This window comes from Microchirus variegatus (genome assembly GCF_963457635.1).
Source record: "Microchirus variegatus genome assembly, chromosome: 17".
In the NCBI taxonomy this organism is placed as follows: Eukaryota; Metazoa; Chordata; class Actinopteri; order Pleuronectiformes; family Soleidae; genus Microchirus; species Microchirus variegatus.
Window position 1 is genome coordinate 6,368,930 of NC_139818.1, and position 288,358 is coordinate 6,657,287.

At 40.7% G+C, this 288,358-nt stretch overlaps 11 protein-coding genes and 1 long non-coding RNA gene across 18 annotated transcripts; 9 read left to right on the plus strand and 3 right to left on the minus strand.

Annotated features, from left to right (window-relative positions):
• Positions 1-6,830: 6,830 nt before the first annotated feature.
• capn15 (calpain 15) lies at positions 6,831-62,391 on the plus strand (the record flags this gene model as incomplete). Its single annotated transcript, XM_083904176.1, has 12 exons — positions 6,831-7,006; positions 23,525-25,193; positions 36,297-36,505; positions 39,026-39,209; positions 40,694-40,917; positions 42,224-42,349; positions 47,461-47,613; positions 53,274-53,435; positions 58,305-58,540; positions 58,630-58,793; positions 60,152-60,330; positions 62,214-62,391. 12 exons carry the CDS (start codon positions 6,831-6,833, stop codon positions 62,389-62,391), a joined length of 3,660 nt encoding a protein of 1,219 aa, XP_083760302.1.
• A 4,096-nt stretch (positions 62,392-66,487) lies between these two features.
• On the plus strand, positions 66,488-90,244 carry mss51 (MSS51 mitochondrial translational activator). Of its 4 annotated transcripts, none has more exons than XR_014593044.1 (7): positions 66,488-66,642; positions 73,042-73,219; positions 73,345-73,494; positions 77,016-77,140; positions 79,234-79,797; positions 80,261-87,445; positions 87,641-87,696. XR_014593044.1 is itself a non-coding variant. In XM_083903956.1 (7 exons), the coding sequence occupies exons 2-7, from the start codon at positions 73,062-73,064 to the stop codon at positions 87,846-87,848; spliced, it is 1,299 nt and encodes a 432-aa protein (XP_083760082.1). In that variant the 5' UTR covers positions 66,488-66,642; positions 73,042-73,061; the 3' UTR covers positions 87,849-90,244. The 4 variants fall into 4 exon arrangements, 3 of the variants coding, with proteins under 3 accessions (XP_083760082.1, XP_083760084.1, XP_083760083.1); XM_083903956.1 differs by having other exon boundaries at positions 87,352-87,445; positions 87,641-90,244; XM_083903958.1 differs by having other exon boundaries at positions 73,081-73,219; positions 87,352-87,445; positions 87,641-90,244.
• A 3,039-nt stretch (positions 90,245-93,283) lies between these two features.
• LOC310939256 (putative protein MSS51 homolog, mitochondrial) lies at positions 93,284-96,660 on the plus strand. Its single transcript, XM_083903959.1, has 6 exons — positions 93,284-93,364; positions 93,823-93,972; positions 94,081-94,205; positions 95,171-95,734; positions 95,980-96,073; positions 96,281-96,660. Exons 1-6 carry the CDS (start codon positions 93,348-93,350, stop codon positions 96,483-96,485), a joined length of 1,155 nt encoding a protein of 384 aa, XP_083760085.1. The 5' UTR covers positions 93,284-93,347; the 3' UTR covers positions 96,486-96,660.
• A 6,212-nt stretch (positions 96,661-102,872) lies between these two features.
• LOC310938984 (myeloid-associated differentiation marker-like protein 2) lies at positions 102,873-103,769 on the minus strand (the record flags this gene model as incomplete). The annotated part of the gene is made up of 1 exon (XM_083903649.1): positions 102,873-103,769. One exon carries the CDS (start codon positions 103,767-103,769, stop codon positions 102,873-102,875), a length of 897 nt encoding a protein of 298 aa, XP_083759775.1.
• A 3,051-nt stretch (positions 103,770-106,820) lies between these two features.
• LOC310939434 (tripartite motif-containing protein 16-like) lies at positions 106,821-108,625 on the plus strand. Its single transcript, XM_083904190.1, has one exon. It carries the CDS (start codon positions 106,836-106,838, stop codon positions 108,507-108,509), a length of 1,674 nt encoding a protein of 557 aa, XP_083760316.1. The 5' UTR covers positions 106,821-106,835; the 3' UTR covers positions 108,510-108,625.
• Positions 108,626-111,594: 2,969 nt separating this feature from the next.
• On the plus strand, positions 111,595-121,970 carry cog7 (component of oligomeric golgi complex 7). Its single transcript, XM_083903332.1, has 17 exons — positions 111,595-112,054; positions 114,089-114,237; positions 114,690-114,806; positions 115,296-115,464; positions 115,567-115,649; positions 115,744-115,866; positions 116,005-116,203; positions 116,304-116,431; positions 117,361-117,515; positions 117,655-117,771; positions 117,899-117,964; positions 118,927-119,113; positions 119,221-119,361; positions 119,498-119,581; positions 119,697-119,811; positions 120,046-120,189; positions 121,213-121,970. The coding sequence occupies exons 1-17, from the start codon at positions 111,889-111,891 to the stop codon at positions 121,377-121,379; spliced, it is 2,310 nt and encodes a 769-aa protein (XP_083759458.1). The 5' UTR covers positions 111,595-111,888; the 3' UTR covers positions 121,380-121,970.
• Positions 121,971-124,277: 2,307 nt separating this feature from the next.
• LOC310939346 (ubiquitin carboxyl-terminal hydrolase 31-like) lies at positions 124,278-144,624 on the plus strand (the record flags this gene model as incomplete). Its single annotated transcript, XM_083904076.1, has 16 exons — positions 124,278-124,820; positions 130,601-130,738; positions 130,869-130,957; positions 132,809-132,901; positions 133,125-133,260; positions 136,900-137,047; positions 137,184-137,373; positions 139,685-139,796; positions 139,867-139,961; positions 140,428-140,505; positions 140,971-141,100; positions 141,691-141,810; positions 141,900-142,125; positions 142,205-142,363; positions 142,854-143,006; positions 143,087-144,624. The coding sequence occupies 16 exons, from the start codon at positions 124,278-124,280 to the stop codon at positions 144,622-144,624; spliced, it is 3,948 nt and encodes a 1,315-aa protein (XP_083760202.1).
• Positions 144,625-167,396: 22,772 nt separating this feature from the next.
• On the minus strand, positions 167,397-175,004 carry LOC310939373 (heparan sulfate glucosamine 3-O-sulfotransferase 2-like; the record flags this gene model as incomplete). The annotated part of the gene is made up of 2 exons (XM_083904110.1): positions 174,496-175,004; positions 167,397-168,015 (listed from the first exon to the last, which is right to left on the minus strand). The coding sequence occupies exons 1-2, from the start codon at positions 174,999-175,001 to the stop codon at positions 167,397-167,399; spliced, it is 1,125 nt and encodes a 374-aa protein (XP_083760236.1). The 5' UTR covers positions 175,002-175,004.
• Positions 175,005-195,661: 20,657 nt separating this feature from the next.
• Positions 195,662-198,021, plus strand: lrrc4bb (leucine rich repeat containing 4Bb; the record flags this gene model as incomplete). The annotated part of the gene is made up of 2 exons (XM_083903803.1): positions 195,662-195,904; positions 196,024-198,021. The coding sequence occupies 2 exons, from the start codon at positions 195,662-195,664 to the stop codon at positions 198,019-198,021; spliced, it is 2,241 nt and encodes a 746-aa protein (XP_083759929.1).
• A 23,083-nt stretch (positions 198,022-221,104) lies between these two features.
• LOC310939185 (testicular acid phosphatase homolog) lies at positions 221,105-230,363 on the plus strand (the record flags this gene model as incomplete). Its single annotated transcript, XM_083903864.1, has 11 exons — positions 221,105-221,191; positions 222,121-222,216; positions 224,598-224,684; positions 225,506-225,661; positions 226,340-226,438; positions 227,204-227,299; positions 228,324-228,456; positions 228,637-228,719; positions 228,815-228,921; positions 229,922-230,103; positions 230,236-230,363. 11 exons carry the CDS (start codon positions 221,105-221,107, stop codon positions 230,343-230,345), a joined length of 1,236 nt encoding a protein of 411 aa, XP_083759990.1. The 3' UTR covers positions 230,346-230,363.
• A 126-nt stretch (positions 230,364-230,489) lies between these two features.
• LOC310939183 (myosin-binding protein C, fast-type-like) lies at positions 230,490-260,151 on the minus strand. Of its 3 annotated transcripts, none has more exons than XM_083903861.1 (29): positions 260,001-260,151; positions 256,496-256,513; positions 253,578-253,595; positions 247,649-247,717; positions 247,406-247,554; positions 247,194-247,311; positions 247,043-247,091; positions 246,814-246,873; positions 246,540-246,703; positions 245,233-245,365; positions 242,819-242,943; positions 242,614-242,719; positions 241,769-241,935; positions 241,414-241,579; positions 241,228-241,334; positions 241,104-241,133; positions 240,819-240,961; positions 238,270-238,429; positions 238,042-238,146; positions 237,762-237,950; positions 237,520-237,654; positions 235,949-236,116; positions 235,284-235,372; positions 234,675-234,870; positions 234,099-234,238; positions 232,187-232,346; positions 231,661-231,797; positions 231,322-231,508; positions 230,490-230,640 (listed from the first exon to the last, which is right to left on the minus strand). In XM_083903861.1, exons 1-29 carry the CDS (start codon positions 260,020-260,022, stop codon positions 230,612-230,614), a joined length of 3,339 nt encoding a protein of 1,112 aa, XP_083759987.1. In that variant the 5' UTR covers positions 260,023-260,151; the 3' UTR covers positions 230,490-230,611. The 3 variants fall into 3 exon arrangements, with proteins under 3 accessions (XP_083759987.1, XP_083759986.1, XP_083759988.1); XM_083903860.1 differs by having other exon boundaries at positions 253,578-253,598; XM_083903862.1 differs by lacking the exon at positions 253,578-253,595.
• Positions 260,152-260,155: 4 nt separating this feature from the next.
• Positions 260,156-267,291, plus strand: LOC310939186. Of its 2 annotated transcripts, XR_014593041.1 has the most exons (4): positions 260,156-260,234; positions 260,961-260,981; positions 266,478-266,601; positions 266,679-267,291. It is a non-coding gene; the product is annotated as an uncharacterized lncRNA (long non-coding RNA). The 2 variants fall into 2 exon arrangements; XR_014593042.1 differs by lacking the exon at positions 260,961-260,981 and having other exon boundaries at positions 260,172-260,234.
• The last annotated feature ends 21,067 nt before the right edge of the window (positions 267,292-288,358 follow it).

Genomic DNA, 288,358 nt, shown 5'->3' on the forward strand with positions numbered 1-288,358 from the left:
TCCCTTCACCAGTCCAGTAGGTCCTCCTCAATGTCCAGGTTGGCACACTGTCGATATGACTGTAGCTCACAGGCTACAATTAGTTGTTCTTGGTGAGGAGAAGAGCTTGGTTTAGTTCCCTCAGTGGTCTTGAAGAAGCTCCCCAAGGTCTTCTTTTTCTTTGAGGTGGTTGGTGCAGCCGCTGCACTTTCTGCAGTCTCACCATGGGCATCAGTTGTGCCCTCCCACTTTAAAAAAAGAACATGGTAACTAAAATATGAACACCAAAATATGAACACCATATGAACACATATTATCAAATGTAATATCTATGTAATTACAATTATTACTAACCGTGCACAAGGATGCAGCCATCTCTGGTGTCTGGCCTGGATTGGTGCAACCTTGTCCTCACTGATATATGTCAGCATGAACCGAAAGAGCAGATTCCATGTCAAGTAGGGATGTGAATCTTTGGGTGGCTCACGATTCAATTCAATTCCGAATCTCGATTCAACCGATTCGATTCATACGATTCTCGATTCAAAAATTGATACGATACATAGTGTGTTAAGGCAAATTATGGCATCAAAACAATACAGTTTGTATAAGATAATGTGATCACACAAAGGCAAACTTAAGACAAAAGTTAACATTTATTAATTCAAACGAAATAAAAGCTTAGGCAAGTTACAAAAATAAACTGTACACAAATAACACAAACCGGTGTTTTGTGTGGTTTTTCAAAAATCAATTTTTGAAGTTTATGAATCGATTCAGAATCGTGGATCATTAGAATCGCGATTCCTATGTGAATCAAGCAGTTCATGTGTTTCAGAATCCTTGTATTTTTCCTCCAGGTAGCCCAGGATTTTAGTCTTGATGGTATTTGTTAGGTCTGGATCATCAGTGTTCACTTTGAGGGTGGAGGAGCTGAAAAGGTAGAGGACTGGCTTGACAAAAGAAACGCTGACACTACTTCTCACTGGAAAGTGAATCTGTAAACTCAACCAGAGGATGGAGAGATTTGGTCAATGCTTCCATGACATCAGTGTCCTGCCATGTTGGGATAAGGTGTCTGGACTTTCTGTCAGAAGACATTACTTGAGAGATGGCCCTCTGCTGCTCCAGGACTTTTTAAATCATCACCTGCCTCCGCCCCCATCTCGTGGGGCATTCTGTCTTTAGCTTTTGAGCTTGTGTTAGCTTCTTTCTACATTTTTAGCTGTAGGAGAAACCGCTCAAAGAGCTTTTTGCACTCCTGCACGGTCAATCCGAGGACCTGTCATTGCATTCCCTTAAAAACAACATGATCCTTAAAAGGAACAATTCTCATAGTATGTTGTTGAATATTAAACATACATCGAAGCATAGCTGCAAACATGTTTATGTTATGGTTGTTGTAAAAGTTTGAAGAGCCGCGACATGAAGACCTAGCACCCTGCCCTGAGATTCATATCTAAAATTAAAACCTAGAATAAAACCTTGTACACATTTCCTTTTTATTTTCTTTGAGAAAGATATTTCACTCACTTTTCTTTTAGTTGTATCTCTTGTTTTTCTGTTACTTGAGTTTGCTCATTTGTAAAGCATTTACATGTTTTAAAGAACTTTAGCAAGCGTTGTCCATTTATTTAGAGAAAATGCCTTGACGATGTTAGTGCCACTGTCTGTGAGGAAGAAAGTGGTAAATATTATGCAACTTCTACTTTGATCTTTCTATAATTCAATTGTTTAGATCTCTCTTAAGCTCTCAAACTGTGCTTCCTCTGATGGTATCTGAGTGTATCTGAGATTTTGACCAACGTGTGTAGAAAATGAAACAAGCAAAATATATTTATTAAATAATAAAGAGAGCAAATTTTGTTATTGGGAATAAATATGTCTCCTGTGAAAAGTCTGTAGCTGTCTTTGTTTGTGTAGAATGTTTTGTTTTCGGAAAATTAAATCATTGATTGCGTTTTTATAAGCAAGCAAATAATCGAATACTCGTGTCCATCCTTTTTACTAACATTAATGAAATTAAATGCATGCCTAAGCATTGTGCAAGAAATGGCAGAGCACTGCTCAAATTATTGCAGACTAAGAAAAAATGAGCATGTTCACAACTTTAGTTTGATTGGAGCTGAAGCTGACTAATATCTGTTGTATTTGTGGTGTGTTGTGAGTCATTTTACCCGGGAGGGAATGCTGATTATACACGTTTATACTGGGTAACACACCTGTTTAAAGGGACACTGCGTAATATTTATGGGTTTATATGACCCAAAGTCCACTTTTGTATACATACTATGTGCTCCTGCATTGTCTAGTCGCTGTATAATAGTTTTTGTTTCATTTTCGTAGTGTTTCAAAAAGTAATTTGAAATAACATGGTCGCGGGCCGCTTTTGCATTGCCACGACGCCATGTTTCTGAGGGGGCCTGTATAGACAAACCCGAGAGAACAAAACGAGCGGCGAGACGAGGCTGAGAGTGGATCTTTTTACGCGTGTAGAATGGAGGAGCACATGTATTTTACAGCGGATAAAGGAACACCAGTACCTGACCGTATGCCCGCACCACGGAGAAAGACGATGAGGACGACATTTGACCCACTGAGGATACCGTAGCGCTCAAGGAAGGGAGGGGGTGAGCAGAGGAGCAGTTCGTTGTTGTAAATTTCAGCCTCTCCTTTAGATGTCACTATAAACTACTTACATCACCTTTAAATGAGGGCTTAAACTGTTTTTTGACCGGTGGGAGTTGCAGTCCCGGCGGCATGGGCGGGCATTGGGGGGCTGTGCCCGCCCACAGAGTCAGCCGTGCCCCCCCTGGGCTTTTTATACAGTCTATGGCTGGGAGCTGTTTATTTTATTTGGGTTTTGTTTTTTACATCGGAGTGGCCAGCTCTCTATTATTTCTATCTTGGTTTATCGATCATACAACTCAACCAATCCAACCAACGAACGAAAGCAACATGCTGGCCAATCACAGGTGGTGGGGGCGGGTCACCGATGAGATGGTACGCTGTTAGCACTTGACGTTTATGGTCGCTAGTTACTAGCAGCGCCATTCACTTCTACTGGAAACCGAAGCACTGAAGTAAAGAGTAACACTGGGGTAAACATTCATCAGGGGGTGCCACAAGTCTTCGTTTCGCTCGCAGCATTGTCCGTTATTTTAGCTACAGGGCAATGCACTGTTCACGTTAGCTCCGTTAGCTCCTTGTGTCGCTTAGCGCGCCTACAGTGGAACTGGAGCGGTCTGTTTATTAAAGGAAAAGAGCAGCGCTACAAATAACCAGCGTACCTGTGTAACTGCGTATGTGTGCCTCTGTTTTTAAAGTTTAGCGTTACTTTAGAGACTCATTTTAACAATCGGGAGCACTTAAACATGACGTCACACGCATCTTTTTCCGGTCAGTTGCCATGGAAACGTGTCATGCGCCGTATAGTGCCCAGCGCCCCAAAATATTTTTTTGATTTTTTTGTTATCATGTAATATTCGTGAAACATTTAGGTAACCAGTAGGGCTGCAACAATTAATTAATCTTTAGAGAGTTTTTTTTTTTTTTTTAACAATTAATACAAACTTTGTGATTTGTTAGCTTCTTAAATGTGAATATTGTCTGGTTTCTTTGCTCCATTTGACAAAGAAAATCCTTAAAACTAGGTTCCAGGTGAGCCTAGTTTGAGTGAGTGTAACTCACCTGCATGATGCAGGTGAGTTACACTCACTCACTCACAAACTTTAGGTTACGTGTAGGCAGAAGGGTAACACTGCTTTGTGCTGCTCCTTGTGCTCCCCAGCTGCTGTAGCTACTTCTTCCAGTATGAATGTTTACTTCAGTGTTCAGGTTGACATCCGTGCTTCTTTTTCCAGTAGTGAAGCTGCTGTATGGTGCTATCTTCTTGAATACATGCTTTATTTGATAAATGTACACAGCACGACACACTCTTTTTTGTAGATTTTGTGATGAACTGCCCCTTTTTAGTAAGAGCAAAATTATTTCTCCACATTGTAGGAGTGGTCACAGAGCCATATTGTTCACCCTGAAGCAAATAAATAAATAAAATAGGCTATAAATATAATGCATTATTATTATTATTATTATAAAAAACCTATAAAACCTATAAAAAATAGGTTGAAAAAGTTTGCCCCCCTGAAAATTTTTTATGCCCCCCCTTAAATGTTTTTCTGCAGCCGGGTCTGGGGAGTTGAGGTTAAATTTCAGTATCTCTTAAAACTGGAAGAACCTGAACCTGAAGAAAAACCTAAAGTATCCCTTTAATGATTTATTCTCAGTGCTTTATGCAACATGCATATGCCACATAATAATTGCTGTATGTGGTGTGTGTGAGTGAAGACATTGCTTTTAAACACAGTTTTATTAGTGAACACAGTGAAGTGAGAAATGAGGATTGAGGTCAGAGCAGTGATGGGAAGTGGAAGAGAGAGAGAGAAGGGGAAGTTTGAGGGCTTTTTCTCAGTGATGTGTGGGGACAGTTGAGCAAGGATGAGTGCTGCAGTCACCACTGACTTTACTTAACCCTTCACTGCCTCCTCTGGTTGTGACCTGATCAGAACAAACGGCCACACATCATTTCAGCAGTTTCCCGATCGTGTCAACAACAAAAGTGTTTGCTGGCAGTAAGTCAGAACGAGCTGTTTCTGATTAGACGCCCATCGCAGTCATCATTATCCCGGGATACTGCTCACATTCATGAGTGAGGCAGTCTTCCATCTCGTCTCTGCTCAGCAGGCCACTGCGCATGCGCCAAGCTGACTCCACTAATCCGCTGTTAGGAGGATATTGCATCCCAGTCCACTGCGCTCCGGCTCAGCGAGGAAGAATTAAAGCCCCCTGAAAGGATATTTACCGGGGAGTGGAAGAACTGGATAATATAACGGGAGCCATATTCTAAAAGCACAGGACTGGAACACTTTATTTGGGGAAATGGATGGAGTCGTTTTACATTTTGAGCGCTGTTAAACGTCCGAAGCTACAGCGGTGCTGCTGGGGCGAGGATGTCTCCTGATGTATGACAACAAGACTCAACATCTTCTGGCCAAACGCAGGAGACGTAACATGAACACAGGCAGGACAGAAGCCACGGGACTATGGTTATATTTGCGGGCTGAATGCTCCCCTTCTGGAGGATCCACTCCACGGTTGTTTCTACGCGTCCTAACCGCGCATGTCGCCTCCTGCACGGTGCGGTGACTGGCCTCTGTTACGCTGTGTATAGACGGACACGGAACATCTATTTTGATAGAATTACTTAAAGTAGCGTGTAGCGCTGCGGTTGTTGGCGTGGGTTTATAGCTCTCATGTGAGTTAGTTATCGGTCATTAATCGGCATGTAACAATGACTGAATGTGGACCGCAGAAGTGGGCATTGAAGTCCACGTGATTCATGCAGTGATGCCATAATAATCAGCTAATGGTGATTAGCAGGGGATGATGGAGCAGTGAGTGGACTAAAGCCTCAGACCTTTTAAAAGCTAACGCTACTCATTCAAGTGCATGCAGATGTAGGCCTGCACTGGAATGATACTTGTTTGGCCTGTACAGACTTGCTCTCACAGGCTGGTGAGTCCACAGAAATCCAAGTACAAGTTGAGGAACTACACTGGGCAGTGTCTGACAGACATTCATCTGCGTTGCTCAGAAACCAGGAACATCTCTTGTACTTGCTTCTGTGGATCACTGCAGCCTGAAAAAGAACAGCTCTCATAGTATGATGTTGAATATGTTGAATCGAAGCTGAGCTGTGAACATGTTCATGCTATGGTTGTTGTTAAAGTTTGAAGAGCAGCTACATGAAGACCTGCTGTTTGCACGTTAAATCCTCAAGGTCTTTTTTGTTGTTGTTGTTGAAAGCCTAAATTTGGCAAGAACAAGAAGTGGCCTAATCTCAGAAGATGAAAAAAACACTCGGATTTTGCCTGGTGAAAGAGATGGTGCTGGGGTGTTTTACTGCTGAACCTCCACAGCAGCTGTTGGTCACACTGGATGTCTGAAAGATGAGACGGGAATAGTAGCAGGTGTGCCAGCACCCTACCCAGGAAATGCAGTGCATTGATTTTTTTTCAGTGCCCACATCACTAATAATGAGTGAATGTATTATGTTCCATGTCTGTGTTGAGCAGTTTCAGCTGTGTTCACGGACCTTGATGTTGCAGTGATACTCACATCCTGAACTCCCAAGTTTTCCCACAGGTGTACTGTGTGGTTGCTGATATGCTGAAGAAACCGTGTACGTCTTTAACACACAGCTGTACACACTCCTGCTTTTGTTGAACTTCTGAGGAGCCAGGCATGAGACTGCACAGCCTGTCGGCATTTGTCCAAGGGAACGCAGGAGGAATTATTAGTGGCACTGTGGACGATATGGTGCAGAGCTGTGCGGACTTAAAGTCTACAAGAGACAGAATTATGAACCATTGCTGTGAGAGAATTGTGTTTTCTTCTCTCTGAAACCATCTGCTGAACTGGAATTAAAGCTCAACACAAACAAACACTATTTGAATTAACACAGTCTTCTTCCATGTGGGAAATCTTCCCTGATCTCTATACTTGATAAAGAGTTAGACACATTTTTGGAGCAACCTTTGAATCCCCTGGATTGGATTTCTTTTGTGAGAGCAACTTCTTTCTATTTGAAGCAGAATGTGTAAACAGGAAGTTGACAGCAAATAGAGACACATGCTTGCTTGTGTTGTCCAAACAGCCCTTTCAGTATCCTCCCAGTCGGTGTGCCTCACTGATTACAACTGTTGATCCCTTGTCAACATCCAGGGGCAAAACAAGCAAGCAGACCTAGCTATCAGAGCACATTCACAGGCTAATAACCTCTCGCCGTGGCGATGGGTAGCTCAGCCTCATCTCTCACTGCAGAGACAGAGTCGGACCATGGCTTCCGCAGCACCCCCTACCCATCGTCACCCCCTGTGGGCTGGCTCAGGAACAGCCACAGCAGCCCGGTGTGGGGCTCCAGCTTCATCACACGTCAGCAGCAACCGCTGCCTCATCGAGAACGCAGGTAAGGACCAGCACTGGAACCGGCTCAACAGGAATGACCTGGTTTGGCCATTTGTTGGGGGATGAAGAGTTGAGCTGTATGATATAGGACTGATGTTTCACAACACTATGAATGTGTAGAAACACTGCTTATAGTCTTACAGTTTCCTTTATTTATATCCTTTGATGCCAAAATAACAAAATAATGTAACAACAAAGTAAAGTAACCAAAAAGTACAAGAAAAATGACAATAATCCCATTTGAAATAAAATAAGAATCACTTCTGCTCTGTAAACAATAAACAATGCTACATATTAACTATGTATTTCTCTCAAAGAAAACAGATGTGAACGGCTACAGGTCATCTTTACCATATGTTTAAGGTTATTTTAATCCTTTTAATAATTTATCTATTTGTATGTGGCCAGATCTAAAACTATAATTATCTATTATTGTGGTTTGTTTAATTCATGTTTAAATTACAATGACACAAATACATTTGTATTAAATGAAAAGGACATCACATTACGTAAAACATAACATTTCCTACCAATTCAATGTTACGTTAGTTGAACATTAGCGTAATTTAACCCAGTTACTGTGCGTTTACCTTTACTCTGGCGTACAGAGCCGGGTGGTTATATCACAGATGATGAATTGTCCCCCCGTGGGATGGTGGTAGAGCCTGTTGTCTTTCAACTCGAAGGTTGTGGGTTCGATTCCTGACTACATTAGTCAAAAGCTGCTTTGAGTGGTCATCGAGACTGGAAAAGCACTATATAAATACAAAACCATTTTACCATTATATGGTTGATTTGATGCGCTTTCTTGGAGGGAATAACTCTTCCTCTGCCATTCTTTAACAATCGGGAATGGCTCTATTCTACAACTCGCGCGGAACAAAAACAAAGCAGCACAAGCTGTGACATGCGGTTGTTGTGTAACTTTGTTTTCATTCTGCCCGAGTTGCTCTGAACTACCCATATGGTTCTGGGCTTTCGGTGTAATCTTTTCTGACGGTATTGATATCAATTAATATAGTGTAGCATTTAATACCGCGATTAACTGTGAAATCAAGTAATCGTGACACCCCTAGTCAGCACTGAATGGGCTGTGCACAATTCCAAAAATCTTCTTCTATGGGATTTAACATAAGCTTGCAGTCATCATATATCATCACTGCCACCTTCTGGATTTAGTAAATAAAAAAAATAGCTTACTGAATATTAAATAACTTCAACTACGAATGAAATCCACTGTTCTATCAAAGCTGATCGCATCAAAACCTTGCTTTTGATGTGCTTCTGCGTTGCACTCAAAATTTCACTAAGCTGGATTAAACCAAAATCCATCCCATACTCTTTTCTGTGAGCACATCAGTGTGTGCTTCAGTTTAGTGCTGCTGTCCTGTGCTGAGTGGATTGTGTGGACTGATGAATTGACCCGACCTTTGTGAGCCAGATGAAAAGCAGCCCAGAGGGTAATTAGAAGATGAGTTTCACTGGTGTTTTTTTTATCAGGCTTTAAAGGTGAAGTAAGTAGTTTATAGTGCCATCTAGAGGAGAGGCTGAAATTTACAATGAAGAACTGCTCCTCTGCTCACCCCCTCCCTTCCCTGAGCGCTACGGTATCCTCAGCCGGTCAAATGTAGTCCTCGTTGTCTTTCTCCGTGTCAGAAGATGAGGTTCGCGAGGAGAGGGAGAGGGCGAGCTACCGAGGCCGTAGCAGACGAAGCGGAGAGAGTGGAGGCGGGACTTCCGCTACAATAAAGCTACGCTTGATTTGTTCTCTCGCGTTTGTCTATAAAGGCTCCCGTAAGAAACATGGCGTCATGGCAATGCAGTAGCGGCCCATGACCATGTTATTTTACATGACTTTTTGAAACACTAGGAAAACGAAACAAAGAATATTATACAGCAACTAGACAATGCAGGAGCACATAATATGTATACAAAAGTGGATTTTGGGTAATATAAACCCATACTACACAGTGTCCCTTTGAGACGAGTTTTGATTCAGTTGTGTTCATTTTGAAAGCAGAGTTAAAATATTTGATTACTTGGCACCTGGCTATGGTGTACAAAGTTGATTTGTGTTTTCCCAAACCTCAAAAATGAAGATGTCCTCAAATGACATCCACTTTACTCTGGAGGAGCAAAGAAAGCAGAATGCACTTGTATTTAGCTGAAACGAGACAACTTTGTTTGGTTTTGATTTATAATTTTTTTGCTAACCGATTAATCAAAGTCCTACATCATAGTAAAATCTCTAACTGCAGTTTGTATTTAAGAAACTATTGTTCTTTTTTCTTTAAAAGTTGATCTACTTCCCTGCTCCATTCACAAGTGTTTCCAGTTTTCCTTCAGCTTTTTCAGGTGATGTCTCCCGGAACAAGAACAGGTAGTTGATATCGCCCACTTAGTAGCTTACAAGTTGTTGCTGAGTCACTCAAGGCTTTATGGTCCGCATGTTAGTTATTGATTCTCAGAGAGACTGATCACATTTCCCCACAATGGATATCATTATTTATTCAATGTCAGTCTTCTTCAGGCTTTCATCTTTCGTGATTTCTATCCGTTGCTGTCGCGCTACGTTTAACAGTCAAAGCAGTTTCCAACACCTGCTCTTAAGATGCAGTCGCTGCTAGCTTTAGCACATTCTTTACCATCAAACCACAGCAATGTACATTGATAAAACTCATTGTTTGTCTACTTAGTCTAGCATTTTCTTTTCCTGGGTCTTTTCTTCCCACCAAACATCCATGGTCAGCTGACCACATAAACTGCACTAATACACTGTACAGAGGGATTGGTAAAATGATTTGATTGCACACTGTGATAAGAACAATATGTTAAGTGCTATTTTCAAGTTAATAAGTTAAGTCAAGTTAATTGTGAATGGAATGATCATTAATAATTCATGTGAGTGGCTTTACAATTGTGTTTAACTCTCCAACTTTCTGTCCTAGTGATTTATTTTGAGGCTCTCCCTTGAAGAACTGCATTTTTCCAGTCATTCCTGGTCCTTGTGATAAGAAAATATATTAAGATTTGTGCTTTTACTTTAAAATGATCACTTAAATATGTTACAAATAATTGTTTCATGATTATATGTAATTAATAACCTGACAGGTTGTTACTGTGCAGATATTCAGAAACTACATCTGGGTGAGGAGGGTTTTAATAACTGCAAGAATCAAGAATCAAGAATTTTTATTGTCATTATGGGGACATAACGAAATTTTGCAGCTTTAAAGGCTTGATTTTAAACACCCAAGTCACCAAATAACATGTTTGAACTTACTGATAGAGGCAGTAGTGGATTTATAACATACTATCACAGATTTATTTCAATTTTGTGTGCAGGAATGAGCAGTTTATAAAAGCGACAGAATTCAATTTCAGGGTTTCTCACTCCTTGTCCTGGGGAGCCACTGTCATGCATGTTTTAGGCGTTTCCCTGGTCCAACACACCCTATTCAGATAAATGGTTCGTTATCAGGCTTCTGCAGAGCTTCCTGACCAGCTGACCATTTGAATCAGGTGTGTTTGAGCAGAGAAACATCTAAAACATGCAGGACAGTGGCCCCCAAGGAACAGGAGTGAGAAACCCTGTATTAAGACAGCATAGACGTATGCTGTTGTGGACTTCATCAGGTGAGCCCCAGTGACAACTATGTATTTAGTGTGGGCAAATGTCTTAAGGCCACATTATACTTCTCCGACTGCGTATGCGTTATCCGTCTGCGTCACCACGGAGACGCCTCGAGCATTTATACTTCTGCGTGGTGGTGACGGACACTCGCTGCAATTTCCCGCCCGATCAGTAGGGGTCGCTGCGCAAGGTGGTTGTGCTTCTGGCTACAGTGAGCAATGGCGTCCGAGAAAGAAAGAGAGAGAAGGACTGTTGTTGTTGAAACAGTGGCCGTTTCTCACTTTTCTGTGTGACGGAACGCAGTTTTAAGATAATTTGAGGCGAGAAATTGGCCATTTAGGGTCTAAACATGTGTTGTGTGTGTATAGATATGACGTATTTATAGTTCGGCAGCAGTGTTATCGGCGGGGATCAGCTCCGCCTCTGTCAGGACGCCCGGAGCGCACTGAGAGCCGGCACAGAGCAGCTTTGCTCAGCCTGTCCTGAGGACCAATCGCAGCTCTTGCCGTCTCCGTTGTCCCTTGACGGAGTGACGGACACTTAAAAAATATGCGTCGACGCAGAGTCTCTACGTAGCCTACGCAGAGCACTTTACGCAGAAGTATAAATTGGGCTTAAGGCACCTTCTGCACTGAGGACATACTCGGCAAAGTACCTCATTCAAAACAATTTTTTTTTTATCTGGGCTCCAATACACCAGTGTCACATTACATACGACTGTGTGAGTCCAGAGCCACTATAGTTGATTCCTGTCGTCTCCACAGTCCACACTCAATCCATGAGTCTCTACTGTCGCAGCATGATGAATGATGTTGTTTATTCCACCTCCATTGAACTGGCTCTTCCCCACCTTAACTGGATTTAAACCACTTGGATTCGACCAGCCTGGTCACTGGTCGTGTTTATGTCTGAATGATGTCAGCATCTTCTCTTGCTGTTGCGTGTCTGAAGAGGGGGCAGCGTCAGGACAGTCCCCATGCCTGCAGAACAGATTTGGCTTACAGGCTTTGTTTTTCTTTAGACACAGAGGATTGATGCAGCAAAAAAAGCCTATTTCCATCACAACTGACATGATTCCAGATTTCCCCACTGATGTTGCCATGGAAATGTGGTGTATTTGTAACCTCATTTATTTTGGCCCCTCATAACCTGGCGGTCTCTCATAGAAACATGTAGTATAACTAGTATAGTAACATTTAACCTACTAATTACTCATGTCAGAGTTTAGTGGCTTCACATAGAAGATAGCGCTGTCTTTTTTAATTTGAAATTCAATAATATTTTCTGTGTGTAAAGTTTGTGTTTGAACTGTACAAACTCAAAATGCAGGTTCCAACAGACTTTACAACTCCCATCTCTAGATATATTCAGTTCATTTATTAATTGTCATATTGATGATGCCTGTCCTGTACACATTATATATTTTTTTATAGTGCTATTTAAATTTAAAAAATTTGCGCTCATTTTGGTGCTCTTTAATTTATTTTTATTATTTTTTTTGCTCTCTTGTACTCTTATGTAAGCTTCTAATTAGAATGTTTACTTTGGTGGTATAGTTGCTTTCTTTTCTTTAAGTTATTGATTCTCACATGGAGCAACTGTGACGGAACAATTTCCTCCGGGATAAAAGCATTCTGAATCTGATGATTCTGATATTTAAGTTGTACCCCTTTATCCAGCACACATAAGAATTCCTACCATATCATATGACAGTGTCGGCAAATGAACTTATACTCTCTGTAAGCTGGCGGATAAATATCATTTGATCTGGACTTCTGTGCACTCTGATTGCGTATTACCACAGTAATACTGCATGTAAAGAGAGATCCTCTTCACTGATCCTGATCAGGTTAATTAACCTGTGTTTCTGGGAAATAGTATCAGAAGTCTGACTCCCGGGTGGTCGAGTGGTTAGGATTCGGGATACAGGTCCTTGTAAATTTGTCAAACTTGAATTTCTAAAGTGACAACCCTAATAGAATATTTTTTGAAGTGTGGTTGTATGAAGTTCTAGCATATACAGTATTCAGCTCTGATTGCACTGAGATCCTCTCCTCTAGAGACTCAACAAAAGACTTTTCTAAAAAAATGTTATACCTGCTTAAACATATGAGAAGTTTTATACACTTTAACTTGCTGCTTGACAGCATTTTCTGATATGGAGTCCATAGAGAAAATCAACATGTTTAGCTTGCAGGGATGCAGGAGTCTAATACTACCTCGCTAAATAACACATTTTAACTCCAGCAGTGGAGCAACAACTCCTTGTGATGTTGTGATGTGAACACACTCTTTCGCACAATTTTTAAACATTTCAAGTTTCACAGTATACGGAGTACTCAAGCAAGTAAGAGTCTGTGTGTCTGCTCATATTGAATAAATGAGAGAGAGGGAGCTGTATGTGAGTGCGTAACCACATACATTATTGATACTCTAATACGTGTTTCCTGTTTAGTTGGTGGAGTGAATTGCTCATTGCTGCAGTTACTACCACACTCTCTTCTTCAGCTAAGCATGTGTTACGTTTTTTATACACCATGAAATATGTTTTCAGTATGAACCGGTATACCGCTCAGCCAGTGGCGGCTCCTGAAGAAAATTTCAGGGGGGACAATTTTTTCTGATAATGATTAAGGTGACCCGTTCAATAGGTGCATAAAAAAGACAGTATCATTGTGTTGTTAGATGATTAACCGTCCTCCTTGTGTCCACTAGATGGCAACTTGATAAACAAATATTATTTACATGAATCTAATGTATGATGTAAAACAGCTAAACAAGACACAGGATGTGTCCAGCAACCACATAAAGACAGGGGCAGCATATTAAGTCAAGTATTTATTAACTGACCAAGGATCAAGAGCTTTCACAACTTTTATCAGATACATACAACAAACATATGACAAGATAGTGCAGTCAAATTATTCATTAAGTGTAAAGGAAAGTGCAGAATTGGATCTTTACATGTGTTGCTAAAGGCATCTTAGAATGCTTTCTTACACAAAACAGTCCGATTGTCTACCTGAAGTTTAACCTGAGCAGAGCAATACAAACATCAACAATGTTGGCAAACAAGTTAACGGACGTAGCTTCAAATGACTGCTGTCCGCTGCTACGAGCCATAAACGGCTAACACTTATGAAAGCGTGAACTCCGTGGCACTGGTCAAACTACGTGTACTTATCAGTTCGTGCTGGGCCCGATTAAACGAGCACAATCCGCCGTGTGTTTTTAAAACGGTGAGCTTCACTTCGCTCAGAACGCCGCGAGCAGAGAGACGAACAACTTATGGAGAGACGTGAAGTGAAGAGAAGAGAAGTTATCCCCTCCTCTCTTTGCTCAATTTACATACGACGTAAGCATGTTAGTGCATGCACATAAATCCTCATTAAAAATGCATTGGAGGGGATGTTTTTCGAAAAAAAAGTTTTTAACATGAGTGTCAATGGGAGAATTTTTGGGCGATTCTTCATGTCAGTCAAATCGCCCCAGAAGAGGCGGAACCATAAAACGTGACTTGAATCTGATGATTCTGATTGGACAATGACAGATAATATGTCTAAAACACTGATAATAACTACCGTTGCTGGCAGAGACGCTGAAAGGAATGTTAGTACTAAGGATCTTTGGAATTGCTGAGGAAAAAAATTCTCTTTCTCCTCCAAGTTGGGAGGGCGTCGCCCAAATCGTCCCTATACACCGGCCGCCCCTGCGCTCAGCACTAGTTTCCTGTCAGAAAACATTGTCTAATGAGATAATGTGGCGAACATAGGCATTCATTTGTTAAATTCATATATTTTTGAGCTTGGCCTCTGGCTGAAGGAGTTGCCTGCAGGAACCCCTTTTTACTCTTTGGTTCTGGAGGTTCCTGGCAGCTCCCAGTTTGTTCTCGTTTTTGCTCCATGCCACTAGTGTTTGCTGAAACCCAGTCAGAGTTTCCTCTATGTTAAGATTTGGAATGTCTGAAGCTGTCTCCAACACTGACAGGTTCACTCATCAAAAATAAGCACTGCACAGTTATGAAATATTAACTAAGGGCATAGTTAGAGGTCAGAAGCTACTGGTATTATATTATTTCTGTTATGTTACTCAACCAGCATTTTATTTTTAGTGTCTTCAGTCTCAGTCAGGAGGATTGTAAGTTCACTTTCTTTTTTTTCCATAATGCTTTTCGATTGTGAGGCCTCATGAGATGCGCGGTCATCAGGGTTGAGGCTTCCCACATAATTTGTTAACAACAACACTGTTCTTTTAAAAGCACAGTAGCCTTCATGTAATGCTCCACTTTCATACGAGGGATATATTTCTACTGCTGATTGGAAGAATTACTTTGCCTAAGGGAACCTTTTTCAAAAGTCTAATTTGTAGACTTTTCCTGCTCGGCATCACTTAAAGCGGACCTAGAGTGGTCCTGTTGCACATATATGTTAGTTATGGAGGTCTACTTACATACATTAACTTGTTTTTATGGTCAATAACCTCCTAGTTGCTGTAAACGAGCCGATAAAAATCCCCTTTTCTGACGGTGTTTCCCAGCCGCAAGACTTGAGACTCAACTCTCTCACCCAGAAGACAGTCTTGTGATTGGCCAGTATATTCGGCACACCCGCTCTCAGAAGCACAGCTCCCCCCTCTGGAACAGTGGATGCACTGCTACTCATTTTACTCATTCTACTATTAAATAAATAAATAGCTTCTTCATGACTCCCCGCCGCAGTCCCTTTTATGACTTTGACCCGGAGTCAGACCCAGAGTCAGAAGACACTGACGCTCGTGAAACACCTCCACAACGGACGTTATTCTTCTTCTGCGGTTCAATGTATGCAGCCGGATGTGCCCGGAGCAGGACGATCTGCTGTTCCGGAGCACCGGTGTTTACGTTACCGGACCGGGTTTTTTCAGAGATCTCGCTGAGCCCGAGATTACAATAAAACACAGTGTTCTCAGCAATGGCTTAAATTTTTGTTTAGAACCCACCAGGGCTTCTTAAAGAGGTAAGGACGCAGATACGCACTAAAAAACAGCGTTAATTGGAACTTCCGGTCTAGGTCCGGTTTAAATATATAAATCTCCCAATTATCATGTTGTTTTTTCAATAAGGCTTCAACGTCACTAGGTGTCAAGCTAATGTGCTGCTGAAGTGTGGGCTCTACTGTTCATGGATAAGTGTTTGTTGTACAGAGTTGTTGTTTGTGACCAGGCGTGGTTGGTTAATGACTCATATTATCATCATGGCTCATTAGCTGGCAAATGGCAAAAATGGAAACTGTTAATCTGACTCATCATCAGCTCTTAAGAAAGACAGAGAGGAGTGAGTGTTGAAGGTTCCTATAGCTCTATGGGTTATTGTTATATGGCACAAAGAGACCAAAATATCTCCTCAAGCTGAGACTGCAAGCTTGTTTGAATTATAAAAAAAAAATAAAAAAAATAAAACTGATTCATCAATAATCAAAATATACAATTAATTAAGAGTGATAATCGATTATCCATTGCATAGAGTTGAACGTAAAAAACTGAGTAAAATGGGTAATACAAATAATGTGTAAGTACAATGGCACTGTCTTTACTGGCTGTGTCAGTAAATGCTTGTGTAAAAAGCTGTGTTTTAAATGGTGATTTAAAATCTATTGGTGAGGTGCATTAATGGTAGGGCATTTTTCAAGTCTGGGGCCAGTAACACTGATGGCCCTGTCACCCATAATGCACAACCTGATGGTGGAATGGAGAGGAAGTGGTGTGTGGGGGTAAGGGATTATGTGATCATGGGAATATTTGTGGGAGAGAAGTCTTGCAGCTGTATTAAACAAGTCTTAAACTATAGTAGTTTGGTGCATACATAGTTTCTTAACACACCCTCAAGCACTGTACCAGTATAGAAACCCTCTGTGCACTTTATCAACAGTTTGCTTGTTCACTATGACTAAGTGCACATTCTTCTACACTACTGCGTTTTGTTTGCTAGGTAGCTAAGATGTCTGTCCCAAAAATATGACTGATCTTGTAAAAACACACAGAAAAGCTCTGACACTTTATCTAAAGATGAGGAAGTAAAGAAACAAAAGAAGAGTCCTGCTGTAAGTCTGTAGTGGTGCTGAAAAAGAGGAAGAGAGCTCTGTTTATGTGTGTGTGTAATATGTCCTTACTACCACCAACATGGTGAACATGTTGCTTCTGTTACCGGAGTATTTACATCAAAAACTAACATTGTGTTTTTTTTGCTATGTATATTAATATTAAAAAATTAGGGCTGTCAAAGTTAACACGTTAATTCTTGTTGCATACAGCAGCCATTCTCAACCTTGGGGTCCCAACACTGGATACACAAGCTTTTGGGGTAGCGGACAGCCATGCATGTTAAATTGGGGGTCGCGACTCAAAAAGGTTGAGAACCACTGGCATACAGGATGGCAGTCATCCATGATGAGCCTTTATGATGGCACTTGATAGGCCTGAGTCTCATTGAAACCCCATAGTTCTATGTGTAGTTTGGCATTTAAAAAAGAAAGATACAATTAAACAATGGTGTCTGAAATGCACACTGTCTGATTACTCATTAATTTAATCATTAGAAGAAAAGCAAACGTTTAATCGCGATTAATCTAGATTAAGGAATTTCAAGATGTGAGATCATTTTTTTGTTTGTTTTGTTTTATCTATTGACAGCCCTATAATATATACAATAATTCTCACCACATGGGGCTCTTGGTGAACATAAAGAGCGGAGAAAACAAAACATATGATACAGCTCTGTGACTTGCGCTTCTCCCTCTCTCTCTGTGTGCGCACGCGTGCGTGTGTCCGTCCGACTCTCCGTCCGCAGTAAATACAGTTGGATGGATCTCACTCGTGGAGCAGTGCTGTGCATTTCATTCTCAGAAAGTATTTAGGTTTATGACTGAAAATCAGTGTCACTCATTTTTTTTTTTTTTTTAAATAAAAAAAGTCACGGGGTCTGTAAAGTTGCTAAATATGACACAAAATGTAAATGAGCAGATTATTTCCCTTTCTTTCCTCTGGATCGGTTCATTTTGTCTCTGTTACTTTTATTTTTTTCATTGTCTGTGATCGTTGCTATCAGATAACGCCTCACCACTTATTACGAAAACTCTAAACACAATAGTCAAACCACTTCAGGAGGTGGTGACCAGATTGAACAGAAGTGTATTTGCAATGTGTCTCCAATGTGTCTCCGCTCCACCAACTGAGCGGATTGAAGGTACTTCGTGGCTCCGACCACAGCCAACGTGACAGTGGTGACAAAACTGCAGTCTCCTCTGCTTTTTCTGCATTTTCCACTCGTCAAAGATGAGTTCTTCCCCTGCTTGAAAAGCAAAGAGGAGTCCATGTAAAAGCATCAGTTGAGTAACGGGGGGGATGACCGTGATCGGATAGAATTCGGATCTTGATGTGAAAACCGGAGACACGTGTAAATGCAGGTGTGCATGTGGTAGGCACTATCTGTTCATTATCTGATCACAGAAAACACATTCTAATGACAGAATGGAATGCCAGGGGCCTCAAAGACAACCTGAACGATATCTCAGTTGGTAATGTCACTGCCATGCTGGTTTTCACTAAGCTTTTTAGAGAGTAAACTCTTTGAAATAGTCTACTCAAGTGCTTTATGATTATCTTTCTTGAAGCATTGACAAATGAGAGATGAGAGATCACTGATGCTCTTACTTAATGGAATTCTGACTAGGAGCAGTTACTTAACTGCATTACCCTCACTGCAAAAAAAGATGAGGGCTCTTTCTGTTTCTCCCTCTCTCTCCCCTTCCACTGTAAGCAGTTGGCCTCTTGCCCAGGTCTGCGACACTGGGGAACGGAGGCGCTGAAGTGGGCACTTTTAGAACAGCGACTTTGAACATAGGGCCAAGGACAAAAGGTGTGCATGTGTGTTACTGACACAATTTTTTCAAAATCTGCAATGTGTGATTACACTGGTCAATATTGATATTAATATTAATTATTATGTAATACAACCTTGTCATAATTTTAGCATAGTATACTGCACAATAGTTAATTTCATAATGCTGTTTAACAGCAGAATAACTGTGTGTCAATCAAGGTAGAAAGGGGACGGATGACGTGATGGTGCTCGACCAATAGGGTGGCAGCTTTTTGTAAACGGAATCAATTAAATTTTATTTGTATAGCGCCAAATCATAACTTACATTATCTCAAATCGTAACATACATTATCTCAAGGCTCATCCAATATGAAGAGAACAGATGTCATGCATCGGTGGCGCTCGTCTACCGTCTGTGGCAAAGGTTTAGTCGAGTCTGGGAGCCCCAGCATCGGGAGGCACTCGGTTGTAAATAATGTTAAATATCAGGAACTACCTTCATACTGTGTCAGCAAAAAAAACAAACAAACACACATTTGATGTGTCAAGTCAAGTTATGACACACTTCACGTGCATCTCTGCTTCACTTCTCTGTCCACAGTCTGTGAATATCAGGAGAAGAACCGTCTGAGAGAAATGTTCACAGCCAGGGAGTTGGTTACTTTTTTCAGCTGATTAAATCTGTTATTTTCCACCGTAATTAATTTAAACGTATCTTTGCTAATAAAGTTGACAATTGCATACAATGACAACAGTGTGTTGTGGACCGATAACACACTGTTGTTGGTGCAAAGCATAAAAACTAACTTCAGCACAGTTGTCTCTTTTGACTCGCTCTCGCTTCTGGCCATTATAGGAACTGGGTTAATATAATTCGGGAACCAGTTCTTATTATTATAGGAACCCAGTTCCTATAATTCGGGTTTATTTCCGTGTGCGGCAGATTATTTCACTCAACATGTTTATCTTTAACTCTAATTCACGTTTATCACATTTATCAGTAACTTTATGAACAGAAAGTGATAAGACAAGCAGCCTCACTGGGAATCAGTGGTGAAGTGACAGCAGGTCTCAGTGCATCACATGGTCACAGCTCCACAGTCCACACCACCATCTGCCCCGTGCCACAATGCCCAGGACTGAACAAAGTGATAAACTGCAGCATGTCAGTCACCTTTTCCACTGAACTCTCTCCTCAATCAATCTGACACAGAATCTTGTTAATGGGTCAATGACATGACGTGCATATTTTTGTGTCCAAATCCATTATATAAAAAAACCATAATGTAATCTTTTCATGACATCTATCACTTTATTCTAAAAAAAAGCCATTATTTTATGTTTGAAGTCTTTTGAATAATGTTTTTTCCCCAATATCAATAGTTTAAATGCTGCTAAAATAACTGCTAAACTTTTGTCCAGCAATTTACATTTCCTAAATATCAGGGTGGTGCAACCATAAACATTGGACTTTATTTTAAAGTCAAGAGACAATAGCTGTAAACTGAAAGTTGCATCAGGAGGAACCCCAGAGACCATTGGGACTAAGCTAAAAGGTTTGTAGATCTCTGTCAAATACTGATAAAAATAACTACTTTCAACTATATGTAGATTGGTACACTTTCCATGTCAGGTGGTCCATTATTTTATCATAAAACTCTTTATTTATTTTTTTTTTTAAATGTTCTGTGTGAACTTCATGACAAGGGTAGAAAATAATGCTTGCATCCAAACAGAATGTTTAATTTGAGTTTAGTTGCAATTGTCAGGTGGCACAACCGTTAATCAGGTGGCAAACCTGCAAGGAATATCACTATATAATGCTATTTAAAGCTCTAAGGTTATCCATGACACTTCTAGAATGTTTATTAGTTTTGTCTGTAAAGCTATTACACACTTTAAATCATTTTGCATGATAATTTGTACATTTTAGATGCCACTATCACCATCAGAATTAGCATGACACAGGTTAAGTATTAACAATGATCCAGCTGACTGTGCTTTGATTACGAACTACACATGCTCCATGGACTTAGTCATAACATCTAACACCTGCTGGAAAGCTCTACAACAGTTATTATTATTACAGAGTTTCCTCCAGTGCATTATAAGTAGGAATGCACCGATTAATCGGCCAGTGACCGGAACCGGCCGATTTTCACGTGATCGGTCAGATTTTTAAAAAGCCGGTCAAATGCACCCGCATCGCGCAGCATCAGCAACACACGTGCATGCGGCTACACGCACATGTAGTAGAGTGCAGGGCTGGGCGGTTTACCGGTTCACACCGAATACCGTTTTTTTCCTGTTATGATATGAATTTTTAATATACCGCCATACTGGTGTATTTGATCACACAACATCGGCGCAGCGCTGCTGTCTGCTTAGCGAGTGAGCGCGCTCTGCATGTAAACGTTTCATTAATGTTTATATATTTGTTTCAATCACTGAACGAAGCCTGTCATATTTGGGACAAGTGTCGGGACCTTAAATCATTTGCACAAAACTTTTGATCAGCATTTGTTTGTTTTTCATTTAAACCAGTGTGAGCAGAGAGTTCGAGGCATTGTTGGCACGGGGCGGGAGAGAGAGAGAGACAGAGCGAGAGAGCGAGATCTGCACTCTTGGTCATTAGTTAACCCTTAAACGCGCCTTTAAAAAAAATCACGTTAACACACCCAGAGCACCAAATGGTGCGCATGAAAGTACACAGCTATAATAATAGTATACATCTGTATTTTTGCCTTTTTTTTTTTAAGTTTTAGACCAACATCTCCTCTTTCCATCCATATCAAATATTAATTATTAATTATTTTTAACCCTTAAATTGCCAGGTTTAGTCATGATGCACCTCATTTTATGATCTAAAAAAGACAAAAAATGAAATATTTTCAATATAATTCATGCAAACTGGATTTTTTTTGTTTGGATTATTGCAGCCTGGTATATGTGAAAGATTGGCAGAAAAAAAAGATGTTGCTGCAGAGTCAACTAGAAATGTAATTTCAACGTGGTTTCTTTCTTGGGTCAATTTGGGGAGTGACATAACAGACAGTGACAACCATCTGTCTCATATTTTGCATAGGTACCTACTTTGGGTGTAGTTGTCGCTTCAGTGTGTTTGATAGCGTTAATGATGTTTGACCATTGGTTATCTCTCAGTGTTTGTGTGGTTTGGGTTAGTAATGCAAGCTGTTCTTCATTGCATGTGAGTGGTGCGCGTGCACGAGTGTGTGTTTCACTCTGTCATTGTGGTCAGCTGGTCGGCTGTCTCCTCGTCGCATGCCCCGTCCCTCCTCTCACCTTAGTCAGTCTGGTATTGAGAGTGGGTCTGGTGTTTAAGGAACCCACCCTTCAGCCTGGTTTGGCACACGTCATCCCATAGATTCTCTATGGTGTATTGTCAAGAAGAAAATTAAAAACAAGAGACCAAAAAAATGCAGATGAGCTGAAGGCCACTGTCTTCCATACCACCTCAGGTACCCCACCTTTGGTCATGTCCGAACCTCAAAAATGTAATTGATAAATTGAAACTGTATCCTCAATTCTCAGGTTTGACCTGCTGATTGCTCTCTTCGGTATTTGCTGTCTTTGGCACCACTGGAAAGGACAATGAACTCTTGACCTTGATCCAATGGTGTACCGTCCTTTGGTTTCTATTGGCCAGACACGCAGTTTTGATGAGATGGAGTCCCTTAGCTCAGTGTCTAAAGGACGTTATGTCCTGCCTTACTCTTAAAAAGGTTCACTGTTTTCCAAAGGCATTGGGCCCATTTTTTTTAGTTTCAAAGCTTTAAGTTTAACTGAAGATGTTGGGTTTAGACTATGGTTCGGTTCTCTCCGAGTTTGTTATTAATCAATTCCTGCCTTTTATCTTAAGTTGTATGCACACCAGCCCTTATAATTCGAATGCAAGTTTGTTTTCTCGGAAAGTCTTGTTCGTTTGGGGAGGTGTGAATGCGAAGTGACCATTCATCTGTACCAAAGAAGCGAACTCTGGTCCACCTAAAACATAGTTCTCGGTTTACTTCAAGTGAACCAAATGCAGGAAGTAGACTAAAACACAGGGCATTGTGGGTAAACACAACCAAAACATGTGTGCGTGTAGAACAATAGCCAGTAGAAATGTCTGAGCCCATTGTTGCTGCGTATATGTCGTATGTTCATAAAACCATAGGTTATGATGCAGCTCCATGTTTTGCTCTTATGTGGAGGAAACAAAAGTTGTCCTGCATTAACCAATAGATGAGCAAGTTTTCTTGTTTATTGTTTGTCTCGTCTGCTCCTTCAGTAATTCTTGATGCAGCGCAGCCTCAGGCGAGGAGGGAAATTTGTTATTAAAAGGTTTGGTTCGTTTCACTGAAGTGCAGTGTGAAAGCTAACTCAGACCGGTTGAATGTTGGAACCCCCAGTTTAACCGAAATAGCAGACTATTCGGTGTGAATGCGACTTATGGGTGCTTTCACACCTACAGCATTTGGTACGCACCAAACATGTTTGATCCTTTGGTTCGGTTCGTTTGTGCTGGTGTGAATGTAATCTCGGTACTTTGGTGAGCACCAAATCAACCGGTCCGAGACCTGCCTGAAGGGGTGGTCTTCGAACTATAGGTCTGAAAGCCCTTGGTCTCTTTTTTCTTGGTTAATGTTCAACCTGACTTTTTTTTTTTACCTTTTATCTAACATGTTCAGTGTTTGAGGACCATCCTATTGATGATATTCCAGCTATTATTTATGGTTATTTGGATTGGAAATGTGAGAGATTAAGCTTTGATTCAATCAGCTCTATCTCACACACACACACTCACACCAACACATAGACAGGGATATACACACTCACTTTTCAGCCAGAACATACTGGGATATGATTGTTTTTAGAATGCATCTTTATTCCTCTTCCTCATAATATTGAATTATGAGACCAGTGATGATGCATAGCCCCAATGTATTCAGCCTGCAGGCAAAGCAGGCAAAAATAGATCCAACTTCTGTGAATTTGTATTGATTCTTTGTTTTATTGTGTTTTTTCAGCCACTCTCACTCTCCTGGCTCCATGGCAGCAGCAGTCCGAGGTAGCGAGTGGTCATGTGGACGCTGTACCTTCTTAAATGCCGGTGCAGCACCTCGTTGTTCCATTTGTGAGGCACCACGCCAGAAACCCGACCTTAACCAGATCCTGCGGTTGAGCAGCACTGAGGAGCATCGCTGGGCCTGCCCCCGCTGTACACTCAACAATCCCCAGGGAACCGGATCCTGCTCTGTCTGTGGCTTTGGACCATCCCCAGCCACTCACACACCCCCTACCACCACCATAGCTGCCACTGCCAACGGCCTCCCATCTGCTTCAACTGAACCTCCAACACCCACACTCACCTCGAGGGTTCTGCCTGAGCCCCATGGACAGCATCCGGCTAAGGAGGAAGTGCTATGGCGGTCTGAGAGTAATGGAGATGTGGATGGTCTGGAGGGGCAGCACTCTGGCTGGGCTTGCCCTCGATGCACACTCCATAACACACCTGTGGCTCTGTCATGTTCAGCCTGTGGTGGCCCCAGGAAACTGTCATTGCCTAAAATCCCCCCTGAGGCACTGGTGGTGCCTGAGGTACACACACCTGTGGCCGGGTTTCCGGTTCATACAGCAGGGGCTGCCCCACTACTAATAGACTTAACAGATGACTCACCCCCAGCCCCACCCTGTGATGCTCAAGATCCTCTCCATGTCTCCTCACAGTCCCTCTCCTCTCCTTTCGCTACGTTCTCTTCTCTCCAGAACAACCCAGTACCCCGCAGCAGGAGGGAAGTGCCCCCATCCGGGCGTCCACCGAATCCAGGCACCAACACTCCCAGTCCCACTTCACCTTCAACGGTCACTGTGCCACCCCAGCCAGGCCCACAGCGGCCAGCCAAGCCCAAACATGCCCAACCACAGGAGCCCTTATATCCCAGCAAACGCCTCAGTATCTTGGAGGAAGAAGACCCGCAGCACCACCCACTTACCCCCCACCTCCCTGATGCTTCGTCAGCCACTCCCACATGGAAGTGCCCTAGCTGCTCATTGCCTAACCCAGGTAGTTCATCCAAGTGTGAGGCCTGCCGATCATCGCGGGCAGGTTCTGACCTCATTGACCTTGTAGGCTGTGAAACGGTACGATTTACCCCAGCCAGCCCCTCCAGCCCAGACTTTAGCACCTGGGCCTGCTCCAAGTGCACCCTGTGTAACCCTACAGGAGCACCTAAGTGTTCAGCCTGTGGTTCATCCAAGCTGCATGGCTTTCAGGAACAGCAGGCACCCCTACCCCGCTGCTGTACACACTGTGGCCTCCTAGCAGGGTCTGGTACTGCATCCTGCTCCTGCACATCTTCCCCTTCTTCCTACTCCTCGTGTCATAAAACGTGGAAACAGACTCGGGCCCTCCCATCTTCCTCCCCTGCTACTGCTTCTTCCAGTTCCTCCTCTTCTTCCACCTTATCGAGCCTCCAAGAGAAGATAGGACAGTGGAGCTGCCCGGCATGTACACTGCTCAACGACATCAAGACCAAGAACTGTGCAGCATGCCACACACCACAGCAGTACCTCACCCTTCGCAAAGTTGTGAAACCTCTGAAGAGAAGGGAGAGCATGCATGTTGAGGCCCGTAGACGAAATGATGAAGGCGAGGCTAAAGAGCTATGGGAGAACATAGTCAGCTTCTGCAGAGAGGTAAGAGTGAAGCTATGCAGCACAGTAGCACTTCCAAACACATACTTATAAATTGATAAGCAACCACTTAACTCCTGTAAATCTGCAACTTTATTTTCTTGTAGATTTGCCACTTTTAATATCATAAATCTGTGACTTTTTTCTCGAAATATTACCCCCCTCCCCCGGTCCGTTTTTTATTTTTTCCATACTTGTCCCTAATACGCCGTTGCAAAAAGCTGCCCAATCATGCCAGAATAATCCTCCAGTCCGGGAATATTTCTTCTTCTTTGATTTGTTTTGCAGGCTTTCTGATACCGTTCCAATAAAGGTCACTTCCGGGTCATTTAACTTGCATCAAAATTGGATTAAACGGAAAACGCTCATTATCCGTTTTTTCCATTTTTCATTTCGGCACAAATTGGAATTTGGAAAAAACAAGTTGTTATCCGTATATTGAGAATTTTTTTTTCACTATTATCATTATTTTTTTTATTTCCGGTTTTATTTCGAAAAACAGATGAACGAATCATACACGGATTGACAAACACACACACCTCCAGTTTAAGTCTGCATGGATTGTACTGCACTGACTCCCTTTGGCAAAGCACTCTCCAGTCCAGTTGGAGGGGGTCTCTTATTTTTGTCAAAGATCGATATCGACCTAATTTAAGTATTAGTGGAACTGTAGCCATGTGAACGCATGGGGATTTGCAAAGCAGCTCTCCACAAACATGAAACACAGAAAGCATGACCTTGTGCTACTTGGGTTTCTATGACTTCTTTAAATCCTGCCCACAGCTTAACTTAAGTTCCTATTGCATATATGTATTACATAGGCCTGTAACAATACACCAAAGTCATGACTCGGTTCAGTGCCAAGAAAAACCCATAACTTAATGTAATATACATTTAGCAGAGTAGACTGTGGCGGTAGGCGTTTATTACTTGTCCCACTTAAATCTTGGGATGGTGTCATGAACGTGCATCGACATGTTTGACTTGTCACTCTAGGAAGTTTTTTTAAAACGCTTACTGTAAAATGGTGTGGGTTTTGTTGACAACGAGATTACCGTCTCTATTTTGCACCGGGTAGCCGAAATGCTCCCATACTGCTGACTTAACGGAACTTGGAGTGTCTGTAATTTCATTGCTATTAGCTATGTTTCCTCCGCTCCTCAGGTTGTTGAATTAGCGGTAGCCAAACATTTCTTCTATTGTCACATATGGAAACTTATTTTCATGACACGGAGACAGAGGAGGCTTGATGAGAATACTTATCTTCAACTTATTTTAGCGTACTTTTTTTTAAATTTATTTTTTATTAAATATTAACTAAATAGTAATAAAAAAATAAAAAAATAAACTTTGGTAGCACTGACCGCTCATAGGGCTGTATCTGGATTGGAAACACAAACTCTGGGAGTTGGAAGGAGCGTATCACTGATCTGCCTTTTCCAACCACGACACAGGTTCGTTGGTTAGTGTCGTGATTTTGGTTTCCATATCATTACATGCTTAGTATTAAATATAAATGGTGAACAGTAAAACCATAAACATGGACGCACTTAGATTGTCGTTTGATGTCAGACATTTTAGTTCTCGGAAATCCCTTTGGTAGATCAGTTAAAAAGACAACAATCCTAAAAATGTGGGTTAATCTCCAACAATTACCAGGGAAATGTCTAAAATCTCTATATTTAACAAAGGAGTCTGGTGTATTTAGTGACAGCACTGCTGATAGAGACTGACGAGCCGCATCACAAACCCTGCAGCTGTATTTCAGTTCAATGACTGCTTTACAAGTCACTAATCACTCGTTTGTGTATGTCGCGTGTTAAAAGAAGTCACTGCAGTTGAGCCCACTTTGAGTAAGTACTTTTTTTCTAGCGGAGATGCAACCTGTGTCGTGCCGAGGCGAGGAAAGCTGGGACCATAGTGGAAAAGGGCCATTTCTTGACCTTTCTGAGAAATCAAGCTGTGTAATGCATCACAGGGTGCTTGTCACCTTTGTCCCACTCCTTCAATTGTTGTCATTTCAGAGGAATGCTAATAGGCTTTGTCACTGTCTTTGTTTGCAGGGACATTTAACAACTCGTGGGTGTATGTTGGCCTCCTCTAAATGAGATGCAGATATACAGAGTCTAATTTTACTACTGCATACCTTTCACCAGAAGGAAATCACACAATTCAGAAATGATCTTTTGCATAAGTGCAAGTCTTGTATCTGGAATCTCTAATGAGGCCATATGATGTTTTTTTCCCCCACTTCTCCAGACATCCTGCTTTTAGACTTTTCTATTATCTTTATTGATTAGGTGAGATTTGAGACAAATGAAGACTGCGATGTGGGACATTTTGTCTGTGCAATCACCCGCTGATGAGCCTGTAGCATATCCTCATGGATGTCCTGCTGAAGTCAAGTTTTGTCGCCATGTGAATGACAAAAATATGACTCGAGACTAGGGCAAAAATGTTGGCAGAATCCAGACTTTTTTATGTTCAGGTCTTTTTTAGTTGCAGCAGGATACTGTATATTGTCTGAATATATAGCATTTAAGTGTTTGATGCCAACTTACTACACCACCATTGCACTTGCAGGTTTACAATGGCAAGTGGGCTTTAGTATGCATTATTAATGCTTTCTTTGAAGGTCATAGGGCACACTGCTGTGAGCGTGGGAGGGAAGTTGGCTCAGTAGGAAGGAAAGATATCAGAGATGCCTCATCCCCCCACTTTCCCCTTCCTCCTAAAGGCCACATTATACTTCTCCGACTGCGTATGCGTTATCCGTCTGCGTCACCACGGAGACGCCTCGAGGCTTTATACTTCTGCGTCGTGGTGACGGACACGCGCTGCAATTTCCCCGCCCGATCAGTAGAGGTCGCTGCGCAAGGTTGTTGTGCTTCTGGCTACAGTGAGCAATGGTGTCGGAGGAAGAAAGTGAGAGAAAGACTGTTGTTGTTGAAACAGTAGCCGTTTCTCACTTTGCTGTGTGACGGAACGCAGTTTTAAGATAATTTGAGGCGAGAAATTGGCCATTTAGAGTCTAAACATGTGCTGTGTGTGTTAAGATATGACGTATTTATAGTTTGGCAGCGGCGTTATCGGCGGGGATCAGCTCCGCGTCTGTAGCGCTCGGTGCTCACTGTGAGCCGGCACAGAGCAGCTTAGCTCGGCCTGTCCTGAGGACCAATCGCAGCTCTTGCCGTCTCCGTTGTCCCTTGACGGAGTGACGGACACTTAAAAAATATTTTGTGCAGTTGGAGACGACGTAGAGGCTCTTCGACAGGCTCTGCGTCGACGCAGAGTCTCTGCGTAACCTACGCAGAGCACTTTACGCAGAAGTATAAATTGGGCTTTATTTAAAACATGATTTAAGCTCCTCTTTCTTTAATCGTCTTTCCCTATCTTCTTCAAATGTTTTGTATTTTACAGCTCGAGCTCTACCCCTCTCAACAAAGTACTGTCCCCTCTTCGTCTCCTCTCTTTTCATCCTGTATCCTTCATTACCTTCAATCTCCACTTAATTTATTCAAACATGCTTCCCCATTGTCACCCACCACATCCCGTCCACCCCCACCGCAGCTGATCCTCATGACTGTGAGTGTAGGAACTAAGGTGAACACAGGACTATTCTATTTTTAGCTGCAGAACGAGAGAGGAGAGGAGCAGAAACGATCCACTTCGCTTTAGTGAAGGAAATCACTAACAGCATCCACTGCTGCAGCAGGGTTCTGAGTGTCTCAGAGAGGAAGGGCGTAAAATGTAGAGATGCTCCCATACAATTTAGTATCCTCTTCCTGTTATCAATTCCCCCACTGAACTTATCAGCCGATCCAGAGGACCAAATGCAATACCACTAATTGGGTGTTTTTTTTCTTTTCTTTTCTTAAAGCAACAACTTGTAGGTCATATTTAGATTATAACAGCTACAGGAAGGTGATTATTGCTATTAAACCCCAAAAGTTAATATGTAGAACATTTTCTTATCCTGCTATACTGCCACATATACGATAAACCCTAGGAATAAACAACAGTTGCTTTATTTGAAATGTTTTTTTAAAGTGCAGCCAGTTTTTTTCCTGTCAGTGGGCAGCCACAGTTTATAGCAATAAAATGCTGCTTGTATACAAACATATTTAAATATTGTGGTTAGAACACAGGACTTAAGCCCAATTTATACTCCTGCGTAAAGTGCTCTGAGTAGGTTACGCAGCCAAACTATAAATACGTCATATCTTAACACACACGGCACATGTTTAGACTCTAAATGGCCAATTTCTCGCCTCAAATTATCTTAAAACTGCGTTCCGTCACACAGAAAAGTGAGAAACGGCCACTGTTTCAACAACAGACTTTCTCTCTCGGACACCATTGCTGACTGTAGCCAGAAGCACAACAACCTTGCGCAGCGACCCCTACTGATCGGGAGGGAAATTGCAGTGCATATCCGTCACCACGACGCAGAAGTATGAAGGCTTGAGTGGTCTCCGTGTTGACACAGTCGGATAGCGCATTACGCAGTCGGAGAAGTATAATGTGGCCTTTAGTCTGAGATCATCTGAGCTGTGTTGTACTGAACACTCCAGTGTGTATTTATCTGGTGAATGCTGTTTTTTAAATCACTTTTTACTAGGAAAGTTGTTACAGAGAGGTTTAGAACATTGATTTAATGTAATTGATTTCTGATACTATTATCAGTACATTCTGTGATAGAATTGAGGCCACCACACTGCCATGTAGCCAAAAACGAATACAGCAATGATGTAATTAAATGATAAAAAAACACGGTTCACTGATGTGTGTGGAAAGTATGTTTTCTTTTTTTTGATTTGGAATCATTTGATTATAGCAGACAGTGTTAATGATTAAACATACTTACATTTGTGTAGTTAGCCTTGGCTTGGTTTCTGTGTGTGTGTGCGCGTGTGCGTGCAAACCCAGCATGCCTGGGAATATGGTATCTGTGTATATGTCACTCTCAGAGGAAACAAGACCATACTACATGACAACAGATTGATTTTTGTTTTCTCAATCTCTCTTGTCCACACCCTGTATGACTTTGGGCCACACTTAAGATTTTTATTTGATATGTTACAGAGTAAGTTGCGACTGCCTGCTGTGACAGGTTTTCACTCCCAGTGACACTCTTGTACAGGACAGGTTGTTCTCAGAGGTTGTATTTCGGGTTTAATGATTGTGACACTGTGAAATTCAGCTCTGAAAAACATAGATGCTGTGCTGTAAGCTTACTGTCATCTGAAAAGATCTGTGTGGCTGCCAGGACCTGTACTTTATATTTTGGTTTTAAACTAACTTACTTAAATGAAGTTATCCTTTAATCCCTTACTTAAATCACGTTACTGTTTTATTTTTTTTATATCACTATCATTTTTGTCACCTGACTAGTATTGTTTATGTCTATGTTTTAAATGAACAAATTTAATTAGGGTTGAAAGATTAGGAAAAATCGTCCCATTGCAATTGTTATAACCAATAGTGCCATTGCGATTTAATACGCAGTGTCATAACATTCATTATCTTCCTCAGTATCTCAGTCAGTGCTGCCTTCTGGTGCTCAACCAGCTTCCACAGCCATGTTGCTCTTGACACTCAACTTTAAGCACACTATTCTTTCCAAGATTTTCAGATATTCCCATGGCTCGCACACACACACAGACATGACAATGTTATTAATTATTACTCTTACTATTAGTCACACTAGGTTTAATTATTTCCCTCAACGGGCCATATAAGAGACAGAAAATATTGTTGAGGGCCGGACCAATATTTACTGCTCAATATTAAGTTTATCTCTTTATAAAAGGCAATAAATTGTATACTTTTGGTGTATAATAACAAAATTAGTGACCAGGCAGGCTTTATTCAATTATAACTAACTAAATATATTGAAAATATGAAACTACTGTACTATATAATGAATACTTGTGAAGTGTGTTCTACCGGAGTGAGTATATTGACCCCGACGACAGCCCCCACCCCACCCACTGAGGCACACCTGTGTACTTACACATGCACATACACACACACTAAGATGTTGTGATGGTGCTTCGCTGGTTAGATAATAAACCAGGAGTGAGATAATGTTGATACTGTGTCATATCTGGGAATATAGAATGGTGCTGGTAATTCGCTTTGCATTTATACGAGCTGCATGCACTGGCCCTCATTTATCAAACTTGCACAGAAACTGGTGCAGATTCAGGTGTAAATTTCACCGTATGCCATACGGTGTCACGTGTGATTCATGAGACGTGCGAATGACATTCAATCCTGGTGTACACCCAATCAGCCTTTGATAGATGCAGTGGCAAAAAATGATTGTAATTTGAATACCACGCCCCCATATAAGTTTCAAGACCCCAGCCCTTGAGTTTATGACACTGAGATACTGGAATATGACCAAGAAGCTGAAAATAGTAATTGAAACATTGGAATTTAAAATATAATGAGGCTATTCTGTTTGTCAGCCTGAACAGTGGGATCAAAGGATGTCAGAAAGCAACAATGTGGAGTGAGATCACCATAGCGATATTGTGAACAAGCTGAGTTTTAAATAATTAATTTATTCATTTGTGATTTGAAGTCATCATATATTAAAGCTAATTGCTTGATGGGACCTCAAAATCACCACTAAAAAGTGCATAACTGCGCTTCAGTCTGACCTCAACCTGTCACTTACCCAGACGGAGGTGGCAGTGAGAGGAGGGGGTCTGTTACTACTGTCACACGACACAGACACACCACCTCACTCTGAGCTTGATAATGGTAAACATTTTAACTTGACACATTCACAAGAATGACATATCTGGCGAGTTTGAATATTTTAAATTCATTATTAACACAGATCCTACAAACGCCATAGACATTTCTTTCTTTTCAATCAGATTTGTCATGCACTCAGAAACTGGCCACCAGCGAGATGGGTTTATGTTCTCGATCTCCACATCCAAGATCCTGGAACTTGATGATTTAAAAACAAGCAGACATTTGCCAGTTAATTACCAACATAAATCTTTATAAAAAGTAAAAAGAGATCCAAAATAAAACTAATACAAACATCAAAAAGAATAACCACACTTAGAAGCACTGAACGATGTCCTGTCTCCTGGCTGAGCAGAGGCTGCACTTTACTTTGTGCTCTTACATTTTACTGAATGATGTCACACACCTTCTCAGGTGTTTACAGCAGGTTTCTTCCCCCTGATCACAGACACAGCTTTCTGCCCTTCAGCAGCCCGCTGCAGCTCCACTGTCACCCGTGTGTGTAATAGTGCACTGAATTCATTTAAACTATTTATGTCACCAAGAATCCTTCACCTTAAGATATTTTTAAGTGCTGAATATATGGCTGTATATTATTATTATTATTATGGTTTTAATCATTATTTCAACACAGTCACACTGCACTGCGAGTTCATGGTGATGTTAAACTTGTGCACACCTGGTCTGAGCTGGCGTGAGATTGTTCGTACACTACGCCAATGTCCGTATTGGTAAAATCGTGATCTATGTGTGGAAATGAGGATACATTCACTTTTTTGGTGTACGTTTGATAAATGAGGGCCATTGTGCCCCAGGGCAGGGATATGAAGCAACAGAATGATACGATACCTAAGTCTCCACGCATTGATTAATGTATGGGAAACTCTGGAAATGTAGAGCCCTGCTAATTATGTTTATGTTCTAATTTCTAATTAACCTCACGCTGGCAGTTCCGTGTAATGTCCAGATCTGGTCTATGTGTTGCTGATTTTGGGTTGAACTAACAGCTAACAGATGAGTCGGCAGATTAATAATAAATAATCTGCCGACTCATCCGTTCACAAATTAGCTGTTTGTTCTTTTACCATCTATGTTGTAGAGCACAAAATACTATGACACACTGCTTTTCAGATGCTTGACCTTTTCCTGCTCAGTTTATGGCTGTTTGTTTCAACAAGATGTCAAGCCTTGTATGAGACTGTGGGCGTTGAAGAATCAGAATCAGAATACTTTTATTATCCCGGAGGAAATTGTTTTGTTACAGTTGCTACATATCAGGCTCAATAAATTTACAGAAGAGTACAAGAAGCACACAAATTAGAAAATAAATAAATAAATTAAAGAGCACCAAAAAGAGTGCAAAAATGTTTTGATTAAAATTGCACAAAACCCTTGTTTAATACAAGAATGACAAAATGTACAGGACAGGCATTATCAATATGATAATTAATAAATAAATGAACCGAATGCATCTACAGATGAAAATTGTAAACTCTAATGGCCACAGGCAGGAATGATTTCCAGTGCTGTTCAGTGGTGCATCTTGGTGGAATCAGTCTCTCACTGAACGAGCTCCTGTGGGGAACCAGCACGTCATGGAGTGGATGAAGGTTATTGTCCAGTATTGTCCAGAAACACTGACTGTTGTGAATGGAATTAATTTACTATTTTTGCACCCTAATAAAAAGTGTGCAAAATTGGAACAGTTGGGGTGTTATTTTGGTACTATTCCTAATAGAAATGCAAAAAATTAGTCTCACAATCGTCTTCCTGGAGAACAGTTAACCATAACATCCCTGCTGTGTTTTTCTCATGAGCCAGGAAAGGGTTTTAATGTGAAGTCTGCATGTGTCCAGCTACAGCGATGTTTTTCTCTTAACATCTGTGTTAAATCCACATAGGCCTGTAAAATTAATGTGATAAAAGCTGATATAATAACATTATTCAGTGAGCTACAGTATCAGTAAGTTTGTCAGGGTGGAGGAGCAGTGTTGAAGTGATTCTGTCTGGTAGTTAATGCTGCATTCAGGCTAGGAAATTGGATTGTGCGGAATGGCAACTAATCAATTTGCTTCACTGTAATCCACCAGTGGGGTGCCTCTATTCCATCCCCTGTCTGACTTGCAACTGGCAGAACCCACTCGTGTAACCACAGATAGATAGGGTTGCATGTGTGTCTATTTGTAGTTTGTAGAGAGGAGTTTTAGATGGCTAGATAGTGTGTCAAATCAGGTGTCGTGATCTGTTAAGAGATCCATGGAGTGTACAGGTCCTGTGTACAGTAGAGAGTAGGGTTGCACAAACCCGTTATTTATTCATTCATTCATTCATTCATTTATTTATTTGTCTTTTTGGTTAAATGCTATTACATTTCACACCCCCTTTTTTCCAATAAGGAATGAACATCAAAATCATGACTTACACTCGCGACGAGCCAATCTAATACTTTTTATTGGTATGGGTCCAACAGCTGCTGTGGTTCAGTGGTAGAGTGGGTCATCTTCCAGCCATAAGGACGGGGTTTGATCCCAGGGACTGGCAGTCTGCAAGGCAATGTGTGAAAAGTCATGACACCCCAAGTTGCTCTTGACAGAAGTGTTGACTTTGTTGGACTAGTAACCGTATTGGTAGGTGCTCAAGATTGTGATATTGGTATCAGATATTAAATGAAATCAAATGCTTTAACAAATAAATCATGATTTTATCATGACTTTTTATATTGAATTTTAACTACGATTTTGTACCATTTTGCAAGTTACTGAACAGTGCAACCAAAGTCGTTGAAACACATCCCTAATAGACATGTTGCTATGAGCCTGAGTTTCCTTGTTATTTCCGACTTTTCAACTGAACTAAACCAAACTGTTCCACTTGGTGGAAACGCAGCATATCTGCATAATGGTTTTGGATGTTATCAGCTCCCATCAGGCATGTTTTATAGCCTAGTAAGAGAGCACCTGACTTTTACTACAGATAAAACTTTCCTGTTCTCCTGAATTACATCATAGCTGCCAACGCTCACACATTGGCCGTGAGATACGCATATTTGATTGACTTGTCACGCTCTCACGCCACACCTCTGATTTCTCACTCTGAAGTACACATCATGATTAAAAACGGTTCTGAATATATCTGACAGCTGAGTTTATCTGTGATCTAATCTGTTGAGCCTGAGAAAAGCCACTCGTGATCGATAACTTATGCCTGCAGAGACTGTGAGGAGTACAATATCGAACTGTCTCTGGTTGAGCCAATAAATCCATGGGCTGAGCTCGCACTAAGCACATAGTGCGAATATCATCCATCCTCTGAAACGTTTAAAACCACTCGCACCCGCGACACCTACACAGTTCGGTTACAATCAGTTGCATCATCCTGGACTGAGCGGCAAGAGAGGTGTCCGAGCATCAATTGTTCTAGGAATTCAGCCAAGCACATGTGCCGAACGGATCGTGTTTCCGGTACAGGTCGGGTAATGACACGCACCACACTGACGTTCCAACCACCAAACGGCATTATTACAGCATACATCTTCTTTTGCGTCTTTTATTCTCTTTCTAATCTAATCTAATCTAATTGTTAAATCTTCTTCTGACACCTATTACAAAAAAATAACAGTGGTGGCCAATTAAGTGGACTTGTGTTGGGAAGGTCGTAGGATCGAATCCACCAGCTCCCAGGATGATTACATTATTTACCATATTATTGTATAACGCATTATTAATCCATAAAGCATGTTGTACAAAGCATTAATAAGCTTGGTATGCATAAAATATTACTATAAATAAATATATTGGGTGTGTGGTGGTAACCTCGACTGGGCCAGCCATACATTTGCCCCGCGTTCCACGATGCCTCACTACAAGGTTTTCTCACAAGTTGGCAGCCCTGATTACATTTACATTTACAAAATTCTATCTTCCAAAATTTCTCTTGAACCAAAATATTCAAATTTGATGCTTCATTTACAGTGAAAGAGGCTCATGTGGTGTGGAGTCCTGCATTAAACCTGGTCATGGAGACGCTGTTAAGCTAGGTTTATGGTCACCGTAGTGTGGCAGGCGTGCGACAAAAATTACGTCATCATGTGTCGGACCAGGCGCGTGCATCCTTGTATGTCGCGCGCCGTCTGCGGAACACCGGGCCACAGTGTCACACGCGAGCATAAACAAGGCTTTAGACAGCTTTTACAGGCTTTCAGCAGCTCTGGTTACTAAATGTCACATTTATAGACTACATTTTTTTTTCTTAATTTTAAATGGCATGTATGTTGATATATTCCACTACTGTCCTTCTCCTCATTCTCCTCCCCTTGTCTTTCATGCCCCTGTTCAGAACACGCTGAACTTTGTGGATGACAGTTTCCCCCCGGGACCTCGCTCCGTGGGCTTCCCAGAAGGCGACAGCGTCCAGCAGCGAATTAAAAAATGGCTGCGCCCCCATGAGATCAACTGCAGCAATTTCAAAGACAGAGGCGTCAAGTGGTCCGTCTTCCGCACACCACGGCCGTCTGACATCCTGCAAGGTCTGCTGGGAAACTGCTGGTGAGACTTCAGAACTAAACACAAGGATGCACAGGACACTAATGGGGGGCAAGTTTTTATTCCTTTTCCCTCTCAGTGAAAGGTCAGAGGAAGATGAAACAGTCAACAGACGACTTCAAGCTGGTGTGACTTTTCTCACACTCTGTTTTAGATGAATACTGCAGTCTGAAGCCAGGGGAGGGAGATAGATGGAGACTGTGACAGTGATGCAGTGAGACAATAAGAGAGGAAAGTGAGAAAGTGAAAAATGGGAAGGTAGAGAAAAGGACAGTACGCTTTGATTAAATGACAGATAAAACAGAAGTTGGCCAGATGTCAGGGAGATAGGGAAATTATTCATGGTCATGTGGGTCTGAACACATGCTTCATCTCTGTGCCCTTGTTCTGTTTGTCCTTTGGTGTGCGTTTGTGTGTCTGTGTGTGCACATGTGTACACACAATGTTGTCCCAGTACAACTTTTCACTTCATCAAGAGAACACACAGCTTATCAAAAATAACCCTCCAAGAGCTGAATCCTCTCACTCGTGACAGAGTCTAACCCAAATTCGTCCTCTCAGGCTGCATCTCTATCGCCCTCACTCTAACACATACAACCTTGCCCTTATAACCATCAAACATCTCAGCCAACCAATGGCAGCATAAGAAAAAAGTGCCAGTCACCTGTGTCCTTGACTACGGCTGCAGCACAAGCCACTACCAGAGTCACATAATGACACAGATAATTGGATTGTCATTTCATTCTGTGTAGCTGATTGGTTTTTACATCATCGGTAAGAATGGGATCAGGTCATCACCAGCCACTTAAACAGCTGAAATTTAGCTTTAGTAATAAGTCTCTAAGTCCTCACAAAAGATTTCCAGTTGACAGAATCGCTGAATAAATACTTGATTTTGAGTTTAGAGATCATTCTAGAAACATGTTTTTGTTGCTCTTCTGTAAGACAGTTTCCTTTTCAGAGTAGGAAGTTGTGAACTCTGAATTCAAAGTCTTCTGTGACAGTACAGCTGTAGTTATGAGATGAGTAAATGTCTTACCCCTGGTTTCCATCGGACGTGTTACAGCCGCGTCACGTCAGTGGCGCGGTGCCTTGGGGGCCAGCGGTATTCACGGAAGATCACGCGATAATCTCGAATGGACGCGAGTTCGCGAGATCCCGCGATAGACTGTGTGTATAAAGGAAACAACAACAACAACACAGCTTCTTTCATTCTCCGACATAGAAGAACTGTTGATCTGGAGTCATAAATGATTTTATGTTTCTCCACTTCAACAATCAGTCTCTCATCATACATTATGACTCTCCGAGACGCTCTGATTAATTGACTGTTGACCTGGTAGCACCGGTCACGACGTAATGTTGATGTGAAGTTCCTGTCTTGTGCGATCTGCTCTGTTGAAATTTACGCGGTTCAGCAGCGGCAACGGCAAAGATAGAACTGCTACCTATCAAAGGCGCTTTGGCGCGGCGAGCCGCTTCTGGGACGCTGCTGAGACGTTCTGCAGCGCAGCCAGTGGAAATGCTCTCATTGATTAGAATGGAAGCTATTTGCAACGGCGACCGCGCCGCTGACGTGCCGTGGCTGTAACGCGTCTAGTGGAAATCCCGGGTTAGACTAGTTCCAGAAGGGTTTTTTGTCTTGATTTATATTATGCTGAAAGGCAACCATGTAATTATTCATCAATACTACCACATAATCCTGCCTGCTGTAAAAGGACTATTCCATTTACCTGACAATATAGTGACCACATCACTAATAGCAACAGTAACTCCTCAGTTTGGTAAACCTTTAAACCTGTGTTGTTAAGGTTAAGGTGCATTCATACTTCTTCTATTTTGAATCCTAGTTTGTTTGCTCCGAAAGTCTGGTTCGTTTGGGGAGGTGTAAATGTGTAACCGAACTCTGAGGCGCATCAAAGAAGCAAACTCTGGTCCACCTGAAAACGTGGGTCTCTGTTCGCCTGCAAGTAAACACTTGTGCAATTTGCTTATTGTGGTAAATGCAAACGGAGTATCCAGCAAACCATGAGTGGAATTGGAGATAGCTCAATTAGCTGTTGTAACTGTGTGACATTGTCCATGCAGTTTGGTCTGCTTACATAAGTGTGATGTGAAAGTGAACCAAACTAAATGAAGGTGTAAAATTTTTCCTCCCAATGGAGCCGAGTCCCCCAGATTATCTTGATGTGAAAGTGCCCTAAGTCATCAAAAGGGAAAAAATATATGTTTTTTGCAGTATTATATGATCTCAATCTAGATTATTATCCTGAACAAAATGTTCACTTGTAGAAACAGTTAGACTCATCAACTTATACTGATGTTCAATGGGAAGTCATTAAAAACACTTTCATGATGGTACACGGTTACTTGTTAAAAGATATTGATTTCATTCCACATTTCCATAAATATTTCCATATTTTCTGTCACTATCAGCTTTTACTTTGTAACTTACATTGTCATCCTCGGCCCTTCCTGAACCAACATTTCTTTCCATAGTTGACTGAGTTCTTCTGTCTTCAGGTTCCTGAGTGCTCTGGCAGTGCTGGCCGAGCGGCCGGAGCTGGTGGAGAGGGTGATGATCACCAGGACCATCTCTCCAGAGGGGGCCTACCAGGTTCGGCTATGTAAAGATGGGACATGGACGACGGTACTAGTAGATGACATGCTCCCCTGCGATGAATATGGCTACCTCCTCTTCTCCCAGGTCAGAAATAGAGAGGATTGTGGGGAATCCTCTGAGCGGATAGTGTCCAGTTTGGTCAGTAGGGGGCCAGTGAAGTGAAAAAAACAAAACATCAAAATAATTATGTTTGTGAAGATATTTCACATAATTTCAAAATAAAGTTTGTTTTGATATAGATTGATGACTAGTTCACAATATAAATGTATTTATGATCCAAAATGAAACTATTAATGGAACAAAAAACATATAGAAATAACTAATACATTGATATTAAGTGGCATACAGCATGAAATTGATGGGGGGGGGACATGTGGTACACACATTGTTCACTTTCACAGGTGACAGGGACAAAAACTTGAGTTCACACATTGTACAGAATATCATTTTGGGCGACAGTGACTCACAGTGGAAGATCAGGGTGTTTTTCCCCCAGCTCTGCTAGTCTATATGCCTGTGTGTCCTTGGACAAGACACTTGCTCCTGCTGGCTGTGCCTACAGTGTCTGAATGGTATGAAAGATGTGTGATAGAAGAGGTGCTACATATAGATGAGCTGTACGTGTGCGTGTGTGTGTGTGTGTGAGAGAGTGTGTGAGTGAGTGAGTTGGGTGAATGGCAAAAACTGTAGTGGTCATCAAGACTAGAAAACCACCGTATAAATCCAGATCATGACCTACAACACAGCAGAACACAAAATGATCTATGATCTCCTGTGTTATTATAAGAACTGTAAAATTATTTTTTAAAGTTTTTTGGTTCAGTATGAAACTTTGGAGGGGCAAATTAATACCTAAATCAAGATGGATACATTTACCCTAATCATTTTCGATACATATTTCTTTATTTGAATAATTAATACATTTACCCACATAACTCAGAATAAATACTTTATTAATCCCAGTTATAGTTTCTAATTGGCTGCTTCTCAGTTGTTCTATCAAGGGTCAAAATAACACACAGAGAATAGGTTCGAAAAGGTACAACAATTTCCAATGAGCAATATAAGAAATCAAATATGGATCAAATATAAGGATTAATTACATTAAAAGAGATGGTCATTGGCTGTTGTTTTCCAGCAAAATACCCAGTGTCACAAACCACTCCAACCAATGTGTGGAGTTTGCATGTTCTCCCTGTGTGTGTGTTTTCTCTGGTTTCCTCCCACAGTCCAAAAACATGCAGAATTCACACTCACACACATGTCCCTTATCTAAAATAAATAAATATACTACTTTGAATCACTTCTGTAAAGGTATGTACAGATATCAGACTGTCAAGAGAGTATTGCTAAAGCTTTAATTGTAATATCAAACCCACAGGCAGAAGATTGAAAATTTAAACTGACTGATCATGTGATCCATGCCTAAATATAAACCATCAGAGGATTGTGATGTGAAAGATGATAAGAGGAAGAGGAACATGAATGGTCTTTAACCACATGACTCACAGCCAACAGCATCTTTTAGTCTGACTGACATTCGACTGAATCTTTTCTCGTCTTCACAGGCTCAGAGGAAACAGTTATGGGTGGCACTGATTGAAAAGGCTCTGGCCAAAATCCATGGCTCCTACTTTGCCTTGCAGGCAGGGCGCGCCATCGAGGGCCTGGCCACACTGACCGGAGCTCCCTGTGACTCCCTCATGCTCCAGGTCAGCTCCACCAACCCTCGGGAGGAACCAATTGATACAGACCTCATCTGGGCCAAAATGCTCAGCTCCAAAGAGGCCGGGTAAGAGACAGAATCCTCTACAGCCCTGGGGCCTCCTTTTATAAAACTGTGTATAGGTACGCCTGAAAAGTTGGTATACGTAGGAAACCCACATGTGACCATAAGTCACAGAAAAACAGTTTAGGTATACAGTTTAGTAATTTAACTACAGGATCATATCGGTATCAGCCGATATCCAAAGCCCTAGGTATTTGGACTGAAAAGTCTGATTGGTGCATCCCTTGTAGGGCAGTGCGCACCACTTCAGTGGGGAGACAAGTGACTGCTGTCTCGTAAATACCTGTGTACAAACACACAGTGTGGTGTTCTCATCCGCAGGTAATAATGTAAATAAAAGAGCCACACTTGATCAGTCAAGCCGACAGATGTGTTTCTATCAAATAATATCAGAAATGAAGCTGTTTGCATTGACAAATGGCTACAGGATGTAACATTATTACATTTTACATAAAGAACAGAGCTTATTTCATTCCACTCTACTGACTGACTGCTGCATGTCCTTAACACCAACAACACTGTTAATCATATATTGGGAGTATAGGAGTATTGGAGTACTGGGGCAGGGCTGACTTGCGTGCGCTAGCGGGGGTGGATGTGGGTTTTGTATTCATTTCAGGTCATTATGAAATTAAAATTTTTAGAAAAATCGACAGCCCAAATATGCTGCATAAGTTTAGAAATGATTGTGCACAGATGATAGATAATATATGTGGCATGAATTGACAAATGTTTGTGCATGTGCGCCAGCCAATCATATCAAGTTATGCAAGTATTCCAACATAGACTCTCGCCAATTAAGCCTATTTTTGCATTTAGATCCAACACTTCAAACACATCTCCCTTCTAAACTCCCTGCTCTGTATGTATCTGGGCCTGTGGTTTCAGATGATGAAAATGCTTTCATAACAACTAATATCTAGTCAAGAATTTCAAATTTTTATTGACTCTCTAAATTCCACCTCCTCATCTGACACAGCTGTTTTTATTTATGTATGTATTTTTCTCTCTTCTGATTAGAAGAGGTCAGAGGTCATGTCCATAATCTTTTTTAATATAGAAAAACCTTCTTCTACACTTTTAAGTTCACCCACACAAACAGATGTACACCAACACAATATAAGGCCCCTAAAACATGCACAGTGCACAGCAGGATGCCGTCATATTATCATATTATCACCCTACAGGTGAAAAAAGTTTGTGAGTTTCAATCAATCATCAAGATTGTCAAGGATATGCTGCATTATTCCAATATGATGTTTGCCACTGACCTTCCAGTCCCACTGCATGTTGTCTTTGTGTGTTACAGGTTTCTGATGGGTGCATCTTGTGGAGGAGGCAACATGAAGGTAGATGATGCGGTCTATGAGTCTCTGGGTCTGCGGCCTCGACATGCATATTCCATCCTGGATGTACGAGACGTCCAGGGTTACAGGTACTGAAGGACCAACTCTGAGTTCTTCTAGTTTCTTTGTTCTTTCCATCTTCCCCAGACATTGTGACTGTGTGAGGAAGGAGTACCCGGAGCAAACCCATGAGCACACAGAGAGAACCTGGGAAGTCAGAGATTGTGTGTGAATGGGCATGAATGGCAAGCTGTACAAAGCAGAGTTCACAAACTTCTCCTAGTCTAGGTCCTAATGTCCAATTACCTAAATTAATCATGCTCATTCAGCCCATAATCACGGTCACACCATATAAATAGCCAAACATAGTTCCCAGCTCAGTTTTACTTCAGTCATAAAAGCACCCAAACAGTCCAAAATACTTCCTCATTCATTGCCCTTTTTGATAAGTTGTGTCATCATTATTGCTAATTATGGCTAATTACATCAAGACTAGAATAGCACCATACAGGACTAGGGGTGTAAGGGTTCACCAAACCCATGTTTTAGTTCAACTTCGTTTTTTGACTCACGGTTCGGTTTAAACCTCGATATCAAGAACATGAATATTACTAGTATAAAACTTCCCTTTAGACCAAAAGAAACACTTTAATCTCTCAACTATCAAGGAATACAAAAACATAAACATTTGTCTTAAAATCAGTTTACATTGTCTAAATAAATAAATAAAATAAAAATGAAAAACTTCTTACATTAGTCTGAGGTATAACAAAAATAAACTAGAAGCACTCGGAGAGCACAGACTTCCGCAAAGGCAGCTCAGCCTCCCTCAAAATAGCAATAAAAATAGTGATCACTTTAATCACTTGTTCCTGATCCCATTCCGGACATTTCCTGAAAATTTCATCCAACTCTGTCTGCAAATTTTTGAGTTATGTTGCTAACAGACAGACAAACAAACAAACTCTGGCAAAAATATTTACCTCCTGGCTAAGGTCAAAAAAAGCACTTTTCTTAAGAAAAAATCTATCTATGAATGCCAGGAACATGTGTCTGTCTGTGTGTGTACATTGTTTGGAGAAGTAATGCAAAAGATATCGGTAAAAGAAGAACACATTGGCTCTCGCCGCTCTTCTCCGTGTGTGCACGTGCGCGTGTTATTTGCATATCTCTCGAACCGATGGTCCGATTGATTTCAAACTAGACGGTTGTCTTTCTACGGGCACGACTAGTGATGCAAAAGAAGCACACACTGTCTTTCGCCGCACTCCTCCCTCTCGAGATGACGCCGTGAAGCTCAGGCAGATGACAAGCGCAACCGATGTCTGGGAAGATGGATGGAATGAGTTTCCGAACCGAAGTCCTTTGAACCGAGGTTTTCGGTTTCGGTTCAGAACTGTTACAGCCCTATACAGTACACAATACATCGGTTTTGTAACCCATGATATAGCAGATATAATATACATGGTGTACTTAAAATTACAAATATTATAATTCTACAATGATGTGAAAAAATGTGTATCTTTTTATCATCTTCAGCAGAGCTAACTGCAGTGACTTGCACTTGTGATTTGCACAGTCAAAAAAAACAAAACAGCAACACACACGTGTGTTCAACAACTGTTAGACATCGTTGTCAAATCTTTTCATATACTGTAGGCTAAATCGCAGATGTTCTCATTATTTCCCTTAGCAAAGGTAGTTTTCAAAAGCATAACATTCAGGAAGAGGAAAGGAGGAGGATGCTGACAGAAATGGTTGCACAAGGGTAGGCGCATACTCGCAGTTTACATCTGGTGAGTCAGACAAGCCTCCATATGACCTTGACATACATGTGCAGCTTATTCACTGAAAGAAAAACACTGCTCATTACAGTCTGCGCATAGTGAAAAAGAGGCAGAGCCCTGTAGCTAAACCAGCTCTTTGGTCATGTACAGTGTGTCGTTAAACTGTGAGCAAAATGTTGAAAATGTTGCTTCTCTACATGTTTGTTAAACAGGAAGTAGCGGAGTTCGTTAGAAACATTCTTTTGAAACAATGACAGACTGTGATGTTCATGGACTTTGTTCCCCACTTAAGTGAGTTGGCCATTATGTGTGTAAAGCCAGTGCTTCACAAACAACGGCTTGGTTTGGTACAGTAGTGGTACATGTTTTTGTGTTTCCATTCGGAATAGTACCAAAATGATGGAATTAAATTTGTGGCAATATTTTCAAACAACACTTTTCCCGATTCAAACAACACTTTTTCAGAAGTAAAAACAATATTAATTTAATCATTCAAAAATATTTAAAGGCACCATCTGTAACAATGTGGCTAAAAACGGTTACTATACTCAAAATCAAAACACTGCGGCGAGTCGTATCCGCCTCCCACTCCACCCCTCCCTTCCAGAGTCGAGGTTGCCAGAGCGGTTGACATGTAACTTGAGGAACGAGCCTTTTATCATAAAAGAGTGGCTGTAAGACACACAACTCTGTTCTCTCAGTAAAGATCAAGATGTATAATCATTTATGGTAACATTAGCTGTTGACTAGGGATGGATATATCAGATGGAATAACTTTATGCATGATATTTGACAGAACTGTCCTTCATTTTTGCCTCCCCTTTTACAATGTTATATAGCAGGGCTGACAACTTCTGACAAAACCTTAGTGAGACATCGTGGCATGCGGGGCAAATTACCACCACACACCCAATATATTTATATGTAATATATTTATGTAATATGTTAATGCTTTATACAATAATAAGGTAAATAATGTTGACCGTGTCCGGAATTGATCTTACAACCTTCCCAACACAAGTACACCTATTTAACCACTCGCCTACCGCTGTTTTTCTTTCTGTTCATGTTGAAAGAAGACCATTAGGTTAGATTAGAAAGAGACCAAAAGACGCATCTCTGTGTCATCTGAACTGCCGCTGCAGCCCGTGCCGAGCAGAACCAGCCGCTGACAGAACAGATCTGCCAGGCGGGCGGCTGCCATACCCGCTTCGCTGTGGCGAGGGTTGTGGCTCCGGGCAGACCGGTTGTGGCGCCGGGCAACGCTGTCCACCACTGGGCGGTGGTGGTGGTTCTGCCCGGAGCCACAACCCCCGCTGCACCAAAGCGGAACAGTTCAAAACACAGAACTAGACAGTCGCGCTATGATGCTAACTTAGTTGGCCAAGCTGAACTTACCTGTCTAGGAGAAGAGCCCATTCTGCATCCGTTTTGAAATTCCTCTCAGCTTAAAACTCTCTCCACCGTTCAAAAGCATGTCCTATATAGACCCACATATATTTGACATTCATACCGAGGTCTTTTAGGTTTCCTTTCGTTTCATTTCAATTGTAGCTACGTAACTGGCAACCTGTGGCTGTTCAACCGCTGAGACTCTACTGACTGCTATGATTGGTAGATGGCGGTAGATGGCGCGTCATGCCAAAACATAATTTAAAAACATAAACAAACTTTCCGGTGCGGAAAATATTTTTTATATATATTTTATATATAAAAAATATTATATATTATATTTCCTTTTTATATTAGGAGGATTTTATGGCCAGTTGCTTTAGATTTATTACATAATGCACCTTTAATCATCATTTTATTGTTTGAAAATCCATTTGTTCTTTGGGCTCTCTGACTTATTCTTTGCACTCCTATTATGATCAGTTCAGTCCGAGTGACAACAGCTGGATAACCTGCCTTCACCGGCTGACTGACAGAAATTTAGAAACCAAAATAGTTTTAATGTCGGCTCCATGTGAAGAAATCAACAGTGTTGAAATGATTCATTGACTTTATTTCTTCGACCAGCACAGCGAGTGAGGCAGCTGGCAGCAGGTGACACACACAGGCTGAACTGATCAGTCAACATACAGTTCATGTGTTTAAAACACTTAAACAGCGGGAGAAATTGCGTGTGTGAGTCGATATATTTAATCAAATGTACTTTAATCTCGTAAATCTGCGACTCCTAGCCTATGACGATTTCCGGTCCTTTGAGCTGTCACTCCAAAACTCAGTAGCCAATCAGCAGACAGCTTCCTAAGGCCCACCTGCAAACAAAAGTCCACGGTGCAAAGAACAAATTGGGGAGTGCAAATAACAAGTGAGGGATGGCAAAGAACAAACGTATTTTCAAACAATAAAATAATATATTTTTGAGTGATTAAATCAATCTTTTTTTGCTTCTGAAAAACTGGTGCTTACTTCGTAAAAAGTGTTGTTTGAAAATATTGACACAAATGTAATTCCATCAAAAATAACCACCCCAATCATTCTATTCATTCTCATACCAGAGTAAAATGGCATGGTATAGTCAGGCTTCACCCTAAACTGTCATCTGATTGGGCGACAGAAAAGGCCACTTTCTTGCATTTGGTGCCCAAATGCAAGTACACACCCTACCGACCAAGTAAAGGTACTAGCATTAGTGTGTTTAGCTAATCCAATGCCTCTCAGGGCAGAAAACGAATTTGAATTTTGCACGATTTGTAGTCATTCAAATGTCCTCAGTCAAAAGAGATTTTCTTTTTAATCACATTACAGAGACTTTAACCTTTACTTTACTTCACTTACATCTGTTGCTTTAAAGTCTGGTCTTGATCACTCAGTGTTTTACACTACAACAGTTTTCTACAGGGTCCTCCTTTGGCAGATATTTTCTTTTTTCGTGGTGTTACAAACCTGAGAGAGTGGGGAAACAGAGAGAAAGAGATGGAGCAGAGTCAGGCGGCTTCATCAGGCCCCTGTTTTAATTCCACACACCCCACTTTAGCAACCACTGCACTACAGTTTTTTTCCATTCATCATTCTCATTATTTTGACACAGCAGCCAGGAGCAATTTGGGTTTCATTGTTTTGCTCTTGGACACATCAGCGTGCAAAACTGAAGCCATGAATGAAACTGGTTAGAAGACGAGCTGGTCTTCCTATTAAGTCAAGTTAGTTGATAAAAAACCTTTTGTTAACAGTGATGCACCTGCACTTTTTTTTTTTTTTTAAACTAGTTATTTTCTAGTATGGCTTTCCACAAAATATCATCTCTGTTTTTCACTGAAGAAAGAAGGCAGTAAAAGTATGTCTGTTAAAAGTAAGCAGCAGTGTGACGGTTAGGCTTCATTGGGTGGAATTTTAAACTGAATCGTGCATGTGGTGCCACTGTTTTTCATCTTCCCCTCTACTTGTCACTCTTCCCTGTGCTTCAGGTTGTTGCGGTTGAGAAACCCCTGGGGTCGCTTCTCGTGGAACGGCAACTGGTCAGACGAGTGGACAGACTGGCCAAAGCACCTACGTAATGAGCTGATGCCTAATGGCAGCAGTGAGGGCGTCTTCTGGATGGAATACAGCGACTTCATTAAGTGAGAGCCAGTCTTTTTGTTTCACCTCACAGTTGGTTTACAGTTTCATTATAGAATTATGCAAAATTAACCACATTATTTATTATTAGTAATAGTAGTACCTCAATAATGAATGAATGAATGAAATAATGAATACTAGTTTTATTTCGGTTACAATATAAAATATTTGCAATCAATCGGCAAATATTACCATACATACTTCCACTCAACATTTTCTCACAAAAAAATGTTGAACACTCTGTAACCGAAAAAGGAATAGGTTGAAGCTGAGGCTTATTTTTGCCTATCCTGTGCAATCCATGAAATAACCCAAAATATCAGTAATACAAAGAAGAAGAAAAAACAAACAAACAAAAATGTACTCTAAATTCTTACTTGTTAATCATTTCACCTTTCACATGTCAGTTTACATTGTAATCCTTAATTATTTTACCTTTCAATGTTTTTTTGAAACTCAAAAGTGTTCTATACAATTTCAGTTCATCACTAATTCCATTCCATAATTCAACTCCCAAAAATTAAACACATCTATTTTTAACATTAGTTCTCACTTTACATATTTCAAAGACACATAACCCTCTTAAATTATAGTTTTTTTCTCAGTTTAAAAACAAATGTTGAATACAGGTGGGAAGACTTTTATTTATAATATTTCTAATGTTTTTATATGTACAATAACAAACTTGAAGATGAGCAATCACTTCTTAGGTCCTGTTCAAACCTGATATTAATATCCTTCTGAGAAATCTGCGGGCAACATTCAGATTCACCTAGGGTTGCTAAATGCCAGGAATTTTCACAAGTGGAAAATGTCCATGGGAATTAACGGGAATTAACTGGACATTGTGAAACCAAAGGTTGGGAACTTAAATATCATTGGTAAACTAGAAAAGCACTCGGAGAGCACAGACCTCCGCCAAGGCAGCACAGTGCCTACAAAATACACCCTGCTGGTGCGCCCAGGTCAGACAGCGAATTTCATCCAAATCCGTCCGTGACTTTTTCGAATTATGTTGCTAAGTAACAGACAGACAAACAAACACCGGCGAAAACATAACCTCCTTGGCGGAGGTATAATAAGATATTATAGCATAATCGTGGCTTAAACAATCAGATTTGATGCAAATACTGTTGAATGTCAATGCTAGTCCACAATCACAGGCAACTAGCACACACCTTACTGCAGTGCTATTGAGGCCACACCCCTTACATGCACTGTGCATTCCTTCATCACATAACATGACATGGATGTGGAACTGGACAGAGTTTGTTTCACCTTATCTGTGTCAGTAAGTGAATAGATGTATTTGAACATGAAGGGGTATTGATGAAATTTGTTTTGATTTTAATTCATGATATAGCTATTGTAGCTGCAGTTGCTAGAGATTATTAGACTATTATACAAGGAGCAGCACAATGATAAATGTGAACAATCTTAATCAGCATTGGATGGTGATGGCTTAAGGACAGTTTGTTTGTTGGGGATGGGAGGAATTAAAATAATTAATACAATCAAAATGTTAATCACAAGAACTGGGTAGAGCACCCTCCCCCTCTGGCTTGCAGCAATTTTTTTCCAGTTCCACACTGAATTCGAAATTCACAGGGTTTCATTTTTGGAAAACCTTCCTTAAGGCCATAAAAAGCCCAGCCAAATTGTATTATCTTACCCATGGGACAGCTTGTTCACATAGCAGAGAGGCATGATAGGAGTAGCGCTGCTGCGTAAACCCGATGGACTGCATAACCCAGAAATAAACCCGGAAGTCAGTGCATGCACTGGGTGAGCAGCTTCATAGGCATGAATGGCAGAGGGAAGGAGCTCTATTCAGTACTTATAATACATCCACATATCCACACTTTCTCAAAACCTGAACTATTGAAACCACTAATTTGAGCCCAATAATGTAAAGAAAATCCACAAATAACTAAATAAGGTCCCCTATTGTGCAAAATCAACTTTTTAAGCTTTTAGTACTTATATTTGGGACTCAGTGGGCCATACCAGTCCCCAAAATGTGAAAAAACAAGACTCAGTCATGTTTTAGTGGTTCCACTTTGTGTAAGTATAGGCGATAAAACATGCGATGTTTACACCTCCCGACCAAGTGACGACAGTCACCGTGAATGTTGGCACCCTGCCAGGCAGAGTACTTAACAGCTCCACCGTAGCTCCCCCTTGTCCCTGTGAAATACGAGACTGCAGGCGAGGAGGAAGAGCGGAGCACATCGGAGCAAAGTGTTTTACACAAACTTCCAGCCTCAGAAGATTTTTGTGTCCAGTGGATATATTTTATTTATGAAAAAAATGTTCACAAGCTTCACAAGCCCTTTGTTGTTGATCGTGTATGTAAATTCCTATGCTGGAGGGACACCTTGAACACACCAGTTACGTGCCTGCGGTTAGCGAGTGGCGTGTGTGGATCGGTGATATGAGGAGCACGCGTTTGAAAGCACTGCAGAAAGATGTAGATGTTGTCCTACATTTCTTCTCAACCAAAGGCTACCTTTCTGTCGTGTTTCCAGTTCTCTCCTCGTGTTGTTGATCCACACACCAGTTGGAGCTGCAGTTACACTGGTGCGTTCAGGGTCTTTTTCTAGCATGGGAATTTACATACACGCCGCGCTGCGCGGAGTTATTGAACTGCTATTGTGCTTCATCCTTATGATATTTTGACTAAAGCATGACACAGACATGTTCATTAGGGCACCAGGATCTAGTTTAACTTGGGTTAATAGGGTATAATATGGGACCTTTAAGGAATTAAAGCGGAACTAGACCGGAAGTTCCTATTATCGCTGTTTTTTTTTGGTGTGTATCTGCGTCATTACCTTGTTTATGAAGCCTGACGGTTCGAAACAAACAGTTCAGCCATTGCTGAGAACGTTGTGTTTTATTGTAATCTCGGGGCTCAACGAGATCACTGAAAATCCCGTACTAGTTACGTAAGCAGCGGTTCTCCTGAACAACCGATCGTCCTGCTCCGGGCGGTAGTCCGGGCACATCCGGTTGCGTACATTGAACCGCAGAAGAAGAATAACGTCCGTTGTGGAGGTGTTTCACGAGCAACAGTGTCTTCTGACTCTGGGTCTGACTCCGGTTTAAAGTCATAAAGGGACTGTGGCGGGGAGTCGTGACGAAGCTATTTTTAAACACTGTTAATGTTTAAAAAACAATGTTTTGATAATGAGTAGCAATGCATCCACCGCTCCAGAGAGGGAGCTGCGCTTCTGAGAGCTGATGTGATAGATTACGTCACTTCCAGATACCTGGCCAATCACAACACAGGTGGGAAGGCTCTACGCTGGCTGGCCAATCACAACACACTCTGTCTTCTCGGGCGAGATTTATGGCTGAAATAGCGCGACTGACAAGCGCTTCGAAAAGGACAGATTTCAATCGGCTCGTTTACATCAACTAGGAGGATTTTGACCATAAAAACAACTTAATATATGTAAGTAGACCTCCATAACTCACATATATGTGCAACAGGACCACTCTATGTGACCTTTAAGAGATTCATGTACACAAACAGACATGTACATGAATGCTCATACACACAGTCTATGAGCAGAGGAGTCTGGTGTATTTAGCTACAGCACCGCTGATCGCGAGCAGCATCACAAACCCTGCTGCTGTATTTCAGTCCAGTGACTGTGTCAGGCAGAGTCTGTGCTCCGGTCATGGAGGAAGTACTGATCAAATGTTTTTAATTGATTCTAATCATTCAGTTACACTGAAAACAACTACTTTACAAGTCACTAGTCACTAGTTTGTGTGTGTCGTGTGTAAAACAAAGTCACGGCAGTTTCATGCAGCTGTGCAGTGATGACTCCGCCCACGTTGAGTAGGTACTATTTTTGTAGTGGAAAACCAACCTGTGCTGTGCAGAGACGAGGTGATGCGAGCTGGGACTAAGTGGAAAAGGGGCTAGTATGTCTGTATGAGTGACGGGTAGAGAGATAGAAAGAGAGTCATGCAGAGCTGAGTGAGTCAAAGCTCTACTATCACTGATGTAACATGAAATTGGATTTTAACCGTCAGAAAAACAATCACAAACAAATCAAACTGTGTGTGCTGAGAAGTGTAAACTTGTGTAAACCTCAGCTGAGGGTTTGAGCTTAAGTACATCCCGAGGACAGATTGCTCTGGATAGATGTTCATCCCAGGTCTAAACAGAGTCTAAATGTGAGCTGATGAATTCACTGCCCTGAGGTCTTCAGGAGTCACGACAGCAGCAGTAACTAACACTAGCATATTATCACTGCTTTGATATTTGTAGAAAACATTGCAGTTGATATCTGAAACCCACTGCTATGATGGCCTATGAATTTGGGTCATAGTGCCTGTAGCTGCTAACAGCTCACCCACTTTTATTTATTCCAGACACACAATGGTTAGGGATGTAAAATGCAAGACCTCCTGTGAGGTTGTGTCCCAGGAAACATCTCCACAGCACCAGGGGCCTCATGTATAAAAGAGTGTGCAGCTTTCATACTGAAAGATGGCATACTCACAACATTTCCAAAGTACGTAGGCAAAGAAATTTTCAGATTTATAAAACTGTGCATACGCCGAGACCTGTGCATATTCTCTTTATACATCCCATCAAATTTGAAACTGAGCGGAGGTGAATGAGTAACACACCACGCCCTTGTTCCACCCACAAATTAATATACAAATGACTCTAAAACGCCCTCTCTGATGCCGTCTTCCTGAAGAACAATGACAAATGCTGCAGCAAAGGAGGAGAAGAAAAGAAAAAGAATGAATGTGTGCGATCAACGCATCAATTTATGATGTAAACGTTTGAAGAAAAAAAATATATTTTGTTTGTTTATTTGTTTTTTGGAATTAGAGATAAACACGAAGGAACAGGGTCACCACGGCTGCTCTCATATTAATCTTGATGCTTAAAAAACTGAAATTGATAGTTGTTGTTTGTTGTTTTTCTGATGAAAGGCGCAGCGGTGGTGAAATAACTTTTTTGCAGAAATGTTCTACTCAACATTCAAGTCCCATTTTCTTACAACAAATTAGTCCGTAACTTTATTTTGGAGCGCAGTAATGTATGGATATTTGTTTATTTCTTGCACACACACCAACTAGTGATGGTGAATTGCATTTATCTGTGCCTGTTGACCACCAGGCGCAGGAGCCACAGCCCCTGACATGTCCCAGCCCTTGACCTGTCCTGGGATTTGAGCCTGCGACCCTACAGTTACAAGCCCAATTCCTTTCCTCTTAGCCATGGGTTTCCCGTCCATCCTGAGGACAGTTGCTGCTGTTGCAAATGAACACCTTGTACAGCATTCTTAGTGAGGACCCTTTTAGCCATTTCTTAGCCCCTTAATGGTTTCCCTTTTTTTCTTTTTTTTGTCATGAAGTCAAAGGTGAGGCTAGGAAATAATGAAAAGATATAAAATAAAATAAGAAACAAATGTCCTCCAGTGGGCTTTATCGTTGAAGGGAAAAGTCTGATATGTTAACGAGGTAAACTGTTGAGCAGCAGTACGGAGGCTAATAATGCCAGTGGTTAGCTGTTTGTTATATAAGACTGAACTCATGACAAAAAGAGTTGTTAATGTTTGATTATTGTATGTGGCCTAAAGACAGCTCTTTCTTTTCTCTCTTTTTCTGCCTCCTCTTCCTCCCACAGATACTTCGACTCAGTGGACATCTGTAAGATCCACTCAGACTGGCAGGAGGTCAGGCTGCAAGGCTGCTTCCCCAACAAGGCCAACGGGCCAATCACCGTCACATCACTCACTGTGCTGGAGAGGACAGCACTGGAGTTCGCCCTCTTCCAGGAAGGAAGCAGGTAAAGTAGAGCTTTATCCACACTGAAACAGAGCATTACATAAACGATCTTTTTCTTTGTTGTTTTTAAACGTTTTCCATAAACACGGCATTATGTCAAGAAATGTTTTCATCCCCATGAAACCTCCCATGAAACCTCCTAAAAGGTTCGTTTTATACGCGACACACAGACACACAGTTGTTTTCGATGCACTGAATCGTTAGAATCAGTTAATTAAAAAAAGCCTGGTATCGTTAGGTATGGATCCCGTCTCCTGAACAGCAGATCCTCCTGCTCCGGGCACTAGTCCGGACACATTCAGTTGCATACATTGAACCGCAGAAGAAGAAGAACGTCCGTTGTGGAGGTGTTTTGCGAGTGACAGTGTCTTGGTCAAAGTCATAAAAGGGACTGTGGTGGGGAGTTGTGACAAAGCTATTTTTAAACATTGTTAAAACAATGCTTTGATAATGAGTAGCAGTGCATCCACCGTTCCAGAGGGGGGAGCTGCACTTCTGAGAGCTGACGTGCTAATTACGTCACTTCCAGGTATTGGTCAATCACAAGACAGTTGGGAAATCTCTCGCTGGCTGGCCAATCACAACACAGTCTGTCTTCTCGGGTGATATTTCAGTCTGAAACAGCGCGGCTGACGAGAGCTTCAGTGAGGAGAGATTTCGATCGGCTTGTTTGCAGCAACTAGGAGGTTTTTGACCATAAAAACAAGTTAATATATGTAAGACCTCCATAACTCACATATATGTGCAATAGGACCACTCTAAAGGAGCTTTAAAATTGTTAATCAGGAAACAGATAAATATGTCATTAATAATTTATTGATCGAGTCTGAGCATAGAGTGCTCAAGTACATTTATTGAATGAATTACAGTTTGGTTTTCTTTTCTTTTAGCATAAGAGTCGTTTAAAGCTTTAACATATTACTGTTTTTCTTCTCCTTAATGTAAATAAAAGGAAATACTGATTTTATTTATTTCTTTCTCCTAAAAAGAATGAATCGAAGTACCGTTAAAGCAGCAGTAGTAGTATGATTAAAATTGTAATGATACCCATTCCTATGTAAGATATGCCAGGCCTGTAGGTGGTGCTGTGACATTATAACAGACAAGCATGTGTGCTGTGTACAACCTTTTTTTTTTTTTTAAAGCTTTATTCAAACAAGTATATATTACAATGTATACACTCACAGAAACTAAGGTGAGAGGAAGGAAAGAAAATAAAAGATATAAAGCAAATAGACCAAACAAACTCCACTCGCAAGAGGAGGAAGTTGATGCCAACAAAAACAAGCAATAGAGAATACAAGAGAAAGAGGCCGGCGGGACTATGGCATCACATTTCCAACGTAGCACAAAAACACATGAGTGGCAGTTTGTCTTTTCCTTTTCTGTCTTTACTATTTTTGATTGTGGCCTCAATAGGACAGACAGTGGCAGAGACTGTATTTCATTCACGATTGACCCAAACTTTGTATCAAAGAAGGTTAAGCTAATGCAGCAGTTTGGCTGCACTTGCTAACAATAGCATCGATACAATAGCCTGGGGGGGAAAGTGAGCAAGCAAAAAGAGTCTCCTTAGCCACAGTGATACAAGGTGACCTAGAACTGAAGCAACCAAAACACTGTGTGTGTTACACTGGCATTACACTTAAGCTATTGGCTAATGTAACTTGAAGTAACACTTCAAGAAACAAATGGAATAGAACCACTTTTTTCAGTAGTGCAAAACTTATTAAAGCGGACCTAGACCAGAAGTTCCAATTAACGCTGTGTGTATCTGCGTCCTTACCTTGTTTATGAAGCCCTGAAGGTTCAAAACAAACAGTTCAGCCACTGCTGAGAACGCTGTGTTTTATTGTAATCTCGGGGCTCAGAGAGATCTCTGAAAAAACCTGGTCCGGTTACGTAAACAGCGGTTCTCCTGAACAGCAGAACCTCCTGCTCCGGGCACTAGTCCGGGCACATCCGGTTGCGTACATTGAACCACAGAAGAAGAATAACGTCCGTTGTGGAGGTGTTTCACGTCTTCTGACTCTGGGTCTGACTCCGGGTCAAAGTCATAAAAGGGACTGCGGCGGGGAGTCGTGAAGAAGCTATTTTTAAACACTGTTAAAACAATGTTTTGATAATGAGTAGCAGTGCATCCACTGTTTTAGAAGTGGGAGCTGCGCTTCTGAGAGCGGGTGCTAAAATATGTCACTTCTGGGTACTGGCCAATCACAAGACAGTTGGGCAGGCTCTACGCTGGCTGGCCAATCACAACACAGTCTGTCTTCTGGGCGAGAGAGTTGAGTCTGAAATATCGCGGCTGGGGAACAGCGTCAGAAAAGACAGATTTCTATCGGCTCGTTTACAGCAACTAGGAGGTTTTTGACCATAAAAACAAGTTAATGTATGTAAGTAGACCTCCATAACTATGTGCAACAGGACCACTCTATGTGAGCTTTAATACAAATGCTCTTCTCTGTGCAAACTTCACTTCAAACCGAGCAAAATAGGAATGCTATAAAAAAACAACAACAAAAAAAAACATAAGAACAATACTCTTTATATTCCAAAATGCAGTGATCTGATGCAGAGCTCTGAGGTCAGCTGATCAGCTACTCTTACGCGTGCCGAGATCACAGCTAAAAGACTTTTCTGTGGCAGCTCCAAATCTGTACAACAGCCTTTCTTTACATGTGAGAGCTGCCCAGACCCTTAAGAAGTTTAAATAAAACTGTGAAGACTTAGGCTTGATTGTTATAAGCACTTTGTAACATTAGTGAAGAAAAGTGCTATATAAATAAAGTTTATTATAGTTATTAATATTAATATATTAATAATACTAATCATTTTGCTTGGGCTCCCTCTTGCCATGTTCTCTGCAGCCTCTTGTACGGTTTGAGATCACAGACTATCGAGCCTGCACGTTCACAGACTTATAATCCCTCACGTATTCCACCCACAGATATTAATTTTCCCGCTCACGTCTGTATTTTTGCAATCCTTTTTCTGCGTGAGCAGCAGTATACTCCTACTCCTCGCGTGTCACCGGTTGAGTTAACCTTTTCATGTCTCCGTTGCAATTGAAAGTGTGTGTTCTGTGGATAGTAATGAATGAATGACGGACAGATGGAGAGGGCCTGACAGCAGGAGGAGGTTTTTATTTTCCTTCATACGAATTGCATTATCTTCATTTAAAGACTATTGTGTAGATTTTCTCTCTTGGTTTTGTGCTGACTTGTTTTATTAAAAATCTATCCAATACAGAACACGTCTTTTATCTTTCAAATACGTATACGTAATACGTATATTACTTTACAGAATGGATGGCAACCCTAACACACACGACATGAAACATTACCGCAATAATGTTGTAATCAGCTGGTTTCTTTCAGATTAACCTCACTTGTTAACATTTTATCATAGTTGATACCTGTGAGGTTATTTGTCATCAGCTTTGAAATCTCTCCCATGTTGATTTAAAAAAATATCCCCTGAAGATAAAATGTGTGATTAAATTACAGTGAATTTCACATTCAATGTGGGCAATCATATGATCAAATATTTAAATTGATTGATAGCCCTCGTAGTAATGCAAACATTAGTTACTTTATTGTTATTAATATTTCAATAAGACGTTTCTGCCACAAGACGCATTTATTAAAACCCACAAGATGAAAGATACTGTTTGAACAGTTTGTGTTTGACTGTTTTCTTGTGTGATGTATCTCGGAGGGAATTTCATTCATGCATAGTTCTGTACGTAAACATTTGTTGGTATTTTTTCTGCATGTCTGGTGGCTAAGGCTATAACGATATGCGCATCGAAATCGATATTGTGATACTCAGAGCCAGGAAGCTGTCTCGTGGCGTGAGAAAACAGAATCGCAAAACGCCCTTTCTAACTCCCAGTAATTTTTCCAGTCAGCCACATGATATGAGCTGTTAGTGCTACCAAACTTATTTTTATTAGAGGTGTCAAATTATCGCGTTAAATGTGATTAATTAATTACAGACATCATTAACGGGTTATGTTTTTTAATCACGTTTACCTCTTCTTTACTGATGTCCTCAGTACCAGGGGCTGCGTCCGACGCAGTGACAAAAGCGTCATAAAACCATGTCTAACTTTAACAAACAGACATGCTGCATACCAACAGAAAGGTCAGAAACTCAGCTAAGAGCTCATATAAACCATTCTTATGTTCACCAAACACAGTTAAAACACCAAGGGATCAAACCAGCAGGAGGTTAAAAAAAAACGTTACATCGCACGTTTAAAAGCGGCACTGGAGCGTCAACGTGATTATGTAAACAGCGGAGAATTCACAGATTTTTATCACTCTTCGAACAAGGTTCACGGATCCAGCCCCAAAATAAGAGCAAAACAACTGACTTTCAAGAAATACAAGCAGATATGTTGCCTTACCTTTGCTGTTTATCAAAACAACTTATTTACACTGGAACAAAACTGCTTCTAATGAAGAACTACACTTCCCAGCATGCTTTGGGGACAAATCCCAGTCTAGTTGATAATTTACTTTGTATTTTTCAACAGTATTGTTTTGTTACAGAAAAGAGAGAAATCTTTAGTTATCTGTATCTGTAGTATCTGAAGTGAATGAGAAATTCTTAAACAAAATGACTGGGGTCTTTGTAACCATAATATTTCTGATGAATAGCTGTGAACACAGTCGTCACTGTTTTTAACAGATAATCAAGACAAACAAGTTGTGCATTACTACCACATTTTTTTAGTCATCAATTTGCTGTCAACATTGTCTGCGTATCTGCAAACTCTGCATGTTTGAAACTATCTTTCACTCTCTGACACACAAGACTTTTCTGCAGCTCTCGTCAAACCTCTTTATTCCATCTTCCTCCCCAGGCGTTCGGACACAGCAGACAGCCACCTGCTGGACCTGTGCATCATGGTGTTTCGCGCTTCCATGGGCAGCGGCAACAAGCTGACTCTGGGCCGCCTGATGGCCCACAGCAAACGAGCGGTGAAGAAGTTTGTGGGCTGTGATGTGATGCTGGAGCCAGGGGAGTACGCTGTTGTCTGCTGTGCCTTCAACCACTGGCAAATGAACGTCAGTGCAACTGGAGGTCCAGTCACACCCAGTAGGTCTAACTTTGCAGTGTTAAAGTTACAGTTACATGAGGTATTTGTTCATTTTTATCTGAAACTAATTTCTGTCTCTTTCCCAAAGTCTCAAGCCCAACGAGTGGGGCGGTGCGGCGCCAGGACTACCCTGGCTACATATTAGCCATCTATAGTTCCAGACAGGTGATGGTAGAGCAGGTGGAGGCAGCCCCCATCACACTGGCTGACGCCATCATCCTCCTTACGGAAAACAAAGGGGAAAGACATGAGGTGAGAACATGCACAAGTTGTAAATAAATAACATTTAAATCAGTAAAATATCTATAACAGTGGTGCCACATATGTTTTGTTTTTGACAAATAAAAATATTAGCAAACCACACAGCTCACGGAGAAAATAGATGAGAGCTTAGTGGGGCAGTTTGGCATCTTATCTCATAACATCAGTGACTCAATGAAAAAGAAAGAATTTTCAAAATGCAGACTGGTTGCTCATACATCCATTGTGGCCTAAGCATTACTGTATCATCCCTCTCCAGCTTTGTCAAACGCACAAAGACACACACAGACCTATTTAAATATAATATATATTTGTCAAGCTGGGCCCACGGTTGGTGTAGTGGGTAGCACTCTTGCCTTTGCAGCAAGAAGACCCGGGTTTCTGGGTTTGAGCCCCGTTTGGAACAACTTCGTAACAAGGGCCTTTCTGCAAGGAGTTTGCGTGTTCTCCCTGTGTGTGCGTGGGTTTTCTCCAGGTTCCCTGGCTTCCTCCCACAGTCCAAAAACATGCAATATGGGGATTAGGTGAATTGGTCCCTCTAAATTGACTGTACGTGTGAGAGTGTGAGTGAATGTTTGTTTGTCTCTATATGTGGCCCTGTGATGGACTGGCAAACTGTCCAGGGTGTACCGCCCAATGTGAGCTAAAATAGGCACAGCACCCCCCGCGACCCTCCGGTGGAGGATAAAGCGGTAGATAATGGATGGATGGATTTGTGAAATTCTGTGCAGTTTGAGAAAAGACTGAGCACACACACAGGTCACTGGAGTTTTAGTGTCTAAGCTGAATTTGAATACATGAAGACAGCAATAACTGATGTTATAACTGAATACACATGATGTTTTCTGTCACTAGTGAGACGCACCGCAAGTGATACGCAGCAGACACGCAGCTGGGTGTGAACATACACGAGTGAGACCTGAGCAAGATGCAGCACAGCAGCGATTAACACTCATACACTCACACTTTCATGCAGTGCATTTTCTATCACACATCGTTCATAGGATGTTACATCCTCACAACTAACAATGTCACAGATGACAACAAAAACAAATCGTAAGACAGTTCAGGAAGGGAGTGTGCTCCTATTGGCTTTTCTACTACACTCCCTCTGCATACAGGTCCCCATTGATGAAATGAAAGCTACTCCAGCACTGGCAGTGACTGCATACACTGTAAAGAAACCTACAAATGGAGAACAATATCAGTATCACAGAGTTTCAGAGATGGATGGATTGTCTCATATTATCTGTCACAACTTCAGCCACATTTCAGTGACTGCTGCATCCTTGCTAATACACCACTGCCTGCTTTCAGCCACTGTTTCCCTGTTCTTCTATTCCCCTCAGGGACGTGAAGGCATGACATGTTACTACCTGACCCATGGCTGGGCAGGGCTCATAGTAGTGGTGGAGAACCGCCACCCCAAATACTACCTCCATGTCTCCTGTGACTGCACTGAAAGCTTCAATGTGGTGTCGACGCGCGGTAGCCTCAAGACCATCGACAGTGTCCCGCCTCTACACAGGTACTCTTTTCTCTCTTCCTTACACTGGCACAACTTTGAAAGGCCTTTGTCATCAAAACTGTCCTTAGTAGATAACCAGTGGAAAGAATAAAAGGTCTGGGAACATACACATATCATTATAGATGATACTGTATTTGCATGTACACATACAGTCATCCAAATTTACCCAGTTTGACAACATTTGGGTTCTGCTTTATTACATCGAGGCTTTGGTTTTAGTTTCCTTACGAATATTTTCACACACACACATACCGTGAACATCTGAGATCTCTGTACATACGAATGCAGTCCAGACGCTGAGGCCTCAGGACCCAAGTGGGGAATTTTTATACCACTGGCCAGACAATTCAGTTACAGGACATTGTGTGTGCTCATTACTCCATTAGCTTGGTTCATAGAAAGTAATACAAAGAGGCACACTGTGGTGAAGCTGCTTTTTACACTACACTCTGCTTCTATTTTTCACTTATTTATCATCTTCGGGCCAGTCTTTGCTCTGTTTAAGTTTTCTGTAGACTCCAAATATTATACTCTTAAAGACATATATATGTTATTGGTATTATTGGTATATTGGCACCAGCTGATAATGCTTTATTAGTTGTCTCTGAGTAAGTTTCTTTGTATGTGCTAATATTGTACGAACACAGTTATGCGCATTAATGTAGATTTACAGCCTCATCACCTGTCTGGGAACTTTAAAAGATTGCAGTGCATGACAACCAGTTCTTTCCATGTTGTTTTCTCAAACAAGAAAAACATGTCAGTTCACTTCTTAAAACAGCACTGGCACATCTACTACAGCGTTTTGAGTCGTTTCATGGGGGTTCCGTGTGGATGGAAATATTTCCTGAAACAATGTCGTCTTTACGGGTGGAACTTTTTGAAAACGGCAAAGAAAAAGATCGTCTGGACGTGGCCTCAGTATCGTGTTGTTTGGATCTCATGTCACTTGGTGATATTCCCACTCTGCACACAGGAAGTGTGAATTTGTTTTATGTCAAGACAGACGGAAGTAACGGCAACATTGAGCTCGTAAAGCGAGACGATGCAAACGGGTTGAAGTTTTACTGAAAATGCAAAGAAGCGTCCACTGCAGCTTTAAGACTCCGGTCATCAACATCACACATTTTCATAGAAACCTTTTTGTTAAAGCGGACCTAGACCGGAAGTTCCAATTAAGGCTGTTTTAGTGTGTATCTGCGTCATTACCTTGTTTAAGAAGCCTTGAAGTTTCGAAACAAACAGTTCAACCACTGCTGAGAACGCTGTGTTTTATTGTAATCTCGGGCTCAGCGAGATCTCTGAAAAAACCCGGTAAACAGCGGTTCTCCTGAACAGCAAATCCTCCTGCTCCGGGCACTAGTCCTGGCACATCCGGTTGCGTACATTGAACCGCAGAAGAAGAATAACGTCCGTTGTGGAGGTGTTTCACGAGCAACAGTGTCTTCTGACTCTGGGTCTGACTCCGGGTCAAAGTCATAAAAGGGGGGAGTCGTGAAGAAGCTATTTTTAAACATTGATAAAACAATGTTTTGATATTGAGTAGCAGTGCATCCACCGTTCTAGAGGGGGGAGCTGCGCTTCTGAGAGCGGGTGTGCTGATTATGTCACTTCTGGGTTGAGATATTTGAGTCTCAAGTCTCGCGGCTGGGAAACACCGTCAGAAAAGAGGATTTCTATCGGCTCGTTTACAGCAACTAGGAGGTTTTTGACCATAAAAACAAGTTAATATATGTAAGTAGACCTCCATAACTAACATACATGTGCAACAGGACCACTCTATGTGAGCTTTAACTGAAGAGTCTCTTATTTTGTTCAGACATTTCAGTCTCTCTAAGCAGCTCATTTCCTTTTTTTTGTGTGCACTTTGTCTCCCTCTGCAGGCAGGTGCTGGTTGTGCTTTCACAGCTTGAGGGTAACGCTGGTTTCTCAATAACACACCGCCTGGCTCACCGTAAGGCAGCTCAGGCATCTTTGGGAGACTGGACACCAACTAAAGCTTCCCACAGCCCACAGCTCACTCCTGACATCGATGGTCTGCATCGGCCCAGGCCACTATGACCACCGCCCACTTTATCTTCTACTCACACAAACACTATGAAGTGTCTGAACACTGGAAAAGTAGGCCGTGGAGTGTGCAGTCCTAAAACACAGAGCGTGTGTGTGTATGTGTGTGTGTGTCTTTGGTGAATGAACACACATGAATGTAGAGCATGAGCAGGAAGCATTTCTGTGCTCACCTGCTAATGCTCGTAAAAGCTGAAGTCTTCATCCACCCCTTATGTACTCAGCTCCTTGCCAAGGGTATGTGCCATGTCAAGGATGAAATGAGGGAAGCGGACCATGCGAAATGACCACGACATACACGCAAAACTGTTACTCTATGAGGCACCTTCCAGGATTTGCCTCAGACCACTTTATATTCTGGACTTATTGTACAAGCGCTGTACGTGCAACAGACCTCGCTCCTCCTTTTTATTTACTCGGAGATTAGCCTACTCTCAATGAGCTCCGCTAAAGCCAGCATGGAGTGCTGTAACTACTGAGCCATTCACTGGCACATTTACATCTTATGAGCCAATCAACTGCAAACATCAGACACCCCACCCCACCCCCCCCCCCCCCCCCCGACCACCACCGCCCTCTTTGTTATTGAAGCAGAAGGCTAACAACGGTGGATAATTCGAGGACAGTTCACCTCACACCCAGCCCTCGATAGAGTACTGAACAAGCCAAACCTTTCACTCACACTTGTTCACGTTTGCTGATTTGAGCCAGAACACACTTGTCAGTATCTGTTTTACATGTTTCATACACAAACCATGCCACTGTCTTGTCCATATTTGTGTTTTTATGTCATAAAAAAAGCCATCATTCATATAGCATTGTGAGTCCCCTCCCTCCATCAGCACAGTGCTGTGTAGCGCCCCCTCGCTCAGGACCAAACTCACAGTGTGTACAGTCAGCTGAAGTGGAGCAGAACCTCAGGCAGAGTCGGTGACAGGTGTGTGTGTGTGTGTGTGTGTGTTAACATAGGCTGCATGGTTTGTGTGAGCTAAACACCATGGAGAGCGTTGTTATTGACTGGCGTTTCTAACAAAGGCTCCAGATCCATTTGCATCCCTGTTTTTTTGTTCTGACTTCTCCACTGGAACGAAGTGAACTCTGGGGTGACATTACTCCGAGTTCTGAGTTAAATGCATTGCAGCTTTTGCAATCGTCCATCCGGCTGTTTCAGTCAGTCTCCATGACTTTAGTCTAATCAGTATGTCTCCTCTGTTTTTATAATTGATGAATATGATGAAGAGATTTTCAGTTTACTTTTGCTGAGAGACAAGAAGAAGAGCTTCTTGTCATTGTGACCAGCTTTGTATTTCCTCAGACGTGTTCAGTGTTTGATTCCTCTCAGAACTCACCGCACATTCTCCTCTGCGCTTGTTTTCTTGTGGAGTATTGGACGACTTGTCACCCCCTTTGTCGATGTATTCCGTGATGTATTCTCAGAGGGAGTAGTGGATGAGTAAGTGACGGTCAGTCTGCCGTAGGGCAGCTCTTTAGAGGACTTTACTCTGGAAGGTCAGGGACCATTTTCTGTTTGCTGCAGTGCAGCGCGAGTATCTGTGGTGTCCTTCCAAAAGAGCATCCTGATAGCACATTAGCAACAGCACAGAGTCTTCTTGTGATAACAAATCTCCATTTTGGAGAGACTGGACTCCTGAGTGGAGGCATGTTATGACAGAAGATTTATTCTCTTTAGTGTCAGTGCATTATTTCTTAAGATAGGTTTTCCCCATAGCTGTTTCACGCACATCTTTATTCAGGGCCCCGGGTTATCCACTGTCAGAAAGCTCTTACTCATTCATTGCCATTTCATCGATGAGTCTTGGAGAGGGAGAAGATCCATGTGGTACGATAGGAACACTTTGATGTGTTGCTTTTGTGTTGTGAAATAAGAAACAAAAACTTGAAAGCTGATGATAGAACACTCAGAGGAATCGCACAGTGAGATAAACGTATGTTTGCAAAGGGATAGTTAGTTGGGTTTTTTGAGTGTGATTGTATGAGGCACTGACTCCTCTGTGCCAAGAATCACCTTGAGACACGAGACTGAAAACATGGCTGCAGCTGCAGCAAGACAAAAAGTTCTACTCCTGTCTTACAAATAGGTTTGTCACTTTTTTCTTGCTGTTGAGACTTTTCTGTCTGGATGGACTGTGAAGTTCACATTGCCTCGTAAAGCACCAGTCCCTGCAGCAAAGTCCACAGAGCTGATTATGCCGTGTTCAACTCGGTTATTTTTTTTTGACCTTTGTGTTTCAAATCCTCTGTTTTGATTGAAGTCGCACACACTTTGCAAATGAGGCAGCAGTGAACCAGCAGCTCCTGTTTTCAGTCAGAAAAGCCTAACAACTTTATTCTTAAGATATGTGTAACTTAAGCAGGCAAAGATTTTATTTCGAGGAGCTGCCCCTGTTAGCAGCCATGTTTTTTAGGCATAGGGGGCACCAGAACCTCTAAAACAAAAAACAACAACCTGAAACTACCCCTTTAAACCTGTGTGAGTGTGAGTTTTGGAGCTCTTGCATAAGATTATTCAGATCAGGACTTGACCTCAGTGATGTTGAGCTAAATAAAATGTCTCGTGTCATGAGCACCGTCCTCTCTGGTATGTTTGTACTTTTTCACAGCAGCGTAAGGACAGTGTGTAAACAAACCTGGAGTAAGAGTAAAAAAAAAAAAAAGGCTCCCAAAGAAACAGGAAGTGCAATGACCACTGTCAGACGTGTGTGTGTGTGTGCGCGCGCGCGTGCGTGTGTGCGTGCGTGCACTGTCACGGCTATGTAGCTGTGAATATAGCCTAATTTATTTGTATACATGATTTACAGGCCCAGGTAATGAAAACTGTTGATCACTGCATTGATGAATGACAAATAAGAAAGGATTGTCATCATTTAAGGCTTGAGTTTTAGGGATTAGTTTGAGAAGAACTGAATGTGCACTGAAACACCTGCAAAGACATTGTTTGTTTTTTTTGTTTTTTTTTATTTGTTCTTGTCATAATAGTCATGTTGGCTCTTGCTTGTGTCCAATGAGCAAAATCCTCTCTGTTTTACACAGTGATGTGGACTTTCCTGTCGCTCAGGGGCGCCCCCTGCTGCCAGGGAAAAGCTGGCTCACGCAGCAGGCGACACCTTGTGTTGGATTTCCTCCTTGTAACTTGTACAGACTGCAAATATAAGCCACAAAATGATTAAAAAATAAAATGGACTGACCCTTTTAAACTTGTAAAAAAAAAAAAACTTATGATGGCGTCAAAGTAGAAACAAACAGAAAATGAAAACAAATGCTGAAAAACATGATTAATGTGAGATATATTTTATTGATCTTTTTTGTGGGAGGGATATGAATATATGTGTACAAACTAATGTATGTTTAATTTTCAATCTCAGGTTCAAATGGACCAAATACATTTTTTTAAATTGAAAGGTTTAATGTTTGTCTTTATTACAAAAAGAACATTCTTCACTTTGAAACATGCGTCTATATTTTTAAACTGAGTTTGTGACATTTGCAAGAGGACGTCAAAGCATAAGCTGTAGATAGTTAAAGGAATAGTTCAGGCATTTGATAACATAACACTGACTGTGCTAAGAAGACTTGGGGCATATTTTCTCTCAGACACAGACGCTGTTGGTGTATTCCTAAGTTTGTTTAAGTGAGTTAAATCTGACTGAAAATAAGACATTTGAACCCAGTGATGGAGGCAGCAGTGAAAGTCCTATGTGCTGTGATGTAAAATCACTAACTCAGGATGCAGGTGTGGGAGACACATTAATATATTCTTTAAGTACCTGTGAAGCAAATGTTTTTCCACTTCACTCACACTGTAACCATGTAAAAACTCTGAGTTCTTCATTTTCTGTGTTTTTACTGTGAAAGATTTCACTCTCTCTTGTGTCCTTGTGTTTCTGTGGGTATGTTCTTCTCCTCCCCACCTTTCCTTTTCACTCCACCCAGCCATCCTTTTTTTATTTTTTCATTTCCATCTGTGTTGCCTTCCACTCCTCTCTTTATTGGTCCTCCTAAAGCACCTCCCCACCACCAGCAGATGACCGGAGCGCTCCTGAGTCATCAGTCCGCTCTCCTGCTTTGGCTCTGTGGGGGGAAGGTTTTCAAGAGTCCAGCAGAGGCCGTGAAGACACCCAGAAGAGCTGCCGGTCACCTTCTGTCTTCTGTTCTGCACTGAGAAGCAACAACTCAGAATATTTTGTGACGCTCCTCTGCTTGTCTGGATTCACAGGTATTTAACAGGTACGCCTGCTAAATATGTCTATATCTGTGGTGACAAACTAGCTGAAAACTGAGCTCATGTGTGATTGGCTCTACTATTTAAAAAATAGTACATACACTGTGGAAAATAAATATTATAGAGTTGATCCAAACCAAATAGAATTTTGATTTTGAATGTGGATGTTATTTTCCAGTCAGACGAAAGGTCATCACCACATGATGATCACATTTCTCTCCTGTCTTATTTTCACTCGCATTAGGACGAGCAAATAAATCATGTGACGTGCAAGTGGTGGCGGTGGAGTGGGTGTCTGCCAGTGCTTTGGTCATCAGGGTTTCAACTGATATATATATATATATATATATATATATATATATATACAAGTAAAAATAAAAGTAAAATTAAATTATAATGCCAGCATACAAGGAAAAAAAACAAAACTGTATACATGTCAGGTCACAGATTACAGTTCAGTAACTCGAGAGTGCGAGAAAGGCCAGTGAGTTCACATCAATCCTCTTGGAGATAGGTTCTATTGGGTCCAACAGTCAAACAGTGTCCTTTTTAATAGCATCCAGAAACGGTCCCCAGATCTTAAAAAATTTGTCTTGAAATTGCAAAGAGTGTATCTAATTTCTTCAAGATATAAAAGGGAAACGATATCGTTTAGCCATTTCTTAAAACAGGGTGGAGAGGGAGACTTTCATTCACCCAAGATGACTCTCTTAGCTACAACCAAACAAAAAGCAAGAGCCTGTTGACGAGAATGTGACAGTTTTAAGGAGGATTCAGAGCAGCCCAATACCACCAAGGTGCCACTTGGAATAAGATCTATTTGGTATGATCCTGTAAAAAAAAGTAAAGACCTCACGCCAAAATGTATTATGTTTGGAGCAAGACCAGAATAAATGACCCAAAGTTCCGTCGCTGTTTGAACATCTGTCACATAAGGAGGAAACGGAAGGAGCGATTTTATTGAGTCTAGTTTTAGAGCAGTGCAACCTGTGAGTCACTTTAAATTGAATAAGCTGTAGTCTGGCGTTTATAGAGCAGAGTTTGATCCTAGACAGCGCCTTTGCCCATAAGTCATCAGGAACTTTCTCACCGAGGTCGGTTTCCCACATTTCTTTAAGATGTAAAGATGGGGTTGCCACATAAAATAAGTCAACAAGCAATGAAATTAAGTTTTCTGAGATGGGAGACATGTTCATAATTCGATAGAAGCTATGTTGTTTTGGGAGAAGCTCGAAATGTGGAAACGACTGCCTGACAAAGTTCCTGATTTGGAGATATCTAAACAGATGGGAATTATGTCATTTGAACTCAGCCTGCAACTGGGCAAACGATGCAAACCTCCCGTTCAAGTACAAATATTTAATGGTACATAGACCTATCCGAGCCCACTCCCGAATTACAGGGTCCATTTGTCCTGGTTGAAAAGCTGGATTATGGCATATAGTTGGTGTGAAAAGAATATTCTGAGATATTGAGCACATTCTTAATTTGTTTCAATATTTTAAAAGTGTTTCTCATTATGAAGTCATCTTTCAAATCCTTTAGTTGTGGTGTGGTCTTGGAAAACAAAATAGTCAGAGGGGAGGCACCGAGAAGAGCTAGAGTTTTGTTCAATTCAATTAATGGCCATGAGGGGGCAGGTGTGTTGTTTTGTTTGCCATGAGACAAGGTCTGATTCCAAAAAATCTAATCCTTGGGTTTTCGTAGGTGTGACTTGTTTATGCGTGGGGGCTTGTAAGCCCAGATAAACGGTAAAATTATTGAATCAACAGTTTTAAAAAATGCAGATGTAAGAAATATAGGCACGTTTTGGAAGAGATAGCTGAATTTAGGAAGTATAGTCATTTTGATAGTATTAATCCGTCCAATCAGCGAAAATGGTAAAAGCTTCCATTTGTTTATGTTGCTTTTCAATTTGTCAACCAGGTTTAAATAATTATGTTTAAACAAAAACTTAGACTCCCTAGTCACATTAATACCAAGATAAGTGAAATAGTCAGTAGATATTTTAAAAGGCAGGTTTTTCAAAAAGCCAAACCGTTCAATGAGACCCAGAAGGGGTGTCAGCGAGGTCACAGTGTTTGATAGAGTCAAAACTACGTAATCTGCATAAAGGCCTATCTTTGAAATTATATTTCCACATTCTATTCCACTTATTTGGGGACTCGATCTAATAGCTATTGCCAGGGGTTCTAACGCCAAGGCAAACAACATAGGAGAGAGGCAACAGCCTTGAAAGGAGTTAACCTATCGTTGTTTGTTAAAATGGAAGATTTGGGCTGTGCATAAAGTAATTTTAGTATTGCAATTAATTTTTCACCAAATCCAAATTTTTTGAGAGCTCCAAACATAAATTTCCACTCAGTTTGATCGAAGGCCTGTTGTGCATCTAAAGATATTACCGCGGACTGCTGGACTTTGGTCGAATACATAATATTTAATAGGCGTCTAGTATTAGACTGAGTATCGTTCAGGGATGAATCCCGTTTGGTCAGGGTGTATTAAATTAAAAATGTGTTTCGATAACCTGTTGGTAAGAACTTTAACAATTATCTTCTGATCGCTGTTTAATAGGCTCAGAGGGCGATAGGAGGAAACTTGCATTTCATAAGCTCTGCTTTTTCGAAACTATCATAAAGTAAATGGTCAAATATGTGCTGTCGTGTTTGCATTTCATTACTAACAGTTTGCTAGAACTCCATAACTGATATGACTTGAAAACAAAAGGATGAGGTATTTTGGAATGTTGGTGGTTGTGTTTTGGTACCAGGCCCAGTTTGAGTGACAGCTCATCAAAACTTTGCATTACATAACTCTGTGCTACAAAGTCTGTGCAATGCATCCTAGATTGTAGTATCTTGTCATGATTTAAGTGTCAATCTGGCGGCGTGTAAATCTGCTCTTATGAAAATATGGCCTTTAAACACGTGGCTGAGGCTGGTGATGGAATAGAATATAATAGAATATAATACTGAATATATTTGGCAGTAATATTTTTTTATGTTGGTAAAATTGAGTGTTGGTAAAATTTACATACATTTTTTTATTGCAAGCGAGTGTTTTAATTATTTACCTAATTTTAGAGTCCATTTTTGATGTCAATATGTTTATTTTGCGTCATGAATATGCTTTTATTGTGAAAGTATATGCTGTTTCAAATCAAAACAAGCACTTTGAAACTGTAAAACTCTCTCTCTCAAAAGAAAAAACATCCGCCACTGAATCTTCTCTGCTGTCTCCATCACTACATTCAAGTGTGTTATTTTAGTTCTGATTTTCTCTCCTGTGGACTGATGCACAAAGAAAAACTTGTAGTTATTGTTATGTGACAAAACATAAAGTAACTATCCAAAACCAGTACAACTTTATCAATAAAGTAGGATACATTTCAAAACAAAAGTCCTGGAATAATGGCGGGAAGAACACAATGGGGATCGATGATCCAAGTTCACATCCAACGTGTGACGCATGGACATCACCAGGTTGTCGATCGTGGCCTGGGGGATGTTGTCACATTCCTCCTGCAGAGCCACTTGACGTTGACGGCCTTTCTGGGGAACTGGAACTGGAACCCGGTTCGCTGTCGTTCCAGTCTCTCTGAAACGAGTCCACAGGCGGCTGACAGTGGACTGATGCACATTCAGTTGTGTTGCCACAGCTGTAACGCTCAACCCAGCACTCAGCATGAGCCAATGGCACGCTCCCTCATGATTTGTGACATCTGTGGCATATTGACCAGTGACAAAAGTCCACATTTTGGTGTGCCCTTTGATTGACCAGACCATAAGGAGTGTCTGTGTACTGGTCACACATATTGACCACCACTCTGCCATGCTCCATGACTCATGGTGAGTTGAAATATTCCATAAATAATTCCATGAACTAATGCATCAAGAATCCGAGCAGATGTCGTTCATATTTTTGTCGAGTATAATTACATTTTTAATTTCAATTTTCAGGAACATTATTAGAAACATATTTAAAGAATAAGAAAAGACAGAAAACAAAATAATAATCATGCATAAACATGCACAAAACAGCACAGACTACATATAAACAGCATACCTAAAAATACCATTAGATTGTAGTCCTTGACAAGACTAATAAATGTTTTATTTCAAACAAACTAATGAACCGCTCTTGCACCAAAAATGCACAAATAATAAGAATAAAAAACAAATTTACATAGAGCACTCACAGTGTAATCAAAACATGAAACAAACTAAAAAGATAAATATAAATAAAGATAAATACTTCAGTATATGGTTGCAGATCACATATTGTCGGGGCCTGGTCGTCTGGTTATTTGTCTGGTCTGTTTGTGGCTCGTTGCATTTCAAGCATGACCACAGAGGAAAGGGTCGGCAATTTAAACAAAGGGATTGGTTTCCTGACTCCAGCTCCTAGCAAGCCTTGCAGTTTTCACACATAGGCGTGAAACCTGACAGAGATCAGCTCACCAGACTGAGGCCATTGAACAGCGTTGAACGGCGTCACCCTCGATTCCTGTGATTTTGGATCCACACCCGAGAACCAGTGCAGTGCTACCATCATGTTATCCTGCAGAAGAGAAGAACAAACCCCTGCCACAATGTTTTGCATAACAACCCTTCAACACCCAAGCTTGCACAGTCCAATTATGGGCTGAACACATCCATTTTGTTCCCTGAAGCGACCCAAGTAAGAGGCATACAGTGTCTGGGCAGAAATAAAATAGCTTGTATTCTTTTCCTTTGTTGACGACTGCAAATATGCTCTACTGTTTTGCTGCTTCGTTCGTGCTCTGTGCCTTGTGTTTTTACTTTATCCTTGAGTTTTTGCTTGCTGAAACCACAGACACTCACACACTTTCACTCTTTTCCTTGCTCTCACCCCATCTCTTTCGCTCCACTCACACACTCTTCACTTTTATATTTCCCCTACTCACCATTTGATGAATGGCTATCGGGAGACTTGGTCATCCTGAGGCATTGTAACCGTGCCAGCTTGAGATGACGTGTGGTCACGGAACGAAGGTTTCTCTTATGCTGCTCATGAGCTACACTCCTCCCCTTGCTCCACCTACTCTCCTATCCCCCCCCCCCCACACACACACACACACACACACCTACATGAGTCCATTGTTTTATTGCTTTCTGTCTTCTAGTATCTAGCAAGTAGATGGAACGATAGCTTGCTAATGATGTGCTCCTTTGGTTGTGATACTTGAGTTAATAAATCTTGTCATTCATTGTGAAAGAGAATGTGTCTGCGTGGTGTTGTCTGTGTCTGCACACGGTGACAAAGAGCAGGTCAGTGCTCTGATCAGGTGTGAATACTCCAGGTATTTGAGACTATTTTAGGACAATGTGATTATTTTTCCATGATTCCAGGGTGGTTCCCTCAAATTGGCTAGTTAATTGATCATTAATGTTCTCTTTCATTCATTCATTCATTCATTCATTCATTCAGTCATTCTGTCATTCAGTCTACTGCTTTATCCCCCACAAGAGGGTCACAGGTTCAAGCCCAGCTGACACACACAGGGCAAAAACACAGAGATGCACCTATGGGCAATTTCATGTCCAATTAACCTCTGCATATGTTTGGACTGTGAGAGGAAACCGGGGAAACCCAGCGAAAAACCCACACACACATGCAAATACCCTTGTCTGGACCGCGTCACGGACCCAGGACTTTTAGCTGCAATGCAACAGTGCTGGCCACTACGCTGCTTCTTTGTTTACTGATTAAATAATTATTTGCAATAATTCTTTAACAATCAAATGTGTTTGGATATGTGGCCACGAGACATGAGTAAGAACACTCATATCAGAATTGATTAATCAAAATCTCACTCACCAATTCACTGTGAGAACTTGTTCTCTGGGGCCACACGACGGCATGGTGGGAAGCACTGTTGCATGGCAGCAAAAAGACTAAGGTTAGCGAACTGAGGGTCTTTGTGTGCGTGCTTTTCTCTGGGTTCTCTGGTTGCAGACATTATTTGGACACACTAACTTGACCGTAGGTGTGAATGTGAGAATGTCTCTGTGTGTTTGACATGTCCTATGTGTGATCCCACCTTTGGCTCCAGTGACCCACTCCTGTGGAGGATAAAGTGGTAGATTATGAATGAATGAATTCATTAATGAATGTCTGCTATAGGGGAACAATAAAGGTGTATATCTTTATTTGAAGAGGGAGGTATTCCACACCTCCCTCTTCAAGAGTGGCCTCACAAAATGATGTTTTCAGTTCCCGTTGACGATGCATGAAAAAAGGTATTTGAGCGCATGTGAGCTGACACATTCTGTTGCATGTCCTATGAAGAACACACACAACACAAACCTGTGTCTGCGTGTGTGTGTGCGTGCGTGTGTGTGCATGTGTGTATGTGTTTATCTTTTTTTGTTCTTTTCAAGTGGAAAGTGAAGGTCATAAAATGGCTTCTCAAATCCCAGCACTCCCTCAGTCGATCAGCCCTGCGACTGGCACTGTGTTTTCTGACCAGTCTGGCTTTTACTCTCTGGACTCCAACGTGCCGGGTCTTTCCAAGACCATTCTTGACAAGCTCAACATGAAAGACTATGGAGAGTACAGGTAAAAAAAAATAAAAACAATAGTTAATAACCATGTTTTAAACTAGTTTGAGTTCCTTAACACCAAGACGTAATGACTTTATCAACTTTCTTCATTGCTTAATTTACCCCACATTTTGGATCAAGGGCTGCCTTGGAGGGAAAATCGAAAGGAACGTTGTTTCGCAACCACAAGGAGATGTTCCAGAAGATGGAGGAGACGTTTAAATTCTGCGCAGGCTGCAACAAACTGCCAGACCACCTCACCGAGGGACAGTCTCTGAAACGCTGCCTGAAGTGAGTGCAGTGGCACAATTATAGGGTGTTACCGCACAGGTACAGATGTGAAAATTCACAATATATGCACACATTATAATTAAAGAAAACACTCATAATGATTTCATTGTGCTATAATATCATATCATAAATCACAATTAGTATAATATTAAGCTGAAATATTCTTGTGATCGAATTCCTTCTCAGAGCCCTGGTCATTGTTGTGCTATTTCCAATATTCAAGCATGAACAATTATTCATATGAGTGAAACCAACTGGTTGCTGTTCAGCTCCATCATCATCCACTCAGGACACTGTTGCTAAATAGCTGCCATGGGTCACTTGTGGTGTCAAGTGGAAGAATGACTGACCACCAAATTCTATCACCGGGATTAATTTCTATGCAGCTCTGCACTTTATTAGGATCTTAATGGAGATTATCATGTCAAAACTCTGCAGAGTGTATTTTGAGAGCTGAACTGAGATATCTATCTATCTATCTATCTATCTATCTATCTATCTATCTATCTATCTATCTATCTATCTATCTATCTATCTATCTATCTATCTATCTATCTATCTATCTATCTATCTATCTATCTATCTATCTATCCAAGGGACAAGAGGGAGGTGAGATAGAGACAGAAGAAAGACCAGGAACTGTATCAAGTTATAAGTGTATACAGGACAGTTACAGTCAGTGATGACTTGTTTATACAACTACAGTTGTTTACACAATCAGCAGGTTAAAACATATATCCTGATTATAGCATAATATAATAATAAAAATAATAGCCTTGAAACTAGATCTGGATCCTGCAACCTGCAAGATGGGGAGAGAGACAGACAGAAACAGAGAGAGAGAAGAAATGAAGGAAAGACACAAACTAGGGAGAGAAAGAACAAGGTTAATGACATTTAACAGAGTCACATTCATACTCTGTGAGAGTGAGTGTGAGTGCACCACAGGAATTAGCCCAGCAGTCTAGGTCTATAGCAGCATAACTAAGAGATGGTCCAGGTTTCCCTGACCAGCTCTAACTATAAGCTTTATCAAAAAGGAAAGTTTTAAGTCTTTAAACTTTAAATACATTCTGTACAATACTATTGTAAAACTTGTGTACAAGTGGCCGGAGTAGGAGTCACTGCTCCTTTCTGTGGAAAGAAGCCAGTTGAAGTGTTTCAGGCATCTGGTGAGGATGCCGCTGGGGTTAGGGTTACACACCTAAATGAACACCATCCATCCATCCATCCATCCATCTTCTTCCGCTTATCCGGGGCCGGGTCGCGGGGGCAGCAGTCTGAGAAGGGATGCCCAGACCACCCTCTCGCAGGACACTTCCTCCAGCTCTTCCGGGGGGGACCCCAAGGCGTTCCCAGGACACGCTGCAGTGACTATCTCCAGCGTGACCTTCCTCTGGGTCTCCTCCTGGTGGGACATGCCCGGAACCCCTCTCGAGGGAGGCGTACAGGGGGCACCCGACAGCTCAGCCCCTCTCTTCACCCGAGTGTCCAAGACATACGGTTGGAGGCCAGATGACACGACCACAAAGTCGATCATTGACCTCCGGCCTAGGGTGTCCTGGTGCCACGTGCACTGATGGACACCCTTATGCCTGAACATGGTGTTTGTTATGGACAAACTGTGACTAGCACAGAAGTCCAGTAACAAAACACCACTCGGGTTCAGATCGGGGAGGCCATTCCTCCCAATCACGCCTCTCCAGGTTACACTGTCATTGCCCACGTGGGCGTTGAAGTCTCCCAACAGAACTATGGAGTCCCCGGTTGGAGCACTTTCCAGTACTCCTTCCAGAGACTCCAAGAAGTCCGGGTACTCTGCACTGCCATTTGGCCCTTAAGCCTAAACAACAGTGAGATACCTACCCCCCACCTGAAGGCGGAGGGACGCGACCCTTTCGTTCTGCGGGGAGAACTCCAACACATGGCGGCTGAGCTGGGGGGCTATAAGCAAGCCCACACCTGCTCGCCGCCTCTGTGTGTGCAACTCCAGAGTAATAGAGAGTCCAGCCTCTCTCAAGGAGTTGGGTTCCAGAGCCCAGACTGTGTGTGAAGGTGAGACTATTTCTAGTCGATACCGCTCCACCTCTCGCACAAGCTCAGGCTCTTTCCCCCCCAGCGAGGTGACATTCCATGTCCCTATAGCTAGAGTTGTTGTCCCGCGATTGGGCCGCCGGGGCCCCCGCCCACGACTGCCACCCAAATCACACTGCACCGACCCCTTGTGGCCCTCCATGCAGGTGGTGAGCCCACTTTGAGAGGCGCCCATGTTGCTAGTTTGGGCAAAGACCTGGCCAACAGGCGCTCGCCTGCGAGCCCTACTCCCGGGCCTGGCTCCAGGGTGGGACCCCGGCGACGTCAATCCGGGCGACGTACACGTCTTCTTTTTGTTTTTCTTCATAAGGGTTTGTGAACTGCTCTTAGTCTGATCCGTCACCTAGGACCTGTTTTCCATGGGAGACCCTACCAGGGGCATTAAGCCTCAGACAACATAGCTCTTAGGATCATACGGTTGGTGTAGTGGTTAGCACTCTTGCCTTTGCAGCAAGAACACCCGAGTTCCTGGGTTCAAACCCCGGTTGGAACAACTTCGAGCCCCAGTTGGAACAAGGGCCTTTTCTGCAAGTTTGCATGTTCTCCCGTGTGTGCGTGGGTTTTCTCCTACAGTTCGAAAAAACATGCAATGAATGTATGTATGAATGATAGTGGTGGTCGGAGTGGCCGTTTGGTGCACATTGGCAGCCACGCTTCCGTCAGTCTGCTCCAGAGCAGCTGTGGCTACACGTAGCTTACCACCACCAGTGAGAATGTGTTAATTAATAATGGCCAATTTGTAAAGCGCTTTGAGTATCTAGAAAAGCGCTCTAGAAAAATAATAATAATAATAATACTCAAACCCCTCCACCATGATAAGGTGGCAGTTCAAGGAGGAGTAAATGAACACTTAAATTATAAACTGAAATTGTAACCCAATGATGGTTGTTCCATCTTTAGTCATGGAGGCATAAGGTCCTTTTTCAGTTATGTTTTTTGTTCTTTGCTATAGATTTTGTCTCCAACTCCAAACATCATCCAAAAATTAAGGATAAATAAGGAATTAACAATCAAGTGTTCACACAGAATTGTAACATTTCATTTATTTACAGAAATATCAACTGAAAAAACAGGCGACAAAAAAAACCCTCTTATGCTAACGCATCATCAAATAAAAAAATATAAATACTAAAGCAAATGTATCAGTTTATTCCTGTGTCAGCTGGGATTGGCTCCGGTGACCCTGCAACCCTCAAATGAATTCATAACTCAATTGAACAAAGGTTTCTTGAAGTGCTTTGAGAACAAAGTACACAGTGCCATCAAGTGGAAATCAAAGAGACAAACAAAACGAGTGTATTTGTGACTGCAAATACACTGGTTTAATGTTCAGTTTGTCACTTGATGTTTGGGGATAGCAAGCGGAGACTGATGATAATAATTTCTTTGATTTCCTATGTCCCTTCCCCTCCATCGTTGTCTTTCAGGTGCTTGAACGTGTACTACTGCACCAAGGACTGTCAGAAAAAAGACTGGCCTAAGCATAAAAAGGTCTGCAAGACCTTGCGTCTGGTGGCCATTGACAGACTAGTGGAGTGGCTGATGTTCACAGGTGAGAAATGACAAGGTTGTGCCATTTGAATTGAAATGTGTTTGATTGAGCAAAACTTGACGAATCATTTTCCCAGAAATGTATTAGTTAGCTGTATTTTGAAGCTGATCTATGAGAATATATCTCATAGTGAAACGTCTCTGTGCCAATACCCTACGGTGGCCGACAGGGGAAAACGCACTGCAAACTCCAAAACACCAGCAAGTAACAAAACAACAGCAAGTAACAAAACAACAGCAAATAAGAAAACACCAGCAAATAACAAAACACCAGCAAATAACAAAACACCAGCAAATAACAAAACTGAATATAAAATTGCATCTCGTCATTTAGAAAGGATTTCCTCGATTGTAACCTTGCCTTTATTGCCTTGTTGTGATTGATTTGTTTTCACTGTTGTATTTATTCTCAACAAAGCCTTGTAGATTTTATTTATTTTATTTTAGTTTTGATAAATAGATCGACGAGATGCAATTTTATATTCCCTTTAAGGTATTTTGTATATGTGTATATGTGTACTGGAAAAGTTTAAATAAAGTTTATAAAAAAAAAGTTTTGGCCCAACACTGCGAGTCAACGGGTTGGTCGAAGACCTGCACAACATCGCCCCCACAGACCCGGAGCACTTCCATTTTGTTATTTGCTGGCGTTTTGTTATTTGCTGGTGTTTTGTTACTTGCTGGCGTTTTGTTATTTGCTGGTGTTTTGTTACTTGCTGGTGTTTTGTTATTTGCTGGTGTTTTGTTACTTGCTTGTGTTTTGTTATTTGCTGGTGTTTTGTTACTTGCTGGTGTTTTGGGGTTTGCAGTGCGTTTGCCCCTGTCGGCCACCGTAATAATAACCAGCCCGAGTGAACTCAGTCGAGTCTGCCAGTGATTTGATTTCGCTCTGCAGACTTGGACATCATTTTGACCATCTTCAGAAATCTCCTAAAAAAAAGGGAACCAATCACAAACCTGTGATGCGATAGAGGCGAGGTTAACACAATGATGACAGAGAAGCTGTTGTAAAGGTCTAACATATCTGCCCTGAAGTGCAGCTGTCTTTTTACCGATTCGGCTGTTGCTTCCATTTTCTGTAACTTGCTCCATGGAGTTCCCCGGGCAAAAGTTGTTAAACTCCATTAATAGATAGCCATTGCTTCGAGAATATTTTTTTTTTGCCGCTGTGCATACATCATCCAGATCATTGGTTTGATTGGTTGTAGGTCCAATTGAGTACAGAGACATTTTGGATCTATGTCCATTAGTGATGCCTCTGGAAAGTGGGAAGTGACGACACCCTTTCCAGACACATAGTCTAAAATGAAGTTGAAATGCAGTCTGGCGTTAGCTAGGCAGTTTCCATCCATCTTCTACTGCTTTATCCTCCACATGAGGGTTGCTGGTGCCAATCTCAGCTGATATAGGGCAAAAGGTACACCCTGGATAGTTCGCCAGTTGATCAAAGGGACACATATAGAGACAAACAACAATTCACTCGCACACTCGCCCAATAACAGTTTAATTCTGAAAATATAAGTTTTCAGAATTCCTCACACTTCATCAGCCTCTGTTCCATTTAGCAGTACAGTGCTGTTCATCTTGTTATGGTGAGGTTTGGAATGGTACAAGATCTGGCGGACAGATCAGGCCACTGTGGGGTATCTGGGCCAGATATGCTAATACCTGTACCTGTAAATATGTACATACAGTAGCATGATGTCATATCAACAAGACAAAGTGCACCCCACCAAAAAAATGACATGCATAAGAAGAATATAGCACAGTAAACGCAGAGTAATCATGGAGGACATTCAGAATGTAGTGTTTTTCTTCTCTGCATAGGACAGCATCACAAGCAGACAAGTGCTGTGTGAGACAAGGCTGTGGTGCATTTGTGTCTGTCCCTTCTGTCACACAAAAATGATGATTCTACAGCAGAAGGGTGCCAAAAACTGGTATGGCACACATTGACACTGCAAATAAATCTGTTACAAACCAAACCAAAATGAACTGTACCGCTTTGTGGAAATGGGGCTTTTGATAATTTTCCAACACCATGCAAAGTTGGAATGCATACATGTCCTCATTCATGTTCTGCTCCAAGAACAGGTGACCTTCCTTTGCCAGCGCAGCCGTGGTCAAAGTCAGCCACTGAAGTGAAGAACTGGGACGACTGGCTCCTCATGAGGGAAGACCTCATGCCATGTCTGGATGCCATTTTGTCTGGAACCAAGATGGAATCCCTGTGGAAAAATGTGAGCAGGCCACGCCCAGATGATGCTGATCTGCAACAGTCGTTATGGCGACTTCAGAGTGTGTTCCTCTCTCGTGTTCTCACTGTTGGGATGGCCATTCAACACTTTGGCCTGGATCCATGCAGCAAACCCCTCACTGTTCATATAGCAGGGGTATCCCATAATGAGACTATGGGAGCCAGGCTGACCGACTATGACGAGTTGAACCACATGTTCCCGGGACATGAGGGCATTGAGATAGTTATGGTAGGGCCAGAGGTGGTGAATGGTCCCATCATGAGGCCTCCGCTCAGAGCATTTGGTCCCAGGAAGAGGGTCTACATTAGTGCCAACAAGGGTCTCTATCATCAATTCTGGGAGGAGCTGGTGGAGAAAGAGGAAGCAGCTAAGCCAGACCTGGTGGTTGGATTTCATCCTGGTAAGGAAACAAAATGATATGCCATTGTAGAAATGGAATTGTATTAACTATAAAATGTCGAGATGTCAAGTGTGGTTCACAGAATGTTGAGGTCTTGTCAGAGTTAACCTAAGAGATGAAGGCTCCTGTCATAAAAAATGTTTTCCCTGTAACAGGGACATGAGGAAAAACTTAAGCCACTAAACAAAGGGAGAGTCACAGAGAAACACAGAGTTGTGTGGGACTGTCAGCATTGTGTGAACACATTTCACAATGGTTGGAATGTAACAGTTACATTTCAAAGTTACACACAATGGTCTTAAATCTGTGACATCTTAAGAATGTTTTTGTCACTATTAGACAGCCTTTTCTGACTGGAAACTACAATTTGCACCAGATTCCTTAGAGAAAATCAATGATTTCATTTAGCGAAGGCACAGAGGCTAGTACAAAATGTGTGTAACTGATATACATTTTTTGGCAGGTGAACTTTTTCTAAATGGCTCAAATCAGCAATGTTTTAACTGAGAGTGAGGCTTCACATCTTCAGCACAGGGAGTATATGTGGTACTGTCAATGCTGACTATGAGTCAGCACCACACTTAAAAACTGGAATAACCATAAAAGGTGAGCGGTCTGTCAGTCACATAACAATAAGCTATTTCAGTAAACAGTCATTGAATCTGATATAGTCATTACTGCCAGAGTTTTTATTGGGGATGTGGTATGCAGCTGGGAAAGAGTTTGGCCTCAGATTGCTGCACACTGGAAACTTGTAAGCTTCTCTTTTGTAAGGAGAGTCTCAGTCCACCCTCTCACATTCACTCAGGCATACACTGCATGCCATGGTCAAACACACTGATTAAAAACAACCCCTCTTCTCCTTGTGGGGTCAATCAATATGAACCTATATTACCTTTTTTTGAAATAAAATACAGCACCTAAGGTAACTGAGGAAAAAGCAGAGGAAGACACTCATCATTTAAACACACATCAATCCAATTGACCCCCCCCCCCCTCATTAAAATGGTGCTGCAACCCTACACCACCATAAGCTTGTGTACAGAATTGTTTCTCTGACCCTTAAATCTGTAAAGCACCAGTAAAGCTTCGACACAGCCGCGACCATAACTCCTGGTCAGTTATTAGTGCTATCACTGAAGGCTCCACCAAGGCTAAATATAAATGAATCAGTCATCCTGTGGGTAAACTGCTTAAGTGCCCTGCCAAAGCTGGCAGAGTGCTGCATTATAGCACTGTTCAAGTGATAGAGCAGCAGGCAGCGTGACCATAGGAATATAAAAGAAAGATTTGGCATAAATACTGACCTCGTCAGGAGGCAGAACCGAATTTCTTGTTTTTGAAATTTTGGATTGTGGTTAGGTTAGTCTGTCCAAATAAATGGAACTCAATGCAGTATCTTAAGAAAAATTAACCGTGCAAACCTGTGTGTGTCAGTCATATTATGTCCCCCTAATGGGGGCAAAATCAAGTAATGCAATAATGTAAGTTATTAACCTAATAAGGTGAACATATGCTGTATGGTAAGGATGAGGTTCGGGTTTATAGTTATGGTTAAGCCAGTAGTAGCTGTGGTAAAGGTTAGAGTAAGTCTCGGGGAAATTAAGGTAAGTCAATGTAATGTCCTCTAAAGTCATGGAAATGTGTGTGTGTGTGTGTGTCTGCGTGTGAAGCTGATGAAACATGAAGTCTTGACCTTAAGAAAGCGAAGATGATGTCAGCTGTCAGCTCCTGCTGCTTTGCAAGATGGATGGATGACATTCACAGCCAACGGGCAGCTCAAAAACACAACAGCTAATTAGATATAGATGGTCGGTTATCCCTGACCATATCGCCTCATGTTTTACCATGGTGACACTTATAACCACATAATAGTTGTCTATATCCTCTATGTCCAGAGTTCAACTTCCCTGGAAAGATCAGGTACGTCATGTATAACATGACACCATCTGTGCATCCATGAGCTCACGGTGAGAACCCCTCAACAAACACGTAACCTGCATCCGCGCGGGATGGGAAAGTTCATTTTGAGCTCTCGGTTTAGTCTCACTCAAAGATATATTTATAGCATCAGCCTGAACCGCAGCCATCAGTCAGATGCCTTGTTCACATAGTCAGGTATCATTTAAAACTTTGCTTTTATTTACACTTTATACGGCCTACTGTTCACATGTAAACAGAGTCTTATGTCACTTTTTAAAAACCCTGGGTTCACCGTTTTTGTGTGGGTGTGCACTTTTGCCTTGTGACATACTACGAACTGATCGCAAAGGCTGTTTCATGTCATGTGTGTGACGCATGTTTATACCGCAAGAATGAACTAATTTTGTTTACAAAGACATCCTTCCAGAAGAACGGAGAAGGAATGACCAGGATATCTTGTGTGTTGCTGTTTGGCTTATCACAGTGCTTATGTAGATGGAGATGTGTGAACGAGCAGTTCAATACTACTGATTTGGGTAAGTGACATCGGGCAATTGTGCAAGATTATGAACAACTCTATAATCTGTTTGATCTTGATCTCACTGTTTCAGTCTGTATGAGGCAGGTACAGTGACAGGCAAAGAGCTCCCTGAGTGTTTTGTCAATGTTGTGTCATGTCTCTGACTTCCATTGAAAGAAGGCGATTCACAGGTAAGTGTTAAAGCTGCTACGCCTCTTAAGGCCACATTATACTTCTCCGACTGCGTAATGCGTTATCCGTCTGCGTCACCACGTAGACCACTCGAGCCTTTATACTTCTGCGTCGTGGTGACGGATATGCGCTGCAGTTTCCCGCCCGATCAGTAGGGGTCGCTGCGCAAGGTTGTTGTGCTTTTGGCTACAGTGAGCAATGGCGTCCGAGGGAGAAAGACCGTTGTTGTTGAAACAGCGGCCGTTTCTCACTTTTCTGTGTCCCGGAACGCAGTTTTAAGATAGTTTGAGGCGAGAAATTGGCAATTTAGAGTCTAAACATGTGCTGTGTGTGTTAAGATATGACGTATTTATAGTTCGGCAGCGACGAAGTCGGCGGTGTTTAGCTCCGCCTTCTGTGGACGCTGGGTGCTCACTGTGAGCCGGCACAGAGCAGCTTCGCTCGGCCTGTCCTGAGGACCAATCGCAGCTCTTGCCGTCTCCGTTGTCCCTTGACGGAGTGACGGACACTTAAAAAATATTCTGTGCACCCGGAGACGACGCAGAGGCTCTTCGACAGGTTCTGCCTCGACGCAGAGGACTCTGTGTAGCCTACGCAGAGCACTTTACGCAGGAGTATAAATTGGGCTTTAGCCTGCTGCACTTCCAAAGGTGCACATATGGATAGCTGTGGGCTTATCAGCCAGGGCCCACTATTCATTGATTCATTCATTATTTCGCTCCTTATCTCGGAACATCTCCTGGTGGTGGCCATAGCCACAAGCTAGCCTGCGTTTCTCTTCACAGAGCTCTCTCATAGCTTTGTGTAGCTCCTTAGCCCATAGTTCTAGATCTTGGAGTAGATGGATTGTTGAGCTTCCGACAAAACTTCAGGTTCCGATCTCCACTGGGTATTTTTGACATTCATTTCGTGGACTGCTTCCAACCAACCCTTCCTCCCATGTCAACTCCAACAGTAGCACCGATTTTGTCTTTGCTGACCAGTGTGCCATGTCTTATCAAAGCAGGGTGCTGCAGATCTCTTGCAGGAAATTAAGCTTCCTGCCAAGGTTGAACTCCAACTTCCATTTCCTCTTAGAACAGTGGCGTGTTAGTGCTTTCCAACCTCCCTCTTGGATTGAAAATTGATCCACTCTTAGGATCTTGGCTTACTCCTTGCTCACATCTTGCCTTTGCCACTCCACCAGCTTCTTGAGCACCTGGTCATGCTTCTACCTAAACCCATCCCTGTGTGAGTGCTGTCCTACAGATTATGTGAGGGTAGGGTGTCATAGTTTGCCATAATGAAGAAACTGAGTAGGGCTTGTGGCAACTTCTATATGTCTGCCCAGCTCAGTACCCCCTCCCATGTTGTCCAACACCCCCTGCTGCCCCTGTGTCATGGCCTTTCCCTTGTACTATAGTGAGTCATCCTTCATATTGGAGATGACAGGGTTCTTCCTCTACTTTTTGCTGGTTCTGTACCACAAGGTGGGTGAGGGAACCAATAGCGATATAATAAATTGTAATAATAATGGTTGCTATATAAAACAAAAACATGAAAAATAATAAATATGGAATGCAGGTGGCTTCTGTTGAGTTGGGAGGAGGGAGTCTCTTTTCTTTAAATTGTGCCCAGGTGTTTCCATAGGTCTGTTTGTAACACTTAGAATTACCATAGACCAGACATGTCCAAAGTCCGGCCCGCGGGCCAATCACACCGCTCGACCAGATTTCGTCTGGCCCACAGCTTTGGTTTTATAATGTATTATTTATGGCCTAGGACTTGGACTTGGACAGAAAATCAGCCTCACATGTCACCTTCATTGGCTCTGCTGGTAAAGAGTTGTGAATCGTCAAGTCAGTATTTCACATGGGTTATGTGGTTATGTAGTCCAGTGGTGATATGCAGTTACCACATATCACCACTAGGACACGCCAAAGCACCATTCTCATGCCTGATACCATTATTTTAAAATATTTTTCCATGATGAAACAGACAATTAAGCGCTGGTAAAGTTAGCACAACTTACATAGAAGCGAGCGGAGACATGTCTGCTCAGCCGTGGGATGTCTTTGGGTGTAAGATTCTGCATCCCAGAGTTTTCTTATCTTTTGGACTACAAGGGCCTGTCTGTGTTTGTTTCTCACTATGAGCAAAAGTTTAAGAGACGAGTGTGCCCTAAAACCGGAAATATGTCACTTGACCGCCACTCGCTGTAAGCGAGTTATAGTCACGGACTCGACAAAGTGAAGCGTATTTTTTTACATTTTCCATGTTTAACAAAATTATTTTAGATGATTCCTAAATATTTTCACTTTTGCATAGCTTAAATTTGGTTACATTGCTTTTTAATTGCCATAAATGTTAATTGTCCATCCATCCATCCATCTATCATCTACCGCTTTATGCTCCACAGGAGGGTCACGGGGGGTGCTGTGCCTATCTCAGCTGACATAGGGTGATAGAGAGGGTACACCCTGGACAGTTTGCCAGGTCATCGCAGGGCCACATATAGAAACAAACAACCATTCACTCACACCTACAGTCAATTTAGAGTGTCCAATTCACCTAATCCCCATATTGCATGTTTTTGGACTGTGGGAGGAAGATGGAGAACCCAAAGAAAACCCACGCACACACACAGAAAGGCCCTTGTTCCAACAGGGGCTCGAACCCGGGACTTCTTGCTGCAAAGGCAAGAGTCCTAACCACTATGCCAAAAAGTCTGGAGGGAACATTGGCCCCCAGAAATCTTCACATAATCAATGAATCAATAATCCTCTTTTGAAGTACCTTTCATACAGGGGTCAATCTCAATTTATTTGTGTAGAAGATGCTTTAGCGCTGTAATTAAAGGTCCATTATGTAACAATGTGGCCAAAAACGGTTACTACACTCAAAATCAAAACACTGTGGCAAGTCGTATCCGCCTCCCACTCCACCCCTCCCTTCCAGAGTCGAGGTTGCCAGAGCGGTTGACATGTAACTCCGTCAGCAACGAGCGAGGAGCGAGCGTTTTATCATAAATGAGTGGCTCTAAGACACACAATTTTGTTCTCTCAGTAAAGATCAAGATGTATAATAATTTATGGTAACATTAGCTGTTGACTAGGGATGGATATATCAGATGGAATAACTTTATGCATGATATTTGACAGAACTGTTCTTCATTTTTGCCTCCCCTTTTACAATGTTATATAGCAGGGTTGCCAACTTCTGACAAAACCTTAGAGTGAGACATCGTGGCATGCGGGGCAAATTACCACCACACACCCAATATATTTATGGTAATATTTTATGCATCACAAGCTTATTAATGCTTTATACAATAATAAGGTAAATAATATTGACACTGTCTGGAATCAATCCTACAACCTTCCTTACACAAGTCCACCTATTTAACCACCCGGCTACTGCTATTATTCTCTCTTTACATGTCAGAAGAAGACTATTAGGTAAGATTAGAAAGAGACTAAAAGACACATCTCTGTGTCATCTGAACTGCCGCTGCAGCCCACGCCGAGCAGAACCAGCCGTTGACAGAACAGAACTGCCGGTGATCGGTGCGGTGGGGTTGTGTCTCAGGGTGGAATCCGCCCGCGGCCACCGCCGGGTGGCTGCCGTACCCTTCGGTGCGTCAGTACGGCAGCCGCAAAACCGAGCAAACAGTTCAAAACACAGAACTCGACAGTCGAGCTATGATGCTAACTTAGTTAGCCAAGCTGAACTTACCTGTCTAGGAGAAGAGCCCATTCTGCATCTGTTTTGAAATTCCTCTCAGCTTTAAACTCTCTCCACCGTTCAAAAGCATGTCCTATATAGACCCTCGCTTTGCCGCAAACTTTATCTTGGCGTTTTTAACATTCATACCGAGGTCTTTTAGGTTTCCTTTCATTTCATTTCAATTGTAGCTACTGGCAACCTGTGGCTGCTCAACCGCTGAGACTCTGCTGACTGCTATGATTGGTAGACGGCGGTAGATGGCGCGTCATACCAAAACATAATTTCAAAACATAAACAAACTGCGGTGCGGAAAATATTTTTTTTACAGTTTTTTTGAAGGCTAACTGTGCTAACTGTGTGCTACCTGTACTTAATCATTTGCAAGGATGTCTAAGACAATTGCAATCTGATAAATGAATAAGAAATGCAATTCTGTTGTGGACAACTGCGAAGTGGTTTGGAGATTTGTCCATGTTGTTCTGAGAATGTAATTTCTGTTTCAAGAAATGAGCCAAACCAATGGAGAAAAACTGTACTTTTTACTAGTTTTGTTGGTGAGTTCAGTATGTTATATGAACATTATTCCTGGTCCTCTGTGACATATTAGGAGGATTTTATGGCCAGTTGCTCTTAATTTATTACATAATGCACATTTAAGGGAATAACAGATGCATCAGATGAGCTGATTTCTTTAGTTAACTGCTCAAAGGGAGAGAAGAGAGTTATGTCGTGGGGAGTTAAAACAGCGTGTCTGAGACTATACAGCTAGTTTAGCAGCTCCCCTTCTGCAAGCCCACAGCTGGGATTCAACCCCCTCTATGCAAGGTTTTCCATGGGGTAGTGAGCCACAGTTGTCAGTGATGTCATCTAGCTAACCTTTGTTGGTTGCTGTGTCTGTTGAATAAACCAAACCATCTTTTAACAAGTGTTTCCTGCAACAGAAATGGATTGGCCTGTCTTTTGTTTTTTGTTTATGTTATATCAAGCCTATACACAGCAGATAGCTTTGTCTTTAATTGTTGTTAAGGAACAGTCTTTGGTGCCTTTCCTTGTGTAATGTAAAGTAAGTCCAGTGGCCTGAATACACTGTCATACACCTGCTGAAACCACAACCTCTCACATACCAAATCCTGATTTAACCCATGCACCAATCTGGATTTAACAAACTGTACATCAGCAGCTGATCACAGTGATGAGTATGAATATTTCCGCAGGGTTCCATGCTCACCAGGGCCTGGTAGAAGGTTGGCTGCCCACCCTTCTGTTGCTCAGAGATTATAACATCCCTTCCTTCTTTACCATGTACAGGTCAGTACACTACTGTAAACAAAACACCTGTTTAATATGGTAAACAGAGATAATAAAGCTTTTAATACTGGAAGATATGTGAAATGCTATTGCTCTCTTTTTAATTGTTCTTCTTCGGTGAATGCTATAAGTTTGTATTTCATCTCTCATGAGAACCGCAGACTGAAAATCCTTTGATCTCTCTTGTTCCCACAGTGAGATGGAACTCAAGTCATCACTGCAGATTTTTCTAGAGCTGGAGATGCACATCAGGGACAGTGGGTCAAATCCATTCACATCCCAGAAACCAGAGCAAGTCCAGGCTTGCCCCAACAAAACCCCGGTCTACTGCAACTCTCACTTCATCAGTTTCCAGGGACTGCTGCCACAAGAAGTCATGGAGGAACCACTCACAGACAATTGACTGATCTTGGGTTTGTCAGTAGAGAAACATGGCTTCACGCAGCCTTTAAGGCATGGACATGGATGATGAAGCTTTACAATTCATGTGGAAAAAAACAAGCCTTCTGCAACAGCTACACAATGTCATACAACCCTTAGATTTCTAAAATGATTGATTACAGAAATCACTCAAAGCTCAGTATGAAGAACAATATCACTCAAGAGTGCAACACCAGTATTTCCTAAACTTTCTGATTGACCCACTTTTTAAAGATGGCAAACTATTGTGACCCAAAACAAAGTTCTTACAAGAGTAAATTTGTGCATAATGTAGTGACGTATTTATCTGTCACACCTAATATGATTTTGAATTGGCAAACAAATAAATTCCAAGAAATGTTTGGTAAATTAATTGATTAAAATTTCATCTTATGCATATACATGTACATAAATAGCAGGCAGTGTTTGGGAAACAATGAATATATTAAAGCTCACATAGAGTGGTCCTGTTGCACATACAGTTAGGTCCATAAATATTTGGACATCGACACAGTTCTCTTTTTTTGGCTCTATACATCACTACAATGGATTTGAAATGAAACAAACAAGATGTGCTCTAATGGTACACTTTCAGCTTTAATTTGAGGGTATTTACATCCAAATCAAGTCAACGGTGTAGGAATTAGAACACTTTCTATAATATGTGCCTCCCACTTTTTAGGGGACCAAAAGTAATGGGACAATCGACTGAAAAGCTATTTCATGGACAGGTGTGGGCTATTCCCTCATTATTTCATCTTCAATGAAGCAGGTAAAGCTTCCTGGAGCAGTTCTGGAGTTGATTAGTGACATTTGCATTTTGAATCTGTTGCTGTTAACTTTCTATATGAGATCCAAGGAGCTGTCACTGTCAGTGAAGCAAGCCATCATTAGGCTGACAAATCAAAACAAACCCATCAGAGAAATAGCAAAACATTAGGTGTGGCCAAATCAACTGTTTGGAAAATTCTTAAAAAGAAAGAACGCACCAGTGAGCTCAGCAACACCAAAGGACCTGAAAGACCACAGAAAACCACTGTGGTGGACGACAGAAGAATTATTTCCCTGGTGAAGAAAAAGCCCTTCACAACAGTTGGCCAGATCAAAAACACTCTCCAGGAGGAAGGTGTATGTGTTTCAAAGTCGACAATCAAAAGAAGGCTTCACCAGAGTGAATACAGAGGGTTCACCACAAGATGGAAACCATTGGTGAGCCTCAAAAACAGGAAGACGAGATTAGAATTTGCCAAACAACACCTAAAAAAGCCGTTATAATTCTAGAAGAACATCCTCTGGACAGATGAGACCAAGATCAACTTGTGATGGGAAGAGAAAAGTGTGGAGAAGGAAAGGAACTGCTCATGATCCACAACATACCACCTCATCAGTGAAGCATGGTGGTGGTAGTGTCATGGTGTGGACATGTATGGCTGCCAATGGAACTGGTTCCCTTGTATTTATTGATGATGTAACTGCTGACAAAAGCAGCAGGATGAATTCTGAAGTGTTTCCAACAATATTATCTGCTCATATTCAGCCAAATGCTTCAGAACTCATTGGACGGAGCTTCACAGTGCAGATATGGCAAATATGGAATGTTATCAGTCAATCACCTGACCTGAATATGGGTTAGCGTGTACTTCACCTCACTGTGTGCTGTGTGTGTTCACTAATTCACGGTTGCAGTAATTGGAATTTCCCCAACTGCGGGACTAATAAGGGACTAATCTTAATCTTAAATCTTATCTTAATTCCTACACCGTTCACTTGATTTGGATGTAAATGCCCTCAAATTAAAGCTGAAAGTGTGCAGTTAAAGCACATCTTCTTCGTTTCATTTCAAATCCATTGTAGTGGTGTATAGAGCCAAAATAAAGAGAACTGTGTCGATGTCCAAATATTTATGGACCTAACTGTATATGTTAGTTATGGAGGTCTACTTACATACATTAAGTTGTTTTTATGGTCAAAAACCTCCTAGTTGCTGTAAACGAGCCAATATAAATCCTCTTTATTGACGGTGTTTCCCAGCCGCGAGATTTGAGACTCAAATCTCTCAACCCGGAAGTGACATATTCAGCACTTGAAAACAATGCTAAATGTTGTAGTACATTAGAATGAGTCGTTTTGAGCCAACTATGTGAAATGGCATTATACTTTTAATGTGTGGACAGTACTGTAGCTGCTATAAAACAAAATGTCACTTCTAGAGCACAAAACTTCCAGGCTTTATTCCCCCCTCTTTCTGTGTTGATACAGTTTTTGATTCTGGTTAAAAAGTGGCTTATTATCATTATTGTTACTATTTTACTATTATTACACTGATAGTTCTAATTCTGCTTCTGTCACCATGGAAATAAAATGCTCTTTTTCTCTGGGTTCATGTTTGAAAACGGATCATGATACTGAAACGTGACACTGACACCACTGGGTTTAAGACAACCACTGCTCTCTGTCTGATGTGTGTGTTTGAGAGCTTTTGTGAAACAGCCTTTCTAATGTGACACTGACCTCTTGTGGATGGCCTGGAACTAATGTCTAACAAACCAATATTGTTACACATGAGACGATTTCTGTTTATGATACTGGAATGCTACAAGTTAACTGCAAAACTGGACCGAGAATAGAAGAGAGTAGAATAAGCCTTGTGTTGACTGGAATGTCGACAAACCACAGACATAAACTCAATCACCCACAAACACTCAATAGTACACACACACGGCCACAAGTACGAGAAGAGCAATGAAAATTGGAATGCATTACAACCTTCTGTGATACTAATTGCATTACTTCCAGATAAACCCACATTAGTAATTAAAGACTTTGAAAATTAGTGCAAGAGACTTTTGTGAACATGGACACAATTTGGCATCACTGTTACCAAACAGCTGCAGAAAGAGGGGTTAGCCCCCAAAGGCATTCTGACATGATTGCTACATTAAGGGATGATGCTCCAGTTTTATCAACTGTGCAACAATGGGCAGGTGAATTCAAGTCCTTAAAGGTGAAGTAAGTAGTTTATAGTGCCATCTAGAGGAGAGGCTGAAATTTACAACAAAGAACTGCTCCTCTGCTCACCCCCTCCCTTCCCTGAGCGCTACGGTATCCGCAGCTGGTCAAATGTCGTCCACCTTGTCTTTCTCTGTGTCAGCAGATGAGGTTCGTGAGGCGAGGGAGAGGGCGAGCTACCGCGGCCGTAGCAGACGAAGCAGAGAGAGTGGAGGCGGGACTTCCGCTACAAGTAAAGAGACGCTTGAGTTGTTCTCTCGGGTTTGTCCTTACAGGCTCCGGTAGAAACATGGCGTCTCGCTGCTAACAGTGGCAATGCAACCGCGGCCCGCGACCATGTTCTTTTACATGACTTTTTGAAACACTACGAAAATGAAACAAAAACTATTATACAGCGACTAGACAATGCAGGAGCACATGATATGTATAAAAAAGTGGATTTTGGGTCATATAAACCCATAAATACTACACAGGGTCCCTTTAATTCAAGTGTGTACACACTTGACATAACATTAGCAACACATGCAGTTGCATTGTATAGGCCTTTAACATTCGTACTGTGGCCAAATGACTGCAGACGCAGATACAGCAGTTATTTTCTGCAGACACATTTTGTCTAATGTGACTGTCCTCTTCGAAAAAATGACCAAATAAGTTGTTTGTACAAGCAGCGTATTACGACCGCCTGTTACATTCTGAAGTTCAGCGACCTCAAGCAGTCAACTAAATATCGACACTCCGGTGTCTCAGGTGAAAGTGTCTTGTCCGATCAAAAATGATGTACTAAGCGTGGGTGAACGTCGTACCATTGTTAAGTCCGTGAAGTTTGTATATTTAATTTTATTTGCTTATGTTTTATAGGCATCTGAATATTGTATACCGTAGAGGCCATGTACAGTGATGCATTTGCACTTTCATGCACCTTTTTGGTTTTATTAAAAAACATTATTGTGACTGTCTTTTGACATTTTTTTCATATTTTGCCAATTTAGATCAACATCTTTAGAGATTGCGAGACCTGCTGAGTTCGGTCACTGTCCCTGCGTCAGCGGAGGTGGAGGAGACAACTATGTCTGTGTGCACCAGGAGGCAGCAGAGGCTGCAGTGCCAGAGCTCCTGAGTTGTATACTGGCTGCAGAAAGTGTTGTCCAGCATTGCTGTCAGCAGTGAAAAACAGTTGATGCTGTGGCAGACCTGCCAACCTCATTTTGACATGAAACTACACTGTTACGATGTGTCAGTTCAAGCTACGAGAAGCGGGAATAACGGCGTTCAGTTCATCTGCGTGCATGCATCAGTGCAGCAACCCACAGGCTACAGTTAAACCAATACGCTACTTTTGGAAAAATGATGACGTCATAATCCCAGCTCTCTCACTGCATTCGATGTTGCCATCTTTGTAGTCATCGTCGCCCTCTTCTTGTGTTTGTTGTGTGATTGCTTAGTTTACTCACTTTATGATAACTTTTTTTTTCTTTCCTTAGTCTCACTGGCTTGCTTCATTCTGTCTCTGATTCCGTTATTGTATACATTGTAATATATGCTTTGTTTTAAAAAGACATATTTCTGTGGCAGCGTTACTGCACCAAATACAAGCCTGGCATATGTACTACAGCGTTGATGCTGCAGTCACAACCAATGTGGCATCAACTTTACTGAGTAAGTTTACATATAAGTCAATGCAAAGGACAGAAGTAGACGTGCGTTTCATGTTGGACGGGCTGGATGGTGTGAATATGCTGGAATTGAAAAAATATCAACTTTGGTGAAAAGTTTGTGTACAATTGGCTATTGTATTTCTATCTATTCTACCCATAATGAAAAGGTACAATTTACAACAGCAGAGGACGCCATTATCTCATTTAGTGGCACAACCTTTCATTCATTCATTCATTCATTCATTCATTCATCTTCTACTACTTTATCCTCCAAATAAGGGTCGTGGGAGTTGTGGGTGCCAATCCCAGCTGACATAGGGGGAAAAGCAGTGTCACACCCTGGACAGTTTTCCAGTCCATCACAGGGCCACATAGAGACAAACAACCATTCACTATCACATTCACATCTATGGTCAATTTAGAGAGTACAATTGCCTCATCCCCAAATTTGCAAATTTTGGACTGTGGGAAGAAACCGGAGAACCCAGATTAAAGCCCCCCACACACAGGGAGATCATGGAAACTCCAGGCAAAAAAGCAACTAATTATTCATGGAAAAAATACCCATCACCATTCCAATACAAATACCAATGATCACAGAATTTGACATGCATTAAAACAGCAAAGTGAGTGGCTCACTGAAGCTCATGTGTGCCCTGCTCTTGTGCATTCAAGAATGTTCTGGGGTTGACAGATCTTGCCAGAAGGGAATGCACAGGTGCTAAATGTGGCAGCAGTAGCCACAGAAGCTACCGTAGCCCTGAACACACTGCTCGGATAACAAGACACAGAGGGAGCCTGTGTGAGACTCACAAATGACAGAAACTGACCGGTAAGTGTAACATATTTTACCAGCCGTTCCTTTAACTGTCAATTTATTTTTTAAAGAATTCACTTTTATTTCACACATTTATTTTTACCATCTCATGACCCCAGAACAGTCACTGTTGTCTGAAGCCTCACACAGCCAGAAGTGAACCACCGGGTGCTTGCTTATTAACAGTGACAGCTGTGACATTTGAATTCTAGCATACCAACACGACCTGCTTCATTACTTCTGCTCCCTGCTCGGTCTTATTGCTGCATGCAAATTCAATGTGAATCTGGGCATACAATCACTCGATTCACCTCCTCATACTGTCATACATATCCCTGTCTATAAATAGAAATATTTTGGCATCTGTTGCCTCTTGGTCAGAATTTAAAAACTGTTTTCAGGGTGATATTGGGTGATGCAACTGCTTTGGTTCATCTTTACTGATCAGTTAAACTTCTAATTTCTCTGTGCAGAGCTTCTCTGGAGACCATGGGTAAACCCATGGCCTTCCAATCCCAGAAAGAGATGTTTGAGAAGATGGAGGATTCATTTAAAATGTGTGCACACTGTGAAAAGTGGCCGAAACAGTTCTCAAACCCACAGGGTTTGAAGCGTTGCGGGAGGTAAACATGAAATGAAAGTGAGATTTCTTACAATAGACCGATAAAGAAAACACAAAGAGATGTTTTGTATGTATATACTGTTGTATATATTGTTATCCCTTTGCACAGGTGTCTGAATGTTTACTACTGCAGTAAAGATTGTCAGAAAGAGGACTGGCCCAAACATAAGAAGTTCTGCTCACAGCTGCGTCATGCTGCCATTGACAGAGTGGTGGAGTGGCTTGTGTTCAAAGGTAAACCAAACAGTGAGATGGTGCATTCTTTCTATTTATACACTCAAAAAATAATCATGGCATAGTTAATATCAAGTATTCACATCTATTTGATTTTATTTCCAGAATCATAATCAAAAAATATTATTTAATCAATTTCCTTAGAGTCGGCATAAATGCGTGAATTGAGTCAGTTAAAATGTATGAACATTTTTTTTCATATGACTATAACTGTGGAACAACCATAATTAATGTTGTTAAAATGTATGAGATTGCTTTACACACTCAAGTCCAGTGGGGGACAGTAATGTGGGTGGACTTAAAACACAATGCTTTTATTAGTAATTGTACATAAATAATACATCATTTGTAATTGTTAAATTTGTGTTTGACTGAACAATATGTATTATTAGTTTGTTTGTTAAAACCATGTCATCCAAATGGATGGAAATATTATATACCATTGAAATGCATACATCTAATAATAAATATTATATATTAACCCTAACCCTTAGATTCCTTAAAGTCTTGGAAACTGCAATCTTAATTTTATCATATGAAAATGTTCTACTCTATACTATTCTTCAAGGCAATGATTAAAGCAGCTTTTCTCAAACTGCATCCCCAAAAATTGCATCCCCCGGAGAGTCTCCACACAATCTCAGGACGCAATATTGAGGTCATTTGTATTGCTAAAGCAAAAATTATTGAAAGTAAAGTGAAACGTGTGTTCTAGTTTTGATGTTTCTTTCAATAAATGTTATACTTGACACATTGTTACACTTTTGTGAGAGTCAGCTAACAATGCTGATCTTTGCTCAGTACAGGCTGCTAGATTTGCAAATTCTGGTAGATTTTATTTCAGTGAGAGAGTGATCATCTACCGTGTGTCTCACGGAAGACAGCAAAAAAACCCCACCCCTGAATAATCCTTTTAATAAAACTCAGTGTGCTATTTTTTATTTTTTTATTTTTTTCATCTTCAGGAGATCTTCCATTCCCTACGGAAAAATGGTCAACACCCCAGTCTCAGGTTCAAGGTTGGGACAACTGGCTTGCAATGCAGAAAGATCTCACAGCTCACCTCGAGTCCATTTTAAATGGAGCTAACATGAAAGACTTGTGGAGCGACGCTTGCAGGCCTCGACCTAACGATGAAGACCTTAAACAGTCCTTGTGGAGGGTCTGCAGTGAATTCTTCTGCAGGCCACTGACCATTGCCTGGGGTATGAGGTTATTTGGCCTTCACCCTTGTTCCAAACCTTTGACCATTCACCTGGTGGGAGCAGGGCAGAGTGAGACACTAGCAGCCAAGCTGACAGACTATGATGAGCTTAACAACATGTTCCCTGATCACCAGGGAATTGAAATAGTCATGGTGGGTCCAGAGGTGATGGAGGGGCCCATTGTGAGGCCTCCTTTAAGAGCCTTTGGCCCCAAGAAGAAGGTCTACATCAGTGCCTACAAGGGTCTCTACCACGAGTTATGGGAGGAGCTAGTGAAGAAAGGGGAGGCTGCCCAACCAGACTTGGTGGTTGGATTTCACCCTGGTGAGAACATCTGTCCTATCACGCAAATTCAATATATTGAATATATATTGAAATACAATACAACTCATAACACTAAAACCAGGATGTTGATGTGGGCCCCATGAGGGCAAACATAGATGGGCTCACCAGGGAAACCACAGACAAACTCAGTTGGGACCCACATTGTCAGCACTAATATAACTATTTAGAAAATATCCATTTATGACTTTGTGTTTTTACTGATATTTTTTTTATTTGATTTCAAGGATTTGATGCCAGTCAGGGTCTGGACCAAGGTTGGCTTCCAACACTTCTGCTCCTCAGGGATTATGAGATTCCATCACTTTTCACTGCTCTCAAGTGAGTGTGTCACTGTCTGGTTTCCATGACTTCAGAGGACATTACCTTGACTTACAGTATACAGTATTAATAATTGGATTATAAAGTAATAATGTGTTATAAATACTTGCATTAATGTATGGAAGTAACTAGTTACCTAGTTTTCGTGATTGAGTGAAAGTGAATTATAATATCTCACACGTTCATATCATGTGTTAACATTCACAGTGAGACGGAGATTACCTACTCCCTGCAAATCCTGTTGGAGTTGGAGATGAACATGAAGGGAAGTGGAGTCAACCCCTTCTCCTCACTGAAACCAGAAGTAGTTGGCTCAAGTCCCAACAACACTCCTGCTTTCTGCAACTCACACTACGTATGTTTCCAAGGTCTGCTGGAGACTGTTGAATTTGAGGAACCAGAGGACAACTGATAGAACTTCATGCTTCAGTACATGCATACACTGTTGCCCTTTGGCTTATGAAGCAGTTTTGTGTGTGTTTTTGACTCAGTTGTGAACCTTTGCTCTGACATTTACATTCACTATCTTAGTTTCATGTCATTTTACTGCCAGACTGGTGAAATTTGAATATACTGTCTGTTGGCTAGTGGAGAGGTGTTCTTTGTAGGAATAGCAAAATGTGTACTGATAGAGACAAAGAGAATACTCTAATGTTCATTCAATTATTTGCAGGAAATTAAAATATATATTAGAGCCTGATCTGGAAAATTATACACTGAAACCTATTGCAGTGAAAGATTTGTTATTTTTACAAAACCAAAGTTTCACTCCAACTAATTATTACCTTGCATTTAATGTAAAGTAGTAAAATACACAGTTGATGTCCATTAAATATTCTGAATTAAAACTTTACTTTGAACTACTATGAGGAAATAAAACCACAACACAATCAAATCATTGTTTTCATGCAAATGTCAAGTCAATACTTGGATAAAACCAAGTCTATAGTCAATATTGTAGCAGAACAGGCAACTCAGAGAGAGATCTTTGAGCAGTGAACTGCATTTAATTCTCACCCTGGTGGCGCATTGACTGACTGGAACCACAGCCCATAATAACAGTAGGAACACACTAACTAACATGAACCAGCATAAACAGAACATCAGCAACATACAACAATCCCCCATTCTCAACACACTGTCCCCAGCAACCCAAGTGTCCATAACAAGTCTCAAGTGTTGGGGATACTGGTGCTGATGGCAAGCTAGTGTAGGGGATTCAGCCACCCTAGTTCAGAGTGAGGCTAACATCTAAGGCTGCAGGCACCCCTGTAGCTGGATTCAAGTGTATCCTTATCTTTGCTAAATTAATTTTATCTCTGGTGGGGACTTCCCCCCCATGATAGCGATAGATGCAACTTAACTGATGGTACATAAACTCTTAGAATCTAACAATCTTCAAACAGGTCAATCAGATTAGATTATGTTTCTGAACGTTTCTGAGCAGCAGTCCCGGCGCCAGCTCAGTACAGAACAGGCTTTTATATGGCGTCATTATAGTGCCATATTCCGCGAGCATAAAAACATAATCAGCGAGCAGAAAGACCACTCTCCGCGCGCTCGCGAACACTCTCCGCGCGCTCGCGAACTCTCTCCGCGCGCTCGCGATCTCTCTCCGCGTGCTCGCGATCTCTCTCCGCACGCTCGCGGTCACTCTCTACGCTCTCGCTGTTTCTCTCTATAACTTCTGCTCGCTCGACTTTGCTGACTTTTGGCACTGGGGGGCGGGTATTGAATAGACGCCCCGTAACACCCCTCCTTTCTGATTGGTCACTTAAACGCCTGGGTCAGAGCCAATCCGAGGCAGAGTAGGGCGGGTCATCAATGCAGTTGGTGGCAGAAGAATGTGATTTAGAACGGCGGACGGAGATGTCAGAGAAAAAAGTGAAAGAATGAGTAGTATAAATAAAATTGACTTTTTCAAAACTACTCATTCTTTCACTTAATTAAAATGAAAAAGAAAAGGACATTTTAATAAAAATGAAAAAGACAAGGAGATTTTAATAAAATAGGTTGATTGATTGATTTATTATTCTTAACATGAAATGCAAATGCATTTCAGTTTAAATGTTAGACACGTTTTGCTTCCATAGAAACTGTTGGAGCTATTTATTTATTGTTATTATTTAGTGCTGTTTAGTTTAGTATTTTTGTTTAGTGAGTAGTTAGTTTTGGTTATTCTGTGCAACAGTGGCCTTTTGATTCACATAATTTGAAGTTTGATTTGAAATCATTATTTGTTTGACAAACGGCCACTACAGAAACTATGGGAACTATGAAAGTCTAGTCTGTTTTGATAACCCATGTGCTTTGATTTCAAGGAGCCTCCATCCTCCCTTGAAGCAAGTTCTTAATTTAAATATCTGTCTGTTCCTCTACTTACTTATTTTTTCTCCGTTCTAAATCACATTCTTCTGCCACCAACTGCAATGATGACCCGCCCTACTCTGCCTCGGATTGGCTCTGACCCAGGCGTTTAAGTGACCAATCAGAAAGGGGGGGTGTTACGGGGCGTCTATTCAATACCCGCCCCCCAGTGCCAAAAGTCAGCAAAGTCGAGCGAGCAGAAGTTACAGAGAGAAACAGCGAGAGCGTAGAGAGTGACCGCGAGCGTGCGGAGAGAGATCGCGAGCGCGCGGAGAGAGATCGCGAGCGCGCGGAGAGAGATCGCGAGCGCGCGGAGAGAGTTCGCGAGCGCGCGGAGAGTGTTCGCGAGCGCGCGGAGAGTGGTCTTTCTGCTCGCTGATTATGTTTTTATGCTCGCGGAATATGGCACTATAATGACGCCATACTTTTAGCCAGCAATCACATCACTCAATCACATCACTATTACGGTTATATTGTTCTTGCCAATAAAGATGTTATATCTAGGGATGCACCTAAAATTTGCAGCCGAAAGACTTTTATGACCGAAACAAAACCATGATTTTTGAGTCATCAACAATGTTGTGATGACTCATGCAAAAACTGCGGCCAGCGCGTGCCTCTCTATATTTAGAGTCCATCCCAGATCAATTTGGAACACCAATAAAACGGTTCCAACAAGATGTGAGTACATAGAACAGCACCTATTAAATGCTGGAAAGTTTATTTGTGCAAAAGCGAAACTTGGCTGCATACAGCACAGATTATGAACTCCCTCACTTCACACCACTCATTCAGCACTTCACTTCATGGTGACTGTACTCGATCCTCGTCATAAAGATCATTATTTTGATGTGGTGACAAAGCCAGAGAAATGATCCAGGCTGTGTTGGATACGGAGAGCCCGATTGGAGATGGACGAGCACATGGCGCAGGAGCAATGCATGGCACAGGGGCGGTGCGCAGGAAAAAAAGGGCCATCTGTCTGCACCAGATGAGGGGCACACTATATACTATACTTGCAATAGTAATTGCCTTGACTTGAGTGAGGTAAGTATACAGTCCAAGCCATAACAATAAAGTTAGATTTAAAAAAATCTTCTGTGGTAACTTTCCCATTTTGAGTTACTTGCCCTTACTTCGTGAGTCACCATAATGGTCCTTCAAAATGCCTCAGAATGCCCTTTTTTTACCTCAAATTTTCAAAAACTCTGCATGTCCCTCAAATTGCTGCGGGGCTAAAAAAAAATCTGAGCTAAAAGCCTGGTGCTGTCAGGCTCCAGGGAAGCTAACAGTGTAGTTTCTGGATTTTTCAGCCATTTGCAAATGCCCATTCTGAATGAAAACATAGCTGGTAGCTTGTGCTTGAAAATCTGTGAGCTTTTTTTTCCTTGAGGCGGGAAGATGCACTGACAACATAATGTAAGACGAAACAAAAACAAAAAAAATTATAAAAAAAAAACATCCCCCCTCTGGTTTTTTGACAAATCGCACCCTGAGTACCACTACCCGCCGGCGCTTGATCAGTCATGACTTGATGAAGTCATAAGCTTTTAAGCAGATTTCTCACTTCAGTATGTGGCATTACAAGTACTTCATGCAGGTTATTCAATAAAAAAAATAATATAATATACTGTGCATTGTAGGGTGCTATGTAAAAATTATGACCCTTCCCTGTTTTTGGAAGGTACAATAAGCTGTACTTTAAAAATAGAAGGTAGAGAAGTATTATGGCTACATTCCTCATCTTTGGAGTGCAATCTTGAAGCAAAGGTTGTGTAAACATTAATTTAATTATCATTAAGTATCCTGAATGACTATGAAATTACATCATTCCTACAACAGAGGCTAACAACTCGTTCTGTTAAATTTCTAATGCTTTATCTTCCACAGAATGGTTGCGAAAATGCATGTTTTTGTAGCAGCATGAATGAATTTCATCGCATGCATTATAGTCAATTTGAATTTACGTATAAATATGGTAGATCGCCCCCGGTTTCACTTTTGCACTCCTTTCCGACGCGTCACTTCCGGTCGGAGTGTTTGGCTCTTGAGCAACTGGGTTTGCACGCCTTGCTCAAGGTGCGCCGTTTGTTCCGCTTGCGGTGGTGAATGCCGGTAGCAGCGCGACTCTCTCTCTTTCTCTCTTCCCCCGATTTGTTGTGCGGGCATCATACTCTGCAACAAGATAAATGTTGGCAACCTGGCTTAAAAAAAGGAAATGTGATCTGGATGACGTCACAATCAGCTGATGATCAGCTGTCCGCTGCTGTTTTGTCTCTCCATGAAATTCTGCCGCGTCTCAGCGTGACTCCTGCTCCCGATTGTCGTTCACTGCCTGTACTGCATGGGACTGTCGTGTGTCGGCTTGTTTTAGTTTGATGCCTTAGTTTAGGTTTATTTCTTTATTTTGTTAACTTGGTTTTGTTTGTTCACTTGTCCTTTTGTTTTGATTCCCAATATTTATTTTGGTTGGATTGATCTGATTTATTTCTTATTTTTTTGTTACAGATATTTGTTTAGGTCATACGTTTAAGATTTAGGTATTATATTGGTTATTTCTTTTCTTTAATTATTGTATAATTAATTTGGGCAATCTTATGTAGTTCAGTTGGTATAATTTGCCCAGTCGTTATTGTAATTATTTTGTTTAATTTGTTTATTAATTTTCTTTATATCGCTTGTTATTTGTTTGATTTGTTCTTATTTCTGTGCAATTTATATTTTGTATAATTTGCCCAGTCTTTGTGAGACTCTTGAGTTTGTTTTCTGTGTGATTAATTTCTTTATCTTGTTTTAGTTGCCGAGGCCGGTGGTGGTGGTGCTGGTGACCTGGGTGGCGGTGTTCGTTTTCCCTGTGTGCTGTGGTCCCTTGGGATTTGGGTATTCACTGTGTGTGTGTGTGTGTGTGTGTGTGTGTCTGTCACATACCTGGGTGATTGAGTTAAATTTAATTTGGACTCCTCCCCTCACTAGCCCCATTTCACCCCAAGCCTCAGTTTAAAACATGTTCCTTTTTCTGGTGTGAATGGTTAAATTGTGTTTTTTTAAAAAGAGGATTTAAACAATAAATTGTATTTTTCTTACATTTCTGAGCCACGTCTCTTGCATCCTGAGTAGAATTTACTTGCGTGTCCTTTATTGGGGTAAATCTTTGGGTGAAAGTCCCAAGGTGGAGTTGTCAGTCTCTAGTAGGCTACGAACAGCACCTTGTTAGTCCTAATAACTTTAGCTTTAGCAATATTACGTTACTTTGTTTGGTTCCCTCCTTACACTCGCCACATTTTCTACATTTAGTTATATTTATCTGATCATATGTTGTTAGATATTTTATTTGTAAATAACAAAATGATATTGTCACTGCCTGATATGAGGCGCGGATTGTAAAGTTGCGCATGCTAAAATAAACAGTAACTTTTTAACCACATTAAGCAAAAAAACATGTATAAAAAACATGTGAATTTTTTTAATGTTAGTTTTGACCAGATTTACAGCAATATTTGTGAATTTTGTGATATTTACTTCTCTTGTGAAATGTTAAATGTTAAATCTAAATGTTAAATCTAAATGCTTAATATAAACCTAAATGTTAAATCTAAATCTTTCGTTTGAAACTAAATATTTAGCTAATATGCAAATTCACACTGCCGGTAACCGGATGTACCAAAATAAAAGCTTGAGGAGGTCAGGCTGTGTTTATACAATCAAATAACGAATTAAAACCCACCCCAGTGATAATAACTACCTAAACTATGTAAACTATTTCAAACTGTCAGGTCAAAACGTTTACATTCAAAACAAAAATTCTTAATACACAAAACACGTTTGGATTCTAAATGAGTAATTTCTCGCATCAAATGGTTTTAAAACTGCGTTCCGGGACACAGAAAAATATTTATTTATTTGTATTCTCTGCTGTGACGGTCCGACGAAATGCATTCTGGGATACATGGCTTTCCCAAGTCACCACACGATGCATACTTGGTAAAACGGGCAGAGCAAAAACACTTCTGAACATGTTTTTGTTGTTGTTGTTATTTTAGGTAGTTATTAACACGATAGTATGTTTTAAGTTTATTTCCCCCGCTAGAGTGGTTTTAATTCGTTATTTGATTGTATAAGCACAGCCTGACCTCCTCGAGCTTTTATTTTGGTACATCCGGCAGTGTAAATGGCAAAAAGTTGCTGTTTATTTTAGCATGCGCAACTTTACAATCGGCGCCTCATAGCCTGATGCCAGTATATGTTAATGCAATGTACATAAGGCTTCATCTGTGTCCATATAGGTTTAATGTCATTTTCAAGTGAATGCAGTTATTTTACATATTCACATATTCATCAGCAGTGCCATGACTACGTGCCAACACATTAAGGAGAATAAAAAGGGAGACTGGAGCATGGTGTCACTGCAATCATGTGAAAATCATCACTACAGTCATGTGCGTTTAAAGCCACAGATACCAAGCAGTGTAAAAATGAGGTCCAGTGTGAAAAGAATAAGATTCACATAGGTCATGAATGCAACCATAAACTGAACGGCCCAGATACAGTAACTGGGTGGACAGTCACTGGGACGTGGATTGTTTCTGAACATGAAAATAGGCCACATTATAGCAGTGAATATATACAACACAACAGAGATCACCAGAAATATAAACACAAACCTGTCCAAGTTAAAAGGCAAACATTTCCTCAGTTTCTTAAGGATGTTGACGGCTATGATTACAGGGAGAATGGGGAAGGGAATGACGTATGCTACAACACAAAAGATCAGAGCTATACTGTCTCTGTAACCAGTCAGTGATATAAAAATAATGCAGCTCACAAAGGCCTCCATACACTTAAAGAATCCAGGCAGAGCAGCCAGGTATGTCCCCTTCTTCTTATCCAGACATTTGTCCTTCACTACTTCAAGTACATAGACTAAACTGCACAAGAAAGCAAATGCAGTCACTATCCATCCATACACACATCTTGCACAGGTGTAGAAGTTGGCGTAGGTGATAGCAACAGAAACAGTCATGAGTGCAGAGGTCATGGCCATCCCTGTGGTGAAGTCAGCCCAGTCCATACAAAACATGTTGAGAACAATATCGAGCTTCATCATTTCAATGATGGTGATGATGAGGGTCATGATGAAGCAGAAGGCCCAGGTGAACATTGCATAGTTCCAGTAGGTATGGCTGCTCCCTCCTCTGAAGACAGCCAGGACAAATGTGACCAGACACAAGAGTATCTGAGCCATGTGCAGGCCACCTCGTCCAGACAACAAGGTCGAAGGAGTAAACACTGCCTTGGACATCGTGTCCTTAATATCATCAATTATTCCCATCTTTGTTGAACGAGCTGAAGAGCTTTAATGTAATGAATGTCCTTCCAGGATGATACAGGACAGTAGTTTGATGTGTGTTTGCAGTGCATTAACTGCCTTCCCTCTGTCCTAATCTACACTCTTCATTTGCGTATACTGGTTTGCATAACAGACATAAAACACTTATGATAAATATCAGCTGCAGATTATATGAAATAACAGATGTGTGTGTGTGTGTGTGTGTGTGTGTGCTTGAATAGATGTATAATGCAGTGTTTTTCAACCAGTGTGCCGTGACACACTAGTGTGCCGTGAGAGATCGTCAGGTGTGCCGTGGGAAATTATCCAATTTCACCGAATTGGTCTAAAAAAATTTTTTTAAAACAAAAAATCTGCAAATAATGTGGATATAAATATTCAAGACACTTTGATAAGAATGACTAAATTGTTAATTTTCTAAACATTTTTGTTTGGTGGTGTGCCTCGTGATTTTTTTCAATGAAAAAAATGTACCTTGGCTCAATAAAGGTTGAAAAACACTGGTATAATGAAACACGTCATTGGGAAAAGCACCACACAAAATAGTGTATCTAAACAGTATGATTGATTGCAGTGATTATTTCTGTCCACACTGTTGCGTTCTGACTTCCTTTGATCCCCTTTTTCAAGAGGTAGAGTCAATACTTTCAGTACTGTAACATAAATTGATTGCTACCAGCAGGACAATTGTTAGGGATAAAAAAAATATCCCACAAAAAGTCGGAGCACCAAGAATATAGTGTGGTTTATATAGTTACTATTATTGTGGTCAATGGGAAAATTGCTTTTGTTGCAGTACAACGAGTGGCCACCATGACAAAATTGTCTTCAAGGCAGAGGGGGGCGGTGCTCTATCCAGTTCTTATTATACATCCATGGTCTAACCCACACAACTCACGGGTTTCTGTTCTTCTTCTCCTATTTACTAAACGCTGCCCTCTACAGTTCAAAGTCCTGAATCACAATTATCCTGCCCCTGGAATTCTGACTGTTGATTTAAGCCCTAATCACCCAAAACATCCCATAAAACTGGTATATTTACACATATTCAAAATATGTTTTATGTTTAAACAGTTGTAGAACTAATAGTAGTGAATTTACAGTTTTTGTGTTATACCTGTCCATTATAGTTTTGTGATAAAGTTCATATTATTTTTGTAAATATTTTATGTAATACTGGAGTAAATGTGATGTGTTTCATATTTAGAGATAAACAATTGTCCCTAAATTACCTTACCTGGAATCTGATTTATGGTTTGAACAGAAATTAAGCATTATTTCTACAACACTAGTTTAACAACAATACGTAAGTCAACTCCATAATTATTGATTACTCACAGCAGATAATGTTGGACATTAAATATTAGAACAAACACAGGTTTGACCAGGTCAAAGGTCAAATAAACCTGGTTAAGCTTCTTCTACTTAATCCACTAAATAATAATAATTCAATAACATGAAGAATCAACTAAAATGACTCAAAATCATATTTAATTAAATCATGATTATAGCTCCGCTGTTCTCGTGTTTATAAACTTGCTGCTGGTGTGCAAAGATTTCTGTCACAGCCTCCGCTGTGAAGGATTAACACGTGTCCTTCAAAAATGGGCAAACAGCGGCCACATTAGAAGGAGTCGACGATTCCCAACATCCGGACAACATCCGGACGACAAATCCACAATTGGACATAGACCCTGGAAAGAGATGCGGCTATAGAGTAACTCAGTCTGCTTATTCTGTGCGTAATGTGTGATGACGTGACGCTGACAAATTTATCGATTGTTGAAATGATCTGTAAATTCAGCTGACACGGATAAATCATGTCTAAATATACAATATATGTTACATCAGAAAAACAGCAACACTCAATGCACAGCCAGTTTTTTTAAGCATCAATACTAATATGAGAGCAGCTGCTGTGACATAAAGATCTCTTCATCACAAATGAATGCTTTTCACTTTTCCTTCTTTTTCTTTTGTTTTCCTGCCAGTGTTCTTCGAGAAGAAGGCATCAGAGCATCAGTTTCATGTTTGATGGGATGTATAAAGACGAGGTGCGCAGGACTCGGTGTACACACGGTTTTATAAATCTTAAACACTAAATCTGCACACTCTTTTATACATGAGGCCCCAGGTACTATCACTGATGGAAAAGCAAAGAAAACCGAGCTGAGTCGAGTCAACCTTGATTTGTGCATTGGACGTTTTAATCCCTTGCAATCCCCATCGTTTTAATTGCATGCAATTTAAAGGTCACATATAGTGGTCCTGTTGCACATATGTGTTAGTTATGGAGGTCTACTTACTTATATTAACTTGTTTTTATGGTCAAAAACCTCGTTGCTAGAAACGAGCCGATAGAAATCTGTCTTTTTCTGCTGTTAAATGTACGCAACCGGATGTGCCCGGACTAGTGCCCGGAGCAGGACGATCGGCTGTTCAGAAGAACCGCTGTTTACGGGATTTTTAGAGATCTCGCTGAGCCCGAGATTACAATAAAACACAGCGTTCTCAGCAGTGGCTGAACTGTTTGTTTCAAAACTTCAGGGCTTCATAAACAAGGTAATGACGCAGATACACACTAAAAATTAATTGCCGGTCGAGTTCCGCTTTAAAACCCCACATCAGAAAACTTCACAGGACAGATTGAAATGTTCTGGAACGGCAACAACACAAGAAAACAACTTTTTTTTGTTTTTGTTTTGCTGTGTGTTAATCAAGGCCTGGTTTTACTGCTCATTTGTCATAATCTGACATTAAGGGTTAAACACAGTGTGCCTGTCAGGGAACTCCTCTTCCTGGAAAGAAGCCACATTCTGTTAAACCTCCCTCCTCAAGCACAGCCTGCTCTGCTCTGAGCTCACCTTTCCTGGTTCCCTCCCCCTCAGATCTGCAGTTTCAACGGAAGGAGGAACAATTATGAGGCAAAGAGAGCGGCAGACCACAGGCTCCGCCCACTGCACTAACACAGGTTGTTGGGATCAGCTCAAACCAGTTCTGTCTCTGGGGAAGTGAAACTTACTCAGACAGCCGTAACTGAGAGGTGAAATGGCGCAGCAAATAATTCAGCTGGGGCGAGAGCGATTCTGCTGTTCAATCTTTTCGGATCTTCTGAAGGATCCAGGGAGTCTTCACTGTGGACACAGCTACTGTATGAACTGTATCAAAAACCACTGGGACAAAGAGGATGAGAAGATGATCTACAGCTGCCCTCAGTGTAGAAAGACCTTTACACCGAGGCCTGAACTGATGAAAAACATGTTAGCAGATTTAGTGGAGGAGCTGAAGATGACTGGACTCCAAGCAGCTCCTGTTAATCACTGCTATGCTGGACCTGAAGATGTGGCCTGTGATGTCTGCACTGGCAGGAAATGTAAAGCTCTCAAGTCCTGTTTGGTATGTTTGGCCTCTTACTGTGAGGAACATCTCCAGCCTCATCATCAATCACCTGCATTTAAGAAACACAAGCTGGTGGAGGCCTCCAAGAAACTCCAGGAGAACATCTGCCCTTGTCACGACGAGGTGATGAAGATGTTCTGCCGCACTGATCAGCTGTGTATCTGTTATCTCTGCTCTGTGGATGAACATAAAGACCACGACACAGTCTCAGCTGCAGCAGAAAGTATGCAGAAGCAGAGACAGCTGGAGCTGAGTGTCGAAGAAATCCACCAGAGACTCCAGGACATAGACAAAGACATGAAGGTGCTTCACCAGGAGGTGGAGGCGCTCACTCTCTCTGCTGATAAAGCCGTGAAGGACACTGACAAGAACTTCACTGAGGTGATGTGTGTTCTGCAGAAAAGAAGCTCTGACATGAAGCAGCAGATCAGATCCCAGCAGGAAACTGAAGTGAGTCGAGTCAAAGATCTTCAGGAGAAGCTTCAGCAGGAGAAGGCTGAGCTGAAGAAAAGAGAAGCTGAACTGAAGCAGCTCTCTCTCACACACGATCACAACCAGTTTCTTCAGAACTTCTGCTCACTGTCAGCACTCAGTCCATCCACACACTCGTCCACCATCAACGTCCGTCCTCTGGGACACTTTGAGAACGTGACAGCAGCTGTGGCAGAGGTCAAAGTTCAAATTCAGGACATCCTGACTGAGACCTTGACAAAGGTCTCACTGGCTTTGACTCGAGTAGATGTTTTACTGACAGATCCAGAGCCAAAGACCAGAGCTGAATTCCTCAGATATTCACAGGAAATCACACTGGATCCAAACACAGTTCACAAATCTCTGTTATTATCTGAGGGAAACAGAAAAGTAACATTTATGGCGAAAGAACAGTCTCATTCTTGTCACCCAGACAGATTCATTGGTTATTATAGTCAGGTTCTGAGTAAAGAGCGTCTGACTGGACGTTGTTACTGGGAGGTGGAGTGGGTAGGAAGAGGAGTTTATGTAGCAGTGACGTACAAGAACATCAGCAGATCAGGAGAAGATGAATGTAGATTTGGATACAATGACAAATCTTGGAGTTTATATTGTTACAGAAAACAATGTGAATTTGTTCACAACAGAATCCAGACTAAAGTCTCAGATGTTTTGTCCTCCAGAGTAGGCGTTTACCTGGACCGCAGAGCAGGTCTCCTGTCCTTCTACAGCATCTCTGACACCATGACTCTGATCCACAGAGTCGAGACCACGTTCACTCAGCCTCTCTATGCTGGAGTCCAGCTTTATTATAGTTCTGGAGAAACAGTTGAGTTCTGTCAACTCAAATAGAAGAGTTATCGAAGGGGCAGTGGGTTAAAGGTTAGTGCATCACTTTTGAATATACATTTGTTTTGGATTCAAACCACTCTCAAACTCTCTCTCTGTTTCGCCCAGAGTAATTCCTGCACGGCACATTGTGTGCCAAAGCTTGTGGAGAAAATCAGTGATTTTTACAGCACAGCACACAGGAGTTGTTGATCCACTGCTGCCTCCATCACTAAGTTCAAATGTCTTATTTTGTCACTTCAGTGTTTGAAATCCTTTGCTCAGATTCACTTCAGTAACACAAACTGACCACAAAAGGCAGCAGTAGACCAGCAGCTCCTATGTCCCCGGGACCTAAAATCACTATGGACTTTTGTGTCAAATTCTTGGAAGTGTGGTGATGGAGAGAGTTTATGGGAATATGTGTATTCTAAAACTGCTAAATGTACTGGAATTATAGGTAAAACTAGGTTTTCCTTAAATTGTAAATATCTACACATTATATAGTGTAGACTTATATTGACAGTGTTTGTGTCTGGGCTAATGCATACAAAAACACCAATGAGGATGAAAAATAGAGCTGGAACTAACGATTATTTTCGTAATCGATTAATCTGTCGATTATTTGCTCGATTAATCGATGAATCGTTTGGTCATAAAATGTTAAAAAACGTTGATCAGTGTTTGGCAAAGCTGAAAATTCTGATGTTCTTAGATGTCATGTTTTGTTCACAAACCAAAATGATTCAGTTTAAATGATTTCTTTGTTTATGTGGAGCAAAGAAACAAAGAAAATATTCACATTTAAGAAGCTAAACCAGAAATCTTGTTTTACTGATGAAAAAAGGTTCAAACCGATTAATCGATTATCAAAATAGTTGGCGATTAATTTAGTAATCGATTAATAATCGATTAATCGATTCAGCTCTAATGAAAAATAAGGCTGGATGTTGTGATTCGTGGATGTAGTGAAATTCCAACATCACAGATTAGGTTTGGAGCTGCCTAATAAAATTCAAAAGGTGTTCATGACAGAGAGGGAAGGTAAAACCTTAGAGTGAGAGAAAGTGTAAAATATCCTCGTGTACAAATTACTCTTTTTGAAATGTGTATTTTAATGTGTTTCAGTTTATCTGTATATATAAGTCCTTGTTTTTGGAGAAGTACAGAAATGGTGATGGTCAAGCACATTGTTGATTATGGATTATGAAATGATTAGTGTTTGTAAGTTGTTTTTGAGGTCATTTTAGGATGGGTATAAGTCTACATGCATGTATATATTATTTTTGGAAGTCAAAAATGGGAGTTGGTGCTTTCTGTCTTTGTTTTTTTCAGTTTTATTGTGCTTTTTTCATGACAAAAATAAAGAAAGAAATTAAAGAAAGAAAAAGCTGTGAGCATGTTCTTATGATATCGTAGAGTCTTTTAATGAGTTCCCATTTTTTCCACCACCACAGAAAATAGAGGTGGGTCAAAATATCAGTTTGGTGATACATTGTCGTCCTTCCTTGTGCAATATGAGGGCAAATGTTTGCCCTCAAATTGTTTCACTCGCTGGGCGTTACTACTTCATGTCTCCTCACGGTGGCGCTGCTCAAATGAATGAGGAGGAAACTTGGGTGGAAGTGACCTGGTTAAAGAAGAGGGAGTTTACAGCGGGACAATGGTGTAGAAAACTACGTTAAGAGATTCTCCATCCATGTTCAATGCATAGACTTTGACCTTTGTTCTCTATGTTGTGAATAAAAAGAAAAATCCTGCACTTATAACTTTACACATTAACCTTTTTTTGTGATAGTCTACAAGAAAATGTGCATCATACTGCTGAGGTCAGATACAGTTAGTGTGAAAGGTAAAAATCAAATAGCCAACATAAACATAACAACATCAATACTAATAAATAACCCTCATGAGACATTTATGACTCAATCTGCTTTAGTGTTGGATGATCTGTTCCTTGAATTTCATACAGTAACTACTGTTGGTAATAAATTACCCTACAACCTGTAGTAACAATACATACATGCCTCTAATTGTGTATCATTCTCATAAGAGTTTTTTTTTTTTTTTAGCTATGATAGAAGCAAAGCTTCTGAATGTTCTTTCATTTTTTCAGGCTGTATACAACTATGTATCAAACTCATTTTCCATGTACTACTTGCTTCTGTACATACAGTAGTCATTTGTCAAAGTGGAGTCTATGAACCCACAGGTGTTTTTGAGGGGTTACAGTATGTCCCTGGCAAACGAGGGATCATTTATTTTGAAATATAGTGCCACCCATAACTATTTAGGTCATCATACAGTAGGTATATAGCCATGACAATGGAGAGTTTTATTTTTCAATGCCCCAAAGTCTCAAATAAATATTGGTAAAACAATTTATGATTAATAGCGCAAAGTAAGAACACGTACAAAAAAGGGTTACATCTACAATGTATCATATTTGTAACTTGAATAAGTAATACATACAGAAAGTTATTTAGCAATATGTTACGGAGTAGTTACCTTTATTCTACATTATATTTAGTTACATTTATTCTGTATGACAGTTGCATCTGGCCCTTTGAGGGTAACCTTTATGCTCATGTGGCCCTCAGTGAAAAACTTAAAAAAAATACTGGATACTAATGGATACTACTATACTTTACAATGTAAAGTGTGAAATGTAATGAAATAATGAATAAATAATAATAATAATAACAATAATAATAATAAATAAAACAAAATAAAGTTAACAAATGGTGACAAAACAATATAACATATAATTAATTATATTTATTTAATATATTTTTTTTTCTACATTAGGCAGCACAGTCTGATGTCAGTGTACGTGTCCCTTGGATCAGGATATGCCTTATTTTCCAAACACAGCAGCCCAGGTGACCATGTGTGCCTGTACTGCTGCTGCTGCTTGAATCCAGGCTCAGAGTTGTGGTCAGAAAAAAACATCTGCTGGATTTTAAAAAAATAATTTGGTAAATGAGATGATTTTGTCCACGTTTATTGTTGTGGTGTTGTTAATGTTACCGGACGTTTAATTCGGCGGAACGTTTTTTGCGCTGGCGCTTGTTTCCGCGGAAGGTAAATAGGAAGCACTGAGGGGAAGTTGTTGTCAAGAATCTATTGCACTAGTCGCACCAATCGTAGAAATGTGTTGGACTTATATTTTTTTAAATATCATAGACATTCAAATATAACTCTGGAGGAAGCAGTCGCCTTGTTGGAACTATATCTAGTTGTCATGATAATTTCATTTTCGTGGGCTATTTATTTTATATTCGTGTCGAAGCCACTGTTTGGGAAAAATTAGCTAACGTTAGCAATGGGTCGATGACACAGACTGCGGCAGCGGAGTTGTTAGACTGGATACAGCGACGGATTTCGCTCCGGAGAGGCACAGATGGATTTCTCGAAGTTCCTGGACGATGATTTTGATGTGAAAGAGTGGGTCAATGGCGCCTTCAATGTGGTGCAGAAGGACGCACCGGGGAAAGCGGACACTCACGCAGCCACACTGGTCATGAAACTTCAACTGTTCATCCAGGAAGTCAATAATGCCATTGAGGGTCAGTCAGTAAATGTAAACTAAATACTCTTTAGCTGCAGTTGATATGTCCACACAGCGCCAGTGTCTTACTTTTCATGTTCAATTAATGGTAGATATACATGTTTGAAACTAAAACATGAACAAAACAGTACCACGCACTATTACCTGGTATTTTATATTCTGTTGTTTTTTTTTGTATTTTTTTTTAAAGCTCTGGTGCATATTGTGTACCAGAGGCGGACAGAGTACACAGCTTCATTACTTGAGAAAAAGTACAGATACCCCTTGCTAAATTTATTTCAAGTAAAAGTAAAAGTACTACAGTCAGATGTACTGAAGTACTTGTTTTTAAAAGTACTTGAGTATCAAGAGTACAGGAGTACATTTCTTAAATATTGCATCACTACTGCCGCAGTTGTTACATTTACATATAGAAACGTCCTACATGGAGTTATGAAAAATGTTAATACCTTGACAAATGTAAAAGGAATTGAAAGTAAAATAAGTAATTTTGATCTTTACCATGTTGCTTTATTTAACATTTCTCACTTGCCCACAAGGCAATAGCACAATGGCAACACTCTCGCTTCGAAATGTAAGGAAGTTTATTTCAATGTAGATTCAATGAAGATTAAAGGCGTCACATGTAAGAATGTGGCCAAAAACGGTTACTACACTCAAATTTAAAATGCTGAGGTCTATTAGGTTTCGTTTTCGCTGCCATTATAGCTCAGACGTAACTGGCAACCTGTGGTTGCTCGGCAGCTCTACTGACTACAATGATTGGTAGATGGCGGTAGGTGGCGCCACATGCCAAAACATGATTTCAAAACATAAATATGTTTCGTCTCTCAACTAAATCTGACCATGGAGTTGTTGTTTTTTTTTTGTTTTTTTTTTACAGAAGAAGTAACAGGTACTCACGGTTATGGATAAAAATGTATTGGAGTCAAGAGTACACTATTTGCCTCTCAAATGTACTCGAGTAAAGTACAGATCCCTCAAAATTGTACTTAAGTACTGTACTCAAGTAAATGTACTCCGTTACTGTCCGGCTCTGTTGTGTACACTGGGGTTCTCACACTTTTTGGCATCAGAAAACCCTTCCAGTAGAGAAAAGCATATGCTTGCTGCCATTCTGTGCTATTTGTTGGAGTTTTTCACTCGCAAAAACTTCAACGCTGTATTTCAAGGGAGGACATCCAGCAGCTCTTTTTTCCTTGCTCAGTTTGTGACTGTTTGTCTCAATGAAAAATGTATTACTAATTGTTTTCCCACCCAGGAATCACTGACTTCACTTTGAAAACCACTGGTCTACAGATTATTTCCTATCTAAATAGAAACATCACTATTTAAAATTTTGTAGGGAGATGTTCTTTACAAAACTTTCTTCTCTGTAACCAAGGTTTTGGGATGATATTTCTAACACGGAAAAACTGTATTATCTGTCGTATATATATATATGTATGTATATATATATATGTATGTATATATATGTATGTATATATATGTATGTATATATATATATGTATGTATATATATATGTATGTATATATATATGTATGTATATATATATATGTATGTATATATATATATGTATGTATATATATATATATATATGTATATATATTAGTCTTAAGTATTGCCATACAGCACATTGATATTCAGGGAACTTCCTACTGCACGTAGGAGCTATTCTAAGAGTACACATAATAAATACAAAGAGTAAACACACCCCCTCAGTAGAAGCAATAAACAGGAAACTCTGCAATCATATGGAAGGGTGGACAAAGTGTTAGAATCTGTTGAATCAATAACTCAATTTAACTAAATATGATAACCTTTATGAATATTTAATTCAGGACAATTGTATTAGACTCCTTTTGATTTAGCTATTTGTGTAAGGAACAGGGAAGAAAGTGTGTATAGTCATTACTATGTGAGAGGCTGTGTGCAGAATTTGTTTAAAAGAGAGATGCCTTATTTCCTCAAAGTAATACTTTTCTTGTCCTTTCCTTCATTAACTGATAGACTGCTGTGTTTCTGTCTGCAGAGAGCAGTAACCAGGCCCTCCAAAACATGCCCAGAGTGCTGCGAGATGTGGAGGCTGCGAAACAGGAGGCTTCCTTCCTCAAGGATCAAATGGTCCTGGTCAAAGAAGACATCAAGAAATTTGAGCAGGACACTGTGAAGTCAATGCAGGTATTTGAGCCTTTCCAGTGCTTTCATACCACACATTTGTTATTTACATAGTTGAAACAAAGGTTCATATCTACACCAACTGTTAAACAAATGATTTATAGTAAAGTATACTATGCTAATTTTCAATCTGTTGTTATTATATTATAATATTATTCTTGCATTTTATTAAAATAATTTATTCTTCTTTTGTATTAAGTGCATGTATGTTTGAAATATGAGCTCGTAATAACAGAACAAAATAACAAGAGGCCCACAAGTGTTTGAGGAAACTGTGTGTCATCCAAATTGTTATTCCCTTTACTGATAACCTATTTTAAATACCACCCATTGTGTGGACCACCTATACAAAATCAGCCTGTGCTCAAAGCCTGGCAGCTCATGAATAGCTTGATTTGAAGATCTTTTTAAGCATGACTATTTATGTGTGTATCTTCTTGCATTGTGTTCACCAGGTTTTGGTGGAGATAGATCAGGTAAAGAGCCACATGCAGCTGGCAGCTGAGGCCCTACAGGAGGCAGACAAATGGAGCACACTTAGTGCAGACATTGAGGAGACCTTCAAAACACAGGTATAATTTAAGGCCTGAAGCCACTGGACTTAACATTATATGTTTTTGTAAAACCATTTGTACCTCTGGGCTTGGTAGCTTCTGACCTTGGTTCATATCGGTATAAATATTCTCAGAATGAAAATCAGGGTAGGGAATTAATTGTTATGCAATAATTTATGTAATCAAATTGGGTGTATAAAAAGGTTAATCATAGATCCATACTGAAGCAACAGCAGCTAACCTGTTGTTCCAATTGAATGAACCATGGTTGAAAGACCGGACAGTCTGATTTACAGCGACCCCCTGCACGGACCTCACTGCTTCCCGGGGCTGTGGACATGTATACTCGCTGCACCTTCTCCTTCCTGCCAGCCGCCTGGGGGGGACGGGTCCCAAATCATCACAGAAAATGGGATCAAAAATATTAAACTTTTCATAAGTAATGTGTGCAGTATAAAGTATTGTTATGCTTGCTGCTATATTCTTTATTCTCCTTTATTCTTCCAGGATCTTGCGGTGATCTCTTCCAAGCTGACCAGCATGCAGAACAGCCTGGCCATGCTTGTGGACACACCTGACTACTCTGAGAAGTGTGTCCACCTGGAGGCTCTGAAAAACAGATTGGAGGCTCTGGCCAGCCCACAAATAGTAGCAACCTTTAACTCCATGTCTATAGGTAAACACCTGTGACACATGCTGTTGTTGCTGTTGTTGTCCCAACTTACTATTTCCTGTGTGTGTACACCAAGTACACTAATGTTTACATGTGTCTCTGCAGACCAAGCCAAGCTGTTTGTTAAAGTCTTCACTGAAATAGACAGAATGCCACAGCTTCTTGCCTACTACTATAAGTGTCACAAGGTTGGTTATCTCCCTGACATTAGTTCAGTTATATTTAAGGAGGAGGCTTTCTTTAATCTGTTTGTGAATGAATTGCTTGTTTTGGTATGTGCAGGGTCAGCTGGTGAACATATGGCAGGATCTCACTCAGAGTGAGCTCAGTCTGAATCAGCAGCTGTCTGAGTTCTACGATACTTTAGTGTCCACATGGCACACTCAGCTGCAGTGGAGCAGCCAGGTCTGAAACACTTCAGTGCTCACAACATTTAATCAGTTATATTACAGTAACAAGTTCCATCAGTGCTATTTAGTTTGGAATTACTGGACAGTAATCATTCAGACACCGAACCTAAACAAAACTGTTAACATCCACCAGGTGTTCAAGAATCCTTATGAGGTGGTGACAGTGCTGCTCATCCAGACTCTAGGGGCTATGGTGCCGTCCATCACTTTGTGCCTGAGCACAACCATGGAGCGGACAGGTCAAGAGCAGCGTCTCGACACCCTGTTAGAGCTGTATCAAACCACGTCCAGCTTTGCACAAAGCCTGGAGGCCGCCATGCTGCCACACCTGGGTTTGTCATGCCAAGAAATGACCAAACCAAAACATAGAAACTAAGTGTTGATTGCAGATGTGAGATCAATTTTAAGTTAACCCTTGTAATTGTTTTTCAGGTAAGAATAACCTGCTGAAAGTGAATGAGCTCGTCTGTGCCCTTTACGACCCCTATAAATTCTATCAACTACAGTACGGAAGTCTAGAGGAATCTCATCTCCTCATCCAGATCAGTGCTGTACCTTTGGTAATACACGCACACACGCACACAAAATTAAACTGCTGCCAGCAATTTGTTACATTTGTTAGTGTTGTGGGATACATGAAAAGTTTCTCCTAGATGTACTATCTCGCCTATTTAAACTGTTTGGAATGTTTATGCCTCTGATGTGGTTTGTTTGTGACATAGTGAGACCACTGCTGCAAACAAGAATCCAGACTCTTGTCTTCTCGAAAGAGATGAGTACTCTGGAGCACTTAAAGTAGCTAAAAGACACTAACTTGCTGCAGATTCTTTCCCACAGTTGAAAAACAGCAGCAGGATGATGGTTTTGTGGCCCATAGGGGTGATGATGCTAGCTTGTTTAAATGTGCCATTTTACCAGTGGATGAGATAAGATTAGGGCCTCCCAGACTCTGAGGATAGACACAGTTTAACAAAAGGGCCCCCTTTACACCTGGCATTAGAATGCATTTTCAGCGAGAAATGCATGGAGTAATTTACACTGGTGTGTTTTTGAACAGATCAGGGGACTGAGTTTATGCTGTCAGCAAATATTTGATATAAGTTAATGGAGGGCAGAAATGACAATTGACATGCCACCAAATAGCTACCAGCTAAAAGGAACACCTACTACTAATAAGCCTCAAAGCGGGGCATATCACCACCTAGCCTAGCAGAGTCAGACAAAGTTTATTCAATCAATTTGCCACCCATATTTGTTCAGGTACAAGGATAGCAGTTCAATTAAAGGACTTAATTGCACATGGAAATGTACTGACAGAGACCCATGCACTGGAGCAAACATTCTAGATGAGTGAGAGCTGTCAGAAAATAGAGCTATTTACCACAGCTGTCAAGAATGTATTTCGCTTTAATGCATTAATTTTAACCATGCCAGAATTTCCATTTTTATCTGATTATTTTGCTCTTGTGAAATTCTGTCTTTTCTTTAGGAACATGGGGAAGTAATTGATTGTGCAGAAGAGTTGAGCCACTCTGTCAGCAAGTTGTTTGGCCTGGCCGGTGGTGCTGTGGACCGATGTGTCAAACTGAGTGAAGGACTGGCTGTGTGTGGCCTCCTGAAAGCACTCAAAGCCCTTTTCACCAAGTAAAATTTCTTTGCACTCAAATACAATACCCCGATTGTTTTGCTTTGTTGGTACAAATACTTTGTTTCCTTTTTACAGTGGATTAAGCTGAATTGAATTGATCGTATGTTGCTAGTTTTAATAGTGTGCTCTTTTCAGGTATGTATCCGACTTCTCCATAACTCTGCAGTCAATCAGGAAAAAGTGTAAACTGGAGGATAAGCCAAATTCGTCCATTTTTCAGGAGGACTGGACAGCCTTCCAGAACTCAGTCAGGTCTATTCTCATTTTTACTTAAAATCAAGATACCAACACATTTTAGTTACAGCTACCTCTTCTAAACTGCCCTCTCCCCCTTGCTTGTTTGGCACAGAAAGAGATGTTTCTCTGTTATGTTTTGCAGGATTATTGCCACCTGTGGTGAGTTACTAAGACAATGTGGAGCCTTTGAGCAACAGCTCTCAAACAAGTAAGAGAAGTTTTTCAAACATCATAGTTCAAATTGGATTTTACCTGGTCATTCTGTTGCTTTTAGAGTGATGCAAAAGACGATTAATAATCTGATTTGAGCAGCCAGACTGAGTTTAGACAAAAAAAACCCACACACATAGTTTTATTTAGATTAATAAATGAATATATTTCATGTGGGCTTTTATTTGCTGTCCAGATTTTTATGGAAAAATTGAAAAATATTTTTTTATCTCAAAGAGCGCAAATCCACATTTTCTGAATCTGTATAGAACTTTACCTGCTTATAGTTATTTCCATCTTACATGGTGAAGTGGTAAAGGGTAAATTTGACACGTTTTGACAGAGATATGATTTTCACATTTTTGTCCATTATAAGAGATTTCATGAAAATGTGATACTGTTTTTTAATATCAGTGGGTAGATTAAAGCATTTTATGAAAACGCACTTTAGTGATCACCTTTTTTTTGAGTGAATCAATACACTACTTTGTAACATGAAATAGGATTTTACCATCATTTCAATACATGGGTGCTGAGAAATGTAACAATACTTCCAGCTCACTCTGAACCTGCTGTGGGCTGGAGGCAGTCTTTAATGTGTCCTGAGAGTGGATTTGCATTCGCACATGTTAAAAAATTGCCACAAAATCATGTTTGAGTTCTTCTCACCCTAGCGGATATTTGAATTTGGAATAAAAAAATCACTATACTCTTGTGAATCTCACTCAGGGCAGATCTTTCTGAGATTTATACCACATAACACCCAATACCCACTGACCCACTGTATGCACAGCAATTCAAGCAGTTCAGACTCCCCACACATCAGTGCCATGAGTACTACTGGGGTCAAACCCCTGACCTTTAGGCTTTTTGTTCCATTTGTGATCCATTGTTCCATTTTTTTTTAGTAATTATGTTTAAGCAAATGCATTATCTTTTTTTCTTTAATCTCTCCTGTAGGATCCTGAGTACAGCAGGTAAGTACTTGTCAGATTCGTACAGCCCGCGCAGTCTGGCAGGCATCCAGGAGGTCAGCTGCACAGAGAGGAAGAGTGCCACCAAGAATCCCTGGCAGGAATATAACTACCTGCAGAGGGGTAATGTGGCTGAATATAACAGCCTGATGGAGGTCCTCTACTCATTAAAGGTATGGAGCTGGGCAGGATGTCCAGAAATGAACATTTTCTCCTGAAGTGAACTGACATGTTATCAGGGATCCTCTGCAGCTGTGTGTTTCTTTCCCTGGTCTCGCAGGAAAAGGGCACAGGAAACTCCAGCCTGTTTACTGAACCCAGAGCAGCTCTGACCAGACTCAACCAGCAGGCCAACCAGCTGGCGTTTGACTCTGTCTTCCTGCAGATCAAACACCAGCTCTGTCTCGTCTCCAAGATGGAGGTGATGGAGTGTTTCTGTTTTAACTGATTTCAAATGCAGATGATACAGTTTGAGTGCATTTTGCATTTTGGATTGTGTGTGAGTGAGCATGAGAACACTGTTTGTATCTATTTTTAAGTACCTTGTTTGTGATTAGAGTCAAGAGGAGCCTGGTTTTGGAGAGAGCTACACAGAGGACCTGCCTACTTTCAGCCTGTCTCCACAAGAATACATTACAAATGTAAGTTAGGTTTTATCTAAATGTAAGCCGAGACATTTAATCCCAAATTAAAAAGTCAGTGCAGATCAATATCAGGTGTATTAAACTATATTCTTTTTATATTTTTCTCTTCCAGATAGGACAGTACTTGATGTCTCTACCACTCCATCTGGAGCCATTTGTGACTCAGGAGGATCCAGCTTTAGAAATGGCCTTACATGCTGGGAAGCTGCCTTTCCCACCAGAACAAGGTTATTAACCTCACTAAAATGTATATGCATAGACATTTAACTTTCATACAATATTAAATCAGAATGAATGTATCCCATGTTGCATAACAAAAGCAGTTGAGGGGATAGCACAAGTTGTTCTTACCATGAGTTTTGTGCTCCATATTTGGCTCGCTTATTTTCCTTTACATTTATGGTCCCTTTATGATTTGGGAACTCACAAGAACATAAATCATCACCTGCTATCTGTTTCAGGTGATGACCTTCCTGAGCTGGACAACACAGCAGACTATTGGCTGGGCTCCATTGCCCGGGCAACCATGCAGACATACTGTGATGCCATTCTGCTCATCCCCAAACTGAGTGCCCACTCTACCAAACAGCTGGCCACAGATATTGGTACAGTTTACCAGAATGCCCTCTGATGGCAAAGCAAACCGTGTCATTAAAGGGATTTTACATGTGGTTGTATAAGGTACTAATACACAGGTGCCTTGTGCCACCCCCTTTTTTAAGAACCAGCCTGAAACACTGTGGATCACTTGCGTTTTACAACAAATATGCTACTTTGGGAAAACAATGATGTTGTTGCCCCACCTTTCTTGTGTTGGCATTCACTGTCCCCATCAATGCCATCAACTTTTTTTTATGTTTGTAGATTGTTCAGCAGTGTTGCTAACCAATGAAAAGTAACTCGAGCCATTTATAAAAGAAGCTAGATATCACTAGATCACTATTTTTTACCTGGCCACATGGTTGGTGTAGTGGTTAACTTTCGTGTGTATGGAGACATTTCCAGAAATAAAAAGATTGTTTACATTATTGTTTCCATGTGGGCAGTCAATCAGTAAGAGATAACACAAACCTTACCTTAAAGCATACATACGTTGATGTATATGAATATACCAAAGTTGTTCGACAACCTACGTCTTTTTTTTAAACTGCCTACACCAAAATCTATGGAGTTAATCAGCTGTATTAGCTCGTGGGGACATAGGAGCTGCCTGATTTGGTAAGTTTGTGTTACTGAGCTGTTTAAACAAATGATTTCAAACACCAAAGTCAATTTCAACTTGGATGATGATTCAACAGTGGACGATCATCTCCTGTGTATTGTGATGTAAAATCTCATTTTTTTCTGCATGGACTTTTGTGCTGGAGTAGGAGCATTTTACACAAACTTCTGTTTCCATTTGGACAAGTGTCAGTATCTGTCCATGAGACATGAGAAATGACTCTTTTGTCAAGTGTCTATAATCACGTTCCTTGTGTCCCCGCTTTCCACTGAGAGTGAACACTGACTGTGTGTCAGTACCTGATGCAACCACACAAAACACCCAAACGTTACCTTTTAAAATTAACGACTCAATGAAATTGGGACTCTTGAGTTTAATGAATGTGTTTCATGAACCTGCTCCACAGACTATCTGAGCAATGTGATGGATGCTCTGGGCCTGCAGCCGTCCCGCACCCTGCAGCACATAGTCGCTCTGCTAAGGGCCAAACCTGAAAACTACAGACAGACCGCCAAACCGCTGCCACGTCGACTGGCCTCCACCATCGCTGCCCTCCGCTGCATCGATTATTAACAGGAAAGGAGTGGAAGACGGACTCTGTTGGTGCAAGGGCTGACGATAACATCGGGGTCTTGCTGTTGTTTGGAGCTGCAACATTGAAGGGTTATAGACCCGTTAAGAATTCAAATCAGGTCAGTTAAGACATTTGTATACTGAACCAAGTGTGGTTTTGAGCGATGTCAAACTGGGGATTTTGCTTTCAGTCAGGTTGAGGTGAAAGGGTCTTGATTCCATCTTTAGTCTCTGTGTTAATATGTTGCTGAAGCATCTGAGAAGGTAACACAATGTACATCAGGGCATGTGTCGAATCATCTAAGCTTTCTGTGTGACCAATATTTGTCATTAATTACTTGTCCTTCCATTATAACTAATCTATAATAATAATAATTATATTGATATTTCTGATATGAGCTGTATTGTTTTATTTTTATCTTTGTTTTTTTCTGTTAAAAAGTAAGAGGTGATCTTTGTCTAGGGGCATGGTGGACTGAACAGTTGTATGAATGATACTTTGAACGCTCTGTATTCAGATTTTGATACTGGGAAAAAGGATCCAACTTTTCCTGCATTGTGTGGTACTGCTATGATGATGGATGGAATTGGTGATGCTATGGATGTAGTTTAATAAATGCTGAGCCTTTTTCATAATTTGTCATATGCAGATTGTGTTTTGTTTTTTTCACTTTTATATTGACACAAGAAAAAAAAAACAAGACACAGTCGCAGTCAGTTCCAGAACATGAAATATGTGATGTTACTGTAACACACACTCCAGACTGAGGAAATACATCAGGGCTAATGTTTGAATTAGTTTAGTTTGTTCATTGATTTAATTAATTAGGAAATAAATGCTTCCTCGTTTTCAGACTCCACTTTCTCAGATATAAAGATTTCTGCTGTTATTGTGCTGTGTCAATTGATTGATTTAAATAGATTTTTTTTTTGATTTTTTGTGCTAAAGCACATTTGGAATAAGGTTCTGTGGACTGCTGAAACTAAAATATAGTTATTTGGGCAAAACAAGGCGTTATGAATGGTGGAAAAACAACACAACATTCCAAGAAAAACACTTGCTACCTACAGTAAAATTTGGTGGTGGTTCCATCATGCTGCGGGGCTGTGAGGCCAGTGCAGGGACTGGGAATCCTTTTAAAGTTGAGGGTCACATGGATTCCACTCAATATCAGCAGATTCTCAAGAACAATGTTCAGGAATCAGTGATGAAGTTGAAGTTGTGCCAGGGCTGGATCTTTCAACAAGACAACGACCCTAAACACTGCTCAAAATCTAGACTGTCCATGGTTGGAAACCATCAAACCTGATTGAACTGGAGATGTTTTGTAAAGAAGAACGGTCCAAAATACCTTCCGCCAGAATCCAGACTCTAATTGGAAGCTATAGGAAGCATTTAAAGGCTGTTATTTCTGCAAAAGGAGGATGCACCACAACAGTTTTCCTTTTTTTTTCTTTCCTAAACTTATGCACATGCCTCATTTTGTTTACATAATTCTTGCACACTTTCTGTAAATCATAGAAACTTTATTTCACTTCTCAAATATCACTCTGTCTGACTCCTACATTATATGTAACTGCAATTTCTTATTCAAACAACCATTGATTTATTAAGGAAAATCCTGAACATTTACAGGGGTTTCCAAACTTTTTCTCAGAATTCTTACTTTTCTCAGAATTCTGCTTTAGTCTCTCTTTTTTCTTTCTTTATTATTTATATGTGGCCCTAATAATCTTCCGTATGTATATTCCCCACCAATATTTGGAGAGCCATAATGTCCCTACCAATATCAGAGACAGGGCAATGTGTACATGTGCTGTGAGGGGAGAGGATTTTTACGAGCGTCAGTGAACGCATCACAGCCGAGCAGAAATATCGCTGCGAGTCCCGGAGGAGACGAGAGAGAGAGAGCAGGTGGTCATGTGCTGTTCTGACAACACAGCGGTGAGTTTTACTTCAAGCTCGCAGACAAATCTTTCTCCATCAGTCTTGTAACCTAACCTCCGCCATTGCCTGAACCAGCAACGGAAACGGGAGTTGGAGCATCACATGCAGTTCTACCTGTTCTCCTCCTCCGACATCATGGAGCAGTGTTTGGCCCTGACGTCAGCCGTCACCGCCCTGCCTGCCTGCAGTGTTGGTGTCCACAGATGAAGCTGCTGCTGCTGCTGATCGAGACTGGAGGATAAAACCACGGCCTCGCCATGAAATGAATCCTGTCTGGAGGTGATCACTGTGGATTAAAAAAACGAAGAAAAGAAAAACAAAGTCAACTGCTGCACAGCTTTTCGCATGGATACAATGAGAATGTTTATCCTGATGTGAAAGACTCGCCGGAAGATGCTGGAGCGAAGCGTGGGAACGCGAGGCTCAGCGGCGGGCTGAGCATCTCCGGTCCCAGTGTTCCTCGGTTTGGCAGCGCCTTTGCGAGTTAGTGGGAATCATCCTACACTCCCGACACTTGGTATCATCATCATCATCATCATCATCATCATCATCATCAGCGGCTCTGTTTTCAGCAGCATCGCCGTATATGTTGGACTATCAGTGGAAGGGTGGAGCTGCGCTGATGGAGTGTGGCTGCTGTCTGACACAACACTGTTCTCATGATTGAACAATGACACAGCCCGTGTTGTTTTACTGGTGATGATGATGATGGTGGTGGTGCTGGTAATGATGATGGCTGCCCACTGCTGCGTCCCTCACCCGGGCTTCCCTCCTCACACCGACTCTCTGCGGAGGCTGCTTGTGTTTATGCAATCCGACGCAGTGATGTAAACACCGCTGTCTCTGTGAAAGATGCTCCCGTCACTGAGCGAGTGAAGGTACCACGCTCTGAAGAAAGAGCGCGGCTGTTCTAATTCAGGCGTGAAACAAGACACACATAAACACACACCATGTCGAAAGTTGTGAGTAGCAAAGAGAAGAAATCCTTCAGCAAGAAGTTGTTCCGGAGGAGCTCTGTCCGCTCCGTGGGCAGCTTCATGAACAGAGTTCTCCGGACACTGTCCACTCTCTCCCACTTCAGCACCGACGCTCAAGCTGCCGAGGACGAGAAGGACGACAGCACTCTGATCCCGAGCACCACGGGGGGCTCGGTCCCATCCGACGACAGCGACTGCGGGGGTTTCCCCTTCGGGGACAAGGTGCCGGGAGTCGCCGGACTCAAGAACCACGGTAACACCTGCTTCATGAACGCTATCTTACAGTGCCTGAGCAACACGGAGCTCTTCGCCGAGTATCTGGCCCTGGAGCAGTTCAAGGGAGCAGAGACGAGCGGCAGCAACAGCGAGAAGGCCAAGTCTAACGGGGTGCTGGTGCAGAAGAAGCCGCTCCAACAGCAGCAGGAGGAGGCAGGGGAGGTGACAGAGCAGCTGTCCGGTCTGGTCAGGGCTCTGTGGACCTTTGAGTATACACCTCAGCACAGCAGAGACTTCAAGGTAAGATGTGTGCTCAGTTCAAACTGAATTCATGTCATAATGTAACACTCAGAGAGTATGTGGGACTCATACAAATACAACAGTTTTTACACAAGGGCACTGATACTGATATCACAACATATACAAGAATCACTTTGCTACAGTTATTTTAAACTATTATGCTAAAGGTAGAATATGCAACATTTCTGCGTTCAAATATCAAAAGATAATTAGTCTATTTATTCCATAGAAAGCTATACTTCTCTGATCAAGGTAACAGTTTTATTTTGGTAATAAATGGCATCAACCACTTCAGTACTACTATTTAGACCAGGGGTTCTCAAAGTTTTGATACCTGAGGGCCAATTTAGGAACCCAACATTGGGTCACCAAAGGAAAAAAACAGAAAGAAATCCCATTTGTACTAATTTTAATGACCAGATTGCAGTTCTACAGTTTAGCGTTAAGTAATATAAGTGTTAATATAATAACGCTTTATATAATTTACTGGGTAATTACCCAGTGTTTTGGCCATTGTTCTTAGCTTCTAATTACAGGTTAATACCAAGTAACACATTTCTGTTACCTTATATTTACTGGGTAAATTAGTAATTGGGAGCTGTAGTGACCTGCTTTTTACCAGCTTATAACCCAATACTACACTAAAATTAGAGGTAACAATATAAACAACATTAAGGTGCAATGGCCACAATAGGCTATTTTTGCAGAAATATAAGTAACAGTACCAATAATAATCAGGTACAATTGGTACACTTGGCTCGTACTGCAAAATATTCTGGTACATACATAGGCTGCGTGCAATTACAGCTGTACTATTATTAGCCAAAAAGGGACTCAAAGTATCACTAAGTGTTGCAAAGTGCCAGAAATAGGCAACTCTAAAAAATTAACCTTCTTAATAATACATTCATTATTTATGGGTTAATGGGCCACGGGCCGGTCCAAATTGCTTGAAGGGTCAGATCTGGCCCCCGGGCCTTAAGTTGAATAGCCTGGATTTAGAGAGTATGTTGTTGTTTTTTTATTGTGCGTATTGGTCACTAATGGATCATGATACGTTGCACCGTCCTTCTACTGACATATCTCTCTGTAACCAACTGGGACAACAATTCCCATGATCCCACTCTGCTTGCTGACATCATGAAACTGTCCACCCTATTCCTGGAGGTGCTACTGGTCAAATGATTATTGTTGAAACTTGCAGAGCAGAAGCTAAAGCAGCCGTAAACTGCTTAATTCCAGGGGCAAAACAATTTCGGCGATGCATGAGCTGCGTTTGTAAATCACCCAGTGCTATTTTGAGTACTGGCACTTTTATTAACATACGAGATGCTGGTACTATATATACTATATACTACATGATCTTCATGTTCAGAGTCATACATTTATATGGCATACATATAAATTCTGCCAATGTATGAAATAAACATTTCTCCATCATAGAGTGAACTTTAAAAAAAAAAAAAAAAAAACATTATTGAACAAATTAATTATTGAACCTTAAAGTACATGTATTTAATTTCAGTGGCCAACATTCTTCAAATGAAGATACAATATGTTTGCACACTAGAGGGGCAAGTTGAGACATGTACTCACCATCCATGGCTTTTGTAGGACTTTCAGCAGAGAACGAGCTCCAGCTGTCATAAAGATGACTATAGGGATAGCACGGTGTTACAGTGGCTAGCATTATTACCTCACAGCAAGAAGGTAATTCAAGTATAAAATTGTCACCTGAGGGTACAACAATGTCTCTACAAGTTACAAACGACAAGGGTACAAATAATCACCCAATATCAGAGCAGTGGTTCCCAAACACTGGGTCAGGACCCACAGATTGGTTAGGACTCACATAAGACTTGTTTTTGTCAATTCATTTAGATGCTATGTTATTCACAAATGGGCTCTTGTCACTGTTTATATTGTGATTTGGAGCATGATATTTTGTCATCTTTGAAAAGTGTGGGAAACAATAAAATCTATTCCAGAGTAAGTCTACGATGCCTTCAAATATGTTCATTGTTTTGTTATCACATTAGACAGCCTTTGCTGAAGTCCTTCATGAGTGAAAGAGACTTCAAGCAATAAACAAACAAAATAATACTCCTGAATTTACTGGTAGCTGTGGATCAAAAACTTACTGTGTGCTGTGATGGAAGATTGCAGGCTTTCTGTGTGGATGTTGTGTGTTATTTGCTCGTCGATTTAGCCCATAATTTACATATTTATCACGTTTCCTTGTCAGAATTTATGTTTAAATAAATGATCCTGAAAAGAGCTTCCCCTGTTTCAAAGACCAGCAAACGCCACTCAACTTAAATATATAGCAATAAAATGCATACAATCAAAGTGTTTCTTATTGAATTTTTCAAATAAACACACTGCGTTAACTCCAAATTATATATTTCCTTGTCAAGTGTTAACTGTTCAAACAATCCTACATATGACACTGCAATTGGAACTGGATAAGCCTCATTAGCGGCAACTCAAAACATGCACATTATTAAACACATGAACACACCATGTGCCGTCATCAGCCATGTGCTAAATAAAGCATGAAAGGTACGTGAGATTATTTTTTGACCCTTTCAAAGTAAAAGCACCAGTTGTAAACAAATAACTTAACTTATAATATATTGGTAATTTACTCTCTATATCCTTTAATAGGACAATCCTTTACACTTCTGTGTCTTGATTTTATTGCAGACACACACACACACACACACACACTGGCTGCTTGTTATAATCAGCCATAAAACCAAGTGGAAGAGGCAATGTCTGAGTTTTAAATGACCTCCACCTGAGCTGTTCAGCTGAGTGTGTTGAGATATAATACACCTCTTTTATCGGCCTTTGTTACAGCATCATCTGCATTTTCATTTTACCTCTGAAAACTCTCTGTCTCAATCCTCAGAGCTTGTTCTTTTGTATCAGGGATATTTTGGTGTGTTTTCTCATTCTTCTTTTAGAAGTCCAAAATGCACAACAAAGAGGAGCTATATTGAGTAAGACGTGAAATGGGTGTCTCACTCTTATTGTTACTATTTCTGTACATTTTTTCACCATTTTCGTCAGCCGTGAGAGACCTTGAATATGTTTAAGTGAGTAGGGGAAATAAGTACAGCTGCAGTTGTTTGGTACTTGACGTTAAATGCAGTTAAATATAGAATCTATTTGAAATAAACAAGGGACACACTGAGCATTCAAACTGTTGCTTATTCAGTAGCATTTTTCTTTATCCATTTGAGATGTGCAGTAGAATATTTATAATAATTTCATGTATTTACACAGCTCATTTAAAGATTAAGCACAAGGCTTTTTCATGATAAAATAGGAATATAGAATAAAGATAACAGAAATATATGCTTGTTATATGTAAGGACATATAATACTCTCAAATAGTAGTAAAAAGTAGTAAGTAAAATGAACGCAAAGATAACAATGAAATTACAGTAAGATAAAAACCCTAAAAGTGACATTAAAATACAATATACCTTTCTTTCCAATAAAATAAAGCTCTCACATACAAACATTTTTTTCTCTTCATTTATTCATGCTGAAGCCATGCTGTTTTCATCGCTTGTGTACATTACAGCTCAGTGTGCACATGTGACCGCTGCCTCAGAACCACAACCTGAGCCTATAAACTGAGAGCACTTACAGATCATTAGGAAGACATCTGTAATAATACCACAGGGCAGTTAGCCACTGCGGCTCAGAAGCCATTTTCTCTCAGAGAAATGGCTTTGAGGATTATTGAGAAGTTAATGTTGTTGATGTTGTTGTTGCTGAGCACCATCGAAACTTGGAATATGATCCACCTAAACTCTCACAGATCACCAATTGAGAAATTGATACTGGATTTCCTAATGGGATTAGATGATGCAACAAATCTGACAACGATTGAATTCTGTATATGATGTATTAATTTAATAGATGTTCTACATGTTCTTATCATAAAGGTAATAACAATTACATTCCAAGCCATGACCTCCTAACAGAAAGTGTCTTGTACCGTTGCCATACTCTCTAGTACACAGTACCAGCACATTTTTTTCATATTTTCATCGGAACTTTAATTTGTGTACCAGCACTTCTCATATTATTATGGTTCTCTGTTTTGGTTATGTGACCAATTCATTATTTGCATTTCGTGACGTTTACCCGTTCTTGTGAGAGTCTGGTGTTTAGAGTTTGGATTTTCATTGTTAAACAAGAACAGTATCTATCAGATAGATGATCCAGTGTGCTGACTCATGAAGGGAGAAGCCGAAATAGAAAATTAAGAAAAATAATATTTATTAAAAGTGTTTTAAATGCTATATTTAAAAAAAAGAAAAAAAAAACTGACATCAATCAGTCAAGGGCATAGAAGTTATTGTATACTTATATTTTATATTGATATGAATTACAACATTCTGTCATTTCTAATATTTGCACCTATGACTTTTATTATTTTATAAAGCATTATGTTCTTTTTAAATAGCTAAGCTAGTTGTCATGAATCTGATTTAGTGTTTTATTATAGGAACTCTCTAAAGAACACATTGAAGAATGCATGAGATAGTGATGAATGAAGCCCATTGGGATGATAAATATACACCATGACAATATTGAGGAAGCATCTATTTATAACACTATATTATGAATACTCAATCTGAATTTAAGTCAGTAGCGATCACAAGATCTATACAATATTTATCCAGTTTCATGGTGAGAGGTGTCTGTTTTATTTTCATCAAAATACTTTAAAGACAGCAACTGTCTGTAACACACTTTGAGAAAATGCTGAGGCTGCATCAGTAGTGTCCTCAGCAGAGGCGATTCTAGAATCTTTCCAGGGGGCCCTTCCTACCAGTGTTCATCACCATTATGTTATAAATAATCTGACACCAACGAAAAATGTATGAGGTCAAAAAATTTTTTTTCTAAATGAATGAAATAACATGGAAAAACCTTGTAATTAAAAAGTATGTGAAAATATAAATGTAAAGAACAATAAAATACTGTAAATAGCTTTTAAAAAACTATATAAAAACATACATTACACTGTAAAGAACCCACATTAAAAAACAATAGAAATATATAGAACAATAAAATACTGTAAATAACTGAAAAAAACATATATAAATTGAGTAAAAAAGATATGCATTACACTGTAAATAATCCTTTTAATTTTCCAACTTGCAGAACGATAACTTCACACAGGTTAAAGTGAGGTGGGGCCCCTTTAGGGAGGTTTCCTACTGAGATATCATTGCAAATCGCCCATTGTTTTTTAAGGGGGACGGGGAGGCGCCTGGTCACTGCACATTTCAGTAAAAACAGCCCTCAGGTTCCGAGTGTTGGGGGCCCCCTATCAGCTCGGGGCCCCAAGCAGTTGCCTGCCTTGCTGGTCCTCAGTATGAGAGAGACACATTGCCCTATGTCTTTGACCTTGCATAATTTTCCTAGCTGGTCTTTAAAGGTGAATTTTGTAGCAAAACCATCATTGTTGTCATCTCTAATAGCAAATTGTTTGTGGGATGGTCAAGCTGTGGATGTGCAGCCTCTGACTTTTTTTTTTTTTTTTTTTAAAGCGCTTCTCTTCCTCTTGAATGTTCTCACCACTTCCACTGACCTTTAGTATTGTGCAGATTATCATCCCAGCTAAACCCACTGAATATTTTATGATGAGGCAATGTCAAGAATAAAGTGGTACTCACTACACTACAATACTATCTCTGTTTACTGTTAAAGTCCTGAAACTTCATTTGTGTTTCTGCTGTTTTCTCCTGCAGAATGTTGTTTCCAAGAGTGCACTTCAGTTCAGGGGAAACTCCCAGCATGATGCCCAGGAATTCCTGCTCTGGCTGCTGGACAGAGTTCATGAAGACCTCAATCATATCATCCACCCTGAGACCAGACCTCCCAGCAAGGTAAACAGCAATGCTACTTTGAGAGTGAGCACTTTGTAAGAATCTAAAGTTTGCAATAAAATAATAACCTGTATTACTGCTTATATTTATCATGTATCACGTTCAGTGACTAACTGTATTACATTTTCAGCCTCCAGTAGAAGAAGAAACCGCCACTGAAGGATCTCCACTACCAGCACCTGGCTCTTTTGTACAGGAGTTGTTTCAGGCACAATACAGGTAAAATTATTTATATATCTTTATATATATATATATATGTATATATATATATAGATATATAAGACCTGATTTAAATGCAAATGTACAGACAGATTACATAAATGCTACATTGATAGTAGCTAGGGATGAGCTGATAAGATATTCAGTATCGCATCGGTCCCATACTGGTCAAAATGGTTAGATAGCATACCGATATCACAATCTATCTACCGATACTGATATCAGTCTGATACAGTAATTTTACAGCTTAAAACATCAACAACACTTTTGTGAAGATGTTTTTTACCTCCTACAGCCATTTCAAACAAATTAGCAGTAATTTTTAAAAGTCAGTTAAACAACATGACTTGGCTGAAATGCTGTGGCTGTTTTTTTTATTTACATTTCCACAACGCGCATTGTGAAGCATTCACTGTATACAGTGGGGCAAAAAAGTATTTAGTCAGCCACCGATTGTGCCGAAGTTCTCCCACTTAAAATGATGACAGAAGTCTGTCATTTTCATTCATCATAGGTACACTTCAACTGTGAGAGACAGAATGTGAAAAAAAATCCTGGAAATCGCATTGTAGGATTTTTAAAGAATTTATTTGTAAATTATGGTGGAAAACAACTATTTGGTCACCTACAAACAAGCAAGATCTCTGGCTCTCCCGGACATGTAAGCTCTTCTGTCCTCCACTCGTTACCTGTATTAATGGCACCTGTTTGAACTCTTTATCTGTATAAAAGACACCTGTCCACAGCCTCAAACTGTCAGACTCCAAACTCCACCATGGCCAAGACCAAGGAGCTGTGGAAGGACACCAGAAACACAATTGTAGACCTGCACCAGGCTGGGAAGAGTGAATCTAGCAAGCAGCTTGGTGGGAGCAATTATTAGAAAATGGAAGACATACAAGACCATTGATAATCTTCCTCGCTCTGGGGCTCCACGCAAGATCTCATCCCGTGGGGTCAATATGATCATGAGAACGGTGAGAAAAAATCCCAGAACTACACGGGGGGACCTGGTGAATGACCTGTAGAGAGCTGGGACCAAAGTAACAAAGGTTGCCATCAGTAACACACTGCCAGACGTGTCCCCCTGCTTAAGCCAGTACATGTCCAGGCCCGTCTGAAGTTTGCCAGAGAGTCCAGAAGGGGCCTAGCCAGTCTACAGACCTCAACCCCATAGAAAATCTGTGGAGGGAGTTAAAGTCTGTGTTGTTCGGCAACAGCCCAAAAACATCACTGCTCTAGAGGAGATCTGCATGGAGGAATGGGACAAAATACCAGCTACAGTGTGTGCAAACCTGGTGAAGACCTACATTAAACGTTTGTCCTCTGTCATTGCCAACAAAGGTTATATTACAAAGTATTGAGTTGAACTTTTGTTATTGACCAAATACTTATTTTCCACCATAATTTACAAATAAATTATTTAAAAATCCTACAATGTGATTTCCAGGATTTTTCTCAGGATTTCTCTCACAGTTGAAGTGTACCTATGATGAAAATTACAGACCTCTGTCATCATTTTAAGTGGGAGAACTTGCACAATCGGTGGCTGACTAAATCCTTTTTTGCCCCACTGTATATAGGATTATTGAATTGTATTCGATTTTATATTCTTGATTATCTGATATCTGATCCAATGTTTTTGTCCAGACCGACAGCGACACAGCATAGTATCTGCGCCTCCCTAATAGGTATAGGCAGACACAAAAAAGAAGAATCAAGCACCCCTTAATGTCATTGTCTAACTATTTACAAGTAAATAACTTTCCAAAACCCTCAACTTATCCTTTAACATAGTACATCTCAGCAGTGTGACAGCAGTAATGTTTGATTGTCCTCATGTCTGTGTAGATCCTCCCTGACCTGCCCTCACTGCCAGAAACAGAGCAACACCTTCGATCCTTTCCTCTGCATCTCACTGCCAATCCCAGTACCTCACACACGGTAAAGTGGCTGCTTATCTGAGTTTTTGAGTTGGATACTTATCAGACAAAAAGATGTCCCTGTACCCAAATATGCAATGAGACCAGATTTAGCCTGAGCCCAGAATTAAAAAAAACTAATCAGTCCCAGACTTAGGTAAAAAGATCTGACAGTAGACAGCTAAAATAAGATGATGTCATCTGTCTCTGAAACATCAAATAACTTGTGTATCTCTGTGTTGCAGGCCGCTGTATGTGACAGTGGTGTATCAAGGAAAGTGCTCCCACTGTATGAGAGTCGGGGTGGCAGTGCCTCTCTCTGGTGCTGTTTCCAGACTGAGACAAGCTGTGGCCCAAGAGACCAAAATCCCTGACCAACAGGTGCTGCCTCTTCTGAAACTTCCCTGTTTAAAGGGATAGTTCAGATTTTCTAAAGGGTGATTTTTTTGAGTCAGAGTTACATAGGCCATATCCACATGGAAATACAACTTTGCCTATAAGATCTTTGTCTTTATATTTTAATAAAATAATTGCATAAATATGGCATTATCTCAAAAAATGACTTTATCCACACGATAAGTATATATTTCAATGTATACAATAATGGAAGCAGGGACAAAATGAACCAAGCCATGGCAAACAATCTGCAAACACAAGAAGAGTAAGACAGCCTACTATTGCCTGTACAGTATGGAACCATATGGTCCATTGTTGCAGCTTAGCCAGAAGCATGGCCACATGGAAGAGGCAGGAATTCATAAAAAAGGGAGTCCTTTCTTTAGCGGCCTAAGGACTCCTGCTCCCAGTGTCCCCAGCAGTTCACACCTTCATGTTCATGTGTGAACCCCAGGACAATACAATTATTTAGTGATGCACCGATGTGAAAATTGTGGCCGATACCGATATTAATGTTGCTGTTATGGCCGATACTGATATTTACCGATATTGATATATGTAAATAAATAAATAAATAAATTCTGAGATGATAACATTTTGTACGGACTGGAAAATCATGCAACCGAACTGAATTTTATTTGCAAAAACATGTTTTACCTCCAAATAACAAGGTTACTGGGCTACCATAAAACACAAGTAACCAACTAGAATGTTTCTAAAAACCTCTACCACTTGTAGCGAGTTTGTAGTAAATTAGTACAGGTACTTACAGGTTAACTCCCTCAACTCACAAAACTCCTGTGAGAAAGTTTGGACCATAAGTTACAATCTCAAGATTGTAATTTACACAATGATAATAATTTATAATATCCTGACAAAGTCACTCTATCAAACTACATCTTGTTGCAGCATCTTGGTTTTCATGCCTAACTTTTGCTGTATGGCTCTCAGCCGAGAGGTGGCGAGTTGAGTGGCGAAAATGTTCGTCTATTTTCCTTCCAATAGCCACACAGAGATGCTTCGCTGGCTTAACTCCATCATGCACTGCTAGCTGCAGCGTATGAGCCATGCAGCCCAGGCTTTTAACGCCACACTCCGTCGTCCATTTCCTTCGGCATTATTCCATGCATTGTCGCGAAGCACAACATGCACATTGTCTTTTTTTAATTTCCCACTGAGCAAACATGCAGTCAAAGCGCTAGTGATGGCATGCGATCCTGCAAACTCTTGTGCATGCAAAACAGCTCGCTGCATCTCAAAGTTGTCATCAATCCACTGAGCAGTAAGGCTCAACATATTCATCTGACTTACGTCCGAACTCCATATATCCGTAATGAAGCTAATGTCAGTCACATTGTCCAACAATTTGTGGATATGCGTGGCCACGACTTCATGCAAAGCAGGGAGGGAAACGTCGGAAAAGTAGTGCCGACTCCGCAGGTTGCAGCGGGGTTCAATATGCTGCTGCTTTCTTTTTTGCCTGTTGGTTAACGTTAGCAGTGTTAGCTTCCTGCCATTGTTTGTGTACCTCTTGGTGGCGGTTTTTCAAATGACATATCAAATTTGTGGTGTTGAATGACTTGACGCGGCATCTTCCTCGCATTACCTCAACTTGCACACTGCTTTTCGAGTATCTTCTTTCGACACCGTGAAAAACGGCCACACCGCTGATATTTTTTCTCCTCTTCAGTTCAACACAACACAATCCTGTGCGGTGTTTGCGTCACTGACACTTTCAATTCCCCCGTGGCCTCCCCCTCCCTCTCCCGACACACATACACAAACAGCAACTAGGCGGGTATAAACATCGGTTGTTAAAATCGGCTCAGTTTTACTCATCGGACCGATGGCGATATGTTAAAAATGACGATCATCGGCCGATACCCGATATATCGTACATCACTACAATTATCCCCTCTCATTCACTGTCCCACTGGACGCCACTACTCACCAGCATAATTACAAGCACTCGACTTCAGCTCACTCTCCTCTCCAAACCACTATGGGTATTGGGAGTTGCTGTCATCAGGCTTATTGTGCCAGTTTTGCCCTAGCTAGTTGAGTGAGAGACTTGTATTTTCTGCACTCAGCTATGCACAGCCCCTCGGATTTGCACCTGAAACCCCCTACGTCGACCCATGCAGTGGCAGAAAACAGCAAGCCAGGCTGGATTCTCTCTTGCTGCGGCAACCCCCCCCTTATTAAGTCAAATTGATTGAAATAATTGTTGCTCTTGTTCACTAAAGGAAATACTCTGTGTATTTGTGAATATATACTGTGATAAACATTGGTTGAGAGAGCCAGTGCACAATTATTGCTACTCCAATACTGATAAATTGGGATATCGATATCAATTACAGTGATTGTGCAGACTGATTTTATAGGTATAAATTGATAGTTTTTCCCTGTTTTCAGGGTGGTGCTGAGTTAATTATAAATGAACTTTTCCCTATTAAAATAACCAAATAAAGATTTCAGTCATTGCAGATCTATCCAAAGCAATGCAGAAGAGAGGTGAAGAAGAGACTGAGTGATGTGTGACAGAAAGATAGCAGCACAAGTGAAAGGGAAGGTCTAAAAGACAATAGTGAGACTGCTATGATATATGGCTTGGAGACAGTGGCACTGTCTAAATGACAGGAGGCACCAGGGGAGTGACAGGATGAACAGGATTAGAAATGAGCATATTCCAGGGACAGTTCAGGATGAATGGTTTGGAGATAAAGTAAGAGAGACAAGGTTGAGATGGTTTGGACGTGCAGAGGAGGGGTAGTGATTATATTGGGTGAAGGAGGACAAGAGGGCAGTTGGTGTAACAGAAGAGGACACAAGGTAGAAGACAAGATGGAGGCAGATGATCTGCTGTTTTGACCCCTAAAGGGGAGAACCCGAAAGAAGAATTCACTTAAGCTGACCAAATACAAACTACTAAGTAGAACTATAATATCTTAAGAATATGTTCATTATAATATAAATATAACTTTAAAATGGATTTTGTGGCTAACATTTGTTTTTCTTTGTGCTCTCACTGCCGGGGGTGCACAAAGTGTGCACCTCAGTCACTTTGAAAACACTGAACTATCCCTCGTGATGATGCCATATATAGAGTGGTATGCAAACGTTTAAACTGTTGTGAAAAAAAATGCTGTAAAGTAACAATGCTTTTACAAATATTTGTAATGGTTAACATTTATGAATTTACAAAATGCAGAGTGAGCTGACAGAAGAAAAAGAACATGGAGTCTTCAAAGTGATGGTATGGCCCACACAGAACCCTGACCTCAACATCATTGAACGTGTGTGAGATTACATGAAGAGACAGAAGGATTTAAGGCAGACAACATCCACAGAAGATCTGTGTTTAGTTGTCTTAGATTTTAGGAACAACTGTCTTGGACAACCTGCCGAGTTCTTTCAAAAACTGTGTGCAAGTGAACCCAGAAGAACAGATGCTGTTTTGAAAGGTGGTCATTCTGAATACTGATTTGATGGATTTTTTTCTGTTGGCTCACTCTGCATTTTGTAAATTTACATTTCTGTTAATTGTTATTTTATTTTGATTAATTCTAATCAGTAGAATGGATCAAAATGCAGCACATTATATTGTTCCTTGTCTTTGCTCAGATCGTCCTCACTGAAATGTACTATGATGGCTTTCATCGCTCCTTCTGTGATGATGATGAAGACCTTGAGATCATTCAGGAGAGCGACTCAATCTTTGCCTTTGAGACGCCTGAGCTGTTCCAACCGGAGCAGATCCGCTCCAAGCGAGGTGCTAAACCAGTTCAGCTCTTTGTCTTGTTCCAGCAGCAGGAGTGGAGCTTAGATTAGATATTAATATTTGAAGATTTTGAATGATCGATTAATGAATGAAGTTGTCCCTTTTTAAAAGTGTGTATTCATTTCAGGAGGCGCGCATGGAAATCTTAACCAGAACAACTTGAAGTATGGCACAGATATTAACAGGATTTCCACACAAATACAAGAACTATCACCACCACCACCACCACCACAGAGTCCTAACAAGAACAGTGGCCAGGCGGATAAGATTGTCCTGCTTGTGTGTAACAGAGCCTGTGCTGGACAGCAAGGACGCAGGTACTTTCATGTTAAAGGTACAACAGTGGTTTTTAGTGGTTGTACGAGGACAATGTTGTCTTTCCACAACATGGTCCCAGCTCAACTCTTCGCAGTTTGGTTGGTTTTCCATTACAATATAGTACCTCCTCAACGTAGGCGGAGTCACCACTTTTTTTCACGCAACACACACAAACTCTCTTGTTTTTGGTGTAACTGTATCAATAGAATCAGTTAATTACAAAGATTTGTTCACAGAATCGTTCAGTACTTCCTGCATGAGTCACTGAACTGAAATACAGATACAGAAATCATAGATATGAATGAAGCTGTTCAACAATTAGAATTAGTATTAAAACCAAGCCATATAATAAGGGCCAATTCCAATTCCTATCTTAACCCTCAAGCTCAACCCTTAATCTTAACTGGCCTCAAAACCAAGTGTTGAGGGTTTTTTAGAAATGGGACACCCCTTAAATCTTAAATGCAGATATGTCTTCAGACTGTAGGGGGCAGAATAACGCGAAAGCTGTGTTCAGTCTGTCAACTCCAAAAAAGAAGAAGAAGAACACATTTACGTCACGATTATTTATTACGATCTGTTTGTCAGTCAAGTTATTAGGTTGTCAGTTAGTTATAAGATGATACTCATACAAATACCACAACCACGGACATATTCAGCTGACAGTTACCACTCACCACGGCTTATTGAAAAGTAAACAATAGCAAACGATCACTTGTCGGCACCGGCCGGCTATTGACAAAAGATCGTAAAATAAAAATAAATGTTACGCAACAATGACGTCAGTAATCCATAATATGGACCTAAACTAAGATAATACAATGGTTTTCATAATTTGTATATCTCTATTAACAAAGAAAATACTTAATTTGTAGTGTACTTGTTTCGCTGCTTATAGCGCCATCTTTGTTATGTGAAAACACACAATGCATTCTGGGTAGCCCTTGCTCCCAAGGGTGGTCTCGGAAAATCTCAACATTGAGGGCGATACAGCCCTTAAACTCGCCCATCAACTTAATTTTTCTGAGAATCGGGACAGCACTTGCACTAGAGGGAGCACATTTTTGAGATTGAGGGTTAAGATTGAGGGTTAAGCAAGGAAATGGAATTCACCCCATGACATGTTGATTAAGTTAAGTGCAGTGAAGTAGTCGTCTTTCCACAAGCACTGGTTAATACTGAGGCTACCTTTTCAAAAGTCTTTCTCAATAAGGAAGTAAATACTGTCACTTATACAAAATGCTACCAACAGAGAGAATTACATTAAAGACATATTATCTTTAAAGCTCTCAAGGATTTTCAGATCAGTATTTTATCATAGATTAAGGTATCTGAACTTAATTGAGTGTGCACAATTATTGTAAATTGTAACGTTACTCGCATTTAAAGGATAATGACAAATCAACTCATCGGAAAAAAAAATCAAGTGATTAATTGACCACCAAAATATTCGTTAGTTGCAGCCCTACCTGTGTGTGAGTGAGACAAGTGGTACAGCAGTGGACCATGCAATGAGTAGTAATAAGTAGATTCCAAAATCTTTTTTTAAGACTCAGTGAAAGAACTGTTATAACTGATAATATACATGCAATGTAGTGCATAGCATGTATGGTCAATTATGATTCAAACTGTGTCTTTCATTATATTTATCATTGTTTTTAGATTCAGACACAGCACAACAATTGCGTTTTACGAACAATGACAATAAAACTCTATTCTATTCTAATTTCAGATATTATGAGAACGTACATGTCAACAGCATCAGCCAAAATGTATTCCATGGTCATTCTCATTTTTCCTATTACTTACTATTTAACAACTTGGTCACTGGCTAACAACACAACTTTAAAACTATTACAGTATCTGTATCAACAACTGTTTATGAATGTGAATAAATGTATTTACTTGTTTTGTGTTCTTATGGCATTCTGCCCTTTTCACTATTGGTCATAAAAATGACTTGATATAAGTTGTTAAAACCTGCAGAAACCCTATAATAGTGCTAGCAATTTATAGTTGTTTGTATGTGTGGCAGGGTACTTGGTGGTACAGGGGATAGCATTGTTGCCTCACAGTAAGGATGGTCGCCGGTTCAGATGCCTGTTTTGACTAAGTTTGCATGTTCTGCCCGCGTGTGTTTTTTTTTTCTACGTTCTCTGGTTTCCTCCCACAGTCCAAAAAACATGCACAGGTTACTCACGTATAAATTTCGGTATCTGACTAGAACACTGAAGGAAAGTTGATCCTTGCATCATAACATTAAAGAGCAACATTTATTTTGAAATCGTTCTGCCTTTGGTTTCCCTGCAGATTTGGTAATCCGTTTATTTTGTATTTGGAGCAAACGGTGACCTGGGATGTACTCCAGAAGGAGATCCTGGAGAAGATGCGACATCTTTTGCGGCCTGGAGTCTGTGTGCAGGTGTGTACTCTTAAACAAGATTTTTGTTCATGTAACATAATTATAATGTCATATCTTTTGTGGTCTTCAGGCAGGACCCTTCACTCTGCGTGTGGTAGGAGTGGTGGGGATCACATATCTCCTGCCTCAGGAGGAACAACCGCTCTGTCATCCCTCTGTGGAAAGGTAATGTCGCTGATCACCACAATCGGGAGTCTTACCTCACTTGAATAGCCATTACATAAGTCCTGCTGTGTGTTTGGCCACTTTAAGTTAATTGAAGAGTTGACAGTGTACACAGCAGGTAAACACAGTGGCCCATAACTCATTTTAAGTAGTTTGTTTCTTAATGTCAGCTGGGATTGGCTCGAGAAAATTAATTATTGAATTATCAGTAACACATGCTAACTGTACATTTAACTTCATTAATATTAAAGTTTGACATACAATCTTGCTTGTTTGGTTGACCAAAACAAATGTATGCATTGCAAAAGTATGTTTTTGTAAGTTTTGACTCCAGGATCTATCAAAGTGTTTCAGGATCTGATTTGTCTTATTTCAGTGTAGCTCTCAGTTGATATATACAGTTCTATCTGTAAACATGTTTAGTATAAGGAAACAAATAAGTCAAACATGTTTGATTTCTTCATAGGGCGTACAAATCTTGTGGTCCTGGAGGGCCTCCTCATGTCAAGATTGTTGTTGAATGGGACAAGGAGACAAAAGACTAGTAAGTGAGATCAATGAAAAAACATCTCTTAAATATCACAAACTTCTCTCACTGGAAACGGAGGTTTGTAACACACTCACTGCCTCACACCCAGATCCACAAAGAAAATCTGCATGTTTAGCTCACAGGGACACTAGGAGCTACTGGTGTACTGCTGCCTGCTAAACTTAGATAGATATAGGCAGCAGTGAACAGACTTTGATGCGGGAGAGCAAATTACGATGCCACGGCAGTCTATTGATGGGGTGGTGAAGTGATGAACATGTTCTTAAAATATCAGATGTTTTGATGATGTGTTGACTACTGAAAACACGGACTGGTGACCTATCCAGGGTGTTCCCTGACCTCTGCCCTGTCAGCCGGGATTGGCACCAGAGTGAGTGAGTGAGTGAGTGAGTGAACGAAAAATGATTGAACAGAGTTCTACATGACTCCTCTGTGATGTGTGCTCTGCTGTGCCTGTAGTCTCTTCAGAAGAACTGAGGATGAATACATCCCTGATGCTGAAAGTGTGCGTCAAATAAAGGAGCTGCATCTACAGCCTCAGACGTGCTCACTGTCCCAGTGCTTTCAACTCTACACCAAAGAGGAACAGGTAACATGAGACAGAGTCATGTTGTCTACAGAGGAGCTGAAAATAACACTGAGAGTTAAAGGTGCCATATGTAAGAATGTGGCGGTTACTACATTCATATTCAAAATACCGAGGTCTTTTGGGTTTCGTTTTTTGACGTAACTGGCAACCCGTGGTTACTCGGTAGCTGAGACTCTTCTGACTGCAATGATTGGTAGATGTCGGTAGGTGGCGCCACATGCCAAAACATGATTTCAAAACATAAACATGATTTGCAGTCTGCAAAATATTTTTTTTAATGCAAATATTTTGTCTGTACTGTTGTTGTTGGTGAGTTCAATTTGTTATATGAACATTATTCCTGAGTCTCTGTGACATATTAGGAGGATTTTATGGCCAGTTGCTTTATATTTATTACATAATGCACCTTTAAGACAACTTTTTTTAAGCTTTATTCTTTACTGGATTGTAACAATAATTGTCAGACAAGGTATACAATTCATAATACTTACCTTTCCAAAAACATACAAATGAAAGACAAGACACACACTGATGAACATATTTACTATATTTCCTCTTTAATAACAGCTGTTATTCTACATTGATTTCAGTTGGCACCTGATGATGCATGGCGATGTCCTCACTGTAAACAGCTTCAGCAGGGCAGCATCAAGCTCAGTCTGTGGACTCTACCCGACATCCTCATACTTCACCTCAAACGCTTCAGACAGGTACACTCCTGCATATCAATGTGCCCCAGTAAAAACATGATATATTTCCATATCAATGTGTAGTAAAAAAAAAAAGTCGCTTCCTTCAGGATGGGGATCGGCGGATGAAAATGCAAAACATGGTGAGGATCCCACTCACAGGTATGGACATGGCACCGCACATAGTAAAGAGAAGCCAGAGCAGCTGGAGTCTCCCCTCTCACTGGTCACCATGGAGACGGCCATATGGGTTGGGCCGTGATCCAGAGGACTACCTCTATGACCTTTATGCAGTGTGCAACCATCATGGGACCATGCAGGGGGGACATTACACAGGTAAAACAGCATCATAACACAACTAATTATGAACATTTTACTAAATATTGATAATAATCTATTACATTGTGTTTTGTAGCTCACTGTAAGAACTCCATTGATGGGCAGTGGTATTGCTATGATGACAGCGATGTTCACACCATATCTGAAGATGACGTTTGCAAGCAGACTGCTTACATCTTGTTTTATCAAAGACGTGCAACGATTCCTTCTTGGTCTGCCAACAGTTCAGTTGGAGGTACATTTGTTTATCAATACATTGAGCCATTCACTCCCTTATGTATTGTTCATGTTTGGGTGTCTTCTGTGTTTTCACCATATATAAGAAATGGATGAAGTCCAGGTCAGCAACTGCAAAACTAACTCCCGATTTGAAGCCTCGGGAATTGTGATTTCACTGGCACCATCGGGACTCGAAAGTTGAACTTCACAGATGTCACCTGCAACTAGGCTCCTAAATTAACATCATGTTCTATTGAAGAAGTGATGTAACAAGTGATTTAGGGCATGAACTGCTCAGGCTAATGTTCACTGAAGTTATAAATTTAGTTCATTCCCAGAGACTTTCATTCAAACATTCAAACGGAGTCCTTTTTGCAACCACCAGAGTTGCCCCCTGGTAGTCTGTCCCTAAGCTTCCAAACCAGAAGACTGTTTTTTGTACAGTCTATGCTTCAGTGGTATGTATATATTGTAAATGTTCAGCCACTCTCTGTTTGGGCCTTTAGGATCCACTAGTTCTTCCTTGTGTGAGCACTGGGTTAGTCGACTGATGGGCAGCCGTCCACCCAGCCAAGCTTCATCTGGTTCCTCCAGACGCACCTCGCTGGCCTCCCTTTCAGAGTCAGCTGAGTTTGCTGGTGAACGGAGTGAGGATGATGGTGAGAGAGACAGATGATTTCACCAACTTGAACATTCTCTTGGTGAATCTAATATTGATGTATATTTTTCTCTAATGCAGGCTTATCAAGCCGTCCAGCAGTGAGAGGCATGCAGCGACAAACATTTTCCACGAGATCTTCCATTGCCAGTCCATTGGTGCTCAGTGAAAATGGCACTAAACCATCCTGGTCCCACTCTGCGAAGCTCCAACTTCGTTCCAATTCTCCTTCACGCTTTTCCCTGGAATCTCACTCCTCCTCTCCGACTCTTGAGAGGATAGGAGAGGTGGTTGATAACAAGATGTCAACCTCCTGTTTCACTGGCTCCCCTAAGCCAGACAGACTGTTAGGGGCCAAGTCCCTTGCAGACTCAGATAGTAATCCTGGCAGTAAGAGGCTGATAGAGCAGGTTCATGTGAAATCTGTGACACAGGCAGAACAGAGGAGCTCCAGCCAGGCTGGGGATAACAACAATGTAGTCACTGCTGTTGAACAGGTTAGTCCTCGGCACGGGACATCTGCGAAAGATCTTAAACTAAGAAATGGGGCTGCAGATAGTGTTGGTGTCAAAAGGACCTCAACAAAGACTGGGTTAGAGAGTGAAAGGAGTCCTAAGAAGCGTCCTGCCACTTCCTCTACATCATCCAGCTCTCTCTCTCCTGCATCCCCAGCAATTGGGAAGTCACCATCTCGATCACAGACCAAGAGTTCAGCGTCGGTGTCTAACCCCAAGGACAAAAGCAGTGGACTTCCTAAAACTGGTAAGGCTGGGCCCCCAAGAACAGCAAGTCCCTCTAAGAAAGGCTCTTATCAAACCCCAGAAGCATTACATCCTGACTCTGCCCAACAGAAGAAGAGCGATTCTCCAGGATCACAGAGTGTACACCCTCAAAGAAGGACATCACCTAGAGGTGGAGGTGAGAAAAGCTCAGCCTCGGGAAGGACTAGAGCAACCGACAGGAGTGCTAGCCATGAATCCTCACGCCCCACTGTGGTTTCAGAGCGAAAGGTTAGCCATAGAGGACCTTCCTCCCGGGCGAGTGTTACTAGTAGAGCGGAGAGCAGGCAGGGTCGGGCTGTGGAGAATAAGGACGTTGGCCAGACTTCAAGCAGTAGCTCATCCATAACAAGTACGCGAGCCTCAAGTGTAGGTATGTCCTCTGTGAGTGCAGCTCCACCACCAAGGGGAGCTCATAGGAATAGTAAAACAGAGGATAAAGGTTTGTCTTTCTTCAAAACAGCCCTCAGACCCAAAGAGACTAGAAAGCCAACTGATAGTGGAAAACCAGTGATGGGAGAAACTAAAGGAAATCCAGAAGATTGTATTGGGGATGCAGCTAAAGAAGGAATCCAAAATGGAGTAAGTAGGAAAAGCCAGAATGTGGCTTCTGAGAGCCACACAAATGTGACTGCCATAGACAAGGAGTCCTCTAATGCAACTGCTGCATCTAAGCATTCACTGCTGCCCTCCACAAAGTCCAAGATTTCTGGAGCAGATGTGACCACCCAGCCATCCTCCAACGCAAAAGACCTTTCAAAGAAAGAGCCTGCGAAAAAGACAATGCAGTCCAGGAAAATCCCCATCAGCTCTACACAAACTAGTCAGAGATCTAAGTGATGTGAGGTACTATGAAGACTTGATCACAACTTTTTCTCAAGTGCAGCTCTGAGGTGTTTTAACCATCAAACTAGACAAAGTGTCTTACCAACATCTTTAAAACATCTGTTGCTTTTCAGTGTGTACTGAATACCAGCTGCCCTATTGGACTCTTACAGTCCACATTGTTAAATAATTATTTAGGAATGGATTTTAATGAAGCACTTTGTATGTATTGCATTGATTTTGAGGAATATTATATTGTATTGTAAATAAGCATGGACTCCACATGTACTGAAATGATTGCTTTGTTCTGTCTGTAGCATAGATAGAAGAAGCCCATCTCAGCATGAGGTGAAAATGAAAGTGACTTTGCACAAGACAGTCAGCAAATATAGTGGAGAGAAACTTTTAAGATACTGTAAATCAAGTTTACTGGCAAATTTTCACGTGTGGAAACAGTGAAATTCTGCATTATTTACAAAAATAATTATGTACAGCTCTCTGTCAATATTGAGAGCCATATATCAGTAACAAACATCAGTGCCTCAGATAACCATAGTCAATTATTTAATCTAAATTCTATAACTGCAGGTGTTGGTTAATTTATTATTAATTTGTAATATTTGTTCAGTTACCGAAAATGTAATTTCAAGTAAAACACAATCAAGCTGATTTAACCTGAACAGCTGTTTACAGTCTTTACAAAGACGACTATATGGAGGAGCAGAGATTAAGTGAAGGAATGAAAGCATATGCTGTTGGTCTGGAAACTATGATTCTGAAAATGTCTGTGTTTCATTTAGTTGTAATGACCCTTAACCTCCCAGCCTTTACCACGTGTCCCCAGCTGTTGATGCCAGCACTTATACCTGCAGTGCTCATCTTTCTCACAGGAGATCAGCATCTTCAGACTGCCACACATCTCCAAACATTCCTCAGATGAACACAGGGTTACTGTAAAAAAAAACATTCAGACAGCAAATTCAAAGACAGCTGGATTTTTCTTTTGTTGCACACCAAACATGTACACAAAGCATTACGGTGTGTGTGTGTGTGTGTGTGTGTGTGTGTGAGTGTGTCAGCTCATTCTCCCTCTTTCACATGTGACCTCACAGCTTGTGCACACCTTTACCTTGCATTACCAAGTAGATGAACTAACTAAATGCACTGAAGTACAGTAGTTTGAGAAAAAGAGAACACCAATCATGGAGTTTATGACCATTTTTGCATGATGCATGCACTTAACTATGCAAGCAGATTCTTGCTAATGCCCACACTGCGTATGTACAAGTGCTACTCTTTGGATGTACATATATTTCTAATTGTTTATTTTTCAAATGCCAGGATCAGATAGCATGTTCAGGCACACTTGATGAAAGCTTTGTTTGCACATTTCTTCAATTATACATTTTGTATGAATGATAAGTATTGCTCATTCACCATCTCAAAGTAAATCAACTCACTTGCAAAGGAATGGTTTCCGAATTGTATTCATTTATCTCACATTTGTTCTCAACAAGTTTTAAAAGTTTTAATATGGTGTTGCTCGGAAATTAAACTAACCAACACCGTCATGTCGACCTTGTTTCCTGGTTTTTATATATGATGTTATGATATATACATTTTGTCTGTTTAGGCAGGGACCACTGACGACGATACACTGCCATGACAACGTCTGTCTTCTGTTTTAGTCGTATGAACCAAAAAACAACAATGTGAAATATTTTCCTCTAAAACTATTTTACATTTAAATGATCAAACCTCAACAGTAGACATAATATCTTGACTGAAATACTGTACATTACATTTATTTCCACTGTGAAAGATTGCACTGGAAGGCATCATTGACTAATTTTGTAAAATCAGTCCTTCAAATTCACAAATTATTATATATACAAACAATTACAGATGGACTACATTCCCAAATGACACATTCAAGGAGTTAAATTTAACACTGGCCAAAGCTGCTGGACAACAGATTAATTTCCATGGCCTTCTGATACATGGTGCAGAATAAATAATATAAGTAATATAAGCTTTAGTGCCTGGTGGCTGCAGTGTGTTGATACTGTGCTATTATAGGCAACAAATGCAGTATAACGTGACTAATGTATGTCACAACTTTAAGGGAAATCTTGCAATTTTTATTTTGCATAAATATAGTGAAATGCTACGAGGAGTAATTTATTTTCACTAATGCATGAGAACATTTTAACTTTTTCTGTGACATAGTGTAGTTTTGACTTTGTTGTACTGTGTTCATCTTTTTTGGAAAGTAGCAGTGTGTGTTGGCATTGATTTGGCAAACAATAGCAAAATCCAATCATGTCATTTAAAATAAAATGTGTTGATACATGTAGGTGTGGATGATTTGTGTTCAGTTTTGTGCATCTGGGGTTACACTTCTTCTGTTTCTCCACTTGGTGGTGCTCAGTGTTTGCGTGAAAAAGGCTGGTTGGCCAAAAATACATTATGAAAAAGAAGCAGATGTCAGTAAGGAAATTTCCTCAGTTAATGCCCTTGTAAGGGCATTTAAGCATTTGGCTTTGCTAAGATATATCGTAGCATGAAGTGTAATGCTGTCAATGAGGCAGATGATACATTATTCAGCTACAGTACCATTTATTTAGAGTTGATTCAATTGTAGTTTTATTAGTTTGGCCCAAGGCCAGTTAATGCTGCCTCTTTTTCTTTCTGTCCTTGTAATTTAAACAGTCATCAGTTACATTTTCACCCTCTCACTTCTCAGCTGGTGTGTTGCTTTAGAAGTGATATATACAGTATATATATAAAAAAAACTGCTGTGATGGCGATACAACATGCTTTTCTTCACAGAGCATTATTAAGGCTCATCAAGGCTCGAGCTTGGATTGTGTTGAGAAATGGACAAGACCCTTCATTTAAAATGTATTTATTGGAAAATTCACAGACTGCTCATGATCATTTTTTTGTGGTCCAAATCAATAATCATTTGCCACTTATATCAATTCCAAAAGAACATCATCAGCAAGACATCAATGGAGAATTTAGCAACTTTGTATATATACTTTTATATATAACTTTGTATAATGTATCTGTCCTGATGAATTATTATTTTTATTTATTTTTTTGCCTTTGCTACTTTCATGTGTCTGCTGTAAGGCGATCTAAAATCAACGGGCAAATTCAATCCATAATGCTGCTGCAATATCTCCATTTTCACAAACGCTGGCCCTGGATAAAAGGAGGCAACGATCAGGATATTTGTGATTAACCTCCTCATTTTCACTGCTATAACAAAAAGTGACACACAGGAGAAGGTGACCACAAAAACATGAACACCTGTATGAAATGAATATAATCTAACAGGCCTGCAACAATGTGAGAATGTTATTGCTGAAATACTCACATAACTCTAACTTTCAATGCCCAGACACGACTGCCTCTTACTGTGAGCCAATAAAGAGGTGTTTGGTCCATCTTCGGGTCCTGTACAGGAGAGCAGCTCTTGGGTTCTTTCTGCTGGTCCAAGAGGAGGCACCTGTTGAAGGACAGATAGGTGCTCGGCGGAAGGGACCACAAGCAGGAAAGGACAGTGTGAGGTTGGCTTTACCTCAGAGGTGATTAGAAGTAGCCAATAAAAAGGCAGTCAGGCGGTTTGACGAACGAGTCAAGCCTGTCTGTCATTTGGGTGTATCTGTAAATGGAATGTGCAAAAAGAACCGTGATGGCCGAGCAGCTAAAGAGAAGGCCAAGGGCAGTCAGGCTAGACAGATTCACCTTAGCAGCTGTGTTATGCCAGTCACACCATCAGGACACCAGGGTGACGGTAGCTCAGTTGTAGAGAGAGTCGTTTTTTTCAACTCGAAGGTTGTGGGCAGTGGCGTGCACAGACATTTTGGGGGGCAGGTGCTCAGTGAAAAATAAGGGCACTTTATGCGGCATGTAGAACTGACGGCTGCCTTATTATAGTAGTGTGAGATTTAAAAAATAAATAAACATTACAGGCACATGTTGAACATAATTACATATTTATTTATTGTGAGCGTGACCACTCTCTAAAGCAGCATCCTCCTTGGTGCCATGTCTTTAAAGAGTCTGATGACCTCACTTTGGTCATCAGACAGCACTTCTGATTCTATAACTGTGCATAGACTTGGTGCTTCTATGGACTCTGCTTCATCTGTAGCTGAATCAGGAGATTCATCTTTCTCAACTTCTTTGCTGGTAGATGGCCTACTGCTAATAATAGTTTTAGTAATAGCCTATATTCTAAGGTTGAATATAGTGTCACGATTCCACCTGCACCTTCCTCAATATTTTATTATTATTTTTTATTTGTGTATTGCTGCTGCTGCTCCTTCCTTCCTCTGACTCTGCAGGGGGCGTGGCTGACCTACATTCTCTCAGACGCCGGTGATTCTCTACACCTGCGCGGCTCCGCCTCACCTGCTCCTGATGAGCAATCAGCAGGACTTATAAGCGGAGCTGCTTCTCTTCACCCGCGTCAGATCGTTTTACATGCTTCATGGTAAAGACATGCTAGTCGTTTGCTTGCTAAACTTACCTGCTGTGGATACTCACCCGCCTTTCCTCGCTCCAGGTCGCCACGTCTCCTGCACCTCCGTGAACTTACTGGTCGTTTCCTGTTTTCCTACGTTCCTGGGAATCTCATCAGTTGTCTCCAAGACAGTGAGTTCGTTCCGTGCTGGAACACCGCCATTCAGCCGAGCCGTCCCTGTAGCAGCTGCAATCTCTCTTCTCTCTGTTAACCTAAACCTGTCCCTATCACTTCCACTAGTTTTGGAAGTCGTTTTTTGTTATTCGTTTTTCTGTAAATAAATATCTTTTGTTTTGAAATTTACCGTCTCCGTCTGCTTCCGGGTCCACTCCTTAACTAATCCTGACATATAGCCTATTAAGGCAAATACAAGATTACTGCAAGTCTTGTAACATAGAAATAACTTTAGCTAAAAAAAATTAGCTATTAGCTAAAAAAAATTGCTTAATGCCTAATTTAGTACAGCCAAACCACTTTTTGTAGTTAAAATAAAATGTGGACAGCTTTTAAGATATTTCAGTAAAATTAGAGGAACACCTCAACTTTAAAATCTGAGCTTTAAAATGCCCTAGACTCTGACCTTTCATCTTCATCTTCCTCCTTGCTGCTGGTGGATGTTTTTACCCAGGAGAACAGAGAGCTGCTCCCCTGGGCTGCCTGCTGTAACTCCCTTTGTTTTTCCTTTCTTACCCTCTCCTTTCTAGGCATTATGCTGCAATTGAAAATAGACCAACAATATGAATAAGACTCTTTGGTTATATTTCAACAAAGCATGGGGCTACTGTTTGTTTGTCATTTAGCAAATACATTTATAATAATAATAATTATAAGTGTTAATTATGTAGCCTAATGTAAACCTATACAACAGCCTACTAAATATTCATCTTAAGTAAGTATACTGATAGATTCACATGCTGTAGGATATCAATGACAAACTCTAGCGGTGGTCATCATCACGTCATATCTATTATTGATTTTGGGTAGCGTCTAGCTTGTTAAGCAGGTGAGCAGTCGACTAATTTATGCCCAGCTGTGTGGCGTTGAGAGAGGCTACTTCACAGCAGAGACAAATAAATGCAAGTTATAGCTTGGCAACTGAGGCTTAGGGGGCAAACAACACACTCGACTCGATTCATTTATGTGTTACCTGACTGGTGGGCAGGAGAGGAGGTGTGCGTGGGCTGCAGGCTGTGCGCGGGCTGCAGGCTGTGCACTGTCGCCACCTCCGTTTGTGTCTGCTCTGCGCGTTCACATTGACAGAAGTGTGTGCGGGTGTGGTGGGGGGTGGAGGGAATATTAATTGGGGCATTATTATCACACGCTTTTAATTGACGAGCACTTATAGATGATCATATTAGCATGGACCACAAAAAAAAAAAAAAAAAAAAAAACATTCAAAAGGGCACTTGCTTGGTCCTGAGGGCAAAGGGCAGGTGCTTTAGCACCACCTAGTGTCTACCTGTGCACGCCACTGGTTTTGGGTTAGGTTCCCTGCTCCTAATCAAATGCAGAAAGTCTGAGACTACACCAATAATTGGTTAGTGGGGCAAACCCAATGAATATCTTTGGTTTGTATGTACTGTATGTTCCACCAGAAACACTGGTCTGGGATGGTGTGTTTTGGTTTTCCTACTGGGTCAATGAGTATTATCAAATTTTCTTCTGGACAAAGCTAGCCACTATCTCCTGTAGGGCGGAAGCGGTCTCATTGCTTGTCAGGTCTCTTCAGCGGGCTCATCTTTATTCAGCTAGGCTGATGACACATGGAGCTAGGTTTTCAACACAGACCAAGTTATCCTGTGTCCTAGGGCGAAGCTCCTTTAACACTTTAACACTGAGCATTATCGCAGTCGACAAGTTTGCATTTGGCATTACTGTAATTATGCGGCAGTTTGTGCTATCGGAAAAATTCAAACTGAAAGCTGAAAAGTTGCCAAATGTCAAAGCCACATGTTGTGATTACGGTATTTTCACTTGTGCTGTTGCAGGAAGACAAAGACTTAAACAAATGTTACTTTGAATATGTTTTGCACTGTTCAAATTCCAGTTCCGACTGCACCACTGGCTTGAGTAGGGATACCTGGAATGGAGGATGGACGTTCAGGGATCGTGCCAGCTTCAGGTGGACAGAGGTGGGGTTGATGAGCTTGTCGATGGGGAAGGGGTCGATGAATCAGGGTGCAAGCTTGCGTGATTCCACCTGGAGGGGAAGGTCCTTGGTGGACAACCAGACCTGTTGGCCTGGTTGGTAATCGGGCGCCGGGATTCAGTGACGATTAGCCTGTTTTTGAGACATTTGAGAATCTTTAAGAAGTGAAGTTCGTACCTGTTGCCACACAGCCTGGCAGCGCTGGAGGTTGGCCTGGACGGAGGGAACCGCCACCTCTCTCTCCTGAAAGTCGAACAACGGCGTGAGGGAGTTGTGAGCGTACTCAATCCATGGGTGGAAAGAGCTCCATTCAGTTGGGTGGCGGGCAGTGACGCAACGGAGAGCGACCTCCATGCTCTGGTTTGATCTCTCCGTCTGGCCGTTGAATCGTGGGTGGTAGCCAGAGGAGAGACTCGCCGACGCCCCCAGAGCTGAGCAGAAGGCCTTCCACACTTGGGAGGAAAATTGGGGTCCTCGGTCGGAGACGATGTCTGCTGGGAAACCATGGAGGAGAAACACATGCTGGACCAATAGGTCGCCAGTCTCCGTGGCAGAAGGCAGTTTGGGAAGTGGAATATAGTGGACCGCCTTAGAAAATCTGTCGACGACTGTGAATACTGTGGTGTTGCAATCGGAAAGGGGGAGACCAGTGACGAAGTCGACCGCGATGTGGGACCAAGGGCGATGAGGGATGGAGTGGGGGTTCAGGAGTCCAGCAGGTGGGCGGTTAGATGACTTCCCTCGAGCGCAGATGGGGCATGCTGAGACGAAGGTTGCTGAATCCTGGATCATGGTGGGCCACCAGAATTGTGCCTGATGAACTTAAGTGTTCGGGTGGTTTCCGGATGACAGGCGAGTTTCGATGAATGTCTCCACTGCAGGACTTCCGAGCACATGGCCTCGGGGACAAACGACCGGTTAGGAGGGCCACCTCCAGGATCGTTTTCGGTCTGCTGGGCCCTGCAAACTCTTGTCTCCACTGGCCGCACCCAGGATGCAGTAGGGGGGCAGGCTGGACCCAGGCCCTTGGCTTGGAGGATCGGGTGAACAGAGTCGAGAGAGAGCGTCGGGCTTGACGTTGCGGGTACCAGGACCAGTGTCTGACGCGTCGACCTCAACGACGAATTGTAGTTCGGGGTTGGGGTGAGACAGGATAGGCGCTGAGGTGAACATCTCCTTCAGCCGTTGGAACGCTGCTTCGGGTACTCGAAATGGCCTACTGGAGTGTTGAACGCCGTCTTCCATTCGTCTCCTTCGCGGATACGGACGAGATGGTAGGCAGTCCTCAGGTCTAGCTTAGAGAAAATCCGTGCCTTGCTGAGCAGGCTGAAAGCGGCATCTAGAAGGGGTGGGGCGTAGCGATTCTTGGTGGTGATGTCATTGAGACCACGGTAATCGATGCAGGGCCGCAGGGAGCCGTCCTTCTTCTGGACAAAGAAAAATCCAGCGCCGACTGGGGAGGAAGATGGACGAAGTAGATCAGTAGCAAGAGACTGATTGATGTAGTCTTCCATGTTCTGGCGTTCAGTTCTTGAGAGGTTATAGAGGCGTCTCAAAGGTAGTGTGGCACCAGGAAGCAAGTCTATGCCACAATCGTAAGGACGATGAGGGGGTAGGGACAGCGCACGGTCCTTGGAGAACGCCTCAGCCAGATCGTGGTAGACTTCCGGGACGCTGGAGAGGTTAGGTGGCTCAGGAGGAGAAGCAGGTTTGGCTGCAGGCCAAGGTCCTGAGGTCCGTTCAACCTGCGTGTGCTGGTGAGCTTTTGGGTGCTTTTGGGCGATGAGGTGACCAGGTTCACTGCAGTAGATGCAGGCCCCAGAATCGATCCTTCGTCGTCTCTCGGTGGCTGTCAGTCGGGTCCGACCCAGCTGCATGGGAACAGTGTCGCAATTGGAAACGACGGGGGCTGTAGGAGTGGATGTAAGTCTGTTCGGGGAGTGATGTGTACCGCTGGAGTGTGAGGGTGGAACACAGCGTCTCTCTCGTCGTATCTCTCTAACTCGACAGTCTATGCGGATATCGAGCTCGATAAGTGATTGGAGAGAAGGTGATTCATCTCGGGTAGCGAGCTCGTCCCTTAAGTCATCATTTAGGTTGCGTAAGAAAATAGCTCGGAGTGCTGCATCGTTCCATCCACTCTCGGCTGCGACAATACGGAAATCATTGGAGAAGTCAGCGACGGAAGATTTATTTTGTCTGAGGTTGATGAGACGACCGGCGATATCATTGCTCTGAAAAGAGTGGTCGAAAACTCTGCATAACTCGCTAGAGAATTCGACGTAAGTACTGGGATGTGAGTGAGAATTCCAAAAATAAGGCTGCTGCCCACTGTGCGGCTCGACCCGAGAGTAGGTTTACCATGAATGCTATCTTAGCGTGATCAGAAGGGTAAGTAGTAGGCTGTAGGTCAAAACAGGAAGCTAGAACATTTGTTTAGCTCTCCCGAAAAAACGTTTCGTGAGGTGGAACGAATGGTTCACGGGCCAAAAACACAGGTAACACAGGCTTGTGGAGTCGGAACGGCGTGAGCAGATGAGGGTGTGGACGAATGTGAGTGACGCGAGAGGCTAAGGTTAGCTGTCGGAGGAGCCGCCGCTCCTCAATGGCAAAAGTTTGTGCTTGGGTTCCCAGAGGAACAGACTCACTCAGCTTAGTTGAAGACTTAAGGTGGAGACAGTGTCTCGGTTGGAGAAGACCAGACGTGCAGCGGGAACACCGCTGAAGCACAGGTGGAGACAGCGTCTCGGCAGGAGAAAGCGAGACGAACCAGGAAGTGAAGCGGCAGCTCCACTGGAGACAAGGAGACACCAGACGAGAAGACTGAAGGTGGAAGTGATCCCGGGAGATGGTGGAATCCACTGGAGCTCCGTGAATCTCAAATGGCAGGAGACGTGGTGACCTGGAGAAGCGCAGGGTAAGTATTTTGCAGGAGTCAAGAGTTTCCAGTAGCAAGGTAAGTTACGTCTTTACCGGCTGAGGTGAAACAACAGACTGACACTGGTGAGAGGGACGACTCCGCCTTAAGAGTCCTCCTGATCGCTGATGACGAGCAGGTGCGGGAGGAGTCGCCGAGGTGGACTCAATCACCAGCGTCTTCTGGAAGTAGGTCAACCACGCCCCCTGCAGAGAGAAAGGAGAAACACGGAGCAGCAGGGAAAACAACAGAATGCTTGTGGAATGTGAATGGAGTGTGGATCGTGACATTTCTGGCCCTTAAATAAGCAAGAAACTCAAGACAGACTATTTGAGGCTTTGGTAAAGGACTGAAAGACAGCTATTGACAACGGCAGAAATAGAGTTGAGGATTATTGACAGTCTTACTTTGCGACAAAAGTGAGTAATTCTGAGCTGTCTGTAATGTATTTGCCAAAATTTGGTCTTGCAGGACAGTGAGCACAGTGCATTCTGTCATCTTTTCTTGGTCACCTTCTGCAAAAAATAATTTCACAATTTTAATAAGAATTCATATTTCCAGTGGCAAGTTCTATAAGTTCTATACAAATCACTGTGCAAAGCTTTCCTTTTTTATAACAGCCAGATTTTTCCTTCATTTTGTTCTAGGTATCTTTTCTTCTTTGTCTCAGCTCACTTTTTCAGAACCACAAATGTGCCACACAAATAAATCACATCCAGGTGCCACTAAATCACTGATTACCCTCAAACTGATACTAGAAATGAGAACTGTGTTGAGCAGCCACATATTACAGCAATTTTTCAGACAAATCGCTTTTCAGATGTTTTGTAAAAAAACTGACTACTTCAAAGAACAACTCTTTCTGTTCATCATCTGTATTAATTTTTATCAGTGTCCCATTTTTAGCATCACACAAAACAAGCTTTATGTGACTGACTAAATGAATTCTCAATGCAAGACTTTAAAGCCTTGCTGGATGGCAATTCAATTATTTAGTTGTCTCAGCAGCCAGTGTGTCAGTTATTTCTCTCCTCTTGAGTCCAGTGAAGCACCACCTTAGTTCTCCTTTAATTGAAAATGAAAAATACAGCAAGGCTTGAGTGCAGCTGAAAGAGTGTGAGCTGCTTTTTAGGCAATGCAATATACATAACACGTCATGTGGGAAATGTGAGGCTGGTTTCCATAACCCCGAGTGATGCCAGGAAAACATGTTGAACACCCAAAGAAACAATGTTCTTGTTAGTAGACCAGAGAAAACTTCCAGGTACTATCAAAATGATTATTCAGTAGACCTATCATTCCTCTGCTGATAATTGTGAAACTTCAATTATTAGACATTCATTCATTAAAGATACAATATGTGACATTTCTCCATTAAAATATCTAGACTAAGACTATCTAGACTGTGGCGCTGCGCTAGGGCCCGCACCTCTGAATTTCTCTAACTTTGTTGGCTACAGCATTCGACGAGTAGAAGTGTGCGTACTCGCCACATTCTCTTCTGCAGGTAAATAAAGGAGAAAAATGTTCAACTCGGCCATCGAGCATGAGACGATTCTTCAGGTCCCATTTGAAGGGAAAAAAAGTTATGTGTGTTCATTGCTTTTATCGTCTTCACCTCGGGGGCAGAGCATCCCATGATTTCCACCAATGGGTGAACAGTTGCCTGCTGCTGATGTTATGCACCCCAGTTTCTTGTGGGGAATGAGTCCATCGCAGACTGGACCCCCTGGTGAGTCAGGATTTTCCTTTGTCCTCAACATGTCGTTTTTCAGGCTTTATGGCTTTCCAGTAGGCCCCAACAGTCTACTAATGGCTAGGCCCAACAATAACCATATAAACTGGTTTCCCATAATGTTGAAGGGATGAGGGGAGTAACAATGTAAAGAAAAAAACTGATATTTTAAAAGGAGAAAGGTGGGATTGACATTAACAGTTTGTAAATTATTTACAATAAATGAAACAAACGTTCATTTGAAGTGAGGTGCTCCTAGAGTAGCTGGCTGGCCTACAAAAGAGAAAAAAGACACCATTAACACAAGCCAGGTCGAAAAGTTGTGCGTCAGTGACGAGAATACTTCAATGACCTCTATCCCACCAGCATGCCTTCCAATAAGGAAAGGTAAGGGCTATTTGGAGGTCCTGGAGAGGAGGGTCCATCAGATAGTCCGACCTCAGTTTCATAAGGGGCAGTGTGGTTATAGTCTCTCTCAGCAAGGTCCTGGAGGGTGCATGGGAGTTCGCCCAACCAGTCTTCATGTGCTTTGTGAAGAACTCCAGAAGTATGGGGTACCTGACCCCCCGATAAGAGCTGTACAAGCAGTGTCAGAGCTTGGGCCGCATTGCCAGCAGTAGGTCAGAGTAGCAGTAGAGGATGGATAGATGGATAGATGGATGGTGCAGAATGTAATGTTATATTTGTGAGGCACACACAAACAAACTGTGAAGAAGAGGCCGCCACTGCCGTGATTTTGTAATTGAGATCGCTTACTCTGTACAATGTTTTGTTTTACTGTTGTTAAAAATCAAGTGAGAAGTAGACTCATTTTCAATATTCTTCTATTCAGGTGGAGTTCTTTCTGCAACTAGCTGTATTGCCCCCTGGTGGCTATTCAATAAACTTACATCCTGGTTGGACTCACTGCAAACCAGGAGTCTATGTACATCCACTTTTTGCATACAGTCTATGTTAAAATGGAACAGGATATTCTTCCTGATATCTCAGCAGTAATTTTCCTCCTACGCTGCACAGTCAGTTCTCGTACATAATGCACAGCAGTGAGTGGCTGGGATCCCAAGAACCTGCCAATGCTGAGGACTCATCAGGATGCTGGAGAGCGAGGTGTGACGTGTCAAAGTTGGACATACAGCCCTGTGCATGTCTGCCACGCTTCCCTCAACACTCATTCTCGCCTGTGAGGGGAATGATTGACTGAGAGGTAGATTGCAGCCAGGTGGTTGGCAGGCAGAGGCACATTTCACCAGATTACTGCCTCAGCCAAAGTGTGGCCACAGTTCCCAGCATGGCTGTGTCTGGATGAACATTGGAGATATAATAAAAAAGATGCAGGGGTGTCAATCAATACCCAACGTATCTGTTTAGTTGTTGACACCCCCTCCCCCATTCACTCTCACTATGTCTTGTATCTTGTATCATTAGAGGCGTTTGCCTTTAAAGCAGTGCCAAGAAGGCAGCACAGTAAAAACCTCAAGGTTCCTGAATTCTTGTGGGAGAGAAAGAGAGAGAGAGAGTCTTTGATGTTGTTGGGTTTCATAGAGGCAAATAACACACTTTGATATTTCATAAGCCACCACCATGCTACCACCCCCAAAACACACATCTGCACACACATTCTGTCAAAAATTAGATTTGACTTACTACCAACTTGGGAGATTTGTATGTAGTTTGGTTGCAGATATTTATCTTAGACTCTTGCACAATTTACAAACATTTTGTTTTTGAGGACTGCTGAGTGACTGTGTGTCCTGTCTGGTTTTCTGAGAAAGATAAATTAGTGTTAGGATGAACATAGCAGGTAATGTTTTCATAAAAAGCTGTGATGTGTGCAGCTGTCTCCAGCATCTGACATCCAATCTAAGGCAAGCCGCCCAGGGAGGAGGTGGGACCATCCCCCACACAGTGTATGTGTGTGTGTGTACGGGTGCATATCATAATGTTTATGATGACAACAAAGGATTCTGATATATTTGATTGAATACAATTGAAATGTTTGTGATAAAAAGCTAAAACTGAGAAAAGGTAACTCAATAGTTAGTGTCAGTTTAATAAAGCACAGAAGTTTAATTAGGACTGAATATGAATTGGAAACCAAGACATACGTACAATCATCTTTGCTCAATCTGGCTACCGAGCCATCGAAATGTCACCCAGGTGGTGGTTGGATAATTCTATATGGATAGAAGTTCCCATTTGTTAAAGGAACAATTCAGTTTTTTTTGAAGTGTCATAAGAGGCGCTGACACATAGTCAGCAAGAGACATGGTGGCTCACTCTCCTATGCAAGAAAAAAAAAGGATTTGAGTCACTTAACAAACATATTGTTGTAAGTAACACACAGCAATGACATGTGTGTTACTTGGTAAACCACTTGCTCTCCTGCACCAAAGCTCATAGAGAAAATCACTTATTTTACATCACAGCACACAGGAGGGAGTCAGTGTTAGAATGTTTTTTATCGTGTAGGAGCCTTGGTAAAAAGGTAGAACCACTGTTTTAAGACAATATATGGTAGTACGCAAAAGTGGGTGTAGATGTTATTAGGTGAGCCTTTTGTTCAGTGGCTACAATCTGTTTTCCTTGTGTCCCTGCTCGCAGCCATGTTTTCAGTGGTAAATGGTCTGTATTTATATAGCGCTTTTCTAGTCTTGATGACCACTCAAAGCTGCTTTACAGTACAATTTTTGCCATTCACCCCTTCACACCCAATCACAGACACATTCGTGCAGTGCAGCTTTATGTTTTTGATCACACGTCTTTCATACCCATTCACACAACAGCAATCGGGAATATAACCCTCTTCCAGTTGAAAAACAACTCACTCTACCGTTGCACCGAGTCCTACGAGAGCAAGCAGTAACTCATGGAACAACCCTTTAAAAAACATGAACTATCACTTTTTTGGCTGAGTTTAATACAGAATGGAGTTTGGAACCTCTGTTCAGAGCCACTCTGAGCTTAGAGAGCGCTGCCACAATGAATTCATTTCTAACTAGACAGTTTAAAAGAAAAGGCATCAGAAAATATACATTAACACTCAATTGTACATATCTGAAATGACTCATGTGTCTGTAATACTGTGATTTTCGGTGTTACTTATATTATCTTCTTGCTTATTTCATGTTTGTTCTTTTCCTGTTGGGCAGTGTTTTTAGTTAACTTAAAATGGGTTATTTGTCTCTCCAGAATTGTTTTAGTGAGAAAACCTTCATCAAAATCCAAATGCACTGCTTGTCGGCTGAGGTCAGGTCTGGAGCCTGGAGGTTGCTCATACATCAGATGTGTTTTGGTTTGCCATGGATGTCAGGATCATCTGGAGGCAGCCTCGGGATGAGGCTTGTTATTCTCCTCAGTGAGACATGAGGAACACTCTCTAATTAGGACACATCTCCTGGTGAGAGAGAGATGCTTCCAATTTAATCAATTTACCACCTGACTTTAGCTTTCCACAGAAAGAGAAAACAGACTTGCACGTCTGACAAATTAGCACAACAAGGAGGTGGCACTGAACAACTGTTTCTAAAATCGAGGAATATCACAGATATAAATCTTGAAAGAGCATGTGACCAGGAAATGTTCATATCTTTGACATCTCCCTCTCACAAGTTAAAAAGAGGTCTGGCTGTTGCTGTGTAAAAGACATGAAAAGATTTGAATGCAAATGAAGAAAATGCATTCAAGAAATGCATTTTTAGGCAGCGAAAATGGCCTGGTGAAAAAAAAAAAAAAAAGACTATGTGGACAAAGAATATGGCAAATAATAAAATTTCATTTCATGAAAATGGAAAATTACATTTAGGGAAGGTTTCATTTTGCTGTGTCCACCCCATCCTATGCGCACACATTTAGTGTCATCCCCACTGACTTCACTAACACTGGACTGCAAATAGCTGTGGAACATGTATCATTACGTACTTGAGACTGTGCGGCAGTTGTCAGCACTCTACTTTAATTTGCTTCCTAAGCCACTGGTGATTTCGACCACTGGGACATCCCGTCGGCTGCAGGACTTAAACTATTCTGAGGCATTAGGACTGAGTGATGAACACAGCTGAATCTCTGCCTCTGCAGTGTCAGCTGCTGTCGTACTTGGATACCAGGAAACCTCATTCTATCTGAGAGCAGCAAAGCAAAGGTCAGGGATGGCTGTGCCAATGTGCGCTATTTTCATTTAGTGCAGCTTTAATAGAGCACGTAAAAGACATTTTCCCGTAGGCTTCCATTTATTCCTGTTATAACATTGTTAAAAATTGTATGCAAAACAACTGCAATATTAACATTGCATGAGAAAATTCTTCTTGGAAGCAGACTGTGCCACCACTTCCATCTTACAGCTGCGCTCATTAAAAATCCAGTTTGAAGCTGCATTAAGCAACAGGGATTCTGTGCAGTATTAACTACATTATCTCTATCAAGGTGTTTTAGAGCAGTGATTTAAAAACACTGGAACAGGACCCACAGTTGGGCTCCCCGGGGGGGATTTTTTTGGGGTCCCCCAAATAATTTGCTGAATTTGCTACATGCTAATGCAAATTTGCTCTGATTTATTTGGATCACAGTAGTTTGCCATCTTTAAAAAAGTGGGTTCCCAAATAGAAAATATGTGAAACACTGTTTTAAATAGTAAAAGTTGACTTTCTCTAATATTATTTCCATCCCTCCAGAATAAATAAATCTGCTTTAAGTAATAATTAGTCCAAGATCAATGTTTAGAAATGACTATGAAGAATGCTCTAAGCCTCTGTACACTAAGTGAAAGATAAAAATAACAATATGTCTCTGTGATTGTCCTGGGATGTTTTAGCACTAACCGGGTGCTTATCAACGTCACTAAATTAACTGATTCTTTCATTTCCTAAATATCAATCTCCACAGGGATGGAATAAAATAATCTGTATGCGAACATCTTTGAATTAGAATAATAAACGACATAATCCACACTTACAAGGTCAACCTGTCGAGGGATGGTTTGAGGAGAGTAATTTATACATAATATTGAGCATAACAAGAAGAAATATTAATCAACGCAGCAGTTTAAAAAAACATACTCATTAAGCTTAACATGAAGCTCATTAACTGAAGTGCAAATAGGTCAGCTCATTGTGCAAACGATTTCATGATTTGCATGTGCTGCTTCTTGAGGGAATTCATATTTGAAAACACAGCTGAGTATACATAAGTGTGTGTGTGTGTGTGTGTGAGAGAGAAAAAGAGACATAGATTTGACCTGCAACCAGTCTCTGGAGAGCCGTCCTCTGACAGACTCTAATCAGACTCTGGCTTATGCTTGTTCTCAGGGAGTGTGCATCTCCAGCCCTCAGGCCTAATTAGGACTCATGTGTACTTTACAATGAATTGCTGCTGCTGCTGTGACAACCGGGTCAATGCTCACCTGTGTGCATCCAGCAAGCCGCAGAAAATGAGCTGCCAGTGAGCACGATGGCCAGAAGGACATCAGAGGTGATAGAGTTGCCACTCTGCCTAGATGCCTCCACCTGGAGGTCAAGTGAGTTTAATGAATGTTAGAAAAGTGAGAGAGAAGCTGCTGGATGAAACAGAGGGTAGATGCCTGGGCTGAAACAGGGGCACAGGGTTACAGGTTTGAACAGATTTTATGTTTTTTTTTTAATGCACAAAGCAACTGAATGTATAGCACAGATTTTCGATTACCAAAGCTGGCAAACACCAGAACATTGTCAAAGGCTGACGTGTCACATTCAGAGAGACAGTATATTTCTGAGGTATGTGCATAATAGAGTTTCTCATTTGACTACACAGTAGATATAAGTTCCTAATTTCAAGAAATTGAAAAAGAAATTCACACGTGGCCTTTGTGGTCAGAGCAATACATGCAGAGGCTGTGCTGCTCTGTGTGAGCCACTGTCATTCAAAACATTCAGGATCTGCATTTGTTGAATTCTTGCTTGCTGATGTTGGTTATAAGCAGCTATCGCTGCTTTTTTATGTCTTTATGTTACAACCTAGAATTTCAGAATCAATTATTGAATATTTTGTACATAGAGGATTTCCACTGAAAATGTACTATTCAAAAGGAACCTTGAACTAAGTACTACCCAATGCAATAATACTGAGTGTTAACCTTGTTGGTACCTTGTTATGTGTTACTGAGCGAAAGCCCAGTAATTAAACTGTAATTTTTTGAAAAGGTGGAACACATCTTATTTGACACTGGCCTGATACTGAAATTTCTGCTGCCATGAAAACATACTGTTAACTAGAAAAAGCACTCGGAGAGTGCAGACCTCCACCAAGGCAGCTCAGCCCCCCACAAAATAGCGATAAAAATAGTTATAGTGTCTACGGATCACGCCCAAAATGTAATAATTTCAGACAGACAAACAGACAAACAGACAAACAATGTCTGGATTCATTTAGCACTCTATTCGTGTTTTTGACCACTCAGAGTTTACAATGTAGCTGACACAGACAGTCATACAGTGCACCTATGCACATAACACACTCAAACACTGCCTGCACAGCCACTGAGCAATTTGGCTTTTCATGTTTTGCTCAAGATCCATCAGGAATCCCAAATATAGGAATAAAAGGACAAGTTTGCAAATTTACACAAATAACAGTCCAAAAACAATCACATGGCTGAGGTGCAATGGAGAGCCATGGCAGTCACATTTGTCTTCCACCCCAGCTCGTATCCTATCTAAAGCATGTCCCCAGAATTCATTGTATAATTGTATTCCAGTTAGTTTTTGCCACGCATTCTTAATTTTGTTACTTGATTGATTGTTTAAAATAAACATATATTTTCGAAATCATACCTACCTAACTTGAAATATTTGAAAGCAAACACTGCCAAGGCTGTTCTGGGTAAAAAAGGAAAATTAGGAAAATAAAGTTTCAAGTGTGAACACAACGGAGCAGGTGAGATACATGGAAGTGGAAGCTAAGTTGGCAAAAAGCAGTAAAGTAAGACAGGTAGAGAAGATTACCTACAATATCAAAGTTCCAATGTATACCAGGGAGGTCCAGGATATTTCACCTAATAGCAAAGTGTATGAATGTGAGCAGCCCAATAATAAGTCTTCCACTTAATCCCTATTCAGGCAGGATTAGTAAATGGGGAGGTGAAGGTAAAGTTATTATTACCAGAGCTTTTCAGTGAACATTTCAGTAATCATTTCCGGACAATGTCAGTAAAGATTATGGCAACTTTTACTCAACAAAAAAAAAGTCTGGGAAAATGACCTGAGGTAATACTAATCCCATGCAAATAGACCAGCACATGAAGACGTTTTCAGACTTTCTCTCGGACAAGTCCGTGGCAAACCTTGGGTGTTTAATATCGACACATTTTGAGCACCGTGTTAAAATAAAAGAAGTTTGAAAGCGGGGGACTTCTGATAGCTTTAGGTATGCACATATAGTTACGTAAGCGTATTTAGGAGGCTATGTGGCTAAAAAAAAATATTATCAGCATACCACACTGACTACCACAACTGTCATGGTTGGCTACAAGGCCTTGTAGTCTGCAATTAAAAGTTCTGTTTTGACTGGCCAGGGAAATGCCTTTTCACAATGCTTTTGTGTTTGAAGGTCCATCCTTCCAAAAGCTGGATGGAACATTCTTCACAAAAAAATAACAGAAAGATCAATGGGGTGTATATTCCTGTTTCAATTATGGTCAACTCTGCATACAGTCTAGGCAAGAATGTTCGGAAGACTTTATCAGAAGGCACAGCAACAGCTTCAATGAGCACCTGAGTCGGACACCCATCCATGTGGATCATGCATTTGGACGGCTTAGAGGCAGATGGTGGACTCTGATGAAAAGGAATGACTGAAAGACAAGCGATTTAAAATACACAGCATGCATTGTGCTTCATAAACTTCTGTGAGAACCTCAATCTGCAATTCATCGACACCCCACACTCAGAGAGATGTGAAATACTTGAGCAGCCACAGGATCAGATCAATGACGATGAAACTCAAACTCCACTCACTGAGGTCAACGAGGGTGAACACATCTGCAAGAGTTTTAGAGGTTTTCAATTATCAGTTGTCATAGTGACTGAAACAACTTATAAAAGGAATTTTATGGAATTAGAGTTGTGTCAATATTTTCAAACACTTTCCACGAATCAAACAACACTTTTATAGAAGCAAAAAAAAATAAATTGATTTAATCAATCAAAAATATATTATTTTATTGTTTGAAAATACATTTGTTCTTTGCACCTCCTGTTATGTTCTGTCACGGTTTCAACCTCAGCATAACATTTGTCATTGTCCGTTTCATTCTGTTCACTAACTAACTGACTAACTGACTGATTTTCTGGTTTTGATCCCTGCCTATTGTCTCCTTTGTCGGAGATATTTGCCACGCTGACTGACTTCCTGGTTTGAACTCTGCCTTTCGAAATAAACACTGCTATGGAGAGAATTGTGTTCCTTTATTAAACTTACTGTTTTTTGCTCTCAAATCTCTTTTTTGGTTTCAAATTTTTTCTGTTTGATTAAATAATAAAGGAACAAAATACACTGCCTTTTACATCTCAGCTGCTCTGTCTTGTGTGTCGCGCTTTTGGGTTCTCGTCTGCGATTTTGTGTAAGCCTGACATGTTCTTTGCGCCATGGTTTTGGGTCTCTGGGCGGGGCCTGAGTAAGGCCCCGCCTGCTGATTGGCTACTGAGTTTTGGAGTGACAGCTCAATGGACTGGAAGTCGTCACAGCCTCGGAATTGCAGATTTACGGGATTAAAATTAAATTTCCACTTCATTAAATATATCAACTCACACCCACAATTTCTGTTTAAGTGTTATAAACATATGAACTGTATGTATATTGACTGATCAGTTCAGTATGTGTGTCACCTGCTGCCGGCTGCCTCACTCGCTGTGCTGGTCGAAGAAATAAAGTCAATGAATCATTTCAACACTGTTGATTTCTTCCTGTTTTTGCAGTCTCGGCAGCTCCCAAGCTGAGTGACAACAGCTGGATAACCTGCCTTCACCAGCCGACTGACAGAAATGTACTAAACCAAAGTAGTTTTAATGTCGGCTCCATGTGAAGAAATCAACAGTGTTGAACAGAATCAATAATTCATTGGCTTTAGTTCTTCGCCCAGCGCGAAGTGAGGCAGCCGGCAGCAGGTGACATTGAGTCCATTAAGCTGTCACTCCAAATCTCAGTAGCCAATCAGCAGACAGCTTCCTAAGGCCCGCCCACAAACAAAAACCCACAACGCAAAAAACATATCGGGGAGTGCAAAGAACAAATGTGTTTTCAATATATTTTTGCTTCTGAAAAAGTGTTGTTTGAAAATATTGACACAAATCTAATTCCATAGAACTTCAGCTACACTTCAGTTGTAGCGTTATACTGTATAATATATAATAATAAGAAACAGTATATCAGCATAGCATATTTTTGTGAAGTTGCTTCAAGTAACATTTTAACTTTCAAATAACTCTTTCCTTCAAATTAGGTTTTTCTACCTGAGGCGATGGTAGGTCAGTGGTAGAGTGAGTCATCTTTCAACTCGAAGGTTGTGGGTTCAGCGTGTGAATGGGTATGAAAGATATGTGAAAGTGTGAGTGAATGGATACTTCCACAAAAAATGTTACTGGGCTGTTCTAATAACAAGGAAAAAAAACTACCACTAACTCAAATCTTAATGGGGTAGGAGGGGGAGGAGTGTGCTGCATTGGCTCAGGTGTGACATTTGGGGCAATATAAGATCGCCATAATTAAAGTGTGGGTTGACATTGACCTTGATTTTCAAAAATCTTGTTCAGTCTCTCTTCTACAGCCTCCATGAACTGCAACGTTTTACCTTTGTATTTGCATCCCCCTATCATGAAACATTGAAACAATAATTGTCAGACAGGGATATAAACATGATTCTTTGAGAAGACTAACTTTTGCATGAAGTTTTATTTTTCAAGTAAAAGTTTGGGCAACCCTTATGATGCCATACCATTGGAGTGTCCAAACTTTCACATCTGCCTGTTGGTGTTATGATGCACATGTTTATGTTAATTCAATAATTGTTCTGAAATGTGTCTTTCCATAAGGTATAACATATGTTTAAATCACCTACCGCCGTCTACCAGTCATTGCAGTCAGTAGAGTCTCAGCTGACGAGCAACCACGGGTTGCCAGTTACGTCACAGAAAACCTAAAAGACCTCTGTATTTTGAATTTGAATGTAGTAATGTAGTTTTTGGCCACATTTTTACATATGGCACCTTTAAGTGTCTGTGTAAAGTACTTTGAGGTCATGTGGTAATTTGATGCTAATAAACAAAAGTGATTTAATTTACCCAGGCTTGGTGCTGACACCACAAACACTTTATGCAACACCATGTGACTAATGATACAAACATCACAGTTTTCCTTTATTTCTGCACATCATGTATCAGAGTGGCTGAAGCAGCCAGTCCGACTCAAATATCACATCTAAACTTTTCACTGCAATCTTGTTACATGCAATCCAAAAATCTATTTGATAACCTTTCACATGGCGGTGCCTCGTCTTTGAAACATATTTGAAATTCCTCCTCACTCCTACACTGCCAAATCTAACCAACTCAACAAACATCATAGAATGCAACAGACCTTAAATGATTTCAATGGCATCATGGCTGACAAATATGGAGAGCATTAAAAAAGTCTTATCTGTTAAAAAGCAAATTTTTAATCAATGGATGACAAAAGAGAGGATCAGTACAGATTCAGGTCAATGCTCAGTTTGAGTTTGGTGAGTGGTATTTCTAGAAATCGCACAAAAGCATGGAGTAAGAAGGGATTTTCAAAGAGATTCTGTGTACGTGTGAAGACTTCAGCTTGGACAGAATCAATTATTTCATAAACGTGGTTGTGCATCTGTTTCCTTTAATGACAACAATGGACAAGCATTGTGGGCAAGTTGGTGATTAAATACTTCTAACAATACTCAAATTTAAAATGAAAGCATGTTTTAACTCACTCTGTAAATAAAATGATGAGACCAACAGTTCTTAACCTTTAAGAGGTTGACACACTACATTTTGGATTTAATACCACAGTGCTGCAACTTCATTTTCTTTCCTCCCTGAAGACTTCACTGAAGTTTTCCAAGGTCTTGCTTCCAAAACCTGTTTTGATTAGTGAAGCAGGTTTCAAAAGAAACTAATTCCATCCCCTGGAACACACTCTCTCTCTCTCTCTCTCTCTCTCTCTCTCTCTCTCTCTCTCTCTCTCTCTCTCTCTCTCTCTCTCTCTCTCATAAATAAGTCAGTAAATCTAGTCAACAGCAATCTGCAGTGACAGGGAGAGAAATCATGTGATCCTGGAGCTGAAGCGATGCTATATCAAGCAGCAAACAGGTCTGCTGACTGGTAACTGATAATTACAAATGTGAAAGCAATGTCATGTGGAATTTTGTTCTGTTTACTCTAATAAATCTTTCTTGTACCAGTTTTTTTCTCTACTCCCACCGAAAATCATGACCCACCATTTCATAAAACTTGACATTGTGGGGTCGGTAGAAGTCTCGCAATTGCTCAATAGCATCTCTGTCTATCTGAACATGAGTCCTGCCCTTGGATTTGCCCAGGCAGCGGGGCGAGGCGCTCCTCTCCGGCTTCTTAAGGCAAGGGAAACCCTTTGTGCGGTTGAAATAGAAGTGTTTGTCAGTGACAATGCGTTTCAACCCAAGGAAATCTTGCACCCGAGCCAGCTCCCCTGCTGGGTCTGTGATAAGATGCTCTCCACTCACAAAGTGTATCTGAGCCAGAGGGAAGTAGCGGAGCCAGTTTTCCAGGTGTAGAGCATAAAGGCCGATCCGAATGGCATTCCATGATGTGTCTATGATGCCCAGGCACTGGTTCCTGAACGCCAGCTCCTGGAAACTGGGCAAGTCAGGGGTTTTGGATAAAGTCTGAGTGTAGTCAGATATTGCACGAGTGACTGGGTCTCGCACCACCACGATGAGTTTGGTGTTCTGGGACATGGCAGAGATCCGGTGTGGTGTTTCTTTTGTCACAAAGTAACTTGGCGTCTTCTCCATTGTGATTTGGCTTTCAAGAGTCTTTGGCATTAAACGTCTGAATGAAAAATAAGAACACAGAATGGAGGCTCCGGTAAGACAATGATTGCCCATTTACATTGACAATAATTTCAAGGTACAATAGGCATGGAATTTATTATAAACTTTTAGTATAGTAAAAAATTATTGATTGATCTGTACCTCATGCTTCACAACACTACTCTGTAGCATCTCAGGACTGTTTCACTCCAACTACTCTGCATCCTGTCGGTGGAATGAGCACCAGCAAAGACTGCTTAAGTAAGATTTCCACCGGACGCGTTACAGCAGCGGAACGTCAGCGGCGCGGTTTTGCACCATCCTCTGCCCGGCGCCAATCCCCACTGGGCGCGTTATGGCAGCTCAGCGGTGCCTTGGGAGCCAGTGGTATTCACGAAAGATCACGCGATAATCCTGAACGGCGGCAAGTTTACAAGATCTCACAATAGACCGTATGCATAAAGGAAACAACAACAACACAGCTTCTTTCATTCTCCGTTGTGGAAGAACTGTTGATCTGGTGTCATAAATGATTTTATGTTTCTCCACTTCAACAATCATTCTCTCGTCGTACATTATGACTCTCTGAGAAGCTCTGATTAATTGACTGTTCACCTGGTAGTATAGTTAAGACGTAATGTTGATGTGAAGTTGCGATATGCTATATGACCTGTGTATTGTGTTTTATTTTGAAAGGGGGGCAGACTTGCTTTCTGGTGCGATCTGCTCTGTTGCGCTTGACGTGACTCAGCAACGGCAACGGCAAAAATAGAACTGCTACCTATCGATAGCGCTGCGACGCGGCGAGCCGCTTCTGGGACGCTGCTGAGACGGGCCACAGTGCGGACGGTGGAAATGCTCACATTCATTAGAATGGAAGCTATTTGAAACGGCGACCGCGCCGCTGACGTTCGCTGCTGTAATGCGCCCAGTGGAAATCCAGGGTCTAACAGCAAAGACACCTCTAAAAAGAAACAGTCAAAAAAACAACACAATAAAACGTGTCAACATCAGCAGAGATAGAGAATTGTGATCCCAAAAGATTAAACAAAAAAAAAATCATTTTTATCAACTCATTGCTGAAAGTCACCAACTAACAATTCTTCCAGCGATCTTTTCTAAAGAAGATTTATAGTGTAACTAAAGCTCTATATCACCAGTATGTGTCTAGTGATGGTATTTGTTCATCCAGGTGCACATATTCACAGTTTAAGGCATAAAAGTATTGAAATTGTTCATGTTGTGACAAAAATATCTACACTCTTAGAAATAAGGGTTCCAAAACGGTCCTTCTACAAAGGCTGAGGTTCTACCTGGGACCATTTACTCCTGAAAAAATCCTTTCCCCAAGAAAGGGTTTTTAAAGGGTTCTTGGTAACACCAATGGTTCCACTAAGAACCATTTTGATCCAGAGAACCCTTTAAAACCTCTTTCCTGAATAAAGGATTTTAAAAGATTTTATGAAAAAGGCCAATCCGAAGAACCTTATATGGTTCTACTTAGCACTTGTATTTCTAAGAGTGTGCTGCCTCCCTGGTCAAACACCAGCTACTGCATTCAAAGTTTGTCATTGGCTTTCTCAGTCCACTTTCGCTTCACCAGAACAAGCTTTCATCACCGTCTTGACTAACCTGCGCCAGACTTTTATCAATGCCTGAGCTGTCCTTTTCATCGCCTTTCTTTGTCCACTGCTTGAAGCACAGTATGAGCGATTGAGGCTTCTGTCACTGAGCTCTCCCCAGACGATGGGGGTTTAGTTACCCTTTAAGCGTTTTTTAATTTGCATGTCACATAAATATTTCACTAAACAGACCGGAGAAATGTGAACAAAAAGCAGCAGCAACAATTTAAATGAGTCATGCTGTGGACTATTTATTTATTCCTCATGAGAGCAGAGTATTTGTGATTCAGTCAGAACATTGCTTTTGTAATGGCTGGTCAAGTGTTGCAAACAGTTTAACAGTAAATTGAAAATGTTGTACTCCAATCCAATCCAACTTTATTTAAAAAGAACTTAAAAGAGCTGAAACTGAAAAAGTGCTGTACATCAGAGATAAATAAATAAATAAATAAATAAATAAAACAAATACAACATACAAACATGGGACCTAATAGACCTAAGAATACAACAATAAAACAATAAAAATACCGTAAAAAATATAGACAACACAGATAAACAGGTCATACAATAAAACTATAAAAAAGATAAAGAACCGACGTCTCATACTGGGTCGCCCAAGAGTAAACATGGGTTTTAAGATGTGTTTTAAAATAGGGATGCACAATCCACTTTTTGTCAGATCCGATCCGATACCTGAATTTGGATATCTGCCGATACCGATACTATTCCGATATCCATGCTCTGCTTTAATATTATTATCATCATTACTGATTATATATAAGGCTTTAATAAACTCCTTTATACAGGCAAGTATGATATGTACGGCTTTACAGCGACCTTACAGACCTAAAATCTTTTTTTAATTTTTAAAAATAGGGACACACACACACACACACACACACACACACACACACACACACACACACACACACACACACACACACACACACACACACACAGTGAGCGCAGAGCAGCGCACACACAAAGTCACAGAAAAACACAAACGGAGTCACAGGCGAACTGTGGACGTTTAATCTCCAAACATGAAAATACAGTTTCAGGTCCTTAAACACCATGTGTCCACATGTTTCCATGTGGACCCTTAATCATTGATTTAATTATCTGGCATTTTTTTCCACCAGACAATTCATTTTGAAATTCACGGGACAACGGCCAAATACCTGCTAACGCAAATCCTGGCTTGGAGGAGTATGATTTTTATTGTTTTTATACCGCTGTCAGTACTGTTCTCACCGCTTTAAGACGATGACGGCTGGGATTATGTCGGCTGCAGGAGGTTGAGGAGCTGATTTTCTTAAGTCATGGTCAATAATGCTCAGAACAGAATAATGCTCGCCTGCTAGCTGGCTGTAAACTGTGGTATGAATTTCCTGAACGGATCGTACATCATTACTCCGCGTCTCATTGAGACACACCTCAGTTTAGGAAATCCATTCCACTTTTTGCAGCTAGCTAGCAGAACATTCAGGAATTCACCTGTGGAGACATTTCAGCCGAAAACATTAACGCACAGATGGATCAGATCAGAAATCTCGGACGTCTGACTGACGAGACATAATAAAGGCATGGATTACTGCCTCAAAGTGCGTTGTAGAAAGGAAAGGTTTTACCGCTGTTTCTTAAAGCTCACAGAGTGGTCCTGTTGCACATAATAGTTATGGAGGTCTACTTACATACATTAACTTGTTTTTATGGTCAAAAACCTCCTAGTTGATGTAAACGAGCTAATAGAAATCTGTCTTTCCTGACGCTGTTCCCCAACCGCGATATTTCAGACATAAATCTCACCCCCAGAAGACAGAGTGTGTTGTGATTGGCCAGCCAGTGTAGAGCCTTCCCAACTTCCCAATTGTGATTGGCCAATACCCGGAAGTGACATAATCAGCACACCAGCTCTCAGAAGCGCAGCTCCCCCCTCTGGAACGGTGGATGCACTGCTCCTCATTATCAAAACATTGTTTTAACAGTGTTTAAAAATAGCTTCTTCACGACTCCCCGCCGCAGTCCCTTTTATGACTTTGACCCGGAGTCAGACCCAGAGTCAGAAGACACTGTCGCTCGTGAAACACCTCAACAATGGACGTTATTCTTCTTCTGTGGTTCAATGTACGCAACCGGATGTGCCCGGACTAGTGCCCGGAGCAGGACGATCGGCTGTTCAGGAGAAATTATGTTTATGTAACCGGACCGGGTTTTTCAGAGATCTCGCTGAGCCCGAGATTACAATAAAACACAGCGATCTCACCAATGACTGAACTGTTTGTTTCTAAACTTCAGGGCTTCGTAAACAAGGTAATGACGCTGATACACACTAAACAACAGCGTTAATTGGAACTTCCGGTCTAGGTCTGCTTTAAATGAAAAAAGTTGGACTTCACCACTGCAGCAATTTGACTGTCCAATTTAAAATCACTGTCCATTTTAAAACCCAGATTTGTGACTGTAGCCTTTACATGCTGTGTCAAAGGGCCTAGATAAACAGGAAGGGACTCACTGGAGCCATTGGGTCGAAACACTATTACTTCTGGCTTCCTTTCATTAACATGTAAAAAGTTCAGGGCCATCCATGCTTTGATCTCCTCAAGACACTTTAGAAGTGAAATGATAGAGGAGGCCTCCTTCCGTTTTAGGGGTACATAGATCTGGCTGTCATCGGCGTAACAGTGAAAGGAGATACCGTGTTTCCTAAGGTTGGAACCCAAGGGAAGTAAATAGAGCGAAAAAAGCAGAGGCCCTAAAATTGAGTCCTGTGGGACCCCACATGACAGGGGAGCAGATGAGCCAGCAAGCCTTTCACACATAATTCTATCTGCCAGATATGACCTGAACTGACATCAGTATTGGTAGATATTAATGGTTGTCATGAGTAATGGCGTCAGACACAAAGCACATCAGGTCCCTGTGTTGAAGAAAGCTGTGTATTAAATGCCTGAAGAAAAGCACAGATATAAAATCTCACTAAACAAAATGCTCTAGTTTGTCTGTCAACCCAGTTTCTGCATGCAAATGATAAAAGGAGTGCTGAAGCAAAGTCATCGTGGTCTGCTGTCACTGGAGACTTGTCTTGCAGACACTTCTCCTGTGCATCAGCCCTGAATGGTTCACCAGCAATAAATCACTATGAAATGCAAAAAGAACACATATAGCAGAGTGACTGTGTTATGTTACAACTGGGTCTTCAAACTAGGTCATTGTGGTCTTTGAAATAAAGCACACCTTCACATAGGAAAAGTTTGAAGCTTGATTCCAAACCTTATTGATGTTATGCACTTCAGCACATGATATGCATTTTGATTTTTGGAAACTGATCGATTATTTGAATACTTTTCTGCAATTTATGGATGAAAACACAATTTATTAATTTAATCAAGTTAAATGCATTATTCAGTTGAAGCCCTGGCTGGATGTTCAATATATAAAGAGCATTTGGTTCTTTTCAATGTACATGTATATAATGTATGTATATAAACTTGTATCTAATAGATCTAAAAGTTTACTTTGTTTATTGATTAGTTAATAGCTCATGTTATTAAACTTGTAAATTAAACTATCTCACTTTTCTTTATTCTTTGAGTTGATACAAAATGAAAGACAACATCAGCCCCACTCTATTGCATAGTGACAATTAGATATGACTCCAGATATGACCCATTTGGCCTTCACTGATGACTATCACTTTCAGAAAGGTGAATTTTTATCTTGAAAGTCATTTAGGAAAGTCAATGGGGTGGCATTAGACCTTCACAGCTTTGACAGCTGCTTGTCATATTGTGGTAATAACAAAGGGATCATGTCACCACATCGCTGAGACACACAATCTTCAGTCTCACACTGTCCTGAACAGAGCCAATAATTTCAAATATTTCAACCTATAATTATTTTTACAATACAATTGATACAGATACCTCCTGTAAAATGCATGATAGCTAGGTAACATGCAAATCCAAGGAGTGTAAGTGTGACTCTCTCTCACACACACACACACACACAGACACACACACACACACAAACATATATATATACATACCAGCGTGTGGTCACTAAGAAATGTCCTTATTTTTGAAGGAAAAGCACTTTTTTCAAAGAATATAACATTAAATCAATCATAAATATGTATACATTGTTAATGTGGTAAACGACTATTCTAGCAGCAAACGTCTGTTTTTTAATGGAATATGTACACAGGTGTATAGAGGCCCATTTCCAGTGTTCTAATGGTACATTGTGTTTGCTAATCATGTTAGAAGGCTGTTGGATGACTAGAAAACCCTTGAAAACCCTTGTGCAATGACGTTAGCACAGCTGAAAACAGTTTTGCTGGTTCTTTGACAAAAGCAAAGTTTGAAGGGCAAAATTATTTTTTGAATAACATCATTATTTCTAATCTTGTCAATGTCTTGACTATATTTTCCATTCATTTTGCAACTCTTGATGAATAAAAGTGTGACTTTTAATGAAAAATACAAACAAATTGTATAGGTGACCCCAAACTTGTGAAAGGCAGTGTATATTGATTATCGACCCAAGCACCATAAACATGTTAATATTATATATTGAATCCAATATTGTGCATCCCTACTTAAAATGGTAATGTGTTCAAATGTCTTATTTTGTCCACAACCCAAAATTATTCAATTCTAATGGTTTCTATTTATGTCGTAAGTAAATAAACCAGAACACATTCACAATTAAGAAGCAGAACATTAAGCACGTTTCTTTTAATCATCACGATAGTTGATTGTTAAGATAGTAATCGAATAATAATCAGTGAATCGTTAATTGTGTGCTTGTTAATCAGCAAGTTCTCCCTCTGTGGAAGACAAGGTTATGGGGCAACATGAACTTGCTTCTCTTACCTGTACCACTCCAGGCCTCTGTCATAGTTCCTGTCAAAGAAGTGCGTCTCTGTTCCAGCCGCGCGCACGTCCGGATGGACTCTTATAAACTCCAGAACCGCTCTCGTCCCTCCCTTCTTTACACCAACTATGATAGCATTGGGCAACTTTTTATTGCCAAACCTTGCACTAATAATGGGACTGGGCGTGTCGTTCCTGGCGGTGTTCAGAGTGGAAAAAGGTCGTTGGGCGCTTCTTCTCAGGCTCGCCGCATTGGCGCTGCTCAGCCGCGCATCCAGTAGCAGAGCGCAGGAGGTGAGGGATTTTTGGAGGCGCCTTCTGGCTCCATCAACCATGATGCGCTGGCAGCTCGGCGTCAAATCACCTGACTTTTGCATGATGGTGTAGACAGGGAATAGTGCACAGTAGCACAGATATGACAGAAAAAGAGACAATAAGACAATGGAAGGTCTTGTGAGCCTGTGCGAGAAGGGGAGAAGTCGAGTGAAGGAGAGCACGCATGCCATCTCTCCATGCATAAGAACAGCGCATGGTTTTCTAATTGATTTTATGATCCGCTCTTCCAGGTTGTTGATAGACTCCACAGCAGAGAGAACAATTCAAAATGGTCCTTGTCACTTACTTCCATCTATGTGTCATCAGTCAGTCATCAGAAAAGAGCTCGTAAAACTCCAGCGCGTCTCCACGGTCTTCACACAGCAGAGAAACGCACCGTGTGGTAATTTGAGCGGACTCTCATCTTCAGAGCGGCTGATCCACAGAGAAATACTTGTACACGCTGACGTCAGAACATAGTTGCATCTCCAGCTTCCTGCGCTCAGTCGCTGAATAAACACTGAAGCTCAGTGCAAGTTTGTTCAGATGTGATCGAAATCAGTGATTAGTTTATACAAATACATGTTTAAACCATGAACACTTCACAGACTTAAATATGTCCACAAACATGCACGTTGTTTGCAATAATTGGTAAATATTGGTAAATTGGAGTTTGTACAGTAATTATAGGCTATTAAAACTTTCATATTTCCATTTCAGCATGGCCTAAAAAATATTTTCAGCGAGATTTTTTAATAACCTGCAGATGAAAGTCAATAATCAACCTTTTAGAGATCCAAGAAATGTAAGATATTTATCAGCGGTTAATATGTACTTCTACGAATAAATGTACAAAATTACAACTGATAAAGAGTGAAAACATCAACATCACCACTGCAACCAGTGCTGGTGCAGTCCTACTAACTCACCACAGTTGGTAGCTTTTCCTTCATTAATGACAATGTTTTTCACAAGTCACTTTGTTGCTGATTCGATTTGTATTGTGATTCTGCAAGTATTGGGATTTCCTTGAGAAGTGTGATTTTCTTTTCCCTCCTTGAAACAAAATAGAAAGACACAATAAAGAATTAAGACAATAACCCATGAACCTCACATTTCCAAAATGAATGCACAGCATGTTAGTCAGACATTTATCTAAATTGAATAGGAGAGTGGTATAACATTCAGCTGCCCCTTGCTAAGATAAAATAAGTACAACCAAGCCGAGTAGAAAATAGTGTATTTAGTTTTCACTGAGATAATGATGTAAGAAAAAAACAAGAGTACTCAGAGAGCACAGACCTCTCTTTGTCACCTGCATTCTACGTAATGAAAAACACCTGACATTTTGATCCACTGGATCCAGAAGACTTTCTGATCCTGTATAGAATGTTACCTGCTTATAACTATTACCATCATACATAAGACAGAATTCACTCTGATCTGTTTAGATACACATCAACTTGTTAAATGGGACTTCTCAGAATTACCACCAAATCCATAATCTGGATCAGACTGTCTGATCCTACATACAGCGACCAAATCTGAAACAATGGTATATTGTTTTAATATATAGGTTTGCTTATCGGAAGAGATTTTTCGTGAAAATATGTGTGAATTATTTTCATCAGTGATCACCTACGAAGGTGCTCACAGGAGGACAAATGCACAGTGAAACCCAAGCCCATGAAAATATAACCTCCGTTGTGGAGATAAGAAAATACTGAGCCTAAATGAACAGCGCATCCCAAAACATGACACATATGAGGTAAATTTTCCCATTTGCCATTTTAGAAACCATAGTATGCCCAGCAACCCTGTACACTTTCAGAGACATAGCAGTTGCCCTCCAAGAGAAAATCCTACTGCAGCCTCAAACCAGGAGATCAGTCTCCTGTTAGCAGAGGAAGTTTTTGGGTGTTGCTGTCAGCCGAGTGTGCAGGGCGCCTCATTTCTCTTAGTTTCTTTGATGACTGATACAAATGCAGACAAGCCTGGGGAGCAAACACGGGAGGATAAAACTCAGTCTCAGACGATCACATATAGGCACCGTTGGAGTTGAAAGTGTTACAGTGTTTGCTCCTGCTGGTGTCTGTGCCCAATCTTACAGGCCTCTGATTAAAGAATGATTTATAGGCACTGGTTAGAGGGGTCTGCTCAGCAATTTGTCTGGTGAATGAGATTTTTCCTCAGGAAGAAGGCGGGTAAATCAAACCTTGAGGTGAAATCTGCAAAGCTTGGCGATAGGGCGCAATGATAAAATGTGAAAATTGCTTCTCAGGAGTGTGTGAGTTGGTTTTGTAGGACCAGTTTCAAGGACACTGACACTAAAATCAGTTTACCTTTAGTTTAATTTAGGGGACATGTCTTGTTTTTGTTAAATACAGAGGCAATAGAGGTTTTAGACTGACATATTATGACATCAATTCAATATGAAACAGTTGAATCAAATTCTTTGTTAACTTTTTTGTTTTATATAGAATAAAGATGATGTCATCGGATGTTCTTGCAGAAGAACCGTTCATGCACCGTTTCTTGCTGCATGATCAAACTTTCAGGGGAAGCAAACAAAACAAAATAAATAATATGTCTGGCAATGCACAGTTAGTTTTTCTTATCATTGTTGGATGTCCTTTGGAGGTTACTGAATACAACTCACTGATCACTTCATCTGCAGCGTTGCTCATTTGTCATGCTATCTTCACTCTGATACAGAAGCAGCTGTATACTGATGATTCACACAAGTTCACATTATATGGCTGATGAATGACATGCCACAGATTCACTACTTCACACCTCTTTGGACAACAGCAGAGACATACAGAGAAAACACACACACAGAAAGAGATAGGGCTTACAGACATGCAGTTGTAGTGTTTCTTTTCGTTAATGTGTCAGATATATTATGTCATAAATGCAGTGTGAACAAATACAACATTTAGTAACTGCTGCACTCACACCTCACCAGTGTTGGGTGATAACACATATGTTTTACTTTATCCACTAACAAGGAGTTTTACAATTTACAAATTTGATTGATTGATAATACTGTACTCTATTGTCAGACATGTTGTGTCAAAAATGTGACTTGTGTAGCAGCTGTAATAGCAAAAAGCAAAACAGAATATTTACAATAGACAGAAAAGCAAACATTATGATCACAGAAAACAAAATACAGTTTACACTACACTTGATCTGGGATTAAGCTGCTTATTTAATTGCAGGACTGACTGATGCACAAAAGAGATCTAGCTCTAGATCTTTGCTCACCCCAAAAGATTGAAGATGGAGGTGAAAATAAATCCCCTTCTTTGTCCTTTTGCAACTGCTCTTTATATGTTTTTTATTGGTTAACAATCTGTCATTACTCTCTGTATTAAATCACTTACTCAATTTTGTGATTATGAATCGTAACAGGTTCTCCATGCGGTGTTAACACTATGTTGGTTAAACCCAGGGGAGTAGCGTCAGAATATTTTAGAATGTATTGATTTGTTTGATCCGTACTAATCTGTGTAGAATATGAAAAACATGGCTGGCAGGTTAAATCTGAAGGAATGCATTGAAAATAGTAAAAGCTGACAGGGACTGATGTTTTGCTTTGAAAGGCTGCCATTTATGTGTGGATTCAGATTCAAAAGGAACTCGTTGTACTTTGCTTTTGACTCTTAATGTTGCAACACTGACCTCTGCTGGATATATAACCATGATGCACTACTCCCAGCGAAAGTGACCGCTTTCAAGGCAACATCCATAGTGGTTCTTGTGAAAATACAGAGGCTGGTTCTTGTGTTAAGACATAAACTGTAAAACAATAAAAACAAGAAAGAAGACTGTAACATGAAATGATAAATTGTTGTGCGGAATGCAGCACAGCAACATCTGACATACGGAGAAATATACAATCCAGTCTCTTGCATATTGACTTACAACGCTACTACATATAAACTGTGACTTTCCATAGAGAACAGGAACATGGCATCAATGATTCCAGAGCTTTGGCACCACTGCTCAAGTATTACAGCTATAACTCTTACTATATACTTATCCTGCATCACCTCGATGAACCAGGGACATATGCCAGATTCCTGTTCATAGACTTCAGCTCAGCCTTCAACACCATCATTCCAGACATCCTCCACCAGAAACTCACCCACCTAGCCGTACCTGCCCCCATATGTCAGTTGATCACCAGCTTCCTGACCGACAGGCAGTAGCAGGTGAGGCTAGGGCACTTCACATCATTGTCAAAATCCATCAGTGCCCAGGGGTGTGTTCTTCTCCCTCTACACAAATGACAGCACCTCAGAAGACCTGTCTGTTAAACTCTTGAAGCTTGTCGACGCCACCACCATCATTGGTCTGCTTCAGAATGATGACAATTCCGCATCCAGCTGATCCACTGGTGTAGTCAGGACCACCTGGAGCTGAACCCACTCAAGACGGTGGAGATGACAGTGAACATTAGGAGAAACCTCCTTCACTCCGCCCTCTCTACTCTATTCCTAGGAACCACCCTCTCACGGGATCTGAGGTGGTCCTCACATGCGGACACTGTCAGGAAGAAGGCCCAGCAGAGACTGTACTTCCCAGGGCAACTCTGGCAAACCTGCCACAGGAGCTGCTGGTCGTCTTTTACGCCACCATTGTTCAGTCTCTGCTGTGCACTTGCATCACTGTGTGGTTTGGCTCAGCCACAAAACAGGACAGCCAGTCAGCAATGGACAATCAGGTCTGCAGAGAAGATAATCGGTGCTGACCTTCCCTTCATCCAAGACCTGTACAGGTCCTGGGTACAGAAATGGGCAGCACACATCTCTGCAGACCCCTCACACCCCGGACACAAACTGTTTAAACTGCTGCCCTCAGGCAGGCGCTACAGAGCACTGTCTGCAAAAAACAAGCTGCCACAGAGACAGTTTCTTCGCCTGGGTTGTCTCTCAAAAGAACAATTAATGGACATCTCTGCATTATGCACACTCGCTTATTCTTGTTATAATAACTTTTACTTTTAATATTTATATCTTCTGTTGTAAACAAATAAATATATCTTCTTCTGTTTATAATATAATTTATAATATATATAAATAACAATAAGTATATTATACTTATTGTAGTTTGTATTAGAGAGAAAACTTCAAATTACTTTTTTATGTGCACAACCTCGGCCAATAAGGCTAATTCTAATTCTGGGCCACACGGTTGGTGTAGTGGTTAGCACTCCTGCCTTTCCAGCAAGAAGTATCAGTATTTGCTCTCTACCATACAAATAAAAATGTCACTGAATTTTTGCTGTGTATTAGTGACAACGAAGCACTCAACAAACCAAACCAACAATTACTAAAAACACACACAAAAACAGATTTTGAACAGGCACTGCACTAGTTCCTTTGAAATGCTGCACCTGCACGTCTGTCTGTCTTGGGACAGAGATCCCTCCTCTTCCTGAGGTTTCTCCCATTTTTCCACAAGAGTTTGTGGAGTTTCCCTCACTCGATGTGAGGGTCTAAGGACAGAGAGTGTCACTTGCTGAATGGACTGTAAAGTCCTTCAAGGCAAATTAAGGCAGATTCGAGGCAGACAGTCTCATTAATCTGAGAAAAGTTAAAACATATTTGAACCCATGTGGATTTTGAGTTGTTAAAATGACTTGGATGAAGCTAGAAATACTTGACTCTTCAAGGAGGTGCACAGAGGGAACTCAACTGAAGAGAGTGATTGACACGTAACAAGTAAAAATAATATACTGTGTTGTTTTTTTCACACGGCTGCAAGTGTGATCTGTGTTGTTTGTTTAGAAGGTAAAAAATGATCCAGGTGGTGATGCACAATAGATTTATCCACAACTTTACTGTACCAGACAGCACTATCTCAGTGAAGGTTCTCAGTGAATGACCTGTTTCATGAGAGCAATGGCCCTTTGGTTTTTCTCAGCAATAAAAAGTCAGATCAAACACAACACAGCGTGGTGGCAGCGTGTAAATTGGTATGAAAGATGAGTGATAGATGTACACTACCGTTCAAAAGTTTGTGGTCACTTAGAAATGTCCTTATTTTTGAAGGAAAAACCCTTTTTTTCAACGAATATGACATTAAATTAATCAGAGACACACTATACATTGTTAATGTGGTAAACGACTATTTTAGCTGCAAACGTCTGGTTTTTAAAGCTCACAGAGTGGTCCTTTATAGAAATCTGTCTTTTCTGACGCTGTGCTCAGCCGCGATATTTCAGACTGAAATCTCACCCCCAGAAGACAGTGTGTTGTGATTGGCCAGCCAGTGTAGAGCCTTCCTAACTGTCTTGTGATTGGCCAATACCCAGAAGTGGCATAATGTTTAAAAATAGCTTCTTCACGACTCCCCGCCACAGTCCCTTTTATGACTTTGACCCGGAGTCAGACCCAGAGTCAGAAGACACTGTCGCTCGTGAAACACCTCCACAACGGACATTATTCTTCTGCGGTTCAATGTACGCAACCGGATGTGCCCGGACTAGTGCCTGGAGCAGGAGGATCTGCTGTTCAGGAGAACCGGTGTTTACGTAACCGGACCGGGTTTTTTCAGAGATCTCGCTGAGCCCAAGATTACAATAAAACACAGCATTCTCAGCAGTGGCTGAACTGTTTGTTTGGAAACTTCAGGGCTTCATAAACAAGGTAATGACGCAGAAACACACTAAAAAACAGCGTTAATTGGAACTTCCGGTCTAGCTCTGCTTTAATAGAATATGTACATAGGTGTATAGAGACCAATTTCCAGTTTCTAATGTTCTTGTGTTTGCTAATCTCGTTAGAAAGCTGTTGGATGATTAGAAAATCTTTGAAAACCCTTGGGCAATGATGTTAGCACAGCTGAAAACAGTTTTGCTGGTTCTGTGACGAAAGCAAAGTTTGAAGGGAAAAATTATTATTTTGAATAAAAGTAATTATTTCTTAACTCGTCAATGTCTTGACTATATTTTTTATTAATTTTGCAACTCTTTTTATGAATCAAAGTGTGAGTTTAATGGAAAACACAAACAAATTGTATCAGTGACCCCAAAACTTTGTGGTGTAGATGCGTTGTATGAATGTGTGAATAAATGAGTGTGAATGGGTGAATTGCAAGACTGTAGTGTAAAGCAGCTTTCAGTGGCCCTCATGTGGTTATTGTGCTCAAGTTTTTTGTTTTTAAAGAGCGAGAGAGAGAGAGAGCCTATTGCACCATTGCATGACTATACAATGATTCAGAGATCACTTGAACAAGCCCTAACTTTATTCAAGAGTAAAGTTTTAAAGGGACACTGTGTAGTATTTATGGGTTTATATGACCCAAAATCCACTTTTGTATACATATTATGTGCTCTTGCATTGTCTAGTCGCTGTATAATAGTTTTTGTTTCATTTTCGTAGTGTTTCAAAAAGTCATGTAAAATAACATGGTCGTGGGCCGCGGTTGCATTGCCACTGTTAGCAGCGAGACGCCATGTTTCTACCTGAGCCTGTAAGGACAAACGCGAGAGAACAAATCAAGCGTCTCTTTACTTGTAGCGGAAGTCCCGCCTCCACTCTCTCCGCTTCGTCTGCTACGGCTGCGGTAGCTCGCCCTCTCCCTCGCCTCACAAACCTCATCTGCTGACACGTAGAAAGACGAGGACGACATTTGACTGGCTGAGGATACCGTAGTTCTCAGGGAAGGGAGGGGGTGGGCAGAGGAGCAGTTCTTTGTTGTAAATTTCAGCCTCTCCTCTAGATGTCACTGTAAACTACTTACTTCACCTTTAAGTTTAACTTTACATGAAGGGACATTGTCTGCCTCCTGGTCCCAAAGTGGGAGCTGCTTCCACAGGAGAGGTGCTCCGCAGCTGAAAGCTTTGCGTCCCATTCTCATACTCAGATTATTCAGACTCTGGGAACCACAAGCAAGATCGGAAAATGGGCCTCCATTTTCCCATTGGAGTGGTCTATTTGGATCGTAAGGAAGAATCATCTCTTTGATATATAACAGGGCCTGAATTTCACAGGGAGCTAGTTAAGAGCTCAGCACTTGAGGGATGTGATCTCTTTTCCTGGTTCCCATCAGTACCCGTGCTGTTGAATTCTGAACCAACTGAAGACTCTTCCAAGACATTTTCATGCTGATATTAATGAGTTACAGTAGTCTAGTCCAGATGTAATAAAAACATGAACTTTTTAGCATCTTTTAATTAAAGGATTTTTGTTATTTTGTACAGGTGAAAGACAGTTGACTTAGACTTGTATGTATGAGTCAAATGCCAAATCTGGGCCATTTGACTGACACAAATTTCACACCCATTCACACGCTGCCAGTGCAGCTGTCAGGATCAACATGGCGTTAAGTGTCTTGCACAAGGACACATCGGCATGTAGACTAGAGGGGCCGAGGATCAAATCCACAACGCAGACTTCAGTTCAGGTTTCTTTACAATTGACCACATCCAAGTTGTCAGCCAACTGCAAGAAAAGGTAAACAAACACAAGAACCTACTGTGTTTTGCCATTGTTAACTTTGAGTTGACAATATTGAGTTTACACCAGTCTCCAAAGCACTAAAGAACCAAGGAGTAGATCCAGCCTATCAGTCTCATATGTGATCTGGTGCTACTTCCACCATTAAACTCCCGGCCTGTTCTCAGAGCTCCATATACTGCTGCTCTGTCACCGTCCCTCAGTGTTGCTTTAGAGACACATGAGATGTGCTTCGGGGTCGTACCTATGTTCCCCGGGTCCTATGTTCCTCGATCGCCTGGGTGTGGAGCTCCAGGGTAAAAAGCGTGAAACATAGGACCCGGGGAACATAGATACGGTCCCGATGTGCTTCCATATACACTGGGTGTCACATTTAGATGCACAGATCACCAACAGAGAATATCCTCTAAGCCTAAACTGGATATTTATCCTATCATTAACCTCAGTCTTTTTCTTGGCCCTAACCTTAACCTCAGTCCTATCCTGGTCCCTCAGACCTAATATCAGTATCAGTTGTAACCCTTCTGTGCTCTGAGCATCTTCATGCACCAGTGGTGGGTTTACATTGGAGTAAATTCAAAGCCCAGTGCAGCTCGCAAAATTATACACTGTGTGTCTGTAAGGTGACACTTTGACAGAGTGCAGCTCTATGTGATGAGAATGTGTTATCCACAGGAACAGAACAAAATCATTTGTCACTGTTTAACGCCTTTCAGCAGTTTTCATAAAAACAGGTACTAAAACACCTGTTCAGTTTTTCCTGCTGTGCAGGCCCTCAGAGAAAGACCCGACTCTGAAGAGCTGATGCTTTTGCAGGCTGGATTGGGGAGGCGGACAGTTAATATCCCTGAAGAATCTGGCCATAAGGAGGTTTGTGACCTAAGGAAGTGTTAAAAATGTCACCAAAACCATTTAATATGTTGTATTGAGTGAGTTGGCAGGATCTAAGGAGGAGACTGAGAGGTAGAAGTAAAGGTAAGTGATTTACTTACAAATGTGATAAGAAAATACTGCTGAGTCAAGGCCATTGCTGGACAGCAAGTTCCCCTTGTGATCGATCAGTGGCTCACAAAGAGAGAGAGCGAGAGAGAGGTAAGTCAGTTTTGGCAGGGGAGATTCCGGAAATAGTTATTTTCTGGAGGGAATGGAAAGGGAAACCTGAAGTGGAGCAGAGTGGCTTCTTCTTACTTGAGTTGGTGAGTGAAAACCTGAAATATTTTTTACGACAAGGTTCTTGGGCAGTGAGTGAGGGATTGGGCGACGGTGACAATGGCAATGGAACTTTGGCAAAACACTTTGAGGTGAGTTGGCTCTAAGCGACAGCTTATCAAAAAAACACAAAAACTTGACCAAGTACTCAGAGCTTAACAGTAATGAGCCAACATGGTACCACAGGTTGAGAACCAAATGATCTGGCAACAAGAAAACTGAATTTCTGCCCCCCGTGTTTAGTGGCGTATTACGTAAGCCCTGCTCACCGAGCAGAACAAAAAAACATTTCGCCAACAGGAGTGATAAAAAAGACAACGTAAAATCACACCAAAATGTTAAAGAAGATAAAATAAAATATCCATCCATCCATCATCTACCGCTTCATCCTCCACCAGAGAGTTGTGGGGGGCGCTGTGCCTATCTCAGCTGACATAGGGTGATAGACGGGATACACCCTGGACACTTCGCCAGTCCATTGCAAGGCCACAAACAACCGTTCACTCACTCCCTCATCTACTACGGTCAATTCAGAGTGACCAATTCAACTAATCCCCAAATCTGAATGTTTTTGGACTGTGGGAAGAAGGAGAACCTGGAGAAATCCCAAGCACACACGGGGAGAACATGCAAACTCCATACAGAAAGGCCCTTATTCCAAAAAGTCTTCTAAAGTCTTCTTGCTGCAAAGGCAAGAGCGCTAACCACTACGCCAACTGTGTGGCCCGAATATAAAATATATGAAATGTAAAGTCATTGAGAGTGAATAAGTCTGTCTGAAGAGGTTAATTTTGAGCTGAGATTCATTTGGTAAGTTGTTCCATAGACGAAGGGCCGAGCGTCTGAACGTTTGACCCCAAGGAGGGAGGGAGGGAGGGTTGGATGGAAGAAGTAGACCTTAGAGAGCGGGTAGGGGTGTTAATGTGGAGCAGGTCAGCGAGGTACTGAGGGATGAGGTTGTTGCTGGCCTTGAAAGTGCAGATTCTTATATGTAATGTGATGTGTATGTTAGGGAGCCAGTGGAGTTGCAGAGGAGTTTTGGACCAGTTGTAATTTACGGATGGATTTGTCAGGTAGAACGAACGAAGGAGCCTGTGACTAGTTGTTGGTGTATACTGTCAATTTTTGTATTTAAAAACAAAAAAAAATGCCATCATTGAGTTGCAGTGTATATTTGAATAGAAGTGAGGAGGAAGAGAGTCTGGTGGGTAAATTGTTAACCAATGAGAAGAGTACTTGTGTGTTCCTGTCACCTGTGTTAATTAACTAATTATGTACAGTATAGCAGTGGAGAGAATGTCCTTGTAGTGAAGACTACAAGTGTGTCTGTAATACATGTCCTTGTTGAATAGTGAGTCCAGGAGTTCAGGTGGAGCAGAGTGAATGAAGGAGACAGTCGTTATTTTAAGAAGAGACAGGGTATCCAGAAGATTACAAAGGCAGCTATTTTAATGGTAGGAGAGTGGATGAGTAGTGATGCTGGGGAGGTTAGATATGCCGGCAGTCAGAGCAGCAATGTTGATGTCCTTGATTTGATTAATCAAAATAACCAGAGACAGTTTATGTTTTGGATATTGTGAGACTGATGTCAAATGATGAAGCTTGTGGTCAGAGATGGGAAATAATCTGCAGAACAGTCAAGGGGATTGACCCCAGGACGAAGATGTGAAGTCCTTTCAACTCAACTCAAACTTTATTTATAGAGCACATTTAAAACAACCAGGGTTGACCACAGTGCTGTATAGATTAGAAGCAATGAAGATGATAAAAGTGACCTATAGAATGCCAAGATTACAATAAATCGAATAAATAAATACTAAAATACATAAACACAGTGCAATAAAAGGAAGTTCAAATTAGAGAGAAGGGATTATTCATGGAATCAGCCTGTTGGTCCTCATTTTATCCATGTGCAAGGTAACATTTTGAGAGGAAACGCAGTGAGCCAGGGCAAGGGTGCATTAGGTAGATGCCACAAGTAGACTATAAGCCAAACAATACACTGTAAATAGTTTGTGATATTGCACAATACCGACATCGTCCACTCAGCGGCCATGGGATCAGTGGGTGATGATTTGGGGAATGTCTGAAAGGCGGAACTAGCTTTTGATTGACAGCGTTGCAAAAACATCCACTGTTGTTGTGAAACTTAGCCTTTTCTGTCTCAGTGACTCAGTCTTGTGTGGATTTTACAAGGGAAATTTGTAGACAAGTAGCTGGCCGTTATTGTTTGCAGCGATATAGCCCATTTTGATTTATACACCGAAAATAAAAACACACAATATACATATATATATATATACATATACATATATATATAGCAGTTCCTGTTCTAGATGTTCGTTTGCAGAATATATGTAAGAATTTAGAGAATGGGCAATGGTACTATGGTGGTTTTCTTTTTCAAACTGCTATGAGGTAGAATTTTTTTTTTTTTCGAGCTAAAAATGAACAGTTGATAGAAAATGTATTTCTGGTTGCACTTCACTTTTCTACTCACCAGATGGCAGTTTAAGGTGATGTTTTTATCTGCAGTAAGACATGCTGCTTGTGGATGCTCAAGAACGCTCACAAACAGACTTTAAGGCAAAGAGAGAGTCTTGGCTGTGAGAGAGCAAACGCATATATAAAAATAAACATACAAACATTTCATGGTGGCTTTTTATTTGTATGTGACAATTTCACAGTGCCATTTAAAAGCTGAAGCTCTAATCTCTTATATGATGGTTAAAAAACAAATGATTCATTTTTAAATCAGTGTCAAACAACGTCATTTTACCACAGTTGCTCTGGCCTGAAAGTGTCCAGTGTTTGTGGACATTCTTGAGCACACCCTGAATGAAACACCAGAATACATCCGTATCTGCATCAGTGCACATTCTGCAGGCTCACATCTGCATATGGGCACACGCCAACACACAAATAAACAAATCCACACACATTCCCTCGCACTCACTCACTCTCTCTCTCTCTCTCTCTCACACACACACACACACACACACACACACACACACACACACACACACACACACACACACACACACACACACACACACACATGCACGCACACGGTGTACAAGCCAAAAAGTGAGTTCTCACAGACAGGAAATGATGTCAGTTCTTGTCTCCAAGGAGATGGAGGCAGTTGCTAAGATACTGTGACACTAGGATTTTTCTCTTTATTTTCTCTCCCTCTCTTGAACCCAAACACCCCCCACCCCGTACAAACGCACACACACACACACACACACACACACACACACACACACACACACACACACACACACACACACACACACACACACACACACACACACACACACACACACACACACACACACACACACACACCATGTCACCATGAATAACTTTAAACACTCTCTTATTCTCTTGCACAGATGGCGGCAAGCGCCCAGCCAAGTCTTACAGTTTAATTCCTAAAAATAACCATAAAAAATGGAACATTGTTCACACTCCCAACTGGAACCTTGGGAGTGTAAACCGCTGAATGGATCACTAATACTCCTTATTCAAAATATAGCATCGGCACTACACTGCTACAAAATGTATTCCCATTCTCAATCTTTACTTGGGACTGTGATTATTCTCTGTCAGGATGGTGAGGCCTGCAGTTACAGCAGTTGCAATGGATGGACATCAGCCTCTCCTTCAAAGCGTCTTCAGAGTGTGAGCTGCAGCACTCTGCTGCTATCAGCATGCCACATATGTCTTGGCACTAGTATGTTACTGCCAAATCCTCCGCTCTCTCCCTTCCTCATCCCCTGTGGCTCCTAACACAGCATTAAGAGTTTACTGGGGTTTGGCTTGTATTGGAAACGCCATACAATCATCCTCTGGACAGTTGGATTATCTGTCTCTGCTGTATTTGTACTCCACAGCCATTGTGTACTGATGACACAGGCAATACAGAGATGAGTGTTTGTTCATTTACTGTGCACAAATGCATGTCCCTCTCCCTCCCTGCACTCAGTCGCTCCCACACACAAACGCACAATGTACCATGTGTGCATAAGAGGAATATGAGATTCAGTGTGCAATGCCACACCAAAGGACACAAGTGTAGAGGGGGGTATGAAAAAGAGCAGACGTGCAGGGTGGGTTTGGCAATGGTGGCATGGAATCGTTTTTAAATGTTGTGGAGAGGTCGGAAATCGAAAAATGCACAGCGAGAAAGATTTGGCGGGGGGTTTGGGGGAAGGCAGCCTGGGTCCAACAAGAGTCTGGATGTGAGCTAAGATTTTAGCATGAGTGAGAGGGAATGGAGGCAGAAGGAGAAGGCGGGAAGGGAGGAATATCCTCTGCACCACTCTGTGACTGGAAATCTAAGAAGGAGAGAGGACAAGGTGGAGAGAGGAGGAGAGGGAAGGCAAGGGAGGTAGATGGGTGGGAGGGAGCGAGAGAGAGGCAGAGGAGGGGGAGGGGAGAGGAAGAGAGAGGCAAAAAAGGCACAGGGACCTCATTGCCGCACGGCATTCGGCTAAAGCTAGTGCTCATGAACAATGGTCACTACGGCATTCACCGGGAGGGAGGAGAGGAGTGAGGAAGAGGCTGAGAATGAGAGGGAGGGAGAGTACATATCTTAGGGGTCTTTTTGAAGTATTTCTAGCCTTCACTGTTCTTTGACCTTTAGTGTGAGATGAGACAGAGTAAAAAATGTACTGAGATTTATTTTTACCCAACAACTGGTTGAAGCACAGCTACAAGGCCTGGCTCTCTTCTTCAGCACTAACCCACAGTTTGAAGAGGACAATAATGATTAAGAGGAGCTGAGGCACTTAACACATGTGGACAAACACTGGACAGATATCGATGAGCCCGGAGCATGCAGAGAAAAAGATTAGCATCTCCAGCATCTCTTCCTGAATAGAGCTTTTCTATGGCCAAAAAAACATACATTTATTTCAATTCAGCAAATGCATATGGTTGTTTATATTTGTATTGTTATTCTTCTGTTTACATGTATATTTTGCATTTCAGCTATCTATCTATCTATCTATCTATCTATCTATCTATCTATCTATCTATCTATCTATCTATCTATCTATCTATCTATCTATCTATCTATCTATCTATCTATCTATCTATCTATCTATCTATCTATCTATCTATCTATCTATCTATCTATCCAAGTAGCCTTGGATATTGAAATGTCTTGTTCAGAACCAGATTCAACTTTCTTGTCATTGACAGAGTATAGAACTCTGGCAATGGGATTGCGTTTGGATTCTAGTCGAGCAAATGCAAGTAGTGAGAAGTGCCATATGTACCATACACATATGCATATAGGCCTACATACATATACATCCATACTCGTTTAGGTTTTAAAGCTCACATAGAGTGGTCCTGTTGCACATATATGTTAGTTATGGAGGTCTACTTACATATATTAACTTTTTTTTATGGTCAAATACCTCCTAGTTGCTGTAAACGAGCCGATTGAAATCCTCTTTTCTGACGCTGTTTATCAGCCGCGATATTTCAGAGTGAACTTTCACCCCCAGAAGACAGAGTCTTGTGATTGGCCAGTACTATTCAGCACATCCGCTCTCAGAAGCGCAGCTCCCCCCTCTGGAAAGGTGGATGCACTGCTACTCATTATCAAAACATTGTTTTAACAATGTTTAAAAATAGCTTCTTCACGACTCCCCACCGCAGTCCCTTTTATAACTTTGACCCAGAGTCAGACCCAGAGTCAGAAGACGCTGTCGCTCTTGAAACACCTCCACAACAGACCGGACTAGTGCCCGGAGCAGGACGATCGGCTGTTCAGGAGAACTGCTGTTTACGTAACTATAACGGGATTTTCAGAGATCTCGCTGAGCCCGAGATTACAATAAACACAGCGTTCTCAGCAGTGGCTGAACTGTTCGTTTTGAACCTTCAGGGCTTCTTAAACAAGGTAATGACTTAGATACACACTAAAAAACAGCATTAATAGGAACTTCCGGTCTAGGTCCGCTTTAAATAATCTATACTCAGAGGTGGAAAAAGTACTAAAATATTGCACTCAAGTAAAAGTACCAATACTTTGATGAAATATTACTCAAGTATAAGTAAAAGTAGTCATCTGAAAATGTACTCAAGTAGAAAAAGTAGTTCATTTGAAATGTACTTTAAGTAAAAGTTACTTACTTACTTACTTACTTACTTACTTACTTACTTAGTTTCTTTGCGCTCACGCGCCCAGTGTGACACAGGATATTACGTCACTTGGTGCTAATCACATCATCATTTGTCTTGTTCTGGTGTATATTTTCCCCCTGTAGGTCTTCATTGTGCTGAATTTTTATATTTACTCAGTAACGGATAGGATTTATAAAGTAACTAAGTACAATCCTTGAGTCAATACGTACTCAACTAAAATACAAAATCCTGATTTTAAATTGTACTTAAAAAATACAAAATACACAAAAAAAGTATTCAATACAGTAACTTCAGTAAATGTATTTCGTTACTTTCCACCTCTGCCTATACTATTTACACTTAATGTGCAGGGTTGTTAAGTTTTATCTGGATGTTAGTGGTGACTCAATACATGAAGCAATGCAAAATGCAACAGTGTGATTCAATCCCAGATGGCAGTTGCCAAAATGCATGTGTCCATTATGATAAGGTATTTGCAGAGCTAATATAAATAATAGTAAAAATCAAATAATGTTCCCCCTGCTCCCAGGCACTAAACAGTACACACACCAATGTAAAATACATATAATATAATGTATATCATGTAATATTGAGGGCTTTAGGAATCGAACAGCCTACAGCAGATGTTTGGTGGACATTAGTGGCTTTGGTGCTAAATAAACAGTGACCACAATTAAAGATGCATATTTTACTTTTACAGGAGTAACACATTGACTCACTACTGTGCTGATATGAAGGGCTGCTGAGTCATATTAATAAAAAATGTGTGACTCATTATATGACTAAGCTGATGTGGCACCGATAATATAGAGGAGAGGGGGGGGGGAGTTTTTATTAAGAAAAAAAGAAGAAAAAAAAGAATAAATACAAAAATATATATGCTTTATATATATAAATATATATGTATATACAAACATAATTTGCTTTGCCCTGAAAACGAAGTTGAATCCGTTAAAAACACACAGAGAAAGGGGACTACGTCCAACAGTCTCTATTCCAATGCTGCTGCGATTCAGGCTGGAACATACGGAAAGTGCGTAAGGACTGGTTTATGCGGGACGCAAAATACTCTGCCCAGCGGGCGCCGTCGCGTTTGCTGCCTGCGCTGCTCACCACTGATGAGAAGACATGGATGCACTGATCCGAACCTCACACACTCAGCGTGATCACATCATTTTCTCCTACGATCTTTAATCTGATCACTGCTTTTTAATACATATATTTTTTTCCCTATCATCCGTGTGTTTGCGTGTGCGTGGATTCTGTTCCATCTTTGAACCTGCCATCTCGGTTGCCCCCCGCGTTGCGTTTGCGCTGCGGATCTAGCCCACAAGAACAAGGAGGCAGCCCAGAGCCGTGGAAACAAGCGGATCAATTCAGGAAAGAGGAAAAGGAGAGACAGACAGAGGAGAGAGGCTGCTGAATCCGCTGTCGGGATAAAGAACGAGAAGAAAGAGACACATCGACGGAAATATTAAGGTGCGTGTTTATTGGATGTGCAGGTAAGAGTATGAAATGGCCGGCGTAATTATTGGATTTTCTCCTTCACATGCATCCCATGCAATAAAACAGTCAGGAGACGATACAGATAGAAACATTAGCTGTGCAAATGTTGCACACAGTCAAATGAATAAGTACATGATTAAAATCAGTCAAATATCACACGCTCATTTGTGGAATAAAGCTGCGCTCTTCGTTGCAAATGAATTAAAATCGTTCATTCTTTTTTATTTATTTGTGCTTTATTACATGTTCACATGCGTTATTTGACAGACATATTGAGGTTGGCTTATCTGTGGGTGCTGTCGTGTTGTCATTACCCTGAAGGGAGAATGGGTGCAAGCCATTTTGTAATGCAGCATGTGCAGAATTAGGCCTATTCAGAATTTCAATTGCGTTCCCGAGAAGGTGCGCCGTAGTGAGCGCAGCTGCAAAGATGAATAAGGCCATTCTGTTGAATTGTGGGGGATTTTATGCCGGAGGCTATATGATCAGGAGATATTACAGATTAGAGGTGAATACTGCAGGGGGAACGGACACCTTATGTCCCTTGTTTCATTAATATATTTCTTTTTTTCCCAATTAATGTCGATTTGTGATCAGAAAGAGGGTAACATTTTTTTGGTAAAAACCTGCATTTTTATTTTTCTACAAGCAACTGTTGTTCGTGGTGAAATGTGTCCCATCCTCCCTTGATTCCCACGTCTTGAATCAATCCACTGTTGTCATAGTTACAGTAGATGGTGATGGCCTTGCTGCACCTGTGTCGCTGCTTTGTGTTCATCTCGACCATCTGTAAATACATGAGGTCCAATTGGGCCTTGCTGGCACATAGAGGAAACATCCCACAGCCTTTTGTTATTCATGAAAATAACATGACAGGTTATTTTATTTTTTTTTATTCTTTTTGCTTCCCAATAAACCTTAAAGACTCTGATGTGGAGCGAGCAAGGCATTGATACAGTCGAGTGCTTACAATGATGTGATTGGGTTGAAGCAGCTGGTCAGCAGCTTGCAGCAGCTAATTTATCTTTTCAAAACTGAGTGATCTCTCAGACCTGATCAATAATCAATGCAATCTGCTCTTGACATTAAAAAAAACCCCCTGCAAAGATGAAGAAAGAGAGATACAATGCAGGCCATGTCTAAGTGGTGTCATAAATGCAAAGAAAAAAACATATGGATTAAGCCACTGGAAACAGAATTGACTCTCAGACGAGACAATGCATGATGTTCCAAAAATAAAGGCCGTCATTGGTGTTGCACAGCATGGATGATAGAGAGCTTGACGACATGGTCAAAGGCTACAGGCAATAGCTGCAGTCAACATCTCTCCACAGTTTCACCTGTGCAGTTGCTTTTTTTAATAGCTCAGTTGCTAGCATTTTGCAAAGATATCAGGGACCAGCACCATTCACATTCATGCCTGACCTCTGTGAAACAAACAATGCATGTATTGTATTTATTTCCAGCCCAAAAAAAAAATACCGAGATGCATAATGCTTAATGTGTATGGATCAGAAAGAAACCGTTTAAGAAAGGACAGCAGAATAATTAAGGCCTTAATGAGAAGCGCTGCAGAAGCTGCATAACATAACATACATGTATACTTGCTTTAAATTTACAATTATTCTCCAAGTGGAGAAAGATAATGGTGTTGTCACCTCCTCTCTCTCTTTCCCTATGTGTCAGAGAGCAAGAGAAAGAAAGACTGTAACATGTGCAGAGCATTTGAAAAAAACTCTATTGAAGTGTACACTCTCTTATGACCTTTCTTAATAGTGGCTGTAAATGTTTTCAGAGATATGTTTTCATTACAGACTGACCCAATCCTCGCAACTAGTGAACGTTAAGATTCACTGCTGATTCGTTCACTCTTTCTGATATTGAAGGCCAAGGTTTGACTGTATGCTTCGACAGATCCCCCACACTTATGGAAATACAGATTATCACATCCAAAGCTAGATTTTCCACATTCAGTTTTGATTTGTTCAGGTAAAAAGGTATTTACTCCTTAAGTATTATGTCAAATGTACATTGATTTAGACCATCAGGTGTTACTGATTGGTTTTGAACAGCAATTGTTCATCAAGCTCAGATAAGCACAGTGATGTAGAATAGGGCACTGGACAGTAAAAACACAAGATGGTGAGTGAGCAGGTTGCCACAGCAACAGTGTTTCTGGGTGGAGATGCTTAGGACTGCTATTGAAGCTTTTAAATGGAACCTGATTATTAGCAGGAAAAAAAAAACATTATGTATGACTATCCTGATGTTGTTTTATTTAAAATATCTGTAATGGTAACACACTCATGACATAATTTGACAGATAAACAAAGATCCTCGCATTTGTTTTGAGCACAGGACTCTGACTGCCGTGGTCATACTGTCGAGAAAACAACAAACAGTTTCTCTCTTTTCTAGAAACAGGCCCAAGAATTTCTAAATTTAGTGAGTCTGCTGATGCATGCAGCCATTTCTGTTCCAAGAAGTGTTGTACTCTCTGAATCAAATTGCACACTTGATATACATGTGTAACAAAAAATATTTTGCATCACCTTCATCACTTTGTTCACAATCTAGTTGTCAGCCTCATGTTTGGTTCATCAGCTTCAGTGTTTAGGGATTGTGTTTCCCTCTACAATTTGTGCATTGCAGTAAAATTTCAAAAGTCAATAATAATTTCTTCATATTGTAATTGCCAAATGACTCCATGCAGGAATCATCTGTTATCTCATTTGCAATGCTGTGCTGCAGCCTCGGGATAGATTGCATGGATCTCTGCATTAACCTCATAGATGAGTGTCAAAGGCAGCTGTAACTGCATTCAGAGACTTTGTATTTTTTTCCATGTACAATTCTACCTTTATCAGACCAGACACACGCCAGTGTCATTATGGAGTTGACGAGACACAGCAGCACTTGTGACCCAGCTTGAGTTTTTAGAATTTTGTAGCCATTTCAGACACAAATGACCCAAATGTTAAGATCAACCAATGACGAAAATGGCAGCTGACCTAATTTGTCATGTGCTCTGGTGACAGGACATGATATTATGATATTAACTATAAATTCAGTTTAGGGAATACTCTCGTCATATGTGGTAGGCTAATATCTTAGAGCCACTGTACACTTTTCTGATTTTCCTATGTCTGCTCTTCTCTCTTCTCCCTACAGTGAGACTGTCCTCTGCAGAGACTACTCTTTCAACATTCAACGCCCACCCACCATTTGATTTATACACCAATCATTGTCATGGGAATAAAAAAACAAGGCTTCCCTGGAATTATGTGATTGGCAATAGTTAATCTAAGAATCATGAGCAAATCGAAATAAGAATATATCAATCTTTAATAGTCTCTATATTATATCACATTTTTTTCTGTGACTATTTGATTTAGTAAAAAAGAGTCAAATATGAACACCAACATAAGCACTTAAATTCCTTCATTTGGAGGTGACTTATAAATTTTATAGCAATAGGGGTGGGTCATGACTCAGTTGCCATGCGTGTTGTCATGGTGACCAGCCCCTGTAACCCTTCCCCCCTCCTCTGGTTGGTCCAGCTTTTGTTGTGGTTTCACAACCATGGACCTCAGCTCACAGAGGCGGCACCCCCCTGCCCAACCCCCTGTACGTGCTCCAATCAGGCGAGCCGTGTCATCTGTACAAGGAAGAGCTTAGACCAAGTCCCAGAGAGTATTTCAGAGAACACACGATACCTCAATCTACAAGAAAACACCATTCAGGTAAATATAGTATGGCTTCATCTACAAGCAGAAAATACCTTCAATACTGAATATACAACTTCACAGCAGTAATTCTGATGTTCCTACAACTTGCCTTCATTTTTTTGTTTTTACACCAGGTGATCAAATCGGACACATTCAAGCACCTGCGGCATTTGGAAATCCTGCAGCTCTCCAAGAACCACATCCGACAGATTGAGGTGGGAGCTTTTAATGGCCTTCCCAACCTCAACACACTTGAGCTTTTTGACAACCGCCTCACAGTGGTACCATCGCAAGCCTTCGAGTATCTCAGCAAGCTAAGGGAACTGTGGCTAAGAAACAACCCCATCGAGACGCTGCCGGCATTTGCCTTTCATCGTGTTCCTTCTTTACGCCGCCTGGATCTAGGAGAACTCCGGAAGCTGGATTTCATCTCAGAGGCTGCCTTTGAAGGTCTGGTAAATTTACGCTTCTTGAATCTTGGCATGTGCGGTTTGAAGGACATCCCTAATCTCACCCCATTAGTGCGACTAGAGGAATTGGAGCTGTCAGGAAACCAACTTGGTATAGTCCGGCCTGGATCCTTCCAGGGCCTGGTGTCACTACGCAAGCTGTGGTTAATGCACTCCAGAGTGTCAGTCATTGAACGCAATGCTTTTGATGATCTCAAAAACCTGGAGGAGCTCAACCTCTCCCACAATTCCCTGCATTCACTCCCCCATGATCTTTTCACCCCTTTGCATCAGCTGGAGAGGGTCCATCTCAACCACAACCCTTGGGTGTGTAACTGTGATGTACTGTGGCTCAGCTGGTGGTTAAAGGAAACAGTTCCCAGCAACACCACATGTTGTGCTCGCTGCCATGCACCCCCGGGTCTAAAGGGCAAGTACATTGGGGAACTCGACCAGAGCCACTTTGTCTGCTTTGCCCCAGTGATTGTTGAGCCACCCACTGATCTTAATGTTACTGAAGGCATGGCTGCTGAGCTGAAATGTCGTACTGGGACCTCAATGACCTCTGTGAACTGGTTCACTCCAAATGGCACCCTGATGACCCACGGATCGTACAGAGTTAGGATCTCAGTGCTTCATGACGGCACGCTGAACTTCACAAATGTGACTGTGCAAGACACCGGGCAGTACACTTGCATGGTAACCAATTCGGCTGGAAACACCACTGCAACTGCTGTGCTTAATGTGTCTGCATCAGATCCCAGCAACAGCTACAGCTACTTCACAACTGTCACTGTGGAAACAGTAGAGACAGTAAGGGGAGAGGATGAAGAGCCGGCAAGACAGTTCATTAATGAGACCGTCATAGATTTTCCTAATCCAACTGTTCAAAGAGGGGTTTTAGAGGGGAGATCTGGCGTCACTATATCTCCCTCTCTTTCTTCCCTTTCCTCACTGACTCCACGAGCCAACAGAGGTACTGAAAATGCAGTGACTGTGTCCATAATAGATGTAACTAACATACCAGGCCTGGATGATGTAATGAAAACAACTAAGATCATTATTGGTTGCTTCGTAGCCATTACTTTTATGGCAGCTGTAATGCTAGTGGTCTTCTATAAACTGCGGAAGCAGCACCAGCTACATAAGCACCATGGTCCTGCCAGAGCCATTGAAATTGTCAATGTAGAAGATGAGATCGGAGCCGGGGCTGGAAGTGGCATCTCAGGTGGTTCAACAATGAATTCTGGCACAGGAGGAGAGGGAACCTTGAGAAGACATCATCCAGAAATAGTCAATCTTCCCAACATCGGCCGTACAGATACTCTCAACCATTACTACAAGACGCATCACTTCAACAACAATGTCATGGGTCTTAGTATTGGCTCTGACATGATGGGACCGGGAAGCATGCTGAGCAGCAAGAACCAGCAAGGCCAAGACATACCAATCTCCTGTACCCCAGTGCCAATTTCTACATCAAATTTGCTGGCAACATCAGGCAACGGCATTAACACCAATCCAAACTCTATGTCTCCACCACTGCCAATGTCTCTCCCCATACCGACTATGGGCTTACATGGATCAATCAAGGGTTTCATGGGCCATAACCAGAATCCCCAAATGGAACCTCTTCTCTTCAAGGGCAGCTCGAAGGAAAATGTTCAAGAGACTCAGATCTAAAAACAAAAGTGAGAATATATAGAGAAAGTGAGTGACAGAGACAGAGAGGGGATTGATATTGGGTTAATGCAGAATGAGTTGACACTGGAGTGCATTGACTTTACACCGGGAGAGGGTAGATTGACATGGCAATACACAAACACATAGACTTATCCATGACAGTGCACTGAGCCAAGGATTACCACGATGGGCCAGTTGTGTTTGTTGTAATGATCATGGCCATGGAAATCAAGGAATGAACATTGCTACAATGTAAATCTGTGCCAAAGCAAATGTTTTTTTGCAGTTCCTACAAGCTGTGTTCACATTGGGAAAAACTAGCCTTTCTGAGTAATCAGTCCCCTAATTGCTGTTGGCCAGCAAAAATGAAAGACATGAACAGCACTCACCACATTGAAGATCGGAGATATTACAGAAAAAAGAAAATCGAAGAGACCTTTTTCCTCCACACTCTCTCTCTCAAGTGACTCAGTAGACTCACTCAAGGTGAAAATTATGTAGGCATACATAGATGGACAAAAAGGTACAGTGCAGTACAAACTACTGTGAAAAATCCACAAATTATATAAATATATTTTCATTTAAATATGTACCATTGCAGACTCTGGTGGAGAGATATTTTGGGGTGGATGTATAAGATGGTATAGTTTGTTTCTTTCTGTGAATAATCAGTGGGAGGTTGATAGTGAAGGTTGGTTATGATACTTGTTTTAAGTTTGGCTACTTCTCAGAAACATAAGGGCTCAATTGCAACACTCATTGTGAATCTTTGAATTGGCGTTGTGACATAAAGTCCATTTAGGTTGTAGAACAGTAAATGCAGATCTCTGTTTGACAAACTTTTGTCTGTTGCTTCAGTAATAATCATTACAAACTTTTGTGTTCTAAGAGTGTATTATGTATTTCTTAAAAGCCAGCTACTTGGTATTTGAAGTGACAATTCTGATACTTAAATGCCAGCATAAAAACAAGGGTAAAATTATGTTCCAAAAACACAGAGGCAAATCAATGCAAAGATGTGTATGGGTAAAATAAAGTGTTGACAATGTGTTATTAAAATCAGATCAGTAGCCAGATATTTGCTTTTAGACAGGAATTTGATATGACCTCCTTGCTCATGGTTACCATAATCATGCCATAAAATGCTGTTATGAGGATGATTTGACATCTACCTACAGCAGCATTAAAGAAGGGATTAAACATCCATCTTTGGATGATTAGAAAGAATAGAAATGTACAGTATATTAATAATAATATGTCTGGTTGTATGACAGTTGTAAGAGCCACATTTTTACAGTGTAACTTTCATATGTTTAATGCCATTAACGCTTATTGCGTTTCAACTATGTATTTCTTTATTTTTGTTAGTTTGATATAATGTGTACAGTTGTCTAGCCATGTATCATTACGTGTGAAATAAATCAATCATATATTGGGTTGTGGCGGGTCAATGTGGCAACCACATGAGTAGACAAGAATGAGACATTATGCAAGCCTCAGTACTAAGCCTGGACTGAATCTATGGTTTTTGGTTTAGCCATTAGTCATTCTGGTAATGATAGGTGCCATTTGCTCTATGAACATGCTCAGACACGTCACACTTAGTCACGCTCCTATAAATGTTTGACAGATAACACAGGTTTAAAAAAAAAAAAAAAAAAAGTGTGTTTTTGACAGAACTAGATTATGCTATCCTTAAAGCCTGAATTAAAACTCAATTAGCTTCTCTCCCTGTCCTTTGGGGAAATGGAATGATGATGATAATGGCAAAGACAAAATAACTTTTTTTTAAATTCATAGACTCTATTATTGAGGAACTTAAATGTTCGATGCAGTTGAGGTATATATTTATGTGTGTGTGTGTGTGTATGAGAGAGAGAGAGAGAGAGAGAGAGAGAGTGTGTTCCCAACCAGTGTGTAGGGTTCAACTGTCATCCCACAGAGACACAAATTGAATACAAATGAAGGCCAAAGACACAACATATGGCTGCTCCCTTGATGTGATACATTCGGTGCTTCTGTCATCAGATTTTAAAGTGCATCTGTGTGGACACCTATGACTTGCACCAAACACAGTTATCATCATTATTATAAACATTTGGAGGAAATGCAGAAGGGTGTTGCATCTTAGCATAGTGGCTTAACCGTTGTACGTGTTCTTATTGACATTTAACAGGAGGCTCTTGTGGGTTAGGGTGGGTCTTGAATGTTAACAAACATGTGACACCCTTTCATGATGCTTATGACTGGAATTTGAATGTCTGCAGACAAGGCATATGACCCTGTGTGCATATTACGGTGGCAGATTGATGCTGGCTCGTCACCCTTGGAGTACTTCAGCCTAAATGACATTTTGATTTTGGTTTGACCGAAGCAAAACTTTTTAATGCCAGACATGAAAGTGGACTGACCTTTTGGTCCTTTTAAGGTAAGCTGTTCCAAAGGACATGTTGAGGTATAAAAAAAAGTTTGATTTCTTGAATACAAAAAATATTTTTTTTCTTTCATAGTTTTCATGGATGTATCTCAGTGTGTGTTATCAATTTGGGTTTTTATGTATTGTCATTAAAAGTCTTTTTCCCATCCCTATCCATCCAGGTTCACATTGTGGCAGCAAAGTGTATTTACTCTCTTACTGTCATACACATAATGTGTGACAGTTGTCTTATTTCTCTGTGATGCACTGAAGGGGTTCTTACGTTTTTAGATACATTTAATACAGTGATTCTTCATTTTGATTCTACAGAGTGATACAACTAAACAAATTAATTAGAAAGAACAGTCTGAGTTATAATGTTTTATCTGAGTGTTTTTGTAATAATTACCATTATTGTCTCAAGCATCTTAAATGGATAGTTTAGGGTTTTTGTAGTGTGGTTATTTAAGATAGTGCTGACTACACTATGAGTCCCCTGTGCTGAGACTCAGAGACTCACTGAAAACATGTCTGCCAGGTTGGACACAGGGGAAGACAGATTTTAGTCACTTAACAAAATGTTCACCTGATAAAATTGGTTGTCAACAGTGTTTTTACTTATTGTATTGATTTATATTTTGTGACTTTTGTTTCCCACTGGCAGCCATGTTCTCTATGACAACACATGTTCACACACATTTCAGTCAAAACTGACAATTGCTCTGTTCCTTTTACATCAGAAGTGGGAGGGACCTCCACTCCCAAGTTCACTGTGTTCCAACTGAGATTGGAAATGCAAACATACCAGGCTAGCCATTGTTAGCTAATGTTAACAATACTAGCAGATAACACAATTTTCATGGTATTTTGTGCAAACATCAGTAACATGTCTACGGTTAGAATTAAACAGTACAATGTGAACAATAGTAAAGGTAGCAGTGTTTGAATGGCGGCAGTGATCTTGGACGGTGGTTGCTTGTCTTTTGAACAGGCCCAGTTATTTATACATAAATTCGGCCCCTCACTCCACCCCCACCCCATAACCAAACCCACGTTGATAAAAATGAATGAATGAATGAATGAATGAATGAATGAATGAATGAATGAACAACTGGAACAAGGAAACATGATAATAATGTAAAACTGAAAGACGGAAATGCTATAATAGTGTTTTTACTTACAGTGTACAAATGGAAATGGGCTATAAGACCAAGCAAATAACACACAAGGCGCTGCTACTTGTTTCTAGAGTCTACTCGCAAACTCCACATGGGACTGAGACAGAAAAGCCTCCGGTCTCTTGTATATTTCTCTTGTATATATATTTAAAACACCGTGATGCTATGGGAATGTACAAGAAGGAAATCAAATCATGTCAGACTATCTGTGATCAAGCTTGAGTGCACTTTTAGGAATGAAATGTAAATACAACAGGACTACATTTCAGCATTTATTTTGTAATATTTTAAAGGAAGCAGCTGTCCATGTGCGGTTGCTCCGAGTTTCTGAGTTGGAAAACGCCCCTTGAACTTTAGGAAAACATGAGGAAAAAGGAAATAAGGTTATGAATGGACGATTGTATGCTTTGTACTCTTTGTTTTTTCTTGTGTCACCAGTAAGCAAATGGAGTTGTGCCATTTTAAGTGCCAGCAAAATTTTTATTTATTTTAAAAGTGTACATGAGAGATTTTTCTTTAAAATATGAGAACACAACAAGAGTGAATAAAGCTGAATGTAGGTTTATAATTTCCCATGCAGGAGGAACAGTCTTACTGAACTACTTCTACTACTTTCTGATTGAATCCTTTTGTACATAGAGGTAGAGTCATATTAATCTAACAAATTGAACAATAAGCCATTGTGTAATGGCTGTGTCTTAATGAATCAAATGCTCTGTCATATAAAATTAGCTTAATTGTGCATTAACCTGTGTTGCCATTATTTGTTACTGTTACTGTAATTACAGATGTGACAGACAAGAATATGGAAACAAACACACCACTTCATCGAATTACTTTGTCGTTGTTTTCCCACGAAAGACAAGTGTGGAAGCACTTCTGAGGATTTGGCTTGTCTTGATAATATCGCTCGATGACGTGAACCCTGGGACTTTGAAAATGCATCATATCATTACTTATTTTCCTTGAGGTAATGAAGAGAGGGCAACTCCTTCATCAGTGCTGTATTCGGTTCTCTACTTCATCTGCACAGAATTGATGTTTTTCTTATATTTCACCCTGTTTATAGCTATAGAATAGGATCACTGAGTGGAGGAAGGAGGGAGAGTGCAGAGCAGTGAGGGGGCGTGGTCTGGTCGTGAAATCTGACATCAGTTGCAGCGGTCTAACAAAGTGCCAAAAAAAGGTTATATTTAAAAAAAGAGGAGGAGTCTGGGACAATCAGCGCCATACTGATTAGATAAGAGAGTGACGTAAGAGTATACCAGTGTTGCAAGCATGGACTAAAAAAGCCAATGGCAAAATTAATTTGCAGTAGCTGGTGCTCGATCAGCGAGACAGAAAATACACCAACTTTTATCCATTCATTTTCTACCGCTTTATCCTCCACAAAAGGGTCGCGGGGGTGCCAATCTCAGCTGACTTAGGGCAATAGGCGGGTACATCCTGGACAGATAGGCAGTCTCATATTCACACCTACGGTCAATTTAGAGTGACAGATTTACCTAACCCCATATTGTATGTTTTTGGACTGTGGGAGGAAGCCGGAGAACCCACACGCACACGGGGACAACGTGCAAACTCCTTGCAGAAAGGCTTTCTTGCTGCAAAGGCAAGAAATAGTAATATACCAACAGTGTGGCCTGCCAACTTTTGTCACATGTATAATTTCAATAATTTACCCTAAACTGTCATTTGCACCTGGATCAACAGATAACATTACTATATACCATGTAGACTGGTTTACACATGAAAAAATGTGCTTTAGGGATTAGTTACATTTTAATATCTGTGTTCTGGTTCTCAGGTCATGTGTATGGTAAGCAAACATCTGGTGAATGTGGAGAACTTAACACTTCATTGTGTCCTGTTCTTGATGTGGTTGAAACTGAGTGTTTTTGGAGCTGAAAAAATACATGAATATCCACTGATAATACAACAATGGATGCATAAACAACCATAACCCACAAGTGGGTGTATTTCAAAATACAAACAAACAATTCCCAGTTGTAAATGAGGCCAGCCTTCTGTTTGGAAAATGTAATATTATGCCCATACAGTAAATCAGTTTTTCTTTGAGGTTCAGTCAATTTCTAGAGATTCACTGCGCCTGTGCCCTTTTACCCATGCTGTTTTTCCCCCTTCATTTTCAATAACCTCCCAGCTGCATGTTTCTCCAGGGAATCCCCAAGCTCCCCTGGCCAACAGACAGACCGACTGCAGAGTCTGTGGGGAACCTGACACAACATAAACTCCACTGTGAAGCAGAGGTGTCAGGGTCTGTGGGCTGCCGTGTCTCCAATGAAATGATGGAACCTTTATTTCTTCAGCCTTCAAAAGGCTGCAGCAGAGACACATGCACAAGAGGTGTGTATTGGATATAGCTGTGTGGGATGCAGTCATGTGGAAAAAAACAAACTATATATCCTGTGGCCTATTTATGCATATGAAGATGGAATACAGAAAGCAGGTGCAAGGAATGGATGACATTAACCAACAGGAAACCACATGTATATGTATTTTTCTTTCTCATTTTTGTGCTCCCTCCATAGGGAGGCTGTAGCGTTACCAGTATGCATGCATCTTGTGAACTTTGCAGAACAAGCAACTCAATTAACTTAGACAAGATCTAATCAAGACGAGTTGCTGAAGTTCCAGTAAGCTGTCAGCCAAAGAAGCAGAGATGTTCTATAGTCAGTGTGTGCAGAAGTTAACAAGCGTACTTAGTGACAAATTATAGAACCTAGCTGTGCACTGAGGGATGCTGCAGTGCGCTGCTGTTTTCCCCTCAAGACACTGAAATTTAAGACACTGTTGATGTTAGGCTGTTTTGAATCTGTCAAAGCTACTAACTTACGAAAACACCGACTGAAAGACAATGCAAACATTTTTGATCTATATTGGAAGTTTTAATCATTGCCTAAAAAGTCAAGGTTTTCTCTGAATGACATCTGACTTGAGGTTTAGGAGCTGGCTTATACTTATACTAGCAGAAATGCATATAGTTATTGAGGAAAAAGACATGATTGGACAAGCATCTTACAGTTTATTGAGAATGGTCTGGGAAAATGCCTCGTTGATGCCAGAGGTCAGATGAGAATGACCAGAATGGTTTGCTCGTTTTCTACTACTTTATCCTCCACATGAAGGTCACAGGGAGCTGAAGCCAACTGTAAAGGGTTGTCCATGCTTTTGTAGGGATGTCATCGCTTCATTCTATAGCTGCATGTATGTTGCAGCTCGTTACATAACTGATTTTTTGTCGTAAACATGTAAAGGCCTTTCCATACCTAACACTACAGTGTCTAGAGAGACATGTGAACACGTCCTGGTACGTGCCTGTGATTACATGCACGCTATAATGAGGGTCTGCGTCGGTCTGGTGTTCCAAACGTTTGTACCTGATCCCTGTTTCTTTTCTATATGATTACATTTATATGTATATATATATATACATATAAATAATATGCTATGTAAATATATATGCTTCCTGAGTTCTGATCAAGCGTGTTACTCTTGTTCTATAGTGGATGCTTAGACTTGCAGTAATTAGTTCCTTATGAATATATCGTTTCCAGCATACATTATACACAGACGCTTTCCATCTAATCACTGGAGGAAGCTGTGTTGTTCCTCAGTGACTTCACACCCACATAAACAGGCACTGAGCTGTTTATATTAGTATATTACAATAACATAAGTATTGATTTACCATAACTGCTGATGGAGGGAGGGGGTATTATATTACTTGGTTAATGTTGTGGCACTTCTGGCTTTTAATGGAACCATGCATTATGTAGCAACTTTTACTTGCTCTGATGATTCTCCAGTCATATTTACTTACTGCATATTCACCTCAAGCACTTTGGGAAATCTACTGGCCCAGAGACGGATATGAAGATTGGCAGGAGTTCTACAGAGGTAAAAAAAAAAGCAGACACATCATACTGTAAAGCACCATGTTGTGGAGGCAAACTGACGGTGAGCACCCAACCAACAACAAGTGAAGCAACATGTAACCCAGCTGATAAAATGGGTTAAGAACAGAAAATTCAAATCATAGTTCTGGTAATAAAATGCATAGATAATTCAGTTATCATTGTTAAAACACAATTTTGATGTAGATATACTGTTACTGTCTAATTTACATACTTTTATCTTGAAACACTGGTACTTTGTGGTGCACTCTAGCTGATTCCTGCAGTTGGGAGCAGGCAAAATAGGAAGACAGCTATTTACCCTATTTACCCTTTAGACAGCTAGGTACCCTGAGATTTGACCATGTTATTTTACATGACTTTTTGAAAAACTACGAAAATGAAACAAAAACTATTATACAGCGACTAGACAATGCAGGAGCACATATGTATAAAAAAGTGGATTTTGGGTTATATAAACCCATAAATACGACACATTGTCGGTTTAAAGACAGTGAAGTTGTGAAAAAAAAGCCTGTAATAGAAGAACTGTGGAAGTTTTTAAGCTGTTTGCTGGAGAGAATGTTTCATTCTTTGTTTCAACTCTGTCTTGGTCATGTTGTTGTTGGATGTGAAAACTCCTGGAAGAACCAACCCAGCTCAATTTCTGAACTCTGAGTCCTGTCCACTGATGGAGGCCACTGATCTGCCCTGTGGTAGGATTGTACCAGTCCCTCCATTGGTCACTACTGGGACACACCAGGAACGTGACACTGACTTTCTGCTTAATACGACGCTTGATTTGTTCTCTCGCATTTGTCCTTACAGGCTCCAGTAGAAACATGGCGTCTCGCTGCTAACAGTGGCAATGCAACCGCGGCCCGCGACCATGTTATTTTATATGACTTTTTGAAAGGACACTGTGTAGTATTTATGGGTTTATATCACCCAAAATCCACTTTTTTATACATATTATGTGCTCCTGCATTGTCTTGTCGCTGTATAATAGTTTTTGTTTCATTTTCGTAGTGTTTCAAAAAGTCATGTAAAATAACATGGTCACGGGTCGCTGTTGTCTCGCTGCCAATGTTAGCAGCAAGACGCCATGTTTCTACCGGAGCCTGTAAGGACAAACCCGAGAGAACAAATCAAGCGTCGCTTTACTTGTAGCGGAAGTCCCGCCTCCACTCTCTCCTCTTCGTCTGCTACGGCCGCGGTAGCTCGCCCTCTCCCTCACCAGCTTCTGACAGCTCTACCGCAGCCACGAAGAGCTGTCCCTCGTCCTCTCCCCCTCCCCCTCCCTCTCGTTGTCTGAATAAATACTAGAACCTCATCTGCTGACACGGAGAAAGGCGACAAGGAAGACATTTGACCGGCTGAGGATACCGTAGCGCTCAAGGAAGGGAGGGGGTGAGCAGAGGAGCAGTTCTTTGTTGTAAATTTCAGCCTCTCCTCCAGCTGTCACTATAAACTACTTACTTCACCTTTAAGTTAAATCCTAATTAAGTAATCGGCCAGTGAATCTTAAAGCAAGCCATGCAATGCTGGTCACATTTAAAAGTAAAATAAAACAACATAAATACAAAAGTGGTAATGCTCCCTCATCTGGTGCAGACAGACGGGCCTTTTTTCTGTGCACCGCTCCAGCGCCATGTGCTTCGCTGTCTTTCCGCTATTGTCTCCTCTCCATTGCCATGTCACATGACGACTCATTACTCTGCAGCCTGGCTGTATGAACCGGCCCAATATAGCGGTGTTGGAGGGGTGTGTGTGTTCCCCTCAGGTATAACGTTCCGTCCTGAAGGTTGTATATTTATATTGTTTCCAACCAGAGCACCGACCCAACGGGTTAGTGTTCCACTGGGAACCTCTCTTGATTCTCCCAAATGGCCACTACTGGCCTGCTAGCATAAATGAAGCAAGCAAAGGGCTACAAATAGTTTAATTAAACCCATTTTAATATGCAACATGAATTTATATTTTAAAAGTGAAAATCCTGTAAAATACAACATTTTGTAGCTGCAACGTGAAACCACACGGATACATTTTCGTTTTTTCACAAACAAACAACTCTTCAGAAACTGATTGTGTTGCATTGTCATGTATTGCAGCTTTTATAATGTATTTTATATACCAAAGCCCAACTAGGGAATTGAGTTGTGAATTAGCCATTGCTATAACTCTTTGTGCAGCATATCAGCTTCATGCTCAGGTTTGGAACTTTGTTAAACTGCATTGTTCACAACATTTCAAAGCTGTTTATATAGGCCACAAGAAAACATGTTCATGATGCAAAATTAAACAAAAAAAAAAAGACATAAAGTTGAATCAAAAATCAAACAAATAATAACGTGCATAAATAATTTAACACAATTTAATGTTGATTGTAATTTATGTTTAATGATGTGGTCAATAGAAATAAATTTATTATTATTGTGAAAAATTATTGTGTTAACTATGCTAACAAATCAACATAAATGTGTTATTTTTTTTCCCAAGGAAAAGGAGGTCACGGGCCAGTTTTTATCATAAACTAATAGTTAGTATAGGGCTGAATATGGGCGCCTGCCCTGAGTTTGAGACCTATGATTATAATGATCTAAATAATATGGCACAGTCGTTTGACCTCATAAGTACAAGGTTGAGCTGAAAAGTTGTCCATTCCAATTTTAAAAGTTTTCCCTTGCTTTGAGCTAAATGAATAAGCTGCTGGGTGTAGCATCACACACATTTCAAAAACAGACATGATTGAGAATGGCTACTGGATTAAAGAACATGTTATATGTTTTAATGTTCAGGTTGTTTTCAATGTCACAGTAGGTTGTATTCACCTACTGTGATGTCAGGCCCAGATGGCAAGTCCTTGGCTTCGACACTGCTGACCACTTTCCCGGTAGAACCTTGCTCTCCTGGCCTCAAAACTTCACCTCAGCATTGTTTGGATTATCTGTTTTTAAATTGTTTTGCTGTGATATACAATAAATTGTTTGTATACCTTACTTTTTTGACTGTTCTGCACCATTCAATTGCCTGTGTTTTATCTAAATATTTAAAGAAGCACAGTTGTGTGTTTTGATAATTGGATTTCTTGTCTGCATGGTGTGAATAAATGAAAAAGGAAAAGAAGTCCAGGCAGCAATCTTCTGATCAACCTATTATTCTAATCACCTTGGTTTTTCCATAATACACTTTTTATGCAACAGTTATTTTCGCAGATGATAAAACAAAACAAAAAAAAACATCACTGAATGATCTGCAGCATTTTTTTTTTGTTTACCCTTTTTACGTGAGCAAATCAGCACATTAGGATATGAATGGACAGTAAGCAAGAAAAAAATCCATGGTAATTCCTTGCTCATCTCTATTTTTCCCTTTCTTCTCTTGAAAGGAGAAAAAGCAAGAGTGCTTATTCTTCTTTTGCCCTAAAGAAGGGCATTTTTGTCCCATAGGGGATAACAATATTGATGTCTGGAGATGAGTTATTGATTAAGTGGAGAAGAGAGTGAGACAGTTGACATGCAGCAGACTACTCCAAGTACCCAACAGCTTACACATTCTGATGTCAGTGGTGTGAAAAAAAGGAATATGTGTATTTCAGTTTCAGCTCATTTGCATCAGTGGAGTTTTGTAGAACATGTCCAACACGTCTACTGAGGGAAGAGGAGGAGTGAGCACATGTCTGTTCTGCAAGCCACTTGAGCTTTGCCTCTTGCTACACATCTTTACGCATTGGGAAATTGATGCAACACTGCTTTCTTCCAATGCCTTATGATATATGAAGACATAATGGAATTGGGGTACTTCCTGATTGAAGGGGATGATGACATCAATATGAAATAGCGCTGGTCGTACTGAGGCTTCTGTGTTCACATAGATACATCAGTTTGATCATTTGACCTGCATTGGTTTGTACTGATCAGTAGATCACTAGAAAATAAGCAGGCAGTGGCTCAGCCCCAAATTGCCTTCTGCGGAGAGATGTAGCAGGTAGCAGTCTGTTTTTTGTTTTGTTTTATTTACTCCTTCGTGAGGCTCAGGCTGTAATTGGATGCAGGTTTTGCAGCGCATGGTCAATGTCACAGAGAACAGCTAAGCAAAGATGGAGCAAAGAAGATATCAGTGACCGTAGCACAATACATGGTAAATAGATTCCCACTGGTAATTATACAAATGTGTATATGACATGTAAGTCTATGCCAAGCTGATGCGATGAATAAGGAATTCACCAATACTTTGCTGCTTCTAGACCACTGCTTATCCTGCCACCATTAGCATTAGCATTGTTCACACATCCTCTCATCTTAGGCTGCTTCCACACCCCTACCCCGTCTCTCTCTCTCTCTCCCTCTGTCCCCACCACCACCCTGTCTCCATCTTCCTCCTCCCTGCCTGCATCGTCTCTTTCCTGTTCTCCCCGCGGTGTTGCTATAGCAACGGAGAAATGTGGGAATACCTCCATCCTTCAGAGCACGGGAGGGAGAGAGAGAAAGATGGAGGCAGAGGGGAAAGGATAGAAGACAGGCAGAGAGGAGAGGAAAGGAGAAAGCATGGAAAAGACTGCTAATTAAAAGACAGAGAGCAAGTGGCTGTGACTCACTGCCTGAATGGACATTGCCTGTCACTTGACTTCTGAAGTAACTGTACCCCTCCTCCATCCACCAAGAGCAACCATCCTATTGGTATTCTGTCTCTGTGATGAAGAAGACGCCACAGTTTTGTGGCTGGAGGTCTGCGCGCATGTGTGTGTGTGGGTGTGTGTACGTGGGTCCCAACTCAGATGGTGCAGTGTCACATAGCCATTACGTAGCTTCATGCTGGGCCCTACGCAAGCCATTTGTTTGACGATCCATGTGTTCTGGATGTCTCCATTTGTAGTGAGGCTGCAGTTTCCATGACAACGGACAGACTAAAATAGTACCCCACTCCCTCCCCCCATCCCCTCCTCCTTCTCACCTTCCTCTCTCCTCTGCTCAGAATACACCCATAACTGTTCAATTCCTGATCTCAGGGCCTTGTTCTATCAAGCAGAGATGTTCCATACTGTTCATCTCTATCCATCACATGGATCAAAGCAACCCCTCCAACCCCCACCCCTACCTCCACCATGAACCCTACTACATCATCAGTTTCTCTCTCTCTCTCTCTCTCTCTCTCTCTCTCTCTCTCTCTCTCTCTCACACACACACACACACACACACACACACACTGGTAAATCAGTCGCCCTGCAACAGATTCTGTCAACATACATCAACCTCTCTGTTGCCATGACAATGGTCTTGAAAATCACAGCAATTATTCAGACAAAGACAAAAAAAAAGAAAAACTGCAGCCCCTTGGAGGAGAGGAAAAAGAAGGACAGTGTGTGTGTTTGACGCATGTTGAAACATGTCTTTCACTCTGACCTTCATTATCTACATGTTTTGTAATTCTGTGGTGCAGCACAGGTGGACTCACTAATGCATTTATGCAGGCGTATCAAAGCCAACCTGCTGCCGTACCACATATGTGTACAGTGTGTACTTGTATTTGTAACCTCTTTAGGGCCTTTTCTGGCATAAACACTGACCTGGACCTAATGAGGCAGAACCTCATTTCTGAGGAACTGGTTAGGTATAGGACTAAAATATTTAATTGTGGTTAGGTTAAGGTTAGGAATAACACTTTGTGCTTTAAACCTTTTATTCAGGTTATACTCTATAGCAGGGGTCACCAACCTTTTTGAGACAGAGAGCTACCTTAAGGGTAAAGAATAATATGGAGGGCTACCACATTAACATTTTTTTTTTGTTTACCATTTAAATGATTAATATTATGCATTCAACTGCATACACATTCATTCCAGTGCTTACTCCTAACGATTATCAGTTTTTATAAACAATATCAAAGATATTTTACTGAGCGATCACACGGATACATGCAAGTGAGGTGAAGTGAAGTGAGCCCGCGGGCACCGTATTGGCTGCCTGCGGGCTACCAGGTGCCCGCGGGCACCAGGTTGGTGACCCCTGATCTATAGTCTTCAGTATGCCATCATTTAAAACAAGCAGTTTACATAACTTGTCAACATTTTTCATCTTCCACTGCTATCCCAGTGCCTGCCGAGCTGGTTCAAAGTTCAAACAAACTGAAATCAAATAAAAACACAAATACACGTAACAATGTTTTTAAAAAAATGCTTTTAAAAATTATAAATCAACTTAAAAAAGCCACAATATCAATGCAAAAGTCAAAACACAAATGAAAAATTCACAACACGAATGCAAAAGTCACAATAGAAATGCAAAAGTCCCAACATGAATTCAAAACAATAAGAGCAAAACAACTGACTTTCAAGAAATGCCATGTCATACCTTTGCTGTTTATCAAAATAAGTTATTTCCACCAGGAACAAAACTACACTTCCCAGCATGCTTTGGGGACTATTCCCGGTCTGTTATGTCATTCCAGACAGCGTTAGATCGTTCTGATTGGAGAAGGGCAATGTCCCTCATTGCCATTACCATTTGCATCCGTTTGACTCGCTAATGCAGTGAATAATGAAGTTTCACTCACATTCGGAGAGCGGAGTCTGATTCTATTGGTTAAGAGGATTAAACAAGTTGTAAATCACCCAAATTGACCAATGTAAGCCAGAGCTATGGCGCTGCGTAACTGAACATGCTGTAGAGTCACAGAGCTGTTATTACGCTCCACACAGGAAGCATCAATTCTTTTACTTTATATATATATATATATATCTCAATAGTGACATATAAATAAAATTAAATGGGTTTTAATAATTTGGTACCGAAGAAATCTCAAATGGCACATATGTTGCCAAACGAGAGAACGCCAAGACATATCTTTACTAAAACCTCTGTCATTTTACTTTGCTTCACTTCAGCATCATCAGACTTTGCACAGCTCATGTCCACATGTTGTTATAACCTCCATGCGTTTTTAAGCTACAACTGCATAAACTGCTTTAAAATGCAATTTTTTTTTTAGGCGAGGGGAAAAAAATTCCTTCATTTATGCTTGGTTCCATCTGTATTATCTCACACAGTGGCATCTATAGTGAAACTTCTGGTGGAATCTCACAGTTATCTTTATTTTGATACCAAGATAATCCACGTAGAACTTGTAACTGCATAGATTTACTCTATTTAGTTTGGGCATGTGATTTGGGAGCAGGGACTCCAAAAAGAGGGTCAGAGAAGAAGAGGTTTTAAAAAAACACAACATGAGTCCAAAACATTACACTGGAGCAAGAGTTGTTTTTAGAATTGTTTATTATATTGTCTCCATTTCTTAAGGATGTCCCGTGTCATTGTTTTGTTACACTGCTGATGTAGTTTAACAGCTGTGCTATTTGCAGTATAGGTGCCTTGATACGTTATGCTGATGATGATTTGATGTCCAAATTCAATAAAGGTAATAATATTAAAAAAGATAGAGATGCACCAGCACACTACATACATTGTTTATATATAATCATTGTTTCCAGACTGGGTTTCCCTCCGTCTTCTTATACTACACACGCATCAAACACTTAAGAAACAGGAAACATATTTCTTGAAAATGGCTGTAGTAGCCAATAGTATAGTATAATATGTAAATAGTAGGTCCCCATGTATAGAGTGGGAAACAATGAATGACGTGGAATAAAACGTTTTAGGTCTCTATTTGTTTTCTTTATGCCCTCTTTTCTTTAACTATTTCCGACAGACAATCATTGCATTGTTAACATGACATTCTTAAATGAGTTGTGTTTAACTTTGTGCATGCACTGCAATCCAGTCTGTCTCTTCACTTATGCAGGACAGGCACCGCACAGTAACAGCCTTTTTCAGATGGTCTGTTGGCATCCTGTGATATACAGTATGTAGATGTAGATACTGTATGTAGTAGATCAGATTGAAATACAATCCCGAGAGCAGTAAAAAGATCCCAAGTGCTCTGTAGCTGTTGCTGATTTTTTTTTTTTCCTTTTCTTTTCATAATTCCAGAGACAATGTCTTATTTTCAAAGTTATTGTGAGTTCCTGGTATATGAGCAACCCCTACTGTTCATCTGGCTAACGTACAGGATCATGCAGCCATTTCTATCAAGCATGTGTAATATATGAGCTGGCATGATGCTGTAAACCCAGGTGAGATGGAGAAATAGGTTGTCTGTGGTAATTAGGGGAAAAAGAGAATTTGAATGGATTGATGGACTCCTTGTGTTTCTGGGCAGAGGGCGCATATGACGGGCGATTTGTTTTCATGATGATCTGTTGGCAAGTTTGCAGATATATTTTTGTATTTAATTGTCCTTACATATATGCTGTGTGTTTAGTTTGGCAGTGTACCAGAAAAGAACACCAAAAAAGTAATAACCGCTGGTAAAACATCAATTGGAGTGTGGCTTAATTTGCACCAGAATGAATATCCTGGGGAGCAGCTTTAGAGAAAAATGTCTCAGTGTATGTTATGTATGTATGTAAATTAAAAAAAATATTGTGTTTGAAAAGTTTGTCTCTGAAAGTTAGTGTAATTATGTTCATTGTTTAAAAATGGACATATACTGCCAGTTTTTAAGTTTCCTTTATTGTTAATTATTTAAAGGTGTATGTTAAAAATTTTATTTGAAATTAGAGATACGCAAATGTAATGTAATGAATGACGCCAAGGCCACACAAGACTTACTCTTCACTCGGGTTCTCGTTTTTACTCTGGTGAACATCAACAACATGCACACACAGAGTTGTCAAGCACCTGCAAGGATTCATATTTGTATTAAAAAATAGTGCAAAAATGTCCGTCGGTAATTATGAAGAGGCAATATTAAGCACAACCCAGCACTACACAGTTAGCTATCTAGCATTAGCTTAGCTCATAGGCTGAACATCGACTCTTAGATAAAGTTATTATTTCTGCACATAAATGTCTGCAACTTTAACAGGTTATGTCCGTAAGCAATATACATGATTCTGATAGGCACAAACAACATTTTAGTTTTAGACAGAGACACTGTACACAGCATCTCACACACACACACACATGCACACACACACCTCTGACAGGAGTTTCCTTTCCTTGGGCATGTACTAGGGTGTGGGAGGAATCTACTTGCTTGCAGTTGCACTATTAATTACGAAGGAGTATTAGGGCCAACCAAAAAAAAAAAACAGCCGAAAAAAAAAAGTCAGGCAAAGAAGAAAAAAAATCCGGCACAGAGAAAAAAAAAGTCAGGCAAAAAAAAATCCAGCACAAAGAAAAAAAAAGTCAGGCAAAAAAAAATCTGGCACAAAGAAAAAGAAAGTCAGGCAAAAGAAAAAATACCGGCACAAAAAAACCCCAACAAACTATGAACATTAACATAGGCACAGCAGTTTTGGTGAAATTCAAAATAAAGGTAATTGTTGCGGAGATTTGATTATTAAGTGAGCTAATGATGTGATTATTCCGGTCAGGCTCAGCGAAAACATGAAGAGACGAATTCTGTAGACAACAGTGCTGTACCGAGGTCAATGTGACCACAACAGTTTCAGCAGGCGCTGTCCTGAATTGTTTAGGCTTGCGCTTAGGAATGGGAGCTGATAACTTTAGAGAAGGCCGAATAATATTTTTCACTTACAGTAATTTCTAACTCAAAGATTCAGAGAGACTAGATACACAAATAGGGTTGCCACAAACTGAAACTCTTAGATGCAAATAAGAGAAAAACACCCAACAGAAAAAAATGCTTGCTAGATGTGCAGTCTATTAGATCTAAAGGAAGAACATTCTAAATCTGAGTGAAATGATCAGATCAGTTGAATCAACTGATGAAATAATGAGAAGGGAAATGGATAGCTACACTCTAATTACTACTGAAATGACAGTGCTCCTGAAGAAACATATCCTGCATATACTGCAAACATATAGTATATAGATGTTGAGACCAATGAGTTTGATGCAGTTTCAGAAGTTGCAAGGTCGATTTATGGATCAACTGCATCTAGGGCTAGGAAGAGTAGTCAGCAGGGCAATAGTCAAAAACGAAGTTGTATATCTGCACGGAGGACTGATGCAGCTGCACATTTGGCATCAAAACGGGTTGAAATAAACAGGGAAGTGGAAATCTTTTCACAGAGAATGAAGGTTCTCACTCAGCAAGAGTTCTAAAAAACTCAAAGGGACATTGAAGCCATAGAGGCTGAATTTAGTGTGTATGCTGTAGAGGAATTCAATTTTAAAACGGTGAAATAACAGTTAATTATGAAAAAATAATTATGTCTTCCAAAACTTTTGATACCGCCGAGTTGCAATATTTGCTGACAAAAAAAACCCTCTCCACTACAAGAAGGTTGTCCTCATGAGGGGAAATCAGCAACCTCTGTGGGTATCAGTCGCAAGAGTACATTAAAATTGACACCCACATACACTCAAAAATACATTGCACTGGAACAAAATAGTATTCCAACTCCTGAGATAACGAAAAGCTGGACCCATCTTCTCAGCATTGCTCATGAGATGCCAGATCTCTTGTACTGTCCTGTTGGACTCTTGATTGGCTATGATGCTATGATGCCTTAAGACTAAAAAGCTGCAGTATTGTGGGTGCTGTTAAAACTTTGACTAGTTCATTGGATTTTCAAGGGGTCTGTTAACAAGCAGTTTCTCCAGCTCTTGAATGACAACACCCACTATAATAAGAAAGATAGTTTTAAATTGCCTCTACCCTTCAGGGAGTGTCCTCAGCTTCCAAAAAAAAAATTGTTTATGTATAACTCATAAATAGTGTATTTGCAGATTGTGATGCAGACAAAAAAGACGGTACACGTATCTCATCCAAGGAAGCCAGATAAATTTGGAGTTGCTTTTGACTGCTCTGTCAGATTTGAAGATACTTCTCCAAATGAACATCTTATCACAGGACCAGATTTAACCAATACTTTGGCTGAAGTATTACGCAGACATTGTGAAGCAAATTGCAGTAATGTACAAAGGCAAGACTGTGCCCTTGATGAAGAGACGTTAGCAGAAGGGCTACACCTTCTTCTGGAAAGGCTACCTGGAAAGGTGGGATTGGCCATTTAGAATGCACTGCTTTCAAGACTCACCTAAACACCTGTGGGCATTAGTAAAGACTAATGACCCTGCATATCCCCTTGGTGAGGTATCACTTTGCCCCCCATCTCAGTGTGTCTGCTCCAACGCTGAAACTAAATACTTTTTCAACCCAACACTGGATGAGGTTCTCTGTAAGATCCCCAAGGGCAACAATGTCCTTGCTTGGGGACTAACTTAATGCTTGTTTAGGCCAGAATGTAGTATGGAAAGGAGTACTTGGAAGACATGGGATGAGGTTACTTTCCCTCTGCGCTGAGCACAACTTGACCTAACTGACACCATCTTCCAGCAAATAACTAAGCATAATACATCATGGACGCATCCCACACTCCAAACACTGGCACCTGATTGATTATGTCATAGTGAGACAATGTGACAAATCAGAGATGTGCTCATAACACATGAGGAGTTGACTTCCTTATGGGTGCATAAGGAAGTCAACTTAGGAACCATCAAGACTGGTTTGATAATAACACCATGCAAAAAGTACTGAACAGCATGCACAAGGCACACCAGGTAACCCTGGGAAATCCCTCATCCAGCACTGCCAGACAGCAATGGCAGAAAACTCTGAGGAAGTGGTGTACAGAAAAGGCACAGTAATCAATTTGTTTTCTGATAGATATGTACAACTTCTATAATGTTGTCAAATCTCTGAAAACAGCAGATGGTCCCAGAGTCTTGAAGGATGGGAACAACATCCTGGTGAGGTTGGCTAAACATTTTCACACACTTCTAAACCAGGACTCTGATGTAGAACACACCTTATTAGATGAACTGTCAGCTGTCCGCTCTCTGAAAAACAACAATGCTGCTGGCACTGACAAAATCATGCTGCACTGCTACAGCAAGGAAGATACCTCCGTACATGAGTACTACGTGAATACATCACTAAGGTCTGGGCTGATGACAACCTCCCTCAACAATGGATGCCCGTCTTGTCACCATATACAAGGGTAAAGGTGATGGGCCATCTGTGGATTTTGCAGGGGTATCTCCTGGCAAGGTGCTGTTAAGGTGATGCTTCAGAGCCAACATCACCGAGTCAACATTACCTGAGTCACTTTGTGGCTTTAGAAAGAACAGGAGAACAGTCAACATGATCTTAATAGCCTGAGGGGGGGATTTGTTATACATATTAGCTACATGGCCCTACAGTATAGTGATACAAGGATAACCAGAGCTTCTCACGTCTTGACTATTGCAGGCAAGAGTAGCTGGAGAGAGCAGAACAATGAAAAGAAAAGCAAAAAAGTGGGGATATTGAAAGGGTTTTAGTAAGAAAAGGGAAAGAGAAGGAGGGAAGAAGTGAAAGAGAAGGAGGGAAATTAAGGAGAAGGTAGTGAACTGGAGAGACCAGGAGGCTCAAAGCAGAAGAAGACCACAGAAGAAGATGAAGAAATAAGTGAAGGAGAAGAGGATGTGAGGGATGAAGAGGAGGAGACTGCTGCAGATTCAGAAAGTGAGACAGAGGAAGGGAGTGACAGGGGAGGAAGAGGGTCCTCAGCCTTTTAAGTTTTTTATTATTTTTGATTATTGCACTTTTTATTCTATATTTTAATTTTGCTATTAATGCTTTTACTTTTTAAGAGATGCACTGGGCTTGTTCCTGTGGTTCATGATAAAACAGTAATTAGTTATGTTTGTTTTTTATGTTAAATCCATTTACATTTGGGGATTCTTGCGTACCGTCCTCCCATGCCACCCTGCCAAGACCTCTTGCCACCGCTTTGCCACCCCATGTAGAATTTTCTAGATCCGCCACTGATACCTGCATAGGCTAGGTCAACCCTAGCCTGCTAGGTGACCTTCAAGAACTCCAGAACAAAGGCAGTCTGCCAATGGAGTGCCGTGATCCCACCCACCCCATCTTCACTGTCGCTGATGACCAACTCTCAGTAGTGCCCTCATTCAGATACCTTGGGAGTATTGTGTCTGAAGACAGTGGCATTGACATCAAGGTTCAGAACCGAAAGCAGTCATTGTTGAGCTTTTTTATTATTCACAAACTGGTCAGAATAAGCCAGTGGAGGAGGAAATATAATGCAGCAGCTTCATAAAAAAAAGAAAGTCAATAAAGTCGGCCATTTTATTAAGTTATGTACTTTTATTACGTTTTAAAATCATTACAGAGTGGTCAGGTAGTGCTGTCCAGGACAGAAGAGCCTTGAACACCTAATCATTTGCTCATTATCACTATTGTGAATAAACTGTATTTGTATTTAATTGTTTTTCACAGTGTTTACCAAAAAAGGGATGCAAAAAAATAACATCAGTTGGAGTGTGGCTTAATTTATTTCAGAACGGAAATCTTGGGCAGAAGCTTTATGCTCCTCCAAACTTTAAGTTTTTTTTCATTTCTTCATACCTCTGTTTTTCCGTGCCTGTCAAGTGAATGTGTTGTTTAGAAGGGATGGGAAGTTAAGGAATGTGGATTCCAGTTTAATATCTTTACCAATGTGGGTCACCCCAAATGCAAACATAACACATACTGTATATATTATTCATGTGTTGTTATGTTTGCATGTGTGTTGTGGTTTTTGCATTCATGTTGTGGCATTTCATTTATGTTGTGATTATTGCATTAATGTTGTGACTTTTACATTTGCATTGTGACTTTTACATTTGAGTTGTGACTTTTGCATTAATGTTGTGGCGTTTGCATTCTTGCTGAGCCGGCAGGGCCTCCATAATGTTTCCTGTAATAAAGGGCCATACCACTCAATCTTTGACTTCTAATCATTTTTACTTGAGGTGCAGATTAATACAATTTGGTTAACTACAAGACAAATTCAATTCAATTCAATTTAATTTTATAGCGCCAAATCACAACATGCAGTACATCATCTCAAGGCACTGTACATAGACAACATAATCCAGAGGAGAGAAACAACAATTCACGATTCCCACAATGAGCAAGCACTAGGCATCTGAGGAAAAAAACTGAAAAAAAAACTTAAACAGAAGAAGAAATCTCTGACAGAACCACACACAAAGAGGTGAAGCCATCTGCCTCGGCCGGTTGGGGTGAAAGGAAAATGGGGGACAGAGGAGAGGTGGGGGACAGAAAGGGCGGGAGAAAGGACAACAGGGAGGTGAGGTAGAGACAGAAGAAGGAGACCAGGAGCAGAGATACAACAATGGTATCAAGTTATAAGTTTATACAGGACAGTTAGAGTCAGTGATCACATGTTTATAGAACTATGATGTCATTTATATAAGCAGTGTTGTGTATTATATTATAATATATTATATTCTTTGAACATTAAGTTCAAATATGCAACTTTTATTAATGTGTAATTCTAATAAACATAGAAGAGACATATTACACTGACTGTACAATAGATCCTATCTGGAGTATATCAAATATGATGCTAATGCTAAATCTTCACACTCACTAATCCCATTGTGTCCCATAAAGCTGCCTTGATCCCAACAGATAGTTACATGTGTGTCTAGTCAGGGAAAACACTACAGGCACTGTCATTTCTGAGTTAAACCCACAACAGATGACATAGCAAGTTATAATGAGTGTTTGTTGCCCTTGGCCAGTGTGCAAGTGAGTATATGTTTGTATACAGTTGTGAGAAGCCAGTTGGGCGTGTCTTAACCTAAGCATTTTCTTTGACATAATATTGTCATTCTCAATGCTTCAGGATATTTACAGAGGCTGTGGCTTTGAATGTGGATTATATTATCCTCAGGTGTAAAACACGACTCAAGTATGCATTGCCAGGGTGTGCTGTCATGTCACTGCACAGCAAGGAGTGAGTGATTTGAAATCCAGTTCCCAGATATCCCTGGGGAGAGAGAGAGAGACGAGGTCAGACAGGAGGGCTATAAAAGCTCAGCCTCTTCACTGGAGCATTAACTTAACATGAGTGTGGCTATGAGTGGAGATTTTGAATGCACAGCAATCTGCTAAAACATTAAATAAGAACAAGTATCCTGGGGTAAGTACACATGTTTATTTATATTTATGAGACACAACACTGAACTTACGACGGAAAGTGCACTGAAATAATGTATGCTGCCATCTGGCACGATACATATATACAATACAATATTTTATTTTTCCTGTAAAATTATTCGACAGCATCAGCAACAGACATTTTTATTATTTTAAAATATCATTATAAAATCATTTCCAGACACTGGGTCAGGACCCACATGTCACTCGAACTGCTTCTCACCATTTACTTAAGATTGATTAAATAATGCATAAATAAATGAATGCTCTTTAAAATGTGTTGCAGAAATAGGAGTTAAACGTGAGAAATATATATTTTTCAAATTGCTCTGGTTAACGGTTTATGTTGTAAACATGGGTAGTAATAGTTCTTTTTTTTTTTTAAATATGATCTCTTTATTCATAGATTGGTAAACACTGCTCTAAAAGACAAGTTTTGACACAAACTTGGTAACATCATACATCACATTATCATTCTTGAAATGGCTTCCTTCCCTTCACCAGAGGAACAACCGCTTAAAAAGATGTGGAAGTTCCAGGAAAGTTTGCTCGTCTTGTTCCTTCTCTGTTGTGTCTGCTCTGAGTGTCGGGTGCTGAAGTTCGTTGTCGCCGTAAGTTTCCCTAATTTCTTTCTATATGTAACATTAATAATACAACCATTGTTGTTCTCATACACAATGTTTGTTCAATGTGATCGTATTTGTATAAGCTACTTTCGATCACACCGTGTGGTGATTGTGCTGAACATTGCTGCTGATCACAGTGTATTTTCCCATGTTTATGTGAACAAAGGATTACCTTGTCACTTAAAGGCAGCCTTAGGGTCTCAACTCCTGCAGTGTCAAACATATCTGTCCTAGACACCACAGCTTGGCATAATTTCTTTTACACTGTAGTTCAACGACTAAATGATGACAATGATTGAGGGTTTCACGTGACAATCACATGTGAAAACAGTCATTTTCAGCTTTTCAGATACCTTTTCTCTTTACTTATACTGTATGTTTGTCATTTAATACTGATGTGTATTCTAAGATGTCTGTTTATGAGTGTACACTCTTAGAAATAAGGGTTCGAAAAGTGTTCTTCTACAAGGGCTGAGATACCTGGAACCATTTGTTTTTCCAGGATTCTTGGTAACACTAATGGTTCCAGTAAGAGCCATTTTGATCCAGAAAACCCTTTAAAACCCCTTTCCTGAATGAAGGGTTTTAAAGGGGTACTTGGTAACACTATGGTTCCAGGTGGAACATTTATAAAAGGTTCTACCTGGAACCAAAAAGGGTTTACCTATGAGGACAAGCCGAAAAACCTTATATGATTCAACGTACCACTTTTATTTCTAAGAGTGTAGGTTTGAAATTAAATTCCTGACAGTTACTATTACTATTAGGATCTAGTAGCTGATTGTACCTGTGGTGCCTTTTTAGAATTTTGCTTTATTTGATTCTAAATATTTTTTTCCCAACAACTTTAACATTTTAAAAGCACTTACATGTTCAACACAATGACATCAGTCTAATGTGTTTTAAATCTGAAGGTGTTCCGACATGGTGATCGATCGCCCATTGAGTCATATCCCAGAGATCCTCATGGAGAGGGAGTGTGGGCTCAGGGGTTTGGACATTTGACCGAGGTACTGTGTGTGTGTGTGTTCTTCTATTTGTTACTCTTTCAGGCATAATTACTGACCTTGTCTGGACCAGTAGTCCTGACAAGGTCCTAAACTGGTCCTAATGAGACACTATAAGCTCCTCAGAAATTAGGACAGGGATAAGGCATTGTTTCGGCTGTGCAAATGACTGGAAGTTGATGCAGAGTTTTTGAAAAGGATAGATGTGCGAACATGTGTGTGTGTGTGTGCTAATTTTTTGTTACTTTTTTGGACCTTTTCTGTATAAACACTGACTTTTTACAAACCACTCGACCTCAAAGACACCAAAGCCTCGTCCTAATGAGCCAGAACCATATTTCTGTATAATGGTTAAGGTGCAAGATTTGGTTAACAAAACCACAAAATATGACAAGCTTTTAGCTGTTTTGTGTTTAATCTGTTTAAAGCTCACATAGAGTGGTCCTGTTGCACATATATGTTAGTTATGGAGGTCTACTTACATACATTAACTTGTTTTTATGGTCAAAAACCTCCTAGTTTCTGTAAACGAGCCGATATAAATCCGCTTTTCTGACGCTGTTACCCAGCCGCGAGACTTGAAACTATAATCTCTCAACCCGGTAGTGACATATTCAGCACACCTGCTCTCAGAAGCGCAGCTCCCCCCTGTGGAATGGTGGATGCACTGCTCCTCATTATCAAAACATTCTTTTAACAGTGTTTAAAAATAGCTTCTTCACGACTCCCCACCGCAGTCCCTTTTATGACTTTGACCCGGAGTCAGACCCAGAGTCAGAAGACACTGACGCTCGTGAAACACCTCCACAACGGACATTATTCTTCTTCTGCGGTTCAATGTACGCAACCGGATGTGCCCGGACTAGAGAACCGATGTTTTCGTAACTAAAACGGGATTTTCAGAGATCTCGCTGAGCCCGAGATCACAATAAAACACAGCGTTCTCAGCAATGACTGTTGTTGTTTCAAAACTTCAGGGCTTCATAAACAAGGTAATGATGCAGATACACACTAAACAGCGTTAATTGGAACTTCTTCCGCTTTAATCCATCCATACATTTTACCTATGTCAACTTGTCTTGCACTGGCCTGTGGGGTGGTGAAGTACTGGGACATAAACTGGTGTAGCACAATGATTAGGTTACCAGTCCAGCCTAAAACTATTTAAAATAAGAAATACATTTTATATAAAATGTTACTTACATGAGCAAAATGATAATAGGCTTGTTGATAATTACAGGGTTACAGGTGTTTTAGTGCCAAACCTTAAGAGTCCTCACCAGTCTTGTAGCCAAACCTACATCCTTGCCTGGACGTTCCTCCCCCACTCCTCCCTGCCCTCTGCAAAACTGGCACAAAACAAGCCATGATTTTGATTTGATTGATGATGTAGTGCCTCTTTAAGTTATTGCACTCTTTTAGCACAGAAATGCAGTCATTGCACGTTGAACACACCGGTTTGGCACTTTCTGGTAAAGAAACTGGAAGTTATGATTTTCTCAGTCAACATTGTGTCGATACACTTTGTCAGGTCAGTTCCATTAATGTGAGCTTTTCTCACCTGTCCAGCCCAGAGCAGCGTGAAGATCAGTGTGAGTGACTCATGTTGCAGCCAATCACAGCCCAGCGTCATGTTGCATGCATAACATGATGTAAAGACGAACCCAAATCAGAGCTGTTGAGCCTCAGTTGCTCTTCTTAAAAAGCTCAGAGGTGAGTTTTATCATAAAGTCTGGAATTTGGGGCAGGAGACTGTGTGGTTTCCAAACATTAGTTTTCATTCAAAAAGGTGGTTCAATGCACCATGAAGTGGCAAACATATTACTGACACTTTGGTTCACTTAATAAAATCAGTTTTGCCTTGATACTCTGCTGGCAGCCATGTTTTCAGTGAGCGAGCCTCTGTTGCAGTGGGCATTGATTATGTGTGAGTACTTCATACAATTGCTCTTCAAAAAACCAGACCTAGAACATTAAAATGCATGTCTTTTACGTGACCCTAAGGGCCTGTCCACACGGAAATGTGTCTAGGTGAATCTGCTAAAGTTTTTTTTTGCTGTATTTTATCCACACGAAAAATGGTATCTTGGGATCCCTGAAGTTGTATATTTGGTCCAAGAGTGAGAAAATCTCAAAACTCTACCCTTGCGTTTTCATGTAGACAACCAATGGTACGGTATTGATGATTTTCTTTCTTTAATCACCCTGGCTTTCTTCAGTCTGTCTCTGCTTCTGTGATTGTATATATTGTAATATATAGTTGTTCCAAAAAATACAGTGTCCTCTCCGGTTTGAAACCATTTACGATCATTTACGTTTTGTGTTCCATTTCTGTGTGGATAGGGCCTAAATCTGCCACAGTCTAATGGCACTTTTCCTTTCAGCTGGGCATGAAACAACAGTTTGAGCTGGGAAGGTTTCTGAGGAGGCGATATGGAAACTTTCTCAGTGAGGACTACAACAACAAAGAGGTGATAAATACAGTGCGCTGAATTTACTGTCGCCTAATGCTGTTTTCATCATGTTTGCCCTCACTGAGCTCATGTGTGGCCACTAATGTCTGTCATCACTATAGGTTAAAGAGCATGACTCATGTTGGTGATAACAATGTCAATGCATAGTAATATGCTGTAAAATGCAGACAGTAGTGTGCATGTGCAAAATGCATGTTGGTAACTGTCACGCCTCTGGGCTGCAGCAGACAGTCATTACTTAGATATGGTTTCTCTTACTTTTCTTCCCCTTTTTCACTCAATATTTTCCTTTCCTCTTTTACTTGCTCTCTCTTCCTTGCCCCGCCCCCTTTTCAGTTCTCTCTCTTAAATAACATGCAATTACCATGAAAATAATGACGCTCCTCAGTACACGTCATTGCCAATTTGTAGCTCAAGTCTCAATCAACTTGTGATGCCATTGCTGTTTTCATTTGACAAAAGCAGAAAGAAATTAAGCCTTCTTGGCATCACGTGGACCTTCTACCTTATCAGCATGATTTAATGTGTACAATAACCTGACACAGGATGACAGATAGATATAGATGAGCAAAGCCTGATGTCAGAAGAGATAACAGCATGATGGATGTTTTCCCCCTCCCTCTCATCTATGTGGACCTTTCCTGACCCCCTCCCCCTCCTGCTCAGGGAAATCCTCAGTTAACTTGTGATAACTACAGCTCAGTCATGATGCACTAATCATAACCCTTGTGTATTTTGCAGTTATGAGCTTGCAAATTCCATGTAATCTTAACACATAGATGTGTTCTAATACCATGTTCCCTCAACACCCAAAACAGTTGTATGTGCGGAGCACCGACTATGACCGTACTCTGATGAGCGCTCAGGCCTGTCTCGCTGGATTGTTTCCCCCAACCAGACGGCCACCACCCATCGTGCCCCAGTTGCTCTGGCGGCCTATTCCAGTGCACACTGTCCCCAAGGCTCAGGACAAGGTGGGCTGCTCACTCTCACTGACTTTCTACGGCATTATCCTCCAGGTTAGGGTCACAGGGGGGATTAAACCAATCCCAGCTGACATAAGGCAAAAGGCGGGGGAACACCCTGGGCAGGTCCCCAGTCCGTCACAGAGCCAACATACAGAGGCAAACTAAACAGTCACTCTCACGTTCACATTCAATTTGGAGTGTCCAGTTCTGCATGTTTTTGGACTGTGGGAGGAAGGAGTCAGGTCAAAAATGTTGTGTTCTATGGTGCTTTTATGGTGTACAACTGTGAATTTTTAGATGTTGTGACTGTTCACTCAGGAGGATATTTTTATTTCTGTCCTCCATTTTCACAGCAATACAACATAACATCACTGTTTTTTGTTGTTGTTGTTTTTGATGGGCCAAAGGGGCATTCAAAGTGGATCCAAGGCCAAATGCCCTCTGCTGCACTATTGTTATTATTTTTTTTAGTTTAAACAGATAAACAGTAACCTATTCAAGCGTTTTTGAGTCTCTCTTCAGAGCAGCACAGTTCCACCTGCATTCACCTCAGATGTGAAGTCAGTACATTGAAATACTATTTTTAAGTGTGAAACGAACATATAATTGTGCCCAGAAGAGCTGCAGTACCCGCAGTAAACTATTTGCCATGCTGCTTTGAGTTTTTCTTTTTACTCACTCAAGCTGTTGAAGTCTCCAGGCAAAGACTGTCCTAAGTTCAGAGCGTTGATGACAGACACCTTTAATAGTGAGCTGTACCAGAGGTTTCTGAGGACTCACCAGGTAAGACCACAGACACACTGTACTGTAACCACTGAGCCACTCAGTGACGTTGCAGCACTGTTTGTGTCAAACTTCCCCATGATTCATGTGTCTGTTAACTACTGAAATCTTGTCTGTTTGTAGTTTCAGGATTATGTTATCAAAGGTGCTGTGAATAATACTTTTCCTCACCTCAGCTACATCTTTTCTGCAAATGAATGCCTCAGTTCAACAGACACGAAATGTGTGCATGAAACAGTTAAATACAGTATAGACTTACAGTTGCTGCTGCCAGTGTTCTCGGCACCTTCAGTGGATGTGTTTGTTATGCTGTAGACATCATGTCCTCTCAGTAATTTTCTCAGGCATGGTGACTCCAGAGCCTACAAAAAGCTGCACAGTGCAATTTCTCTCACATTCTCAGACACTAATTAACAGTTAGATTGAATTAGATTAAGAATTACAATTAAACTGTTTTAATTAAACAGAGCCCCATGTGCTGCCTGTGAAGGTGTGCTTTGAGATCAGGATATAGTCTTTTGGAGTGATTGTTACCACCCTCTGCTGGAGGCACAGTACCTGCACATTTGCAAAGAAACACAATGGTGGAATTAATCATTGTCTCTGACCAAAGTGTAAACGGGCAACAGTCACCAAAGCAGTAAACAATTTTATTCTATATGAAATTATGCAGTTCAATATGTTTTGCACCTGCAAAAACAACAATAAATACATTGATACACCTCTTTAAAATGATAATTTCATTATGTTTTCTCCAACACTCAGGTCTTTGTGCAGAGACTCTCCAACCACACAGGCTACCCCGTCTCTAAACTGATTGGTAAAAAAATCTGGCGGGTCTATGACACACTTACATGTCAGGTATACACAGCCTCGCTGAACTACATACATTTACACCATCACGTTTGTGTACCAGCTGTATTCTGTTTGCTTATGAAAGCTTTAGGTATTTGCACAAATGAGAGGGTCAAAGACAAATCACTTTTACTTTTGGCTGTCCCTGAACAAGGTCACCATGTGGACTTGTCAGTCATTTTACACTCAATGCCATACCTGATGCAACCCTCTACATTTACTCAGGCTTGGGACCAGCACCAGGAGTACACTTAAACACCCCAGTGGCTAGATCTTTTAACTAATTTCGGGGTTAATTGTTGTTATATGGGGACTCACTTTTTAAAGAAGACAACCAACTGTGACCCAGTTCAGAATATACACTGTGATAAGAACAAATGTGTGCCTAAGATAAAGTTTCATATTATCTTTACTACCAGTTCTGTTAGCCACAGCTAATATTATTAACAGGTAAACCAGCCGTTTTCAAGCGATAATGTGTTTGATAAATGAAGCGGCTTCATTTTATTTATGGTATTAAAACATTTACACATAAATGTAAAAAAAAAAAGAACCTTCAGTCTTTGGGAATGACTGGTACAACATAACCAGTAGAGGAATGAAACTTTCAGAAAATCACAATTTCGATACGATTTTGTGGGTTACTATTCAAAAATCTTTTTTTTTGATTCAAAATTGAGACCTGCAGTATTATCAACAGCCACACAAAAATGTATGAAAGAAAAGAGCTTTCTCTAGCACATGAACAGAGGGATGGGGAGGCAGTGAGAATGTGGAAACCTCATTTTTATACACCTAGTCAGACATGAAAAGGACAACATATTGGACGGATAATTGAAGCATTATGTGGATTCTAGGACAGGTTGAATACACTTATTAACACTTGTAAAATGGGCATCTGTTCTCTTCAGACCACAGCTAAAAATAGATGGGAAACTAGAAACGATGACATACAGGCTGTTGTGATTCATATGTTGCGTAATGGGATTATTAGCATGATGTGTGCTGATTTAAATTTTGTTTTGTGCAGAGGAGGCATAACTTGACACTCCCACACTGGGCCACCCAAGATGTTCTGGACACCTTGAAGGGAATAGCCTCCTTTGAGGTCATGTACGGCATTGTCAGTCATAAGAGGAAAGAGAAGGCCAGGCTCTCGGGAGGTAAGAACTGTTGTGACAAACCCTCTGTATATTTAATGTTGTGACTGCTGGCTGAGGTTTTGCTTATATCTAAGACACTGTCAAACGTTGGGTCAGTTTTAGCACATTGCTCTAACAAAATGCTCAGTGAGGTTGACAGGATTGTGGAGAATTTCACCTGTGCTGTTTTTAATTGACCAGGAGTCCTACTGAGCGCCATCCTGGGGAATTTCTCTATGATTGTAGAGCAAGGCAGCCCTCTCAAGTTCATCATGTACTCAGCTGTAAGCTCAGTATTGGGACACACATGTATAATCTATTGCTTCACACACTGTCTTTCTCAGCTCCTTACCGCAGTGAATTTTATTACTCATTCCAGCATGACTCTACACTCATCACCCTCCAGGCAGCACTGGACGTCTACAATGGTCTTCTTCCACCTTACGCTGCCTGCCAGCTCTTTGAGTTCTACCAGGAGTATGATGGGTAATGATTATCGTCACTCTTCTGTTGGGTTAAGGCCTGTACATACTCCGCAAGAAACAGAGAAATTTGTTCTCTCTCCCAGGGCTGGGAGAAAGAATGACGTCATTATGTCCCTTGTTTGGGAGTTCTTGCAGCTTGTTCTTGACACATCATCGGGGGAGAAACATTTTTTTTAGTTGGAACCCATCAACTATTGTGTGATTGGCCAGAAATTTGAAGTGGGCATGCTTAATACAGAAATGTTTTTATTCCCTATGAGTGGTTCCCAGGAGTGCTGCACTTTCCCGTGAAGTATGAAATGTCCTGGCCAGAACTAAACTGACCACCAGCATGCCAGACCAAAATGGATACACAGGAAAACAGACCACAACTGTGTAATATTATGTTTGCATCAAATTATATGAGTCAAGGAGGAGAGGAATAAAAAACAGAGTTGGAGGATTTGTGCAACAACCATGCAGCTCTTTTCTTGCTGTTGCTGTTTACAAGAAATAATCACATGGAGTGTCATAAACAAGACATCTTGAGATTTCAGCATATATGAGTGAGGAGCATTCAAATGAGCTTGTCATGTGAATTGAATAAATCACTTGGGTTCATTATTAGTAACTGTTGTGTACAAGCGCCAACAATTTATCCAAACAGAACAATATCAGATGGGAAGTTAGCCTATGTTGTTTTATTACTTAAGTAATAGTACTTGTAGTGACTGCATTGAACTGTTAAACTGCACCAACACATTTCTCTGAACTTCTCAGCTCAGCACAAATGCCAAAAAGGTGTCATAGGACAGCAATTTTCCATTGTCTGCAATGTTGATATAGTCAGACCTCTAGAGATATGTTCTATTTTTCTATCCATATTAAGGTTGTTATATCCATATTTGTATTGTTTTTTGTTTTGTTTTATTGGATTTGTAGACAATTTGATCTTTAGTCTTTCTCAACAAGAATCCCCACATTTGCATCCACTCATTGTATTCATCCTTACACATCCACAGATCCTATTCTCTGGAGCTTTACTACCGCAATGACTCCTGGAGGGAAGCCTACAACAATAATTTGCCAGGATGTAAAGGTGTGAGCCCCTGCCCGCTGTCCTTGTTCAATGAGCTGGTGCGGGATGTGGTGCCACAGGACTGGGAGGCTGACTGTGGGTTCAGGGTAAAATGGTCAGGCACAGGTGATCAGGATTTTGTTTCCAACCTATTTAGGAATCCTTAATGTGTATCGACTTTGGGACCTGGTGTGAGGCACTAATGTTATTCTGTCATCATATGTACATATACTTATGTAGGATTGTCATCTCGTACAGGTGTCCTAACAGCTCTTGCAGTGGCTGTGGGTCTGCTGGCAGTGGCGCTGTTGTTCAGCATAGGAGTTGCAATCCACAGGAGGAGAGCACACTACTCCAGGGAGGTGTAAAATAAATGTGCCAAAAATACAGTTCGTGCTCAGCTTTAGAAGCAGCGTGCTTGTGTTTGGTTGTGTGTGTGTATGGGTTGCATGTTCAATCAATATTTATGAAAATTATTAAATGTAGAAATAAAATGTCTTCAAAATAAACAATTGTTAATGTCAGGCATTGCTACATTTTATTAGATTCATTATTGACAGTGTGAACTCTACATAGTGACATTCACTGTTATTCCACTGTTTTGTTCATTTCACATTCTTTGCTGTTCGGCTTCTCACTTCTTGTCCTGTTGTTCTGTGAAAACTGTGGAAAAAACATGACAGATGATGAGTGTGCTGTTGAAATAAGGGAAAATGTACAAGGGCATAATCCTCATTGACAAAACAATGGATGACCAAAAATGTGCATATGCTACATTTCAATGCAAAGTAAATGGGAGGTTGGTGTCTTGCTGACCTCCTCCAGAGGATGTAAATATAGTGTATATATATGTATATATATATATATATATATATATGTATATATATATATACATATATATATATGTGTATATATATATATATATATATATATATGTATATGTTTATGTATGTATACTAGATTATACATGTATTCATGTAAACCTCACCCGTATTTTGAATTCTCATTTAATTCCAAACTGTATTTTTTTCACTACACTTGAGTCCATGTCAGGCTTCCAAAAAGATGCATTTACATTACAATTCATTTGTAAAATTTAGTGCTGAGGGATGTTTTTGTAATGACTGATGGTTATTTTCAGTTGGAACATTTGTTAGCATGTGATCATTACAATTCAATTGGTTGATATGAACATGCGTTGGGTCACATGTGAACGTATTATTAATTAATATTATATATAATAATTAATAATTCATATTAATATCAGCACCAGTCTTGGTGTAATTCAACAAATTACACCAAGCCAACCTTCCATTCCTTCCCAACCTTTGCCTGTGTTCTTACCTCGGACGTCCAGCTTACACTCCACTTCATCCTTGCCCAGATCATTGACAGCCATGCAGGAGTATTTGCCTCCATCAAAGGTGCTTGGCTTACGAATGTTGAGGGTCAGCACTCCTTGGTTGTTCTGCATCAAGTATTTGGGATCTTCGCCAATGATCATTCTGTTCTTCATCCAGATAATCTTAGGCTAAGATATGAAAAAAAAATAAAGAACAATTTAACAGAAAAACAATTACTTTTTTAGATATAATTTCCCTTTCTTGTATTTTTGTGACTGTCTGTCTGTGAAGGTCGTCATTCACCCAGGTCATAGTCATCTTCAGGCGTTAGCTGGTTTACCTTGGGGGAGCCTTTGACAGAGCAGCTGATGGCAGTGCTGTAACCAGCCACAACAGATCTGTCCAATAAGGGCTGAGTAAACTTGGGCATGTAGCTCATTTCTTTCTCCTTGTATGGGTTTTGTTTGTGTACCAGGCCTATGAGGAAAAGTGGGAGGGCAGGTTAACGTAGTCAACAGTGATAAATCAGAGCAGAATAGTTTTCCAATGCTAAAAATGTTTTACTTGGTTTGTTCCATTTAAATCAGAACTCAAAATATCAGAGCTCAAACAGAGCCATTGTGAGCAATACCAGTCGATAAAAACCTTTTCACAGTATTTGGCACACACAGACGGCGTAGTAACATGTCCAGATATAAATTTACTGTGATTTACTGTGAAACAAACACACAACTAATATTGTACTTTTATGTTTACACTTTATACTGCATCTAATCTATTAATAATAAAATAATCAGTGTTTGTATGGCGACAGCCATCTTGAATCCCAACTCACATGAAGTAACAAGAATTGAACAATGAAGTACCTGTTTTGGCAATAGTAGCCGTGTTTTTGCTCATGCGTGGCTCCTCACTCAGGCCACAGATATTTTCACTGTAGACACGGAACATGTATTCATTGCCCATGATCAGGTCCGAAGCTGTGCAGTGGGTCCGTTTGTTATGTTCATAAATGGTGAACCATTCCTAGAGAGAGACAAAGAGTGAGAGTAAAATGATGACATTTTCTTTTGCATAGTATAGTGGAGGTATTGGCACATGAAGCAGCTTGAGATGTTTGGCCTCACTGACAACATGGCTGCCAGGTAAGGTTGCAAAAATGTAGGTATCACATTTTTTTTTTAAATAAACGAAACCATTATAATTGTCACACTGTGGTGAGGAGTGTCTCGTTTTTTCTCGTCATTTCCTGTTTTATTTTGAAAGACTCACTCTCCTCTCGTTTCAGAGCACTTGCTCTTCCTTCATGTGTCACCGATGCCCTGATTGCCAAACTGCTTCCACCTGTTCCTCATTTTCCTGCATGCTCAAGTAGTCTGTGTTTTCTTTGTCCTGTGTTTCGTCTGTTGACCTGATATCTCAAGCCTGCTCCCACGGCCTCTACACAGCAATTATTTGTTCCTACGTAAGCCTTGTTCCTCGAGTTGAGTGATTTTTTGCTTGTAGTTTTGATACCTTAAATTTTTTGCCTTAGCTGAAGTTAAATTTCACAGACTTTTTGTTTTCTGTTATGATTTGTTTTAGGTGTGAATTTGATTTTTGTACAGTTTAATTTCCTTACCAGGTTTTCCTCCAGTTGGAGTGTTTTTTGTTTGTCAACCTTTTCATAGCTGTTTGTTTGCCTCCCAGGAAGTGATTTTTGTTTCAACTTGTCATAGTCCCTGCACACGACTCAGATCAGGGGAACTTTGGCTAAAAATAACAGACTCAACTGAACCTTCTCTGCATCTGAGTCCTGCTTCGAGTCCCGGCCTGACAATAATAATGGATCACAGCATACACACACCGGGCAAAATATGACCGTGTACTATGAAATTGTTCAAAACTTCATTAAATAAAGTAGGGCCAGATTCCAATTATTAAATCACAGTGACTATACATGTTTCCATACCTCTATGGTTTTAATTGCCAACATCCTATAAATGACAACACCATAGGCCTAACTCTCTAATTTTCAGCTGTCAGAATTTTACACTTTCACTTACTTTCAGCACCTATGACATTAACACCTGCTTTCTCATAAAACTGTGTTCTGATCACCCCTAACTTGTTTTTGACATCTTTCCTAGTGGCTAGAATTATTGCCTCACAGCAAGATGGTAACCAGTTCAAATCCTTGTTCAGCAGAACATCCAGATTAGGTTAACCGGACAGACAAAGTGACTTTATGTGTGGATGTGGGAGTGAATGGTTGTCTCTGTGTGTTTGCCCTGTCTTGTCCACAGTGTATCTTGCCTTGTTCCCTATGTCAGCTTATATTGGCTCCAGCCCACGCGACCCTCATGTGGAGATTAAAGCAGTAGGCAATGAGTGCACTGATATAGTTTAGGTTTTATTATTCTGAAAGAAGTTGTGGCTTATTACAGCTCCTGCTTTGCAAGCTAAAATATGTGACTATGTAACTTTAATTTAATTTTGGAAAAAATGGTAAGACAAAATGATAAACATTCTTACGATATCATAGACTGATGTATGTATAGTGTATAAGATTAGTCTATTTGTATTGGCACACATCTGTTACAATTGTGTTCTTAATGGCAGCCATGTTTTCAGTTAGGCCTTAGTGTTGATCATGTGCCAGTAACAAATGAAACTTCACCATGTGTTCAGGGTCAAACACTGGCTAGAGACCATCTCAGTGTTGATGAGTCACAGGCACCAACTAGATATTTCAGAGGGAATCAACATTTAACACTTCAGCCCTTCTCCCTCTCTCACCTTGGTCTTCATGTCTGCCTTTTGAATGGTGTATCCGGTAATCTCACAGTTGCCATCATCCGTTGGGGTGTCCCATTCCAGTGCAGCATTAAAGCCCCAGACATCTGTCACCTTCACGTTCCGTGGAGGTCCAGGCTTTTCTGTTCCAATTAAACACCAGAGTACATTTATACACTCTTAGAAATAAGGGTTCCAAAATGGTCCTTCTACAAGGGCTGAGGTTCTACCTGGACCCATTTGCTTCTGAAAAAGCCTTTCCCGAAGAAAGGGTTTTTCACAGGTTCTTGGTAACACTAATGGTTCCAGTAAGAACCATTTTGATCCAAAGAACCCTTTAAAACACATTTCCTGAATAAAGGGTTTTAAAAGGGTTCTTGGTGGAGCCCTCTAAAAGGGTTCCAGGTGGAACTTTTAAAAAAAAAAGGTTCTACGTGGAGCCAAAAAGGGTTCTCGTATGAGGACAAGCAGAAGAACTTGATATGGTTTAACTTAGCACTTGTAAAACAAGCATTTCTCATTTACTAATCAAAAATAAATCTTACTGAAATAAGCAATGTGAAGTCCTGACAGCCTTACCAACAACCCTGATGTCAACGGTGGCCCTGTCTTCTAAGTTCTCAATCTGTAGAACCAGCTCATATTTTCCAGAGTGCTCTCTTTCTGCTGAGCGGATGAAGAGGATGCTGTCCACATTAGAGTTACGGACATTGATCATCTTGGGGTCAACAGGTTGACCATCCTTGTACCAGGTTGCAACAGGGCGAGGTTTACCCTGTTAGACAGAAGCATTGATGTTGCATGTGTTCCTTCAAAATGACCGAAGGGTAAAAAAAACTGTGTTCACCAGTGATAGGTGAATACATTTATTTTCTATTCACAGTTTGAGAGAAAATTAAATTTGATTAAATTTAAAATAATTAAAGTGAGATGAAAAAGATACTATTATCTTATATTATGATAGTTACTGCTCAAAACAACTCCTAACTTTTTTGTAGATCCTCATGCAGCAGCCCCCAAATCCCCATGTCAATAATCATGTTCTTAACAACATTTTAAAACACTGGAACAACATATAACATCACATGTGCAAGGTATAAGAGCCTTGGACATTTTTGCTGCTACCAGTTTTTCTTTTCTCTGCAGTTATTCCATGTTTTTAGTATGATTTAATGTTGCCTTTCTGACCTGGAAGGGGATGGTCAGGTTGATCTTGTCTCCAACTTTTCTGATGTACTTTGTTCTTAGTTCACGAGGAAGGCGGATCTTCGGATGTTCTACAGAAGATACAGACAACATATTAAAACATTTGTAGACATCTCATTGAAGCTGGGGTAGACAATATATGTTTGGTGTTACTAAGTAACATTATATAATAATGAGTTATTTGAGAGAGAACTACACTTGTATGCTTTTCCTGGCACCAGTTTACAGCCTTATAATCTGGCCAATCACAGGGCAGAGACCATGTTCTTATTGACTATTGTACTAAGCTAAAATGCTTACATGGCTTTTCGGAGAAAAAATAAATGCAATAAAACACCTTAAAGATTTTGAGAAATTGCTTTGGGTCATCTGCTACTTGACAGTGTGTCTGTCAGTGCTCATCAGGTGGGAGGAGCTCAGAGGAAAGAACAACAACCCCGAAATTTTAGCAGGTTACAACCTGCAGATGAGACTCAACAGCTAGTTGTTCTAGAGATCGTGCCTACTGCAGCTTTAAGAAAGACTGTGAGATTCATTGACTTAAAAATGTTCTAGCCTATGTAGTACTGGCAATCCATTGAATAGTTAGAATAATTTAAAACCAACTATAATCCATGTTCAAAAGAGGAAAATAACATGTGACTCACCAACAATCTCGCGGATGGTGACAGACTGCTGCAGGGTTGCGGGAGGACTGCGTCCAGCCATGTTTACTGCCACCACCCTGAAGTTGACCTTTTCTCCCACGGGGAGGTCACGCACCACATACCACTGTCTCTCACAAGGTTCCTGGTTTGCCGCTTTCCACTCAGTGTCTAATAGGAAACAGCATATCAGGACACATGGGATTTCAAATGTAAATGTGTTATTTTATGTGATATTATTATTTTTATGCTGCATTCCATTTGTAGTTAAAAGTTGGATTTCCAACTTGGAAACTCATGTTAACCTCATATACCTTAGTACCTAGTAACGTAGGAAAGCACCTCTGTTGTGTTTGTTTCTAGTAAATCAGTCATACACAGTACATTTTCAATTGTATCCATGAACAATGGGGATTGCTCTAAGACGGCAAGGGAAGCTCAGCTTCCTCTAAAATGTTGCCAAATATGTACTAAATATACACTGTGTTGTAGTATAACGTGTCACTAGTGTGTTCAGAATCACCTCTTTATAACGGATGACAAATTAAAACCACTTGCTTCAACTGTTCTCTATAGGACGACGCAGAATGGATTGTATGGAAGTATGTCGACAAATAGCTGGCTGTTGTGTTATTTTCTCAATGATAAAGACCATTTTTATTACACATACACACTGTAATTAAATACACTATTATAGCATTATAACATACTTATTGTGTTTCCTTGTTCTAGTTAAACAAAGTTTATGTATAAACAGGGGCGGGCGGTGTTTAAGAACGATTTGGGCGATGCCCTACCAACTAGGAGGAGAAAGAGAAATTCCAAAGATCCAAAGTACTAATATTCCTTTCAGCCTTCTCTGCCAGTAAAAGAAGTTATTATCAGTGTTCTAGACATATTATCTGTCATTGTCCAATCAGAATCCTAAGATTCAAGTCATGTTTTATAGTCCTGCCTCTTTTAGGGCGATTTGATTGACGTGGAGATTCACCCGAAAATTCTCCCATTAAAAAAGATTTTGAGGATTTATGTGCATGCACAAACGTAATTATTCTGTATGTATAATGCTATAATAGTGCTTTTATTTACATTCGAAAATGGTCTAACCCTTCTGAACAAACTAGTTGCACATTCTAATCACGTTCTAGTGCACATTTAGTATTGACAGTGCAGTACATTAAATAATATCCGTAAACTGAATATATAATTAATCAAACATATCTCTTGAAAGTGTCTGGTTTACCTATTTGATGATATAAGCAAAATATTAGGTGTTTACAGTCTGTAACTAACAGAAATGGCAATACCATAGTCAATAGTCAATTTTATATTAGGCAAATTTGCTCATGTATTGATTTACACTTTTTGAAATGCATCAGATATTTTGTCATGTCTAAAAAGTGGGTAGGAGTTACACTTTGTTGGCTAAAACCAATAGCAATCAAACATTTTCCAAAACAATTCTAAATATTTTAATTAAAGGAAGTACACTGGTGTGATGACCTGAATGGTGAATTTTATCAAATCATATTGTTTATATATTATATTGTAATCATAATATGTGGTATTCTCACCTCCATCCTTGCAGTATTCAATGATGTAACCATCCAGGCCTCCAGCTCCAATCTTCTCTGGGGCAAGCCACTTCAGGCTGCATGTGGTGTCCGTCACATCATGTACTGTCAAGCGTGTTGGCTCGCTAGTTGGGGCTGTAAAAGAAAGAGAGTGTATCAGTAATTTGGTGGAACATAGGAACATAGGAAGCTAAAGGGAAACGCTAAGAAAGAGTGGAAAAATATGGCTTTGTGGAATTTACCAATAGGCATGAAGGGTTTGGAGTTGAGGCTCGGCTGAGACAAACCAATGCTGTTGACAGCGAACACCCTCATCTCATAGAAAATGCCTTCAATCATCCTCTTAGCCTCATATGTAGTGGACTCATATACATCAAAGTTGAGCTTTGTCCATCTGGAGGAGCCTTTCTTCTTCCTCTCCATGAGGTAACCTGGTATTGTGAGAATACAGTAACAATGCATAAAGATGGCCAGAATAATAATTCTCAGATTTAAAATTGAAGTAAAAAAAATCCAGTCCACCTTTGATTGGTGCACCACCATCAAATTTGGGCACGTCCCAGAGAATGGTAGCACAATCTTCACCCACTGTTTGGCATCTGATATTCTCAGGGGGATCAGGCACGTCTAAAACAAGATCACAATTACTTTTAATCCATGTCATAAAAGTGCAATCATCATCCCAGGGCAGTAGTTACTCTGAAGTTTACTTTAGGCCTGTTGATATTGTATAGTAAAACCTTCACTTGCCCACAATCTTCACAAACAGGACAGCCTTGTCCTCTCCCACAGGGTTGGTGACAATGATGGTGTAGTTGCCCTCATCATCCCTCTCTGCCCCCTCAATGATAAAGGAGCTGATCTCTTTTGTGGTTTCCACTCGTACGCGGCCTTCGCTCTCTGTGATTTGCTAACAAGCAGAACATTTTCTTTATGAAGCTGTCATGACTCAAAATTTGATTGATTGAGTCATGAGTACAAAACTATTTTACCCTCATGTGATTTGACAGAGGCTCCAGTGCTGTTGATGGAACCAGCACCAGCACTAAGACTAGCTGTGTTGGTGACGTATCACCAACACAGCTAGTCTCTGTACAACTACTCTACTCTACCCTGCCCTGATCTAATCTAATCTAATCTAATATACAGTTATATAAAATGTAATTAAATTATCATTGCAATATACTCAGTAATAATTAATCCAATGTGATAATGTAATAATATAAAAACAGTATATAATTATACTTCAGTACAACAATAATAACAGTTATTATATTATATTATGAACAAAGACACCAACAAAAAAACCAAATTCGAATTGTTCATGTAGCGTTGCTAAACATGAATATATATAGGTAACACTTTACTACAAGGGTACATTAAATAACATTTGTAAGCAGTTGTAAACAGTTACCAAATGTTAATGTTTAAACTAAACATCTAGTAATGTCAGTAATGTTATTCAGGTTAATTAAAGGGACACAGCGTAGTATTTATGGGTTTATATGACCCAAAATCCACTTTTTCATACATATTATGTGCTCCTGCATTGTCTAGTCGCTGTATAATAGTTTTTGTTTCATTTTCGTAGTGTTTCAAAAAGTCATGTAAAATAACATGGTCACGGGCCGCTGTTGCATTGCCACTGTTAGCAGCGAGACGCTATGTTTCTACTGCAGCCTGTAAGGACAAACGCGAGAGAACAAATCAAGCGTCGCTTTACTTAGCAGAAGTCCCGCCTCCACTGACGGAGCAGGAAGTCTGAGGTATAAACAGCTCTACCGCGGCCACGAAGAGCTGACCCTCGTCCTCGCCCTCTCCCCCTCCCTCTCGTTGTCTGTTCGCCCTCAGCAGCACCGGACGTATCTTGGCTCTGCAAATGTAAATACGTTCCCTGCTAACCCCATCTCGAAACGGCTATGTGAAATAACTATCATTACCAGTAATTGCGGTGAGAGTTTCTGTGAACATGCACCTAGCTCGCAATTAGCCATTAGAACGCTAACACAGTATGAAACAAAATATATCAATTAATTTCGCTATCTTACATGTCTAAGGCCAGTACTAATCCGATATACAAAAGACACACTTATACATCTGAATAAATACTAGAACCTCATCTGTTGACACGGAGAAAGACGACGAGGACGACATTTGACCGGCTTAGGATACCGTAGCGCTCAGGGAAGGGAGGGGGTGAGCAGAGGAGCAGTTCGTTGTTGTAAATTTCAGCCTCTCCTCTAGATGTCACTATAAACTACTTACTTCACCTTTAAGTTAATTATAGATTATTCAAGGGTTTACTGAAGAAGCTATTTCAATACTAAGTAGAATTAAGCAATAATTAACCATTGTTAACCTTGATTAATGCTCTTCTTGAGCATTATCTTAAAGTGAGTCATGTAAAGACTTCACAAAATAAGCATGATAAATAATACTTTTCCACTATATAGTACTGCCTCTGCTCAGCTGGACTCGACTCTACACAGTTTGGTTGTGTTTCCAATCCAACATCGTACCTCCTCAACACGGATCATCACAGCACGGCTGCATGAAACTGCCGCGACTTTGCTTTACACACAAACTAGTCACTTGTAAAGCAGTTACTGTCGATGTACTGAATCATTAGAATCAGTTAATTAGAAAAATATTTGTTCAGTATTTCCTCTATGACCGGACAACAGATTCCATCTGGCACAGTCACTGGACTGAAATACAATGGCAAGGTGTGCGATGCTGCTCCCTGATCACGATCTCAGGCTTTCAGCAGTGCTGTGGCTATAATACACTAGACTCCTCTGTTAAACGAAGAGATTTTAGACATTTCCGTGCTAAATGTTGTATTTTAACGCAAGTTTTCAGGATTGTTTAGTCGTTTTAACTGATCTACAGCTCGGCATTGTTTGGTTTGATTCTTGTGTCTCTTCCTGTGACACTATGACCAATCAGTGACTGGCAGTCTGATGACATCACACATCTCACAATATTGGCTCAGCTTGCTTGGAACCTTGCCTGAGCAAGTACAAAAAAAGTACCTGGTACCAGGTACTATCACTAATGGAAAAGTAAAATAATCGTGCCGAGTTAAGTCACCTAACAGTTATTACTGATATTAACAGCAGTCTGATAGACCTTGAATAAGAATGCATAACTTCAGCAACATAAATACATGTTTAGTTAAAAGATGAATTGTTAGTTAATGCTTCTAACATGATAGAAAGGTTTATTAATTACCAACATGGTTTTTTTTCAGTTATCATCATCTGATATACTGAACAGCATTCTTGTCACATTCTTACCTGATCTCCTTTAGACCAGACAACAGTGGGCGCCGGTTCTCCTGTGATCTCCACATCCAGACGCAGCTTGTTGCCCGCCACCACAATGATGGTATTTTGCGAGACCATGTTTCCTGTGGTGTCCAGGTGAATCTTTGGAGGATCTGGTTAATGTACAACATACAGAGAGACACATTAATATAGAGAATGTGCAAGGGCATTTATTACAACAACCTATGCACTATACACACTGTTCAAAAGTTTGTAATAATTTGTAAAATAAAAATGACTTAAGTCTGTACTGACCTTGTCTAGGCACATAGTCGATCTTGATTTCTGTTATGAGAGGGGAAAAAGGACAATATAATGCCGCATGCTGGTTATTAATGCATCAGCAATAACACATTTGTAATCACTCTCTCTTTCATACCCAAGAAGTTGAGTTTGGCAGAAAGTGACAGAGCATATCCATCAGGAACAAATGTGTAGTCTCCAGCATCTTCTGGCTTCACATCATTAATAACCAGCTTGTGAAACCTGAATCAAGCACCAACGACAATATGATGAGATACGATAAATAGATGTTGTTTCCGAACTTTTACAAACATCATGGTACCTTCCAATGTGACTCATTTTGTGACGGTCACTTGGCAGGACCTCCACTCCATCTTTGAACCACTTTCCTGTGACCTTTTCATCAGACACTTCACACTTGAACACAGCCTGGTCTGCCGCCTTCACTGTCAGATCAGCAATGTCCTGCAAGACCTCCAGTTCCTTCTCTGAATGGCACATTGGAAACCACAGGAGGAGCAGTTACAGGCAGGAAACAGTCAAGGGAGAAGGGTAATATTAACAGTCACAAGTTGCTTGTTTATAAAGGGTGTTGTTGAACCTTTGACACACACAGTGATCTGTCTTCTATTATCACCAGAATTATAACTGAATGAGATGATAGTTTTGAATGGTACCTTCCACCTCCAGCTCCCCTTTGGTATGCCCTCCATTTGTCCAGGCATGGTACATTCCAATGTCATCGAGTGTAGCCTCCTGAATAATAAGCGTGTGCTTTATTCCATCTTTCTTAAAGCGAAACTTGGAGTCCATGTCTTTGTGAAGCTCTATATCCTCAAAGAACCTGGAGATGAAATTAAAAAATGTATTTGAGTACCTGCAAACTGATATTCTCTTACTTTTTCTAATATCTTTATTCAAACTTGTAGTGTGTGCATAGGCACAGTGAATAATGGTTTGTGGTGACATATGCCCATAATACACAGAAATCACAGTAGAACAAGCAAAATCTTACAAACTTGAGCGTTGAATTATAGAACTATTAGCATTCAAAGCAATTCATCAAGTAGTAGGACTTTTAGTTTGATGGATATTATGATAATCACAGACACGGTTTTATTTTAGTATAAGAAGCTATATAATTTATATAATCTGAATAGTCACAATTTCAAAAATATAGGTACACAAAATGTCAGATAACAACAATCTAATTTCTTGATAAAAAAACATTGGTATGTTTATACATGATCGAACACCCCCATCAGACTAAGTTTCATCAGATCCAGATTACAAATATGGCAACAATTTAAATTTAAAATGGTTCAGTTGTTCACAAAACAATGTGAATTGTTTGTTGTGAAAATTATGAGTGAGGATGTGTTATAAACCTGTAGGGGTACGTATGGAAATCTCATCCAGTAAAACATACACATGATAAAAATTTTAAATTTGACTTGTGAATTAAAGTGAACATTTTAAAATGCTTAGCTCTTGAGATGAAACATGACAGATATTTACTTACCACATGACATGGGCTCCCTCCTCTGACACCTCAATCTCAAACTCCACTCTCTCTCCCACGACCACATGGTAGTCATCCATCAGCTTGGTGATGGTCACAGGGGGCTCTGCATAGACAGCACAATGTTCAAAATCAATGGAAAAAACACCATAAAGTTAAAAGTCTTTTTTCTGTTCAAAGAAGTTCAAAGAAAGAGAGACAGCACCTTTGACAAACACCTCTGTGAAACACTTGTCTTCACCAACCACACACTCATATGCAGCATCATCAGCCAGGGTCGTCTTATTGATGGTAAGGGTTCTGATGTTGCCAATTGCTTCCATGACATATCTTGATAAGTAAGAAACACAGTCAAATTCAAACCATAGTTAAGCAAACAGAGAGTTGGAAGTGCTGCACTCCAAATGATTTGATGAAACAGTGTATTGTAATGTGAGTATGACTGTAGGTATGTGCAGATGGGTGCGATTTGTAGGGGGGATGGGATTTCCTCTGGATTTCCTATCCCTATCTCTGCTAAATGAATTATCTCCGGTGGGGACAAGGACTTCTGCCTATCGACATCCATCCCAACATCAGTTAAGTTGCGATGGATGCAACTTAAGTGATGGTACATAAACTCTTAGAATCTAACGATCTTCAAACAGGGTCAATCAGAGTAGTATTACTGTTCAATACTGACAGACAGCGCATATGTTTATGAATGATTCTGTTTGGCAGTCCTGGCACCAGCTCAGTACAGAACAGGCACACTATCAAATACATCATTATTACAGTTATATTGTTCTTGCCAATAAAGATGTTATATTTAGGGATGCACTGAAAATTTGGTGGCCGAAAGACTTTTTTTCGAAAGACTTTTATCACCTAAACAAAAACCACCTAAATGTGGTTGGCGCTTGCAAAAAAATCTGCGGCCAGCACACGCCCGCTTAGTCTGTCCAAGATCATTTTGGAACACCAATAAAACGGTTCCAACAAGATGTGAGTACATGGTGTAACAGCACCTATTAAATGTTGGAAAGTCTCATTGTGCAAAAGCAAAACTTGACTGCATACAGCACAGATTATGAACTCCCCATGACATTCACTTCACACCACTAATTCACAAAACTAAGATCTACTCGGATCCCCTGCACTTCATGGCGACTGTACTCGATCCTCCTCATAAAGATCATTATTTGATGTGGGGATAAAGCTAGAGAAATGATCCAGGCTGTGTTGGATACGGAGAGCCCGCTTGGAGATGGAGGAGCGGCGAATGGCGCAGGGGCGGTGCGCAGGAAAAAAAGGCCAGCCTGTCTGCACCAGATGAGTGGCACACTATAATAATATAATAATATACTATAATTGCAATGCCCACATACCCTCTAAAAAAATCAAAGCTAAAGCCTGGTACGGGGGGTGTGGAATCAGAAAACTTGGCAGCCACTGTACTTCTCCGGTTCTTCTGCTTCTGCTGCTGCCAGGCTCCAGGGACGCTAAAGGTGTAGTTTTTTGGCTTTTTCAGCCATTTGCGAATACGCATTCTGAATGAAAATATAGCTGGAAGCTTAGTCTTGGAAAGAAGACACACTGACAACATAACGTAAGAAAAAAAAATAAAAATAAAAATACATCCCCCCTCTGGTTTTTTGACAAATTGCACCCTGTGTGGAGACAAATGTTAGCCTGGATGGACCCAGCGGAGTCGATGTGTTTGATTTCATGCTGCAGACACATCTGGCAAGGAGGCCATTTTGGACAACTTCAGAATCTCAGAAAAAAAGGGAACTCATCACAAACTACGGCGTGCTAGAGGTGGCCTTTGTATACATCCAATATGGCTGCCCCTGAAGAGCAGCTGTCTTTTCATTCAGCTGTTGCTTCCATTTTAAGTGACTTCACAGAGTTCCCCCTGGCATTACTGGATCGCTCCTAGAAAACTACATGCACATTTGTTGACACGTTTTCCGTTGCTCTCCATACGTCACTGGTCTCATTGGTTGCAGGTCAACCCAATTATGTATAGAAGCATTTTGATCAACGTCCATTGGTTATTCCTACACGTCTACAGTTAAAATAGTCCAAGAAAACATGCAATCAATGGCCTCTTCCTAGCATTACAACAGCACCTTCTTTCAAGTTACGGCCATGCATGAGGGAGGTGATTCAGTGCAGCTTGCAGCTCTAGTTTATTTCTGTTTTACAAGTTACCTCATCTATAATGAATATAAGGGGGAAAAGGATAAACCAATAAAAACTTGGTGGCAAAAAAAGAACAATTATTTGTGTCACATTTCCAAATAAAGAGGAACAACTCTTTGTCCCCGGAGAATATATGCATAGCTCTACATGGAGCACAAGAAGTCTTGGCAGTGCAACATGTTTAAATCCTCTTGGAGGCTTCTTATGACTGTGTTAAAAATAAAATGTGTTGATGGCAGCAACAGCGTATGACCTTCAGCACAGATAATTTTAACTTGATATTTTAAATCACCCTACGTTAGGTCCATCTTAGCCTGATGGTCAACCCAACACGACTGTCAAATTAAGCAAATACCCTCTGTGATGCTTAGCATGGTGGAAAATGATACTAAAATGAGCCTGTGTGAAATATTCTTGGGTGAGTGTGTGTACTTTGCTGAGGGTTTGATCTCCTGGCCATTCTTCAACCATGTGACTTGGACGTCAGGATCAATCACTTCACACCGCAAGACAATCTTCTTTCCCTTTTCCACAGAGTAGCAAGAATCCAGCCTCTTCAGGAAAGCTGTGGTGGCAAACAAAGAGAGAAATATATAATTCATCCATTTATTAACATCTATTTCTTGTTATTCTCTAAGTCAAGTTTTATGTTCTTTCCCCTTTGCCTGCTTTCCTCCCTGCTGTCCTTCCCTCACCTTACACAAACTCCATCCATCCATTGTGTCTTCCCACAGTTTGAATGAAAGCTCTCTTATGAATGAACAGTTTATCATCTCTTTGTGTTTTGCATGGTTAATTTTTAAAATGATGGGGCAAGAACCTGTACCATTCTCAATTGCCGCAAGAGTTGTGATTAAAAAAAAAGAAAGAAAAGACACAAGCTTTTACTTAACAAAGAGCAGAGGGCCAATATACTATTTTTCAATTGTAATCTATCTGCTCTGTACTATCACTTTACAGCATTGAGAAGTTAACAACCTACTTTATCAGTCACATCAATGGCTATATCAAAGAGTATTTCATTTATTGTATTTCATGAAGTGGTATTGTTAAATTGTCATGTTCTGTGCCTCTTTCTGTATTTTCTGACTTTTGTTATGTTGATCTATTGGCATTCACCTACTCACACACATCCACTGAGTAAAACACGCCCATAGAAAGACACACTTGATTTATAAAGCGCCTCTAAATGAGACACTTATTCCATTGCACATCTGTCATACATGGTAAATGGTGTATGACAGTATGATAAACTTTCTAATCTTAATGACCACTCAAAAGTGCTTTACACTATAGTTCTGCCATTCACCCATTCACACAAGCAGTTCGTTGTTGTAAATTTCAGCCTCTCCTCTAGATGTCACTATAAACTACTTACTTCACCTTTAATGAAGTGAGGAACCAAGGTTAGAACCTGACCTTCTCTTTGAAGGATTCACCGCTCTGGGTGACTATGGTTGAGTGATAGAGGGAATTGTCTTTCAATTGGAAGGGTTTGATTCCTAAATTGGCACTGTATAATTGTGTGAGTGAACTAGTATACTGCAGCTTTGAGTGGTCATCGAGACTAGAAAAGTGCTATATCAATACAGACCATTCACTACTGAGCTGCAGCCAACCCTAGGCATTGTCTATAATTTAAATTTGAATTTGAATCATATGACTGTTATTTATAATGTTGCTCCATCAGTAATGGGCAGGAGCTGCCTAATTAGACTCTCCATGGTGAACCAACTTACCCTCACAATGCTTGGGCTGAACATTCATCTTTTTCAGACGCTTCAGCATGCCCCTCAGGTCAGTGATTCCATACTTAAAGGCAATCTTTTCATACTCGCTTGGATGGGCACTCTTCAGCAATTCCCACACATCTATTTCTGGTTCTTCTTTTCCTGGTCTCTTCCTATCAGTCAAGGAAAAGTGATGTGTTTGTGACAAGAGCTTGAGACATGATGGTATCAGTCACACGGTGTGCTTCATAATCATCAAACCGAATCAACAAAAGACGCTTACTTCTTCGCGGCTTTTAGCAGTGCACTGAAATCCAGATCACCATCATCCTCTCCACCATCCCTGAGTATATAGGAACACAACTGTGACCAACATTCACTCAACAGCACTGTCATGTATGTGCTGAAAGACACATGTACACACACTGGAGGTCATTATAAATAGTTGACATATGCAGTCTTGCTATGTGTATTTGCAGAATTGCACATAGACTGAGTCCAAATCCACTTACGCCCTCTTGAAAGCAGACAAAATATCCGCCTGCTGTTCCGTCTGTGCAGCTGTTAACGAGAGTTGAAGAGAAGGCAGATTATGTCTGAATCAAATAAAAACATTAGCATGTATGGAACCTGTTACAGGCTCAGCAGAGATGTTTCACTCACACTCAACAGTGATCTCAAAGGTGGAGCTGTCACACTTGTCTTTTGCAGTCACCTCACACCTGTAGCCTCCAGCATCTCCAGGGACCACTTTAACGATCTTCATCTCATAAGTATAGATCTTGTGGGAGAAATATTACCGAATCACATCTTAATTCTGGCAGACAGAAGAGATTCATATGCGATGCATAAAAGACACAGCGGCATGCACACACCTTGGTATTTCTGTCATAGGTTTCTTTGAACTGCATATGTTTCCCGGCTTTGCTGCCAAGATCCAGCCACTTTCCCTTCAGCCATTTCATGGTGGGTTTTCTTGCTAGGGTGGTAGAGTCAACCTTGGCTATGAAGGTGATGTCAGATCCTGCCATCCAAAGTAAAAATACAATTAAATGAAATAACCATAACTGTTTCCTGCATGTCTTGACATTTCTTCATCATCCATTTGCGTTACAAACCTGTAACAGCAACTACATCTGCGGGAGGTTTCTCGACGAAGAGCCCGGTGAGCTCAGTCATACCAGGCTCTGAAAAGAAAGAGAACATTGTAAATATGATGTAAATTGTGATGGACTGAAACAAAAGATATAAATGTACAATGGTATGCAAAAGTTTGGGCACCCCTGTCAATTGTATGTGTGTATATATATATATATATATCCATGACAGCATCCAAAAAAACTGAAACTGAACTTCTTGTGAGTAAAAACACAAAAAAGCAAATTCTTAAAAAGAAAAAACCCAGAAAATAAACAAAAAAACCAACACACACTTGTAACAAATTAATTACAAGTTTACTATTACTCTATAACTAACAGCATTTGGCCAAGGAAGTGTCACAAATTATCGACTATTGAAAACATGCACAACATATATACAACAGTATATACAAGTATAATTAGAAGTTAGAAGAGCCAGGATGTTCCACAAAACAAACACAAAACAACAAACGCACACACACTTTTCCTCCAATATCAAAAATGTAAGAAACAAAATAGGACTCGACGTTAAGTCGTATTATTTATTGCTAGTTATTTTATGTATTTCTCTAAACAAGTCCAATCAATATATGAATCAATCACAGTGTTCCAACTGCATTCATTTAATAGCTTTGCACCAGTGGTAGATTATTCAGCACTGTTGCGTAAAAAATGTTCAAACAATCATAAATAATTTGAATGCGCGACTAGAGTTAACTTACGCAAATGAACACCAAAAGCTGCATATCAAAATAACAAATATAATAATCTCTGTAAGCACTAAGACATTTAAAACTACTGTATTTTGGAATAAAATTCAATAAGAAGTTAACCACAATATATATGTATATATATATATATATATATATATACATATATATATGATTCAATGCTGAAAAAAAAACAGTAAATATTATACCACTCACCCCAAACCCACTCAAGAAATATGGCATCTCCATTAAACACAGTGTATGAACATACAGCAACACATTGGATTCATACATGCGCATTTCATTAAGTCAAAATTTATCTATTTCATTGTTTAATACACTGCACAGTGAAATGCAATCACAACACAAATTAAAGAAAATAACATTAAATAAGCTCATTAATACACTTGAATCACCAAACTTGGGAAACATTATTATTTGAAATGACCTTAAATACTCCTGATGGACTGATTTTAAAAGGCTGCTCCTCAAAAAGGAAGCAGTGACTTCACCACAGACCATGTGCACACGCAGTCATCTGAACAAGTCAGTGAAGTGTGACTTAAAGGATAATTTTGTGTATTATTTTTTTTGTCATTTATGTATCAATGTGTATGTTTGTTGCATATACATTTCAGGGTGTATTCATCTGCAGTCATTTTGCACAGTTTGCTGTTCTAACATTACAAATGTTTCCATGAAAGGATTTTCTTTCATGAAATTGGCAGTAACTTGCTCCTAACATTCACAAGCAAGGGCCTCCAAACGATGTGACGCTGGCTATGTGATGATACCCCACACACTATTCACACATGGGGATGGATTTCAACAGCTTTGGTGTGACGAACACTCCCCACACAGAAATATCCATTCTTAGGGCGGAGTCATACCCTATACCAAAGAGGTCTGCTTGAGCAGTGGTTAATTTTATGTGTGTATATATATATATACAGTTATAGTTTATATATATATATATATATATATGTATAGTTTACCAAACTCACAAATGTGACAAAAGGTGACAAATGTTTAAACACATATTTAAACACATTTGTAGTCTTTGGTTTTCAACCCGGTATGAGACGTTAGCTCTTTTATAGTTTTATATGACTTGTTTTTTATGTTGTTTTTACACCTTGTACTGTATATTACTGTTTATTGTCTGTATGTTTTTGTTGTTTGTTCTTAGGTCTTAGGATTCTATATTGTATTTGTTTTATTTATAGCACCTTTTTTTTTAAAGTGACATGCATGTAAACATACTAAGAGAAACAAGCCTCTCAAACACTTGCATCACACTTCTAGCGATGGAGAGAGAAAGACTACAAAGCCACAGCTCCGGTGTTTATAAAGGTGGGAGGAGTCTGGGACAATAAACCTCACAGGGGTTGAACAAGGGGGTGAGGATAACGTGCACCAGTGATGCAAGTGTGGACTAAGCCAATGGAAACATTTGAATGGTGTTTGACCAGAGAGGCAGAAGATAGGCCAATTTTTATTTATGTATAATTTCAATATTTAACACTAAACTGAACATGTGCACCTGGATCAGTAAACAACATTTATACTGGATACCGATTTATATGTGGAAAACAATTGGTTTAGGCGCAACATCCACATCTACACTGGCCTTAAAATTAAGTAACCATTTTGGAAACCCCAGGCTTCTCAACATGTGATTATGTGAAATGCACACAAGATAAGGGACCACTAAGTTGCCACAAAACCCTTTGATTATCAGCTCAGCCAGGTGCCTTATCCCATGTTGGACAGGGGAAATATATAGAGTTCCTTTTCAGGCACAGTAGGTTAAACATAGCTCCAGAACTTCAGAACATAATATGAGCTTTCAGCTCCCTGAAGCTTTGGCTCGACCTGAACCCTCATTATCCATCCATCTACTCCCAGTCAGTTCAAATCAAGCAAATTACTCAGGGACTTGTACCTCTGAAAAATCATGGCAGCATCACTGAAACATGAATAAAAACTCATAAATTTCGCTTGATTTGTGTTTCAGCAACTCTGATGAACTTCAGCGATGGCTGTGATACCCAAACCAAAATGAAATTAGATCATCAACAGGCCTTTAGGGTTGGATCATACTTTCCACGTCCACATGTCTGCAGAGTTTCACTCTGGACTGTGTAATGAAAATGTCATCATCCGCCAATGTCCATCACAAAGAGACCCTTTTGCGAATGAATGGTAACATCTTGCACACTGCACGCCTAAAAGACACGACAAAGACGATAGATGCACCCACAGAGCTGCATCTTAAAGAATACAAGGACAAACACATACAGTAAGAAAGCAAGTAAGCAAACTCCTGGTGAGGTGACACTTCTGGAATGGAATGTGAGATCAAGTGCACATGCATGAATCGCTCAAGTGTCTCTGAATAGTGAACTGAATGGAGTGTGGGGGCATCAAGTTTGATGTTCCTGGTAAGAACTCGACCAAGATATGATCTGAGCTATGGATATCTTGAGCTGTCTTTGCAGGTTCCTATCACATCGTACTGTTAATAGGAGAAGCAGCTATAAAAGTGTCATCACATCAGGTGACAGTGTCACAGCTGCCATTGTTAAACATGACCTGCAGCTGTGTTTCTACTGCCATGGGGACAGAAAAGCAAAAAGAGAGCTGGTATCTTAGTTCACAGATGGAAGGGACAGCATTTTTCACACGGAGAAACAAATCCTGACAGAATTCCTTAGACCACAGGGAAGTAAGTGAGTTGTTGGCTAGCATTAACACATACCAGTGTTAATAGACCAAGTGAATGAGCCAATAGCATCACACACTGAACTAAAGCCCCTTCTCCACCTATGATCTCAACTTGCCTTGCCTTAAAGTTTAGGTTGTGTTTCCATTACAATATAGTACCTCTTCAACTTGACTTTGTTGAATCATTAGAATCAGTTAAAGGTACAATATGTAGTATTTATGGGTTTATATAACCCAAAATCCACTTTTTTATACATATTATGTGCTCCTGCATTGTCTAGTCACTGTATAATAGTTTTTGTTTCATTTTCGTAGTGTTTCAAAAAGTCATGTTAAATAACATGACCGCGGACCGCGGTTGCATAGCCACTGTTAGCAGCGAGACGCCATGTTTCTACCGGAGCCTATAAGGACAAACGCGAGAGAACAAAACAAGCGTCTCTTTACTTGTAGCGGAAGTCCCGCCTCCTCTCTCTCCGCTTCGTCTGCTACGGCCGCGGTAGCTCGCCCTCTCCCTCACCTCACGAACCTCATCTGCTGACACGGAGAAAGACGACGAGGACGACATTTGACCAGCTGCGGATACCGTAGCGCTCAGGGAAGGGAGGGGGTGAGCAGAGCAGCAGGTCTTTGTTGTAAATTTCAGCCTCTCCTCTAGATGGCACTATAAACTACTTATTTCTCCTTTAATTAAAAAAAATAACTTTTCCGTATTTCCTCCATGACCAGAGCACTCCATCTGACACAGTCACTGGACTGAAATACAGCGGGAGGATTTGTGATGATTTACGCCAGTCACGATCAGCAGTGCTGATGTGAAATATACCAAACTCCTCTGTTAAATATTGAGATTTTAGACATTTCTCTGGTAATTGAGGGAGGTAAACTGTTAAGTCGTTTTAACTGATCTACAGTCCAGTATTGTTCCGCTTGATTCTTGTGTTGAACGTCTCTTCCTGTGATGGCACACTGCCAGAGCATGTACTAAAAATAGTACCAGATATCAGGTACTATCACTAGTGGAAACCCAAAATAACTGCACTGAGGTGAGTGACATTGCCCTAGTGAAAACACGCTATAATCGTCCAATCCAGTCAGGCTTTTTTTCTTTGAGACAGCTTAGGACATGAGGAATGACTTATTCTGTGAGTAGGTGCCACCAAGCTACAAGAGGCTACAATCTCTGAGGGGGATTATCATGGGATCAGCATAAAGTTGCAGACTATATATATACCACTATATTTTCATTTCAAAATGGTGCAGTGTGTCTAAAAATAGTCACACCTGATATTCACCTGACCTCACAACCGAAAATTACTCAGGTGGTGAAAGTTGGGGAGAGAACATGCATCAACAGAGTTGCATAATGTAGCTTATGACATACGTTGCCATCTCTAGCAAGGTTGGCAGACATATAAGTCTAAAACATTTTAAATGTGACAACAAGGCCTTTTAAGATAATGATGATTTTCATTCAAACTGACAGTGAAGTCACAAAAAATAACATTGTTTTCATGAAAATGTCCAACTAGCGTAAAAATCAGTCCAAACTAAAGTGAAAATTATTTCAAATAATAATAAAGGACCAGACCCTCAACACACACATATTATGTGACTTCTTAACCAACACATAATACCAGAATTATACACAACATATTGTTATCATCTCTCATATTTTTGGTGAGGCAGCCACGTGGATATCGATGTCAGTATTTTCTTACCATCCCCATCAACTTCTGACTCTGCTGCAGACAAGAAAGCAAACAAAACTGGAAGAATAGCCTAAGCATGAAATGCTTGTTGTTCCACAAGGAGACACACTAGCGCAGCAGAGACCAGTAAACAAACACAAAACAGAAACATCATGCATTAAACATCATTTATTAAACTGAAAACTCCAATCCAGGAGAGCATGTACAAGGCTTCCGTTGTGACATTTTCAAGGTTTCTGCATTCAGAAATAATGATGTAGATGAATAGAACACTCATAAAGACATGAACCTATTACAGGAAAACATGTAGTAAACCCAACATGTAGCAGTATCTTGTTGTATGCAATACTTAGAAATACAACATTTTATTACAAAAGGTTGCCGATACCATAATACTTGTTATGTGTGTACTTGTTATAAGTATGTACTTTACTCAGTCAAATGATGGGGAACATAGATCCTACAACATTACAGTAAATGCATATTCCTACAACCAATGTCAAAGGTCAATCAGGACCAGATTCAACCTCTAATGAATTTAGTTTGAATGAAAAATGTGATTTCTTTTTCTTCCAGGTATTTACAAAAATACATAATGCAAGTTAACTGACACAAACCTTCTTTGAAAATACCGGAGTCATGCGGGTTCTGTCATTTCCACACAGTGTTGACCATGTATGCACTGATACCGTGTGAATACATTGGTATATGTTACACAAGACACTTGTAAACCAGAGCATTCTGTGGATTCTGCCTTACCTCCATCTGCCAAGGCTTCTTCTAAGAGAAGTGAATGAAAGTTAGCTTGAGACCCACTGTTTTACTGTAATTATTCACAATATTCAACCACAACTGAATTAGCTGAATGAAATTTGGTATGTGGAGTGTTTTTTTGTTTTTTTTGTGAAAATAAACATGTTAATGTGGTCAGAATAATTACTTTTGAGAACAGGCCAATGGGATAAACTCCACAAAATTAATCTAAATAATAATAAAATGTTTCCCTAACTTTATGCCTGTAAAGTAATCGTAAACAAAGGTAAATGTGAACGCCTAAAAATCACATTACCATATTACTAAACTAGCTACTTATTTATTATCTTCCACAATAAACATTTCTTATATGATATGATATAATACTTCTTTATGTGTCTACAGGCATGAATATCAATATGATCATGTTTTAACCACTTGTGGGGGAGAAATTACATTCTTTGAAAGCTCAATTTCTCATCTTTACCCCTACCCTTTGGAACTAGAGTGGTTCAAATTTGTCCCTGTGTAATGGGACATCCCTGGAGGATGGAGTTTCAGGAGTTTCATAATATTGTGGACTATAGAGCTCAAGACATCAAGTTTGCTCAGAGCACCATCGTGGCAGTCAAAAATGCAGTGAAGACAAACAGGACCGGTACTGATCGCAACACGTCAGAGTTCAGTGCACACTTTAAATCCACGAGTAACAGCCAGAGATGATATTATTCCAGACCTGCAGCATCCTGACATCCTCTTTCAGATTAACTTCCCTTCGTCTCACTCCAGAGAGTAACTGAAAGTTTACAAGAGTCTGGAGGGAAACAAATGGACACAATATGGCTTTGTGGCACGCAACTTGGGGGTCTCGGCTAAAGATAGTGTTGTAGAGACTGGAAGGCTAAATGTCACGTTAGCATAATGAAGCATTACGTTCACCTCCACCATGTCTCTGGATCTTCCCGAGGCACAACATATCCACCATCTTCACATTTATGATGAAAACAGCCGGCAAAGATACATGTTTTCTGACATGTTGCCTTATGTTTATAGAGCTGAAAAGCGCTGTTGCCTGCCACAAGCAATTCACTTTTTGCGTGGTGTCAGCGATTGGAGCTCGAGAAATATCAGAAAACTTAATGGTCTGGAAAATACTGGTGGGCCCATATGGTTCCAAAAGTCTGCAAACAAGTTTATGTTTATGGTAACACTAATTTGTTCATATTTGCTTTATTTGACAAATATCTCATAACCCTCTGTTTGACGAGTGTTCCTGAAATATCTCTGTTTGAAAGGCCGGTTACCCCAGACTTCACCTGAGACCTCTAAGACTTGACATATGTTACCCCTACACAGGAATGAGCAAAAGAGAAGGGTAAAGGTTAAATTGAAGAGATAGGATTGAGAAAATGTGTGGGGAAGCCATTTAGAGAGAGGGTCAATCTGAGAGTCAGTGTGTTAAAATCCAGAGACAGTTTATTTTGTCTACTTTATACATAGAGAGGCCCATATTCAACTTTCCCATAAAATTAAACTGCAGTCTTGAATTACATTTTGTGAGGAAGATGTTGTGTTTTTGAGTATATATGACAAAATTCTCTCCTGGAGGCAGAAGGGTGCAGGCAGCGGTGTGTAATGTCACCACATTTCTCCAACAAGTCACCAACAACCAGTGTGCACTCTGGAAACTGTTACTTTATCTCTAAAATTTCACTTGATCAGCCCACCTCCTGACCAGACGTTCAGTGGCCCCCATGTCATTTGGGTTGGATTCCTCTTCGTCTACCAAAAGTGGTTAAAACATTGTCACTTTACTAGGCACCGATGTAATGATTTAGTTTCAGAAACTACTTGTGACATATAATTAACAGTTAAGTTGTGTGGGGAAATAAGTTTTAGCAGACAAGGTTGGCCCGTGAGTTGACATGCCGTACAACCCAAGGTCAAGTAGGATTGTGTTTAATATATTAGCAAAATGATCATTATCATTACATTGGTAATTAAGACACAACAACGAAACAGGAAGAGAGATTCATTCACATGATGCTGTGATTCTGTGATTTTAAGTATACAGAGCGGATGGCATCAAATCCCTGAGTTCTGATATTAGATCATATGTGAGAAATACAATAAAGATGAAGTTGTTTACCAGTTTGTTTCTCATATATGCTGTAGACTGCCTACAACACTCTGATTTAAACTGGCCTACAATGTGACAATTGATGTACCTCACCCTTTTCAGCTGTCTATCTAAAATTGGGCCGTCCATGGTAAAAACATCATGGTAGCCTGTTTGAAAACTAAAGTTAAAGCCTCTGCAACAGCTGAGGAAACAGACTGTGTCACATGTAACACATAAAAACCAGAGTAGGATCACATATCCATGTGGAAATACTAAATGTGGATACCAAAGCATGCTTCATGTGCTGTCTACACTGAAAAAAATGGTTGGCAAACTTAACAATACTACAGTATTTCAGTTGGTAAAACCTCAGTTGGTAACACCTAAATCATCTCTAACTAAAACGTAATGTACATTTATATGAAGAGAACTTGGTTACTTTACTATTTATGTGTTACCAATTTTAGTAATATTTTTAGGTTTATCAACCATTTTCTTTTTTCAGTGTATACTATGATGTGATTTGAAGGCAGTTACAAAACTGATAATGTACTGTATTACACATGTGTAATATACACTGACATACATACATACATACAGCAAATTTGTTTTTATAAATAAAAACAAGATCCAGACGAAAAAGTTGACTGAATGAAGAAACAGTGCATGCTGATTATAAGTCCTCAGTATTTGCTTGACACAGGCTCTTGACAGGTTGACAAGAGTGAAAAGTGAAAATGTGAGAGCTATAATCAAGTCACTGTGTGATAATGTAAGCCAAGCAAAAGGTTAACAAACTCACCTTCGCCCTCTGGTTTAGCTGAAAAAGAAAAACACAAGAACATCAACTCATAACAAAAATGAGGATGTATTTGAGCACATTATAGTACATGAGTGACTAATAAGCGATACTGTAAAGTATCTTACAGTGGGTTCCTAGTATATTTCTGGATATGTCTGATCTTTATTGTTGTGTATATTATGCCTTTTTCTGGAATGTGTAAAGTATATCAGATTTCATGGTGAAGGTAGTAATCTTCAACCATAAATATAACTTTGCATCCACTTGGGAAAATCTTTGAAACTGATATCTTGACCTTCAGTGAAGTCCAAAAGTCTGAGGTCACTGTGTCTCAGATTTGGGAGTGGGAGTGGTCACTGAACACAGTATTCACACACATCCAAACAAATTATAATACAATGTCTTCCATGAGGACACTTCTGCAAGTGGACGGATGGAGCTGGGGATCAAACTATGCAACCTTTGGCTATAGTGGACTCTGTCCCTCATCCATGTGTCACCATATAAGCCGTATTTCTGCAGACTAATTGGCGCTTTAAATAAAAACAGACCCTCCTTTTTTGAGTGGGCAGTGCTGTGTGTGTAATTGTTGAGGCCTAAATCTGGTAAAAGGAAATTGTCAACCAAAATAGTGAAACAGAATCTACCCAATTCCTTGAGTGTCCCAGTAGGGGTCAAGTCAGTCGCTGGTAAAGGCCAAGGATGGTGTCCTATGGTGTCCTATGACCTCCCAAAGCCAGAACACATTCTCGTATAATGAACACAGCTTCCTTTAATAGCAGCAACAACTTGCTCTTGCTTTACTCTCTGCTCTCTGCTTGTCATACATTTCTTACTTATGGATGTGCCATACAGTTACATTTTAGTTGTTTGTCTTTGGGGGAGAACCCCCTGAGCAGCTTCCCTGTGAGACTTAACGGGAATGCTGAACAACTCAGTACAAATCTTTGGCATTAATACTTTATCCACTGTGTTAGAGGCTTAACTCCTGTACTGAGTGTCAATCTGCACCAGCGTCTGCTAAGTCAGTTCACCTGGAGTGAGAACCTTGCTCATCTTCAACAAGTGTGTTTTTAAGCTGGATTATGACCTTCTAAACTGCTCCTCACATTTCAAAGGGACTGTCAAGACTGAGATTGTGTTGTGTACAAATCAAATATACATTATATTTATTCCGAATAAGTTAAAACTAACTTAGTCGGTTCCTTCTCTGTGATTTTGCTGGTGAGTAGAGGTCCTGCTGTTTGTTTACATGACAATGTGATTTACTGTCTCTGCACTGACCCACAGATAAAAGGAAGGCATTAGGTGACCTGACCTAATAAAACCATCTCCTGACAGCACTGATGAGGATAACTCAGCAACACATAAAGGAATGCTAATTTTGTCACTGTGGAGTTTGGGTAACACAGTGGCATGCTGAATTTGCCGGTGTGATTTAACTATGATCCAAGCTATTTGCATGTTTCTGTATATGTTATATGCACATGTATGAATAATGTAAATATAATGTATGTCTGGATTAAGTCTTTTTGGATTATAAATATCCATTGTCTTCATCCTTGTTTTGTGTAAAGGCTGACGTTTTTACCTCATAATATGTAGGTTATTTCAGACTCTGACGGGTAAACCTCAAACAGTATTAAAATACTGATTTATTTCCCAACCCTGTGATTCACATGATTTCTCAAAAATATTATAATCTTCTCTTGGTGAATAAGCAATAATTGTCCAGCATTCCTAATTTCATGCCAACCTTTTATTTTGCAGTAGATAAACTGAGGTGGGGGACTGAAGAAACTTCAGGACAGTTTTATTTTAACTTTCCCTCACGGTGTCTCATCAGGTCACAGTGATGAAAGGATTTATGACCATGAATCATACGATCACTCCCGAGCACTGAGTAGAAAGCTGTCATGTCTTTGATTGACTGCAGTGGAAGTTCATCACATTCATGAGAACGTATCACGCCCGCTGACCATGAGTGAACTTTTCAGATGCAAGAGACAGATTGCATAATGATTTATCTTAGATAGGCCCGTGAGAAGGTTCTGGAAGAACATGATACACTTGGGTGCTAGAAATTCTATGAACTTATGAGGAAGAAAAAAGTGTAAAAGGTCAGGGTTCATTTCAGAATATAAATAGCTGAGAGTGGCCTCTGGTTGCCAAGTAATACAAAAAAATGTTTTTATGTTAACTACTAGTGAAAAAATGCTTTTAAAAAGAAAACTAAGGTTGCCATTTTGTGTTGTGTTTCTTGCTATTTGAGCATTATAACTTAACATGGGGTTTTATCTGAGCCTTTTCGCTCAAAGATGACGTTGGCTTGCGATGACAGAAAATTGGGTGGTGCCGACATACAGTAATTAAAGTGGCTCATATCCATATTACAGGGATAAAATCCATGACTGTATATGGTGAAATAATGTAGTGCCTGGTTATGTTTCTGAGATAAAAATAAAAGCAGCTGAGATTGGATCCTTATAGACTGTGGTCAATTGCAAAGCAAAATAATTCAAATGAAAGTGTGAAGGAACAATGTGCGAACAATCCGAGCAAAGCCTCAGAATCTAATCACTTCCCAGTTTAGCTGTAAAACTTGTATCGGACTAATCAACTATGACATGTCTTTTATCTCAGGTTACTGTCAGTTCAGAGGTTCAGAGACACACTGGCTCTGTGTGGGGGACAGATGGCGCCACAGGACTCAAGCAAAAGTGTGACTTTGTATGGGAAAAAAATGTACAGCTAAATAGTGTGTTTAAAATATATATGAAAAAAACCATTTAAAAACAACGTCATGGTTGAATTCAAGAAAATGTTGTAATTTAACACAATAACGCATTTCTGAGAAAATTTAATTTTGATTTGGCGCTAATGCAAGATGCAAATCAGTTACAGCTGCTGACATAAAAAAATGAGGCTCAGTTCAAATACTGTGAACCAGCACCAGTATTTAACTGTAGCTCCTTCTTCATCACAACTTTCTTTGGAACCTTTTCAGTTTGATTAAGGAGATGCCGATGATGTCATTATCATACTGCCGCTGATGATGTCACAGCAGCTGGCTATGTGATCTTATAAAGCCTCAAATAGATGATAACGTAACAATGTAAGATAAATGCAAACAGGAAGGAGTAGAATCTGATTTTAAGGAATTTGCTTGGATTTTCTAGTTACATTTAAGCTAAATGTCATATATCTTCTTTTCAAGTTCAAACTCAAACTCCAGTTAATTAAATCTTAACTCTCATATGTTGTTATTATTATTATTATTACAAATTGCTTCAAAAATCAGAAAATTGCATTTCATACAAAAAGCATCACTGTCTGCATTATCAGATGTTCAGATCAATGTGAGATTGGATCATAGGTATTTCAAGCACACAATTTACCTCACTAATCCTTAAATCAAACTAATAACCACAAACACTCACATGCATGCATCAGAATAATAATAAAACATTTAAATAATAATAATAATAATGAAGCTTTCCCATACCTGCAGGGACCGGCTCAGGCATGATTATTCCTGTGTCTTCTCTTTGCTGCTGGAAGACTGAGGGCTTATGGTGCTTATTCCTTTTATTTCTCCCCTCTCCCTATGTTATTCAAGGCTCTCCTGGCACTCGAGTCACCCACACCCTCTAGTGAGTGAGCACAGATAGCACAGAGCGGACTGATGACACGCAGCTCAAGGGAGGAACTTTGGGAGGAACTTTGTGATTCTAATGAGGTGAGGAAAAAAGAGGCTGAGCTCGTGCTGAAAATGTAATAATGAGTTAATCTGGCCGACTAAACTTGTTGAGCACTAAAGTTGGCAGGAGAAACCGAATCTGTTGAGATAACTGAGCCACTGTGTGACACAAACAAACCTTAGTGTCATCACCTCTAAGAGCAGGATCAACACATATGCACTGCTGTTCTGTGGCCATTTTCAGGACACATCCCATTATGCACCAGTTTTATATTCATTCATATTCATTCAATTCGTAAATATAGCTCCATAAGTCCATATAATTTTTTTATATGGAGCTATATTTATGAGTTCTAGTGAATAAGTTAGACTGATGATACATATGAATTTTTTTCAATGTTAAGAGGTCTAGTACACTTTAAATACTGTATAAATAGTTTTTTGGCAGAAAGTAAGCAGAGAGGACACTCACATGTCCGTATTAAGTTACAGACAATACCTCAAAACAGAAAGGCTTGCCTTAGCATACCAGGGGTCACCAACATGGTGAGGCTCACTTCACTTCACCTCACTTGCATGTATCCATATGATCATTCAGTGAAATATCAATGATATTTTTTATAAAAAACTGATAATCGTTAGGAGTAAGCACTGTAAATAATGTGTATGCAATTGAATGCATAATATTAATCATTTAAATTATTTTAAAAAATGGTGCATAAAATGTTAATATGGTAGCCCTCCATATTATTCTTTACCCTTCAGGTAGCCCTCGGTCTCAAAAAGGTTGGTGACCCCTGCAGCCCTCTAACCGATTGCCTGCCACTTAATATTACATTATTTCTGCTTTTTTTTTTTTGTTATAGTAATAGTGCTCCATCCCTGCTGAAAAAACCAGCTTAGACCAGCTTAGGATGGTTGATGGTTTTAGCTGGTTTTAGCTGGTCTTAGTCTTAGCTGGTCTTAGGCTGGTTTAGTTGGTTTACCAAGCTGGACAAGCTGGCCAGGCTGGTGTGTCAGTCGCTGGCCAGCTGGTATGGCTGGTCACCCAGTCAGGCTGCTGGTGTCAACCTGCCTGACCAGCAAAACCCGGCTGGTAAGCTGGGCAAGCTGGTTGGATGGCCAGCCTCTTAGACTGACCAGGCTGGACTGGGCAAGCATGGCTCATAATTGTCATGATATGTATAAATAATACATCCTGATATATATATATATATATATATATATATATATGTGTTTGTATATATATGTATATGTATATGTGTGTATATATATATATATATGTGTGTGTATATATATATGTGTGTGTGTATATATATATATATATATATATATATATATGTGTATATATATGTATATATATGTGTGTGTGTAATAGGGAAGCCACAAGGCAGTGCTGGTTAGTAGATTAAAAGTTATGGCTAAAACCTACAACAGGTCTATCATGTTTGCTCTACAAAAATATATATAAACAATAATAGTCCCTCTTTCTCATGAAGAGGCAAAGGCAGGTTGAGAAAATGAATTCATTAACTATTGTTTTTAGAGGATTTACATGGACTGTCCTAATACCTGTGATCCATTCAAACCATGAAGAGCAATGAAAAATATTTCCTCATATTTTGTTTCACAGTTTATATATCAATGACACACCAATACTCCAAAAAGTGATCGGTGTGGTCAAAGAGAAAAAAATATCATTATTTTGGCACATGTACATTATGTGCCAAAAAACTTCAAAACTTGATTGGGTCAAAATCCATCAACGTTGTCTGTGCGTCGAACGTCACACGTCATCACGTCGACAGAAGATGACGCAACACACACCTCGCCAGGTTCTGAAGACCGCGAAGCGCGAGCCACCACCGGGGAACCGGACCGGCGAAGGAAAACGGGAACAAAAGGTCTGTGCACACTACATACGGTATATAATTCACACTTTGTGTTGCGTTTTCTATTAAAGTAGTATATTTATATTGTCGAGGCTGGTGGGTTGGTTTGGATAACAACGTAGCTAGCCATTTAGCCGCTAGCATGGAAGCTCACAAGCTATCGTCTCCACCGGAACGTCTCTCTCGTCGCGGGCTAAATATCCCGAAGTCATGTAACGTTAACTCAATTTACTTTTTTATTTATGTATGCAATTTATCACCTACACGTACACACACGTACACAGACACACGCACACACACATACACATACGTACACACACGCACACACACACACGCACGCACACACACACAGAGTTTTGAGGTGAGTTCGGAGTGGGATTTCGTCGGGTCGGGGGGGGGTTGTGTGTAAGGGGGTGTGTTTCGGCGTTGATGGCAGACTAAGCGCAGTGTTGGGAAGGCTGTATATTATGTATGTATGTGTATATTACATTTATATATATATATACATATATACATATATATCTGTGTATATGTATATATGTATATATATATATATATACACATACAAGGGGTATGTTTCGGTGTTGATGGCAGACTAAGCGCAGTGTTGGGAAGGCTGTATATTATGTATGTATGTGTATATTACATATATATATACATATATATATGTTTATATATATATGTATATATATACACAAGGGGTATGTTTCGGCGTTGATGGCAGACTAAGCGCAGTGTTGGGAAGGCTGTATATTATGTATGTATGTGTATATTACATATATATATGTGTGTGTATATATATATATGTAAGGTGGTGTGTTTCGGGGTTGATGGCAGACTAAGCGCAGTGTTGGGAAGGCTGTATATTATGTATGTATGTGTATATTACATACATTTATATATACATATATGTATATGTATATATATATATATATATATATATATATATATATATATATATATATATATGTATTGGGCGAGAGGGAGGATTGGTTTCTTTCACCCACAAACAAGCTTGTTATCTTCACATTGGATTACATTCTGCTGCTTGAATGCATTGCTTTTGGCATGGTGATATCTGAATAGTTAATATATAGAGCTGAAACAATCGATTGCTAAATTAATCGTCAACTATTTTGATAATCGATGAATCGGTTTGAAGCTTTTTTCATTATTAAAACAAGATTTCTGATTGTTTTAGCTTCTTAAATGTGGATATTTGCTTTGTTTCTTTGCTCCACATAACAAATAAATCATTAAAACTGAATTGTTTAGGTTTGTGGAAAAAAACAAGACATTTTAGAGCACCGTCATTTCCAGGTTTGAGAAACACTGATCAGGTTTTCTGTCATTTTATGGAGCAAACAATTTCTTTTTGCGTATGTTTCAGATCAATCGCGCATTGTCACCAACACTCTGACAGAGTGGCAACTGGCAGAGCTTATAGTAATATTTAAAGGTAAGAAATACCATTTTTCCCCCCATCCACAGCATATCAATTCTGCACTACTCATAGTGATAATTTGGATAGTTATGGAGTTGACTGCATTCCTTTTTTGTATAAATTCTTATTAAATATAATTTCCTTTTTTTTTTTTTTTTTTTTTTTCAATAGGTGGGCTGCACACATTTTCAGAACATGTTTATTGTAATGATAGACCCTCAATCAATTTGTGGCTTCTTAGGTCAGTTCAGGTCTGAATCCTTTTTTTTATTGTTTTCTGTAATGTGAGCTATATGCCATAACCATTAAGACTTAAACAAAAAAAGTTTGGAATATTTTGTTATGTGCAGTGAAAGGTAGACTATTAAAGTTCAACTTTTTGAATTATAAATGCACTGAATCTTTTCCAAATAGTAATCCTAACAAAGACTCATTGTTCTTGTGGGCACCAGGAAAATGGTCCTCACAATGTCTAGTTTTAATTCTACTATAGTTGATAGACATTTGGTTCTTACTCACTCACATTTGCTCTCTTGCATTCTTTCTTCGTTTCTTTTTTTTTTTAGCCTAGAACAAACATGGTGGAGTATCTTCATGAGGCCAGATCCAGACCCTACACCTATGTCCTGACACTGGGGAATGACAATCACCATCCATCTCAGGCTATTACTATTGTTGCCGGAGAGGCTTTGGAGCAGGGGTCACCAACCTTTTTGAGACAGAGAGCTACCTTAAGGGTAAAAAATAATATGGAGGGCTACCATATAATATTTTTTTGTTTGTTTACCATTTAAATGATTAATATTATGCATTCAACTGCATACACATTCATTCCAGTGCTTACTCCTAACGATTACCAGTTTTTATAAACAATATCAAAGATATTTTACTGAGCGATCATACGGATACATGCAAGTGAGGTGAAGTGAAGTGAGCCCGCGGGCACCGTATTGGCTGCCTGTGGGCTACCAGGTGCCCGCGGGCACCACGTTGGTGACCCCTGCTTTGGAGCATGATTCAGGCCATTGATGTCTGCTTTAAGGCAATTTCATCTTCGACATTGAAAATCCAAAGCAGTGTAAGCATGTGTGGGAATTCCTACAGAGCGCAGTCTATAAAATGCCAGGAGGGGAGTCCAAACAGGTGAAGTTCCTTCAGACAAGAGTACTTGCGTGCAAGTAGAGCTAACTACCTTTTCTAATTTAAAAGCTGTTCTTGAGGCCAACAGTTGTTGGTTGTTGACTTATTTTATTGTTTGTGTTCCAGTGACCTGAAAGATGCTGAATTTGATTTTATATTGTAGATAATTTTCAATAAATGTTTTCCAAGATTCCAGTATTGTTTAAGTGTTTATTGCATAATATATGCTTTGCGTGACCAAACTCTGACCAGCTTAACCAGCTATACCACTGTGACCAGCTATACCACTGTGACCAGCTATACCACTGTGACCAGCTTAACCAGCAATGGTGACCAGCTTAAGCAGCTATGGTGCCCAGCTAGACCACTGTGACCAGCTTAACCAGCAATGGTGACCAGCTAGACCACTGTGGCCAGCTTAAGCAGCTATGGTGCCCAGCTAGACCACTGTGACCAGCTTAACCAGCTAAAGTGTCCAAAACCCCTCTAAACCAGCAAACATCCCAGCTTAGGCTGGTCAGGCTGGCAGACCAGCCTAAGCTGGGATGGTTTGCTGGTTTAGAGGGGTTTTGGACACTTTAGCTGGTTAAGCTGGTCACAGTGGTCCAGCAAACCATCCCAGCTTAGGCTGGTCAGGCTGGTCTGCCAGCCTGACCAGCCTAAGCTGGACCATTGTGACCAGCTTAACCAGCTAAAGTGTACAAAACCCCTCTAAACCAGCAAACCATCCCAGCTTAGGCTGGTCAGGCTGGCAGACCAGCCTAAGCTGGGATGGTTTGCTGGACCACTGTGACCAGCTTAACCAGCTAAAGTGTCCAAAACCCCTCTAAACCAGCTTAGGCTGGTCAGGCTGGCAGACCAGCCTACCAGCCTGGTCAATCTAAGCTGGTTTTTTCAGCACACACTTTTATTTTGAAATTCTGTGAAACATTTTTTTATTGCAATATCGTGATGGAAAATTGTCATATACACATTTGAATATAAGTTTGAATTAACTAAATTGATTTGGGCATTATCAGTTTCTTTTAGGATTTACTTTGACGGCCATTTTCTTTTTAAGTATACACTGTGTGCACAATTATTAGGCAAGTGAGTCTTTTGGCCATATCATCATTTTTATGTGTGTTTTCCAACTTCAAACTGTATAAACTTGAGTGCTTATTGGATTTAAGTGTTCCAGGTGATGTGTATTTGTGTATTGAGGGAGGGTGTGGCCTAAGGAGATCAACACTCTATATCAAGGTGTGCATTACGCAGCGTCCCGTCCTCAGGGAAAATCGGCCAAAAAAAGAGATTTAACCGACTCAGTCAAAAATTGGTAATTTTTTCAGAGGGATGCAGCACTCTTGAAATTGCAATTGGGGTGTGACCAAAAAAACATCAAACATTTTGTTGAAAATAACCAACAGGTTCACAAGAAACATATTGAGGAAAAAAAGGCAAATTAACTGCCAAAGATTTCAGAAGAATCAAATGTGAAGCTACCAGGAACCCATTTACCTCCAGTGCTGTCATATTCCAGAACTGCAACCTACCTGGAGTACCCAGAAGGACAAGGTGTTCAGTGCTTAGAGACATGGCTAAGGTAAGATAGAGGTATGAGAGTGATTCTTGACGGACCAGATGGATGGGCCCGTGGCTGGATCAGTAACGGCACAGAGCTCCACTTTGACTCAGACACCAGCAAGGTGGAAGTGGGGTACTGGTATGGGTTGGTTGTCACGATCACACTCTCCCTCACCACTATTAATATTATTATGGCTTTTGTGACTCTGCTGTGCTGCTCTTTCTCTCGCCTCTCTGCAGGAGAAGTGGCTGACGACTTCCACTGAGGACGCTGGTGATCAGCTACACCTGCGGCGGCTCCAGGAGGCTTCTTAAGCCTGAGCCACCCGTTCACCAGCGTCAGATCGTTCTATTCTCTCCAGTGGTAAACGTCTAGTAATTCTCCTGTTTTGCTCTACTCTGACTTCCTGGGATTTTTGACTCACCATTGCTCTGCTTCAGGTCACCACGTCTCCTGTGTTGAGAGCGCTATAGACATCTCCGTTTTACCCAAGAGCTACAGATTGCTACTGCTTCACTCAACACCCGGAACTTCTCCCTGACTTCTCTACTTCCAGTGAAGTCGTTCCATTCTGGATCTCCTCCCGAACACTGACACTCGACCTGAGCGCTCGACCTTCCCCGGATCAGCTGCATCGGCCTTCATCTCCATCTTTTTTTTTTTTATGCAGGACAATGCTCCACCTATGGAGCCCCCGAAGTGAGATGAGGAAAAAAAAAACTTGAAATTTCGATGACATTTTTTTTCCATCATTCTTTTGAAAGCTCGAGTTTGAAACTCGATCTCGAGATTTCAAAAAAATGATGACATTTCTTTTTTAATCATTTTTTCATTATTTTTTTTGACATAGCCTCCTTCCTCACCTGACCTAAACCCTATGGGCCCTGCTTAAATGCGAGATTTACAGTGAAAGAAAACAGTACACCTCTCTGAACAGTGTGGAAGACTGGTTGAACGTCAACAGATCAAGAAACTGACTGACTCCATGAAGGGAAGGTTTCTGGCAGTTATTGAAAAGAAGGCTGGCTATATCGGTCACTGATTTTCAGGTCACTGAAAATTGGTCACTTATTTAACAGATGAAAATAAACAAGTGAGAAGGGAACATTTTTGTTTTTTCATTTACTTGCATGTACTTGCATGATAGTTCTGCACACTAATAGTTGCCTAATACTTGTGCATATATATATATATATATATATATATATATGTGTATTCTCCTAAGAAAGACAAAACCTCACGTTTACTTTGTTAAACATTCAGCTTTAGGTTCATTAACGTTTTCCATTGACTGAGAGCACTGTAGTTGTTCAATAATAAAATCAAACCTCAAAAATACAACTTGCCTAACAATTGTGCACACAGTGTAGTTCATTTACGTTTTGAAATACTGAGGTATTGAAAAAACAAATACAATTCCCACCATCAAGTTTGGTTATATAATATGATGGCTATAGTTTCCTGAATCCTCCACATGAGGCTTGCAGGCGGCGCTGGTGCAAATCCCTGCTGACATAGAGAGAAAATGTGGGGTTCACCCGGGATAAGTTACGATCCATTGCAGGGCAAACATACCGAGATAATTTAATCTCACTCTCACACGGAACATGCAAACTCTCCACAGAACGGCCCCCTGTGAAACCCAGTGGCCCTCCTTGCTGTGAGGAAGCAATGCTGGCCACTGCATTAAGCCCAGTTTATACTTCTGCGTAAAGTGCTCTGCGTAGGTTACGCAGAGTCCTCTGCGTCGATGCAGAGCCTGTCGAAGAGCCTCTGAAATATTTGACCAAGTGTCCGTCACTCCGTCAAGGGACAACGGAGACGGCAAGAGCTGCGATTGGTCCTCAGGACAAGCCGAGATAACGCTGCTCTGTGCCGGCTCACAGTGCGCACCCGAGCATCCACAGACGCGGAGCTGATCCCTGCCGATAGCGGAGCCTACCCCTCGCTGATAACGCCGCTGCCAAACTATAAATATGTCATATCTTAACACACACAGCACATGTTTAGACTCTAAATGGCCAATTTCTCGCCTCAAATTATCATAAAACTGCGTTTCATCACACAGAAAAGTGAGAAACGGCAACTGTTTCAGTGAACAGTCTTTCTGTCTCTTTCTCTCTCGGACACCATTGCTCACTGTAGCCAGAAGCAAAAACAACCTTGCGCAGCCCTACTGATCGGGCGGGAAATTGCAGCGCGTGTCCGTCACCAGGACACAGAAGTATAAAGGCTCAAGGCGGATAACGCATTACGCAGTCGGAGAAGTATAATGTGGCCTTTACTGTGTGCGCCTATTGCAAGTTTTATCTTGAAGCCAGAAAAGTGGAATTCATCATCCCCTTTGATGGTCTATCAAAAGCAACCCTGCCTTAATGTAAATCATGGCTGTCAAACAAATGCAAAAAAATACTTCTAAGCGTCTTCTAAGTGGAAGGTTGAGGTTCTATCCCTGCATGTGCTAAGAATGGTGCATATGACGGTGTGAGTGGGTAAATGGCAAAACTGTACAGTAGAAAACTGTGTTGAAAAAGTGGTCATCAAGACTTTATGAATAGAAAATGTTACCGCTGCTTGGTTTTGCCCATAAGACAGTTGAAAGCAAACTTGCTGGACATGGTCAGCAGGCCACAGCCAGTCACAGCATTGTCTACCTAACCCTGGCTCATGGCAAACATCCAAAGCTCAGGCATGTCTTCATTGCCTGTCATCATCTCCTCCTTCATTTATCAGAGATCGGGAGCCTGTAAGGACACATGTCGCCTGCTGCGGGGTTAGTGTGTGTCTGTGAAAGGATACAAACGTGACACAGGGATTGCCACACAAGCAGACCATGTAGCTGCGGCTGAAACAAATTCAAATAAAAATCAGGTTGCTAAAAGACACTGGCTTTACTGGATTTTAAAAATGCTAATGTGAAATATTTCCTTTTGCAATAGATCAAGCAAACAAACCAAAAACCACAGCACATCCAGGTTAAAGAAAAGGCAAAAGAAAGAATGAATAAGGAATGATCTCTCTCCAACTTTGCTCTTGTAAAGCCACAGATGGAAGCGCACATAATTCATAATATACATAATAAATGTAGAGTAGTAGACAAATGACACTTTCTCCAGGTCGTATTTCTCAACCATCTGATGAAATGACATCTTGTATATTATTAATTTTAAGCAGGTCTATATGTCCGAGCTGGGATATTGGCAACACACTCCAGTGCTCTAACTCCTGCCCTATTTTCTCAAACAGGGGAACAAGGTTGATGTCATAGATTTCCTGTTATGTTATGTTATAACATATGCTCCTCAGGTATGTGGATGTAGGCCAGATCGGGGAATCCTTTACATCTGCCTCACATAGCAGAACATGTTGGAGGTGTATGAGTGGTGGGTATTACCCATGTGTAGCGCTGGAGTAGGTTTTCTTTTCTTTTTTTGGCAGCTCACCTCACCTTTGTCCTGTCCTCTCCCTCAGGTGTTCTCCTTTAGCTTTACGATGATGAAATGAGTTATGAATAGCATGCATAAACAGCATGTTTACACCGCAGTGACAAAAATGTGACAACAAGGTGTGAACGGAGGAGTCAATTTCACATGTGTTTAACACATTTGTCATCTTGGTATTGATTACTATACCTCAAGTGTTTAAAGCTGCTGAGCACTGAGGTTAAACCAGTTGGGATATGTACTTTTCTTTTTTATGAAATACCACGGACAAAAAAAAGCACAACCTGCACCATCAACACAATACAGACTGCATTTTATGTGGCTGCTCTACATTTCCATTGGCTGGAATGTTTAATTTTTAACACATATACAATATTTACAGAAACCACTCCTCAAACTCAAACCTCAAATTGTATGTATTGTAAATGAATTATAAATACCAACAAACATTTTAAAAGAATAATAAATGCATTCTGGGATACATGGCTTTCACAAGTACGCACAAGTCACCACGTCATGCACGCTTGGTAAAATGGGCGGAACAAGAACTGAAATGGCAAACCCTGTGTTCACCGTTGTTGTTCCATTTGAGGCACAGATAATCCGACACACATTTCCTTTAAAGCACGCACAGAGAGCTTGATCTTGGTTGCTAATAATCTGCGGTTGACTTTTCATGGAAATAGAAACAAAAAAAACAATCCACATAACGTTGCTATATGCGACCAAAAAAAGGGCGATTACGCTAATTAAGTTTGAGTGTGTTCATGCGGTCAGAAAACAATTTGCTCTGTAGCCTTTCCAAAAATAACCTTATTTGTAAAGGCGTTCTCTCCCCTGGAGTGTGATCTGGACACGCCTTTTCACAGGGGAGACAGGAATTAATCACCAAAATACGTAGGTATTAATCCCGACTTTAAATTAGATTCATAATACACTTAATACACTTAAATTACTTAATTTCCAATAATAATAGTAATAATAATAGCAATAATAAATAATAATTTACACCATAACACAAATATAGTTACTTTAAGAATATTCTAAACAAAACCTCTAAATGGCTCCAACAAGAACACTTCCAGGTATGAGAACCGAATTTGGACTGTCGCTGTGGACTGAACACAAAAGTGAAGGCAACAAAACAGAGTCACTGTCTGGTTGCAGGGCATGTGTAGCTAGTTTGGCCTAACACATTACACTGAAAACAGTGTCTGTCCTTTCCAGAGCTAAAAAAAAAAAAGAAGAAGCTATTAAAGGGAGGGAATTGCCTGGCACTATAATGAGGTCTAAACTGAGCTTGACCACCCTTTTCAAAACTTCCATTGCAGTGGAGTGATGCTCCACTAGGGGGCAGAATACAGGTATCAGATCATACAACAGGTTTTAAAGGAAATAATTGATCGTGTTGATAAGATATAGCTCTCAGGCAAACTCTAGTAAACATGATATAAATGGTTTTACAGGGACATTCCCTGTGTTTTCAAATAATCACTGTGACCTCAACTCCTGCACTTTAAATGCCAAGCTAACTTAGCACGCTATTAAACCGTTGTCTAAAATTATTGTTTGTAAACTGTCCCCTAAATATGTACTATTCACCATCATTTGTGCTGCTGATCTCTTGGCCAGGTCACCCTTGAAAAATAGATTTCAATCTCAGTGCGTTTTATCTGGTTAAATAAAGGTTAAATAAATAAAAATAATGAAAAAAAGATTTATTTCATTTTTATTTAAGTTAATTTTCTCTTTACACTTAATATGCTAGAGTATCATGCGTCCTTTATTCTTAGAGTCAGATATTGATCAGATACATGTGGACATATATTTTATGATTTATGTTTAACAATTTTTTTGCATTAAATTATTTTTTTACGACTGTCTGGTGGGCAATAGAGGTACAGTTTATCAGTTTGACTTGTGTATTATACTGCTTTTATATTTGGTGCTTTATTATTATTTTGTTTATGGAATAACTACTTGCAAATGACCTTATACCACTATCACAGTGAATGACACAGTGAGTGCATAGAGTCAGTGAGCTATAATGGTATAGATGTTTAAATGACAGTGTATACATATAGCCTGTAATCACTCAATGTCAGCAATGTTTAACACATCATTATTGCATTTTCTACTTTAATGACTTTTAAAAATAATATCAGAACCAGACCACACAGAAGGTGTCATGGAGATATAACACTCTGCTTCCCTCTTGTGGTTACTGAAGTATTTTCCCACTTATTTGAAGCAAGATCCTAATTTTGCTCGAAAATATAAATTCGTACAACAGTTTTTAAATGTATGTTTTTCAGATAATTTACACATGAAACTAAAACTTTTAAAACTCAGTGAGGGAAAATAATCAAGTAAAAAGAAAAAAAATGGAACCTTCAGTACAATTTAAACTAATGTGACGCTATAGTTCCATCTACTGGACATATAATGAAATATCATTGAGTTGTTTTTGATAACATGCAATAACAACTGTTTGACAATTTACAGGTTTTCTCAGTCGCTTTGGTGGTTTCCTCAGATCAGAATGAAAATTCTCAAAACTATTAGTTCCACATCCATGTCATTTAGTCATTTTGTGCACATCATATTTCTCCTTCCTGTGAACAAATTACAAATGCTTTTGAACATGTATCAGTTGCTTTCATACAATTCTCTTCTGTTTTATAACATTATTTTTTGCTTATGTCATGTCAGTCAACATGAACTATACTTATGGATGCTGAATAATCGTTCCCAATAAAACTAACAGTCTTCATTTCATGCTTGAGGCATTACATACAAAACTGAGTTATCAAATTCTGTCAAGTCAAATTTTAGACCTTTCTTTATCATTTTTTCATGGAAATATTTCCTAAATTGAACAATTTCTCTCAGGTGAACTTCAGATTTCACTCACGAGGAGGTGTGTGAAGTATTAGTTGTAACCAATGACAAGCCACTTGTTCACAGTCACTCTTGGTTCTTGGGATGAATCCCATTGACCCCTCACTTGGCAAGCATATACAGTATGAACCAAGCAGGACATAGTGTGTACCATTCTACAATTCTGTGACACAAATGGAAAGTCAGCATCATGGAAGAGGGGTGAGGATGCAGGGAGGAAGGGGAAGGAGACAAAACAGGGGAAGAGGGAGAAGATTCCTAATGAAATTAGGGCTACAGTTGTGGACCATGTTGTCAATCACGGCCTCAATGGCTGAGGCTGGTCGGAGGGTGCAACCAACCATGTTGAAAGAAGCACTGTGAATTAAATCATTCTAACATTTCTTAGGGAGAACAGGTATATTATTGGACAGAGGATGTTACCAACCCTGTGAAGTCCCGTGAGACAAACTATGTTTTGTAAATTGTGGGCTATACAAATAAAGATTGATTGATTGATTGATTGATTGACAGTAATCCACGTATCTCATAATATCTCACTTACTCCCCTAACTACAGCAATGCTGTACAAGTAGTGTATAGTGCTGTCTTGAGCATTTTCAGTACTGACCTTTTTTTGCAGAAATGGATTATCCATCTGATCAAGTGACGTGCTTTTGCAGGTTATCCACTAGGTTTTACAGTTTGCACTAATTGTTTTAAGAAATGCATGAACTGCTGTGCAAATGTTAATAGTGATGTGAGAAAAGCACCAAAGCGACGGAGAAAAACTGTAAACTCAACAATGAGATTCGTTAGGTGAACCATCCATATTATTCTGTAGACTTGAGTTAAATCACAAAGAAATCAGTTTTAATAAGGAAAGAGAAAAAAATATAGAGCTTGTTGACATTTTTGATTGAAGGAGAGGAATTATTCACATGTTTCAGAGGTGGCATGTACCATTTGTATTTGGGAGAGAACCAATCACACAGCTCACAATATTAACCCTTAATACTCACCGATCTGTGCCACAGGTCAGGTGCACCCATGGTAAATTGCCATGGGAATAGTACACTACTCCTTATATGGACATCCTGGGGATGTGTGTTTATAGGTCACATTATTCAGGCTTTAAAAATGCACAGGTTTGTCTTCTTATTTGTTGTTGATTCATTTTATCACATTTTATTAGTGATAAAGTAACAATACTTGTGCAGAAGTCAAAAAATAGAATGTTTTTCGATTTCTTTTTATTCATAAAAACGAGCCATGTGAACTTTGAACTGTAACGTATTTCCAAATGTCACAAATTCAATCCAATTTTAAAATTTTTTGAGTACTTTTTGCTGAGGTGTGTTTATAAATCGTTTTTTTTTTTTGGTTAGGTTGTGCTAAAAAAAAAGGATATAAGACACTCATACTTCTTATAGCCTCTGCATTAAGCAGCCAAAAAGCTCTGTGTCTAAGGGTTAAACAACAATCTTGTCAAGCAAAGCAAAACATGTTAAGGGTAAAATGATGATAGACAAAGATTGACAGTACAGTAACTGTTCTGATTTTACAAAGGTACTTTGTGAAATTAAATCCACCCAACACTAACGACAGACACTATCATTGAAAGATTTAATTAACAACTCTGGACTTTTAAACACCAGTTCTTCCAGGAAATGCATTTTTTTGTATGACTTGGGGAAAAAATTGCCACCTTTAAGTGCGGACCCAAATGCATGACGGATTTTTGAAACAACAGCACTATTTTAAAAAGTAAAACTAAACACAAGAGGCAAATACAAACAAACAATGCACTTCCATGAAGCAGGATTAAGGTTAAGGATTACGTTACCATAGTAACCAATGCTGGTGAACAGGTTTGCTCTGAACCAGGCTAACTGTCAGGTTTTGTTTAGTGTTTAGCTTTTTCTCAAAGAATGTCAGAAAGGTGGAAACAGAATCACAAAACATTGTTCTGTCAAAGTAATTCTGTGCTCACGCTACTCCTGTCATGTAATAAAAATAATAAAGCCAAATAAATGACGTCTAGGCATTTTCATTTTCCCAAAAACTAATCAATTAAAACCTTAGCAATATTACAAAAGTAATACTTGCATAAAGAGTCAGACACACAGAGTGTGTGTGAGGGACACCTTTAATACTGTTTCAGTTTTACAGTTTATATTTAGATGTCCCTCATCATAGACTTTTTTATCTGCATGAATGTTATCTGTAATTTAACACAACAGTGATGTAGGACACAGTTTGCTGAATTTTACTTAGCTAAAATCGTCTCCTTCAGTGACCATAATGTACCACAGGAGGGTGCAGTTTGATACTTGAAAGAGAGAGACTTTGCTTAAAAAATCTATTTTCAGAACCCGTCAGAGCGGGACAATAAATGCTTGCTAGATAGACTATAGGTCTATCTTTAGGCAGTGATAAAACTAGGACTTTATTGGTAAGCATCACACTAATCTGTAACCTTTTTGATCTATTCAAACTCTGTCCTTGCATGTTTACATTATTTCAAAATCATACTTTTATTGCTTCTATTGTATTTTAATTCCAATGTTTTAAATGTATTACATAAGCAGAGAATTGATTACAAAGATAATTCGAATTTCAATATTACATTTAACATTAAAGTGCCTTCTTTGTGAATGGTGCTGTATAAATAAACTTACCTAAGTCAATGTTATTTTACATAATAGGTTTAAATTTTCAAAGCATGTGCATATTTCTCTGTCCTCCAACCAAATTTTACTATGGCTCATAGTTTCAGCGTGAAAATAAGTAACTTATTTTAGTTTTTATTACACTGCTGCATTTTCTTTTCTATTTTTTCCAAACAACAATCCCAGTAAATCTTTGGGAGAAGCTGCAGTCATTTCCCTCACCATGGGACAACAAGCCAAACTGACACCACATCTTCCTATGAGTTTATGCTGCATATGTTGATGCACACTCAGCACACTCAGTTGATGTTTAGTTTAGTTTTGTTTTAGTTTCATTTATTTTCAGAAACTTTTATGATTAATTAGTCTAATCAGAATTTTTTTTATAAAACAAATAAAGTACAGCATATTATTAGCAATTAACAATAATATCACACGTGCTGAAAGTACAGATTGTGGGCTATGACATGGAGCTGTCCATGGTAGTGAAAAGCACAGCATAAAATGATCTGACAAATAAATGTATCCTCTTTTCCCATCCATTGACAAGGGCAACTCATTTGTGTTTATCGCAGGCATTACTGGCATACCACTATATAAGGACATATATTTGGACTGAAAAATTAATCTCTGTGTAGAAACATACCTAATAACATACCCCTGTCCAGGCTTTTGCAAACTGCTCAAATAGCATGATAGTGGGGATGATGTTACCATCACAAATCACGCCATTGTCTTAATTTTGGAAACTAAAGGCTTTGCATCCCTGTTCATCCCTGAGTCAATAGATGGAGACTAGGGGCCAATTCCAAATCCTATCTTTACCCTCAAGCTCAACCCTTAATCTTAACTGGCCCTCAAAACCAAGTGTTGAGGGTTATTTTGTCACTTAGAAATGGGACACCCCTTAAATGCAGATACATCTTCAGACTGTAGGGGGCAGAATAACGTGAACGCTGCGACCAGTCTGTCAACTCCATAAAAGAAGAATAAGAACACATTTACGTCACGATTATTTATAACGATCCATTTGTCAGTCAAGTTATTAGGTTGTCAGTTAGTTATAAGATGATACTCATACAAATACCACAACCACGGACAGTTACCGCACACCACGGCTTATTGAAAAGTAAACCATAGCAAACGATCGCTTGTCCGCACCGGCCGGCTATTGACAAAATATCGTAAAATAAAAATAAATGTTACGCAATAATGACGTCAGTAATCCATAATATGGGTCTAAACTAAGATAATACAATGGTTTTCATCATTTGTATATCTCTATTAACAAAGAAAATACTTCATTTGCAGCGTACTCGTTTCGCTGCTTTCGGCACCATCTTTTTTCTGTCAAAACAAGCAATGCATTCTGGGTAGCCCTTGCTCCCAAGGGTGGTCTCGGAAAATCTCAATATTGAGGTCGATACAGCCCTTAAACTTGCCCCTCACTTTATTTTTCTGAGAATCGGGACAGCACTTGCACTAGAGGGAGCGCATATTTTTGAGATTGAGGATTAAGATTGAGGGTTAAGCAAGGAATTGGAATTCACCCAAAGTCTTGAATGAGAAAATGAAAGTGGCTCATCTCCCTCTCAACATTTTACAGATCTTGGCACATTTATCCCAAACAACCACACATATTCATCACCTGTAAAAACAAGTACGTCTCTGGAGATGCTGAGGTTTTCTTTTACAGTAAATATTTACATCAATATCAGTGTCATCAGAATGAAATAATGCACATTATATTATTATATATCAGTGCTGTCAGTTAAAGGTGTTAACGCGAACCCATTTTAACGGCGTCAATTTTTTTATCGCGCGATTAACGCTCTTTTTGGCCTTAAATATTTTAATCGTTTGACAGCACTTTTATATATTTGTGAGCTTTCCCACTCACTGGGGTTCAGGAAGGACGCAGAGATGGATTTCAGTGAGTACAGTCCGGTTTATTGTAAAAGAAATAATCAAACAAACAAAGGAAGACAGCTGCTGTGTCTGCGCTCTCTCGCCGTGACTCTGTCTCTTTCTCTGTCTCTCTCCGCAGATCCAGCCTACTGCAAGAGACCAGAACCAGGTTATAAACGTGCTTATATAGCTGACTGATTACCTGATTTTGTCCAGCTGTCTGATCACCGGCTGAGCCACTCCTCCCTTCTCTCCAGCAGCCGTCGCTCTAACCAAGCGCCACTGCCACATACTCCCACCGCCCGACTTAGGCCGGGACCCCGCCGGCCGCAAGCCCACTCCCCCCCCCCCCCCCCCTCCGCAGAGTGGGAGAGAAAGTCGGCCACAGCCATGCGGTTCCCCGGCCTATGGATCACCTTGAACCGGAAAGGCTGTAACGCCAGATACCAGCGGGTGATCCACGCGTTGGCATCTTTCATGCGGTGGAGCCATTGGAGCGGGGCATGGTCCGACCAGAGGGTGAAAGGGCGCCCCAGGAGATAGTACCGGAGGGCACTGACCGCCCACCGTATGGCGAGGCACTCTTTCTCCACCGTACTGTAGCTCACCTCCCGCTGAGCTAGCTTCCGGCTGATGTACAGTACGGGGCGGTCGACCCCCTCCACCTCCTGGGACAAAACAGCCCCCAGCCCGCTGTTCGAGGCGTCGGTCTGCAGGATGAAAGGGAGAGAAAAGTTAGGTGATTATAAAAGTGGCTCACCACAGAGGGCTTGCTTTACCCTCTCAAATGCCAGCTGACTCGGCTCCGTCCACTGGACCGGATCTGAGGCACCTTTTCGGGTCAGGTCGGTTAGGGGGCTGGTCAGCTCCGAGAAGGCCGGGATGAACCTCCTATAGTAACCGGCCAGCCCCAGAAACCTCCTAACCTCTTTTTTGGTCTTGGGTCTTGGGCAGGCTGCAACCGCTGCGGTCTTTTGTATCTGTGGCCGCACCTGCCCTCCCCCAAGTGGTACCCCAAATACCGTACCTCCCTCAGTCCGACTGCACACTTCCCTGGATTGGCCGTGAGCCCCACCCTCCTCAGGGACTCCAGCACTGCTCCCACCTGCTGCATATGCTGCTCCCAGGTCTCACTATGAATGATGACATCATCCAAGTAGGCCGCAGCATATGCAGAGTGAGGCCTCAGCACCTGGTCCATGAGGCGATGGAATGTAGCTGGGGCCCCGAACAATCCAAACGGAAGAGTGACAAATTGGTACAAACCATACGGAGTGGAGAGGGCCGTGTTCTCCCTGGACTCTGGCGACAAGGGAATCTGCCAGTAGCCCTTGGTCAAATCCAGTGTCGTAAAAAAGCGAGCTGTGCCGAGCCGATCCAGGAGTTCGTTGACCCGGGGCATTGGATAGGCATCGAATTTGGACACATCGTTGACTCTACGGTAGTCCACACAGAACCGTATTGGCCAGAGAAACAGACGCCACCTCCCTCCAGGCTTTGAGGAGGTTGAGGTGGTAAATCTGTGTTGCTCCACCCCTGTCAGAACGCACAACCTCATAGTCAACATCCCCCACTCGCCGTGTGACCACAAAGGGCCCTTGCCACTTGCCGAGTAATTTGGAGCTAGACGATGGTAGCAATAGAAGCACTTTATCTCCCGGTGAAAACTGTCTAAGTTTAGCCCCTCTGTTGTACAGCCGCTGTTGACGTTCCTGGGCCTGGAGCAAATTCTCCTGTGATAACTGACCCAGTGAATGGAGCTTTGCTCGCAGGTCCAGGACGTGCTGTACCTCGTTTTTACTGGTGCTTGGACCCGCCTCCCAGTTTTCCTTAACCAGGTCCAAGACACCCCGAGGTTTTCTGCCGAACAGAAGTTCAAAGGGCGAAAAACCCGTGGAGGCCTGGGGCACCTCCCTCATTGCAAACAACAGAGGGTCCAACCATTTATCCCAATTACGACTATCCTCATGCACGAACTTACAAATCATGTTCTTTAGTGTTTTGTTAAACCGCTCCACCAGGCCGTCAGTCTGGGGATGGGACACACTAGTCCGAATTGAGCGGACGCTCAGTAGTTCGTATAGCTTGCGTAGTGTACGTGACATAAATGATGTGCCCTGGTCAGTCAGGATCTCTTTCGGGATCCCAACTTGCATAGTCCACTAGAACTAATACAAAGCGATATCCTGTGCACTCCGGTCTAATGGCCCGATGAGGTCCATGGCAAGTCTATCAAAAGGGACCTCCATTAATGGTAATGGCCGCAATGGCGCTTTTGGAGTGGCCGGAGGGTTGACTAATTGGCATTCAAGGCAGGATGCACACCACCGACTCACATCCGCCCGAATGCCCGGCCAGTAAAATCGGGCCATGATCCCGTTCAGTGTTTTATCATATCCTAGGTGACCCGCCATGGGGTTGTGGTGAGCCGCCTGGAAAATTGTTTCTCGGCGGCTGGGAACCTCCTCCTCGGGGTTGGGGTAGGACGGCCTGCAGGGGTCGTCGCTGGCCTGGTTTCCTCCCTCGTGCTCCGCCGGGGAAGAGAGAGATGGTCCTCCGCGAGGACGATCGCTGCCTCGATGCTGGCGGGGCCGTGGCACTGGACCCAATTGGCCGTAGATGATGGTAGCCCAGCGATGAACTGCTCCAGCGCCACCTGTCCAACGACGTCCTTGGCGGAGTGGGTCCCGGGCTGGAGCCAGCGCCCTGCTGCGTCCAGGAGCTGCTGCGCGTATGCAAAGGGGTGCCCGGCTTCTTCAAACGAGAGCCCCCTGAACCGGATGGCGCTCCTCAGCTGCGTGTAGTTGTGGCGTGCGGCCGCCGGCAGGCTGTGCGTGGCCAGCCGCGCCACGCAGGGGAGCAGGGGAAGAAGCAGAACGATTTTTTAGGCAAGTGTTAGCCTGGGGATAAAATGTGCTTCATTGTTTCATCATTTCCTGTGACGATTTGGGTTGTAGCTATGTTAACTTACATTTGGATAACTTTTAACCCAACCCTGCTGGGGGTTGCTGTAATAACCCAGTGCTGGGTCGGTCTCTTTTGGGGTTACCTAAATAACTGACACGGGAACGAAGACCAAATGCTGTGGAGGCTGAACAAGTAGCTTTGATAATTTTAATTCTGTTATGAGATTGATGTTCATCATCATGGAGTAGCTAGGTAATGGTGAAGAAAAATAAATCTTTTGAGAAATAAAGTTGTACTATTATTTTCAAGCAAAATCTCAGATGAACAGCAGCAACCTGCAACTATTTATACTTTGGTTAGAACGTCAAATATAGGAAATCCATCCATTCATCCATTATCTACCGATTTATCCTCCACTGGAGGGTCGTGGGGGGCTGACATAGGGCGACAGGCGGGGTACACCCTGGACAGTTTGCCAGTCCATCACAGGGCCACATATAGAGACAAACAACCATTCACACACTCTCACACCTACGGTCAATTTAGAGTGACCAATTCACCTTATCCCCAAATCTGCATGTTTTTGGACTGTGGGAGGAAGCTGGAGAAAGTGGAGAAAACCCACACACACACACAGGGAGAACATGCAAACTCCATGCAGAAAGGCCCCTGTTCCAACCGGGGTTGGAACCTGAGTCTTCTTGCTGCAAAGGCAAGAGTGCTAACCACAATACCAACCGTGGGCCCTCAAATAAGGAAATACGTTATTTGTCTTTTTCATTATCAGTCTGTTGGCACTACATTAACATCAGTATTAGGGCTTTGAAAATATTGTTTAAGAGTCTATGCTGAAAACAGAATCACACAGACCTTGAATCATCATGTTTTAAGTTCAATGTTTATTAGTAACATCAGGAAATCTCAAAAACTTTTTTTTTCTCTCAGTTTGCATTCTGTGTTTTTTTTGTGTGCATGAAGAGTATATCTACACTGTTAGAAATAAAAGTGCTATGCTAACTAGAACCATATAAGGTTCTTCGGCTTGTCCTCATAGGAAAACCCTTTTTGGCTCCAGGTAGAACCTTTTTATGAAGGTTCCACCTGGAACCATTTTGGAGGGTTCCACAAAGAACCCTTTTAAAACCCTTTATTCGGTAAAGGGGTTTTAAAGGGTTCTCTGGATCAACATGGTTCTTACTGGAACCATTAGTGTTACCAAGAACCCTTGAAAAACCTTTTATTCTGTGGTGTCAACAGTGTCACCAGACTGGGTTATTTTCATGACACCTGTAGCATTCATTCTCTCTCTGGCTCTATTTGTGAGCTCACATATGATCGTTGTTTATCTCCTTCCCGGATCGACAAGTTGCTCTCATGTCACAGCCCTAATCCTCTGCACTCGCAGTGTTAACGGTGTAAGGTGAAGAGTGAAACATCCACAGCAGCTGAAGGTACAAGTTTAAATGCTTCACTTGACAGTGATGGATTTGTGTTCTAACATATCTGTGGCTTAAGCTTGTATTTTTAAGTCGTGACTTCTCAGGTGAAGATACAAAGCAACAAACTTTCTGAATGTCAATTGGAGGGAAACTCCCTTTTTTTCTGATATGCTGATGTTTTTTTCCATATAATAATTTGTCAGCATATTGTATGTATGATGTATGAGGAATTATACATGTAAGGTTTTCCGAACACGCAAAGCTCCTCGCTGGGTTCCTTTCGTACCTCTGTTGGATTATGGTGATTTGCTGTTTATGAATGCCCCTGAACTGTATCTAAAGAACTTAGACACCATTGTGCTTTGCAGATTATTACTGGCTGTGGCAATGACACACATCACTGTTCTCCGAATGCCAATACTAAATGAGCATGTACACAGGCTCTCGCATTGGTCGATCTATATATATATATAAATCTATTCTTGGCCTGGTTCCTCCTCAACTGTCTACGTACATATGTTTAAAAAACCAAAATGAATATGGCCTTCACTCATACAGTCTTCTACAGATGATGGTCCCCAGAGTGAGAACAGAACTTGGGGGTGAAAAAGCTTTTAAATAATCTGCTCTCTGGACGTGGAATAACTTACAGAGTGATCTGAAATAGTCAGAACTGAGGGGCAATTTAAAAGGATCGAGAGGATAAACTCACTTGGTGATTGCTTCCAATTTGTTGACGAGCCCATTTTTAGACCCTGCACCTGTATAATTGGTTTTGTCCTTGGTCGGACACTGTGCTTTGACTTATTTGTTGTGTGGGAGTTGTACCTCTGTTTCCTGTCAGGTCACTCTTGACCGCTCTTTACCTGATTCATTTATGTAGACTACACTAGGCCAATGTCTTAATGGAGTTGATAATATTCAAGAGACTATTTGATTTGATTTTAATCCAAAATGAATGAAACAGTACTCATTTGAAGTTTCTTGAACAGAAACAACATGAGGAATAATTCCTTTGCAAATTTCAAGACAACAATACACGAAAACTGATATCTTGATTTCGATTAGTCACACAGACTAACATATTTTATTTAAAGTGCAGATTATAAAGGTATTTCCTCAATATAAAGCACACAATGATACAATATAGATATATATAGTATATATAAATGATATGACACTGGTGATCAATATTCAGCATTCATTTTTTGGCATTATGAACAAATTGCACGCATACATGGCTAAATAGCAGCTTCTTAACAAATATAAATATTGTCTGTACACATTTTGTTATTTTCTCGGTGAGGGTGGCTCAGTGGAAGAGCTGGTCGGCGTGGGTTACATGCCTGGTTTTACGACTCTGCATGGTGATGTGTCCCTAGGCAAGGTACTTAACCTTAAATTACCTGGCTGGTAGCATGTGATAGATTTATGATAGAAAAAGTGCTGCACATAGATGAATGTGCTCACACTCTGTGAATGTGTGAGTGAATAGCAAAACATGGTGAAGACTATGAATCACTATATAAATATAGATAATTTACAGTCTTTTTTTCATATAAATATTTCAAAAGTAGTATTTTGTTCAATGGCTTTTTTCATTAATGTTTGGAATGAAACCCCCCTCTTTTTTTCTTTTTTGCTTTATTGCTCTTTTTCAACAAATGTACATGATGATTTTTGTCCTACCCATAAACCTGGCAACATTTTTCCCTTAAAGGAGCTTTTCATCTGCTGCAGCAGTCTGATCTGCTTCCTGTCTCCGCCTTCCTCTTCCTCCTTGTTCTCTTCAACGGCATAAAAACTGATGACACCAGCTGGATGGTCAAGGTACACCCCAATGGTGGTGCACTGGGGAATATCCCATATCTCTGTGCAGATGCCATTGAACCACAGCTGGTAGTGTGATCCTCCCCAGCCAAGACCCCAGGACTCCTCATTTTCTCCCAGTCCACAGGGTCCATCACTTCCCCTCCTCGCTGCCCCTTCATAGGCGACTCCAACAACCACCCATCCTGTATATTTCATTTCCCAGTAACCACGAAATCCCTGGATTCCTTCTTTGCAAAGCACCTTTAATGGAATGAGAGAGAAAATCACTGAAAACCAAAAAATCACAGCCAAAAAAAAGAGGAGAATTGACTGCTCCTTAAAACCTGCCTGAGGGACATGTTCATATCTCTCTGGTCTGTCCAGGACAGGACAGGTGCTGTCATCAGTCATGCGGGACACCTGGGATCCACCCGCTGTGATCCACAGCATCTTATTGGCCGTCTTGTCATCCAGGGAAAGGTTGATCCAGTCTTTGGGATGTGGGAAATATGCAGCCATGACATCGAGAAACAGAAACCACATAATTCATTTAAACTTTATTTATATAGCGGCAGTGTGTCCAGTGGTAAATAAACGGTGTGTATTCATTGATGACCACTCAAGTTGGTTTACACTACAGTTTTGCCATTCACCAGTTCACTAAAACATTCATACAGTGCATCTATGTACACATCTTTCATACACACGCTGCCAGGAGAAACTTGGGGTTAAGTGTCTTGTCCAAGGACACATCTGCATGTAGATTATCAGAGCCGGGAATCGAACCTTCCAGTTGAAAGACGACTCGCTCTACCACTGATCTACCATAACCCCATGTTGCTCATGACAGCTGTGCCAGCAGCATGTGAATGGATATGAATGATGTGTGATAGAAAAATGCGCCACACACACAGTACATGCGCTGCATGAATGTGTGAGTGAATGTGTGTGAATAGGTGAAAACTGTAGTGTAGCACAGTTACATCAAGACGGGAAAGTGCTATTAAAACACAGAGCATTTGCCCTTTACTTCTCATACAATGGCAATGCCAGTTTCATAGGACAATAACATGATCGAGTAAAACAACGCAGCATGAAAACAATAGTGAGGAAGTGAAGAAGTGAGGAAAGGAAAGGAACGACAGTTCTTACATTTTAGAAGATCAGCTCGGCATGTGGGCTCAGGGATGTTTGGCTCATAGTCTGGAATGTTTCCTGAACAATGAGAAGATAACATGTCATAGGAAATACAAGATGATATCATTAAAAGCAATTACAAAAAAATGAGCCAGACTATTGGAAAGAGGTAAGAATTCAAAGTTTTACCCGTGGAAGAAGCTGCATCTTTAGATTGTGTCCCTGTGAAGATAAAACAAGTGTGAATATTAATGTGTATGTCCATTTAAGAAAGATTCACGCCAAAACATCAACTACAAACAAATTACTGTCAATTTGTGTAGTTACACATTAGAAAATAAATAGAAAACAAGTCAATTATAAAACCTTTGATCAACCTGTACTTTCCATTACTGCATTAATGTTAACTCCAAACACATCATTCCAAATTAAGCTCTCTCACCAGGTCTGCCAGTTGCAGGCAGGATCCTCGTACTGGGAGCACTGGTTGGCATTGTTGTTGCTTCTTGTGCTATTACAGAATGTTCCCCTCTGTCTGCAACTTACTGCTGCAAGGTTGCGAGTGACTTCTTTATATACCCCTAGGAAGGGGGCATTAAAGGTTTTGGGGCCCCTGGGGCTCTGTAAGAGACGCTTTGGTAAGGTATTTCGAAGTTCACTACTGGGCCTGCAACGAAGACTGCCCCTTTTATCTGAGTAGCTCTGAATGAAATCGATTATGAAGTCGTGTCTTTCTAATCAAACACACATCATGAAGCGCAATGCCCGATTCAGGAGCAAGGACATCCTGGACTATAGGGACATTTTAGGAATGGTAGCAGAAAGAAGAAAAACCTGGTTCTGCTTTGATTTGGAGTAAACTGTAATATAGTGGGTCACACACTGGAGCTTGTGGCTAGCTCTGTTGCCTCACAGCAAGATCGCCACTTCGCATCCAGGTTTGGGCCTGTTATTACTCGATTGAATGTATTACAACAGTTGTGGAATGACATACAAACGCGTATTTTACTTTATAGAATGAACTAATACAATGAAAGATACTATGGGAATGTGCGTTATATTTGATAAGAATAACAACTGTTACCAGAAATCCAGTTTGTACTGAGCATTTGCAAAGTGTGACTATTTCCTGGTAACAGAACGATTACTAACACTAAAATGGCATTAAGATGTGTATTTTATTTTACAAGACGTTACAAGATCGTTATGGCAATGGTTTTATGCTGAGTGAATGTGTGAAGAAAACAAAATCTAGAAAGGATCCTTTGTCTCTTTGTTTTTAGCTGCACAGTAAGATTACCGCTTGGCCACACCAAATTAGTACGAGAACAAAATAAGTTGTAAAACTAGCTATTTTGTAAGAATAACTACTAAAACAATTTGATAAATACAAACATGTATTTTATTTTCTAAGAATAACTAAAATAAAATGTGTATCTATTTATATAAAAAATAACTACTGAGAACATTTATTTTATTTAAAATCCCTGAACCAAAATTGTTTGACAGGAAGTAGTTCTCCCCATGTGTGTTTGTGTTTTTCCCAGGTTCTCTGGTTTCTTCCCACAGTCCAGAAAAATGCAGGGGTTACTTGGACACCCTCACATTGGACAGGTGTGAATGTGAGGGAGAAATGGCCTTTTGTTCCCGTGTGTTCGCCCTTTGATAGACTGGCAACCTGTCTGTGCACCTCGCCTTTTGCCCTATGTCAGCTGGGATTGGCAAATTGTAACGAGAATGTTATTGATTGATTGTTGAGGGATGATTACATGAGGGAGGGATGAGTCTGCAGATTGAAAGGCTCTGTTTGCCCTCTGTTCGTTCACAGCTGCAACAGGGACTCTTGCTCCTCAGTTTGTCACTTCATTCCTCCTGCAGCTGGAACAAGTACAGAGTGTCTCCACTGGTGAAGAGGAGGTTCCTCTATATACTGTACAATTACAGACATAATGAAATAAGTCAGAAGAAAGGAAGGAAAGGCTTTTCTTAAGATCTTAGTTCAAATGCTGTCGACACAAACAATGCTGTTGACTTCATCATAAGAAATGCAACTGTTTAAAAAGTGTTTATAGGTGATACAGGCTTTGTAATGGAGTAATCTAAACATCTAAACACATTCTTAAACCAGAACATATTTTGTGGGTACAAATTAATGTTTTCTCTTTCCTGTGTGCCTGCCAGTCTCCTGCATGTTCTTCACACAGTGAATATGTCTATAAGATGCAACCACAAAACCTAAACTATCCCATTAAAGCTATATACTTACCTTTCTTGCATTTTTACACTTTTCTTAATCTTAAATTGCTCTTAATAAGCGTATGGCACTCTAAAACATAAGATAAACCCACCAGGTTTTGAAACTCTTCATTATTTAATTCTCATATTATTATGATAAAAGTATGACCAATTAAAATATTCGGCCCGAATAAAATAATTTACGAGCCACCTCTCCTTTTCCTGTCGTGCGCCTCGCGGATTGCGAGTTGTGTGCATCTCTGACAGAGCTGTGTTGCCAACATGGCAACTTTGTTGCTAAATCTGCTGACTTTTTGTGGTGTTTGGAGACTCTCAGGTGAAAGCACGTATCACTCTGCAGTTTCTGAGCTCAACAAGCAGCGTGTGTTGCTGGAATCACCTGCCAAAGCACAGTAACCTCCGCAGTCCCAGCCTACAGTGGGCACTCTGTGTCCAGGCTGTTAATGAATCATGCATCCGCATAGCCGCTGCCGTTCCGCCCTGGAGGGTGGGAATTTGAGGGAGGCGGAGGTGTTCATGTTCACATTTTTACTAAGTGCTGTCAGACATGCAAGAAAGGTTATATAGCTTTAACACTTTAACACAGCGTATCGCAGACGGCACATTTGCGCAAGCACAATTTGTATTACCATAATTATGCAACAGTTTATGCCACAAAAATTCGGACAGTTTCTGAACGCTGAGAAGTTGCAAGTCAAAGCCAACATTGGTTATTACGGTAATTTCACTCACGCTGTTCCAGGAAGCCGAGGAATCAGTGTCTTTGTCACCAGAGAGAAGAGAGTTGGAAAAACGCCAGTTTTTGACATTGTGTCAAATATAAAATGTGAATTTTAACATGCAAAATCTGGTGTTCATGTACAAATACAGAGTTTTTTTTTCTGTAAAACTTTTTTTTATGGCTGTGCCGGCAGCGCGTGAATGAGTGTGATAGATGCGTTGAGTACATTGGTGTGAATGGGTGGCAAAAACTGTTACGTACATCAGCTTTGAGTGGTCTTCAAAACTAGGAAAGCAATATGAATACAAACCATTTAACAAGAGATTGTCACTGTCAAAAATGTTTAAAAACAATTCTCTGTACCTGAAACCCACCTGCCCTTGTTCCAAACAGGTCGTGACCTGGGTCTTTTTTTGCTTTTTTTAGCAATAGTGCTAGCCACTACTCCGCCAATGGCCCCATGCAATATTCTAGTGAATGAAAATAGTCAGACCTGCAGGGTGAAAATCATGACCTTGAACATGTACAGCAGCGACTCGTGACACTAACATCTCTTGGCTGTCAACAGTCTGGCATCTCTGGTGTGTGACGCCCTGCGAGATGAGAATTTCTAAGAACTCAAACAGTTATGTGTGCAAATCTGTTATCCACACTCCCCTCTAAAGAATATAAATCCCATTGAGCTGACCTGGGACAGTTGCATTGCTATGGCTGCTGGTATGTTACCGTTTAGTGTGTCAGCTGCACTGCCATCAGAGCCTCAGTCACTCATCTGCTCAGGCAGGCAGGGACACAAGAAGGACGAGATAGCCTTGACTTAAGTTTTGGCCGGAGTCTGAAACACCTCAGATATGCTGAGCTGGTGGACCTTGGATCACAAGCATGTGTTAATGACCAGCAACGTGCCTTTTCCTTTTAACATGTGTATCAAGGCATTTGTGATGA

Coding starts and splice junctions, on each gene's coding strand:
- mss51 (XM_083903956.1), top strand. CDS start 73,062: ATGGCTTCTCAAATCCCAGCACTCCCTCAGTCGATCAGCCCTGCGACT. Junction 73,220..73,344: donor AAAGACTATGGAGAGTACAG/GTAAAAAAAAAT, acceptor TTTTGGATCAAG/GGCTGCCTTGGAGGGAAAAT. Junction 87,446..87,640: donor TCCTTCTTTACCATGTACAG/GTCAGTACACTA, acceptor TTGTTCCCACAG/TGAGATGGAACTCAAGTCAT.
- LOC310939256 (XM_083903959.1), top strand. Junction 93,973..94,080: donor GGTTTGAAGCGTTGCGGGAG/GTAAACATGAAA, acceptor CCCTTTGCACAG/GTGTCTGAATGTTTACTACT. Junction 95,735..95,979: donor GGTGGTTGGATTTCACCCTG/GTGAGAACATCT, acceptor TTTGATTTCAAG/GATTTGATGCCAGTCAGGGT.
- LOC310939434 (XM_083904190.1), top strand. CDS start 106,836: ATGGCGCAGCAAATAATTCAGCTGGGGCGAGAGCGATTCTGCTGTTCA.
- cog7 (XM_083903332.1), top strand. CDS start 111,889: ATGGATTTCTCGAAGTTCCTGGACGATGATTTTGATGTGAAAGAGTGG. Junction 115,650..115,743: donor ACTACTATAAGTGTCACAAG/GTTGGTTATCTC, acceptor TGGTATGTGCAG/GGTCAGCTGGTGAACATATG. Junction 116,432..117,360: donor AGATCAGTGCTGTACCTTTG/GTAATACACGCA, acceptor TCTTTTCTTTAG/GAACATGGGGAAGTAATTGA.
- LOC310939183 (XM_083903860.1), bottom strand. CDS start 260,022: ATGCCTGAGCCGGTCCCTGCAG. Junction 247,312..247,405: donor CCTATGACAGAAATACCAAG/GTGTGTGCATGC, acceptor TTCTCCCACAAG/ATCTATACTTATGAGATGAA. Junction 241,134..241,227: donor TGCCAAACTCAACTTCTTGG/GTATGAAAGAGA, acceptor CTCTCATAACAG/AAATCAAGATCGACTATGTG.